The sequence below is a fragment of the Brugia malayi genome (assembly GCF_000002995.4).
Source record: "Brugia malayi strain FR3 genome assembly, contig: Bm_v4_Chr1_scaffold_001, whole genome shotgun sequence".
Classification (NCBI taxonomy): Eukaryota; Metazoa; Nematoda; class Chromadorea; order Rhabditida; family Onchocercidae; genus Brugia; species Brugia malayi.
In genome coordinates this window covers 8,542,048-8,820,354 of record NW_025062475.1, presented here as the reverse complement: position 1 = coordinate 8,820,354, position 278,307 = coordinate 8,542,048, and the positions used below count along the sequence as shown (strand labels likewise).

Below are 278,307 nucleotides of genomic sequence, written 5' to 3'. Positions count from 1 at the left end.
TCACGATTAAGCTCAAAAGTAAGCTAAAGTTATAAACTGTACAAAATAGTGGAAACCTATAAAAAATAAAAGGGAAATGAAGTATAACATTAAGGAATGAGATTTAATGCGGCACGTTGTATCAAGAAAACAATTTGATTAGTAATCGCGATTATCATGATTAACATCGTTATCACTACCACTTAGTATCACTGTACCCACCATCACCATGGACTAGCGCTCATAGTGATGATCTAGAGCTCTTTATACATTTGTTCAATAACTCTTCCTTTTTGCTGTTCCACGAAAATAAGCATTTTCATTTTAAACTTGAACAAGTTAGGGAAATTTATCGAAGAAATACATGAAATTTACACCTAATTCATAAACAAACAAATTTAAACCATGTAATCTGAGGTGGTAAATAAAGTAATAAATGTATATGGGGCATGTGTCACGTCATTTCCCTTTAGCTTTCAAATTTGATAAAATTTATCACATTATATTACTATAGCAACAGCATAAGTAATAAATGATACTTCGATGTATTGATAAACAAACTGCCACCAGTGCTTAATTTCTACATATTTAAAATTTCGAGCAAAAAACAATCTTTCTCGCCTTTTTCTCATACTACACTTAATCTATAAGCTCGAATTTCAAACTGGACCCAACGTGATAAAGGTTAACACTTGTCCATGTGAAAAAATGCATTAACGAAACAGTGTTTTACGTGAACCGTAAAGTCAAATTTATTCCTAAAATTCAGATTCATGTTTATATAACAAGAATTCGTGCTCTTCGCGTTCAAAACTCTACAAACTATCAACCCTCAAATATACAAGTATAATCTCAATAATCATATATGTATGTAAATAAATTGTCCAGTACCAATTTTCAAGAAATTTTTACCACGCGTCGAATCACGTGGTCAGAGAGGCGGATGAAAGAGAGAGTCATATGCTTATTCGTTCTACAAAGGAAATCTGTCTATCCTTCAACACATAAATCGAGTAATTCCATCAGCAGAGCTCCTCGATGCAAACCATTATGGCACTGTCTCGATCGATAAGGTTATACCAAACATCAGAATAAGTAATTCGAGGGGAAGCCAACATGTGAGGTAACAAAAAATCCCATTTCCGTTATTTATGTCTACTGTACACTGTATTGTTAGGCAGACACACAAAGAGAGAGAGAGAGAGAGAGGGGACTGACAGACATATGTGCTATGAATGATCTTGGGGAAAACATTGTAAGTAATTGATGAATGAAATGAATAGAAGAGAGTAAACAGAAGAGAGCTCTTGTTTCCCGAGGATTCCCGATGCTCGCAAATTGTTTTATGGGAAGTTGGCTGTTATTCTGATAAGGGAAAATAATTAAAGTGAAGCAGCATTTTTGAATAGAGATTGTGAACCTCACAGGATTTCAATTGACTCATTTTTCCCTCAAAATACATCGATAAATTTCTTTTTTTATGACTACAGTTGAATGAATTTATCAATATCTCGTCACTATAATCTTAAATTAACACTCGATAGTAGCACACTGATAACAAGCAACCGTTGTCACCCTTCCAACATTACGATAACAGCTATTTTAGCGAGCAATTTTTGAACTTTTTCAAACTCGAAGATTTCCAATCTATGACAACTCAATCAAGAATCATATTCATTCATATTATTAAAAGGAACACCCTGACCTTTCATATAACATCCTCTTCGATCAGACAGTCTGCAATTTTTAGGTTTGATTTTCAACAAACAACAACACTCTAAAAAATATTAAGTCTGTATGTGCACGTAGACCTCTGAAATTTAAGTCGGTCCTGGGCAAAATCTGAAAGAGATCTACTAAGGTATCAAAAAATACTTTCTCCAAGTACCAAAATTCAGTTCAGCTTCCAAATCTTTCTATTTTACAGCAGCGCTATTCACTTTCCCCAGTAATATTCGTCCTAGCACAAAAAGATAAAAAATTTTGTTGGCTTTAGTATGAAGAAAAAAGTGAAAAATTTGGTTGAACATCTGCTATAGCATAAATCATATAGTTTGCTGTTTTACTCCTGCTAGCATTAATGAATCTTACTAATGAAATGCACTAATTACTTACCATTCATCCCACTCTTAAACTTCGCAAAATTTCAGGGAAAATTTTCAAATTTCAAAATTTTTGACTATTTTTTTTTAAAAAAAATTGATTTTGTGGTTGAACAAAAGACACAAAATTCTACAAAATAAAGTGAAGTTCCAAGTATTAAAATGAACATTGAAGCAAATTTCAACCGCTACCAATGATACTGGTCATAACTACAAACATGGCATTGAAAGTAACAAAAGACGTGACGGATAAAAAAGAATTATAACTATTTATTAATAGAAAATAATTAACAAATTGCGCCGTTCATTTCTGCATCCAATATTCTTACACTAAGAAGGAAGTCTCCAAAATGCATCTTCAAGACAATCAGATCATGAAAAATAATTCTGCAACGAAATATCCCATCAATTCATGGATTTTAGGTAAGAATTATCACGGTTAGGAGGCAGAATGGATTAACGGCTAAACCTTATTAGTCACAGTGATAAGCATGCTAAGAAAGATGGTGGTGGTAATGACGAAACACTGATTATAATATAACTGATGAGAAGAATGATGATAAGGATTATAGTGAGAATGATAAAGACACCAGTGGACGTTCACCAATTTTTGAGAGAAAGTGATGGAAACAATTTGCAGAATTTCAAGTTAATCTAAACAGGACTAGCTGCGTCTTTCCACAACTAAATGAACAGTCTGCTGCATCACAGAAGCTAAAATGGATGAGTGAAGTGTGTTGTAGAGGTTAAATTTATACTGCATGAAATTATTAGTAATAAACATTCAATTTATTAAAATATAGTTATAAACAAGTTTGCGTCGCATCACTGGAATCTCACCGAGTAACACTGTTGCTAATTCAACAACAGGAATTTGAATGAAACTTTTCATTTCAAATCAAGATAACACTTCTCACATTTGCCCACTGAATAACTTTAACCTTTCACGTATCCAAAAACTTTCATACACCAGTAACCTTCGAACTCTAAGATATTTATCTCTACAACCCCTCCTCGGCAATGATTTATTTGATTTAAATAATTTTTATTAAAGCAAAGTCATTCTCAGTTTCCGGAAAAATAAGCAAATCCTTTGAACTGATAAAATAAATCTCACAAATAAGCAAAGCAAACATGATTATACTTCGAATCAAGAAGTTTGAACACCGAATTTATCATTTAATGAGCAAAAATCTTTTCATCTGAAACACTAAAACAAGTAGAAAAATGTCAAAATTGCTATGCAGGCCAGAAATCACTGATATAGAATACCACCACATTTCTTAATCTATGTTTTCAGTAATCATAAATTCAGTAAATACAAAGTTTTATTTGTTCCACAATCACTGCCGTTATGGGTGATAAGGTTTGTGTTCCCAGAGAATTTCCAGCAGTACCATTACCAGCGAGACCAAAACTTAAATTTCTGCAAATACATCATCATCTTTTCCTCCAGACACTGCCAGTTACCGCCAGTTTGAATCAACCGGTACAAAAGCCAGAAAATAATCAATTAAAACCCGTTTCAGAGGAACTGAGAAACATGGACGTAATTCCATTATTTTACTACTAACACAACAACAACTAATTACTACTGCTACTACTACTGTTGTTCCTATGCTATCATTACGTTTATTATTATTATCTTATTACTATTATTATTATTATTAATACTATTACTATTACTACTACTACTACTACTACCAGTAGTCTAAAAACGAACTATGAATCATGCATATTACACGTCCAATCATTATGATCATGAAAGTAAAGTAAGGTCAATAGCTTTGCTACAAATGCTCTCATCAAGCGAATGATCACTGTACGTACATTACAACGACGATTACAATGAGAAAAGGGTCTACAGTACCCAGCAAATAATTATCTTAACGGTATGGAATCCAGAAAGAAAATAATAGAGAAACCATATTGCTGTCACCTTCAGTGAAGCATTTCTGATACTTACACGTTTTATGACACTGCAAGGACAAGACAACTGTACTCTGCAAGTACCAATGCGCATAATATTCAAGGCTAAATCCATTTGTATTGCGCTTTCATTCCTGCACTATCAACACACACCGTGTTCGCTCCTTCCATCTTGAATGTAATAACCAATAGTACAGCACTGATAGATATAGCAATACTTTCTCTCCCAGTTAAGTAAGTATATTTGTGTTATCAATGTTCGTCACACCGAGCTAAATTGTGCTCAGGTTCCAAAATGTGAAATAATATAAATAAAGGAGAAAGATACTAGGAACAGTTCAGGTATGGAAGTTATGAAATAGGCAGGAGCATTACTAGCTTTACTATAGTTGTCTATCCCGTTAACAAATCCAATTTGGACTACTTCTGAAAATTGAATTTGCATAAAGCAGCAGTTTCGATAAACTCCTTTCTTCTCCTCTTTTCACAACAACCTATGAAAGAGGCAAATGAAGAAAGTTGCTTATTGCTATTAGCAAACCTCCACAGCTGAACTCACTCAAAACTTTTTCTTCCATCTATAATGGTTAGAATAACAAAATATTACAAAACAGAATTAATGAATCCAATCGTTATTGAGAAAGCTAAGATTTACTGAGAGTCCTTAACTTTGCTTCCAAATTTCAGCTGTTTTTTAAACTAAAACTTTCCAAATCTGTGAATCATTAATGAATCGGTAATTCCCTCAAACAAACTGATGGGTGAAAAATGAATAAATGGAAAATGATGTATTTGTAATTGCTCGACACATCGTAAAGTGATAGCAACATTACTCATTCTGTTACTGTAGATCCGGATAATGCTGGCAGGGAATAAAGAATTTATTAGCTGCATTAAAAAATCGATTACTTTAAAATTTTGATGATGTGCTGTTAATTTAAAAGACAACAATAATAGTGACATTCTCTGGATGCAAATATGGATAAGCTTGTTTGACAGGTGGGTGAAAAAGCTATAGGAGATGCAGTGTTGCAGTGTCGGATGAAGTAAATTAGGACCGATTCTGACGCAGTTTGGAAATATGAAGAACGAAACGATGGGACGGTTATCGCTTGTATAATGAGAATAACGTGTGAACGGTGAGATACGAAAGAGGGAAGGAATAGGAAAATGAGTAATGGATGGATGGGTGGGTAGATGGATGGATGGGTGGGTGGGTAGGTAAATGCATGAACTGAGAGGGTAAGAAGGACTTTCAAATAATTTCCTGCACATATCTGCAGATAGGAAAATGCAAATTAATGAATAATTACTGATAAACTGTGCTAAAGCGCTTGCGGAGAGGCATTGAAAATTATAATGTAACAGCGACTGTTTGTATTATAATTGGGACTGAGTGAGACAGTATCGGAGTGAGTCATGCAAAAGAGATGCTTCAACTAAAGGAACACTTTTATCTACGGAAGGAAGGATAACAAGCTATTCTCTGATCAACCTGCTGAAAGGTTAATGGTCATTCATGGAAGTCTTTCAGTATCGCTTTCATCCTTTTCAATTCGCATTAACCATTATTTGTTGCAGAGAACAAATAAATTCAATTCTTAATAAATATAGATGGAAAAAAAAAGATATTATTCGTAATACTATCTGCAATATTTAATTCATTGAATACAATGATAATCAGATATCGACAACATCAAATTACAGAAATGCAGCATCTCAGCACGCTATTTGTTTTTAACTCTGTGGCAATTTGATATTAAACAAGTGGGATGTAATAATGAAAAGAAAGAACTCGGCAAATCATCTAATAAAATTGACATAAGAAGTTGAGAACCATTTCACCACAACTAAATCTTGCCCTATTGCCCTATTTACTTCCACTAAATGACTTCTAGCCAAGGATTGTAACATCCTTTTGCAGATGATGAATTTAAAATTTTTGAAAATTTAAAATTTACTGAAAAGCGGAAGCTAGTACTGCTGATGTTTACCCCACATGCCATGTCTCCTCCCGTCATTTACTTTTTTGGATGAACACATCATACGTAACTAGAAAATTGAAATAAATGCATAGAAAGTTTCTTTCTGGAATTTAGAGGAAGCGAATAGGATAGGATACGCGGGAGAGGAAATATAATTTATCAAAAGTAAACGAAACAAAGAAAGGGAATGCACCATATCACCCGCACTGCACCGCACCGCACCGCACCGCACCAGCATTGCCTACCGCTACCAGCTCCGCCAATCTATCTGGCACAAACAATGGGAACTTTCCAAACCAGTGGCCACTCTTCCCAACCCTCTCTTCTCCTCCCGCGTCTTTGCAATCACCGCTACACAGTTCTAATTGTTGTGACTATAAAATTATTATATCATCATCCGTCAACATTATTTATTGTTCTTTATGATAACTTATAGATGGCACATCAATGAAATATCAGTGGTTGTGATATCAGCGAAGTGTCATTACATTTTGTCTCTCTCGTACATTTCGGCATCAGGTCGATCACTTTGTACTGTGGATGAGTGTCATCGGGGATAACTTAGCGCCTAGCATTATCACTGTTGCACTTGCATCCTGCACTCCAGCAGTAAAGTAGATCCGTTCGTGAATGACACCGGTAATCGCTAATCAAGACTCAAGATATGTGTTATTTCATTGGAAAAGTTGAGCAACAAGCGGTATTGTTCTTTCCTTGAAGGAATTATTGCTTGCAAACATTTTCTGCAATCCCTTCTTCAGCTTTATCTAGACATATCGGCACTGCAGTCTATTGCAGGAGGAAAAACAGGCAAAGTTGCAATATTTACAAAAGAAGATAAGGATTCTTCTGAAGAGTGTCTACCTTTTTTAGCTCTTTTTGAAGTTTGAAAAGGGCAAGGAATCAAAAAAGGTCAAAAATGTCGAAACACAAGACAAGTGAACCATCCTTTAACAAATATCAAGCAAAAGTTGAACATGTGCGATACCTGAGTACCATTTTTCTTTATCACCGTTTTTTGCTTTTTGTCACATGCAAAAAACAACTGTATCAGCAATAATTTAATTTCAATGCTAGCAAATACCAATGAAAATGAAGGAAGGATTAAATTCAGAAAAATTCAACGCTAATGATGGAAAGTGAACAATTTAAATTTTTATTGTTAGCCCAGTAGAAATATGAAAAATTTAGTAAACGGCAATGTTAGCTTCACAATTCTGTTTTTTAGCTTTCCTTTTTATTTACTTCACATCAAAATATGCTTATATTTCCGATTTTTTGAAATTTTATTTTGAGAAAAAACTGAAAAGATTGTTTACGGATAAGCAAAATGACTTCGGGTAGGGAAACTTTTTTTACTGCTTCTGCACAAAAAGGATGATAATAAGAGAAAGATTATGAGATTGTTATGGGAATGGAAACGGAATTCTTTTAATATTTATTCATAATAGACAAATCAATACAGCGTATGCTCAAGTATCGAAGAGTTTTTAACTACCGAAACAAAGTATGCCGAATATACGATGGTGCTCTTCTATCATAAGAAGCAAATGAGGAAAGAACAAACCGATTGAAAAACTTTGCAGGTCAAGAAGTGACTAGCGGTCATTGGATGTCCTTAATGACAATAGAATAATAAACAATTATGTAAATGTTAGTGTTTGTTGTAACTAATGCTAAATAAATTTGGGTTCAAAATACAAATACATTACAAGACAACGTAAGGAGGCGCGAATCACTTTTTCGATATTATTATATTAACTCGCCATTTTTGGAATGTTTTTAACTTAAGGAATAATAATACAGCAATTAAGTGGCTGACAATTAAGAGAAGGGAATATTAATAAAAGTTAGGAGTAAACATACACGTTGATATTAAAATGCGGACAGATGGAATTTGTTTACTGTGTGTTATGCTGTTCGAATAACCTAATTCTAATCACGTAACGGGAGAGAGAGAGAGAGAGACGGAGAAAGAAAGAGACACTGCGGAAGGTACTGCACTGAAGGATTATTATCATTCAAAAAAAAAAGTCACTCAGTGTACCTTTTTTCCGTCTTATATTCAAGAATAATCAGGAATTTCCGACTTATGCATTGAAATTGCTTGAAAATTGAAACTTCCGAAGGAAATTCTAAAAGAAGCAGAAAGTAGCATGCGAGTGCATCTTTCAGTCCTATTCGAAATCAGAAGACATGTTGATAATACATTCTGAAATTAACAAAATCAGTAGCAACTGTGCCAGATCAAAGGTAAATTTTTGACAGTCATATCATCAAGCACTTCAAGAAAGTCCAGTGGAAAACTGCATTTACCGATATTATTGATCAGTTTGAGGTGAGCGTAAGGCTAATGCCTTACATGTAATGTGTACAAGATACTCCGGATAATGATATTTTCTGGCACTTTATCCTTAGCAGAAGTGACTTGGGTAGAACACTCTGCTGCCTTCGTGCACTGCATGACTGCACTGATAATCACGCATGAAACAACACCAACGTCATTCTTCTGCCACTACTACCGGTCACTAGCCTAGCCACACTCCCGGCTAACACACCAACTACAAGTGGTGAAAACAGCTGGTGCCAGCAGCAACTCTTCGCCAGCACTCCACGCATCCTCTTGTGTAGTAGAGTGATGTATGACATGTGTATGTGTGTATGTGTGTGTGTGTGTGTAGTACTGGAATTGCAGATGCCACTAGATTCCTTTTCTGCAATTAGGTACTTCACTGTAGTAGAAGAGTAAAAGAAATCTGCGTAATGCGCCAAAGCTAGTGAAGCGTAGCATTTAACAAAAATGTTAGATCATTAAAACTGAATTAATTTCAGCTAATTCGATGGCTGATCGTTTGACATAAATATATTAAGTTCATTCTAAAGGCTGATCGCGAAGGGAAAAATTTCCAGCGAAAAAGCTTAATTTTTAAAACAATGAAATCTAATTTGTTCTTGGAGATGACGCAGGCATGTGGCGGATGCCATTTCCGGCACAAAAAACGTATAAGTGCTGCTACATATTCTGCTACATACCTAGAATTCCAGATTCATCAAGAACGAGATTCTTGATGAAACAATCTCCAGTAGATACAACTGTGTGTAAGTAAACAAAATCTGGGCAATATAAAATTTATGTGGACATGGTCGAATGGACAAACAATATTTTAACGATAGGTGAGATAGATCCTTACGATTGAGGGACGGCTGTTACTGATAACAATAACAGTAAAATACATATAAGAGGAAAAGAGCAATTAAGTCGATCGGTGAAGATTATAGAGGTTGCATATTTTAACTACGACGGCTGGGTACCAATTTTAATGGAAAAACCGGATGATAACCAGCATGGATGATAGATAGGATCTTCAAAAATGAAAAAGGACATTTCCGATCGTTAGGTCAACAGAGCTGGAATATTCGCAGTAGCACCATGAGCATAGCAGTATGGTTAAAAGGGTATACACATCAACAATACGATGTATCCGCGGTACTGTCACTGGTATCAGAGGTGCTAGTGGTGGGATGATGACTGTGATGCTGTCTGTGCTTGTCGGTGACCTTTGTTTGTACATTGAATTATACAAAACTCTTCCTTCACAATACCATTCGCGCACTATCTCTCTCTTCTGCAACCCTACCCCTTTGTACCCCTTACTGAAGAAATTTCCAACTACAATTCCCATCCTCAACCACATCTGAACCTCCTAAAAACCCTCCATGCATTCGACCCTTCCCCCTCTCCTCTCATCAACAAAACTGTCTAGACAATCAACAACTTTTCCTTCTCCGTCATGACCAAATGACGACCACTAGTGCTAAACGCTACTGAAACAAATTATTCACCTAACCATGCAAGCTATCATTATTAACCAATCGCCATCCTTTTTCCTTACTTAGTCTAAGGGCATTTATTACACCATTTATTTATTTATTTAGCTAATTAATTAAAATTTGCATATTTATTATTATTATTAATTATTAACTGTTATTATTATTTTACCAATACATGGAATTTTACGATAGATTTTGCCCCTACCTCCATTATATGAGAAATATTAGCCATTTGTAAGCGGTTGAATCTGAAAAATAACGTATGCTAATTTTAGTAATTTCTACAACATTCCCTATTTTTAAACAGCCAAATTATTATTTGAATAATTTTGAGAGTAAATACTTCATAGATACAACTAATTGTCAAGAAAATCGCGGAACGGTGGCTTGGAAGTTCGTTGATACCTTCCATGTTCTAAGAGGTCCAGCCATACTTTTCTTAGAGCATCGCAAATTTCGTCAGAAGCAGTTCGGGTCTCCCAAAAATCAAAAATTTTTAAAATCGTATGTCGCTTTGATGTTGCGTTTCCAAGGATCTGATATCTGTTCATAAGCAATTATGTTTTGAATTTAAAAAGAATATTTTTTATATCAGGAAATATATTACCTTGACAGCCATAAAGCTAGATATCTTCATAATTATAAGTACAGTCATTAGTAGTACTAATGCTAATAGTTATGCTGCAACAACTTGGCTGCCTTTCATTAATCCGCTTCAGTTTTATTTAAAAAGTTTCAAACTATGATATTGTTTAGAAGTAGTTAATGGAATGACATCTCTCTACAGAAAATGACACATATTCACTACTACACTGAAGCGATTTCTTAGCAATACAATCAGGTCACACAGAACTACCAAATTCGAATTGAAGTACTCTATAGAACCTCCTTAATCAGATCACAAAACTCTTTTTGTACTCCTTTCATCAAGATTTCCTGCTTGGATTCTCAAATAAATTCCCGAAACATCTAGAATGGAATTCATAATGAGAAGTCACCTCTTCCTACCAGTTGTTCTTTAATGGTTGAAAAGTTTTTCAAAAGATTAATATTGAAGGATTTGAGTTGAGATGTAGTGCATGATAGCTGTGTGTCCACCTTTTCGTATCAGGGTGATAGTTTAACAAAAATGAAATTTATTGATATTCAAAATTGATCTCTTCACAGGTTTCTAGAATTCGGTCGGGAGTCTAAATTTGTGCACTTCATTTATGCTAGTGGACGTTTTGTTTTTTGTTCAGACTATCATTTGCAGCATATGTTTTCATATGGCTACAATAGATAATGCTGATATTGTAACATAAGGGAGAATGAATAGTTGAACAACTGAATTTTGTCAATACATTCTTTGGAATTATATATTATTCTCGATTTAGTGATACATGAAATATCAATCTTCTACTAGCATTCGTTTATTGGACATAAAACAATAAGTGCAGTAATTTTAATACCAGCAAGTTTAGTAGATTACGACTAAAAAGAAATCATTCCATAAAATCATGTTTACATTCATTTTTCTATTCCCATGAGTTTGAATTTACTAAAATAACGTTACGTTTCGAACGCAGCTAAATTTATATCTATTTCTCGGAAGGATAAGAAGAATTTGCTGGAGGTAGACTTAACAAAGTAATAAGCTTCACTTTAAAACACATCTCAACCATACTTATAACTATTCAAAAGTTGCAAGTTACATATTACGATATCATATCCAGGATTTGATGAAAGGACGACATTAAATAGTATCAATACAGCTTTGTTAATAATTTAACTCATCGTTTAGAAGAAATTCAAGAATTGAAAATTTTAAGAAGGAGTAATTTACTGCGTTCAATGACATTTTTTAGTAGTAGCAATAGCTTTACAAGTAGTTGTAGTAGAGGAAATGGGAGAGACTATGGAGAAAGAAATAGATGAAAGATGAATAGGAGCCAAAATTAGTAATTAATATACCTATCTGGCATAGCAAAAATCATAAATCATTAGTCGTTAGGCATACGACATGTGAGCGTAGCTCAGTTATGTCTTGCCATCATTTTGACTTTTCCACAAAAATTTCGCTTCATTGTGTGAGCAGGCAATTGTTAGTCTTCGCAAACGAACATATCAATGAACCGGTTCATCTGTTCTCCACTTAATTTATTCTATTTCTCCGTGGCCATTGAAAAAAAAGACAAAATACTACAATTTAAAACTACGAGCTCATTTGTACATACACAACTTACTCTTATCACCAACAGAAATTCTGGTAGAAAAAACTTTTTCATTTACAAATAGCGTTGCTTTCCGGCGTAGTAAACTATAAATATTATGCAAAAGTATGAAGTTAAGGTGGAGTATCTTTTATAATTTCTCGAAACATTCAAGTACTGAAAACACAGCATGGTCTATTTGTGTACTAAAGCATGCTGTAACCAGCTAGCACTGACGTTATTAGCAGATAGATTATGGTTGAATAAAAAGAAAGGCCGAATTAAGTTTTTTCAAATTGTTATACAGAAATTAAGTGTTGTTAAAATTGCCCATCACTACTGAATTGGTGATGAAAGGTAGTAAAAAGCAGTACGACTGTCAGATGTCAATGAGCGGTTCTGGATAGTAAAATCAAGGCAAGGTAGTTGACGAAAGTCATGGTGAGTGTTGAAATAAGAAAAAGTTAGACATTTATATAAAGGATAAGTAAATGAGATGAACTTAATTGTAAATAGGCCGAGAAGATTGCAACTCGAGCATGAATTCATCATAATTTGTCAACTCAATTGAATGAAAACTTTTAGTCGTAACAATTGATGCAAATTCGAATTTAGTGGTTATCACAAATTTAGATCTTGCTTCTCCCCTCGTTTAACAAATAACCATCCAATCTTGCTCACGCAGATTGCAATTGCACGTGCATATAACTTTCCCAACATTCAGTATCTTCCACTCGCCACTCCCTTTCTAAAAGTACAATAAAAATTATTTTATGTATACAACACAACTTTTACTAATGCTACTATCCTTTTATCAATCTTCAGTATTAGATTTGAAATTAAAAATTTAACACATCGCAATACGTTTTAGTTTGTCAACTCCGACCCACCTTCCTTAAGTCATTTTGATTTATCTTACTTCTAAGTGCTGCTTATAATTTAGCTCACTTCAAATGTTGCTTCAGCATCTTAGCGATATCATCAACATTGCAGTAGTTAAGACAATTTCTCTACTACTTTTCGTACATCCAAATAGAGTAAGGTAAACTTTTCTGTATTTCCATTATTTTTCTTAACAAATGCAATATCACAGAATTTGAAGTAGTACTGCTACTGCTAATCTCTTCAGTTGATGTTAAATTTTTTAATACAGTACTTAATAAGAATGAATCACATTTACAAATCAGTTTTGAAAAATAAGAAATATTTCACTACATAATACGTTCGAGCTTCCATTACCTATCAGCAACATCCCTACATATTGTCACTCCTTTCCAACAAGTTATGGTTTTGAATTTATTGCAGTAGGTCACGGTGACATTTGAAAATTGTCATGAGATTTAAAATGACATGGCGAAACAATCGTTGTATTCAATCAAACACTAAGTTCAAAAAGCATCCAAAATTTTAGCTGGGAAACAATTTTATATACATAATCATTCATGGTAAATAAAAGTCAAAGAAATAACCTATAGCTTCTATTATCTAATAAGATATGCAAAATCCGATTCACTGAAGATTAGCGTAATTAGTCCCAAAACTGTTTGGATGTTTGCAAAGCAACCGTATCAACTTTCTTGTAGTCGGCTTTTATTTCAAAAAACAAAAACAAGCTAGATTAAACAAAAAATGAAAACTTTTCATCAAAATTTAAATCGGTAGTATAAATCAATATCGATAGTACATTTCAATTAATAAAGCATTCAATTCCCTCAAAACTGTCGAAAAAGGAGCGTAGTAAACGGTTGAAAAAAAAAAAAAAATGCCAGATAAAACCTCTTGTCTCTCCAAGGTTCTATTACATGCATGAAAATTAGCACTGGCTTCGATTTACATAGAACAAAAAACTGTTAGATAGGTGGGAGCTATAAAGCTTCAAGAGAAGCTATAGCATTTTTCTTTTATTTCTATTTTTTCTTCGAAATTATGAGACATAACCACAACGAGATAAAAAAAAAGAATTAAGCTAGTGCTTAGGTTTACTCAAGAAAGATATGAAAAACACAGCTCTTGAAAAAAGGGGAGATTCGGAAAACACTTTTTTGTTTTGAAACATCAATGAAAATGGATAACTTTATAATATCAAAGGAAAGAAATATTTAAAAGAATGTAATAAGACTATTAAAATAATTTCTGGAGACTGTACAAATACGTAGGTATAAGTGATAGGAACCGTATCAATGAAATGTAGAGCTCCTATGAGATTACAAGCATCGAAAATAAAAACTGAGGATGGAAAAGCTGAATTCGCTGAGATTAGTTTTTTCTCAAACCACTATGACAACAAACAAATGTTTTAAAAATCCGATGGTTTCTCAATTCGAGTTTTGGGATTCACGAAGGTGAGCTACCAGATGATCTGGAGAAATATGTCCTTGGCATATCTGGTGCACAGCTGAGAACAATGGAAATCTGAAAAGAATTATATAGATATAAACATTTCGAATATTAACTACGATGAGGATTACCACAAGTTTCATGTTCTTAAGAGTTAACTATCTGACTCATTCTAGAATTAATTTCTTGACAGCAAGATTAGTAGAATTCTCAAAAAACTCTTCTGTAAGTTTCTCTGTGAATAAGGTTGCATCAATATTAAACTAACTCAAGAATTGTTACCTTGAAACCATGTTGTGCTTCTTCAACATAAGATAAACTTCTTCAGCTGTCAAAGGACCTTGAGCACTTTGTCCATTCAGCATCTCCTGTTCCAATTCTTTAATTGACTAAAAAAGCAAGTATAAAAACGAAACTGAACTTCAGTGCCTTCAACAAACCTCTACTCTAAAATCATAACTTACCTGTTCTCATTCATAGAACTGATGAGAAAATCAGAGAGTAAAAACAGAAATTCTGACAATGAACTAAAACAATTCAAATTTGAAGATTCTATATTTGATGATATTCTGTTTATTGAATGTCTTGACGCTCTGCCCTCATCATATATACATTTTTCCTTTAATGCCTTGAAATATAAAGCTTAACGTACTTTTGGAACTAAATGTGATTTGGCATCCAAAAAGGAGATCATTCTTTGTCAAATACACTACAGAGGAACGAATAGATTAGGGAACAAATAGTTAAGTACAAATGATTCGAATGGATCTGACTTTCAATTCACTCACTTTCCCCGTTTTAACGAATGCTTCGCATATTTTACGGTTTCTGCCAGCACTACACGTTGCTATAAGATCAGCTACACCACAACTTTCAAAAAATGTCCGGATGTTCGAGCCATGATAAAACAGTTCGACAAACTGAAATGCACAAAGGTTATTGTGCGATCATGACAATCAAGTGCACTCGCATCATAATCGTTAACTTAGTCTATTAACTGAGAAAACGAAATGATTAAGCTTCATAAAAATATTACGATGGTAATTTCCATAAGACCCAGTCGGATAATAGCTGATTTTGTATTACTTCCATAACCAAGGCCATCAGCAAAGCCTGCGGCACATGCCACAATATTCTGCAACAAACCGAAAAGTATGCTACAGTAGAGTTCCAAATTCCATACTAGAATGCATTTTATAAGCAAAACAAGAATTGCTAACTTTGAGACCACCACATAATTCGACAGTATTTGCATCTTCCGTTAGAGCAATCTTGAAATTGTCACTATCAAACAATTTCTGCAGTATAGACCATCTGTCTTTCTGATCTTTACAACCTACAACTACTGATTTAACAAAGAGAACAATAATTATTAAACATGTTAAATAATCTCAAAATAGAAAGCAGTTGACATGTGCACCTTGTGTAAGATAACTAGAGGAATATGGATATAAACATACCACAGCGTGGTTTATCTGATCTCGCAAATTTATAAAAACAAAACATCGAGCAATACTTTCAGCTATCTCAAATCTGCACCTACCAATAGTAGCCTCGCAAAAATCTTCATTTGCCACTTCAGTGGCCAAATTCGCACCCATCAGAACAGCTGTATCAACATCCAGCAAATCGCGAATCTCTTCAGTAACCAAACGAATCCCACCTTTCTTTTTCTGAATCATGAAGCCCTAAAAGACCTAATGCTAATTTTAATCGTGTTATTTTACATGACAAATTTTAATCTCAAGCTGAAAGCATTGAAATGGATTTCTGAACCAAAACAGCCGGCTCCTATTATCATCTTTAACATCTCTGACTAAGCGGCAAATTCAAACAATTTGACAAAACTTTACCAAAGTCTACAAATGATGAATAGAACCTTTATGAGTGAAACTACAAGCGCGCCTTCTTTTAGGTGACCCTTCAACTGTATGCAAACATTTTCCACAAACTGATGAGGGATTACAAATATGAGTATGTCACTGCCTTTGCAAGCTGTCAGCAAGTCCGGTATAGCTACCTACAATTAGTTTGATTAATTGCTTTTTTTATATCATATGAATTTCAGCAGAAATTTGATGAAAGAGCGATTCCAAATGAAATTTTTTTTATAATATTTGGTAAATCTGAAATGAAAGACATGCAATTGGCAAAGTTTTACGAATCGAACTATGCTGGAAAATAGACAAATTATAAATCAATGCATTACCACATTTCACAGCGAAAAGAAAACTTAGCAGAAACTATTAATAATATTATATAATATTGTTTTGTTATAGGTCATGGGTCATATGCTCTCTTCGCATGTAGGAGAAGGATACCATTGAATAAAGAGAAAAATGCAAGAATCGAAATAACGAACCACGTTTGGTGGCAGCTTTTTGCCTGGCAGATATTTGATATTTTCATGTTGCGTGTTAATTACTTCCGTAAGTTTCATCCCATTGATTATCTCTTCATAAACCCACATGCGTACTTGATGATCAAACATATCTTTGTACTTCTGCACATTTTTCCCAACGATCAGCGAAATTGCTGAACCCCTAACCAAAGAAAAATCAAAATTAGTTCAAACTGTTTTCCAATATTTGCTCAGTAATCCTAAAACACTGAAACAGCAACCAAATTATTATAATTTCAAATTTTGTGTTGAACCGGAATCTTTTTCCAAAAATCCCCGTCAATTTATTCCTTTGCCAATAAAATACGAGAAAATGAACGAACCAATTGCCTGAGCCGACAAGAGTCACCTTGATTGGTGTTCTTGGTCCCATACTACAGCTACGACGAAACACAAAGAGGAAAATTGCGCCTGCTAACTTCGAAGATAACGAAGTATTCAATGAGCGCTCTTAATCGGCCAGCCACAAAATACGAACAAAGCAGTTCTCGAGAGATTCTCCAACTCTCAAATCTCAAATCAAATCTGAACGTATCCATATTAGTCGGGCAATACAAATTTGAGCAAATTGAATGCTGAAGTTTGCTAGTCAATGTCATTCTTATTCAGGATGGAACGACAGTTGAGTCTGCCGGGTCAGAGGTTAACAAAGGTGGCATAGGTCGCCCTACAGTACAACGGCTATTTACCACTTTTTTCGATACAAAAAAAAGAGCACTGAGGGTGGTGTGCGTAGAAAATGAAAATTTTTGCAGAGTTGCAGGATAAATGAGTTAGAGAACGTGAAGAAACAGCGAGGGCGAATGATGAGTAGAGACAGGCGACATTAGATCGGTAACTCTACTACTCTTAGTTCAAAGATCACTTCTACTCCTGCAGTCTGCTACATAACATGATGAGGTTGTTTGCAGCGGCGGTTTCGATTCCTGCTGTTGGAATGGAAGATGGTGCTCCAATAATGCTATCGTGTGCAAAATATATGCTAAAAATAATGTAAATAGTGCTATGGCAGTAATGCAAGTAAAGCGTGCGTTGCGTTGCGTTGCAGTACAATCACACATTCATTCACTTATAATGAGTCAGTCATTTGCAGAAAAAGATAGAAACGAGAAGAAAGGGAAGATAGCATTCTTCGAGAGATGTGTGACTTATAAACTACACCTTCTTACTAATTGGTAAATAATGCAACAATAATAATAACAGCAACCTGAAAATAAAACGAAAATTTAAGGAATAAGTGGAAGAAGAGTGGAGAAGGGGATGGCAATAGTGGTCAAATGCATGTCATCAGATCTCTTCTCTTTGCTTAGCAAAATGCGGGAGTCGAAGTTTTGCAAGCTATCGTTTAGGATCAGCAACTGGGGATAGTACTTACTGCCCATTGGTCGATATTCACTGATATCAGTGATTCTTCATATCGAAATGAGCATTGAAATATATCAGTTCGTAAATGGTTGACCGTTAAGAATGGAAGATAAGTGGAAGGGGGAATCTCAGTCATCACGCAGTTCAATTTAAAGCAGTGGAGATATGAAATGGTATCAGGAAGAATACCAAAGTACAAATGAAATTTCACACCGATTTTCAAAATTGCTAGTAACTTGCTTTTTAGTGCCTGAGAAAGTCAGAGTAAGCAAGAAAATAAGTGCAGAAAGGTCTTATAAACTATTTAGTGAATAATTTAGTGATTTACTGACTAAAATGCACATTATACCTTATTAATAACTCGAAGAGAAATCGTTCTCTTTTTTCTTTTAATTTAGTGCTTTAAGAACGCTTAATATAAAAGTGGTGGTAAAGTTTTCTGCGTCAACAAGAAATATTTAATAAAGAAGAAAGACGAAAACATTGATAACCTTATTTGCAGGTAAAGAGAGGATAGTTGACTTTGAACATTTCGAAGGTTTCAGACGTTTCTGCAGCAGAAGACTCACTTTATAGAGTATCTTAATTTGAAAAATTATTGTGTCTTAAGGTGACACTTTGGCAATATAAATAAAACGTTGTTCTTTCTACGGATGAAACAGGATAACTGTTGTAGAGAAATATGGGTAATCATTTGATGACAGTAATCTTTAGCAACTGATAGAGTATGATTCGCGTGTAATTGCCCAAAGGCTATCAATAGTGAAATTCTTTACACTTCTACTGTCTGTTTCATGTCACTTTTGTAAAAACGAGGACTGTATTTGATGAGGAGAAATCATCGCTTGTCAGTTTCTCTGATTGATAATAGTAGTTGTGTGGTAGATGTATTTGAAGGCCAAATGCTACTTGTTGCCCGAACGAAAGGAAAACCTGTTCCGTATGACTTAAGTTACTTGCTAATCATCAATATTGACCAGTTCTCACTTAATTCATCATTTTTCAGCTTTCTATCGGTTTAAAAAACTCATGTGCTTTGCTTGTTTTTATTAATATTTTATTAATATTATATTAATAACAACTAGGAATGAGCTTTTATTATCGAATGAATTAATAAAATTTAAAACATGCCACTTATCCAGAAATTATTCAGGTTCGTTCTCTGTCCCTTTTGGAACAATTTATCAGCTAGGGGCAAATTGAAAAGCAGGCAATGTCTTTCTACCATTTTCTTTTTCGCTCGACGCTCAATCTAAAATTTTTAGGCCGATGACCAGAAATGGTTGCTGTTGGTGGTCACCGAATCTCCGAAACTAGGTCACTCATCCATTTTCCTCACCCTTCACTTCCCATCTATATTTTCATATAATTTCATGCGCAAATCGCATGGTGACTGTATGCATCCATCACTCGTCCTCAGATCTTCAAGCAATGTTTGAACATTCGAAACATCTTTTATTTCGAATTAATCGTAATTGTAGTTTTAGGTTTTACATTAGCGACAGCACTTCTACAGAAAGTGTTTTCAAATTAGGAATCAATCGATAATCCAATTTAAAATATTGCATCCACTTTTGTGACATACTGTCTGTTACTACATACTGTTACTACTGGCATTTTTTTTTAAACTGATACTTAACTACAGTTCAGAAAGAGCAAACTATGAAATGCCAAGCATACTATATTGTGCTTCCTTTCTCCTCTGATCTCTCGATCCTAGTCGAAAAGTACTTTGACCGATTGCAGAGCATCCTTTTCAAACCAACACTGCACTGAAATGAATGTCAGAATACGCATCGGTAAAACGAAAGTAACCAAGTCACTTACCCTTACTGTTTCAACTTTCCACGATCAAACAAGAAATTATCTCAGAACAGAAATTAAATTCAGTGCAGCAGAATGCTGTTTTCCGTTGTTCGATATTAATCTCTGACTTGATGCGTTTTTTGATTTTCTTCTTAGAGAGCATGAGCATCAGGTCAAGGCTAAAAAATGCTAATTTAAGCGGTGATATAGACATATTTTGCTTACTACCAAGAATTCGAAAATTTTCTAATCATTTTCCGGTCGGTTTGAAGATTTTTTACCAAAGAGAAAAAGCTTTTTGATGGAATGTTTTCAACATTTTATGAAAGAAATTTTAAATATGCCTCAATGAATATGAATAAAAATTTTCGCAGTAATATATATCATAGTGAATAGTTTTTTTTAAATTCTATCAAAACTTCAACACTTACTGGAAGAAGGTAATAAATTTCAGTCAATTGCTGATGATAGTATGTAAAAGACCTTCACTCCGATATTTTGATAGATCTAACTTTTTTTGAAACGGGAACTTTGTCATGAAGAAAAAAAAGTATGTGGTAGTATCTATCAAAAGATGATATTCGGACACATTTAAATAAGTTGCTATGATAAAAAAAAAAGTAACACTATCACTTATATCAACTGCTTATCTTTGTCTAAATTCTCTCTCAACATTTGTCTAAATTCTCTCAATAATAGAATTATGATGCCTACATCATAATTCTATTATTTTCACTTCCGCATTACCAAAGAAATTGCAGAAAATTTTCTCAACCAGCCTTAAGAGACGTGAATTGCTTAATTGGGACATTTCTTTGTGAATTAAAAAGCCCTTCTGGTAGAACATGCAGTGCATAATCTGCCAGAATTTCTATTATTCTCTATAAATTTTGATTAAGTAGGAAGTTATGGAAGTTCTTTTTATTGGAAGAACATTTTGATTTAAAAAAAAGAAAAAGTTGTATTTTATGCAAAGGAACATCCTGATAATATCTCTTTCGGATAAATAAGTTAGGAAATAAAAAGAAGTCTGAGAACTTTTCTATTTTTTCACCTTCTTTTCTTCTTTTATATCTAATTTTCTTCAGGGTTTCCCAATCCTTTAATTTTCGAATTTGTAACTATTGCATATTAAAAGGACCACCCACTTCCAGAAACTAAAAATACTGGAAGGCTTAAAGTCGAAGACTGATGATCGAAAACGTTTTATGATCACAAATGAAATGATCGTAATACATTTATTCTTTTCAGTTTACAGAGAATTATTTCTATAAATGCTGCTTGCATTTTATAGTTAATGTTATTTGTTGGTATTATTATTATTATTATTATTATTATTATTATTATTATTATTATTATTATCATTATTATTATACATCATCAAAAGATGTTAATAAAAAATTGCATTCCATAAAAAATGATTGAAATTTCAAAATAAAGACCTAACGATATTAATGTTAAATACCACGGAATTCATATAATTAACTATTGTATTTTATGGAAGCAAGATAACGTGACAGTATTTATGTCCACTTTCTTGAGAATTTTCTTTGAAAATTTAAAAAATTTTTGTCTATTTATTATGTTATGCAGTAATCAAGCGGACCAAGTAATAAGTGTACAAGTTTGCTACTACTATAAAAACTCTAAAAGTTTTACTGAATTCACGTGAAATTTCATAGGTGTGAATGAATTATAACCTTAATTAAACTCTTAAGCCAACGTTAAATGTTACTTAAATCCTCCTTCTAAACATCATTCTATGTTCAAATAAGTTCCCTTTATGAAAGAGAATTTATTTATTTATTTTTTGTTATTTCTTTAGACATAATGTATAAAGAGTATCAAGAACGAAATGAAAAGCGCAGGTAGTGCAATTTAAATTTTTTACACCAATTTCACCTTAATTTCAGCCCATAGCTTACTAATTTTATCTTTCAAAAGAAATTTCAAATCCGTTTATGTCGAACAAAGGGAAATTCGATACAAATCATATAATTCCTGAGTTATTATTTCCAATCTTTTTGAGCTTTTTTTACACTTATCAACTTTAGTGCTTATGTAAATTAAGCTGTTAACGATTCAAAGCATCTTCACGCACGTTTGCTTTCTAGTTTTTCATGCGATCATCATTTTCATTCACATTGATCCAGAATTGCTGGTGACGAAAACTTTTTTATCATTTTACAACATACTACTTTTAACATGTTTTAGTACCTCCAGTATGACCAGTTTTGTTCAGGAATTCTTGAGAATTATTGCTCTATCTCATCCTCGGAAATTTTAACTTTCCTTGGGTCAGTATGTATCGCATTTTATTGTCGCATTTATTGCTACAACACACTAACTTTGAACATTTCAACTTTGGTATTATTACTTTTTCGATTTCCTCACAGTGTCCTTACAAACGCTACTTTTTCTTGATTAACTTTAAAATGTATTTGGTAAATATTTGGTGCTGATATTTATGTTTCATAACGTGTGTAACAGGCTGCTCTTCACATATTAACTTTGTTAATACTAATGTTAAACTGGAAATCAGTTGCCCTTGGTTCAGTGAAGTGAAGTTATACCATATTGCTATCCATGTAGACTTCAAGCAGTCACTGCTATAACACGCTTAGAAAGCAAACTTTTTTGATTAGATTTACCACATCCATTGGCTAAACTTGTTTACTTTAATTTTTTTTTACATAAATTCAACATTTAATTTTTCACATAAGCTCAAATAGGTTTCTCTTCGCTTTTCGGTTTATAACTCTTTAAAATCGAAATTTTCCATTAAGAAGTGCTACTTCTTCTAGGAACTGCTAACTATTTTGTTTTCCTTCATCTTCCCTCTTGCAGAAATTTCTTTCTTTTTTATGTTCAACAAGTATCTCCCGTGACCTCACGTAACGTTCCGATTCTATATACTGATTCTTATATTGCTCAGTTCGAGTATCATCATTCATCAACAATTTCATCAAAACTTTACCACACTTAAAAAAAAAAAAAGTATTCATTGTGCAGTATACCTTTTTTCTTCTTAATCTATTATGTAACTGTTTTCTATTTCAAGAATTACTTGATACTTCAATCTTTCGAAATTTAGACTTCATTTCCCGAACTATCTTTCTATACTACTGGATATTCTCTACATGTCACTGTCGTTGCACTCCTCGATACTAAAATGTTGCAAAAGTATTGCTGTTAGGTTATTATGCTGACATACCCTTTCCTAATTTTTTGAATTATTTTCTCTTCAAAAATTTTCTCTCAGTGACCCTTTAAAGAGTAATTACATATTTTCTGAAATGGGTACTTACAGTGATATGTCCACGTAATAATGACTTCAGTATTGGCATCCATGTTTCAGGCTAGCACTCTTATTATTGATAGTGATACTAAGAATACAGATTTATTACATCGCTAAAACTACGCACACACACACACACACACACACACACACACACACACACACACACACACACACACACACACACACACACACACACACACACACACACACACACACACACACACACACACACACACACACACACACACACACACACACACACACACACACACACACACACACACATACACACACACACACATACACACTACCAGTCATTTGATCACCGTATGAAAGATTTTTTGACTAACCGAAAAAGATAGCTTTGAACTTTAAGGATTAATAATATTTTGAGCGGTGTCCTTTTATTAATTGTATTTTGAGTCATATTCATTCAGAAAATTTTTTATGAAGTAAATATTTCCACGGGAATGATGACAGGAATAATGACAGCGCATAGCTATCGGACGGACGAAGATTTTCTGCAAATTTTTTCTTCCAAAATTTAGAATCCTTCATTTCATCTTTTTCGCTTAAATTAAAAAGTCTGCATATAAAAAATTTTTAAAGAAATGGAGATTTTGAATTGCTCAAACAAATGAATATTCTAGGATTTTATAAGAGTCAGCCTGCAAAACTTGAAATTCAAGATTTGTTCGATTGCATTAGCTATACAAATGCGCCAAAAGTTATTCGAGTTATTACGATCACAAAATTAATATATTAACGTAAGAAAAATTCTGGCAAATTAACACTAATCTAACAAAAATCATTACAAATTAGAAAATCACGATTCCTTTAGCGCATTGTTGAATGATCAGTTTTTATCCCAATAACAAATATATATATATATATATCATTGCTTTTATGTGTGATATCGTTACAGTTGTTATCACCTCAGTTAGATAATAACTGACTTGAATTGAATTTATTTCTAAAATGCTACACTGAAGCAACGAGATTCACCTACAGTTCTATTTAAATCATTTTGTTCAAAGAGGGCAGCATAGTGATACTTTTTTACGATGACCAATGCATGAACTAGATCAAAGTTTGTGTTCAATTTTACTTCACAAGTGACTTGAATTTAAGATTACAAATTGGATTCTGCTTATCGATAATCACTCAAATACCCACTTGATTATAAAATAAATTAGCATTGTTCTATGTTCAGAAGCGAATCGTTCTTCAAATTCTGATTTGTTGTCAACAAAATGATCGTCATACTTCAATATTTTTTTAATAAGAAATCGATACCATTCACAGCAAACAAACTGAGAGCCAAATAATTTTGCTGTGTATTTTAATCCGAACTGTCTGAAAAATTACTTTTTCACTAATCCAACCTGTGCATTTTGCATACCTGTCTCACTCCTACTTATTTCCTTCCTTTATCAATCATATTGAATATCCCTCCGCACCATAAATCATTTCGAAGAAGAACTATAGGCACACTGTCACCATTTTCTACTTTTTCAAAATTTTAATCAGTCGATTTCTTTTACTTGGCCGTATAAATAAATCAATTACACGATCGATTTTTCTGGGTAACAAAATGATAATGCACTTACTAATAATTTATCCTAAATAATCTTATAAATTGTATGAATAAATTAGAATGACTTCATTATCAAATACCATTTCTTCATTTGCTATTTTACTTCTGACCTTGCTTCGATACCGTAGAATATATTTTTTGTTTTTTTCGTACATAATTTGTTCTTTTTCTAGATGGACTATGAGTCTCTGGCGAAGAAAATTGAGCAAAAGGAAATTATTGAGCATTATGTGACCGAATCACGTCGAACTACTGGCGCCAGCACCAGTGATTCACGTATTCCCCTTCAAGAAATTCTAACGGAAACAGTTGAACAACGATACAATGAGGAATTACCGATTCATGATTTCTACCGTACATCACGAAACTTTTTACAAGCACCTTCATCTGCACTTAATACTGAAGCAGAGCGAAGGTTCGTTCCTTTACTGCTTTTTCTTAGATGGATTATCCTTAAAACACAGTTTATAATATAGATTGGAAATTTTTATCCAACTGTCTCTATCGCTTCAAATTACTACATCTTCCCTTCAAATTCAACTTCCAATTCTTTGTTATCTATTATCGCTTCCAGATTCTATGCAACCGGTGAAAGAGACTGCAGCAGAGATGCATCCTTCTTGCAAACATCAGGTATTATTAGTAGTACTTTCTGTTATTGCAAATATAAATAACATTAAATACCTCATTGCTATATAAACAAATAATCAACCGTATTGTCATTTTAATTTATCCTCCAAATGGATGTCAATTTTGCGTACTTGGATTTTAAATGTTTTGCTATAATTTTTAAGCTTCTTAGCAATAAATAAATAAATTTGCAATTCAACATAAAATTGCTATGTTCAAAAAAAGCATTCAGTATCTTTTGGCATCCATTTGAATTAAATTGAAGAGCTCACTGAAAATTTTATAAAGTTCTCGTTTGGCTATTTTAGAGATTTACGGAAATTTGTGGGATTGATAATATTATCACATCAAAACTCATATCAAAACTTTCTTTTAAAACACATTAATAAAATAAAAAATCTATTCATGAAACTACAGTGACTATACTAACTATTCATTTTACAAATCTACAAAGTTGACATTATGAGAGAATTTCATACCTTCTTGTTGTCATTGTTTAATATTTTACTAATAAGTAAAACTTTTAAGTAAAATTTATATGTGCTTATCGCCTTCTATAACATCGGTTTGTTTGAAGAGCAAGGGGTGATATGGACGAAGTCCAAAATTTCAATAGTTTGGATTTATATTGGTATTTATAGATTATTTCATGTGTTCATTACTTATAATTCTTTAGATTCTCATATATTTGTTAATTAATTTAAATCATAAGAGAGAATTAGGTTAAAAAGCAACGCCGTGAATAAAGCAGTGGAAGAGCGTTTGTTGAAAATTCTAAACTTTGGTTTTCTCTTCTGCAACTGCTCTGTCATAGTCTTAGATACTACTACTTACTCTTTTTCCTTATTTGTTTCTTTAGCTTTCTCCTGAATTTCTGTTTACAAAGGAAATGGAATATATGAGACTTTATCTGATCAGTTATGAGTCCAGTATAGTTCTGAAAATTTAACTTAAACCTTAATGTTGCTGCTGCTAACCAATCCTTCCTTTTAATCATGTATAAATACAAAGTTATTAATTAAATAAAAAAAGGCCTGAGCATATTATTAATAAATTAATAAAGAGCATGTTTATTGATTTAAAAAGTAAGATGAAAAGGAGTGAGGAGGATCGATCTATTAGAATAATTAATTATAGGGATGCCTCCGGTTGGTCAAACGGATTCAGTAAACGTATCCATACCATACCTCAAATTATCAGATAATCTAGATCGTTCCATGGCAAATATTTATTCCTATGGATACGATGTTCACGAAGTTCATACGTCAGGTCAGTTCGCAACGCTTACTCATTTAAATTTAAAGCTTTGAATTCTAATTATCACAGATTAGTTTTTGTTTTTTAGCTATGTAAATATTTTGCAACAAATCAAATTTAACATTCTTAATCATTGTAAACAATATTGAGTTGTTGCTCAAATCCCTCCCACTTCAATTCGACTACAGTTATTATTACAGAGGGCGGTGCAAGAATAGTGCAAACGCATGGGACAGGCCTTATCAACGATGATGGATCCGGAATGCAGCACACAGAGCGGAGCCCAGATCAGCAGCAGCAGATGCTTACTGATAGAAGTGTTGAACATCAGCGGACAACACTGATTCAGGAACGAACTGCAGGAAAGCCTTCAAGAATCTCCTCACCTCTCAAATCTAGTCACAAAGAAGTCGGCTTCCTTCACTCAGCAAGGTTGCTTGTATTTTCACACCAAACTGTAATCTGAAATACTTCCTCTCAAAATGAGAATTGTCATTTAGGTCAACTGCTAATGAAATTGGTGCTGCAATTGATCATCATCGGCAAACTGTTTATACACTTCCTTTAACACCCACTGAGAGAACGAAAACCTGGCAAGATACCGATACTCTACCGGCAGAAAGGTTCGCTTACTAATTAGTTACAAAAATTAGTTAATTAGTTGCAAAGATTCGAACTTAGAGCAGAGAGTAACTAAAGAAGGCATGGTGGAAACCACTTTCTAATCGTCTTTTATTATTTCCGCCAAAATATTTAATAGAATTTGCTCTTTTTATGCTTATTACCTCCTAAGTAAATTTAGATTTGCTCCACAGAAGATTACAATATTTAACAATATATATAAATAAATCATAGCACTTCTATGCAAAATTTAAAGATCTGCCTTTCCTGATCATCGTTTGATGTTTAACTTTATCTTGTTCTCATTCAATTTAATCTAAATCTGGAAGTGTGGCCTATTTTAGTAAACTGTCGCGAAAGGATAGTTACAAGCGTATGCAAATGGGACAACAAGATGATCCGACTGATGTTTATGCGGTGAGTTGAAACATGTGCTAAGGAATTGCCAATTTTAATGAAGGGAAAATATATCAACCTTAAAGCATTTAAATTTTCATGATAATTCCGAATTACAGCCTCGGTCGGATGCCTCATTAATCGCTGATTTTATAAAATCGCATTCGCAATCATCCGAAGAAATGATCACACTATGGGAACAAATGATACAATTCATAAGGAAAATTATCTCCAGAGCAAGGTTTTCTAAGTTATTGCAATTCTCAGCAAATTGTGAGCCTTATTTTAATAATCTCAGAAACCGGGAATAAGTTTGGGAAATCATTTACTCCTTACAAAATTCAGTCCTTACATCTCGAGATAGCAAATAGTCGTCAAATGGAAATTGAAGCTAATGGAAGTAGAAATGCACATGGATCTCTTTAAGGTATCTTTTCTGTACGTCATAAGTGTTATATACCGTAATGATTACCAAAGTATCACTACCTACCTCTTTTCATGTAAAGTGAAAAATTGAAAATTATTCTGAAGCAATTCTTGTGAATGTTTTAAGTGTCGGAAAGAAAATTTCAGGAATACGACATGGACGCCTCGCTTAATTTGTTTTTTATTGTTATTTTTGCTTCTTATCACTTTATTTTTTATTTTGCTTGGTATTGTTCTTAACGCTTTATTTGGCTCTTATTCGGTAAGTGTTACCACTGGTTGGTAATGAAGGCTATATTTTTGAGGCTAATAAAGAGGCTCATTTCTGCTTTCTAGATACTTATCAATATTATGAATGATTATTTAAATTTTGAAATGTTTTTTAAAGTCTTTAAGAAATAATTTTGAAGTTAGAAAATTTTTGCAATTGGTGTTTGAAGTCTTTCTGTCGAAATACCAACTTTTAATGATCTCCTAAATATAAAATACTATTAGATGTTCACAATGAGCTTCTGTAATAAATTTGTTATAAGTCTAAATAGATCAGTTCTGTATGACTTTCTTTGTAAAAAATTGGCCTTTAGGTACGGACATTATCTCTATATCCACCAATATGTAAAAAGTGTCATCGTCTTGTCCAGGATGGCGTTTACAACCAGATTCCCAGCCTACTTAATATTATCTTTTACAGTTCATCACAAGTTCACTTCGAGCTGATCGGTAATTTACCGTTCAGAAGTAATTCACTCAGTGTTATCGATTTCGAAACGGTACTTTTATTTATTTCTTATCTACATTTCTTTTATTTTTATTTACATCTCTATCGACATTCTTTTATCCTTATCTACAGGCTAGGATTCACAAAAAGAAAAAAAAAAAAAAAAAACTGAACAGTTTAACTCTTTAGTTTATTGTCAATATTCCACAGGAAATTTTTAAATTAACATCATTTCTGTTTCTTGGTAGCAGCATTTGAAATTTGCAGGGTTACGTAGCAATAGCGGATCATGCGTTGATTGACAGTTCTGGCAAACAGATTGTATGTTTCTTGATACCTCTTGACCGGTCCGCTATTCCAAATATCTCAGCTCTTCGTGATGCACTTTCATCTGTAACGTCTGAGGTAGCATGCCGACTATTCAATTTTTGTCTAATTTCCAATTTACAAAAGCTCATAGATTTTGAATAATGCAAACAACATTGTAACAAAAAACGTCGCGGCTCTTAAATTTGTTTACCAAATGTTGCTATTGCTTATAAATCTCATCATTTTGAAACCTCCGGCTGAGCATTAAGATTTATTCGGAATACGGATGGCAAGAATATTGGCAGTACCATGCAGAAGCAATAGATGCTAAAAGTGCAAAACGTAAATTTACAAATGAAATCGATAATTGTCAAAGTGCAAAATGGTACTTGCTGAAACATACGGTCTATACAAGAGGTTAGTTCAGAACTTTTAACCTTTAATACTGGTATTACTTGTTGTTGAAGCGCTTAATTGAGATATTTGCTAATTCTCATTATATATAATTATGCTCTTTATTACATTTATAGGTTAGTACTCTAACAATATCATGCATATTTCAGATTCAAGCTGCTCGAATTGCTATGACTTTTGCTTACCAAACTTTGCTATTCAACGATTACATAAATATGAAGATGATATGACAATCGGTATCAGACGTTTGGATTGCTTCCGACTTTATGTGTCTGAATGGGAAAGATATCAACTGACATCTGATAGTTATGGTGGACATTGGTCGTATCCAAAAATTTTATCGAATAGACAAGATTCATGAGGAAACTGATTTGAATCAATTGGAATCTACCCAATTAGACTGCAAATGGCATCGAGTGAACATAAAATAAAAATGAATTTGAGTACGCTCTAGGAATTCCATGATATCGTTCCCTGTAATTAAGTGTACTTTAAGTAGTGCTTACGTTGCGATGAAGTCATAAGAGTAAATATAGTTCGAGCCTAAATATAAATTAAGATTAAACAAGAAAAATCAAATGTTTTTCTTTAAAATAATGACTTGAATAACTCCTTCCCGAAATACTGGATAAGTTTTCACTTTAATGGAAAGATTTAATGCAATCGGGTTATTGAATACAATCATTTTCGACTGGCATTCATAATTATCACTTCAAAATTCAGTTCAATGAAGTCCAGTGATTCTGTACAGCTTATTTTTATTTTTTTTGCAATGTTTAATTCCATCTTTATCGTAAGATGATTTCGAAGAACTCAGTGGGGAAGAAAATGCCCGTAACTGTCATAATTTCACATACAACAATTCTTGACTTTTGATTTCTTGTCGTCTAGATCTAGATTAAAGACCAACTAATAAGCTGACATTAATGTATAACTTTGTATAATACTATTGTATTTTGCATATTAAATTTTAAACTGCCCCGTTGTTCTTCCTACTCATGCAGTGAACTGAGAATACCGTTTCACCTAAATTTCTTTCAATGTCTTTTATTATATGGAGCTCCACCATAACAATGTTTACAACTTCACATTTTAAAATTGTTGAATTTTTATTGTTAATAAGGAATGTTACGAATGAACTCTAACTTTGTTCATTAAATAATGAGCTCATGATAAAGGGGAATTTGGTGAGAAATTTCACATTGGTAACCTTAGATGTCATAACGAAATCAATTGTAAGAGAATCAGCTGAATTGCGGTACTTTAGAAATTTACTATGTTAATTGTTACAGTTTCCATCTATAGATAAAAATGTGAAACAGAGAAAAATAATTGAATATGATTTGGAACTTCAGCACAGCAACAATTTTTCTAAAAATGATACTTTAAAATATATACAAAAATGCAAAATTCTTCGGTTTATTTTGATCACTTTGCTGGCGCTGAAAAAAAGGAAAACTCAAAAATAGATCTATGTATATTTTAGCATGTTAGAAATGATATATGATTTTGAACACATGAACCAGTATTGGTTTAAGATATAAGAAAAGTTTAGTAAATGACAAAAAAAAAAAGAATTGAAGAGTGAAAAGTATAGAAATAATTGGATGATTAATTAGCACCAACACAAAAAATATTGCAACAATTTGTTCGGTGATTTTTAAATTGCTCAAACATCAATGTTTTTGCAACAGTTCTTGTAATAATTAAGTGCTTAACCACTGAAATTAGAGTTAGTAGTACCTTCACTATTGGAACTTTTAACGCTTGTGATACTTGTGACGTAGGACTGTTGTGAATGTGTCTGAGTGCGCTCGATTTCCAAATATTTTTCCGTCTTTTTCCTCAGTTTTGCGGTGGTTTCCGAATCTTTCTGTTCTTGGTCTTCATCTTCCTCATCCGACTGTGTTTCTAATGTCTTCTTTTCTGTTACATCTAGTGATGATGGTTTTAAAGGTTTTGATTCAGTCCTCCTTGTCAGTTGAGTCCGTTCTGAACTTGGCCGTAATTTTTTTGCTTCTATTTTACCCTGAAATAAGTCATATCTGAAGATGTAATAATCACAATCCTTCTGTGCATGCAAGCCAATCTTTTGTCAACTTTGAGCTTATTTGTACAATGTGCCAGCTTTGGACATCTGTGCACTAACCTTAATTTAGTCACTGATTTAGTTCAATATTTCTTTAAATGCTTGTCTGCTAACATTGATTTAATCATTTATTTCAACAATTTGGTGATACCGAATAATTAAGTAGCATGAAGTGCAATAAGCAAAAGCAAAAACAGACTCAGTTAATTCCATTTTTACCTTTTCTAGCTCACCAAACGATGATTTGGTCTTCTCCAAAAGGATTGGGAGTGTTTGCTAAATAAAGCAGTTTAGTTTTATGAAAATCAATAAAAAAAAATTTTTGTTGCTATTAAAATAAGTCTTCAATTCTAGAGCAAATGTATAATCCGTATTTCATAAACAAAAGTTAACTGAATGCACTTGAATGTGAACTATTACCGCGGTCCTTGAAGTTGTTGACAATATTTTCTTTTTAATACTGCCCTGTAAATTTGGTAACTATTTTTCTTAGTAATTTTCTTAAAATTATTAAATTTATTAGAATTATAAAATTTCAACTGCTAAAAATCTCATAAAACATGGATGAAACGTTCAAGAAAACATATTTTAGCATTAACTTTTTTCCTTGATAAAATTTTGTCCGGCTCTTCCGTTCCAGTTTCTAATGATATATTACTTTCTACATCTAGGGTCGGCTGATCGGCACTTCGCTCATTATCAATAAGAACAGACATTCCTTCCTAAAAAATGTACTCATTTTTCGGATTTTCAATGGTTTAACTTTTTAACGTTTAATCATTCATACTCTATATTCCATTTCAAATTCCTAGCTACATTTTTAAGAATAAAAGAAACCTTACATCTTCACCAACAGGTTTCAGCGTTACAACAGCTGGTCCCAGAATATGATAATGATCATCCAAACTCGTTGAAGGTTTCAAGGCAACCATCATTGCTCGGAATCCGATAATAAGCTTCCTTCCAATTCCAACTTCAACGTCTACTCGACCACCCACGGAATATCCATGTCTTGTGTATAATTTTTCGAATTCATCCAAAGTTATTAAAGCAAAACTGCAGTAATACCATTAACATTATTTTAATTTCAATTAATTTAATATGCAAATTTTTGTAAATTCAGTTCTGATTATTTTAGATATATTCTAAAAATCTATCTACTTCCAACCAGCGTACATGAATAGAAATTTGAAACTGTATGCGAATAGTATATGAATACAAAATATATATGAATACCCAATATAAATTTGAAATTGTATCTAAGAAAGTAAATACAAACGACTCATGTTGTTCCTTTAGTTCATATATAAGTCGTCGTGTTTGCTCCTTTCGCGATATTGTCCTAATGATTGAGCTATCAAATGACCGAACCATATCCATTGTATCTTCATCAATCTTGATCAAAATGCAGTCGGTTGATGTCCGGTATTCAACTTTTGGTTTTTTCACGGATTCACGTCGCTTAAACAATAAGATCAAATTAGATATATTGCTAAAAAGCTTGGAAAATTTCCTAACAACAAAGCCATTTTTCAGTGATATTTTTACATATCCATTTATCATATTTTTTGAGGATTACATTAGATTTATTACTTTTTTTCATCGGAATTCTAAAGTAGTGAAAAATTTCTGGCAATCAGAAGAAAACAAACGAAATCATTTTTGTCCAACAAATTTCGCTCTCCAACAAAGCGCCCCTGATATACATAATAATCGTGCTTGTGCTCTTTCCCCCGCCTCGATAATGTCATTTCAGTTACTCTGTAATTAGTAGTTGTATTTATCATTAGTAACAATCATATTTATATTAGCCTCACAATCGTACTCGCATTTGAAACCAAAAATAGAAGTTTGAGAGCTTGCAAAAAAGAAATGGAACAAATAAATTTCCTAAAAAGATATCTTGTGGTCAAAGACAAATGACTAACTTGCAAATGCCCTTTCGGATAAAGTACATCGTCTTTCCGAACGTTTGGACTAACTGGCCACCTGACTGTTCAATTCCAGATTGTGTTTCAAGATATTTGACCAATTTATCCACTAAGTCCTGCCTTTTCTGATTATCGATAGCCTGAATCCAATGAACAGATTCCAGAGCATCCTGAAAGCTGGGATCCGGAGAATTAATTAAACGCTCACCACGATCACGCAAACGATTCAAAGAACGCTCCCATTGTTGTACCGATTCGTGATGCAAAAATCCCTGCCTAAAATGAAAATAGCTTTTGCACTAAATACTTTAAATTCTGGAATTGTAATCAATTTGACGGAAAGAAGTCATTTAAGCAAAGTTATTTAGATAATTTATAATATTAGGATACTAATATTTAGAACCTAAAGCAAAAAAAATAATGGGTTTACGAATGCATTTGAACAATAACTTCTACTAACTTTTGCAAATCAATAATAGTATGTTCCAGCGTTTGTGCAGCCATTCGGATGGCTTGTTTGGTTTTGATAACAGTAATTAGGTCAAGCACTTCTTTGTTTTTTTTCATCGCTTTTCGAATCAGAGCATCCACAATTTTATTTAAATTTTTCTGTTCTCCTAATGCTACCTGATAGGAATCACCCGGGAAAAAGGTAAATTTCGCTGGCGGTTGACTGAGCAAGAACTGAAGAAAATAAAGTGCCGAGAGCTGAATACGTATACGTAGGAGCTGAAATAAAGTTAATATGGCATAAAATATAAAGTAATGAAAGCAACTATATAGAAGTGGATATGAAGACACATACGCTAGCAGTATACAGTGCCTCATGAAGCGTGAAAATAAACAGTGGTGTGATGCGCAGGATTTTTAAAAGTGTCAAAAATACCATAAATAAAAGAAGTATAAAACGCATCGTGTTGCACACAGCTGAAAATAAGAGAATGAAAAGAAGGGAAAGAAATAAGATTTCAAGATGTCAAGATTTTGAAATGATCTTTTTGAAACTATAAAACAATTCTCTAAATATAAATTAAGTGATAAATATGGGTTTGAAAAAACATTGAAGAAAAACATTGAAACTAAAGTTATCAAAATATCGGATTTTCTGTGCAGAAAATAACGAAACTCTTAAAGAATAAAATTTCATGGTTTTATCAAATTGTATGCCTTGTTTTTCTTTGGATTCAGAGCAACTTAAAAAAGCTGGAAAGGTAAAATGAAATGACGGTACTGACACAATATTCTCCACTGTCCATTGTCTCGTATGCATGAACCGTTCGGATATTTGGCCAATATTACCGAAAGAACGATGCAAATTCCGACAATTAGTGACATATAAACAAGAAAAAGAGCGAATTCGATAGTAATCCGATTCATGCTTTGAAAACAGCGCATATCCAGACGATCTAATTCCTAAAGAAGCTGAAAACTTATTTTGAAAAGTTAACACCACTCACTGAACAGCTTTCAAAATTTGTGCATATTTTGCTATTTTCGGAAATGTTTCCGAAGACTCGCTATTTACACAATTCTCATTTACCGCACCAATCTTTTATGTATTCTCAACATTTATCTACGCTTGTATGCTGGTTGGGTACAAACAGTTGGCATAAAAAATTGACAAATAACTTGGATCGCTAACCAACCATTCGATATGCTGGTTTCCGTAATCGATGAAAATGTACCACTTCTTCAACAAAAAAAATGAACGCAATCAGGAATGTGAACATCAGGACTGAATAGCTAACATCAGTCCCGACTGCTGGCTGCCAGAAAATGACAAATGCAATCAAGACAGACTGGATGATAGCCAAAAATGTAGAAAATATGCACCACCTTCAAGTAAAAAAATTGAATCAGAAAGGATGCAAAACGAGAATGATACTGTTGATGGAGCAACCTATAATACTCGGACATGTTTATGGAGGTAAATGTATCAATTAATTAATAATAATAATCATTAATTTAATGCAAAAAAAGAACGTGGGTAGTTGCTTCTTCTTTGAATACATACCATTCCAGAGACCGAACCGGTTTTAAAACGGAAATATTAGTAGGAATTGGATAAGGCAAGAATGGAATACCCATCCAGTTTAGACGATTCAGTTTTGTGTCCGTATCAATCCAATACTACAAATTTGAAAGGTCATATATATATTTTCATATATTTTAAGATATTTGTAACTGAATATAATGATAAACCGTTCAATGGAAAGAAATTCTTATGTTGACTTTAAGATATCTTATTAAATTTAAAATAATGTTCCATTAAACGCTGCTTTGAAGTGTAAAGAATAATCTCCCTTTCAAAGTAATTTTTAAAGACATAACCCTCAACACTGTTAGGATCCTTAACTCCACGTGATGGTACCACTTGTTATCAGCTGAATTCAAATGTTCACAAAAGTCATCCAATGTTAACTTTCCTTCATCAACACCATGTTCCAGGAGGTCGATTACTAAATGTGCTGCACGTCCAGAAATCGCACCCAAAGTCCAAAGGCTGTATACTCGAGCAAGAAGAATACTATAGTAACCAGTACAAACGTCACTGTCGTCTTTCTTCTGTAGTTCAGAAAATCCGATCCATTTTTACTTTAACATTTAATTTCAGTCGTGAAAGCTATTATGTAAAGAAACAATGTGATAGTTTATAGTCAAGTATGAGAGTAAAAACAACTCTCGTCATGCGAACAAAGGAGTAAAAAATGGAAATAGATAAGATACTATAAGAAGTGACTCGTCCACCGACTGACTGTCAATACTTTTCACTGATTCATCATACATGCTAGTTTGCACCCGTGAATATTGTCCTACATTACTCGCAAAGCCCTAAAATCACCAAATTATGATCAGTTACTTCTTCTAGAATTGCGATAACCAGTGAATCAATGAATCAAAGAAAAAACTTTACTTCGAAGAAGAAGTATTCTAATATTCAAAGAAAATACCTAAAAAAATGACACTTAAAAATTAAATTACTTTGAAGACATTAGCTTCGATCTGCTCATTAACAACGGTCCAATTAGCCTCTGTAAGATAAGAGTCAGCTTGCCGACGCATTGCTTTTATATTCGTACGTAGAGTACGATTTAAATGTCGTTCTACGTTCTTCTCTGAATCTTTAATGTAACGTGATCGGCGATTTGTGCCTTCACGATTCGTAACATAGGAAAATGTCATTCCCTACAATTTTCCAACATTTTATGAGACAATCAACACTAACCATTTCGTATAGGAGCGTTTAGTCACTTATCAAGAAAACTGCTTGCTATGCTTAGAGCTTTCTATAAATTTATTATAATGGTGCTATAAAGAATGACAGATGAGGATACAGTGATATCAGCAGTGACTACCTGAATCACCAAACAAACGAAAACGGCAGAACTCGCATAAAGTACCACTTTTTCGCCAACTCGACGAGCATACGGGTCGTACTGAACACTTTCAGTAAATTCATGTACCAATAGGAGTGCCAACGCTCCCTTCAGGCCGCCATACGCCAAAAGAACGTAATCGGTATCATAGACAATATGAGAACTACCCAGTGCATTCCATACTTCACGAAACACAAGTAATGCCAACATACGAGCCATCAATGATACGGGAAATAACAGCACACCGGAGATTAAATGATAAATTACATCAATCTAAACATAGCATACTTCAACGATTCGTTTTCTGAGCTTCTGAATTTATCATCTAACCATCAAAAAGAACTACAGGCTTCAAGGATTATCAATCAATCAAACCTTAAATGATGGTTATGATGTCTAAAAAAAACATATAAGAATTCACTTCAACTGGATTATTGAAGAGCAGCAGACCAATGGCATAGCCACTGAACATAAATACAATGCAGTTAGCCCAATATCCAAATGCTGTCCAAATTTGTAAAGTCAATTCTACACTTCTGGGATTTAATCGTTCTCTACAAATCGGTGCAATATGATAAAACGAAATGGTATAAGATCGGTAAATAGTTAAAGATTATACTTCGCACCATTTTTTTTCATACGAACTTTATCGGCCTGATCATGATTTCAAGACCCTTGTGTTGCAAAACAATAAAAATCACCTAAGATAGTTCAGTGTAACACCGTAAAAGACGGTGGCTACAGCGGCCGATCCTTTGGTTACTTCACCCAACTGCCATACAAAGTATACGGAAATTACCAAAAACATCTAAAACTGTAAAAGTTTTAAGCAAGAATCATCAAAGGAAAAAAAAAATCTCTTGCATTGTGGAGAACACAAATTGCACTTAAATTCAAAGTGGTTCCAATTCAGGAAAGAAAACTTTGCGTTAGTTCTCGAACTACAGAAATTCCTAAAATATCGTCCAAGAATCCAACGGAAATTGGCAAAAGGAATATTTGGTGCAATCATAGCAATTAGCAGTGTTAAAACTGCAAAAAGTAAGAGGGAAGAAGGAATAATGAATAACCTGAATTCTTTTCTCCTCATTAATACCATGTCGTATGATCATAACAGTAATATGAGCACTAGTATACCCCAACAACGGCGAAATTACGATACAGCTTACGCACATCGCTGCATAATGTACAAAAGTATACGGGTAAGATGGTAAATTTACTTCCTTCTGAAATCAAGGAAGAGTTTAAACTAAAACTTGCACGAATCAATTGATGCTTGGATATTTTTATTGTCAAATACTGATTCATCGGGATTGGGATTCCGTAAAACTGTGTGGAAAGACACGTATACGTTACTAACAATACTCCATGGCAAGAAAATTATGAACAGAAAAGAACTACCAAAACAAAATTGCGGAGAATTTGGTAGACAAAAATGGCTAGACCATCATTGAGTAATGATTCACCCTCTACCAATATTTTGATACGCTGCGGAGCACCGATATCTTCCAGGATTGCGACAACTGCTACAGGGTCTGTTGCAGCCAAAATTGCACCCATCAGCATGACCTATATGACCCCAATTTATCATTATTCAGAAAACTAACGACAAATCAAATATGCTTTATGGATGATGAGGCATACACATGCGAAAAATGACTCTGGAATGAGTTAAACGCAAGAGAAGTGTGAAAATCAGCGCGGTTTTCACAGGTAATATATATGCAATCGATGCTAGCTAGAAGGAATTAGTCAAAGTTATGATAACCTAAGCCAAAGAGATAGTATAGACCGCAGCCTGCAGTCAGATATTTCGTGCTGAAAGTGCGACTTCTGTAGCTTGCATTATTAATGCTTTACAGTAAAAAAAAAAAAAAAAAAAAACACTTTTGCGATCTTAAAAGCGGATAATTAAAAAAAAAAAAAACTCACAAAATGACGGTCTAAACATGTGTCAATTTATTATAAAATAAGAAAAATTACATAGAATTCGTCAGATTCAAAACAGAGAAAACAGACAATAAAATGCTTTGAAGCGAAATGAAGTGAAACTCATTCCGCCATAACCAGTCTACTTTGCATATTTTCTAGTGATGTTCACGGTAAATGAATGGTACACGTACATGGCGAAAGAAATGAGTAAGACTAAGCAGCATAATTTTTATGCCGCATTCCAGAAATACTATAAACATTGTACCAAAGACCTCATCTGATGTTGATTTGAATGAAATTTAAAATCTGTATTTTAATTTTCAATTTTCATTTAGATCGGTAAGTCATAACAGTGATAATCATACTAACCGTGAATACATTCCAGTTGTCCATAATCCGCAGAAATGGTAGCATTAAGGCAGTGTATAATATTAGTGTTAATAAATAAACAGTAGCGGTCAGCGCGAATAATAGCCATTGCTTGCGAAAGAATAGATGTGAATTGCTTTTCACCGCAGATTCAAAAATAAGTAACGGTAGAAGAACCTAAATGAGAGATTAATTCTGATCGAAATAGCTTGCTTGCTTGCTCCATTTCAAAAAATGAATCTCTGTGTGTCGCACCGTTTGCACTGATTGTAATTGATATCATAAACGTACTCCAACAACAATGCCAGGTTCGACGGTCTTCCACGTGTAAGTCTCATCGATGTGTGCCATCAAATTTTCTGGGAAGAATAAGTGAAGAATGAAACTGAAGTATTAAGCAGTCATTGAAGTAAAGTTTGCGTAACTTAAGTCATTATTTAACAAATTCCAATCTATCAATTTTGATTCTTTATTCTCCATCGAAGAAGCTTAAGGTCCATTGATTTTAAGATTTCATCGTGATTATGGCTTTTTTGATCACGCCAAATAATTTAAAAAAGGGCTTCAAATATATTTCCGCTTAAACAAAATTAATTGGAAAGTTAGGAAAATGAGAAATGGGACATAATTAATTAAGTAGTTAACATTAAGAACAAAACAGTAATAAATGTTAATAAGTCGTGAGTATTATTGCATAGAGATGCACAACGAGACAATTTAGTTTTGATGGGTATTTAAGAATGGAAGAAGGATGAAACCTTGTGCCAAGTGCAAATAAGAAAATGAGAATAGTATCCGGTATGCGGAGAAATCGGATGCGACGATTTGTAGCATCCAGTACAAGACCGGTAACAAGAGCCAGAAATGGAAATAAGAAAACTTGCAATGATTTGAGCATACCACTGCATACAAGCGCTTACTTTATCTTAACTAAACGTAATAATAAATCTCCTTTAACTGTTTCGCTTCTTTTGTATTTTTTATCTAAACTCCTTTTTATAAGTTTTGCATAAAATTGCAAGCGAATTTGTGACCAAGTAAAAGTAATCCGTCAACAAATCTGGACAATAACTGCTTGGGATGAGATTTTACGTTGAATGACCGCATTGTTTGTAATATCATTAAATAATGTGGTGACTGAAGTTGAGGTTCGTTTCTTTTTTCTTGGGCGATTTGGTTTGTTCATAAAGGGTGTGAAGGGTTACATATAATTGGACTGTTGATAGATGGGATCTGCAATAGCACAAGGTTCGAGTAATTCGAAGCGCACTGCTGCAGATCAGAAGGAGAAACAAAAGACAACGATCAATAGCGACTCATTGATTGTCTCACAAAAGAGTCGGATGGTAACTTATTACTGATATACTTAATACGGACAAATCGTTCAGTTTAATCCTATCATTCATCGAATTCTAAAAACCATCTTCTAATATGTAGTGAAAATGTAAGTACCGCATTACAACATGATAACTGAAAATTGAAAAGGGTTGTTGATTAATTGCAGGCGAAAGTTATGCTACGAAATAAGGATAGTGATAAAACTTATTGAACTCAACAGAATAAATTGTTTATGTTTTTCATGTCTTAGATTTTATATTTGCTTTGTTTATTTCAGGCGAGTCAGAAAATTTCGAAAAATATCAGTAATCGAAAAAGGACTCGAAAAAAGCGAACATCAGTTATTTCTGCAACGAGTAGTGCGCTTGATGCATCTCTGAGTAGATTTGAAAACATGTCTATCCAACGCGAAAATGTTTTTGGACATACGGAAATGCAGTCTGCAACTCAGGTAAGTTTTATTTTATTTCCATAGTCAAGTGCTTGCTGCATCAAATCAGGATACATTTTAGTTCTTTGAGCTTTTAGAAAATCTTTTTTTTTTTTAAAGAAAATCTTTTTTATAATTCTAGTGACCAGTATGTTTCATGAAAATTTGCCGTATGTATAGGATAACGGTCATTTGAATTGGAAAGTGAACGATATGTCGTCTGAAATGAATTCAGAAGTTCGTAACTTTTGGGAACATCCAGACTTGGGTTCTTCTCACGAAAAACGCTCCAAAAGGAACAAGCTGAAAAATTCCTCGGTCTATAACTTTTGAATAATTTTACACTTCGTATTTCAGTTCTTAACAAAACTTGCCATTTTATTGGCATACTTATCTCAGTCTCTTCATTTTATTTCTTATGAACTCGTAGATAAGTTTTTCAAAATAGATGATTTGCAGTTTCGTTTGGTAACTCTTGCTGCAAGTACTTCCGTAAATGAACATGCAAATGCTGTTGCAAGATGCAATGAGCCAGATGTAATATCATTAAGTGGTAAGGAAGGGAGTGAGAATCTGGAAGATGATGCTGAATTTACTTTAGTCGAAAAGGCAGGTGATACTGATAACCCTAAATATTTATCTTCAAGTTCTGTGAAATTTTCCATCAATATTAATAATCTCACTTCAATATTATTTGGAAAATGAGTGCTCTTCGAACTTTTAAAATATTGCAAGTTATGAACGAATGAGTAATCGAAGGAGAAGTGCAATAATTTTACAGCTTTATACTATTAATTACAACCTTTTAAAAACAGTGCGACTTATAAATGCTTTAAATTTTCGTACTAAGGCGCTCGCAAATTATATGGTTGTCGTGATTGAAACAAACTACTTAGTGTCCAATAAGTTGTCTATGCTTTTGTCATTAGTTCATAATTATACTTTTTTAAAACTAAGCAATTAAACATATGGAACTGAGTTTCAGGATAATGATTTCAGTACGGAATTACAAACTGCACCGCTAGTCAGCAAAGCAGTTCTAAATTCTTTAACTGCTTCTAACGAATTAGAAAGAAGCAAACTTGTAAATAATGCAGTTTCTGAGAAAACTAATAATGCCAGTGTTTTAGAAAATGAAGGTACTATTTCATTTAGTAATTCAGCTGAAAAATTAATTTCTGAAACTAGACGATAAGAAACGTTTTTTGGGGTTGACTAAAAGCATAAAGCTCATTCAAGTTGCAGGCAATAGTCTAATTCTAAGAAACAAGGAACAAATGAAATTGGATGTAGTTTGCAAAGAGAAGAAACAGTTCACCACCAAAGTATGTTTTCATTTTACTACCAAGTTGTGAATTCCTATTTGTTTTTGATAATTTCTTATTACGCATTTTTTCCATTGCTTTATAAATTCTTTTGTTTGGAATTATTTTAGGTACCATTAAGAAGTGGTCCACTTTTGATTCGAAAAGATTCTTTCGATGGATTTAATTTAATCCCTGGCACGCATAAGTTTATTCAAAATGGCGAAATAGAGGTAAATTTTTAATTTATTAACGGCCTTCATTTCACTTTTTATTTTGCGTTTGGTTTTTTGCTGAATTTCAGGTGAAAATTGAAAAGCCAAAAGGGAAGGATTTTATTCAACTCATTTTATTTGAATGCTGTGGCCCGTTGGAAGATCCTAAACAAGTCACTCGAGGTGGATACAAGATATGTGCATCAGCTGTATTACATGAGAATACATCTGTGGAAGTAATACGTGCGGCGCTTATTGACTTAGCTGAACAACTTGAGCGAATATCTCGTGATTCGTTTTATGGTGGTGAATGTACAGCTTGTTTGAAATTCAGTTGTTTATTAAACTATCTTTAATATTTGGTATTGTTTAGAATATAGTGCAGAGGTGTTTTAATTTAGGCGAAAAGTTATCTTATTCGGTGAGTAAATACTCTTTGTCTTACTTGGAGAAGCAGTACATTTATCCGCTGAAAAAGAAATCTTCAAGTTTCCCACGAGCTCTCTACTACTGTCAATTATGCAAGTATCATATCTGTTCAATTTCTCAAGCAGTAACGCATTTCTTGGCACAAGAACACATTGACAACAAGGAAGTGAGCGTTTTAACTGCTAATGAAGAAATTTTCAAAACAATCCAGCTGCACGCTGGAAGATTTTCATGCAATATAAAATGTTTTCAGATTTTTCTCTATGTTTTCAGATTTTTATAGTCTATTTCTTTTCCAATATATATCATTCACATCTAATCATGGATCCGTATTTCTCAGTTTAATAAAATATAGTTACAGAAGGCAGAGTCGCTTAAAAAGCTGGCATGTTTGCCAGGTCCGGTCAGGGAGCAGATGTTCAAAGTAGACCAAATCATTCGAGAATTATACATTTTCACTGGACTTACGGATGTACGGTGTGAAGTTGGGTCACAAATCGCGAATTTATTATCAGATTTTTTACAAAACAAAGCTCACAGAAGTATGCTTTTCTTATTTTTTATGGTTTAATGTCAACTTAGATTCAGTTGAATATATCATTACAAATCATAACTGTATTTATGCTGTAATGATACTCTACTTAAAATTATAAAAAAAGTTTTCATTAAATTATTGAAACCGTGATTATGTGCAGTGGTATGAATTATTAATCTTAACAAAACCGAATGATCTGCATTCGGTTTTGTTAAGATTTTAAGATTTCGAATTCCTCATTAATTTCTTTTTTTTTTTTTTTTTTAACAAAAATATGCAGATTATTCGGTGATGGTTTATGGCTCATATCTGACAAGGCTAGCGACTGTGCATAGCAATCTGAATTTATCACTGATTTTTCCACTGGAATACTCACTTGGTCATGCATTGTCAGAGGTCATGGAAGTTCTAAATGATACAGCATTAGGTATTTTTTTTCTACTTTCTGTACTCTTTATAATTTCCCGAGTTATATAGCTTAAATTTATAATTGCGAATTTTTTGAAATTAAAAGTATGGATTTTTCTCTTTCAGAGAAAAGCTTTACTGTTCATTCTATAACTCCTGATTTTCAACGTCCGGATCCTTCGATTCACTGCACTGTAAACTCCGTTGCCGTTGTTATTACAGCAAATTGCGTTCGACAGCAGCGTGCTACCCAGCTTGTTAATTTATATTGTACAATTTGTTCACAATTCAGGATTCTCGCTACTATCTTCCGTTCATGGGCGAACGTATGAACAGATTTTATTCTCTTATGTTGCTAAATTTCTTGTTTTGCTAGCATTTTTATCTTTAGAATCGTTCAGGAAATATCTTGGATTTAGGAAAAAATGATAAAAGTATTTATTGATTCATTTTATTCAGAACATTCATATACTCGGATGAATAAATTTAACATCTGCGCAGCTGAACTCTGCATTTCTCTAAAGCATACGGTTGCACGTAATGCTGAGATCTATATATTTCATTCTTAATCTCAATCATGCTACTTGTTGAAGACTAAAATTCCGAAGTAAATTCGATTTCTGTGTATGGTTTTAAATACTTTTGTAGCTGTGTTCGTTGACCAATGTACAGTTGGGTGGTATACCGAAATTTGCTTTTGATATTATATTAATTTACTATCTGCAGCGCAAGGGATTACTTCCTTTCGTCTTCGAGGTATATTTATGAATTATTTCAAAAAATCTCTATTTTTCCCGAAATTATGAATATTGGTTTGTTTTTGTCAAGAGAAATTAAAAAATAGTAATGTTTAGCAGGAAAGAAGATCCAAACTTACCATAATTTCAGAGTTCCAAATATCTAGTGCTTAACATAAGTCAAGTAATGGGATCATTGCAGATTCTAAGTGAAGAAGAAATGCTACTGCTAGACAGTGAAAGTCTCGACTTTGACCATCAAGTGGATAAGATAGTGTGTTTTTTTTTTTCTTTTTAATTCTGTAAAGTAAAATGCATTTTCAAATGGCTGTCTGTTTTAGAATACTGGTTTCGGTACTGGCAGTGAAAAATGGAATTTCGGCGAAATTTGGATTGATTTATTCCGTTATTACGCTATTGAACATCCTATTGAAGAACTAATACAAATACGTTTGAGAAAAAGATATTTGTCAGAAGACTGTACGCGTTGGAGCAAAAAACGGCTTGCCGTCGAAGGTTATATTACTTTGATTATTGAGTAAAATTTCAGCCAGTGAGATAAAAATAATCCTGGTTTCTGAATTTTCTAGATTTGTACAACATCGCAGTTATATTTTTCTCTCCTTGCCTAATACGGAGAGGTTCTTGCACTATTGAAAGAAATTATTTCCATCATCATTTTTTACTTTTTGAAAAATCTAAGAATAGTTTGACTTATGTTTTTTTTTTTTCAGACCCATTTGCTCCGTATCACATAATGCAACCACAGCAGCGCATAAATGGTTATTTCTCAAGTTGCTTTTTGTTTACTTATTTTCATTTTGCTTTGCCGCGCACTATTGTTTGTTCGCTAATTCCATATTCCGTTATAACACCCGGAACTGTTGCTGTGCAGACGAAAAAGGTAGTTTTCATGTATTATACTCTTTCATTTGATGTAACTTTTTATTTTTTATTTGAATAAAATCATTTTTTTTCATTTCAACGTCATTGTAGAGAAGAAAACACAGGTCGAGAAGAACCACGCTGTTGAACGGTTCTTGTTCTGATGAAGCTGCAGCAAATAATAATCAGCAAATAAACAAAGGTGATTTGGATGACGTCGATAATTTATATCAAGGTTTCTTTTCGAAATAAAACTGATGCAACTGCAGCAACACCAGTTTCCACAGATTAATAATTTTTTTAATTTTTATATTTCAATCTTTTAGATGCAACTCTAGAGGCTATCAGGTTAGAGACCGATGTGAGCCCGCAAGGAATTTCTGAAGTAACCGAAACTAGATTGGAAGATGTGAACCAAATCTGGACAAACAAGGTGATTTTGGAATTTTTCTTAGTTAGATGCCATAATATGACTAAAGATGATATTTTTGTAAATCAGTTTTATGCTGAAAGAAGCTTTGTTTCAAAAATTGACAATAAAGATTGGTATAGTATTGATACTTAAAATGATTTTTTGATCCTAGTTTTAAGCTGTTATAGAGCAGATTCCTTTAAGAAAATGGTCAGTTTTACGGATTAGTTGTAAAATGGCTATTTTTTGTCCAGTATCAATTCCTTGTAGTTATTTGTTTTTTTGTGAAAGGAAAGAGAAATAAAGCAACACAAAAAAGATTAAATGGAAAGAGAAGTGAACGAATTGAATAAATTTTGATATTTTTGGAATTTTAGTTTACTGAAATAATAGGATAGCGAAAGTAAATTATGACAATGAAAATTTTCTGTCTACACATACATTGGGAGAGTGATGCATATATCGTTAAACTGTTAAAACAGAATTTCTTCTTTAATTTTTTTCTGCAGACTTTAAACTGGCATTGTAATGGGGTAGTAAATTTTTGCATTATTAACAGTTTCTTAGCTAATAATTCATTTAAATAATTAAAGTATAGGATTTGAATACGTCTCTTAGCAGCGAATGTAGTAATCTTGTAGAAATATCCAGCAGATTTTCAGAGAATGTTATTTTTATTTCATATTTTTTGAGGATGTGAACGATGAAAATTCATTACTATATGGGGAACACAAGGATTTAGAAATGTCATTTTCTGATCCTGTTACTTCGTGCCTGGATTTGCATACGTCTCATAGTGATTTGCAAAGAGATGATGCTGGTGAGACGTGTTGCGACCGTAATGTGACGTCAACTTTCCAACAGCATGGTATCCACTTCAAGGAGCTTCCTTCAGTTGGTTTCACTTCTTTGAAATCTTGGAACTTCGAAGTACTTTCACTATGAGTGAGTTTGAAACTTCGAATTTTTGTGCACTGACCATAAATTTCTATGACTGGCGCCAGAAATTTCTTTGTTTTCAACTCATTTTTCAGAGCAAGTTGCTTTTTAACTTACATGTTTTGTTATACTAGCACAAAGCGTACTGACTTTTTTTTAAGCTTTTTTTTTTGATTTCTTTTTACAACCATTTGAAATTCGAGATATCATTGAAATTATCATTGCTTTGTTTCAGCGAATGAAAGCATTCAAATTGTCGGCGGCTGCTGTCCAAAATTGCGGAAATTTATACATCAAGGGAGAATATGAAGTATAATTTTCATAATGGCTTGTTTGTTTCTGTTTTTAACTTTTTAAATGAATTTAATTGCTGTATTCATTATCGGATTTTTAGAACTAATTTCAGGGAAGAGAATTGGCTGGGAACAGGCTTGCAAATGCTTCGATTTTGAATATTAAATTTCATGATTATGACGAAATGGCTATTCGCAAGTTATGGTTGACTTTAAATAATAATGATTATGATTATCCGTGGGCTTTGCACTTCTTCACGGGCGGATTGGTATGTCAGTTTAGATTGTGTGGTAAAGGAATTTACTAAACATAACTGGAATGAATATATCCAGAAGGCTTGAAAACCGAAATTACCTTGAAATTTTGCGAAAGTAACCTAAAAAAATGAAGTTTTTTAAGCTGTGACCCCTATTTTTGTTTCCATTTCGACAATTGATGCAGAGGATTGCTTCACACTTTACAGTTCTAAATTCATATTTGACTTACTTTTTCAGGAACCAGTGGCACGGTGCACATGTTGTAATGCAGATGGTCATTTGCGTGAGAACTGTCCTGAACTTGTGATTCCAGAACCCAAAAATTTCCCACCAATGACCAATGCACAAAAGAAAATAATTAATCTTATCATCTTCGATATTTTCAGTATTTCTTTTCAAATATTTTTGCAAAAAAAAGTTTTTAAATGTTTTTGAAAAAAGTGTATTGGTAAACTTCCATCCGTCAGTTCACGTATTTGCATTTAAGCGGCTTTTTTCAAACTTTACCGTCTAGTTTGTTCGAGTGTCATCAAAAAAGTTACATTCTTTCCATGCTCTCGCATACTTTCCGTTTTTTCTAATGGTGCAAATTCAAAATATAGAGAGTTTGGAGATAGTTTGCATCCCTGAATGCATTATATCCTAAATTCAACCCCCATATTTCACAAATAGTCGAAAAACGGAAGTCATGAGAAAAGAAAGTAAAATGATTTTGAAGCAAAAAATAGAGATGAAAAAATATTGTGAAGGAAATAAATCGTGCTTTTCAATAGAGAGAGAGAGATATTCGATGAAATGAATGTTGGCAAGTTGAAGGAGTTGTAATTTTCAATAAATATATTTTTCAGATACAATGAGAATAAGACCCTATTATGTGCATCATATGTCAGCACTCTGCCGCGAACTTGAAGGTTTTCTTCGACGTTTTTATCGTACTGATTGTCATCTTTCATTGTTTGGTTCAGCTGGAAATGGATTCGGTCTTTTAGGTTCAGATGCTGATATCTGTCTTCAGTTCGGACCAGGAGTGAGGCCTGAAGTGAATTTTAAAGTTACTTTTTATTTGTGTGATCAAAGTTTTTTCAATGTTAATTGTAATAATTAAAAATTTATGAAATTCAATTTGATGATAAGTTTTTCAAACTACAGATGAAAATTTTCGTAAATTTGACCATTTTGTACTAGATGTGATGTAGTTTTTTTAGGATATCGATTCGGTGGAAGTCATAAATAAAATAGCGGAAGTGATTCGTAAAATGCCTAATGTTGTATATGTCTGCGAAATCCCACATGCTAAAGTACCAATCGTAAAGTTTCGTTGCCGTAATCATTATAATCTTGAGGCAGAGTAAGTATTTTATGTTACGCAAAAAGGACATGCCTCACTTTTTTTCATTTAATTGTTAAAATTTGTGACTAAAATGTATTTCTAGTCGAGTCTGTTGATAAATGTAATATTTTACATTTAGTAAGAATTGTTGGATTTTATTACGTAGTTTTTTATTTTGAAGTATTTTCAAATATTTTAACTGCAATAACTTATTAGTTTTTCTTAGATTTCAATTGATTTTAGTGTGTCGCTATATAACGTGCTAGCGTTAGAGAATACACGCTTGCTACGGACGTACAGTAAGCTTGATCGTCGAATACATCAGTTAGGAATAATGACTAAAATATGGGCTAAAAACTGCGAAATTGGAAATGCATCGAAAGGAAGCCTATCATCCTATTCATATATCATCATGCTTATTCATTATCTTCAACGAACAGATCCACCAGTCGCTCCATTCCTCCAGGAAGTTTGTTTTGCTTTGCATTATTTTGCGAATTCGATCTTTTATTTTTTTTTTTAACTTCATATTCTATTTTATTATGTCGGCAGTACTTGTTTTTCGATACTTGTTGATATTGGTTATATGAACTTTGCAATAATTCATTACTTAATTTGCTTGTAATGACTTTCTTTTAGGTAGCACCGCCTGGAAGATGTAGAGAACCAATAATAATTGATAACTGCGATGTGTACTTTTGTAACTTTGAAGATTTGGTTAGTTACTAAATTCTCAATTTATATCGTGTTCGCTTTCTTTAATTCAAATTTTTTCCTTGGTTATTTTTTATTTCTCTCGAAAGATATTGCTGTCTTATCTGCATTACTTGTAAATTGTATTATGCTAGGAATGGACAGTCCACAATCGCTTAACTGTTGGAGAATTGTGGATAGGCTTTCTGGATTATTTCGCGACGAAATTTGATTTTACACGAGAAGTTGTACAAATTCGACAAACTCCACCGCTAATGAAGTTGGACAAAGGCTGGCAATCCAGACCAATCGCTATTGAAGATCCATTTGATCTCAGTCATAATCTTTCCTCTGGTGTTCATTCCAAAAGTAAGAAAAATTTAAGTGTTAAGTAGAATAAAAAAGGGAATGAAACATCAATTATTGTCTGATTCATTATAATTTGTGTGTCTTAATTGAAATATGTTATTATATAATTATTTGCTTTAAATCACTTAACTCCTCGAAATTTCTCTTTGTTTTCTGATTACATTCCAAGTGATTAAAAAGATAAATGATAATATCATGAGTTAATATGGCATGATGTTCCTAGTTTTTAATTAACTCTGAAGTTAGTGAACAAAAATAATCGGAAAATGAATGTTAAAAGAGAAAAATATGTTGAAGAGGAATACACTTTCAGCAATGGCATATATACAGAAATCATTTATACAAAGTCGGGAAAAATTTAATACCTTATCGGTCGTCCCAAATTCAAAACTAAATCACAATTCACTTGTACTGTATGCGGTAAGCCTTTCTCTTTTTAGGTCAATTTTTCTAATATGGTGTCTTAGTGAATCCTTTTTTTTGTACTATGAAGGAATAAATATTAGCGGAGTGATTTTCTGTATTTTAATTTCGCATTTTTGTTTATTTTTTCAGTCTCTCCTGCTTTCAAGCTGTCGTGTGGGCAATGGTCCTCCATTGGATCGCAACTGTTGCCACCGATGTCGACAGGTTGGACATTTTGTGATGGATTGTCCTTTGGGAATAAAAGATAAGAAACGAAATAAGTAATTCTTCAGTTTGAAATTATCTTCTTGCTTTCTGGTTGTATATTCCATCTTTGAACAAAATGTATAAAGATTCATGCACAAATCTAGATAATAATAAAAAATAAAAATATTTTAGTGTGAAGGAAGTATTTCTATATACTTAATTGCTTATTATCTATAATTTCTCATCAGTACTTTTTTTAAAAATATGATATGTAGTTTGCGAATTTAAAATCAATGAAACATTTGATGCATAATCAACCAAAAACCGTCGAGAATTGTGGGTAAACATGAGAACATAGAATAACCATAGATGATGACATTCTGAAAAGCATGGGTAATAAACATGAGCAGTAGAAAATCTGATACAGTGTGTGATGCACCTACTCTAAAGAACTCATTTGCATTTCATTGAGCAGGAATTTTTAATTTTTCTTAAAGGATTTCTAATTTCTGCTAGGGTGGGTAATTTTCTGCATAATTATTTGCTATGCATTTCATATGCTTTTGAGATGAGGAATCTGCATGAAGTGTTTACTTATTATTCAACCATTGTTATTCTTGATATTATATTTATATAATATCAATCGGTGTGTGAGATCGAAATATTTTAATTCATCGCGCTAAATTAATTTCATCGTACCTAATTTTCGCTTTCTTTTTTCTCTTATGCATTGTTCAAATCTCAGCGAATCGGTTTTATTAATTGTTTGTTACAATTTAATAATTTATTTGTTAATCGAGGCCTGGAAAATAAAAATTACGGAGGGTCGCCTTGGATATAAATATTGAACAGTAAATGGACTAAGGATTTTTACCATCATTGATATAATTCCTTTATTTTTAATTTATTTGTTTTTTACTATGATATTACTTCATTTTATATTTATTTGGTGGAATAAATTATGAGAAATATCCTGTAGTTCACTGACAAAAATTTTCGTCTTTGTTCGATTCTATATGCAGCATTTCTTTAGGTAGTGCTAATCTGAAAACCTCTTAAACTAACCCAGTTTCTATCAGTGATCACCGCCAAAATAATTTAAGGAAATCTCAACAATAGCGACGAAGTCAAGCATAATGTAAAGTCAATTGGAGACTGATGTTATCATTGTCATTATTTTGCTTCCTCTCAAACGTAGCAGTTCACTAATTCACATATATATTGGCCACTATTCGTTTGCACATTCTACTTATCTATTTAAGATTTTAAATACAACAGATTGTTTTTGTTCCTTTATTTTATTAGTATTTAATCCTTAATAGGAACTTTTAGAAATTTGATGAAACGCTGCATCTGATAATATTTGTGTATTCTCTCATCTCTGAATACCATTTGTTTTTTCCACCAAATTTTTATACAATGAAGTAATACTAGGAATGAAATGAAATGTGTTGAATAGTTCACTTTACTTCTGTGAAACTCTTGACCCATTCTTGTTTATTGTTTTTATTCCAATTGTGATCGCGTTTTGTTGTGCTTTGGATTTTATATCAACTGGAGTAAGTTTTCACCCATATCATGTACTGATATGTTCTTCAAATTTGATTATAAAGTCTTCAGATTTTCTTCATCCCGAGAAACCTAGTTTCCTCAACGAATTTAGTTGTTCAACTAAATTCTTTTTTCTCATACATAATTTTTCTTTTTATATGTGGTAGGTATACTCTAAGACATGGTGCTTTTTAACTTGCCTTTTCCTCTTTTAAGAAACGGAAACATTATACGACAAACCGTGCGGTGGTTAAGATTTATTTGATTTCCTATCTGAATTTAACATTACTCTTTGTGAAAACCAAGTTACGAGTTGTCTTGCTTTTATCAATTAATTTATATTTCAAATTTGAATTTAACTCGAGTTTCAGCTAAGTCGATTGTGTTATAGTGCTTTTGTATTTATTTTTGTATTTATATTCACACTTGCTCATACTATCTTTTCCATAAGCATTTGCTAAATCAGGATTGCTATTTGATTATTGATGTTCTAACAAGAAGAACCCGGCTTACAGATTATCATATCGCAGTTTGCTTGAGATGTTCCTATAATCATGGCGAAATTCATCTGTATATTTTATGCTCTTTTCATCACTTTAGCTCTTCTGTCATTCATTTTTGCATTATCTCGTTATAGAAATGTCATTATTTTCTCGTTATTAATCCATTAAAGTTTTTGATCAGTTGGAAGAGAATAACCTTGGAGTAACTTAAACTGTTCACACTTAATTTGATATAACGCGTAGCGGCGAACGCTGTTGTATGCTACTACTTATAGAGGCAAGTTTTTTAATTATTTGGGGTTTTCAATCATTTTTAATTTTCGTGAATTTAGAATTACGCCAGGTGGGCGTGATCGGAGTAGATGAAATTGGTTCAACTGTAGACATTATATTTTTTGTAGACGCTAGTTCGTTCAAATCATAGTTCCCAATAAACTCTGTGTTTTCTTGGCTGTAAAATATACTTGTTAAAAAAAAAGACGTTACATTTGAAGAGCTAAGCTGATTCCTATCATAAAATTTGTTTTGCGCTTTTCAGAAAGCTATCTGAAATCTTAAATTTATAAAACCATACAGCAGAAGAGACAGTTGTAAAAATTATATCGGATAAGTGTTGTTTTACAAAGGGTTCTGTGCAGGCAGGTATTAATTGATGCAGTTAACGAATCCAGTATGGATTCATCACTCAGGTAAGTGTATGGTTAAATTTCATGCAAGCTGAAGATTTTGGGAATTTTATATTCTTGCTGCATCGATATGGTTGTTCTCATATGTTCGCCAAATGCTTCTATTTGCTAGAAAAATATTTAGTTAATTAGTCTACATTTTCATTCCTTTTTATAATTTTCAAATTTAGGTGGTGCAATCTACTCGGTAGATATTCATCCAGACGGTACGAAGATTGCTACATGCGGACAAGGTGGTGAAGGTGGTTCAGGCCTCGTGATCATTTGGAATGTGAAACCAGTGATTAACGAGAAAGCTAGTCAGGAGGCATCATGCAGTCGACTACTCTCTCGAATACTTCATCAAAGTAATTTAGAAGATCTTCATGTCATGCTTCCTATATTCATTAGGGTTGCTTAATTGCTCTCACCCAAACGTGTCTCGCATTATCCTATTTCTTTACGTCTGTAGCCTTATCGAGATGTATGGAAGTTGATAGCGATGAAGCGAGACTAAGGGGACACTAGCAGGTCACTATATCTTCGTGCTACTGCTATCCTTGCTTTCATATGTGATAATTACAGCTATTAAATTTTTGTATATAATGCTTTATTAATTTAGATTGTGTTAATTGTGTTCGTTGGTCTCCGGATGGAACATATCTTGGATGTGCTGGTGATCAACAATCACTAACACTCTGGGAATTCGGTGGCCGAGTTTTCAGTGCTGGAACGATTGGTTCTAAGGTAATTTCTTCATCAATGAAATCATTCATTTTTGTGTTCTTAGAAAATACTTATTCATAAAAAATTATTGAATATATATACTTTAAAAAAAAGGTATATATACTTTAAAAATCTTTTTTTAAACTTTCAGCATTATCATTTTTACACTCTTCTTCTTTGAAGGCGAATCAGTTAAGATGTCAAAACATTTATATTTATAAATGATACATCTTTCAGGATTCCGTCAATGTTGAAAAATATCGGGAAAAATATCGACTGTATGGCCATTCATTAGATGTGTTACATCTTGAATGGTCTAAAGATGGCCGTTATCTTGCATCCTGTGGGATGGATCATTCCGTGATCATTTGGGATGCCCATAATTTACCGAGTATGTGTTTTTATAACAATTTTTGTAACATTGTCTTTTTTTTTTTTTTTTAAGAAAGATTTCTGTGCTGAAAAGGTTCTGGAGTTTTGTTCTTTTGTCTTGTATGTTAACTGATTTTGTTAACTGTGGGGTTCGCAAAATTCTCAGACAAAGTGGTATCATTAACAGTCGAACGAGGTGGACATCAGGGTATTGTAAAAGGAGTAAGCTGGGATCCAATTGGGAAATTTCTCGCTACTCAGTCAGCTGACAAGTCTGTGAGAATCTGGACAATCGATAATTGGCAGTGCATCAAAGTAGTAATGGATCCGTTTATTGAGGTTTGTTAAAGAGAAATTGCTAACAGCTTGCAGCAATAACTCTTCATGCATAAAGAAATTACAAGAATTTCTCGAATTTTATAACAATGAAACATTAGTTAGTCGATTAGTCTTCCAGTGAAGCTTTAGGTTTAAATAGTCTTTCGCAGGAAAATTTGTTCTAGTCCTTTAAATTAAAAAGAAAAAAGCGGAATTCGAAACCCTAGAAATGATTACATGTTTCTGCAGAGTAGCCAATCTACCATGTTTTGTCGATTAGATTGGTCACCAGATGGTACTTATTTGATAGCGCCATGTGCGAGTAATAACTCGGGGCCAACTGCCCACTTGATACGACGAAAGGTGAACAATTTTTGTGCAGACACAATTTATTCTCACTATTACTTTGCACTGGGACTAACTTTTTTAATAAGTTTATTTAAAAAGGGATTGCTTATATATTCATTAACATCTATATTTAGGATTGGGATACTACGTTGGATTTAGTTGGCCATCGGAAAGCTGTAACAGTGGTTCGGGCTTGTCCTCGTATGATTGAATATCAGAACTACAAGGTTTTTAAATTAAACTGATTTAATAATTTGAGAAGCACTGAAATTTTTTTTTACAGAATCATTTCATAAGTTTCTTTTCTTACTTAAGCTTTTTTATACTTTTTACTCTACTTCTTTATTTTGTACATTGTCGGTTTATTGATTTAATGTCTCTATCTTTCCTATCTTATTTTTATCTTTGTGTACTTTAGCTTTACATGTGACTTGTATTCTGTGGTTCTCTATCAAATTAAAGAAATTTTATTGCAGGGCAATCGCCTTCAAGTGAGCTGTATAGCAATGGGTAGTCGTGACAAATCATTAAGCGTTTGGTTATTGCCAAATGTAGATCGACCTTTAGTTGTCTTGTACAAGCTTTTTAAGCATTCTATACTTGATTTTTCCTGGTAAATATTTGTTTTTTCTGTTTTTATTTACGAAATTGAAAAATCACCTATTTATTGATTGATGGAAGTTTACTTTGATCTGGAAATTTATTTAATATCCGTTTTGTAATACTACCAGTAGGATCGATTGAAGTAAGTACCATTTTAAATGATGCAGGAATGATTATCATCTAACTATTTGCTCCATGGATGGAACAGTGAAATCAATTGTATTCGATGCGAAGGAATTAGGGCGGTTGCTTACTTCTTCTGAAATGGTATTTTTAAATACTCCTTTAAGATAGTTAATCTCCATCGTTTTTAAGATAGATAATTTTTTGTCTTTGGTTTTATACAATAATTCTAATAAAAGAACGAAAGGGATTTATCAATTATGATTTCTATTTATTGTGATTATGATGCTTTTAAGGGTGATCTATGTGAACGAATGTATAGTCGTCGACCACTGCAGTATTCTTCTGATCAGCAAAATAATGGACGTCAGTTGTTGTCATTCAAGGATTCTAGTCGAATGTTTGTTGATGATCTAAAAAAGATTCAAAGTGAAAAGCAAGAGCCGAAACAGTTAAAAATCCACGACAGTGGTTCATTCACTTCGTCACAAATAAAAGAACTTCCTAGCAATCAAAACGCTGTCAGTATACCAATTTCGTGTGACGCAGGTTTCGTTTTGTTTTTAATTGAAAATATATCCAAAATGTTTATGTCAGCTGTCAACAAGGTTATTCTGCTGCACCAGTATTAGTGTGATGGCATCTTTTCGTCCATCACGATCTTTTCGATCCACATTTCTTTTTGAAGAAAATGATGAATTGTTTATTTAGTTAATTTATTTTTCTCAGAATCAAAATGTGGTTAGATATTCAGAATAGCATGAATGATCTACCAGTATGGATGAAATGAAATTTGCTTTCTGTTTTTACTGTGACAATCTTATTTATGGACTAGTTTTTATTTGCAGTCCAAACTAATTGCTCGGAAAAGGTGCTTACTTCATCGGAATTGCCGATGAAACAAACTGACCTTCGAACCAAATTAGGAAAGCGAAGAATACAGCCTTCTTTCATAGCTTCTGTTACAATTCCTGAAGCTGAAATAACTGCAACACCTGTTTTAGTGGACGAACCAGCGTTAAATAGGTCGAAGTGTTATAAATCTGATATTTTAATCCAATTTTTTCCTCAAAATTTTCCATCGACTTCAAGGAAAAACACTGCTTGTTTCAGTTATGAGCCAGCGCAAGCTTCGTCTGTGCATCTTTTGGCATCTCCATCCAAAAGTAATGGCCGAGTTTTGCTAAGTAGCATTGAAAAGGTAGAAGCCATGCCAAGGATTGATGAACCAATGGACACGCATCCTCTGTCATCTAGAACTGAGCAGGTTTAATTTTTCAGTGATCTAACAGAAATTTCACGAAATTTGTAGCTGCCGACACTAAATTACCAGTTTATTATAGATCCTACCTCATTTATCATTGAAACCACTGTTGCGTCCTGCTCCTTTTCCGGAATCATTGACAGTTATGTTGAATAATAACCGTTCCGTTACCTTTTCTATTCCGCAACAACGACGATCATTGTCGATATCTGTCCCTCCGGTAACTTTCGATAACTCACTTGATTGTAGTACTTCTTTCACTTGAGTTGGCATTTGTCGGATTGAAATACTGACTGATATTTTTTGCTTAGAAGTATACGATAAGTTAAAATTATAACACAAAAGCATAAATTAGTATTGACTGTAATCATTCAGTTTTATTAATTGTTCTAAAATAAATTCTTTTTAAATTACTTTTTGCTAAAATAGTTTTTTGCAAGATATTTGCTTGATATCTATAATTATTTACAGACTGAGATGTGTTCAATAAATAGGATTGATGTATTGAATGAGTATGAAATTGCTGCAACTATAAAACTGACGAAGTTATGTGGTATGAAAGATGCAACAGTATTGTGGACAGCTCATTTGGATCCAGTTGTTTGCTCCGTTGCCGCTAGCAGGTATTCTTTTTACTTTCTATCTTTGATAGGATTTTGAATAAAGACTTTTTTATTTCGCAAAAGCAATCATTTAATCTTATGCACAGAAATGACATTATTTTCACGGGATGCTATAAATTGTTGCTATAAGTATTAGCGTATGTTACTAATGAAAAGATGTTAGCTCAAATTAACTAAAGGTTTCAAGGAAACAGTTCCTAAGTGGTTCTGTTACAGTCACTGGTTTGTAGCTGGTTGCTACGACAGTAGCATCCATATTTATTCAACACCTTCTGGTCGATTACATACATTCTTTACCATCGATTCATTACCTTTCATAATTCAAGTGCATCGCAATTATCTTTCTGTTTGCTCATCTCAAGGATTTGTTTATTCTTGGTTAGACTTCATTTTTTATCAATTTAAGGGGTAGAAGACATACAAACATCTGCGAAAATTTCCTCGAAATCTTTTTTTTCCAACTTTTTTATGACTTCAAGATTTGTGGTAAGACCCATTTCAGGAACATAGAAAATAGGAAATGTATTATGTCAAGGAGATCTATCGCCGATTTTTGCGAAAAAGGTAATTTTAGCTTGTTATAGAAAATGAATTATTGGAAGGAATATTTGTTCCCGCAATTTTTTGATAACACTGCGACGATCAAATAATTTTATCAGGCATTTGATCTGTTTAGAACTAGAATTCATTTCTGACATAGAAATTTTTCCTTGCTAATAAAAAAGCGACTTATTATATCACTATTCATTCCGTTTAACGTGTACTGATTCCTTTGATACTTTATGAGTACTTTACAGATTGTAAAATAGTTTCATGTACATTATCCGATGTAGGAGAACCTATCATTACACTTTCAAATGGAAGAACTTATTCATTTCTGCTGTCATTAGATTGCTGGTAAGGAACATTTTTTGCTGATGTTTTCCAAAAAGAAGTTGACATAATGTGTATAAGCTTTTTATTTTGTTTGTTTAAAATTATCACCCGTGAAATATGTTGAACTTCAGTCTGATATCGAAAGATATTTTGAAAAAATTGTTTCCATTTTTGATTTTAGGCAATTACTGTTTGATGAAAAAAGCATCCTGCCTAGATTAAGTACACCATCAATGAATGCTTCAGCTAATGCCTTACTTGGTACTATAAAAAGGTTAGTTGTTGCTAAAACTTCTTCTCTTTCTGCGAATTTTTCTGATCCACTATTATTTTACTTTGTTTTTATTTATACGAGAATTTTTTCATTCTCTATGCTAGAATTTACTGTTTTTCAGTAGCCCAATTCATGTGAATAGTGAAGTCCAAATAAGTGCCACACATTCATTCTTAGAAGAAAGGCTTTGCAGCGCACTTTCGTTAAAACTTCCTAATGATTTTCGTCACTACCTCAATTTATACGTACGATCTCTACTTCAGCATGGTAGGAAAATTGTAAAATTATACTATAAATAATCCCTAATCTACTTGATCAGAGATGAAGACCTGTGGACTTCAAATGTATTTCGAAAATCTGCTTTGAAAACGAATGATATCTAGCAGTTTTGCTCCAAAATGGCCATACTGTGTAACTGTGGCAGGATCAATAATTTTTTAATGTTACTAATATAATAATATAACATAGTGAAAACATAATACAGTATATATAATATTATTAATATATAAGTGTACTAAAAATATACTAGAAAATATACAATTACATACTGTTAGTATACTAAAAAATAGTATAATTAATCCCGATCAAGCCGTTATATCACCCTGTCAAATATTTTACACTTGAACTATGATCTTCAGTGTAGTAACATAGAACCTAAAAGGCAGTGATGTAATTTTTTCGTGAATAGATGGTTGGATGAAAAGAGACCAAGTAAAAAAGCATAGAAATTTACGACTCACTGTTCAGCTTATGGCTCACTTTCAACGCAGAACAGAAAAATATCTAGAGAATATCAGCTTTTTAGACTTAATGAACCTTTCTGGTATTTTAAATCATTGTCGTTCTAGGATGTACCGCCAAGTTAAATGAAATTGTCTCAACATATTTTACGGCCGTTTCAATCTGTGGGTTAAAGTGTGATATATTATTGCGTGAAATATTAGAGCTGGCAAAAGCAAGCGAAGGATGCAGTGAGTTTATTCGCGATGTTACACTCCGCCTCGAATCTCTTATTTGTCATCAGTAGTACTGATATTGATGGTTTTATTCTCCGCTGTTTTTCGACTGTTTTTTCTCAAATCTGTTTTTTTCAAAAAATTTTGGAAACACATGTTTAATGCTTGTTGATAATACTGGACGCACTGAGGTATTGGTTGTTGATCATTTCTTATTGTTCTAATTTTTATGTGAATTATTGGATTAGTAATCTATATTATCAGGTTTTATTGATCTCCATTTCATGTATTTTTATATTCCTGATTTCATTCATCATCTTATACGGGAATTATTTGAAGGCTTTTTTCGAATAAAGGTAAAAATTACATAGATCAATCTCTTTTTTTGCTTTTTCCGTTATCAGTTCAGTTCAAAGGAATATAAAGTATCGTCACTATCCGTATGAGTTTTTGCACATTCGTTGCTACATTGTATGCATATTTTTTGCGAAAAAGTTGCTTTTTTTGTGTTTGCAGTTAGAAATAAATGATGCGGTCACATAAGACATGCTTCTACTTTGCATGAGAATGATGGCAGCAGTACCTGTCCGTTTTGTTTTATTTGGTGAAGCACGTGAATTGGTTAACTTATCGGAGAGAAATGTAAATGTGCCGAATATGTTAAACTGCCGACAGCTACGACAATTAATATTTCATGAGGTTTTTTACCTTTACTTTAGTGTTTATTGAACGTTACCGTTTGCTGTTTCTGGATACTTTCCGGAAGACTAAGGCTTTTGGAAGCTTTCTGCACTCGGTTTCGATAGAAAATTTTTATGTTCAAATCACTTCCAAATAAGCAAACACTTCTATTTTATTACGCTGTTTGCTGAAGTACCAAGTTGCCGTATAATTATTGAGAGTTGAAACAAGCATACTTAACAAAAGTAGGTTAGATTGACAAGTCCATTCGATTAATAAGTGAAATTTCATCCCGGGGCAGGCCTTGGTCTCCTTGTTTATTCAACAGCAGACTAGTTGTTACAGGACTTTAAAAGGATAAGTAAACAAGCAATGCTGAAGTGAACTCTTTTTAGATATTCAAAGATTTGTCACCAATCGAAGATTGTTGCATACTAGCTCTAAATCAGGAATATGTTGATGATCATAACGGAACGTTTACGATCGCTGCGCATTCAGAAATCGCTGTAATACCACCGATAAGTGGTGGTTGAATTTTGAAAATTCCGCTGAAAGAAGGTGCTTTTTTTAAATACGGATACATCTTTCCTTATTGGAGAAAAGTCTACTGTTTATCAGCAGATGTTTTTGAAACGTCAGTGCTATGTCTTAATATATTAAGCAAGCGCTGTCGTGGAAGGTTTTGATTGTTTAATTAATAATATTGGGAGAGGTGTTTGATCGCAGGGAGATTGTCTTGGATGTAAATATAAATGCGTGAGGTAACAAATATAATCCAAGTTCTTTATTAGCAGAAGTAATAAGACAAAACGTTGATAGAGAACAATTGAAATTGGAATCATCGGTCCTTGGCGATAAATTACACATATACTAATTCTTTTAACAAGGGTGATCCTTATGTAGCAATTATCTTACATTATATATGTTAAAATGTGGGGGTGGTTTATAATTAGACATTTTTGTACAAAGGATGATAGTAACTTTAACAGTAAGTTTAAAAATGGATATCACGATGAATTGAATGATATTACGAAAGAGTGTATAATGATTTGTCTAGGCATTGTGATAAATGGCTACTGTGAGTTGCAATAGACATTACATGACAGATGCCCATAGTATATGAATTGATATAAGATTAAAAGTCAATTAAACCATTACGATGAATTGTAAAAGACATCAATGGATTGCTACATTAAGCATTGTTAACATTTATTTAGTGCTTCGCGATGTTAAAATCCGCAACAAGTGCTAAGAAAACGGCACTATAAATGGTTGATATTTATACCATTAATCTAAACGTTTAGATATAAAAAGCACAGAATAAAAAGGAATCAATATAAAGGTCCAAATCAGTTATAAATACATTGGAATAGAATAATCCTGAAAAAATAATGAATTTAGTGGAAGCAATTTGAATCTTTTATGAGTTTGGATTTCCTGTGGCATTCAACAATTAGAAAAACATTCAAAAATGTCACGAAAAACTTACGATTTATGAAGACCGCATTCGCTATAAATAATATGAATACAAATGTGTAAATATGGATACAAAGTGCAGCAGTCTACTTTTTTTTTTTTTCTAATTTTTTGCACTACCACCTCAAAGGAAGTAAAAGTTCGACTTTCAGTAAAACACACTGGCACGAATCAGTTTGGATAATTTTCCTGAGTATTTCGTAACAGATTTTCACGTATTAAAATGACAACTGGACTTTTCAAATCCTTAACAATAAAAATATTTTTTGAAAGAATTATTCACTCTGGTACTGAACTGTACAATAATACTGCTCCACAAACAGTTATGGAACCGGTAAGAAACATCAAATTCAGCTGCACGTCGTGGAATATAAGATGAGAGATCATAACAACCAAGATGATACTCATTGCTGAGGCAAAACTTTTGCATAAGTTATCTAGGTATTTCATTACCAGTGATATGAAAATCCCTCCTGGAATAAAAAGAACTTCGCATTTCTCGCTTACGATTTGCTGCTGTGTTGTCTGTAATATCGCTCTCTTCCATTTTATATACCTTCTTAATCACATGTCCATTTGAAGCATCACAATATTGAGTGAAGGATTATATTCGATATCTCACCGAAAACTTACCAGACATTTTTAGTTTTTCTGACTGCTACTGTTCATCAGATTGCAGAAAATTTCATATAAGTCTATCTAAAATTGAGAAAAAAAAAAAAACTAACCTAAACTCAAGAACAGAATGACAGCAATAACATTACTATTGTAACCATAAAAAAATCCTTTAGTCAAAATTCTGTTCCATTCAGAAAGAATGCATCCCAAAGCTGCACTAACTACGCCACAACTATACATTTGAAGATTCCGTATCCAGAACGGTGTTTCACTGCCATCTTTAAGCATATATTCAAAGTATACTCCTGCAATTAGTCATAAATCGACTATTTCTAAATCTGTACCTGAAATCATAATCATCTAAACGGAAGATTACTAACCAGCAAAGCCTGCAGTTACACATGTGAAGAGTACAGCGCTCAATCCAAGCAAGTAATTTTCATCACTTTTCTCCTTAATGCTTCTTTCGTTTATACTGAGCTATAAATTCAACCCATCAGTTTTGACTGAATGAAATTCAATTTCATTCAAATAAGAGATGGCAAATAATGAGATAACATTGTGAAAAACTAGAACTGTTTCTACCTCATACATCCCATTGTGGTCGTGGTAGTCTATCATATCTTACACAAATAAATTTTCCAGTTCACTAAAACGTAAGCTATAACATATCGAAATCTGCACGAAACCCAAAAACCATACCTTATAAGCTTTGCAATATTAACTTGGCTTCATCTTTCTAGTTGCATACTTCATGCACTCCCAAACAGAGCACAATTAATACAATTAGTGACGAACAGTCAAAAGAATAAACTAGCTTACATTAACTATAAAAGAAAAAAAAAATCGAAATTGTTACCTCCACAGCAGCAACACCTCCGAAAAGCAAAAAAATTGAAAGCCATCGTGTGCCCGAGAATCGTCGCCCAAGGATAATCATCATAAAAATAGCCGTAGTAACCACTTTAAGTTGAGTAGTAACATGATATATACCTGCATTCAGATTTGATAATGCCACAAAATCAAGATTATTTTGAAGCGCATAGGCTATTGACGGAAAAGTCATCTTCAGCAAATCCTTTGGTTTCCCGAAATATTCTTTCTTTATACACTGCAATTCAATTAACTGCTACAAATAGAATTCATTTATTTGCCACTTATTTGAAAAATTCATTTATTTAGAAAACTGCCATTCACTAAAACTTGTCCTTCACTTTTTGTTGCACTTTCAAACTTTGATATATATATCTAACACTGGTCTAAATTTTCTACAACGATAATAATGAATAATAACTTCAAGTTATATCTAATACTGACCTAAATTTTCTCTACAATAATAATAATTTGAAATAATTTTGAAAAAAAATTTCTAAGGTCTGAGAGAAAAAAAAAAAACAAATGAAAAAAGATGATAAATTCTAAAGCGTCCAAGGTTTTGGAAAAAAAAATTAAAAAAATATAGATATAAAAGATTTGGAATAATGATAATAGATTGTAATTGACAAACCACTATATGCATTCACGCTGGTGAATCATCACATGTAGAACAAGTAAAAAATGAAGTAAACTTACTCTAGTAAATTCTTTTACATTGTAGTTATTGATCTGGAAGACAAAGAATAAAGCAATAGTCATTTTGATTATTTCCGAAAGGTATACGACTGTTGTTGAGGAATATTGCTGGAAAAAACAAATTTGTAATAATACCTTTTTATTCCAAACGCAGCTTAGCTGAACAAAAATATAAACCTAAAAGTACAGAACATAATGAAAGGGACACTAGATGAAATAAAATAATACTAACAGTTTAATGAGGAAATAAGTAAAGTTTGATTAATGCTACATATTACAATAAATAATGCTATTTAGAAATTAATAATCGATGATGAATGCTTATTAAACACTGACAATGAAAATTTTGTAATGGCCGTCAAATTGAATTAGTTTTAAAAATTCTGAAATCTGCTAGATTACAAACAATCATATCGCTTACCAAATGTCTGGGAGCACTTAAACGAGAATATCTCACAGTTACTGTATAGCTTGTCCAAACGAAAATCATTTGAATAATAATGAAACATTTGAAACGAAGACTACTTCGTTCTCCGTTTTCAATCATTTCCGATGATGTCAATGGAATATTTCCTAATGGCACTTTCTCCCAATTCCCTTTAACCAGCATTGCTGCAATAAACTGTATACACCCATTTCCCATCCAAACCTTCTCAATACAATCAAATCTTCCTGATGTATTAAAGATGAAAAACGATGGACCTACAGTATAATAAAAAACACACCAATGAAGTGCAATGTCAGTTTCAATCATTACTAAATGATTATTTTGCATATTTATCAGTTAAGGAAGCGTTTCTAGGCAATACATTTGAAAAATGAAAGACCACTTTAGAAAAGAACGCCTCCTGATGAATGCAGTACAGGAAAACTTAGTGAACAATGTATTCAAAAATGAAATGTTAACCATCCACATGAAATGCCATCCTGAGAACTTTTTGTTTCATGAAATAAATTCATACGCCTGGATAATAATAGAACTGAATAGGATATCAATGGAACCAATTCCGTCAATACAACGGTTCAACAAACCAATATAGCACCAAAGATGATTCGCTTATTACGACATATTTTTATTCGAAAAACATCTGAAAAGAAAGACAATGGATACTAAGACTGCAAGTTATTTCAAAACAACAAACCAAGCACATCGATTATCAGCAATCAATAAAGTGTTTATAGAAAAAATAGTTATCAAAAGAAAGTTTGTTTTCTCTTTCAAGACAGCTAAAACAGCTATCAGAAATGCCACTTTCTACCCACTGTCATTAAATACGATTTTTCATTTACAATCGAATCCGATACAAACAAGCTCAGGGAACTATACGGCTGATTCCCAGATTGGAAGTGAACTTAGACATTACACACTTCTATTTGAACTCTGGACACGAAATAAAACTCCGCTGATACTGTAATGTGAAGTATTGTTCCCAATACTTCAACATTGCAGACTTACAAACAACTGTAGTGCTATTCAATTCCGAAAATAATATAACTTGAATGTAAATGAATACATATAGAAGAGAGATATGAAAGACAGCATGTGTGGTCATGTAAATTATAAGAATACCATTGCATATTTATTAGATTTTAGTACAAACTTCATGAAAAGTTAAAGGTGCATAGCAAAAGTGAAGAGTAATGCAAAAGGTATTAAAGGTAAGGCAAAAATAGCTATGATGACATTAAATTAAAAACTTAGACATCAGTAGCAAATTAGAAATTGAAGAGAACTTGAGTAATTCTAGATTTGTTGTAAAAACTTCACAGTTATAGCTCAATAAATTTTCCTACTACACTTTCAACTGCATTGTTCTACCTTCATGCCCCCATATCCCTTCAATTATTTCTCAGAAAAAACGAGATCAGATATTATAACAAACCAAAATATCCTCATTTGAAATGAAATTCTCTTAAACCACAGAAAACAAGCAATGATAAGGGTCTAAGTGGAATTTCACTTAGACCCTTTTCACACAGATGACAAAAATCTGCTAATTAACAGTGAAAATTTCTTGAAATTCAAAAAACCATTAAATTTATAAACGAAGAATAAGAATGAGGATAAACTATTTGAACTGAATTTGTTTCCCTTTTCACTCACATATTATATGCATGACTTTGGATATGAATAATTTTGAGGTTTGGATTTTGGATGAAAACCTAGATAATGAGGTTACATTGAAACATCTAATATTTTATGAATAATATGAAAAAAAAAAATTGTTAGAGGGCTGACGGGCTATTAAAAAGTGCTGATTCATGACAACGCTAAACATATATGTAGTTCATTTTATGTAAATGAAAATGCAAAAAAATGTACAAATAGTAATCAAAATTCTGTTCAACAATTAAAACGTAAATACAACTAGTTATTTTAAATGCTTTAATTGGAAATTATTCTGAAAACAATTGATTAAGAGGCTACAAGTTGAAGATAAAGACAAATTTACATGGAAAAAATGACACGAAAGAAATCTCTTAATTTATTCCGAATGCGCAGATTAAAACAAAAGCAAGCATTACTCACTCAAATGTCACATAAAAAAATTTACATCTCGTCGTTCATCATATTCCGAAAGAAATTGACATTGTAAAGAATCAAGATATTGAAGAAATTGGATTAGGCGGAGGACCCATTTGAGAAAGAACTTTATCCAGCCACTAAAACAAAAATGAGTATTGGTTTTTTATCATTCGACGATATAAGAAAATGATAAAAAATCGATTTCGATTGAATGTGAGTAGGAAAAAAACAAAATAGAAGGATTATGGTTGTTTCCCGATTTATCCCAAATTATTTTAATACAAATTAATCAAGTTTAAATGTTAGCACTACACCATGAAAGGCATACCTGTAGTGGAGCGTGCAGATGTATTTCAACCCAACAAGGCGTAGATGTCACATCCTGTCTCTGATATTCCGCACCCCAACCCTTCACAAACGACATACGTATGATTGTCATATTGGTTAGCTCATAGATTGCATCAAATGAGCAGCAACGTGTCGATTCAGCTAACAGCTGGAAAACAACAAATTCCAGATCAAAAATGACATCTATTGATAAAAATAAATAAATGGAGAGCTAAAATAACAAAGATTTATAGAAGAAATATCATATATTCTTTGTGTAAAGAAGAAAATATTGCGTTTTAAATTTTTGCAAAAAGAAAACCTCTCTAAATTTTGACATGTCGAAAATTTTCAAAGAAATTCCATTTGTTATTTTGCACACTGTTGTCGGATGAAAACTATGAAAATAATTGCAGTTACGAGATTGAATGAATATAGCACTTTCACTTTGGCATTCGGCAAAAAGTGTTCCTTGATTTGGAACATAAGTAAGTTTTACTCCTGAAATTTATGAATAAAAAAAAAAACTCCTAAGCATCTAGGAAAATTATAAAAAATAAAAAAAAGACAGGAATAAAAATTAGAGCTGTAAGAATTAAAAGATTATGGTGAAAACAAACAATACTGTCTCTTTAAAACAAATAATTTACCATATCTAGCACAGGTAATTTGATGGCTGTAAATTACGGAAAATCAAACCTCTTCCAATACGTCGTCTAGTCGACTCGATTTGTTGATTTCTGTTCACGTTAGACAAAAGACCAAGACATATCTTACCAGGATTTGAGGTTGGGTCCGTAAAACCATCAATTTCAACGGTTGGGGATGAAACTTTATATTGTTCACCGACACGAGTATTAAGTTCAAAATAGCTGATTGTAGCCCAGAACTTCCCTTCCTCATATGGTATCTGAAATGAACTCTAGAGAACGATGAGCAAAGACAGAATACAGATTCAAAAAACTTCAGGTCTTCCATATCAAAATAATATGAGAAAACTCGGACCGAAAATTTCTTTTAAATCATAACATAAACCAGCACACCTCTATCGTGGTAACACCGTTCGGGATGATTACACTTGCATCCATCTCGTCGTCACGTTTTGACATCATCACCTGGAAATATCTCTTAAGTTTCCTTAACTAAATCTGATGGGAATTCTTTAATTATACCGTTATAGTAACAATGAATTTGTAACAGAAAGTCCTCTTTATTAGAACAAAAGCTTAACTGAACATCTGCAAAAAACTCAGCAGATCAATACAAATCAGCAGGAAGAAAGACATTCAAGAGATTAGATATTTGACCTGCGTCAGAAAAAATAAGTTTTGAGTGAAACTTTGAAAAAAGTGGAAGTTGAAACGAACTGCATCACTGTAATGACTGAAGTCAATATTGCATGGCATCGATGAAGCCGATGGACTCGTTTGTAATCTAGAAATACGTAATAGTCGTGGTATAATATGTGGCGGTGGTTCAGTATACCGGGGTACCAGAACCGGAGGTAAGATACCAGCACTTTCCACTCTTTCGTAGTGATATGGATTGATACAAACATCTTTTTGACCTGATTCATAACAATAGCGACAGTCATCGATTGCTTTCAGTTCATGATGCGACTGCAAATCTGGCCAACGATAAACACGACAGTAAATTACATGTGGCAACGCTTTCCGATGCGATATCTAAAAAATGTAACCAAATACGTCACAGAATAGAACATACTGACGTCCATAGGAAAAACCAAATATTTTTCCGCTACATTTTGATGACAAAATGAATTCTATAACAAAATAAAAAAACGAATTCTGTGTTGACCTATAATCGCCCAAACTATATTGAGCTATATTACGGTATTATTCAGCTGATACATTTCAAACTCAGTGATGAAGAGATCAGAATTTTCGTCTACTTTATTTCAAAAAAATTTGTAGAAAACAAACGAGAATGAACGACGAACCTGTAACCTGCCGTCAAGTGAACGTGGTATAGTAACGCAGTCTGTTCGTTGACGTCCTTGACACTGCAACGCCATTTCCAAACTTGCCAATGCTTCCTTGTTATGTTTTTGTAGCTTCTTCATCAAACTATCGATAGCTTTCTTAGACCAGCTTTCCTCTTCATCACCTACAACTGATACATTCATATAATTCCTGGCGATAAAGGATTTCTGTTCAGCTCTTCAACAAAGAAGTTACATTTGCAATGAATTTCAGATAAGATACAAACCTTGCTTCCACCCCAGACATTTCGCCACAGCAGTACCCCGCTGACCGAGCAAATTCTCAAACTTCATTCCTCTGCTTATTAGACCTGAAATCTGAGACGAAATTAAATCACTCACCTCACTAAACATTGCACATTTTAGAGCAAGGCATTTCAATACTGAGATGGGGAGAGGAGCAGTGCAGGAATATTATTCTATATTAAGTATAAAAAGAAGGGAAGGGAAATGGTATGACAACAAACTTCGAGCTGAACGGAAGCTAGAATTGAAGTTGAAGTGTTCAAGTTCGGATGCAACGGAATGTAACAGTGACGTGGGACGTAACGTTGCAGATATGAAGAGTCCACTGATAAGACTTTGTGTGGTTACGTGTCTTCATTGTTGCGTGCAAAGTGAACACATTATCAGCCCCCTCAGAGGGCCCCATGATAAGCGATAATGTCAGCGCTTTGAAAGAGTCGTCTCAAGTCACAATTGCATATCGCTGCGTCATTCAGCCATCGATATTGTTTACTAATCAGACTGTGGATCAGTTTTTGTACTTCAAGAGTAAGGCTTGGTTAGTTGCTTAGGATAAAGGTCAGGACTGGAGGACTTGGATGGAATAGACATTCAAGATTTAAAGGGAGTGGTTCAAAGTTAATTGAAGTTGAATGAAGAAGAAAATGTCTACAAAGTTTTCAGATAAATTGATCTGTTTTAAAATGAACGGTCGGTTACACTCTTATGTAAAATGCATTTCGTTTTTCAAGATATTAGCAATATGCTGATGGAAAAAAGCAGCAGTTTTGATGAGAAGGATATGAACGAGGCATTAGAAAATAACCTTGGAACGAAGAAAGTTGGAAGTACTGAGGTTGTAGGAGATGAAGTGACATTCAGTGACAGGGTGAGTGATTATTAGTTTGATAAGGATGACATTTCCTTTATTTCATTGTGTCTTGCTTGATCTCAACATTTTTAAACTAGCACTTAGCTTAATTAATCTTTAGAATATTATTTGGAGTAGAATTTACATATTTAGTTGTAAGAACACGGCAAAGGAAAAAGGGAAGAGTTAAGTTCATCTTTTCAATGCTTCTGTTACGCATGACTGAATTTTCCGTTCTTTTCTTAAACAAGAGAGCTTTCAATTTGGAAAGGAATGGTGTGCTGCTGTACTGCAATTTCAGGTGATTCATACTATTGCCTCAGTCAGTGGTGGTGGATTTTGCCCTTCTGCTGTGGATGTTGTTGATCAGATCAATGCTTTATTTCCAACAGAACAGTCATTATCACATTTGGATTCGGTAATGCAGTCGATCAAGGATGAAATCGTTGGCTTGGATCGTCAGCTGGCGAAACTTGTTGAAACACATGAGAAGGCTGGTGCTGAAGGAGGCCAGGCCTTAGATGAGGTTCATTGTTCTATTGTTTCAAACATTTATATTTGACTGATATATGATATGTGACTAAAGCAGAAATAAAAGCAAATGAATAAATTTCAATTGTTTTTAGATTTATTAATGCGAGATGAATGTTTAGGCCCATGCTGCGATGAGAGACTTAGAAGAGCGTGTACAGGCGGTTTGCTTGAAGACACAGTCCTCAGAAAATGTTGTGCAGGAAATGACTCGTGACATCAAGCAGCTTGATGTCGCAAAGCGGAATTTAATCTCATCACTCAAAGCTCTTCATCATCTTCAAATTCTGCTAACTGGCGTCTATTCACTCGGTACCGTCTTTCTTATTAAAAACTGCTTACATTTAAACTCCACAATAAGCAAGTTCTGCAGTAAACACCTCTAAATGTAAAAATGATGGGATTCAACCGGACAGAGGTAAACAGAGAAAGTAACTTTGACACTCTTAAGGTAACCAAATGCCTTATCATCTAATTCATGAACACGAATGTTTGATAAGATTTCCACAGTCCCCAATCTACTATCTAGCGAAATCATAGCTAAGGGAACGAACTTGGCAAATACAGCGAGGAAAGAAAATCCTGTTGAAGCTTCAGTATATGTATATGGAGAAAAATGGATTTCTCATTCTAATTATTTGGAATACTTAAAATTCTCGTTAGTAGTGCTGGATTTGATTTGGTAAAGTCTGATAAAGAATAGTTTCAAGTTACCTTTCAGTTATATTTTAGAATATCAGAAAACCTGAAGATCTTGTTCTGCTGGTAAGGTAATTATTAAGATTTCCAAGATATTAATTTAGGTCCAATTTTTGTAATTTTCTTTCATAATTTTTTTTTTTTTTTTTTAAGGATTGCGATAGTCATGATTTTTTGAATTCCAAAAAATCTCCACTTTTCGTCAAATGAAGCTCTGTAGTATATATTTACTTAATAGGATCATGGATAGATCAACATCGATATGGTGATATTGCTTCACAGTTACCGGCTGTCCTGAATGTCTTACAGCTTTTTGGTCCTTATATGGAAGTAGAACATATCAAAAATATCTCTGAACAACTCGAACGACTAAAACAGCGATTAACTATTCAACTTGCTTCGGATTTGAAGCATTCATTCCAGGTTTTTTGACTGATTAGAAAATATCTTCAATATTAATTTCCTTAAAAACTAAGTTTTATTTTTTTCCAAAATATATGCAACTTTTTTTTCAAAAATATTTTCCAAAAAATTTTTTTTTAGTTTTTCTTTTTTCCAAAATATGAATTAATTTGTGTTCAGACCGGAATCTTAAATTCTTCGGTAACTGATATGTGCCGCGTTGTTTCATCGTTGGATCCAGTTATACGGGAAGATTTTTGCAAATGGCTCATAGAACATCAGCTTTCCGAATATACTGTGTTATACGGTGAAAGTGAAAGTATTGCTTGGATTGATAAAATTGACTTAAGGTTAGATTTTTATCAAATTTTAATTTACTGTTGATATTTAGTGAAAGACTTGTTTTTTATAGATATCGATGGTTCGTGCAAAAACTGACAGAACTTGAAAAAACGAGTGTGATGAAAGTATTCCCCGCTGATTGGGATATGGGTCGGCGTTTGACTTTAGGATATTGTAATTTAACAAGGTATTTCTTTCCATGTGCTTTGCGTTGGATTTTCTGAATTTCTGCAAATACAATATCTACAATAAACATCTACACAAATTCATCTAAATAAATAAAAATGGGAAGAACAATATCAGATTATAATAATATCTGATTATAATTATCTTAAAGTGTTGCCTTCAATTTTTCATATCTTTCATCGCACAATTTATCAGAGGGATGTTGGAACGAATGATGTCGAGACGTTGGTTAGAACTTGATTATAAAGTACTCGCGCATGCCATCAATCATACAGTGATGTTTGAAAATCTACTTTGCAAAAGATTCCCAGCAAAAGAAGGTTACAACTTCGAAAAGGTTTGTTCTCTTTGACTCATAAAATTTGATGTGAATATTTCATTAGAAAAAATCATCGAACAGTCGAGAAGATATTGCTGTTTGCTCATTGTCAGAAAGTTTCATCAATAAAACAGTTAACGTTGCAATCATGACTTCGTTGGGAAATTGTTGTATTGTTTTATTGAACATTTAAACTGCATTTGTGAAACACCCAACATTTTATGAAATTAAACAATTGTTTAATTTAGGAAATGGTTAGGTATTTCATTAGGCATGGAATTTAAACAGTTGTTTAATTATTGGTTTTATCATTGTTTTATTATTGGTTTAGACTGATCATATCTGAAGAAAAAAGCGTTAAAAGTAACCAGAATGTATAAATAAGGCCATGAGAAATAAAATTTTCTCGCCGATATAGAAACTATGATGTAGAAACTAAGATTCTAACATTCAATTCAGATCATTTGGCAAGTATTTGACAAGTATATGGATGTATTTGTGGCAGCTCAAAAGAAAAACTTGGATAGTTTTCTAGAGGAATGCATCATTAGAATTAGGAGTGGTGCTGAACGACCAACCCGAGAAACTGCATCTCATGCATATCCACTTCCATCATCTGCCGATATGTTCCTTTTGTTGAAGAAAATAATTGCCGAATCAACAAAACTCAGTTCCAATCCAAATTCTTTACTAAGGTTTGGAGTTATATTATCTCAGCTTTTGCTTTCTTCGAATTAACCATTCGTTACCACTTGTCTTTGAGATGTCATTAGTACCGTTTGAGGAAAAATCCCATTTTGCCATCCATTGATAGTGTCCATCACCTTAAGAAAACTTACTACTTTGTGTAATGTAATATTTGAAAAGCAGTTATAGAATGATATCAAAGCCAATTGATAAGGAATTACTTAGAAGTATTTTTTTTTTCTTTTAGGAATCTCGTAGAAGTACTGCGCAGCTGTCTTCGTGGTTATGCTCATGGTTGTTTAACAGCTTTCTTGCCATCCTTATCATCTACTCAATTTTCGTCTGCTTCAATTTTACAAACTTTGATGAGGTTCATTTTTTGATATTTCGTGCTGTTATTTGTTTACTTGTCTCTCCATTCAAATTTCGTCTCATAATTTCAAGATGAACTTCTATTTCATCTTGAAGTTACGAAATTACGGTCCAATTAAATCTAGTCACATTATAGCAGTTTCGGACGTCTATAAACTCATTTTAAAATTTTCAGGGATGAAGCTGCAGTTCGTTTAACAGTTGATCAGCAATTTTTTACATGCTGTATACTTGCTACTGCTGATTGGTGCGCTGAAACAACACTGCAACTGCAAGAAAAACTAAAACAACGAGTGCAGGTGAATGCAGTGTCTTTAACTTGTTGAATGGGGAAAAAGACGAAATCATATATTTTTCTTTTGTGCGGGCTATGGTTATCCTAAATCTGCAATTTATTAGGTTATAGAGAAATGTAATAATAAAGGAATATGCAAACTACTGTTTAAAACTATTTACGACTTGACGGTAGAAAGTATAGAAAATACGTGGGATAATATTAGAAGTATACTCTTTTTAGACGCTAGACATGGGACAGAATCATATCTGGTATTTTTTTAGAGCATCGATCTGAATCAGGAAATGGAATTGTTCTACAGTATATCAAATAGTGCACTTTCTGTATTAGTACAGGATGTAGAGTCCAGTTGTGATGCTGCCCTGCAAACGATGGTAAAAAAAAAGTGATTTTTTTACGCCTTTCATTTCTCTTTTCTTTCGGCTGTGGAAAGGGTCTCGTACTAGCACGTGCTTTTGCGTGGCATGATGAACTCTTTTTTAGATAGCTGGTCTTCATTAAGTACCGAAGAATCTTCATAACAATAGAACCTAATAATCAAAAATGTTTTCAGTTGGCATGGTGTAGAGAGTGTTGGTGACGAGTCACTATATGTTTCATCGATACGAAGTCATCTGCGGTCGAGTGTGCCGCCGATAAGGGATTTTTTCGTTGACAGACGAAAATATTTCGCATATTTTTGTTTGAAGCTTGCTACGCAGTTGGTCAATAAATTCCTGGGTGCGTTATTCAGGTAGATACTGAATGGTCATGTCACTGATTGAAATAATGGAAAGAGTAATTCAGAGAAAATGCATTTAGAGTTGGAAAATGTGGATAAAATACAAGTTACAGTAATGACACATTACAGTAACAAGTTTTTCCATCCAGTAATCATATGGTCAAGGTGATGCAATAGAAATAAAATCTTGCATATTATCACCAAAATGTTGGAATCTATCTACATTGTTCGTTAGAACCATTAGAAATTATGTTTGCATATGTTAATAGTAATGTAAAAAGCATCTATGAAAATCCTACGTTTTCATAAGACAGAAAAGTCACAAGTGGAATCTTAACCTTAATTACTACTCCTTAATTTCTCTTCATAGAGGAATATAAGATTTTCTTGGGCGATTTCTATTTATTTCTATTATTACACTATCGTATAATTTATCTATAACTTGATTTTCTAAATTTTTTTAAAATTATTTTCTTATAGTGTGCTTGAAATTCAGGTGTCGTCCAGTGGGTGTCACTGGTGCAGAACAGTTGCTTTTGGATACACATGCATTGAAGACCTTTTTATTATCTTTGCCAACGGTTGAATCATCTATTAACACGAAACCGCCAACAATGTACACAAATGTTGTAGTAAGAACGATGACAAAAGTAGAAATGATACTCAAAGTTTGTTTTTGTCATTCTTTGAGTTTTTTTTTTTTGTATTCTAGAAGTTAAATGGCCAATTGTTTGATAAGCATTTATGTATATATATGTTATTAACATTATTTTTGTTGAAGTAATCATACAATAAATTTCGTAGTATGAAGAATTTTTTTTCCAATATGACTGTAGAGTTGCCCAAAGGGAAATAAATAGTGGAACATGCATGTGACATGAAAGACAAAAAATTGACTAACAAATTAAGTAACAGTTTCAACAAATTTTCTCCTTTATGGTTAATTTATTTCGCTTTCAATCCATCTTAGATTGTTATGTCGGAGATAAATTCACATGAAGAATTTGTAACGACATATGTACGACTATTACCCGATTCGGATTCTTCGGAGTTACAGAAAGTTCTAGAAATGAAGGCATTAAAACGTCAGGAACAAACGAGTATTATACAAATATACAAATCACGTGTTGAGGGACAAGCAACTGTTGAAAACCGCCGTTGGTTTTTATTTTTATTTATTAAATTCGAGAAGAAACTAGTAAGGACAAGAGAATATTGTAATATGGAAATTGGTGGCAATTTTTTGAAACGTTCTTAATTCTTTGTGCTTTAGTGTTGATCTTTTTCAGTATTTTGATGTTCAAAAGAAATAATCAGATTTTATAAAAAGGAGATGCATTAAAAAAGGGAAGTGTTTGAACTACTGTAATTGAAGTATGGTATCAACGAGATTGGCTACATTTTTTTAGCAGAAAACTTGGTTTAGAAAGTTTTGGTTGTTCCACATCTTTACTTAAGGCATAAGGTAAATTTGGGACTTAATTTTATTCAGTTTTAGTAAAAATGCAATCGTCAACGATCTCGGCATTAGAAAACATCAGCGATTCGAGCATGAGAAGGTTGGAACAGCTGGTAAAGAAGAAAACTTAATACACAAAGTGCTAAATAATGATTTATGTAGAAAGGTGATAGATGAGTTGGTGTCACTGATAAACTGTTCAACTTCTTTGACCACTTTCAAAAAATAAATTGGAAGAGACAGAGTATATTATTTCTGACTGGAGGATATCCACGAAAATAAAGAGGACAAGACACAATGTAATAGTTGTTACCTTGTATAAGTTTTTCAAATTGCCTGTTTTGGCGGGAAAAGGTCGGAAATGAAAAGAGGATATGGAAACGAAATTGGGATGAGGTCGGGTAATGTGCATTACGTGATGACGAGAGTTTTGAATTGTTTCAGTGAGATGGCTGCAGTCGTTTACCCAGTATGGCTGAGAAAGGCGGAAGACTAAGGGTAGCTCTCTTAATCGGGTCAATGACTTTACTTTTGGGAAGTTGATTGGATTGAAAATTGAAGTTGTGTTTTAGACTTGAATTTAAAAGATTAGGGAGCATTATAGGTATGTCTGTGAATGCACTTATATTAACTGATACATACAGTCTTATCACTTCTCGGAAAAAGAAAATGTTATCAGTGAATAGTAGCATAGTAAGAGTTTCATCTCATGGAATAGTACTCTTCCATTACCACCGGTGACGGAAAACTTCAGAGAACTTCGAATAACTCATCCTCATCATTTTTCAATTATGATCAGTTATTTCAACTAAGGTCCTGTCAGGTTTTGTATAGCTTAGCTTAATGGTTTCAACATAGAATTTTCTCGTTATTTTTTAAATTTTCAATTTAATAATCAATAGTTCTAGTCCCACTTAAGTACGAAAGAAAAGTAAGATGTCGGAACGTTGTTCAACAAAACTATTGTTTGAATTACCACTTTTCCTTTCTTATGTCACAGGTCAAATATTTTTCTTTCTTTGACAAAACAGAGAGGCTTACGTTTCTGAATTCATATTTTCTAACTTTTAATTTTCAAATTTTTGGAGAAATTCAGAAGATTTGCTTACAACGTCGAGCTTTAAAAATTTGTAAATTTAGGTAATGATGCAAGTGATGCATTACTGGAACTGGAAAGAAGATACGACGTAAAATTTATCATTGATGAAGATTCAGTTTATGTGAAAGGTTTGAAGGAGCAGAATCTAAAGTTCATCCAAGAAGCACTTTCCGATGCGTGGAAAATGAATAATTTTCAGCGGTTATTGAATTTTTTCGTCTTGTAGTGGTTAGTGGTGGAAATAATGTTACTTTTGTCCAAAAAAAAGAAAAAAATTTCCTATGGTGATAAGAATTTAACCTTATTCGAATTAGTTGGTTTTTTAGTTATTATCGTATTAGTTGTTGTTTTTGCGCTTTAAACAACTATGTCATGTTGATTATTGAATTTCATATTTTCCTCTAATTTGTTATGCTTTTAAAATCTTGCAGTGCTATAGAAATTTGTGAATTAACTGCCAAATCAGATTATCAGTTTTTATTTAAAGTATCACCTTCCGAAGCTGCTCTTATACAACTGAATGCTAAGACTCTTCTACACCGAACGGAAGCACTGCAGTTGAAAGTATGTTTCTTAAATAATTGCAAAGCATTTGTCGTTTTTAATATTTTCCTTACTTTTCTATGGCTAATTTTGCAGACAGATAGCAATGGTCACGTGTGTATTTTTGGAAATGGAGCCTCAGTTTGTGGTGCTTACCATAAAGTAGTTTCGATTCTTCGCAAAGCATCTTTTAAAAACAGCAAGTTTAAATTATGTTTCGTGTATAAATGGGGAAGTAAGAATATACAATGTTGTTTAATTTGGTGTGACTACATTTCATTATCTAATACTTTTTCTTTTCCAGTTTACTTTATCTCTTACTCTTCCGTCATCTCTCTTGCTATGTTTAATAACAGATTTTTTCTCTCGAATCCTTAATATCACTTTTGATGTCAGTGTAGTTTTTTTGCATATTTTCAGACACAGCTTTGCAAGGCTCTAATGAAGAACCTTGCGTTATTTTGATGAATATTCCGAGTGCAATTGCTCAGTTTTTATTTTCAAACAATAAGCGAAGTGTAAATGCTTTGGAACATTTATATCGTTGCGTAATTGAACCACATTTTAAGGATACTGATGCAATTGGTAACACTAAAATTGATATAATCACCAAAGACGTATGTTTCAAGCAGTTTGTTTCATATTTTCATAACTATATTGCTTCGTAAAAACTAGAATTCACATTTAACCCATATTGTTGCATTAAATTCAGTGTCATTATGATTTTCATCTCTTTTGCAAGAATGTATAATAGAGGTGATCAGAACAAAAGACACATAGTAAAGATCATATAGAAGTAGCGCATTAAGTCGGGCTACAAATTTATCTAAAAAATATGGAAAACATTTCAACGGAAGTGTAATGAGCTTGGCAAGCTAATTTCTAATTACAGTTAGCCAATGCATTAGCTGCAAAGACAGCGCTAATGGAACTAATTGAAAGTTATTTTGGGAAAATTCATAAATGGCCAACTCCCGTAACAGTTTGCTGTGGCTCGCATGTATCACGATCAGTTCCGGAAGTATCTTGTCGCACATGTAAATTTCTTATTCTTTTGAAATGTTGCGTGAATAAATTCATTCATCAAGCCTCTTCAATAATTTACGAATACTTTTCAGTGGACGAATGCGAAGCTATGTTACGTGATCAAGCAGACAAAAGCTTAACTTTCACTGTGCCTGCTTCTGAAGCTTCGCACCTAATTGGCATTCGAGGAGTAAATAAGAAAAGAATCGAGGAGCATACAAACTGCTTCATTTCGGTCTTGTATTTTATAAAATTTAGAAAATCTTCTTCAAACTTTGAATCCTCGACAAAGTCTTTTGTTTATTTTTTATAAATGCGAACGAATAGAATACTGGTATTATCAAAAAAAAAAAAGTGTAATCTTTGTTATTCACCGATACACTTGTTGTAGTTGCACACAGAGGCAAGACATGGCGGTGTATTTCCTGTAGAAATAATTGGCCAAAATGTGAAGGAATGCGAAGCTGCTCTGGTGTATATCCAGAAATTTCTGAAAAAAGTACCTGGAATAGATAAAAACATGAATGACACTAGTCTGTCAGGCGCAGTGGAACCATTTCAATGTTTTAATTCTGAATTGCAGTTATCGCAGCGTGGTGTGCTGTCTCCTACTTGTAAGTTAAAATTGGTAGTTGCTATTTTCTCCATATTTCTGATACATTTCTGTTACCAAATATTTGAATGAATAACCTAGCGTTGTTAACTAGAGACACAAATCTATCTATTTACACTTATTTCTTTTCAGGTATTTACACAGCACAAGAACAGAAAATCCCATGCAACGGCAACCTGCTCTAAAAGTGGCGTTAAGGAATGCTTTGTGACGGCGAAATTTAATATAATTCTTGAGAAATATTATTTAATTTGTGAAGAGTATTTTCGATAAGGCGTTAGCGATAAAAAACTGAAATAAAACAGAATATTTTACTATATCTCTGTTACTGGGTTTTCACTCTGTATTAAAAATTACTGATTTATTTTTTCATTTCTTTATCCGATGATTTTTTCTTGCTTAATTCGATAGTGTAATCGTTAACAGAAAATTTATTGTTTTTGCCGAAATAAATTATTTCTGTTGTTTGAATTAGGAATTGTATAGTAAATGTTTGTTGCTAACATAACTTTTTATTATGTTTAGTACAATTACCACACAAGAATGCGATTAAACAGCTTTACTATTATGAGTTAGCAAATGCGACATTTACATATTTTGCGATAAGTCTTGAATCTACTAAATTAGTATCATTATTTTTTTTTTTGAATGCAATATGATTTAAAATCGAGTTTTAACTACTTAGATTATTGTTTGCATTCTTATAACTAACGCGCGGCGTGGCTGAAAGGGGGATGACGTCGCAGTATTTCAGTGCACCGGGTGGTGGCGGTGGTGCTGCACCGGGAACAGTATCTGCATACTTCGCGGCACCAGGAGCAAGACCCAGCGTTGGAGGTGGTGGTGGCGGTGGTGGTATAGGTTTTGGAGGCGGAGGTGGTGGTGGTGGTACAACGTCCGCTTATTTCGCTGCACCAGGATCGGGAGGAGGAGGTGGATATGTTTCAGCGTATTTTTCACCGACTACACCTGGAAGTTTGGGAGAAGGAGGCGGAGGCTCACCCACAGGTAATTTTTTCAAAGCATAGTATTAAAATAATATTTTTTGAGTAGGTATTAGGAAATCCAAATTAAAAATATTAGTTTTCTGAATGTATTCAGTTAAAGTAGAACAGTTCCTGGTTTTGAAAGAAATTGAAAAAAAGATGACTTAGCGATATATCTAAGGAAAATAACTAAGTGTTCAGCTTATACAGATTGAATTTTGGAAAAAAAAAATTAAAACGGCATCCAATTTATTTCGCTACATAAGCACAGAATACGGGTGAATGTAAACGAGACTTTAGCACTAATGGATTATATAATCTGAATGTTCCATATGTGGATCTTTAATGTTACTTTTAGTTCTGTTATGTTATAAATGTGGTAGCTGAATAAATTTTTAAGATAATCGACAAGTATTAATTAAAATAGTTTTGCAGTTGGTGCAATAGATTCTACGAAAACAGCCATTGGAGATCCAACGAGAACTGCTATTGGCGCTGTAGATCCAACAAAAACTGCTATTGGTGCCGTGGATCCCACTCTAACTGCTATCGGTGTTGTCGATCCAACAAAAACTGCTATCGGTGCTGTGGATCCCACTCGAACTGCCATCGGTGTTGTCGATCCAACAAAAACTGCTATCGGCGTTGTTGATCCAACAAAAACTGCTATCGGTGCTGTGGATCCCACTCGAACTGCCATCGGTGTTGTCGATCCAACAAAAACTGCTATCGGTGCTGTGGATCCCACTCGAACTGCTATTGGTGCTGTGGATCCTACCAGAACTGCCATTGGTGCGGTAGATCTGACAAAGACTGCAATTGGATCTCCGACTGGAGATTTCACAAAAACAGCTATTGGAGCGCCGGTAGATTTAACAAGAACTGCTATTGGAGCTGCTCCAGGTAATATATGTCAAACAACAAGTTAACTTTAATTTTTTTGTTTTAAAAGCTTTCGAAGGTTTAAGTAATTTTATTCTAAGATTTAAATTCAGTGTTTAATTTGAGCCAACATATAAGTGCTTCAAAAAAATTTTTAATAATAAAAAAGATTTCAGCACCAGCGGGAGGAGGAGGATATTCGCCAACAGCTCCAGGTGGTGGTGGAGCTACATCTGCTTACTTTGGTGTTGGTGGAGGTTGTTGTCCATCATTCCTTTTTGGCTGAATTCCTTTTAAATTTCGTATTTCTTATCTACTAGCTCCAACAATGAACTCAAAATTCAAAATTTTTCGATACCGAAAGTTTTTTTATAATTTAAATGTGTGACTAGTGAAACATCCTATACTTACAGGTGGTAGTGGTGGAGGCTATACCTCCGCCTACTTTGGTGTTGGCGCTGGTGGTGGCGGTGGTGCTAAGCCAGTTGGAGGTGGTGCTACCGGCAGTGCTGCTGGCCCAGGTGTATCGGCATACTTTGCACCATCAGGCGGCGGAGCCGGCAGTACCCCAGGGGCTACTTCAGCCTATTTCTCTGTCCGATAGCGCAATTACCAAATGTTCACAGGGGATTTAGATTTGTATGCGCCGCACTGAATGCAATTTCCACAATCAATTCCAGTTACAATCACATGATCACCTACTCAGGAATTCACATTCCATCCTACATTTCGAAGATTTCTCTAATCAACATATTCATAGCCTGCTTACTCCTGTGTGCATTATATATATGTATACATATATATATATAGCCAAACGCGCTAGCCACCCGCTTATATCACATTTTAATACCCTGTATGGAAGGTCTGTGGAAAGAATAAAACATGCTTAATACTTCGTCGTTGAATGGGAATTATCAAGACTATCTGATCTACGGATGGCGGATTTATATGCCGCTGAGGAGATCGATACTCCTCTAAGTTAGGCTTAAATACAACCGTCAAATTGAATCAAAGTGACTGCAGAAAGTTCCATATTCTTAGCACACATCGTAAAAGTAGCCCAAAAGTACAAAAACCTGAAGTCACGCTAATCTCTCCAAGACCTTATTTTCTCTCCACATGAAATACTGGCTGATGGATATCCCTAATTCTCGAAAAAAGTAGTGGACTGTTCTCGAAGATCCCAGAGAATAAGAACTGGAGAAGTATAAAATCTGGGCAGATGTGTCTTATTATCTGAAAAGTACCGTTGCAGACCTCCAGAAAAACAATGAAATTTATCAGTGTCATTTTTCTAACTCCAAACTGTAAAACTGTAAAAGTGCATTTGTGAAAAAAGTCAATAGAAAATCAATTTATAGGAAATATGCAGCAGTATGAAAAAAGCCTGACAATGAGATTTTTTCATAAAATGAGATTCTTTTTGCAATGAAGAACATAACAGATTATTGCAAAAGCAGAATTGAGAAAATAAGATAAGCACAGTATTCAAAAGTAAGAAATTAGATGTTTCCTACAAGAGTTAAGAATGAGCATACAAGTGAGGTAAGTGAATGCAAGTAAAGACTTCCACGAAGACAATAAGCACAAAAAAGCAAATTTATATAAAAACTGTGAGTTAACAAAAAATTGGAATGACACATAACAAGTGAAGAAACGCTGCATTAATTCCGAGCCATATATCGGGTATAAAAAATCAACAGCAAAAGATTTCAGAATGCACCCCAATCAACAACCGGTTGCCCAAGTTTCATCAGAGCTTCGTTGGTTCTCGAAAAACATTTGCAACCCAAAAACATGCGTGCACTTAGTGGAGATGGATGTGCAGTCTAGAAAAATTTGTGAATTTCAGATTGTTTCCAAGCCTAATCAATCTGACACATTTCAAACAAATATGGCTGAAAAATAATCACCTTGATAATAATGTGCTTTTTCTTGTCAATTATATATTCTTTCTTGTGAGCGAATCCCCCCCAAAGCAAAAAGACGATTCCTTTACATTCACGTGAAATGATTCGAATTACTTCATCAGTGAACTTTTGCCACCCGATATGATTATGCGAATTTGGTCGATGAGCTCTAAACATTTTTACAAATTAAATAATCAGGATAACAAAAGAAAAAATGTATCCTATATAAAATACGTAAATTTTATGTAGGTTTCACTCAGACATTTTATTCACTCGTTGTGATTTACTTTGTAGATCGCCTAACTGGAGCTTAACAGATATAAATTTTTTAAACAATGACTGCAATATCAATTCATTATTAGCTAACTTGTTGATAATTTCATTGCCATTTATGACTGTTTACTCAATACCATTAACATTACTTACTCAACGGTCAGTGTTGCGTTCAACATAAAGACACCCTGATGAGCCCAAGACTCGAGACAGCCGTGGGCAGGAACTTTGAAATTTGGTATATCCGTCTTCAGTTCCTTAAATACCGTAAATAAGGCACATACAATTAAAAATGAAGCAAAAGTATCACGAATTTCAAATGACTAACTTTGTAGATATTTATAAGTGAGGGTGGAAGTCTGACACCTTTGCAAACTGAGAAGCACAGTCCATGTGCCTGAAACTTAACTGCATGAATTATTCTAAATGCATGCTGGAATTTGAAATTGTGGAATTATAAAATACCTGGTTTTCGCCATGATAAGGGTCTTGACCTATAAGCACAACGCGAATTTGCTGCAGCGGAGTGAGGTTGAAAGCGTTGAAAATTTGATGTTGAGGTGGATAAATTTTCACTCCCTGAATACAAGCAATTCAGGAAAACTTTCAAAAAGGAAATAAACGGGAAACAATTCTAAACTCATCTTTCATTCAACCTTTAAAACCTTTAGTGGTAAAAGTTACCATTTCTATTAACAATCATCATTTTAAGATTACCTTTTCCTTTTCCATTATCAAAAATTTAACAATTTTATCCATATATTCCTTTTGAAACTCAACCAAAAGCACTTTTCGCCAATTAGTATCTTCAACCAGACTTTTTAGATACTCTACTGATCCTTGTGACGTAACATCTTTTCCTGAGACTGAATAATTTTCAGAAGTACCATTATTTTTAAATTTTTAGCAAAAATACTCAAATGTAATAGTGTTTACCTTATTACTATCCAAATGACAAATATATAAAAGAAACCTAAGCTTTCTTTCCCCTCAACAAATGAAATCTTTGCTGCAGTTTCTTTTTTCAAGGGACCTTCCGTCCGTTTGAGCCATGACATAAGATTATTGCACTTCGTTGACACTCTCAACGATACTGCTCTGGCAGTGGAAGACGTCCTATTCATTGAAACTTATGTTTCTGTAAATGATTATTTATAAAAATAGTAATTCAGGAACATCTGCAAGGAAAAATGATATCCGCAAAAAGTGTAGCAACACTGGTCATCATGTATCATGACCAGAGTTATCTCAAGTTACTAATCAACTGAAAAAACACCAAATATTTTTCCTTGCAGCACGTGATTTCTGAACATATTAAATCCTTAAAAGTAAACAACGCAAAGATCGAATTCCTGTATGTTGTATACCAACATTATATATGCATCACAACAGAGACTGTTTGAATCTTTATGTCCCAAAAATAAACAAAATATAAAAGAGTTACGAATCAAGATTAGCCCTTTCTCAGCACTCGAATTTTTGAACTACATTGCTAAAAGTAGCAGAAAATGAAGAAAAGTCTTCCTATCGAAATCTTACCAAATGAGAATAGTATTTAAAGGGATATTACGGAATGCATAATTCCAGGGAAAGTATCACAACATCAAAGTGAAAATTTCTACCACTTTCACTAACGTAAAAACTAAAAATTTATTTAATACCATTATGCTCAGACATATGCAAACTGAATGAGCCCAGTGTCAAAAATTTCAAAAAATTCAATAAAACCGATAGTCTGGAAATCATCATCATCGAGACGAAGTAAACGCAGATGGCGAGAATTGAACGCTTCGATTTTCTTCAAACACCGCATTTTCAGTTGTTGGAGGGCCGATCATTGTTTCTTCTCTTTTGATATTTCGCTCTGATGAGCAGCACATAGGAACCGAAACAGCAGTATGCTGTTCCCCAGTGCCCGTTTCCGCTGCAGAACAGACCGGAATACTGATACAGGATGTTTCTAAACTAATTAAAAATTTTCTGAAAAAGACTTTGCCTTTTAATTAATGCCACAAAATGTTTAAAGCTAAAAAAAATATTTTTCAACAAAAGGGGAACCTGTATCTTGCACCGGTAACCGATGTTGTTCAGATGGCTGCTCTAACGATTGTTTTTGTACCTGCTGTTGTTGTTCCATTACTGAGATCTTCGTTGCATCTGAATCTATACAACTGGTATTATTTGCTCCTTTAGCTCTCGCATTCGCTGAACGACGCCTTGAAGCAGGAGGACGAGATTTTCTGGAAATATCAACAGAGTGAATCTTCAAATCCATTGTCACAAATAGTGACATTTAATAAAATAAAATTTATGTAGAGAATGGAACGTGAGAAACTGCCTTTATAATAAAATAATAAACATCCATCCATTTCTTAACGACCTGAGGCTTAAATCAGAAAAATGAGCAAATTGAATCTCGGCATAATTTCTCGTGCCGCTGACTTTTTTTTTGAGGTGATTTAATACTTCATATTAATGCAATACTACAAACAGATTACTTTTTGGGTGGCACCTTTTCTTCGACAGTTTTTACAGACGAATCCGATTCATCCGACGAATCACTTAGTTTTTCATAGAGCAGCAAGCGATCCAATAAGAAATTTTTATCCCTTGAAAGCTTTAACAATTTTCTTTGCAAGTTTCGCAGTTCCTCCTGATAACATTCATTCTCCTAAACTAGTCCTGCTTTTTAAGAAAAAAAAAGAAAGAATGGGATCAGCACCTCATTACAGAAACAATGGATGCGCTACAACATCGAGATTTCTTTTTAAAACTAACTTTACAAACATTCAATGCTTTTAATATATATATATATATATATATATATATTACATTATATTAATATAATATAGCACCTAAGAACTTTCGTCTAGAAGTACTTCTTTTAAAAACTCACATAAACGAGAAATTTGAAGCGATGCTTCAGCTCCCTATATTCTTCTTTTGCTGTCAGTGGTCTCTGCTGCACATCCTCCTCTTCCTCGTCACCATCATCACGTTGTTGTATAAAATGTTTCTTTAATTGTTTCTGCAGTGAGAACTGTACATATCCATGCTGCGACTGTTGCATCTGCTGTTTCTGTTGAACGATTTGCGGCTGATGTGGAAAATTTTGTTGTTGTTGTGGTTGTTGCAACACTTGAAACTGCTGTTGCTGCAATGTCACTTGGGTTTGTTGACAATGCAGCATTTGCTGTTGCTGTTGCAATAAAGAATTCTGATGTTGGTTTTGCTGATTTATTGTTGCCGATTGTTTCAAGCATTTTTGTTGCTGATGATGTTGCTGTATGCGAGAAGGCTGCAAAATATGCTGTTGACGAGCTTGGTGCAGCTGTAGATTGTGATACATTTGTTGTGACGAAGCATCGCATATGATAGGCTGTTGTCGATGGACATTATCGTATTCTCCATCGAAGTTCGTGCTCGTTGTGCAGCGGAGATGATCCGCATGTGAGCTAGCACCTGTTGTGAATGATACAGAATGTTGTCGTTGAAAGTGAGGAACTGTACCAATTGCATTAGAGGAGGTTTGCACAGGAGAAGGTGCGTTAACTCGAGTCGATGATAGCGCAGAAGGGTTTGATAAAGACTGTGGCGGACATGAAGCAGTGCCTCTCAACTGTACGGAACACTGACCTCCATTCGTCGACTGAACGGAAAGAGAAGAAGGGGACGAAATTGCCGAATGAGTATGCGGTGTGGAGGGTGTTGTTCTTGAAGGTACAGGCGAGGATACACAGTTCAGAGCACTTGTTACTTGTCCAGTTGAGATGTAGCAATTTTGGTTCTGAACTGATTGTGGTTGTCCAATTACATGACCAACTGAGGGTAGCGGCTGCTGAGTAGTTACTAGAAAGGTTAGTTGTTGCTGCTGTGAGGTTACAGCATTGGTTTGCTGACAACTTCCCAACGATCTACCGTCAGTCAGCTGTTGTTGCTGTTCAGATTCTAGCATAACTTCTAGAAATGGGATTATCCAAGCTCAATCAATTTTAAAATTTTAAACAACTGTCAAGAAACGTTAAAATCTGGTAAATGTAAATAGAACAGATACATAAAAATATCTTAATTCTATAAGCACTGTGTATTCGTTCTTACCACTGAAAGTGAAACATGACAAGGCAACTAAAATGTAATCATTTGGAGAATTACAAGAACTGAAGAGATCTCACAAGTTACTTTTCAGGAGAATTGAAAAAACTTTCCATGACTTGACCAATTGAGGGTAGCGGCTGCTATAAAGGAAGCAAGAGAGACCCAAATACACGGCCCAATTTACTTCTAATTATCAAAAGTACAAAATAAGCGAAACTCCATTTATTAAACGCTTCTTTAGCCACATGCGACCAAGAAATACCGATCTGTCTCTTGCAAACTAGGACGAGAGAGACTTTCGTAGTCGTAAGGCGGTGCTGTGAGGAAGTAGAGATAAGCTACGGCAGTTGCTTCCGAGCTTTGAAATCTTGAAGTCAAGTTTCTTGCAAAATGTAAGGCTAAAGAAAATCCAGAGATAGCACTATTTGTTGGAAAAACATCGTAGTATATATATGTCGCGGCACGCAGCTTTCAATTAAAGTCTCAAATATCCCATTAACTTCATGTTTTTACTTTTTACCTTTAAAAGAAAGATATATTTAAAAAAAAATACATTAGTATTCATACAATTCTGATGACTACCTTTATTTTACCTTGGTTCTAACGTGATACACCAATATATATTATGAATGAATTGGATCTGACTTAAGTTACAGTGAATCAATGTTCGAAATGGTTATGCCACCACCAAAATGCTGAAAATAACTCAGAAACACTGTAGACATTAAAAAATTAAGTTCGCCAAATTATTCTTTGCTGCTCTGGTCACGGGATCAGGTATTTCGGTAAATTCGGTGATGTATAGTGGCTTACTTGTCCAACTTACCCTTCCCATATTTCTGGATTTCCAGTGATTGATAGATTAAATTCCTCACTATCAGTCCTTGTGTTCATTAGTTCCATCGTAAGTTCCAGGTAATTTTCAAGTTTTCGGTCTATTTTTTTCAGATATTCCCGAACAACAAAGCAAGCAGTTAAAATACACAGCATATAGCTTTAAACAAAAGCAATAAAAAAAAATAACAGAAATCTAAACCTCAGTAAAAGAAGTCACTACTCTAAGCTTGTCGAGAAACGCCACAGTCTAGTCACCCTCGGGAATTTCACCTCACAACCGACAGATAGCCGAAGAAAAACAGCTCACAGATCACTTTTTACAATAGCAAGATCTGCCGGCCTTGAAATACCCATTTGTCCATCGAAAGTAGACTGAAATGCGTGACAGAAGCAAGGAGAGGCCGAGTACAGTAATGCGGGAGGATATGAGGGGTAGAGTGAGTTGGGTGGGTTCAGGGTGGGTAGACAGTGATTTGACAGTTCATAGGGCAGATGTTTGTTAGCAGCTCTTATTTGTTCAACAGTATGTTTTCCAAATTAGTGTTGAACCGAAATGTTAATTTTGTAAGAGGTTGGTCTCTGTGATAAGTGTAAAGCATTGTTACTGGCAGTAGTATTAGTCTTAGTACGCTCTTCAAATAGTTTTTTGAAGGAAGTGTTTTGAAGACACAATCTGCGGTGCTTGCAAATTAGACAAAATTGACAGAGGCATTTCTGGAAAAGCGTCTTGCTGATGAACAGTGGTCTTTGTTTTGTTCTTTAGTGGACGACTAAGACAATGATTCATAATGATATATTTACTTTAATCAGCACTCGCTTTCTTCATAGGGTTTTGCTTTTTTCATAATCAGTTTTGTTCCTGATGTATATTGCAGTATTTCTTTCCTCAGTGTTACAGTTTTAGAAGGAATGTTTGAAGAAGATGATGAAACTGAAGAAGCTCTCTTCGAAGAGGATGAAGAAATTTCATCAGAACAGTGGCAGGTATGTCATATATTACCTCTTTTACTGAAACAGTGAGGAACCTTCCTTGTATGGATTCAATTCAGGAAGCATGCTGGGTTGTGATTTCGGCCTATTTCGATGAGAAGGGCCTTGTAAGGCAACAGTTGGATAGTTTCGACGAATTTATTCAAATGAATGTCCAACGAATTGTTGAAGACTCACCTCCTGTTGAGCTTCAGTCTGAAGTTCAACATTTCTCCGGTAATATGTACTTTCTAATGGCGCTTGTCCACGACCACAAAATTTTTGATTCAGGTTTACTATAATTATACATTTTATAGGTGATGTGGAGAATCCTATCAAGTTCGCATTAAAATTCGATCAGATCTATCTTTCAAAGCCAACTCATTGGGAAAAGGACGGCGCACCAACTCCTATGATGCCAAATGAGGCATGTTCAGCATTCTAAAATACAATACGTTTTTAATACTTACATATACATTTTCTAAGCAGCGACGTTTTTGTAGATGTGATTAATTTATAAAATAAAAAGGTTAACATAACACTGATTTTGGTTAAACATGTTTGCTGTTTCCATCAGTTGTTTGTGACTATAGGACAAATGATTAATTTAAATGATTTTAAGGCACGTCTTCGAAATTTGACATATTCCTCTCCTCTTTATATTGACATAACGAAGACAATGACTCGAAGTGGTGAAGAACCTAAGGAAACTAAATATGAAAAAGTATTTGTCGGGAAGATTCCGATCATGCTTAGGTTTAATTTTCAAGACGGTTTCTTTTCGATTTTCTTCACTTTTTCATTTAAAATAAGAATTAGTGAAGAACATTTGCAATACTAAAAAGAAAAAGATAAATATTATACGTTTATTTTTAGTAATATGAATCATAAAAATATATAATGGATTTAGATCTTCGTACTGCATGTTAGCGAATATGTCCGACCGTGACTTATCCGAGTTAAACGAGTGTCCTTTGGATCCTGGCGGTTACTTTGTCATTAACGGCTCTGAAAAGGTAGTTTCAGTAGAGCTGAATTCTATAAACTTAATCTTGTACAGCTTAACCAACATTTGGAACTTTCAGCAAAAGTTTTAATTTCCAGGTTCTGATTGCTCAGGAAAAAATGGCTACAAATACAGTATATGTTTTTTCTATGAAAGATGGGAAGTATACATACAAGACTGAATGTCGTTCCTGTCTTGAAAATTCAAGGCAAGTATTGAAACAATATTTTTTAAGCATACTTGAAGTTACGTTAGTGACAATATCATGTGACAACTTATGACCAATGACCGATGAAGTAAATAGGACAGATTGAGATTTTCTGTCTCTTGAAGACATTTAGGTTGATACACTAGATGCTTGTAAATTTTTGTGCTTTATATACAGATTAAAATAATGTTGAAATTTGTTTAACAAATTAACTTGATGGTTTCAAATATTTCAGCCGTCCAACGTCTACTCTTTGGGTTAACATGTTACCTCGAGGTGGCGGAGGTAGCAAGAAATCTGCTATGGGACCTAAAATTATTGCCATTTTACCATATATTAAACAGGTTCTGATCTTTTTTGCTTTCTGAGCCTTTTGAGAAAGTTTTATAGATCGAATAAATAAATTGTGGAAATTAAATAATGCTGACAAGATTTTCCCTCCAGGAAATTCCTGTGATGATCGTATTCCGCGCTCTAGGTTTTGTGTCTGACCATGATATACTGGAACACATAATCTACGATTTCGAAGATCCAGAAATGATGGAGATGGTAAAACCAAGTCTCGATGAAGCTTTTGTCATTCAGGTATGCTTTGGTTAACGTATTTAATGACGGTTTATCGAAAAACATGTTTGTGTTTCATTACATCACCATTTACATATCATGTTTTTTTTTTTTTTTTTTTTTTTTTTTTTTTAACATTGCTTTCTTATTTGGTTGCTTACAAAAGAAATTTTTTAAATAAGAAAAAAAGTTAATGCACTCTAGGGGATTAGTTGTTGCATGTCTTTTTCTGGTGTCTTTGACACTATTCAACAACATTCTGAATTTAAACTGATTTGTTGTAGTATTAAATTTACAGGAACAAAATGTTGCACTAAACTTCATTGGTGCACGTGGTGCCAAGCCAGGCGTAACAAAGGAGCAACGTATTAAATATGCTAGAGAAATATTACAGAAAGAAATGCTTCCGCATGTTGGCATCTCAGATTTTTGCGAAACGAAGAAAGCGGTATGTCATAATCAGTTTTTTAATTGAACGGTATTCAGCATTGGTATTTTCAATGCATTTTAATATTTTCTATATAATTTTTAAATACTCGAATGGTTAGGATAGTATAGGACTGTCATCAAAGTTAATGCTGCTGTGAATAAAATTATAGTGATAAATCCAGTAATAACTCTTCATATCTACATATATTTTTTATAAATCATCTTACTGTTCAATAAATTTTTTGCGAATAAAATTATGGTTCCGTACAAATTTTCCAGAATTTAGTCTTGATAACAATTTCAGTCTTTGAAGGAAATTTTTTTTCTTCTTTTTTTGTATGACAATAAATAAAGGAACAAAATAAAATGGATGCATTACTTTCAGTATTTTTTGGGTTACATGGTCCACAGACTACTATTGGCAGCTCTTGGACGTCGTGAATTGGATGATCGTGATCATATGGGAAACAAGCGATTGGATCTTGCTGGACCTTTGCTAGCATTTCTATTCCGAGCACTTTTCAGGAATCTTCTAAAAGAAGTGAATTTTCAAAAACTTTTGAGTCAGCCGAAACTAATGCTTTATTGGTTGTCTTTTAAAATGATTATTAATTTGCTTCCTAGTAAAACTTTCTTTCTTTCGTGGGTATTTGCAAAAAAAAAAAAAAAAAAAAAAAAGTTTCAGATACTTTTCATCATTTATTGAAATTTTACTTTTGTATTTTTTAAGGTACGCTTAACGGCACAAAAGTACATTAATAAGAATGGTGATTTCATGTTAGATTTATGCGTTAAAACGCCACTTATTACTAGAGGCCTTGCGTATTCTTTAGCAACAGGTAACTGGGGAGATCAGAAAAAAGCACATCAATCAAGAGCTGGTGTTAGCCAGGTATAGTTTTATTTATTTTTAGTTTTTTTTGTTTTATCCATTCCTTATTATGCAATTAAATTTTCTAAAAATTAGGTACTTGAATTCAATGAATTTTCAATTTCTAGCCTTTATTTTAACATCGTGTATTATGAAATCGTATTAGGTACTAAATCGTTTGACATACACTGCAACGTTGTCGCATTTACGACGTTGCAATTCACCAATTGGGCGAGAAGGAAAACTAGCAAAGCCACGTCAGCTACATAATACACAGTGGGGTATGGTCTGCCCAGCTGAAACTCCTGAAGGCCAAGCTGTTGGCTTGGTAAAGAATCTAGCGCTTATGGCATACATTTCTGTTGGTAGTTTACCGGAGCCAATTCTTGAATTTTTGGAGGAGTGGTCTATGGAAAACCTTGAAGGTCCAGTGAATTTATTGCTTGAAAGGATGAAATAGTCCTAATAAAAATTTGGGTCAGGTTTTTGTTTTGGTCTCTTTATTGTTGTTTATTTTAAATATGTTATTAAGGATAAACACATTACAGAAGTAGCACCAACGGCGATTGCTGATGCAACAAAAATTTTTGTTAACGGTGCTTGGGTTGGTATCCATAGAGATCCCGAACAGCTGATGACAACGTTGAAAAAGCTACGAAGAGAAATGGACATTATCGTTTCGGAAGTACGTATTATAATTGTATTTGAAGAGAAAAGTTACTGATTTCCGTCTTTTTCTTGATTTTTTCCTTTGGAATTTGAAAAAAACTGTAGGTATCTATGGTGCGAGATATCAGAGATAGGGAAATTCGTATTTATACGGATGCTGGACGTGTCTGTAGACCACTGTTGATTGTTGAGAACCAAAAATTAGCTCTGAAGAGGAAGCATATTGATCAACTGAAGGATAACAGCTATACTTGGTCGGAACTTGTTGCAGGTGGCGTAGTAGAGCTTATTGATGCTATGGAGGAAGGTTTGAGCATTTTGAATATCTTTTTCTAGATGTAAATATCGTATTTTAGTAAATGGATAAAGTATGCAGCTAAAATTTTTTCGTTTTTTACAAGAAGGTCAGACTAGCCTGACCTATTTTAAACCCAAGTATTGTTATATTCGGTGTAGTTTTAGTCATTTTTCAATTATTTTAGTTCATTGTTTTACAGAAACAGTGATGCTTGCAATGATGCCAGAGGATTTGAAAGCTGGAGGATACTGCGATACTTATACACATTGTGAAATTCATCCGGCAATGATTTTAGGTGTTTGTGCTTCAATTATACCTTTTCCGGACCATAACCAAAGCCCACGAAACACATATCAAGTACGTTTCTATAAATGTGTAAGTTTCTCGAAGTTATATATATTCCTATGAAGTCTTTTTTTAGAGCGCTATGGGCAAACAAGCTATGGGTGTCTACACTACCAATTTTCATGTTAGAATGGACACGCTTGCTCATGTACTCTATTATCCACAGAAGCCTTTGGTCACAACTAGATCTATGGAATATCTCAGGTGCTAAATAATAAATTGTCAAAATTCTTGGAGAGAGTTTTTTCAAAGAATACAAAGTGCTATCTGAGAAGCGCTTTAAAAAATGCATTTTTAGATTCAATGAACTACCTGCAGGAATTAATGCTATCGTTGCTATTTTGTCTTATACTGGTTACAATCAAGAAGATTCCATTATCATGAATCAGTCTGGTATTGACAGAGGTCTCTTTAGATCGGTTAGCATCTTTTTTGGCGTAAACCTTTCTAATGAACTTTAGCTAGCAGTAAGGAATAATGCCATCTATAATAATTAAAATTTTTAAGGTCTTTTATCGTTCATATCGTGACCAAGAAGCAAATCTAGATAACGCAAATGAAGAATTGATTGAGAAGCCCACAAGGTATTTCTTTTGTGATTTTTGAACAGTTTATCTCAACCTTCCAAATAATTAATGCAATATTCAGGGATAAATGTTCGGGTATGCGACATTCACTTTACGATAAGCTGGATGAAGATGGTATAATATCACCTGGGATGCGTGTTTCGGGCGATGACGTCATTATTGGAAAGACCATATCACTACCAGACACCGTCTGTTTTCGTATTTTTTATAGTTTTTAAATGAACATATAAGTTATTAGTAGTTTCTAAGAAACTTTTTGTCTCAGTAATGTCCAACATCAGTGTTGTTTAGGAGGATGATTTGGATGCAGCAATCAAGCGGTATACGAAGAAAGACGCTAGTACATTCTTACGAAGTAGTGAAACAGGCATTGTTGACCAAGTACTTTTTGAAATTTTTTCTTTTTAAATTAAGAATTATATACGCAGCATGTTTCTGCTTATATAGAGTTTGTTTCCTGTGTTTGAAAATCTATCTTTGTTGAATTAGGTTATGTTGACTCTAAACACGGATGGTAACAAGTTCGTTAAAATTCGTGTGCGTTCAGTACGTCTTCCACAAATTGGTGATAAGTTTGCATCAAGACATGGTCAAAAAGGTACGATGGGTATGATGTACAGACAGGTTAGTGTTTTTTTTTTTGTTTATATAGCATAGCTTCTTTAGTCGTATTTGTCAGGATGATCATGAACGTTAAAGTTGCACTGCAGAATTTTTGATAAATTTACTGCTTCGGTTTGGTGGTTTTTTTTTTTTGCTTAACTTAAATGCAGGGAATCTTCAGGAAGATATGCCTTTTACAAATGAGGGTATAACTCCAGATATCATTATAAATCCTCATGCAGTGCCTTCTCGTATGACAATTGGACACTTGATCGAATGTTTGCAAGGGAAGGTGTGTAAACATTTTTTTTTTTTTCATAATGAGATTTTTTAAGGATACAGATTCTATTTTTTGTTCTTTTATCTCCATTATCTAAAAAAACATGAGAATTCATATTCTTTTGAGATTTTTTGCTGTGAAGTATCTGATCCTTATCATGTACAATTATCGTTATCGTCGCAATTTCAACATAATCACTATACATTTGACTACTCAAAATAATTTTCAGTTATCCGCGAACAAAGGTGAGATTGGTGATGCAACACCTTTCAACGACACTGTTAATGTTCAGAAAATCAGTAATTTATTGCAAGAATATGGTTATCACCTCCGTGGAAATGAAATCATGTATAATGGACATACTGGTCGAAAACTCACAATTCAAGTAAGTAAAAATTAATTTTTGATCTTGCTGTTTTAAAGCTTAATAGAAGCCCTGTGCTATCTCAGCATTAGAAGAAAACTTGTTTGCATGCTTCAAGTTTCAGAAATGTATATAGTCTAATTTCCTTCATTGCTGAGTACTTCGAGTTTTCCTTTTGATTTTAAAAAGAAGAATTTTTCGTAAATCTTGTAGGTTTTCTTGGGTCCAACTTATTATCAGCGATTGAAACATATGGTGGATGACAAAATTCATTCGAGAGCTCGTGGACCTGTACAAATGATGAACCGGCAACCCATGGAGGGCAGAGCTAGGTATTTTCATATTTTTGTTTGCTTCTATAATTTATGCTTGAGATTCTTAGATTTGGGATAGCAAAAGGTAATCTGAGAAATGAAATAATTCAAGAGATGGCGGTCTTCGTTTCGGCGAAATGGAACGAGATTGTCAAATTTCACACGGAGCAGCACAGTTTTTGCGAGAACGTCTTTTCGAAGTATCTGATCCTTACCATGTATATATTTGCAACAATTGCGGCTTAATCGTGGTGGCTAATTTGCGAACAAACTCATTCGAGTGCAAGGTAAGTGAGGAAACTGGTTTTAGATGATTTGAAATAGCCATCCACAATTTTATGATTTCTAGTCACTCATTGTGAATATCTTTTGTATACCAAAATATGTAGGCTGCTAATCAATGAGTACATCATTTAAAAAAGTGAAACTGGAATACTCCTTTTTGTTTATGCTTTACAAAAAGTTATAAATATTAATTATTGGTTGGTGTTCATTCTTGTTACTTTGAATAAATTTTTAATATTTTTTAAATATTGTATTAGAAATCAACAATTTTCGACATGTTTTGTGAATTTTTTTGTAAATTTTTTTCGGTATGGGACACTGAATTTCATTTGCAAAAATAACTCATGGGTTGAGAAATATAAGTGAAACATTTCCAGGCTTGCCGAAACAAAACACAAGTGTCGGCATTTCGTATTCCATATGCTTGCAAGCTGCTATTCCAGGAATTAATGTCTATGTCAATTGCACCACGCCTTATGGTTTCATAAATTTGTTCACGTCGTTATGTTCATATTTTTCTTCTTATTGACAGTTGTGTCATCGTTTCTTAGCTGAATTTGAAATTACCGATGGAAAATGGGATTTCCAGGAAAAGTTATCAATGCTTGAGAAATTTTTTTGCATTTTTTTTTTCGTATTTCTCGAATTTGCTAGATTCAGTACTTTTTTGAGCATTTTTTTGATTACTGAGTGAATGAGCGTGCGCAATGTTGGTGTTTCTTCTTTGTTTTATATGACAGAAAAGATTAATTTTCCTCATATAATTGAGAAACATCTTAGGTTCAGTTTTGTTGAAGGACGCAATTTTTTTTTTTTTTGTTGAAATATCACATTAATTACTGTTACATAGGAAATGAATTTACGGAATATGTAATGTAATTTATTGAAGAAAATAACAAGGGTTTTGACGGAATGTGACAGACTTGATTCTTTTTATTTTTTCCAAATATTTAATAACGTTTTTTTGTAGTAAATAAGCATATTAAATATTGTGAAGTTCTTTTTGTTAAGTTTTCATATTCAGTGCCGTGAAGTGAATAAATGTTTGAGGAGGCTGGTTTTCGCGACACATTTACCATGGAAGTGGGATAACTGTAAATGGGTTAACCCAAATGACATATTGGTCCCTATAATTTTACAACAAATTCATTATGTCATCCGTTACCTCTTCACTATGGCGGCCGCTATTGCTGCTACTATCAGTTATCTTTAAATCGAAAAGTGCACAGCAACTTTCTTTCGGTTTGTTTTCTGTTTTATATAAATTCTCATGGGTGCATTACCATATTCTTAGGACTGCGTGGTTTTTCTGCATCGATGCATGAAAGAGATGATGATATCAGGAAATGGGGGTGTTTTGTGGTTGTTCATTCGTGTTTTAGCTTGATCAAGCGAAGTGATCTAACGTAATCATTATTGCTAAAGTTTCTAACGCATTAAGTGTCAGGTAGTTCAGTCAGTCAGTTGAAACTACTAGTAACAGATAGTTTTGTTGATTTTGGTGATGTTATTCTTGTGCTCCCAGAATAAACTATTTTGGTAACTTTGGGAAATAAATTAATTGTAGAGGGTCACAAAAATTAATCAATTAGCCACAAAAAACTGAGAGTTGTTACCTTCGACAACTATCTTTCTTCCGTTGTCATCAGAAATACTTGCTTGTAGAATACTTGATGAAACCTCAAGCAATATTTGTCTTTCATCATTTACTGTGGTGCAACGCTTTATTTCGTATTAAAAATAGACAACTGTCACTCCCGGAAGGTTTTCTTTCTCCATAATTAGATATCTATTGATATTGAGCGTTCTTTTAATTTGAAGTAAATTAATGCTGAAGAATAATTTCAGAAACACATGCTGAAAGTCAAAGAGACACCGAAGCAATTATTTACCCACGGCTAAAGTCTTGGGATAGAGATAGTGATACAACGAAACAGAACGCGGAAGCATTCGAATTTGCGAATGAAGTATGATTTTTTATAACTGTTATTTCAGAACATCGACCACATATACCACATAAATAAATGTAAATGCTGTAAATGCTTACCCAACACTTTCTACGTTTGCACTTTACACTTATGTTTATTTTATAGCTTGCAGAAATAACTAAGTCTTTTGTTTACAGTAATGAAAATTATTTGGACAGATAATATTTATGTACAACAAAATCTTGTGAGGCATTATCACTATCAAGTTACTGAAGTTGGAAAATTCATTTCAGGCGGAGAAGAAATCCCGGGGGAATTCAGTAATAAGTCCATTGCGATCAATATTTGATTCTCTGAGATCAGCGAAGAAGGTAAAAGCATATACTGAGCCAAAACAACGTCTATTCGATCCATTTGTCAAATCGCTTAATGAGTTTGATCGACTTACCAAGATATGTTTTCGTTTTCCTTATTATTTTTTTTTTTTTTTTTTTTGTTTTCATTGTTTTTCAAGTGAAGAATTTAAATTGGAATAAAAAATTTCATTTATTTTGTCCAGACTTTTATCAGTAATCAACACAGCTTTTTTCTGAAAATTTACTATCAATGCAGTCGACATTAATCATTTGTCCATTTATATTTTAGATTCATTTATACCAAATGTGAATTCCCAAATATGCATTTCTTCAGGATTTGCAGCCGCTCGGTCTCATTGCAACCATCAGTGCGACTGTTTCACCAAAAAATTTTGTGCTAACAAGCCCTGCACTTTTTTCAAAACCTACAACACCCCAGAGCATAATCCTTATCAATTCTTCAACCAAAAATGGAACTCTTATCCAACAAGCAAAGGTTGCAAATTACCTTTCCAAAAGATCAAAAAACCAATCTATTTAATACATCATTTCTGAAGCTTCTGCTAAGACTTACTGATCTAAAAACAATTTAGCTCGATAACTCAATCACTCTAAATCCACAAGCTTGTTACTGCTGATGATACTTGACCATTATGTCTTGAAGCTTTCCAAATTTAAATCCTCAAATACCGCAAATGCACATACAAAACTTACTTCTTTACTGATCCATTTCATAACCCATTAATTTTGAAAAATGTAACGAAAATCATTCATTATAAAAAACAATTTTTCCTGTTCATTATCCAATCACCTAAAATCACTCCATTATCTTGATGAATTCTTGTAATTTTGTGTTCATTCATTAATGCATTTAATCAACATCAACTTTTTCAATTTTTCTATTTATTTTTGCACTGCATAAGATAAATTCATCCTTCTTATATATATATTCTAGCTATGTATCTTTTATTCAGTTGGAAATGATTTATATATATATATATATATTTTTTTTTTTCATATTAGTACTGAGTGGATATCTGTTCAAGATTTGTTATATATATATGACCTTTAATTTTCGCATCTTAAGTAATATTCATAAGCAGGAAAGGAAACTACGTATTCTTAAGAGAATTTTCTTATTTAAAATAATTTTAGTCGCAAATAGCAGTGCCATCAATATTGACATTGTTAGAATCGTTTGGTCATAGTCAAGAACATCGTGAGGAAGTCGAAGTTGATCATGATCGGACGGTGAACGTACTTGGCATGCCCATTGGCCGAAAGGATGGTATTTCATTGGCTCCGTTGAGAGGTTTCCTTTCAAAGCCATTTAATAATAATGATAATGCTTAATATATTATATAAAATATCATAATAATACATAATACATGCAGAAATATAGCTGAAATCAGATGATCAAAGAATGATATCAATTAGAAGCTATATTAATCTTTTTATGCTTTTAGATTATTGAAATTATGAAGATTTCTACCTCTCCTTATATATTATCTGTTTCGTAGGTCTTAGTATCGGTAATGAAGGTATGTTCGGTCCAATTGCTATCAACAATAAATACAATATCAACTGGGGATTTTTCAACGATTTCAACAAAGTATTTCATAATGTTGCATAATAGGTACTAAATTTCAGTGAATTTTCCAACTTTTGAGGGAAATTTTTTATGCAAGATTTCATTCCTTCATAGTTTAGCTTCAAACCTTTCTTTATCTGCAGCTTATAACGTTTTCCACCGACATTTCAAAAGACTTTTGACAAATGTAGCATTTTGGTTAGCAACAAATATAACAATCAAGAATGATTTTAATTTAGCAATAACCACGTTTTATTATTGGACGAAAGCTGTTTCTTACATTGTATACTTGGTGTGAACTTGTGATCTAAATTCTTGCATCATTAATAAACTAAAGAGAATTATGCAAATGCAAAAGAAACGAGATTACACTTAATCATCATTTTCTTAACAAGTTTCTGAATGAGTTAGAGACTAGTTTGACACTACTGTTTTACATACAAATTCGCATTTGCTTTGTGAATTGAGTAAAGTTTCATTATAACTTAATGAAGTTCTCATAAATAATGTGAAATAAACCTAATACACAAATCAACGATGTATTGCTCAATGCATAAACTTAACAATATATTTAAAATAATATATATATAAAGCGAAGTGATTATTTATATTCCTTTAGCACTTCCAGATAATCATTTTCCCAATCATATGGATCGTTTAAAGGTCGATTACCAGCCAAATTCTATAAAATTATGGCTGAAATGTTGAAGTTAGTACCAAAATTCATTTTTCTCTGGGTTTCATGATAACCTAATTTTGGAATAGATGACAGATGGGACTATCGCTTTCATATTTTTAGTATTTTTATTGCTTTGTTTAATTTAAGTTTGGAAGTCGTGCAGTAAATGGTTGAGGCATTTATTTCAAAAGCAAGTCCTTCATTTTCAAGAAAGTAAATCGCTCAGTCCCAGGATTTCAAAATTTCAAGCGCTGCAACCTTCATGACTGAAATTAAAAATGTATAATTAGGTTCGGCATCTACAGCTAATGTCATTACTGCTCGACCGTATTCACCCAAGCTGGAACCAAAGTTTTCGGATATTTTGACAAAATCATTTTTCACCTGAAATAGAAATAGTTTTCTAACCTTCAAAACTCATCGAATAATTTCGATGTGTTTCAAGACAAAACTGCTTGGATTTATCGATACTTAACATTAACATCGATGAATGAGAAACATGAAATTACCAACTCCATCTTAGCACTTTTCATTTTTTCATCATTTTTTTCATCCTTCCAGGGTAATTCTCCTTTAAGTATTTCTATAAGCGTGAAAAAAAGTGCGATTAAATCGTCTGATGGTCCTTGCTCTTCCCGATCATGTACACGCATTGACACGTAACGCAATGTTCCACGGAAACCAGCTCGTTTTCTTCTCTCTATTGGTTTTCCATCCGATTGCCGAAATTTTCTCGCCAAACCATAATCCACGATGATCAAGCGCCTGGTGCTCTGATAGACATATTTCATATTTCTTAAGTGTGTGTTAATATTAATACTATTTTGGTATTTGTTCAGTTCGAGTTATTTACCAATAAAAACTGAAATTACAGTTTCCAAAAAATTGATGAAAAATAAAATCTTCAAATAATTTAAACCATGCAGGTAATATATAGCATTATGGAATTTTGTAAATTATAAGAGCTAATGCTTTCAATCTTCAATTTCCATTTGCAAAGCATTCAGATGAATACAAAAGAACCGGATTTTATTATCAATTGACCTACTTTTTTGGTCAGACCAAAACACATGTTGGCAGGTTTTACATCTCTATGAATATATCCCATTTTATGGATGTCACGAAGGGCAGCTATTGCCTGCAATGAGAGAACACAGTAAACTCAATTTTGTCGTAGCTACTTTTAATGGAATTTGAAACAAAATCAAAGCAAATTAATTTGTGATAATAAGTACTGAAATTTGATCTTAATTTGTGACATATTTCTTTATTTAACAACTGACATTTTGAAACTTCACAAGCTCATCTGATCTTTCGGACAGAGATTATAGAATTTTCTGCTCAGATTTTGATTCAGAATTTCACTGAACGAAGTATTTGGTCGAAAAAGATTGATAATGAAGAAAAAAAGAAGAGAAATGAAAAAGAAATGAAAGTGGAAGATCAAAAATACCAATGCTGTCTTAAAAGTGACACATTTTCGATATTACCTGTTGCATTATTCGTCCTGAGGTAGCTTTTGATAATCGTTGTAAGGGGCACTGCTTTCTTAGATCGGCGACATTCGTTGACAGTAATTGCATTACAATATAATTTAGGCCACGTTCCGTTCCGGAACCCCACATCAGAGGTGCATGAGGTTGACCTTGCAGACGTAACATTACCTGATAACCAGCTAACTTAAATTTCAAAATTTCATTTTGAAAGAATGTAGGACGTAGTAAGCAATTACGATTGCAGTGCACCAATTTTCTATCTGAGAAGCAATTGCTAAATACAGTGTTCAAGTTCGACAAGTGGCAAAATCCGATTACTTTCTGCTCTAGGATCATTCGTCTAGATACTTTTCCCTTCCTTATCACAGGTTCTACTTTAACAGCTACTGATTCCCCACTCATTTTCAAATCTGTTGCATAATATATTTCTCCATATCCTCCACTACCAATTAATCCCTAGAAAAAATAATATCATTTATTTCTTTTATTCAGATTTTTTTCGACTCACGATATAAATCGAGATTTTACTGAACTTAGAAAAAATTCTGCATATGAAGATGAGCATTTCAGAGTTGAATAAATATTAAAAACAGAAATGTAAGCTTGAACTTTTTTTCAAGAACCAATTATTTATTACTTTGATAAGCCATCGATCGCGTATTTTCTCACCAAATTTTACCAAAGTATCGTCAACATCTAATTGTATTGTTGGTGTGAGACGTCCTACCTTAGTAAATTTTCTGCAATGAATCGCTTCTAAACCAATGTATGCAAGTGTGTCAATAGTAATATGATATCAAATAGCTGTTTTCTTGTTTTTTTTTTTTTTTTCAGTTATTACATGCTGTCATCCAGATTACAAAGCAAACTTCAGGTGGCAATCCAAGCAAGTAGCATGTTATATCTCGAAAAGACAACAAACTTTGGGAGAACAATATTCTGCATACAAGTCAAACTTGGCCCAGCTGTTGGCACTAAATCAATTGATGTATTGTCGCCAGGTGATGATTCCATTTGTAGGTGGCTGCTTTTTAACCGTGGCAGCCGCTTTTCAATCTTACAATTTAGAAAATAAAAAAGTGCATTAACATTTCCATTGAATATTTAAAGTATTTGCAAAAAATGAATAAAATTAAGTGATAATAAGCAAATATTCGTTTGTAAAAATCAGAGGAAATCATTTACTGTGAGAGAATTAAAATGATAAAATGTATTTGTCATTCTCACTTAGCCAATTCTCTTTAACTTCTTTCACAATTTTGTTATGTTTTGTTTATGTATCCCTGAATAACATAAAAGCAAATTTCTACCAGCAACCGAACTGTGAGGGAATTAAATTAATGACTGTGCTGTTAGTACCGTATATACTTCCGGAAGACTGATTCCCGATTAGATTCAAATTGCTCAACGATCAGTGCATCTCTTATTTTCTTTTCAAATGCATGTATGCCTTTTTTTACATTTTTGGGACTATTTCTTTATAGTTATTGTGAGAGAATTAAAATGATAAAATCTTTTCGTAAATTCGATCCATGTTCTCATCTTTGTATTATTTCAATTTCAGGCAGTAACAATTTCATGACTTAATTATTTGAAGTCGCAATATCAAAATTCAATATACATTTTTTTCATATTTATTTCATGCTTCTTCATCCTTTCACGTTTTTAATAAAAAAAGTCTGATGATCTAATTAATCTTAGTAAATATATTAATTTACATTAAAATTTCCATATGTAATGATTTGAAAGAGATCATAAATAAGCACCAAAAACAGGCCGTTTGACTGAAGATTGGAAGCATTTCAGATAAATGATAGCGAATAGGGCAACAATTCTTGGATTATATTTAAATTGTCCCGCATTATTTTTTACAATAGTTCAATGCAGGAAAAAATCCTTGCTTGAAATTTATATACCAATTTCGACATTAAAATCCATCTACATCAGGGAAATGAATTTTCAAGTAACTACAGAAATATGCATGAAATAGTTTGATTCATCTATTTTAACGAAGCAGAGCATACGAGAAGAAAAAAACAAATTAAGTGTGAATAAATATGATGCATCTATCAAGTGCACATCTTCTTGTTAAATTTAGAATATGCTTCTGTTGAAGTGATCTTTCAGAAATTTACTTTAAAAAAAGTCATCCTGAAATTTTCCTGTGATTAGAAGTACATCAGTCAGTTCGACCCATAAAAAATAGTCAGATGTAAAGACTTTTGTAATAAATGTATAAATTCAAAAAATTTGTCGTAATTACAACTGCTTCCTTTTTATTACTTTTATTTATTTGCAAAAAAGGAAAGAGAAAGAGAATAGAATAGAAATGTGACTGATAGCTGATGAAAAAAAAGCATCAATTGGTTTAATTTTTGGAGAAAGAAAAAAGCTGCAAGTGAAGATTTAAAGTAATCGTTCTGTATGAAAGGGATAATATATGAAATAACTGATGGAAGATGGTGCTATGCAGCAATTTAAGGCTTCTTACGAGGACATTGAAGAATGTATGAAAGCACTGAGTAAGCTAAGCTGTCTTCACTGCTTACTGTTAAATACTTTCTCAAGATACCTTAGCTAATATGCTTTACCTAGCCTTTGATAGAAGTAGTTTCGAGTATTTCTCAATGAGGACTAGAGTATAGAACTTTTTATTGAAGACATTCTTATGGTAAAGTAATACATTATATTGCATAGTGAAATCACTCAACCAAACCATTTCTCGTCTTTAAAAAATTTTTATTTTAAAATAGAATAAGATGGAAGCTTAGATTAAGGAGAAAGATGAAAATCTAGTTTAAGTAAAGTGTTGTCATTTGTAATTAAGGCTAATGGAAATGAAATTGGCTCTGATTTTACAAACCGAAATAATTTTTTTGCTTCACGTTAATTTCAATGAATAGCATTAATCAGAAGAAATTTTAGAAATTCATTTAAAACATTGAAGCTAATGAATTCAGGAAAAATACATTGAATCAAATTGAACAATTTCACTTTAATATGTAATGTGTAAAAAAAAATTAAAATTGGATGTGCCAATCAAGTTTAATCTGATCACTGAGCTTAAAATTTAATTTGTTACACCGATCAACAGAAATGCCAAAGAAAAATGAAAAATTATTAATGATAAAGTTTTCAGTGAAATGAACAATTTTAAAATTATTTGTCTATTTTAGTGAGAATAAACAAAGCTAACGTTTGCTCAAAAATTATTACAGTAATTTATTGACTTTCTCTTATTACAAATTCATAAAAAAAGTCAAAATGAATGGCAGAGGAGGTAAATTGCTTACAGGCAACTCATTTGTTTAAATTGTAGAAAAAAGTGAAGCTGCAAAAAAGAAGCATCGTCCGACAATGACATAAGGGACCTTGCAGTCCACCACAGCTTTTCAATAAACAATTTTTTGTAAGCTCAATTTACAGTTATATAAATTTCTGCTGACTTATTCTAATAAAATATCTAATAACATATGAGTCCTAATTGTGTATAATAGCTTTCAGAATATTCACATCATCTAAGACTTATCTATAAATTTACTTTCGTGCCATCACTGTGCTTTATTTTATTTCCCTTTCTTCCTTTACTTTTTTGTTCAATATTACAAAGGCCGCTTAAGTTCAAAGAATGATTCCTGAATAAGTTGTAGCTTTACTAAGCATCGAAAAGGACTTCGCATTTGAAATGGTTCATCAAATAGTAATGGATATCAGTGAGAAAATTTCTCAGCAAGGTGAAAAACTTTGTATCCAAATATAAAGTGTAGCTTGTAGAGTTTAAATGAATTTTAGCAAATAATTGCTTAATATTTGAATATTCAGTAATAATTATGTTTAAAGCTAAACTTACTGATGAACTTCTAAAATATAATAAATCATTTTCCCAGTTTTTATATTGAAAATACACTCATTCATACTCGTACCATAAGAACTTTTCTCCATTGCTATCAAAATTCACTATTTCATTCGTTACATTTAAAGTAATTTTTGCTGAACCTTGCATTCCTTCTATTAAAAACAATAAGTCGTTATGCCATTTATGGTTATAGTATTTAGCTATAACACAATTTGTCTTAACAATTGGATTTTAAAAATTTTTATTCTTATATTTGTTCAAAAAAAAAGCGCCAAATAAGGAAATGGTGCAAGAATTTGTAGACTGAATCCTTTAAAAAGAAAATATTTTTTCTTTTTTGATAAATTTATCAAGTCTTTCAAAACTGGTGATATTCGACAAGAAACAAAAAGTAGCTGCAAATGAAAGCACGGATTTCATTTCAACATACGTTAGTTATTGATTTTGGTTAGTGAAATGAATGGATTTTTTCTTTTCAGTTTTATTAGCTAAATTGCCTTTGCTTAGCTATTTTTGATGATAGCAGTCATCTTACTGATGTAATGGAAAATAATTCTAACTTTGTTTGTTTTTGTTTTAACGTAAATAATTTCTATAAAGCATTTCTCATTTCTTAAATATAAAATTAAATTGTCAAATTTTTAAAGTAAAGTCTTGATTTCGCCAATGAATCACTCTATCTCATATAATCATTTTCCATTAAGCCATATTTTCAATGAATAATTTTAGATAAGATGAGAAAGGCTTGGTGAAACAATAAAACCGCTTTTATTCGGCTGAGCAGAAAAGTTCATTAAAATTTAGTGTATCACTGCAAACATATTACAAATTGTTTATAATAATCAAAAGAAGCGATGAGTGGAAAAAGAAATTATGTATTATTCGTAACTGATGCTTCCGTTTATGAAAGCTATTTCCCCATAATTAGTTTCCATTACTTTGAATTGTTTCCTGATGTTCTTCATTCAGAAATCGTCTGAAAAGAGTGGAATCCATCTCCAGTAATTCATTTCCACTCTTCTCTTTTAATTTTCACTAATATTCTGATTTTAATTCTTGCAATAAACCCAAGTAATTGAACTATCATCTTAGATTTTACCCATTTCAATTCACACTGAAAGAAATAACGGCTTTTAGTAATGTTTAATCCATTTTGATGATACGGTTGGAAAGGCTTACGTTAGAATTCGTGCAACATTTATGACAGCAATGCCAATTTTGTCTCACATTTTGTCATTACATAGTAATGATAACTATTGTCACTCTATGAATCTCTTCTTTTATCAGTGAGTGATTATTGATAAATCTACATCAATCAGTCATCTCAGGCATGAAATATCTGATATTACTGATATCACTTCCCCTCATCACTACTACCACTCTGTTGCATTTCCGATTAAGAAAGGAGACTCATCTGCATATAAAAACGTTTGTTCTAATGCTCTTATGCCAACTCTTTTGTTCCCTTCCAGTCTCGGACTAGTTCGATACTGGCCTATGTTTCTTTTCAAAGGGCAGTTGCAATCGAAATCTTCTCTTGGCTTCTCAATGGATTCATTTTTCTACTGCTCACCGCAACCAAAATTTTTTTCAAAAATTCTGCAGCAAATTTAGTTTACCTCGTCTCTTTTGCTTTCTTTCATATAGCTCAATGCACATACTAAAAATTATTTGAACAACAAGCTTTTACTTTTACTAATAGATATTTGTCCAATAAATTGACCTAGTTAATCTAATAAATTTTCTTATTCTTTAATTCTATAATATTATCCTTTGCGAAGAACTTTTTTTTTAAGATTTGGCAGAATTCTGTCAAGAAAAATCTTGTATTTGAGTTTGTTGTGCATTTTGTTTACATTTAGCTTTCAGACAGCCTTATTTATTTATTTCAATTCTTCATTTTTTGTCCGATCCAATTGTGCAAAAATTATCATATTTTAAAAACTCTGGTAAAGTTTTCAAAGTCATTATTAATTTTTATTATTTTTATTTTGTTTGCATTCTGTCGTCACAATCTTACAGTTGAGTAGATGCGATTTTGCTCTTTTTTTGATTACTTCCGTAGTGCATGAATATTTTAAATCCCATTATTTTTGAAATCCTATTAGTGACAGATTTATTGAAGGGATGATTTGATGATTAAAATGATCGGTCTTTTCCAGAAAATCGATGTAAAGTCTTCCTTATATTTAATAATTTAAATAATTAATCAGACAACCATTTTTATAAGCCAGCATTGAAGCGTAGAACTGATCAACAATCGAACACTGTTCAGCGAACATTTATATTTCACATAAAAGATACCTGAATTACCTGAAGTCATTTGACAATTTTAAAGATTAGTTGACTTCTATATATTATTTATTTTTCAGAAGTTCAACTTAAAATATGTGAAAATCTTTGATAGCATCAATAATCACATAAAGTTAAAGGAGATGAAAACTAATCAGTAATTTATCTAAAAATGAAGTATTTGAAAATTATAGGTAATTCATGTATGAGGTAAGGTGATAAGATGATTATGGCATTGCTCAACAATTATCATGATATTATCATATTCCATAAGCTTTCTGTGCGGAATATTTCTTGTAGCAATATAGAAAATCTGACAAGTGATTAAAGGAAGATGCGCAGATAGTAAAGAAGAAAAAGTAAACATGAGGAGAAGTATTTCATCTTTTCAGTCTTTTCATTTATTACATTAGTTTTAGTGATTTTAAAAGTAGGTCGAAAGAACACGGAATGGAATAGCTAACACTAACAGTCTTAAAAGATCCTTCCAAGCATCAACATTAGTCGCAGTGTCAACTACATTATCGTCCAGACTACATCAATCTCCGCTTTATTTTGCCCTCCGCATTATAACGCGCAAATAACACTGTTTCTATTAATATTTCATTCGTTCTCCAAAACTAATAATTGTCAATAAATGAATCTACTTACTAATAAAAAATTCTGTTTGTTTTCTGTCTCCACGGAATTTAATGACCAAGAAAATGACCATTGATTCATTTGTACTTTTTTAGAATCTGGTCAATGTTCACTGTAAATTGGAAGTTCATTCTTATTTGATACTTTCAGAGACGAAAGATAATTTGGTATATCCTTTCATCCTTTCATTCGCTATTACCAACGTTTACATTTGCAGCTGTTTGCAGCATTTGTTGTTTCAGATGTGAGGACGTTCATTTTCAAATTTATTGTTTATGGTATACTGGATATCTGTAAAGTTGAGAGGTGGCTAACCAGAAACATTTTATGATAAGTAGAAGATTTTGCATAAAGCGAGATCAATTTAATGCTAAGTTCGTTGTCGGAGCTCTTGTCACTGTTTACAGTAGTGATTGGATTGTGGACAAAAATCCCTCAGAAGTAGATCTAATTTCCTTCTTTTATGAAGACTGAAATATGATTGCTGTATCCTGGTTGGCATTTCAAAGTATTTCATAATTTACAAAAATGGAATGCAGAAGACTAAGGGAGAAGAAATCGCTTTTTTTTCGAAATTAAAAAACTTCAACACGTTGCTGTAACAAGGCAATGAAAGCGAAGATTCAGGTTAGATTCAGTTTTCTAACATAATGTCATCTAAGTGTTTCAATTACTAAAGTCCTATTTATCTTTCTGTTTCCTGTCATGATTTGATTTACCTTTCTTATTTACTTTTTCACAGTTAACAAAAAAATAAGTGAATAAATGCTAAAAAAAAGAGTGACAGATGGGACTAGAATTGGTTCTCTACAAACATTCTTCCAATCGCATGTGTGAAGATTTTATTTTGATAATGAATTAATCTGTGTCGTCGATTTGTTTTGGATGATTGATTGACTGATAGAGTGGGAAGAAATGGAGAAATTTTGAGATAAGGCTAAGCTGTGGGAATTATTTAAAATGACTGAAATGAGAAAAGTCATAAAAAGTGACGAAGAGAAGAACAAAATTGCATTAAAGTAATGCAGTTCTGCTGTCAATGATGAATCATTTGATAGTTGTAAGAGTTAATATGTGGTGACCTTTGACACGGTTAAAGTTAAATCTTATGAGTGCAATAAAAGATGGGAAAGAAACAGAAGGAAGAGATCGAAATTCCTTTCTTCTTCTGTTGAATGATGAGCCACAAAGATATCACAATATACTTCAGGTCAATTCATTGAAACAAATGCGCTAGCTGACAATAATGAAATGCTGAATTTATAATTGTCATTTACATCTTGAATTTGAACTTTCGAATGTTTTTTATCTTACTGCTAATTTCAGCAGTAAAATATTTAAAAGAATTCAGAAATTGAGTCAATTATCGCATTAAAACCACGTCTTTATCAGGATAAAATTAATATTTGAAATAGAAACATACGTTACGTATTGATAATCATCAAAGTGAAATGCATGTTTCAGGTCTAAAACAAATCTTTTATGAAATCTTTTATGTTGTTCAGCTGTGAATCGATAAATATTGTAAAATGAAATATGGAAGTATTTTTAGTCTTTCCTTCAGCTTTTGATATTCTCGTTCTTAGCAGTTTGGAGAATGAAACTTCCTTTTTTCTAAAATTCCCGAAATACTCGATAATCTCTGATGTCATCGTAAACAAGAGATCTTGTAGGACTTATCTGCAATCATCGAACCAATAAAGGATCCCAGTGCTTTTTTGGTTCCTTAACGTTTCCCAAAATTTCACAATCTGTATCGATTTGAAATTACAATTCTATTCAACATCTCAGCTACATTTAAATTTACTAAAAATTATTAATCACGTCAAATTCAAATTTAATGCCTTTCGTCTTGAAATTTTATAATTATGCCAATAGCTGTGTAAAACAAATGGCAAAAGGACAAATAAACATTACTTTTAGTTCCAAGACTATAATGTCTTACAAATTTGCAGTTCCTTAAAACTATCCAAACTTTACAATCCGAAAAGATTTTAAAGCACACGAAGAGAAATATCGATTTGTAATATTTGCTTTAAAAAAATTTAAGTTCATTTTCCTGACCAAATTACATTATTTATTACAATATTTCCGTCATACGATATTCTTGAAACGTATAATTAGTGATTTAAAAATGAATTAATTAAAGCTTTGGATAAGAAGCAGAATATTAGTCAATACATTTTGACCTAAACTATTTAATAAAATCATTAAGATATTCACTTTTTTCCCGCATGAAATATTCACTTATCTTGCATGACCTGGTAAAATGGGTCAGTAGTTTGTGCAAATCTTAGCAAAAAGAATATAAGCGTTCTGTTTTGTTTTAGTTCATAATTGCTAAAAGCAATGTTAATTTAAATAACAGATTTTCTAAAAAATAGACGAACTATTTTTTAAGTTTCTGCGAGTTCCGGTAGTCCGGCATCTGATATCTCATTTATTGCATTTTTTAAATATAAGTATTATAAGCTTTTCAGTTGTTGATTATTTTTTGTTTCATGATTCATTCGAGATTCAAAAGTTGAGTCGCTGTTTTAAATTCCATTTTCTTGCTAGATGTAAAATATTAGACAGGAAAATTACTTTTTTAAATGTCCTTATATCAAAATGAAAAATTGTACGGTTTTTCACTTGTGATTGATTTTGCTCAGCAAACCGGATGTCTTTTTGAAATAGAAGGAGTTGGAAAGTTTTGCTCCACTTAGTCGAGAATTTCATACAATTAAAGAGAAGATTGAAAAAGGATTAATGTAATTAGCAAGAATCTTTTCACTTTATTCATAAAAAATCTCGAGAAAAAATTTTTTGCAAAAACTGAAAAGCAGTGAAAATGAAAGCAAATGAAAGTTTTGTAACTAAAAAAGCATTAAGCCTAAAAATTGTTTAAAATTTTGTATCAATTAGGATCATTAGAAGCATAAATCAGGATATATTATTCAATCAGAGAAAGAATTGCAGATAAAGGCACAGTTAATAAAGAAACTCATTATGCCAAAGCTTTCACAAACCACCCTAAATGCTTTGACAATCATTTTTGTTTTTTCAAGGAGGAAAATTCTTTAATAATTTTTTTTCCTTTGATTCTTCATTAATTCTTTGAAATTTCGGTTACTGTTGAACGACCAATCACAGCATCGCTGTAACAGTTATTTCTGGATCCAAAAGACATTTTGTAATTGTTTGAAGAGAGAATTGTCAGTTCAAAGTTAAGCAGTTTTCGAGCAATAAATAGCACTATCAAAACTTTTAAAAATTACTTTTTGTTCGAACCCAACAGGGAAAAGTTTCTTTTGAAATCTTTTCAACTTTTTTTTCGTATGAAACTGAATAGTTTGCTATGCTGAACAATTATATGTAGCAGAAATCTCTGAACATTTTCCAGCATTCTTGCAATTAATTAAAATTAGTTCGTGGAAAAAAAAATTGATTCATCTTTTGAATTCGCAACTTTCCCGATGATAATTTATTTCTTCTTTGCATTATTTTATATTTTGTGACAGACTTCCTAAATATCATGTGTTGTTTTCCACGACTTTTTTGCTTACTTTTTAGTGGTAGTGATTATTTACTGCTAATTAAATTTACAAATCTTAGTCTAATAGGGAAAGTTTCACTTGAAATATTGAAATTCCTTTCTTTTAATGTGTGTGTGTGTGTGTGTGTTGTGTATATGTTGCAAAGATCGAAGACAAAGTGTTTTTAAATAATTTCATTATTGCTGATCAACATAAGCAGCATGTACAGATGTATTATTTATAGATAAAGAAGTGTGAAGGAGTGAAATGTAAAGGGAGTGAAGAGATGATGAAGCCCATCCCACTATCAAATTCTTTAAAATCTGAAGTGCGATTTAGCCGATGATATGTTACTCAGTGTGCTATTCATGAAAAATTCACTAAATGTTTCACTGTTTTGCATCCACTCTATCTTTCTTTTAATAAGCTTTACTAAAAAGAATAGTGATCTAAGATTTCTATTTATGCCACCAATGACAATTGGCAGTCGAGATATCTTATTGTCTGAAGATCTTTAGCATGGATAATTGCACTCTCAGTTCATTAAACTTTAAAGCTCTTTTTTCATTTCTCAGGTTTATCATTGATCTTGGAATTAATTACCGAATAATATTAATTCATCTTTAGTCTTTCCAATTACTTTTTCAAGAAAATAATTGTTAATGAATTTTTTAGATTGTCCTTAAGCGTTTGATCCAGTATTATACAAAACCCCGAAAGCAAGCCCCGAAAACTTCTAAATCTATCATATTGACAGTTAATAATAGTATTAACTCGCTTACGGTTACATTTTCATTTATTCCATTAAATTTAGATCCTTCTTTTAATATTATTTTGTTTGTTATATTTCCATAAAAGATATAAAAAGTGCTGCATATATTCATTGCAATAATTTCAAAATGAGATTTTGCTTAACGAACTCAAAAAGATGATACATCGCTAATATCAAGTGTGATGTCATAAATTTCTGCATGACCTTTCTGGAGAAGTCAAAATTTTGCAAGCAGAAAATCAGTTCAGGAAGGAATCTAGAAAATATCTCTTTAGGTGCTGAGAAAAAAAATAAAAGAAAAGATGATTATTACCAGGTACGATCTACGCATTATACCTATGCATCTGCACCGAAGAATCTCTGTCATATTATTATGATGCACGGGAAAGGGAAGATGTCCCGAATTTATTCCTTCAATTATAATATCATCCTTGCCGAGAATGCAGTGGTACAAAGGCGCCACGCTATCATCTTAGCTTTGTGCTACCTTTCTTTCTTCCACTATCACTGGCTTCTCAACTATCTCAAAATATGGAAGCACAGTTTTGCATCAGTTTTTTGACTTACCATCAAACCAGCTTATTCCTTCTTTCTTTCGTTTTGTATTTTTTAAATCCTTTTTTTACGCTAACTTTCCGATTAGATACAATTAATTTCATTTACAGATTTGATGAAGTTTGATCTGAAACATACTAGACAAGGAATTTTGTTCGCATATTTTAAGAATGTGAATGATTCAACCCTTATGCAAATTGGAACTTCGAACCAATAAGAAAATCTGAATCATTCAGCACTCAAACATTATCTTGAGATACAGAGAGGAGTAGGTGCTTAGATAAATTGAAATTGCTACACCTGGATAAAATTTACTTCATAATGAGAAATAGGGTGCACAGAAAGAAGAATGTGGATCAGAATTTTATCGAAATCTTAACACAGATTATATATTATGCTTGAATTAACTTTAATTTTAAACTTAGTTAAGGGAAGTGGTTCCAAAAATTTTTCGAAAGGACAGATATAATCAATGATATTTATTTTATTTAAATACGTATAAATATATATTTTAAAGTGCAAATGAACTGAACCAGAAATAATTGTAACTTTCTGTTTGATCGAAAGACAACTGAACACTATGCAACTAATTATACAGGTAAGCAAATTTTTGATAACAATATGGCAAGGATGAAAATTTTTTGAATTTTCTGCGTTTTTTATTTTCATTTTTTGTCTTCTTCCTTTGTAAAAAATTGGACAAACACACAAAGGTACTCTTTTTAGTCTCATCTATATGATATAACCCTGTGAGACAGTAACACTTCCTTTATTCTGGAAATTTCAGTTTCATTCGATTAAGGTATTTCGATTTTCTGCGTCACTTCCCAAACTGAACACTTTGTCCCACTCATCGTAGTACCCCAGTATTGCACTATGACTTAATTATGAAGCTTTTAATTTATTTTTTCAGCATAAAAAACGGGAAATAATGTTGAAGGGAAGAAGTGTTTGCAGGTGCAAAATTGGCGTAAAAAATCGGTATCACACGTGGGATAAGAAAAAGAATCCGAAAAATAATATTTCTATTTCCACTTCAATAAATCTTTCTCATTGCTTTTTTCACAAGACATTTTTTTTTTTTGTTTCGTTTTTGTCAGACTTAACTTCTAAAGAAAAGAATCAAAGCATTTTGTTGCTGTTTATGTTAATTAGAATTCAATTTAGTAACTGTAATGAGTATATATTTATAATGAAGTTAGAAATTATTCACTTCATATGAACGCTTCATACTGTGGAGCACATTTTTCATTTTGTCCAAAACCATTTCAATTTTCCTTAACTTTTTCTTCTCCAAAAATAAAGGAATTGAAAAGTACTTGAATTTTGGAATGTAAGAAACATTTCAAAATCTAAAATTTGACAACAACTTCAATAAGAAATATTATTCTTTCTTACTGTTAATGCAGACTATTTGCTTATGGACACTCACCGAAATCTGTGGATGTTGTATTGACAGCTTTACTACCACATTATTTGATAACCATTAATCGAAGTAATCATGCTAATAATAATAATAATATTGAATTACAGCAGAAATTGTTGAATTTTGGGCGCAACAAAGTAATAGTTAAGTAGCAAAGTTTGGATGCAGTGATTTGTGCACTCATCTCTATCCTGCACAGAGTTGTTTTTAAATTTGTTGCTTACAACTCATTTAATTATTCCATTGTTATTATTGTTTGTCAGGTACATGATTTTAATGACAATTGGAAGGAAGAGTTAAAGTTGTAATTAAAAGTTTAAATTGAATTTTTTCTGAAATAATATGCTTAATTGAAGTTGTGATTGTTTCATAAAGTGTCTACTTGTTGCAGGATAAAAATGATAAACGATGAAATGGATGAACTAAAAAGAATTGCCTTCTATTTTTGTATTAGCATAGGAATTCGAAGTACGATCTGAATCAAAGCTCTTTACTATCATTTCTCAAATACGAATGATTTATCGCCAAATGAATCTTTTACTATTTATTTCGAATTTCTTCCTCACAAAATCTTTACAATATTCAACTCAAACAAAAGTATTACTGTAAAATTTTGGAGTGTGAATACATATAGCATTTCAGCATCTTGTTAGCCTTACATTGCTTACAAAACTGTGTAATGTTATTAATGGTATACCTGGTACACCTCGCTTATTTCTACTACTACTATTACAATGCTACTACTACTACTACTACTACTGCTGTTGAAATGAATTTAGTTTGCTGAAATTAATTAGTAAATTTCCTTATCACACTACGCTGCGACAACAAATATTGCATTTTGCATGAAGTGATAAACAAGTGATGACACATCCTGTATCTCCCCAAAATTATATATAAATTATAGTAATCAAAGTTTGATGTAATTTCTATGGAATAGATGAGATGAAAACTAAGCACAAATTGTTTTGTCAACTAATTTGTTGACGATGAGTCACTTGATTAACAGTTCTGATTGTATGATTTGCAGGCAATTGTTCCTGGTGGTGATATGTAGTGTGATGTATACAGCATTATTTGTTGTGATAAGTATATTAGCAAAGTGATAACGAAGTAGCGTCAAAAAGAAGAGAGAAAGACAGAAATGTAAGCTGAAATGGGCTAAAATAAGAATGCAAACGAAATAGGATGGGATGAATCTTCAGCAGAAATGAAAAGACGAGAGAATAACGAGCACCTGTAAAATTACTGCAAAATTTTACGAGCAATAAATCAAGCGGTGTAAACTTTTCGCCCTCCAAGATAGAACAGTAGAAGTTAGTATTATGTTTTGAACATAGATTTTCAGCTTTTTGTGATCTTGTAATCGTCACAGACAACACAACTGAAATGACGTGGAAGGTAAAGTTAAAATATATCTTAAGTATTTTCAAGATGAACCGTCACTGACGTATGTAGCTATAAAAAGCATCAGATAGATGATGTGAACATTTGAACATGAAAAGAATGCAGACAAGTTCCATTTCAATAAAAAGTTAAAACCTTGGCTATAATTTGGCCGATATGTAGAAGTTACTTAAATAATTTGTATGTCCTTCGAATGCTACTAGTTTACCTCCTTTTTTTCTTTCTCCCTATTAATGATTTAATTACAAGGAATGCTTCCTGATCCTTAAATATTCAGTCGAAATACTGTTTGTTCGTTAATTTTCAACTGCTCAGTAAAATGCTTCCGTGCTCGTCCCTTTATCATTGTTACAAGGTTTTTCAGTCTTAATTATTCATGTTTTATCACCAACATTATGGTGATATCATGATATTGATGGTGTGATAACGTCCTGACGCTAGCAATATGGTAACGCTTTGATTTTGACAATTTTCATTACTCACCAATTTTTCTTCATTTATCCATAAAGATGTTGATGTGGTTTTTGAAACCCACTTTTCTGCTTCATTTCTCGAAAACCTCCTGTTTGTTTGTGTATTAATTTCTACTTTTCAAATTTAGCCACTTAAAAGAATGTCAAATATCCCAATTTTTTTTTATTTTGCACAAATGTTATTCAGTAACCGTAATTCTCACTTTTCTCTCTGAAGTATTTTATGCTTTCGATCGTTTTCTAATACATACTGTCTTTTATAAAATAGAAATTTCATTTCGAAGACAACTTTAATTTTCAGAAGTACCAGCATTATTCTTTTTGACGAAAAAGGTAAGTAAATTGATGAGAAGTATAACTTCGTTTCTGAAATAATCGATTTCCTTGTTTAATGACATATTTATTAGAAATTGATATAGTAAATGGATGATTCATTTAATATTTCTGCTTGAATATTTTGGTAAGGTTTACTATCAGTTATACATTACATTGCATCAGAAATGGATCCTTCGGCACCTCCAAATGTCTTATTTTTAATACAAACAAAGAAGTGTAACTGCGTTTATAATTTCATCCACTCATCAATTCATACACATCTGCTTTATATCAAACTTATCAAAAAACATTCTTTTTTTCACTTTTTTTGACAAGAAGAAAGTGAATTTTGATGGATTTTGATCACAAAATAATGTCATCTAAATTAATGATTCTGAATGATCGCACTATCGATTATCAGATTATCTTTGCATCATTAAATATTTTTTGCATGTTGAATATGTGATATAGTCATTTGTCACACTTTACGTTTTGGTCTAAGATAGAACTCTTATAATGGCGAAATTAATTTTTTTCATTTGTTTACTTTTTGTGAAACAAGTTGAATAGAGAGTTTAAATGATAATAGAATATGAAATGTCAAAACGATCTGCTGAAAATTAAAATGTGTTCCTTAATATCAACGTTGATTTCTCAATTATCTGATAAAAAATATGAATCATCGTAAGTATTGCTCTTGTCTGTTCTTTCATTTACTATTACGTCGTTATTTGTAATCAGAAATTCGACTGAGTTTCTTTCATGTTTCGGTTCCTTAGGTTCTTCTTGAGAAGAGCAGGAAGATACCGCTGGCCTAGAAATTACTTTCTGATTTACAAATATCTTCTTGATAATCGTTAATTATTTTGATGAATACAGCAGTAAGAATTTTTTCGAAAAGTTATTTCAAAAATAATCTTATTTTGAGATTCATGTTTCAAAAACAATCAGTAAGGTCAAAAAATGCAGAGAGAGATAAAGAGAGAGAGAGAGAGAGAGAACATAGATGAACACAGACTAAAGTGACAATCATTAGTCATAATTTAAAGAAAAAGAACTTTAACTTGCTTTCAAGTCTCTACAACATTCTACAATGCTTTATTTTTGTGCTAACCTTTTAATTAATCTTTTAACATAAAGTTTCATTTTATTATTAACGCAGAAAGACATACCTCACTCTTCTTTTTTCTTTTACAATTTAGTGAATGGATATTTGACTTAGATTCCTAGTTCGGAAAGAGAGTACATATATATGTACCTTAGTTAGATTTAAGTAGTCTTAATTATTATTATTCTTTTGCTAATAAAAATATAATTAATTTTTTAACAGATTTGCTTGCTCCGTGTTATATTGCATGATCGTTATTTCATCCCTTGTAAATTTTTTTTTAAATTTAAAAATAGTGGATTAAATGGTGATTTTATTCTCTGATCTTTAAGTACTCAATTAATTGATTAATTGCTTACTTAGAAAAAAATTTATTGCTCCGAATATTTGATGCATTTATGAGACGATCGTTTTCAAGGTTTACTAAATTAAATAGCCTACTATATAAATGCAACCGAAACTTTAAATTCACATAACTTTTTTCGTTTGATATCGAATTAATTATTTTGCTGTAATTTTAATCTCTTTTAATTCAATTAATATTATAGAGCAGTCCAGTATAAAAAGCTTAGTAGTGCCATACAGTATAATTCCATTTCAAAGAAAGCTAAATAGTTCTGCGACAGGGAAAGCGGAAAATATCTGTGATATTGCCATACAACTGTTAGCATTCAACGTTTTTCTATTTTGAATAATTTGAATATCAATAAGTATTGTATGGTCCAGAAGTATTAAAAGAACAATACGTTACTGTTCAAAAGGTCAGTTTTATAGTTTCTTTTTAACACAAATATTAAGTGTAATAAGTTACTTTTGTGCTTTGTTCTTTGTGCTTTCATTAACACCGTTCACTTTTTTCACAAAATTTTTCAAGGATGAAATTGAATATGCTTAGTCCATAACGGTAATAACCATTCATCGCCATTAATCTCTTTAACTACTTTTAGTTTTGTTTTTCTATAAAAATCAGAAAGAGAGCTTGAATACAAGCTGGCAAAAGCATATATCTTTTAACACTTCTTAACTTAGAAAAGTGCTTTTGCCTTTATTCATTTGATCACAAATTGTTTTTAATTTCAGTAAAACAATGGCGCTTGGCCTGATTGTATGGCCTATACTTCGGGCCATATTGGTACTGTTGTTTGCGCCGTCAATACTAAGTCAGACACCTCTTGAGTTAAGTGAAGGAAGAAGTTCGGATAATTATATTCAGAGCTTATCTGGCGATCTGCGCATGGAAGATATTATGCACCAAATTAATCGTCTCAAACGAGCGACGAAGAGTTAGTTGTTGAATTTATGTAAAAACAAATAACTCAATAATTCGGTAGTTGATTCCATCTCTCTTAATGACTTAATTATGTTTTTCTCTTTCATTTTCTGTCATTTCCATTGACTTTTCTTATTTTTGAATGCTCTATTTCTAGATCTCGAGACTGAAGAAAGTTTCAACATTTTGCAAATTAGCCCATCACATTTGTTTCATTTTTTTTTCAAAACTTCGACTTCAAATTTGAGAAAGTCTTCAAAAAAAAAAAAAAAAAGAAAAAGAAAAAAAAACCTCATAATATTAATTTCAACAACCTATGGAACTGTCGTCTCATAATTAATGAAATATTAAATAGTCAAAAATTTTTTGACAAATTGCAAAAAGTGTATTGTTGTCATATTATTCTGATTTATTTTGAAAAGTGCAGAAATTCTCTACTCATCCATCTCGGATATATCAGCGCATGAGCTTAGTTACAATCTAAAATTTGATTTTTCATTCTCACATTGAATCATTTCCTCATTAACTTGAAGAGAATGGCTTAACAGCTGAATTGTACTTACAGTTGGCCTGAGAGCATACAGTTGACGACGTATCCCCAAATAATGCCTTTATTCCTCAGTTACATTACAAACGAAACTCTTACAAAAGTAAATGTTTTTGAAATTAATGCCTTATTTTTGCTGAAAGGACAGTATTTATAGTTACTAATCCTTTATCTATTAAGTTCTATTATCAGTAACGGAATGTTTTATATAGCTGTCCGGAAGGACTCGATAATTCGTTGTTTATGCAGTACGTTTCCGGTAATCTTACACAACGGCCTGCAACACTTTCTATGGCGCGTTGAATTCTATTTACTCTTAATGCAATCCTTTGCTATGTAATTTTGCAAACAAAAGACTTTGGCAACACTTTTTAAAGAAACTTCCTGCTTTGATCAAGTAAATAGAAAAACTTTGAACTGATGATATTCATGTTTATGATTCAGTGAGAGAAAGACAATATAGCACTGCATTTAGAACATTTAGGACAGTTTAAATATAGCTCTTGCATAACCGTAAGATTTGAAGATAACTTAAAGTATGTTGATAGCCAGTTCGAGCATGTTGAAACGTGAAATTATACTTAAGTACGTGGAAAAGTGACTGGAAAAAGCTCAGCTTAAAATAATGCTGCAGCAGTACTTGCTTTATGCCTTTTTCATTACTGCTATTTGCTAAAAACATGCTGAAAGCTTTTACAGCGAATAATAGATTGACCGTTAGTCTTTTTTATTCTCATTTTTATTCTCCCCGAATTTTACACAAGCAAACTCTACAAATATGATTTGGCACATACCAGGCCATTTTCATTTAATTAAAAAAAAAAATGAATTGCCTTTTTTTTTTGCAAAATAGTACTAATTTCAATATTTTCCGATCTTATGCAAATCGGTTTACTAGCGTTGCAATTGCTGCAAATGCTACCATTTATTAAATTTGAACCTCCTTCATTGTAATTACATTCGAGGTTTGAGGCCTAAAAATAATTTGGCAACAAAAGCATTCTTAACTTTTTTGAATGTACAGGTTATCCTGGCAACATCATCAAAGAATGCGGCCTGCTGAGGAAAGGAGATTCTCGGAGAGGACCAGGTAAATAAGCGAGACAGTGAATGAAATGAACAAATTTTGTTTTGATTTAGAAATTTTCAGGCGATCAGCATTATGCGCTGACATTTTGATAAAAGAGTACTTCACAATTTCCTTTATTTTCCACTTCTGATAAAGCAAATAAGGCTTTAAAAACATTCTTGTGGATCTGAATACCTCACAACTATTAAATTCTTCAGTTTCATTTTGAGAACTAAATCCTTTCTTTTTGAAAGCCTTCATATTGGGCAGTTTCATTCCGGACTGATTGCCCAGTACAATTTCTCATCATTCCGATCTCACAGCACATTCCCTACTCCACATTCGCTTTCAAATCAATATCTTTTGCCTGATACAATCATAATACAGCTTTTCTGTTACCCATCACCTGTAATTCTCTGGTTGGTTCACGCCTCAACATTATCCACCTTTTTCTTTCCTGTGCTTATCACTGCATCCAGTTTGCATCTTTCCGTCTCTCACATGCTTCTTGCACATACCCAACACAACAGCAACAAGAATTGCATAACTAGAAAAAGCCTTTTGGATAAAGTTCGATTCACTAGTAATATCTCTTTTTTGAATGTTTCGAGCTTAAATTGTTATACGATGGCTTGTATTTCAGCAATATTAAAAATCGAGACTTTGAATTTCCATTCAATTAATTGAATTGTTATAACTTAAAAGTGACTTGAAGTAGCCAAGAATTTATCAAAATTAATGAAATCAAACAAATTCTCAGCCTCATAGAAATTTTTAAGCTTGCATAAGTTGGAAATGAAGTACTTGGCAAATTCTAATATTCTCATTACTTCTTTCTCATTTAATCGTTGTGATAGTGTTCTGAATTAAAGTAATCACAGAATAGTTTGAATGCTTTTTGGTTTTTAATGAAACGAGTAAAATTTGACTCAAATGAAATTTGGAATTTAATTGGATGAAAGAGATTTACTGAAAAAGATATCTAAAACACGGTTGTTTCCGAAAAGTCATCCTAATCTTAAAACGAAGTCAAAATTTCACACTATTGACGTGTTTTCTATGAATCATAATGCAAATCTGGATAAAATAAAATTTTTGAAATCTTCCAAAGTCAGCTTATTACCGTATAGAACATTTTTATGATCATAAAAACATAAAAATGATCATAAAAAATTTTTCTCTTGCAACTATACATACCTATTAAAGGTCAATTAACGAGGCATGGTGTATAAGCTTGATCATGACTTTAATTTTACAAAATATGAATGTTTCTTTGAGAAAAATTGAATGGAATTTGCTTTGATCAAAGTAAAAAGTATTGCGTACCAGATCACAATAATTTTTAATCTGTTCTTAGGCAGATACACCTTAAAACTGCTCATGTCAGCTTCTTTTTATTTTGTTGATTGTTACCTAAAAATATTTGCAGCACTGGTGGATTTATTACAGCCATGATTAACTCTCGAACTTCCAACTTTAAAATTAATTCATGTTCGTGATCAAATTGTCAGATATTGGAGAATAGATTAAGCTGTAAAATGAGTCGATTAATAATCATCATAACACATTTTTTTGAATTTTGAATTCAAAATCAGTGATTACAAAAAAGAGGGTGAATCAAAATGATATGGAATGAGAACACCTTCAGATTATCAGCAATCGAGTGTCGTTCTGTCAACGAACGACACTGGCCGATGTGTGGTCAGTGCTGACAAAGCTAGCCATTACTGCGGCGACATCGAAGGTTCGTGCCACCTGTCATACTAATTGAAGTCAACGCCTTTTTTCTAATCCAAAAATTAATAAGTTGAGAGAAAGAGAGGGAAAGAGAAATGAGACAAAAAACATAATAATGGAAATTTTGTTAAACATAACATCCATCATTACTTGCTCATCTTCCTCCACTTATTACTTTGAGTATCCAATTAGATTATTCAGTTTATACAAGTTCTATTATTCAGAATGCTTATTAAGCCTACTTTCTAATATGTTGTAGTGTGGTACTATGAGGAAGAAATGTCTCAAATTCTAGCAAAAAATCTGCACTCTTTTTTCTAAGGTATAATGAATTAAGTTTAATCTTTTAATAATCTGAAAGATTATTAAATAGGTAAATGTTATCACGTGCAACCTCGAAAGCTCTTTTTCGACTTTTTATAAAACAAAAATTAAAAGTAAAACTCCAACATAAAACCACACTAATTTGTTGCCAAGCCTACTAAATAATAATAAAAAAATACTAAATATCAAATAATTGAAAGTGACACATATTCAGCGACATTATCACTTCACTTTCCTTTCATACCTCAGGTATTTTAATTCTTGATGCTCAAGTGGTCTCTCAAATTGTAGAATTAAACATAATAAGCTTTATCTGACCCATGGATAAAAATGTGTAAAATCCATTTGAGAATTTTCAGTTTTCGTATTGTATAAAACTTGTTATTATATCATTATATTATTCAATAGTTTAGTTTTTGCTAATTTTTTTTGTATTCTTCAAAATTCCTACGGAGGATTGGAAAATTGGCGTTGCGTTGTGTTGTATGATTGTGGTGTGTGCTCCGATTACCTTAAACAATAAAATTATAATTTTATTTTTAAGTTTGTTTTCCTCAATTTTTTTCTTTTTGTGTATAATTCGAAAATTTGTGTCATAATGCTGTTGTTGTGAACTTTGACTTTCAGCTCACCTTTGTTGCAATTAGTTCGTTTTTTTCTCATTCCTTGCATGATTTTGTCCGTGGGCTCGGGATTTTTATGCACTTAATTTTTATGATACTTTTTATGATAATTTGGGAAAATATTTAAGAAAATTTTATGAAATCTAATTTGAGAAATTTAAGAAAATCGAAACTGTAACTGAGGAAAAATTTAATGAGAAATATCACTTTTTGTATTTATAAGCGCTGTAACTTTTATTTGTAAGTTTTAAAAGTGTTTATGGCAAAATTTCATTTTTATGTCAACTTTTTCATTCAGAGTTTTTTTTTTTTGAGCGTAGCAAACAACCAGAAAAGTGAATTCTAAATTAAATGCATTTTAATCTTTTTCGATTTAACATCCACAAAATATGTCTTATAACTCTCAGATGCTGAACAAAAGAGCAAACATAACTTTCAGTTTAATTTATAAAACTTCTCTGCATTTATCCGCACTGAAAAATTTAAGATTTCTGCTATTTAGTGGTTGTGGCCTATGTTATCGTTTGCATTCTTTTGTAGATCAGATAGGTTCGGCTTCTTCTGGCTGCTGTACTGTTTCGCATCAGTGGAAAAAGACATTCGTGTCACTTCTTCAATATTTGTGCATGTTTGAGGTGGAATAGAAGTTCATCATTTTTATTTACTATTCTATTTTTCACTTGTGAAAACTGCATGCATGCATGCTTATCAAGTTTGTAACAGCATGAAATTAAAAAATGTAGAGCATGTCTTGCATAGATCTGTTTAAGGCATTTCAATAAGGCATTACCGCTTGCAACAATTTAGAGAATTTGAATGGATTTCAATTCATCCAGTTTCAAGAACATCACAACAAGAATATCATGTGATAAATTCTGACATATCCAATGCATTTAAATTACATGCATTATACTTTGCATTGATTGCACATTTTCACTTTCCTGGATTTTCATAGTAGTTGGGAAATTTTTTTAATGTTCTAATAACAAATCAGAAAAAGATGCTGAATTTGCAAGCGGTGCATGCTTATCGTTATGAATCAAGCTATTTCTGCAGCTATTAACTATTAAATCCAGGAATACGTGACTTCATAAATTTTACAGTGACAGCACCGCCATTTCCTCCTCCCGAAGCTGGTCAATGTCATTTTTCAAGTGAAAGTAGTCGTGAGATTTGTTGGCCAAGATATGAGGACTTGGACACGACCTGCACAGATATAGGAAATGGTATGGTCTCGGCACCCGCTGTCAAACATGCTGCGTTAGTTGAATTTTTATTTATACTAAATATCAAACAACCAAGACACACTTTCACTACTTCGGTAGGTCAACCTACTGAAAAATTACTTTGCTTGAGACGATTACTTGAGACTGACTGCTTAGCTTCCGCTGCTGTCAACTAATATAATTTTCTCACTTACATTGTAGTATTCGTGCTATGGCATTCGTACCGCCAGATAATCTCCGGCGTCTTGTACGACAGTATTACCGACAAAAAGGTTTATCTGTTCCACGAAATACAACATTTAGTAAGAATTCATTCTTATTTGCATTATATGAATGCGATGACGGATACGAATTTGTGGATGAGGTGAACTCTATGTTTTGTATCAACCGTCACTGGGTTATAACACCACCAAAATGTCGCGGAAAAGGTAGTTTTGGACTTTGAAGATTAATTGAAAATTCAATATTGAAGGGTTAATTTATTTGAGTGATGAAGTATGTCAGAATATTCGCCGTGTCACAACAAAAGTTCTTTTTATATAATTTATAGTGGATTTACAAAATATGAAGTAAGCAAAATAATTAATGTGGTAAATCATTTTGTTCCTTTCCAACTATCTTCGAAGCCACCAATCCTGAAATCTCATTGTTCATCAGTTCTTCAAATTTCACTTATAAATTTTTCTCTCCCTTCGCATTTAGTTGTAGTGTCAAGGACATTTAATTTTTTTGTTTTGAAGGTATGTGTGAAATAGATAACGGTGGATGTAGTCATTCTTGTCTATCAATTGAAGACCGAATAGAATGTCGCTGTCCACATGGACTGGTTCTTGGTAGCGATCAGAAAACTTGCATCAGTAAGACTTCTCATTATCACTGGGAAAAATCCCTAATTTTTTTTTTAAAAATGCTTTTATTAATGCATTATAGAAAAAGCATCCCGCAATCGTTGCTTATAACAAATCCGAAAAGCAACGAATTACATCCGGAAGAAATACTATCAAAATCTAATAAATTCAGTGCAACACTTTTAGTATTAAGATTCTTTCAGAACCGATCCCGAAGAATTTATGCCGCATTCTTAACAGTTGTTCATGTACCGCTATTAATGAAAATCAGTATTCATGCACCTGTCCAAAAGGAGAAAAATGCTTGCGTAAGAATCTAATTCCTTTCAAAAAATTGGACACTTAAAACAATAGTTTAGCATACAATACTTGCATATTGGAAACAAACTGAATTTTGTGACAAAGACCATAATTATCGTGTCAGTTTACTATTAAATTAAGCAGAAAAAAATATATGTTGTGAGCATATAAGTAAATAATTGAAAATACAAATTATACGAATCGAATTTGATTTTTTCTACGGAAATTGCAATTCAGTGCTTCGCGGTCGGCCAAAAATTTATATTGAACCAGCAGCGCCGTATGAAATAACTCCGGGCGGAAATTTAAACATTACATGCTCAGCAGTTTCACATCCATTTCCGCAAATTTTTTGGCAACGGTCAGCCATAGTTTTCACTCACTCACAGAATATAAAAATGTCAATTCTGAAATAAGCTTTTGCTATTAATTTTTAAAGTTCAGTTTTACCTTTTTTTTGATAAAAAATCTCAGTTCATCTAACAAAAAACGTCTCGGCTTATTTGAACTTTCTTAGAATATAAAATAACTAAGTGTTAAGTATCTCTGTGTCGCAACGTCACATTGTTTTTCATTTTTATAGAGGTGATGAAGCAGTTGATATTGCACCTGTTAAACCAGGAACTGTTCGAAGTGAGCAAATTCTGATCATCAAAGAGCTCTACAAAAACACCCAATTCACTTGTCATGCCAATAATTCACTTGGAAAGACGGAGCGCACAATCGAAATTGTTGTCACTGGTAGGTTTCCTTTATCATTTCATTCAACTTAGTACAGTCTTATCCTGATCTCGACGACATAAAATGCTGCATTGTAAGAGAAGTTCACATTGCTGATAGTTTCTTGAGTTGTAAATTTATCAGAAATATTAAATATAATCATTATATCATGCTCTGAAATTATTATTTCATTCTGACAAATAACTCTCCCCATTTGAACACCGCTGATAGTAGCGAGTTCTGGAGATTTTTCACCTAAAGTAAAAGTTTTGACAGTACAATTTCTTCCTTGCTCTTCTTACACTTTATTTTTTAAGCTTCATCCTTCATCACAGCTTTGGAAATATGTATGGTATGTTTTTCTACTAGTTCAATTTATTTAATAATTTGTTAATGCAGGTCCCGGGTCAGCACCAATAATTCGCGGTATTGATGCTGGTCGTTCATCAGTTTATGTTCGTTGGGATCCACCAGTAATTGTGAATAGACCAGTAACTTCATATACAGTTTATTATACAAATAATGGTAATCAGCCAATCAAAAACTGGAAGAAAGTAAATGTTGAAGGTAAATTGTTTACAGTTGTATTGAAGTTATTTGTATAAAACTATAAGATATGAAATAAATATTACTAAAAATGTTAGACGATATCAGTTGTTTATCAAGTGTAGTGGGAGCACTAGTTTTTGAAGAATTTAGTGATTTAAAAGGTTTAGTATTTGTTTCTTTCTTTTATATATACATAGAACCAGATCGTGAGGTAACGATCAAGGATCTTCGGCCAAATACGCAATACTTTATCCGCTTACGGGCAAACGATAAACTAGGCCCAGGACGTCTCTCAAATCCAGTTTCGCTTAACACACGTAGACCAGGTAAATTGAAAAAACATGTTAGACACTTAAAACAACTTAAAATGTGAGCAAATTGAAAGTTTCAAACTTTGTCTATCAATTTAAGCTCCTATTACTCGATTCATCTTGGATTCTTATTATTATTACTTTTTTTATTTAGATAAACCAAATATTTTTTACAGTTATGGCAATTAATGACTTAATAAATAGTAGATGAATTAAGTGAACCGATTTGACGATTGAAATTGTAGAGATCCTTAGCGTCATAAATCATTCATGCAAATACTACATGAATGATCTGTTGATCTTTGATGATAACTCTTAACATTCATTAGATTCAATTGAGACAAATGATTATTATTTTCAGGTAGATTTGTTCAAATAATGAATAGCAGAAGATTTAAAATTAGATGTAACACTTTAGATTTTTAGCAGTACGCCCACAGCTGTTCATTCAAGAAGGTGATACGATATACGTCGGACCATTAAAGAGGTTCAGCATCAGTTGTAATGTAACACGCGGAGATCCATCACCTAAAATTGCTTGGTATACGAGGTACATCAATTGTGTTGAAGTGGTATTAACCGAATTATAGATAGATTAAAAAATGTATATAGATAGAAAGTAGATTTAAAAAAGTTTATATAGATGAGAAATTATAGATAAATTAAAAAATGGAGCAAATAAAACTTTCTGATTATTTAATTATTTTAGTTTGAGAAAATACAAAAAAAAAAATTTAATTATTTTAGTTTGAAAAAAAAAAAAAGGTTTGGGATAAAAAAATCTACTGCTTTTAAAACTTCAGAACAATCTTAAATAAGAATCTTTTATTCTTCACATTTTTTAAAATTTAACGAGAAATCGATATTAGCTTAATTTATAGAGCTCGACCAATCAATAAATCGCAGAGGAAAAAATTTATAACAATGGAGCACGGCGGTCTATATGAAAGTACAAATTTCTCATGTGTTGCTGAAAACGATGCTGGTCGAACAACAAAAAGAATACAAGTCATTGTAACTGGTAATATGTTTTTTTTTAAAGTTAAGTTGGCACAAGGAGTTCAAGTGAATACTTGCGTGCTGAATAGTAGTGGTATGTTTTATGTTATTGCTTAATTAGTTATCGTATAGGACCGACATCTCCCGAACGGATACGATATCAAATTCATGGCAATAATGTTGATTTGCAGTGGGAACCACCGCGTATTACAAATGGACAATTGAAAGATTATGATGTCAGTATTTTTATAACGATGTATAAAAATTATCTTCAAAATTACATGTCTACGAATGATATTCGAATCAAATGGAAAATATAAGCCTATTTGTGCTTGGCTAATTTATTTGAAAATATGGAGCAAATCTTTTCAGCTCAACAATAAGTAGGGATTGCAGGTGTTATACACAGACAATCCGAAATTGTCAGATGAATATTGGGAAGTTGTAAAAACTGGAAATCCAGATGCACGTTCTTTGCGGATATCGAATTTGAAAGAAAAAAGAGACTACACGTTCAAAATACGAGCACACAATGAATTGGGTCCCGGCCTTTTCAGCAATCAGTTTACTCTAACAACTTGGCTTGCAGGTTTGTGAACCTTTATTCCACTTTATTGTTATAAATTTTTATCATTTCCAACTAATAGAACTAAAAAATAAAAAACGAAGATATTGACTGGAAAGAAGATTTAGTTCATGAATTGTAGCTCGTCCGCCAATTGTAACAATCACGCCTGCTGAAAAGGTAGTGAAAGATCCAAGCAATGAGGAACTCATTTTTGAGTGTGAAGCGATTGGTGTGCCGAGACCAAAGATACTTTGGCTATGGAGTGGTGGTTTGGTCGAAGATGGGAAGGTTAGTTTTTGATTTCATCCGTTTTAACACAATTATCACAAAGACTTGATTCATGAAGATAATGTGGGCCAGTACCGATATCTTTCCGCTTCAACTCACACAGTGAATTTTGCAGAATGAATTTCGTATTTATGATGTGACACCACCAGACGCGCAAAATCGATCTAACAGCAAGCTAATTGCTGAGAAGACAAATCGGGCTGGAGTAGCCACATGTCAAGCTGTCAATCCTCATGGTTTGTTGTTTTTTCAGTGTAACAAGTGTTATGAAAATTCCTTTAAACCAATCAATAATCTGTTTTACAGACGATTTATTGTTTTTGAGAATTCCTGAAAACTGATGTTATAACATAATTTATGTCAATAATTTTGTATGACAATTTGGCATAATATCATTAATATATCGTCTTTTGATAGGTTCGGATGAAAAACATACTGAAGTGAAAATTGTTGGACCTGGAAGTCCACCTCGCGATATCTCAACAATTCCATTTACAAATGATTTTAAAGTCTCTTGGAATCCACCAAAATATCCAAATGGAAAAATTATAGTAAGCATGTAACTTCCTTCTTCCAATATCCAGAAATTCCGAAAAATTTATAATGTGAAACAAATCCTGCGCTTGGTTAAATAATTCTCTGGAAAAATCTGCAAAACTTGTACAAAAGATTGGGAGATCGATCGACAGAATATTAAAATGTTGCTGCTCTATTTTAAACAGTGGAAATAGCTCAATTAGTTATACATTTTAGCGTTATATTATTTACTACACGAAGAATCCGGATGACCTGTTGGGAGATTGGGAAAAAACAGCTGTAGGTGGTGATCAGCTGGAGGTAACTGTATCAGCTGATGAGGATACCCCATACAATGTGCGGGTACAAGCTGTTACTAAGGACGGTCCTGGTATCATATCAGAAGCGTATGATGTCACTACTGGCAAGAAACGTTAGTTTTTAGCATGAGTAAAATTTCATGTGCGGCACACCTAAACAGTAAATTTGTGGAAGATTTTAGGTAACTATTAATTTTAATCTTTTTTTTTCAAGCTGCAAGCAATCAATATGATGCAAGAAAATAGCAAGTAAGTTGTTTATTATAAGTACAGTTAAGATAAATGCGATACTTAATATTTTTACAATGTACTAGCTGACCTACAAAAAATTTTTAATACCTGTATTCATTTTTCAGCAGTTCCGCTTTCTGTAAAACTGGTTATATTGGATCCTCAAGTAGAGGACGGTAGTACGGAGACAGTTGTTGAGCCGCTAAAGACAATTATATTTAAGTGTGATGCAAAAGGAAGACCAGCACCTCAAATTTCATACACTTGGCTTCCATTCAATGAAACTGAAAGCGGGCAGGTGTGCTTGCTTATTCAATTATAATGCGCAAGCACACTCACTGTTTTTTTTTTTTTTTTTCACAGTCTTGACATAGTATGAAAAAACATGCAACACCTAAAAAAGTGCGCATCGTATTCTAGTAAATATATATATATGGTTCTTCATTTATAATTCAAAATAAAATAAACAAAAACTAGGATTTGTGAAAGCTTTTATAGGAACCAATATCAATCCCAGCTTATTCTGATCCACAAGAAGCCCACCGGTACCATTCATTGGATGTGAACACTAACACGGCTACTAAGCGTGCGCTAATGTGCAATGCTCGAAATATTGATGGTTCCGAGAGCGACCAGCACATTTTCAATGTCCTCAGTGTGTTTTTCCATATGCATAAATATTCTAAAAAATTTAAATGAAATTTTAGTTCTTCATATTAGAATTAAGGCTATTGAGAGTTGTTAGTATACAACTGCTAGTGGATAAAATGAGGACATAAAGTTTAGAAATTAAACTGTGTATGAAAATATTTCAGAACCAGGCAGCCCGCCAGAAAATATTCAAGCAATCATTGATCTGGATAATCGTGTTACAATGTCGTGGCAAGAACCGAAATATCCTAATGGACCTATTGTAGTTGGTGTAGTTTAATATTACAAAGCAATTCTTGGCCAGTCTAAAATTGCTTTTAAATATTTGCAAAATTAAAATGCCTGTTAGCAGCCAATGGGATTTGATTTCAATTACAGATGAAATTTCTTCAAAATTGCAAGTCGCTATAGCTGTTAATTAAACAAACTTTAAGCACCCGTAACCATTTTTAAAAAAGACCACAATCTGTGAACTTTATAGAAGAAGCTGGTTTCAACGGAATCTTTTTTTTTTATGATATTTAAAAAGAATTTTTTGTTAGCAATGTTGCGAATCCTCTTAAAAACCAAATAAATCTTCATTAATTTTTGGAATAATTCGAATCAGTTCGACTTTTCCTTAGAAATATAAAGTGTATTTGACATCTGATCCGAGTGAACCGATCAATCACTGGAACATTTATGATGTTGAACCGAGTGAAGAACCACGTCTGGTCTTGGAACGTGGTAAATTGCAGCCAGAAACACCGTATTATATAAAAGTTGTAGCAGTCGGTGAAAAAGGCGAAGGTTTACAATCTGATATCATTCTCTTCGAAACAGTCAGTGGAGGTAGGTTGTTTTCGACCGGATTGTGTAAATTTTTTTCTTTTATCCTTCCCAATTCAGAATCATTCCCACCACTACAGGAAGATGGCAGGGGACTTTCGAAACTTAATCCTTAATTAAACTTACCAATTTGGACAATTAAAAGGAGATCCTGTATTATTTCTCGTTTAATTCGTGTTTTTCAGCACCAATTGATGAACCTAAGAATGTACTAGCAACAGTGGAACGGGATAATACTATGGATATATCTTGGACAGGACCAAGTGTTCCTAACGGTCCCATTCAGGCAAGTTTGATTGAACTGTTTGAGTATAACATTTATTAATATTTCAGAATAACTAATAAGATCTCATCTTGAATAGAACGTACTAATATAAACAAAAAAATACTAATTAAACAATTTCTAGGCTTATACGGTCTACTTCACTCCGTTGGATCAGTATCAAACATCTGATGATGCATACAAACAGTGGGATAAAATTGTTGTTCAAAGTAGCGAAAATTTTGGAACCTTACGCTTGAACAAAGATATCTACGATATTTTGCCCAATAAATTGTACCGAATTCGAGTATCTGCAACTAATGATCTGTCAGAGGGTCCGGCAAGTGAACCTATAACAATCAGAACCGAAAGTGGAGGTCAGATTACTAGAGTATGAGAGAGTTTATACTTTTCCAGTTCCAATATTTTTATTGGTTATGTTTTTATTCAAATAGGAAATTTGAATACATCAAATTCCATTTCTTGTAGAAGAAAATTTCATCTCTTTTTTGATCTCAAAGAAAGTTACCTGCTTTAGAAACACCTCCGGTAATACATCTGGAACCGATTGATAATCCTCTTACCGTAGCACCGTATGGTTCGATATCTGTGCGATGCACTGCAACAGGAATACCGCCACCTATCATCATGTGGATTATTGGTACAAATGCTAGTGATGTCATACGAGGACCAATTCTTCAGTTAACCAATCTCCGAAAAGATGAAACTGTAACTTGTAAGGCTGAAAATAATGCTGGACAAGCTCAGGAAGTGTTGCAAATACTTGTAGCCGGTTAGTTCTTATATTTTAATTTGATTAAATATGTCAACATACAAAAAATGTCGCAAATAAAAATTAAGTATAAATCTAATTTGAACAGCTAATTTTTTTCTATTTCTCCAGACTTTCATGTATAGGGTCATTGATATTGTCCCGTGTTTTTTTCATTCACTCAATTCTTATTCATTTGAGGACCTGGAACTCCACCAAATGAGATTGTCGCTTTTCCTCTAGAAAATCAACAAGCAAGCATAGAATGGACAACGCCTGACAGTCCGAACGGGAGAATTACGGATTACATTATTCATTACGGAGAAGTTTTTGATGGTTAGTAATGAATTATGTTAGCTTTGCAGAATTACACAATCCCAACCTTCATTTTAGATAATGTCATCTTCATATGATAACCATGGGACTTAACTCTTTCATGTAACGCGATCGTGTTTTGTTTATTTTTACCACACGATTCAACCAGGATATTTTTAAAAATTTTTGAAACATTTCAAATTTGAATTTTATGCAAGGCACTCATTAGTTCTGGCTTTACAGGAGAAGCTCTTCCACGTGCCTGGGAAACTGTACATGTGTCGGCTGAGGAACCCCAAAAGCATCGTCTTGTTGGATTAAAACCAAAAACTAGTTATGCGATTCGATTGCAAGCGATGAGTGATCGTGGACCGGGTGTTTTATCTGATCCGATCAAAATAACAACGCTACCATTAGGTTATACCGGGAATATATTTGATTAAACTCTCAAGTTTTTCAAAATTATGGATAATTGAATAATTATTTAAGAACTTTATTTTAATTTATCTTTTTATTAATTGAAAATTTAAATTTAGCGCCTGCTATTGTTCAACTATCTGATATAAAGGTCCATGAAAATAATACGGTCGCTATCCAGTTTGATGCACCAAGAGATCCCGAAGATCCAGGAAAACCCATCAAGGTTCATATAGTAATAAAGGAATAAAATGAGAACTTTTTTTCTTTTATGAAAAAAAAAAACTTTAATAAAATCTTATTAACATGATCAGCAATATGATAATTGAATACGTCATCATTTAAAACTATTTTTAGTTTTCTTGCTATGTTAATTACAATTTATTTTTACGTTTAATTTCTTCAGTTTGTTTTGATTAAGTACATTCTTCTCCTATATGATTGTACAGTTACTTTCGATTCACAGAAATGGACTTAATATTCAAAATGACAGTGTGAATATATTTAGGAATTTCTTATTCATTACACGGATGATGATCCATTGAGTGAAGATGCAGAATGGAAAGAAATGTTTTGGACGGAACCAGATGATGATTTTTCAGTTAGCATCCCTATCGGCGGCGAGCATTTCAAGCCTGACACCAAGTATTCAATAAAAGTTAGTGTGCTTCTATTCTGTCTAATTTGAAGATCGCAAAAATATGTCAAATAAGAGAAGTAGGTTTTATGAAAGATTTTAATAAGATTTGATTAATTTAATTTATTTCAGTTAATAGCTCGCGGTGAAATCGATAGCCCGCCGTCGGAACCGATTGTTTTTCAGACCGGAGATGGAAGTTTGTGTTTAACTTATTAAAAGTAATTAAATCAGGTCAAAGGAAGTGCAAATTAGAAAATCTCGAACAAAGATGGTTAAGTCTAAAAGAAGATAAATAAGAAGCTGTAAAATTCTTCAGCTATAAACCTTCTGATTTTTCGAACTCCGTTTCTTTCTGAGTTCCTCTTATCATGTATTTTCCGGGTTTGGAGTAGAGCAATTTTGATTGCACTACTCAGTCATTCCAATCTATGTCATAGCTTAGTATCGGTAGCATTTTTGTCAAATTAATTATGCGAAACACATTCTAGTTGTACCACCGGAGAAACCACAAATCAATGTTGATGCACCAGATGACGTGATACGTGTACCAGCTGGTAGCGATTATACTGTTGGCTGTTCATCAACCGGATTTCCTATTCCAAGAATTTTCTGGGTTAATAAGGATGAGCAGGCAAATCATACATTTTCTGTCTTCTTCCCTTGCTTTCTTTCCAATTCCTTCTTATTTTTAAATACAATCAAAAACATGCATATAGTGAAGGAACAGGACTTCACTAAAATTTGAAAAGAAAAGGCCTAATAGTTCAGCAGTTACATATTATTATGGTAGGAGCGAATATAAATTTATTGTTCCCTTTAGACCCTTAAAAAAAATTAAAATCGACTTTAGCTCATATGGGATTGCTGTCTCTATTTAAAGTCCTGAATTTCGAGACATATTGAAATTGGTTTTAAAATGAAATTGTTTATGATAAGATACACTACATTACTTTGCAAACCCTTCAGTGTCTATTTAAATAATAAGTTAGTGATATTTTTTAGAAAATCTCAACTCAAGAAAATGTCATTCTATGAAAAATTGCCGCCAATTTTTCTGATTTATTTTCTGAAAGCATTTCTTCAGCCTCTCAGTGATGGACCGATGCTAAGATTGCAAGATGTGAAGGAGACCGTAAAAGCAAAATGTGTTGCGGAAAATGAAGGTGGACGAACTGAAACGCCTTTTGAAATTTTTGTTACTGGTTTGTATTATCGATTCTTTTCTGTTATTGTCAGGGTTGGCGTACAGAACAGCTTCAGCACTTTTATTTGGAATTCTTATATACTTCATGTTAAAGAAGCTTTGAGATTTTAAAATTCTTGTTTCATCTTGTCATAATTGATCAATGTTTAAGGTCCTGGTAATGCTCCAAGTAACATTCGCTTGAATTCAGTAAGACCACGTACAATTCATATTGATTGGGATCCGCCAACCATACCCAATGGAAATATTACTCGTTATATTATTTATTATACTCCATTGGATGATCAGGTCAAGTTTATTTTGCAAAACTTTAAATAAAATTTGGAAATGAAATTAAAATTTGCAGTTAGATGATGAGCTATATTTATATGTCGGCATCTAACACTGATTTCTTGTAAGCAATGCATATCATTTGCTTATTTTTAGAATATAGTTTATCAAATGGGGCAAATCCCGAAAAAACCAATAACTGAATGGATGACGTCCCATAAAGATAGCGAGCCACTGATTGGGGCGTCACAAAGAGCCGACCTAATAGATTTTGTTGAACCTGATACTGCTTATGCTGTAGTACTACAAGCTGTCAATCAAGATGGACCTGGGCCGTATTCTGAACAGCATACCATCCGAACGATGTCACGAGGTTTGAATTAACTTTCTAATACTTCTGAGAAATGAGAAAAAATCGGAAACGGAAAACTCACTTGTTTTTAAGTACTGTATGTACCCACAAACTCAATGAGGTGAATCACATCTCCTGAACTGCTTAGTTTAAAATGTCTTCTTAGAAGATTTAAGCAGATATCCAATATCTAGGAATTTCAATAACAAAATTGGAAAGGGAAAAAAAGAAAATCCAAAACATGCCACCACTTATTTTTACTATTTTAGCTCGAGAGGGTCCACCACTTGATCTAAAGGTTGAACCTGAAGGTCAGCGATCGGCAAATGTTGAATGGCACAGGCCAATTACTAGCGAACAATTACCAATTGGCTATGAATTATATTACATTAAAGCAGACGCTAAAATCTGGGAAGACGATTTAGCTAGCATCGATGATTGGTATGCCTTTCGATCGAGGAAAATTATGAGAAAACATAAATTTTTGTGAGTTAGGTCTTCTAAAATAGGTTCTTTTGTGGTCAGCATGTTTAAAATCAAAGGGATGACATATCAAGTATGAATGGATTACGCGACAAATTAAATTGATAAATGGAATGTAGAAACAAATGGAACTAATACAAACTTGAAATAACCGATGAGATATTCCTTTCAGAAGCAGTTTTTTAATCTATCTTTTCAGACAACCTCCGATTGGTAACTTTTGACTTGACCTACATTAATTTTAATTTTATCATCAAGAAGCATACTTGGGAAATGATAAGCCATCAGCCGTTCAGAAGAGTTATATATGATAATAATAAGGCAATTAAAAAGTGATAGATAAGTAGTGAGTGGTGAGGGTAAATAACTTATTTTCTGAAGGTGTACTACAGTTCTATTTTCTCTTCTTCTCCAGAAATTATAACTACTTCTATCAGTTTTTGTTAAGCCACATTTATCTGATGTTGACCTTCATTGGTCCATTAATTTTGTAAACAATGACAAACCAAATTAATTATTACATAAATTTTATGTGCTTTTGCTTGTAGGAGCATGATATCAATAACGGAAAAAGATGAAGATAGATTGTACTATAAGATTGATGGATCGCTTGAACCAGACACGGAGTACGTGTTTCGGATGCGTGCTGTTTATCCAGATGGGCCGGGAGTATTCTCCGATGCTTGTATTACCAAAACACTACCAGACGGTTTATGTTTACATGTTTTTATCTGAACCACTTACAGTTGCATGCTAATTTGTCAATAACAGCAGTAAATAAGCCATTAAGAACAAACTAATAATTCATTGAATAAACTGGAAAGAAAAAGCTGGAAAAAGTAGGAATTAAAATAAAATGATAAGAGCAAAAACAATATTTAACAGTCACTTTAACATTATACGAGCATGAGTTTCTGAGTCTATCAAACAAACATGCTTTCAGGTAACGCCCCGTATATCCTCATTTCGAACGGTGAGCACGGAGTAGAAGGTAAAACAGAAATAACGATCCTTCCGGGTTCAGCACTCGACCTCTCATGTAATGCAACAGGACAGCCTCGTCCGGCAGTTAAATGGATCCGCTCCGGATATTACCCTATTGATCCTGCTTGGGTTTCGTGTTTTGAAAATTGCAACTTTTTAAGATCATTTTTGAATAGGTCAAATTGATAAAATCAATGTTTATTAATTCCTGCATTATGTTTCGTGGTAATAGAGTAACTGACAATCGAACATATTCTCGAAATCAATTCTGATGTCAAACCCTAGAGTAGTCGTATTCAGAAGATAATCAGTGTAAGAATGGTACAAATCTTTTATGCATGTCGAAGATACACACTGATGTCTTCACTATTTACTTAGTGCTTCTAAGCATTATCCTATGTTGCTTAACCATTGCCACCTTAAAAGCGGAAGAAAATACAACCACTTTTATGATCATAAGCATAATATCTTCTAAATATTCAAAAATTTTTAGTGGCCTATTACAATTTATTTGGGTTTGCGTATTGAATTTAACCACTTTTTAAAGTGAATTATTTTCATCTTACTTTTTAGAAAACGTATTATAAATTCCAGGCATATTTAGGTAAAAGCAGACGAGAAATACGCTATATGGTTTCTGAAAGTATCTAATATTACCGAAGATACGTCATTCAATTGTGTTGCCCAAAGTCCGCTTGGTTTTGCCAATTGGACCATCAGTGTTCGTCTTCTTTCAGGTGGAATATATAATTGTCTAATCTTTCGAGTTGTACAATCCTGAGCATTAACTGTGTCTTTAATCAAAATTTTAAAGTTAGTAATAAATTTGAATTACTCATTTAGACTAAATCTTAAATTTTTTAAAACTATACTAGCTTTGCAATGATCTAGCTCATTATCCGAAGGAGGATTTTAGCCGGCATTGATGAAGACAACTTTAATGAAGTGACATTGATGAAGACAATTTCTATCCGAACGAATGTCAAACAACTGTCAGATTTTTATAGATCTTCGACCAACTTGGAAAAATGATTTCTTAGTTGCGAAGAATGAGGACGGTGAAGTGGCGGTACACTTTACAGACGATCTACCGGATTATCTTAAGGGATCGGTAAACATTTATCTAAATAGAATTTTAATCCATAGCGAATGGCTTTTTTCTTGAATTTTTTTTTATTTCACAAACTCTTGAGCAGAACATAAACGAAATTTACGAGATTCTAGCAAAACCCTTGGAATATCTACTGGACTGACAATCCATCAAAACCTTTCGAAACTTGGAATTTAATTCCATCTAACGGGCGTCCCTTAGATCGTATAGCTATCCCAGAAATGGAACCTGGTGCTAAGTATCACTTGGTGATCGAGCAGCCATCTGCTGGGATCAAAACACCGGTCTTCGACATAATGACTCCAAGTAATTTTTTGTCTTATATGAGTTCTTTGAATGATAAATCAAAAAAATATACAAAAATGCAGAAGAAAATGTAAACAGAATATTTTGTTTCAAAAGTCTGGGTTCCCTATATCTTCTTCCAGTTACAGCTGTCAGCAAAAAACGATAATTTCTTTAAGCTCAGTAAGTTGAACTTTATATTTTCAAAAAAGCAGCTTGAAGTGTCAGTGCAAAAATGCAAGTTATAATAATGAATTTTATTGCTTATCGGAAATTCCAGAGGCAGCTAGCGACATACGGGTTGGAACTGATATTAACGGCGAAACAGTGCTAGATTTCAAGCCAGCACTTGCTACGGAACCTATCAAGGTAATTAATATTGCTACAATGGAAGGGAAGTTGGATGGTTTCAGATTTCGTTTTTTTGAAAAATTGCGGTCTTTGTGTGCATGACATACCTCTCTATTAAGCTTTCCTCCTGCAACTTTTTATATGTTCTACTTTGTCAAATTTTGAGCAGATATAACTCACATCTTCAGTTCATTGAAAATTTCAGAAATACATTATCAAATACTGGCCGGATAGCAATCCATCGGCTGTGATGTACATGGAAACACCAGTCAATGTTACCGATAAGATTGTGCTAGATGGCTTGCAGCCTGAAATTGACTATAATTTTATGGTAAACGTTTCGCCATCTTCAACTGTCCTTCTCAAAAAATAATGATTTCTCATGTAAAGGCATAACTTCAATTTTTTTGAAACGAATTTCAAGTTAATTAAATGTGAATTAAGGTTACTGCAAAATTTGACGACGGCGACAATCTTGCAAGTGAACCAACTAAAATACGTACACCTTCCGAAGGTGTGTCACTTTTTCTTCCTTGTGAAATGTTTTTCATATGTCATATCTTCCGAAAATGTAAAACATTTTAAGTTTAATGAATATAAAAATTGAGTTCGTGTTTTTATTGATCCTAAACTTTTTAAAGCTAAGATGATAAGTTTCAAACCGCAGGTAACTCTTTTATATTTTACTTCAAAAGTATTGTAGATATCCAATGCCACTGTGCACATGCCTGCATGTTTGAAGAAGATGAGGAAGGAATGATAATAGCATCATGCTATTGTCATAATGGTTTTAAACTTGCTGATGATAAGAAATCATGTGAACCTATAGAAGAAGATGAGGAAGGGAGCATTGTGCAGGTAACTCTTTTATATTTTACTTCAAAAGTCTGAAAATTTTGAACTTATGTAAAGTCTTCATCAGATTCAGAATTCTGGTAATAAACAGCTAAACATCTTAATGATTATCAAGAATAATTTAATGATTAACAATTTAAATTTATCAGAAATATTTCTTAGAATCAATTTATTTTGAGAGCTTTCACATGATCAAATTTATTTGCGAAAATCACAGTACAACAGCATTTTGTTTACAATCCGATTCTCTTATCTAAAAGTCATTTAAAACGTTTTTTTCAAATTCCTAGAGTAATCAATTCCGAAAAATTAAACATTCCAGGTTACTCCACCAACACTGATTCCTGAATCTGAGCATCCGAAGGAACTGACCACCATGCCAACTCTTTTTAATGATTTATTATCAAAGTCGGAGAAATTTGATAAGGAGATGGAAATTCTGGAACCAAAGGAGCTTGCAAAAATCAAGCCGTCACAAACCGATGAATTCGGACGAGCTATTTGGCAGGATGAACAACTGGTAACTACGAGTAGAGAATCGGTTAGTGATGGTTTTTCCCTAATATCAACCGATTCTAGTCAGCAAGATCGTGTTTTGTCGCCAGTTGTTGGCTTTGATGGTGCGCCCTTGCCTACGGATGAATACGGTCGCGCAGTGGATAATCTCAGAAATCCAATTATCTGGGACAATGAAGGCCGCCCGATAGGCCCAAATGGTATTCCTTTACGTCGCAACTACAAAGGAGAATACATATATCCAGTTATTGGAAAAAATGGACAGCCGTTGCCCACTGACATTAACATGAAACCCATTTATCCCATAGTTGGACCAGATAATCAGCCGTTTCGGAAAAACCAGGAAGGTATGCATATCGATCAGTATGGTCAAATAATCCCAACAGATACCTCTGGACGTCCAATTAGTGTTGATGGGTCACCTTATCCAACTGACGAATACGGTCGATACATTGTGGATTCGGAAAATGTCATTCAACAAGTTGTACCAACGGATGAACTTGGACGTGTTATCTATCCTGTTTTTTATCCAGATGGAATATTGCTAGCAACAGTAGACGATGGTCGATTTGTTAACGAACATGGACACCTCATTCCAACCAATGATGCCGGATTGCCAGTTAATGAAAGAGACGAAGTGTTACCGAAGGATTCTGAAGGGAATTTTGTTTATGTAGGCAATTACATTTTACCGACTGATTCTAATGGACAACCTGTAAAGGTACAATATAACGGGAGGTTTCTTAAGAGCGACAAAATGGGACACATTATTGGTCCTAATGGGCAGTTAGTGGTAGTCAATGATTACGGATATCCAATCGACGAGTCTAACACTGTGTTTTCAACTACTTCTGATGGCATATTTGTATTACCAGTAACTGATGGAAAGGGTATGGTAGTTCCAGGAACGGAACAAAAAAAAGGAGTAAAACGACTTCTTAATATTGTCGGACCTAATGGCCATTTGCTACCGACTATGGAAGATGGTACTGTTTTAGATCCTTTTGGAAAGACCATACCAACGAATAATATTGGGGAACCAGTAAATTATCGTAATGAACCGCTACCAACTAATAGTGAAGGACAGGCTATTTATCCAAAGGATGGTTTGGACTGCCCACTACCTCCAACAGACCGACATGGAAGACCAGTTTATTCAGTGGTCGGACCAGATGGTAGGCTTCTTCCTCGAAAATATGACGGGGCTGCAATTGATCCAGATGGCAACCTACTTCCAACTAATGCAGCTGGAGTACCTGTCGACAGAAAAGGACGGCCTCTGCCCAGCGATAGAAATGGTTCTATCATTTATCCAGCCAGAGGAATCAGTATTGAACCCCTTCCAACAGATTCTAATGGAAAACCGGTATATCCAGTAATTGGACTTGACGGAAGATTATTACCGACAAATAAAGACGCTAGAGTGATTGATGAGGATGGTAGGCCTCTGCCAACAAATGCTGCTGGCGTTCCGGTCAATGAACAAGGCGAACCACTTCCATTCGATCAAAATGGTTACATTAGATATCCGGCAGTAGAAAGACAGGGAAAATCTGCATACATCATTATCGGGACAGATGGAGAACCATTACCAAGAAATGGAGATGGATTAGTCATTGGTCCAGATAATAAGCCAGTGCCAACTGACGCTTCTGGATACCCAGTGGATCATCGTGGAAGACCTTTACCTCAAGACAGAAGTGGTAATATCATTTATCCTGCCAATGGTATAGATGCTGAACCGATGCCAACTGACCGAAATGGTAGACCAATGTACTTGGTTATAGGACCGGATGGCCAATTGCTTCCGAAAGATAGTAATGACGTTGTAATTGATATTGACGGACGACCCATTCCGACGAATGCTGCAGGAGTTCCATTGGACCACTATGGGAAACCACTATCCGTTGATCGGAATGGTTATGTTTTCTACCCGAAAGAAAGTTACGAATCTGTTAGAGCCGATGTACCGGTATACGCTATTTTAGGACCTGATGGAGTTCTATTAAAGCAGAATGCTGATGGCGCAATTGTGGATCCATATGGTAGGCCAATTCCAACAGATTCCAATGGATACCCCATTGATAATTATGGAAAACCTCTACTGCGAGACAACATGGGTAATTTTATATATCCAGCAGGAGATTTGAACGTAGGATCTGCACCAACTGATGCAAGTAAACGACCACAATACTTCGTAATCGGTCCGAATGGTGAAGTACTACCAAGAGGTTATAGTGGAGAGATACTAGATCCGTATGGCACACCAATCCCTACAAATGCTATTGGTATTCCAGTAAACAATCAAGGAGAACCATTGCCAAGAGATATACAAGGCAATTTTATATATCCGGCAACTGGTTTGGATGTCAAATTATTGCCTACAGACAGATCTGGAAAAATTGTCTATCCTATTGTCGATTCTCATGGTGAACCTTTGCCTACTAATGAAAATGGAGCACTCGTTGATAATGATGGATCCCCAATACCAACCAATAGGTTTGGCTTACCTGTTGATGAACATGGGAATTTTCTGCCTAAAGATATCAAAGGAAATTTCATTTTTGGTACTCCGATAAAGCCTACTGATCACAGCGGATTACCAGTATATCCGGTTATCGGTCCAGACGGAAAATTGTTGCCTCAGGATAAGGATGGTAATGTTGTTGATCCTGCCGGACGTCCGATTCCTACCAACGATGATGGTGTCCCAGTGGATAATAAAGGACAGCCTTTGCCAAGTGATAAAACTGGAGTTGTTATATTTCCTGCAAATGGTTTGGATGCTGAACCTATGCCTACAGACAAAAGTGGAAAACCAGTTTATTCAGTTATTGGACCTGATGGTCATCCGTTACCGATAACTGCTGATCACAAAATTATTGGTCCTGATGGAAATATTGTGCCTGTGAATGCTGCTGGTGTACCAACCAATCATCGTGGTGAACCATTGCCAAGAGATAGACAAGGCAATTTTATATATCCGGCAACTGGTTTGGATGTCAAATTATTGCCTACAGACAGATCTGGAAAAATTGTCTATCCTATTGTCGATTCTCATGGTGAACCTTTGCCTACTAATGAAAATGGAGCACTCGTTGATAATGATGGATCCCCAATACCAACCAATAGGTTTGGCTTACCTGTTGATGAACATGGGAATTTTCTGCCTAAAGATATCAAAGGAAATTTCATTTTTGGTACTCCGATAAAGCCTACTGATCACAGCGGATTACCAGTATATCCGGTTATCGGTCCAGACGGAAAATTGTTGCCTCAGGATAAGGATGGTAATGTTGTTGATCCTGCCGGACGTCCGATTCCTACCAACGATGATGGTGTCCCAGTGGATAATAAAGGACAGCCTTTGCCAAGTGATAAAACTGGAGTTGTTATATTTCCTGCAAATGGTTTGGATGCTGAACCTATGCCTACAGACAAAAGTGGAAAACCAGTTTATTCAGTTATTGGACCTGATGGTCATCCGTTACCGATAACTGCTGATCACAAAATTATTGGTCCTGATGGAAATATTGTGCCTGTGAATGCTGCTGGTGTACCAACCAATCATCGTGGTGAACCATTGCCAAGAGATAGACAGGGCAATTTTATATATCCGGCAACTGGTTTGGATGTCAAATTATTGCCTACAGACAGATCTGGAAAAATTGTCTATCCTATTGTCGATTCTCATGGTGAACCTTTGCCTACTAATGAAAATGGAGCACTCGTTGATAATGATGGATCCCCAATACCAACCAATAGGTTTGGCTTACCTGTTGATGAACATGGGAATTTTCTGCCTAAAGATATCAAAGGAAATTTCATTTTTGGTACTCCGATAAAGCCTACTGATCACAGCGGATTACCAGTATATCCGGTTATCGGTCCAGACGGAAAATTGTTGCCTCAGGATAAGGATGGTAATGTTGTTGATCCTGCCGGACGTCCGATTCCTACCAACGATGATGGTGTCCCAGTGGATAATAAAGGACAGCCTTTGCCAAGTGATAAAACTGGAGTTGTTATATTTCCTGCAAATGGTTTGGATGCTGAACCTATGCCTACAGACAAAAGTGGAAAACCAGTTTATTCAGTTATTGGACCTGATGGTCATCCGTTACCGATAACTGCTGATCACAAAATTATTGGTCCTGATGGAAATATTGTGCCTGTGAATGCTGCTGGTGTACCAACCAATCATCGTGGTGAACCATTGCCAAGAGATAGACAGGGCAATTTTATATATCCGGCAACTGGTTTGGATGTCAAATTATTGCCTACAGACAGATCTGGAAAAATTGTCTATCCTATTGTCGATTCTCATGGTGAACCTTTGCCTACTAATGAAAATGGAGCATTCGTTAATAATGATGGATCTCCGATACCAACTAATAGATTTGGCTTACCTGTTGATGAACATGGGAAATCTTTGCCGAAAGATGTCAAAGGAAATTTCATTTTTGGTACTCCGATAGAGCCTACTGATCATAGAGGATTACTATATCCGATTATTGGACCCAGTGGTGAATTACTACCGACCGAGGAATCAGGCAATGTGATTGGGCCTGATGGACATGCAATTTCTGTCGACAATGAGGGTAGACCGATCAACAATCGTGGTGAAACGCTACCTTCTGATCGTTTTGGAAATTTTATATATCCGTTGGGAGGTCTCGATGCCGAATTGCTTCCCACCGATAGTAATGGACTACCTATTTATCGAGTGATAGACTCTGATGGACAAATGTTACCTACAAATGACAGAGGATTATCGATCAATGGTCAAGGGAAATCTTTACCCACCAATGCGGCAGGAGTTCCAGTTGACGATCATGGAAAACCATTGCCTATTGATTCTAACGGCAATTTAATATATAGGAAAGATGCCCAGAAGTCCTTGTCTACTGACCAAGGGATCTATCCTGTAATTGGACCTGATGAAGAGCTGTTACCAGCTGACAAAATTGGTGTTGTTGACGGTCAACCGAGTCCAGCAGATGAAAGCCCAGTACCAGTTTATCCGGTGATTGGTCCTAACGGAGAATTATTGCCAACTGCGGAGGGTGGTCTGGTCATCGGTTTAGATGGTAGCCCGCTATCAACAAATGCTGCTGGAAAACCTGTTGGACCAGATGCATCATTGCTGCCTACTGATGAAGTAGGTCGAGTCATACATCTGCCTCCTGAGGAACCGTTGTCGACATTTGCAACCAATGAGTATGGTCATATCGTTCATCCGGTTGTAGATATGGCTGGTAAACCTTTGGATAAAGATGATACTGGCGCGCACATAACCAAAAATGGTATCCCAGTAGAACTAAATGAGAATTATCTTCCCGTTGACCCCGATGGCAATATTCTACCAACAGATTCGCAAGGAAATTACATTTTTCCTGATCTGGATATTATGGGAAGAATACTGCCTACGGATAAGACCAGTCAAACATTATATCCACTAACTGGTCGAAATGGACAGCTTCTTGATACAGATTCAAATGGTGCTACTTCTCGACCGGATGGTGAGCTCGGAAAACCGGTAAGACCAGATGGCAAACCTCTTCCAACAGATGAAGAAGGACTCTTTATCCATACTGAAGTTATTGGAACTCATCCTACGAAAAAGGTTGTTAATATCGAAGGTAGACCATTACCTACTGACGAACTTGGTCGCTATCTGCTAGCACCGAACTTCCCTGTTCGACAGGACGATTCTGGCAGATTGATCGGACCAGATGGTCAGCCACTTCCCACTGACGATTCTGGTAACTATGTCTATCGAGAGAAAATGAAATACCCGAGTGATGCAGAAGATGATTTCGGGCATCCATTACCAACCAATGAGGACGGTTTTTATGTGCGAAGGAATGATTCAATGATTACAACAGAATCAGTAGGTCTAATGATGGATGGACAAGGTGTAATATTGCCTACTGACGAACGTGGCATCTTAATTGTTCCAGAACTTCCGACACAAACAAAATCATACCAGGTTTTAGATGAACAAAATCAAATACTACCAACTGATGAGGCTGGTAATTTCTTATATCATAATGGATATCCGATTGCTGAAAATGAAGAAGGAAAACCAATATCTCCAGATGGAATAGTATTACCTACCACTGACACAGGTTATTACGTTTTTGCTACTACACGACAAAAACCAATGATACCGTCACAAAAAGGTACCGATCATTATCCCCTACCAACTGACCAATTTGGAATGTCAATGATGACATCCAGTAGCGTGCAAGGTATTTATGGAATGGACGGCGAATTGTTACCAATTGACCGTCAACTAATTAATGAAGAAGGAGAAGAGGCGCGGCTAGGTGAAAAGGTCCGATTTTCAGAGCCAGCTGAAGGGATTCTTTCAACAGATGAATATGGTAAATATATTTATCCGGCATTAAAACCAAATGGAAAGCTATATCCAACAGACCGAGGATATCGTCCAGTTTATCCGGTTATTGGATATGATGGCGAACTTTTGCCGACAAACGACGAAGGATTAGCACTTAATTTTGAAGGACATCCAATCCCGACTAATAATATTGGACGACCGTTGGATGAAGACGGTATAATGTTGCCAATGGATTCTAAAGGAAATGTTGTTTATGACACTGGCAAAAAAAATTGTGATACGCATAGGGGCATTATGGATATTACGGTAGTAATTAACGTGGAAATCCTGGATCGTGATAGTTTCGATCATGTCAAGAAAGTGATTCAGAATTTAGTGATTGAACACTTCGATCTTTCGCCGGATGTAACACAGTTTGCGTTAGTCAAATACGCTGGAACTGCTGAGGTACCAATTACTTTGGGTGGTTATAACGAAAAAATGGAACTACTGGAAGAGTTAAGTCGAGTCAAAATTGATCATATCAAAGAGCATCCCAGACTGATTGTGGGAGTGAGTGCTGCCAAACAACAGTTCGTATCGTTTGGTCGCGAAGATGCTGGTAAGCTGATGATAGTGATAACTAATGGACAAGACATGTAAGTTATGTCGTCTTTCAAGTTTTGCTTTCAACGTAAAATATCTCTTAAAAGTTCTCTTTAATGATGAATTTTGAAAAGTGTCACTTTTTTTTTTTTTGTAGATAAAAAGTAAGGAATAAGTTGATAAGAAATAGAATCAAGTAAATATTTCTCCAATGTTTTAGATATTCGGAGGATCGCTTTAAAGACAACATTATTCCAATGCTTGTTGTTGGCAGTAAAGAATTTGAAGAAGAAATTAAAGACTGGACTAAATCATACATTTTGGTAGATTCTTGGAAACAACTGCATGCTGATTCTATTGCTAACATGATCGAAAAGGAATGCTTGCTCGGAAGAATTTTCATTCCAACAAAAAAAGTATCCTCAAGATCAAAATCTGAGAGATTCGAAGATTTTACTGGTTCATCACTTACAACTGATGAATTCGGTCGTATTGTGGTACTACCAACAAGTGAACGAGTGATCCTATCTACCGATGAATATGGTCACGTCGCATATTCTGTAAAGGATACTTCTGGTAGACTTCTTCCCATAAATGGAAATGGTTTAGTGATGGATAGAGAGCTAGTCGAATCCGATTATAGTAAATCAATTGCTTCAAATAGAAGGCAATTGCCAACAGATGAATCTGAAGCATTTATTTATTCCGCTGGTGGCAAAGACAAAGCTTTATCTCCTGATAGCAAAAAAGGATGGAATACAAGTATTGATGAGAAACCACTGTCTACTAATCAAGATGGTTTATCTTTGGACATCAATGGGCAGTCGATAGTCACGAATTTAGCTGGAAAATACAGTAGCCAAGGATCGCCGTATTCATTTAACGGCAATGACAACATCATCATGTCAAAAAGGACAGAAAAAATAACAGATGCAACTGATTATCCAGTTATCGATCCGGATAATATCTTATTGTCGAGGGATCCCTCAGATTTTTACATAAACAATATTGAGCGGGTAGTTGAACGTGATGATAGTGGGAAACTTCTTGGGTCTGTTGAGAAAATGATGCCTAGTGATGCAGGAGGATTCACTTACAGAAAACATAGTCAGGGTGGTAAACTTCCACGCAGTGATTCAAATATTTCAACCGCCAAAAACGATGGTTTTATTGTTGATACCAGTTTCCACAAAAGACTACCTTACACTCTAAGTAATAATAAAGTGTCAGATGAACACAATCAAGTCTCTTTCGAAGAACCAGAGGCTATTGCTGAAACTAGAAATTTTATCAATAATCAAAATAGTCCGTTACCAATCGAAGTAGATCAGGCCGGGAAGCCAGTTGTTAAAGTAGAACCTTTTCCTACTAATAAATATGGCGATTCAATATATGCAGGTGGTAGTATGGTATCTACAAGTGCTTCGGAACAAGCCATTGGTCCAGACGATTCCTTGATGTCAGTTGATTATCGTGGACGCGACGTATCTGATTACATACCAGATAGAACTGGTTTAGGGGAAACGAAACTTTTGGCAAAAGTCTCAACATGTAATAAAGTTGAAAAATCTGTAAACATCATTTTTATGGTGGAATCTTCAAATGCTACAGGGACCAATCTCAATAAAATTAAATTTTCATTGTTAAATTTTATTAAAAAGAATATTAATTGGAACATTGCTAAAGTCGGTATAGTTTCTTACGGAAGTACAATGAACGTTAATCTGAATGTTGGAAATTATCAAAGCTATGATGATTTGAAAAAATCCATTCTTAGTTTGTCACTTATTGGTGGTTCATCATCTGGTGATGAACATGCATTCAGAACTGCTCTTCAGCTCTTCCGTGAAAAATATAACAATGATAGTGGAGAACTAATCATGCATGTCTTTAAGACTCCACTCAGGTTTGTTTAACCTGAATTGTTGACAACGTTATTTATATTATTATCCTATCACATTAACGATCCATTCTTCTTTTCTCGCTGGCGCAGTTCCTATACAAATAATGGATCTAACAATCAGCAGAAAGTTTTCTTCGATATAAAGTATAAAATGAGTTTTAATTTTCAGTAAAGATGCTCAAATAATTGCTGATCATTTGAAAATGAATGAAACTATTTCAATCTTATCACTTGGATCAGATCAATGGTACCGATTGGAGAATGACAAAGAAATCAAGAAATTACGAAGCAATATGTGTTTACTGTTAATGAAAAGTCATCTCGCACGAACCAGGAAGCCTAGTGGTTAGTATATCTCATTAGTTCATCATTAATAACTTATCAGCACTGAGTCATACATCGGATATTTTGGTAGTCTAAGAATCAGTCGTATTTCCAATCACTGTATTAATTTTTAGTATTGACTAGCTTGGGTTGTGATTTGCAATCATTGTTAAAGCAGAACTTTCTCTTACTTTCTTTGGTGATGATGTTATTTGCTCCGTCATGAAATTTTTTTTTCCGGTTTTTTATTCTTTTGACCCTGTCGGCTTGATTTGAATGTTCATAATGGCAGGAACAGAAATTGATGTTATTTGAGAAAATATGCTTGAAAATGGTGATCGATTTTTTACTTTGCTCTTAATTTGTTCTATAACACGTCATTTTCATTCTCAAGTGAATTGAAGAATAGAATGAAACCTGGTTTTCTAGGGTTAAAAAAAAAAAAAAAATGTTTTTCCAGAGATTTTATGCATTCGATGTTTGGCTCAAAGGGTGGGGTATTTGCTATTCATAATTTTTATTCCTCGACTGATTCATTTAGAAAATTTGTTCTGCATGATAATGACAATAAATGATGAAAGCGGCGTGTTGATTGGTTTTATTATAAAAGCGATTACGACAATACGAAAGGCTAAGTACTGTCGGAGGGTTAATCACGACGGTTTTCAATGGCAAATTTTTATTAAATCAGACTAAAAGAAAGAGAGATCATTTATAAGTTGACAAAAGCTTGCTATCTACTGGATCCATAGAGAATGTCTGTACTACTGAAAGCCTTTGAATCCAAAAATATGCAGGATATTTTTGTCCCAATATTGAACAAAATGAAAACTTGTTTCGAGAGAAAAGCTGAGATGATTTATTCTACTAGAGGATTAACGGATAAGGATACTACATCAATCCGGTATACCAAGCAGATAGAATGGTGCTCTCAACGGATGCACAAAGAAATTAGCCGACGATGAATGACCAATCACTGCCTGCCAACAATGGTGAAGAGTCATGACAGCATCAATAAATAATTGTAACAACCTGTCAATGCCGATGGCTAGCAGCCACCGACAGATGAGAATAGAATTTCCGTATCTTGCAAAGAAAAAAGGCCATTCCATCCTGTTATTACTCCGGATGGCAAATTATTATCAACGAATCAATCTTAACGTCATTTTGATTCACGTGGTGAAAAACCAGTTACAGTTAATGAATGATACTGTGAGGTTTATTCAGACAACCAAACGGTAGTGGCAATGTCAGAAATTTAATCTTGCCATCGGATCAGAATAGAAGCTGCTCCCGATCGATGATTTTATAGTTATATTTAGTAAGTCAGTTACGGCAAATAATGAAGGTTTCCAACGAATAGAAAGCTGTCATCTAAATGATGAATACAAACGACAATATTTTAACCCCTAGGTAGGTCAAATCAACAAATGAAACAGATATACCGATAGATTTCTGTTAGAGAATCTGCGATGATCAGTTTATGTTCCTGCTTTATCCGTTAGAAACAGATGAATAACCTTTATCTAAAAAGGTCAGTATTTTTAAACATTTTTGACAGAAAATCATCAGTTAAATGTTTTCCAAGTAGTAAAAATGATATGGATAATGTTATTGTAGATTCGGATGGTGGAACAGTTCGCTCTGATCGATTTGGAAGACCATTGGATACCTATGCATTATCCTTGCCAACTGATGAACGAGAAGGCGTGAAAGTTTTGCCAACCAACGAAAGAGGTTATATCCACATTCGATTAGATCTAGTAGGAAACCATTACAGACAGGTTATTATAGCTCCTATTTAGGCCAGTATGCGAAACAGATAACAGTAAATGAGGATAAAACAATTGCCCCAGATGGTAAAATCATATCAGCAGATGGAGGAAAGCAGCATATTTATCAGACGTTTGCTTCTGAAAATAGACATCGATCAACCAATAGTCATAGAAAGCTTATTTACCAAATATTTGGTGATGACAGAAGGATTCTTCCAACAGATCAAACTGGTGCACGTTTCAAAGTGGATGGTAAATCAGGAGTAACTAATTTTTATGGAGAACCACTGAATAGCGAGCGAAGCTCAATTTTTTCAACTGATACGAGTGAGGGTTATCATATTTCAACCAAAAAACTGACCGAAAATAAAAGAAATAGCAGTCTCTTGTATCCAGCAACGGATTCAAATTTGAAGACTATTGCGGACACCTTCGTATCTGCAACTTCTGTTTCCTTGCCATTCTTGATCTTGTTCCCAGATGGTCGTGCATTATCTATCGGTGAAAATGGTGCTTATCTTGATGACAACGGACAAAGTTTGGTTCATATCGATCAAAGTGGCCATCCTATAATATCAGCTAACGGCACACCACTGCAGAAAATTGGTAATGGCAAATATCTCTATCCATATGAATCCCAAAAAGAAAAACCAACCTTTGCTAATGTTGGTGATGAGGATCATCTATTGCGAACAGATTCTGGTGGTCGTCAAATACAATTAAATGATAGAGAACGATCTGGCTATGGCAGATCATCTCCGGAGGATGAACGTGGGAGCTATGTGGAAACGACATTAGCATATCATGCGTCAACATCTTCCGGGTGAGATAGTAATAATTGTATTGAATTTTTATTGGATTGAAACCTTTTTTATTTATTGAACTTAGTCAGTTATGAAAAGCAGTAGGATTGCAGATTTTACAGATTAATTCTGAGGTACTGCACGAGTATAATATGAGTGCTGATAATAAATACAACAAAATCATCGGTATGAGCATCTATCAATCAGAAATGTGCTAGTTACTTTAAAATAAAATAATTTAAATTTGTTGGAGAATCGACACTTGGACCAGTTCATCATCATATTGTGTGGTCAGTTCAAATGTTGACATGTTACTTATTCTGGATTCATCGAGCAGTGTAAGAGTTGTTGATTACCGAATTATGAAGGATTTTATCAAAAAGTTTCTAACTAATCATTTCAACTTACAACGCAATTATGTTCGTGTCGGTGTAATGAAATACGGTGATAAGGTTAGTTACCCTAGATCTTAGATTTGTGAAAAAATTTTTTAAATCTTGAAAAATTTATTTTGCATTGTTATATTCGTTATTCTTCTGCAAAATAATTTTGTTGTAAAAATGGTATGTGTTTTTCAGATATATAATTTCAGGTTGAGATCCCGATATCACTGGGTGACTACGATAGTCAAACTGAGCTCCTGTCAAGGATTAGTGAAACCAGGCGTATGCGTGGTAATGCTAATCTTGGTCAGGCTTTACTCGACGCTTCTGGAGAATTTCTAATTTTCGGTTCCAAGGATATTCCTCGCATCATCATTATATTTTCAAACGGGCGGTCTAGGTATTAATGCATGTCTTGATGCTCTTAGATATTAATCTTTAGCGATCAGTTTTTATCAATACTACTTCTGATAGGGTTTATCGAAAATAAATTTATGACCGGCAGATAAATTCGAAGAGGTTGAACCAAGTTTATTCCAATTCTGGAAGAGAATCAAACTATATCTATAGGTTATGAAAGTATCATGAGATTGATTTTAGTGATTAAAAAAAACGCAATTTTTTTCCAGTTTTGTTTTTTCAATTTTGAATTTGCAGAGGTGAATTAAAAGAAAATGCTCTTCTATTACGGAATGATACAAAAGTTCATATATTCTTAGTGGATGTTGGGAATCAGGGTGACAAGGCACAAAATCTAGCCATTGTTGGTGAATCCAATCCACATCGGATTATTGCTATTGATGGATGGCATGCAATGCGTCCAGACATTCTGAATCCTTTTGTGAATGAATTATGCAAGGTTGGTAATGTTTATGAAAAGTTCATTCCAGAATTCTGTTTTTGTTCTTTTCTTGGCCCAGATAATACTCCAACTGCAAATGACCACTTTTTAATAGCGATTTTGAAGCTCTTATTTTTTTATACTGTTGCATTCTCTCTATAATGTCTTACTATTTCTGATGATTGTTATGAGTAGTGAAATAATGTTCACTGCCATTTGTCAGATATTTTAAATAAGACTTTTCAAATTTTTGAGTACTCGGATGAATATTCAATGTCAACTATCCTTTCAGCTACTGCCACAAAAGCAAGATAAAGCAAGTAGAGATAGTACTTGGCCAACAAGACAAACTGAAATGCGAATTGCAACTCCTATACGTATTTGCAATCGGGTTGATTTTCAGGTAGAAATCTTTGCTTGGAAATGAAATATTTAAATTTTCGCATTCACTTACATTGTAGGAGAAGAGAACTATTGGTCATAGTCTATCCCTCGTTTGCATATTTCGTCTTCTTAAAAGTATCAGTTTAAGGCAGATATAATATTTGTCCTGGATTCCTCCGACAATGTTACATCAAAAGAATACGTTAACTTGAAAGAAGATATAAGTATGTTGATTGACGACATATTCGATTTATCACCAGATATTGTTCGCATTGGCTTCATCGAATATAGGTACTAGATTTATAATATAATTCAAAAAGAGAAATGCACAAACTGTTATTCTTTCCAAATAACGAATACTTTTTTTTGGGATCAGTAATGTAGGTTTTTTCAGTTTGAATAATTTTCCTATAGCAAGTGAACAAGAATTTCTGCATTTGAATGTACCAATTTTAATCCAAAATGATTTTAGAAATTAAATTATAATTTGCAACTGAATTTTTGCGTCAAATATTTACTTCTAATTTATCGACATCCAATGACCTGATTACATTTAATAATTACTTCTTTGCAATAGTCCAGGTATTTATCTTTGATTCAGGCATTAACTTGGAATTTGAGATTTGGTTCTGTGCAGTAAGACACTAATTAGATAAACACATTGATTTATTTTTTTTATTTATGGTTTCATTATTTTCAGTGATAAGGCGTCAGTTCCCGTACCACTTGGTTATTATGATAATAAAGTGCAACTTTTGGCAGATATATCAAATAGTGAACAGCTTGGTGGTACACCAGTCATTGTAAGAGGTCTTCACGCTGCTAAAGAACAGTTCAAGCGACATGGCCGGAATGGTGTTTCAAGAATTTTACTTTTGGTAACGAGTGGTGCTAATCGGTTCGTGTCTTTTAAAACCAATAACCTTTCACAAGAAAACATCAGATGAAAATAATTGATGTCTGTTGGCGCTTTTTTCATTCACATGACAATTTCGGCACTAATTGCAATAGCAATTTAAACAAACTATTATATTTATTGAGTAGCTTACATTCATATTTAACATGGTGTTTATAATCTATGAATCTCTGTTTTAAATTTTTTATGCAGATACTCTATTCAGTGGTCACACTTTTCAGTGGTAATGTAGCCACCGCAGCAGACGATCTTCGTAAGCGTCTGAAAGTTAGTGTCTTTGCGCTGGTCGTAAATACATCTCGGGGAGCCCAAATGATGCTGAATCGTTTGACGGGGGATGAACACACTCAACGACGAGTAATATCAATTTCTAGCGCAAGTAAATTACAAGAACGAGAGTTGCTACATATTGGACAAGTACTCTGCGGTGATAGTGATGTAATCCCTGCTACCATTTGGCCAGCGCAGGAGACTCCACATCGAACTACAAAACGTGATGTTTCTTACGGTGATTCAAAGCGCAAGTAAGTTTTGTAGTGCAATCGATTTTCTTAATCTTAATCTTCTTATTTTCAATCTCCAACACAGAACGATAACAAAAGACTTATTAAACTATAATACAGTTCCAACAGGCACCTACTTAAGGCTAAGTTTGATTCTGTCCACTTAATTTACTAAAATGATTTTTGAAAACTTTGTCGATTAGGAAAGATAAAATATCTCGTTCGTCACTGCTGTATTGGAAAACAACAACCGCAACCGAACATGTTGCTCCCAAACCACTTTGTAAGGATGGTTTGTTACGCCCATATCAAATTTCAATCGTGGTTGACAACACCGCCAGATCGCCTGAGAAAGTAATGCAATTCTGTTTTAGAATAATTCGATTTTATGATTTATAACTTACATTCGTCCTCTTTCTTTTTGCTTTTGTTTTTCATAGCATGTATACGTCTCACCATTATATACGTCTTTTAGGATTTCCGCCTAGTATTGAATCATATTGTTAGCTTTCTGAAAATGCGGTTTTCACCAGAAAGCAAACTTGTGCAATTAAATTTGGTAGGCGTTGGTAGTGATGGCACCAATTTAAAGGCAGCAGATTTTGGCGTTGATGTGGCGGATAAAATTTTCGCCAAACTGATACAAAAGAAGCGAGTTTTATTTGTAAAATCTTCGAATCCATATAAAAAGAAAAAAAGCTAAATTAAACTTCTATGGAATATGACATTTCAACTTTATTTATTGCTTGATATAAATTTCTGAGCAATTTTACAGCTTAATTAATCTAATCCATACAAAACATTGTAGAAGTGATGAAATTTCTCCCAAACTTGGTCGAGGTCTTGATGAAGCAATGTTGTTAGCCAAGGAGCACGCTGTGAAAGGAGTCATTCAGATAATTCTGATCATTAGTGCTGATGGGACAAGCAGGTATTGCAAGCTTTTCTTGCCTTATTCATGTAATAAATGAAACTATTCCTTCATCAAATGATATGAAGATATTGGTTGAGGATTTCTTTTTCTTCTCACCTTTCTAGTGATGACGCAATACAATCAGCACAAAATGCAAGAGAACAGTATGTAGATGGCATTGTTGCAATCTCGATAAGGGCTCCGTCTAGCGAACTCTTGAAGGAATTATCATTGGGAAGTTCTACCAAGTCTGTTTTACAATTCTGTCCTAGTTTATTCAACTTCTACATTTCTTTCATTATAATTGCTTACTTTTTATTTTAAAAAATTGTTGATCAGGCATAATGATCAGCAATTTTGATCCAATAACTTAAAACTTCAGAATATGAATTGGCGGTATTAAATCATATCAAAATCATATCAAAGTATAGACCATAAAGCTGTTGCGTACATTGCATTAAACAATTGAATGACATTTTTTTTTTTTTGAAAATGACTAAGAATGACATTTTTAAAAACAAAAACAACTGAATTTTGCAGAGTGATTCACTTCCCAGATTGGTCGATTGGAAATGAGTTATTCCAAAGCTGGATCTCTCATGCTTTTTGCAGTTATGTTTCTACATCAATAACAAGGAAGATTAAATTAACACGCATGACTCGACCACCAATTCGAAAGACATGTACTAATTAAAATTTAATATACCAATTAACTACTGTGATGATTAAATTACCAAAAAAAAGTTTATGATGATTGTAATTTTTCTGTTCTTTTGTACTCCACCGATATGGATAGCTTTTGCATGTTTTATGTAATTTTAGCAGAACTCCAAGTAAGCAGAAATTATGCTTACGCTTTGCCCATTTTATTTCCGAAAAATCCACGTATTTTAGCTTTTTTCCTTTCAGAGGGGTATGCAAATCGAATATTACAATTACTTTTTTAGCAAAAATATCAATGAATGATGCGACCAACGTTGAAGTAACACCTTTAAGTCCAAATTCTCTACTGGTCTCATGGACTTGTTGTACAAATAACAAAGCAGTCAGTTGTCATCACTAATATTTATTTTTTTAATAAAAGTCTATGTAAGTAATGTAGTGCCTCTCATTTTCTGCAGTACTATTTTCTATAGTTCTCTTACTGTGAAAGGAAAATTGAAAATTCCTATTGGTATTTTGAGGAAAACTTCTAATTTATCAAATAGTATAAAATTCAAATCCTTCTTAACTGATCTGAAATTTCCTACCAGAAACAGGTGGAGAGTTTGATGTCAGAAACTCGGATTATACTATTCAGGATTACATCATTTCGTATACTTCGGATTTATCATTGCCGAAAGAATATTGGCACAAATTGAATGCAACCTGTCGCGACAGCTTTGGAAGAAAAATTGATGGCTTACCATCCGGCACTTATTCTGTTTGTGTTGAGACATTACAGCGGTACATCAACAAATCTGTTCCTTTTAATACGGACGAATGTGAAACTATAAAAATCGACAGTGGTGAATTACTTTACTTTGAAATTGAATAACAATCGAACTATACACTCAGCTTTTATTAGAGTTGTTTCTACTTTATTAGAGAAGAAAAAAAAAAAAAAGAGAAAAGGTTCAAAAAAGTTCATATTCAGAGAAAAAGCTCATGTAGTTTAGTTTCAATTGATGAATTTGAGATACTACTGCGCCACCGGACCAAAAGTTACCGAATAGCCAGTCGACAGTACAGTGTCAATGTATTTGTGCAAATAATGGAAAAGCCTTTGTAAAACCGACATGTGGAACACTAATGGATCCGTTCCGTCCAGTGGCTACCCTTCCACCGGCTATAGATGGTGAATGTCACTGTAGTATACCCTCGAAAGGCGGACGATGTCCTAGTGGATACTTCTTTGATCGTGGGCAGTGCTATGGTTAGTTATTCGCTCTAGCAGACCATTCTTGACATAGGTTTTACATTTTTTATAGCAAACGGGGTTGAGATTTTTCTCTTTTAAATTAAAAATGCACAGTCGAATCTATACAGCATAAAAAATTGTTATGAAAATGTTGTGTAATGTTTTCATAAATTTCATAAAAGATGTTTCCATAAAAGATAAATTTTGAGTACTTTCTTGTCCTGATGTTTATATTAACTGAAATAGATCTATTTAGATTATATATTTTGTAAAATATACTCTTTATCAGATTAATACTGAAATTTAGGTTTTAGCACTTGCCGTTCTTCAGGGTTGTAGTAAACTCCGTTATGCTTATATTAACTGAAATTGCTTGCTGTAGCATGCGACATTAATAAAAGTGTAATATGAGTTAATTTTAAGACGTAGATGAATGTGAACAACAAAATGGCGGCTGTTCGCATGGCTGCGTGAACACTCCTGGGGACTTTTACTGTGCATGTCCACATGGCATGATGCGTGACCCAGCAGATCTAAAAATGTGTATCAGTGTTGCGAGTAGTTTCGACCGGATCGCAGCGTTGTTCGGTCAGTATCTTCACGCAAACCAATATAATGCAAATGCTACCAGTAATGAAAAAAGTGATGCACAAACTGATGGAAAAGTAGTGAGATATAAGGTTAGTGATTGCTTGCTTTTGAGTCTTACGAGAGTAACAAATCTATGTTTTAAAATCTTCAGATGTTTTTAAGGATTTATGAATCGGAGATCTCATTTGCGTCTTTCAGATTGAAAACATAAGTGGTGAAAAACACTCAATCCATGCATTCCTTTAATCAAAATTATGAGATAAGGCTATGTTTAATAGAAAGTTGAACAATTAGGATGCAAATTAAGAAAGGTTCTTAAAAAGTCAATCGTATGAAAAAAATAAGCAAGTTTCAAAGAAGTGAGGAATTATATGAACTGTACAAGCTGCTGAATTTTCAAGAAATGTAAAATGATCGGTGTCAATCTTTACCTTTCAGTACTTTAAAATTACTGAAAATGAGAATGAAAATTGTGATATTCTACTATCCAAAGGTTAATTTGCAACATATCAAAAGAAATGCGCACAGAATGATTACTTCTGATTAAAAAAATCAATATTTTTTTCTGATAAGGCTTTTTTATTTCTTATTTATTGTTCGTTGTTGCCTTTTCACATTAGCTCCTCTTCATTAAAAAATTTTTTTTTTCATTTATTTAATTTCATCTGTTTTTTATCCATTTACTACTATTTTGCTAATTTTTTCGACTTCTTTTGGACATCCAAAATTTCAATTCACACAATTTTAGGCAACAGTGAAATCAGAAGATGACAAAACGATCTCATTTGAATGGTCATTGATGCCAGCAGTTGTACGAAAGGCCTTCAAATGGCTATTTTGAAAATTTCCGAAAAAAAAGTTAAGCAGACTTCTGAATTTTCAAAAATCAAAATGAATTTTGTGTTTTTTGTTACTACCATTATCTTTACCATTCATTTATTATCAGAGTTGTATCACGTTTATCGATGTCATCGCTATTTTTATACATATTATCACTGTCCATCCAATGCATAGCCCTTCTTTCTTGCTATTTAAATTTCTTTTTACATATACCACATATTTCTTTAGTTTATTCTTAGTTTAAAAAACGTACTCTTAAATAATTTTGGGTTTATGGAGCATGGAAGATTTTTCTGAAGTCTTTCTTCGTAAATCTGAAAAATTTTTTGCGTTATAACGCATGGAAAGAAATTATTCAGCCGTAAGTCAGCTATACATTTGTGTATTATGCAGGTCACCTAAGTGTATATACACGCATGTGATGCTGTGAATTCGTAGTATGTTTATCATTAGATCTCGATGAATAGCATTTTAATCATCTTTTTCTACTAACCCAAAGTTATCTATTATCTTAGACATTTTCCGTACTTTTCATTATGCACTGTCATTTGTCTGACGTATGTCGCTGTATTTTCTTTCTGCCTTCTTATAACAGTTACATCAAAAAAGAAGCAAACAACCACATTCTTTGGTGTATTTATGCTATTACATTTTCACTAAATAATTAAGTAGAACTAAAATTACACTACCAATCATTATGGTCTGCTTATACCCTAAAATTATACCACTGATCATTCATAGGTACCTTAAGTCGAAATAAACCTTTAATTGGTCCATAATCGTTACTAATTATGAAACAATGTCGAAATTTTTGTCCTCTTTTTTAAGATCTTCCAGAAGCTCATTGCACTGCTTAGCATCTTTACTGCCAAAAACTATTGTGATTGTCTGTGAGATCGTTGTATATATTTTGCTTTTTTTAAAATTAGAGCCAATTGATGTCTGCTGGTAGACGAACTAGCAATAAAATATTCCTTTAAGCCAAGATGTTTTGCAAATGTTTTTGCTATGAGATAACGGCAAGGCATTACATTGTAGATGCGCATCATAAAATATATTTCCATATGAAATTCAGTAGCCTCGAGCGAACACTTGGATATTCCATTATTTCCACATCAGATATTTTATAATGACATAAGAGGTAAGCTTGATTCATGTTGTACATAAAAATAAGCAGTTCCGCTCCATTATGAGGTGATAATGTCATCTAAAAATGGATAGCATTTGAGCGACAGAACTGGTAGGCTTTGTTACAAATTTGAAATATGTAATTGGACATAGGAAGGGTCTGATTTCATTTGCCCTGATATATAATATATTTATACGAAAAAGTGATATCTTACATATTCTGAAGAATGCTGGATCATTAGAATACTAAGTCACCAAATCGCAACTGAATCTCAAGGTTTCCTTCCTACTTGAAGCAAAACTTCTTAGACGCACAGTTTTCATAACGGCGCTGTAATGACTCCAAAACGGTTTGTTGTGTTACCGTTTTTAATACTTCGTTACTTGTGATTTGTAGTTCAGGTGATTATTATTGCTGTTGGTTGATGGATGCTATTTCAAATTGTTGCAAAGAAGAGACATTTTAGATTAAATGATCAGCATGGCAGTGGTGTCTTTTTTTTCAGTGCTAATTTTTCATCAAGATACGTTGTATTTTTATTCTCGAGCATTTTTCGTTATATTTATTTTTATCTTCTCATAACCATAAAGAGCGATGGAGGATACTGACAGCGATTCGTCTCGGAGTTCTACGCAGGAGTTTGGTTCTTCACACTTTAACGGTATCATTTTTGTTTGATCTTCTTTGTCCTATTGTCCGATTCCAGGTTCTTAAAAAGATGAAAAAAAAAGATCATCCATCCATTTGCTTTGCTTTCATCAGCTGTTGGTCCAATTTCAAATAAGCTTGGTCCAATTTCAGCCTTTGGTCCAATTTCAAAATAAGCCCCGTAGTGTTGGCTTTCTCCTAAATGATCTGATAAAAGTAATGCCGCTTGAAAATATTCGTTTGATTACACAGGCTTAAAATATTCCTTGTTTTTTCTCTCTTAACTAAGTTTTCAGTAATATAAAGAAATAATAGCTATGCCAAGACTCATCACGCATTCTTCACTTTTTTGCACATTTAATTCACTAAACTAATGGCATCAGAAATAAAGTTATAGATCAGGAGAGTTTGAGAACAGCTGTAAGCGACGATGACTGTGAAGATGAGAATCGTAATATTAATTTCCATTCGTCCAATGCGAATATTGAAGAATTCTACCAAAATCATCCTTGTGCTATCAATGAACGTAAGTTTTGAATTCCAGTAACTTTTTTTCAAATTAAATTTTTCATTTGGTTTTGTTGATCTCAACAATTCATTTCTTTTTTGTTGCATTTGAGAAGTGGAGAATTAAAATTTTGTTGCATTTGAAAAGTGGAGAATTAAAATTTTGATGGGGGAGAATTAAATTCAGGAAGTCCGTTTCAATGAGTCAGATGAATTTTCTGTTGGTTTATTTTCTTCAAACTTGATCAAACTTCGAAATGTTAAATATCCTTAGGATCATATGTTACTTTCTGTTGCATAGCAATATAAAGCAGCACATTTTGCAGCATGGTACATTCGTCATTCGAATTTGGTGGATCAGACAACTGATGCAGATGATGAATATGATGATTTTTCAGATGATGATTATAATTCGATTGCTGCTGGTATGTAGAGTCAGGCTGTGGACTTACTTTTGGTTGCTTTTCTATATAGGAGATTGGCATACTGACATTACGTTTCATTAATTTAGATCGCAATGATGAGCCGTTTGTACCCCCATCAGAACGTGCTGATGCACCATTGTCAGGAATTTTACAAAATCCTGAGCTTGATAAACTCGATCCAAAGTAATATTTTATAAATTCTATTGTAACACTGATTTTAAGGAATGTTTCGTTTTTTTCATTCTGTGGAATCACTTATTTCTAGTAATCATCGTTTTACCTTTAGGCAATTTTTCCCAGATTACTCACGCAACAAAATCTTGCGATTCTCTCGTCTTTTCGGGACTAACATCAAGTCTTCATCTAAAACAAGAATTTGGTGGCCATCAAAGACATTCCGACCAGACGTTATTTTTCGATACATTTTTTTGCCGCTGTTGTCTGTTTGACTGTTTTATTCTATTTCTTACTTATGTATAAATAATATTTATAAAATCCATCTTGCCTAAAAAGCCAAACAAATTTTTGACCTCAATAAAAGTGGCACTTTTATAGAGTCCTAGACAAGAGGAAAATGAAACAGTAGGAGCAGTAAGCGTGGAAGGGTCACAAGTGTTCAGAAAATCTACAGAAGTGAGTTCGTTTCTTATTATAAAAGTGTGTCCTAATAGCAGCGTAATTAGTACCGTAATGATGTCAGATTTTTTGGTTTTTTCTATTCCACTGATTTGAGCTCGCGGAAACATCGCAATCGACTGAAACTTATGGCACGAAGTTAATATTCGGGGATCCTCCAGCCCCGGAAGACTGTCTTATGGATGATGAAATTCTTTTAATGAAACCTTCATCTTCAACTGTATCGGCTAAAAATGGTGATGGCGATGAAGATGTGGATGATATATCACCGTGGAGGTTTTTTTTTAGAAAATCAATCAAATTGGCTTTATTTGCTATGCATACATCAGTTAAAAAGAAACGAATCTGATTTGATGAAATTTCAAGAGTTTTTCTGACTTGATAAGTTTCCAGCAATAGTTGCTGATTTTAATATATGCAGGTTTTAGATTCGGTCCTGCTCGTATTTGGTATGACTCAATGAATGTTTTGTCTAATCCATCTCATTTCGATTATGGGTTCAAATTGAAGCGTGAAGTTTGTGTTTTCAACACTTTTCGTATTGATTATTTCAACTTTTAGTTGTATAAATCATATTTTTACAGCAGTTGTTGCAAAAAAAGAGTCCCATGAAAGACGGGAAAGATGATAAAAGTGAAAATGAAGTGATCGAGGAAGAAATTGGTCCTGGGTTGGCAGCGACTGAACCATTTCCTCCGGAAACATTCCTTCCTGTAAATTTAATTCGGTGGGAAGATGACATAATGCTCAATGAAGAACAGGCTCGGCGACAGGTTTTCTTCCATTTTTAAATTCGTTCAAGTGCTTTTCGTGAAATTGTGCACTAACGAAATCAGTTTCTTCTTTTTTGAAAAAATCATTTCAGATTTTGAAAGGTTTGGCTTCTCAGTCATCTGATAAACTCCCTGAATGTGGTTGGATACCTACTCAGCAAACGAGAAATTACGAGTCTTTTATGATAGCTTGTAAAATTTATCCCTTTTCTTTTATTTTCCATGTTATTATAAGTGTTTCTTGAGCACAATGATCACTGTTTTTTTAATTCTTGAACTTGCTATAAATTTTGAGCATAAACATATTCAGCTAATTATTTAAGCTTTTTCTGCAATTCCTCTTTTTTCAGTTAAAACCCGTGCATTTGAACAGATGTTTTCGAAATCTGGCACATTTTCTTCATTGAACAACGCAAATTTGAGTTAGTAATATGTGACTGATTTTTTTTTTTCGGGAGTGTAACTGATATAAACTGATTCTCGCGAATTTCAATCTATTATGTTCTTTTGAAATCCTCTCATGGTGAGCAATGAAATTCTAAAGCATCATTTGTTGAAATTCGAATAACACAAAAAATCCTGAGAGTTCTTCAAAAAAATGGTTGGGATTGTTAAATAGAAAAACGAGCATACTTTTCTTTTATATAAAAGGCTTGTTTCAAATTAGTGTTTCGTACTTTATGAGCTAATCAATTTTTTTTTGCAATTTTAGCGGCCTGTGTTAAATTAAGAGTTTATCTCATTCACCTTCAATAATATAATGTATGATCCTCAATCTTTAAAGATATGTATTATTAATGTGTCAAATTTCAATTCTTTAGACTTTCTAAAAGAACCAACTCCATCTCATTCTCTTTTTCCTATGGAAAACTATGACTTACTTTATACGAAATGGGAAGATGACATTATATGGGATTCAGAAAATATGGATCATATACCAGGTATGGTCCGTAAATATATAGAAATTAGAATAAGCAAAATCAATAAATAACTCAAAAAATTGTTAAAGTTCAAGCAAGTAACGTGTTACTTGAAATGTACAATTAAAACAGCTGACACTCTTTTGTTCAAGATGGAGTTGCATGAAATAATAAGTTGATAATGACAATTCTCTTTAGAGCCGAAACTCCTTACCCTTGATTACTCAGACGATCCTAAATTATTTGGTATGCCAGAAGACAAAGCGACTGAGGATAAGGTTCAGGATGGTGAATTGCCCAATCCACCAAAACCGTTCGATCGAAAGGTTTCTGTTTCATTATTATAAAAGTTTTCGGATCATCATGCAAGCACATAGTTATCTTTTAAATTATTAAGAAAGTTCTGAAGCAGATATATTAGCAAAAAAAAAATTGCTGTTTATAATTTTTAAAGAAGTTATACGTTATACAGGAGCATCAGTTTACAAAAAAATCCAAAATGATTCTTGGCCAAGTACAACAGCGACAGAAACAAGAAGAAGATGAACAGATGGAGAGTTCTATTGCTCAGCTGACCGACAAAGATCCATTTAACCTTAGTAACGATGATTATTACAGACCTAAAAATGTTGAAAGGTAAGGTTGATTGTATCCAATTCTTGAGCTGATTTTTATGTTTTATTTATTTATATTTGTAGCAGCATCACATATGATTCCTTGCCGTTTTGGAAACGCAATCGTTTTTTTTTTTTTTTTCTTAATCATTTGAACTTTAATTTTTTCTGACTATTTTTTTTAAAACTATTTTGTATCTTTTTTTTATAGAACAGTCAGTTCCGTTTCCGGTAATTCACTTATTCAACACTCACTACCTGCGCAGAATATCCATCGGACGTTTTTCCCGACACATTTAAATCCATTTAAATTGCGGCACTATCATCGTTTACCATTGTCTAAAAGAATCTTACGGACAACAGGCACTCGCCTCGTGTTCGTTAAAACACTAACCAAACTGATCAAAGAAAAAGAAGAAGTAAATAGAGATTATTTCATTTCTTGATTTAAAGGCATGCGGAAAACAAACGAAACTTTAGAACAACCCATATTTTTCATAGATATTTTTAAGTATTACTCCTGATATTTAACTGTATTTTTAAGTTTCGTGAAAAACAGAAGGCAGCAGAAGGAGGAGGTGAGATTTTTTTCATGCGTGAAGTGCAAGATCTGTCGGGCAAAGATGGTACTCTTTTACTGATGGAATATTCTGAAGAACATCCACCACTTCTAAATCAGCCCGGAATGGCCAGTAAAATCAGAAATTATTACAAAAGAGTAAGTTTAAATTTCTACTCAATTTTGCTATACCTGTTTGATTCCTACTGAGTTTTACTGAGCATGCTTAATGAGATATATGAAAAGTTTCCGCTTCATTTTTCGTCTTTTTTCGGCTAATTTTATACTGAGTTTCAATCTGCTATGCTGAACTTGTTATTTCAATCTATCCATTGTTAAAATTATTTGTGGAAGAGTTCACTGTGGAATCGACTTATTGTGAACTCTGCTCTTCTTGCTATTAAATTTTATTTTCAACATATAGTTGATATCTTTGCAGAAAGTTGGAAAAGAGACAGATCCAGAATATGAATTTGGTGAAACTGCTTTTACACATACATCACCATTCCTGGGTTCTCTTGCACCAGGTCAAGGTTTGCAGTCATTGGAGAACAATTTGTATCGCGCTCCCATTTACAAACATTCTTCGAATTCAAATGACTTTCTCCTTATTCGTACAAAGCAAGGGTAAGTTATTTTTTGTTGATGTTTGAGTTTATTACCATTAGTTTTCATTTGATGGAATCAATTAATGGGTGTTGTGTATTGCTTTATACTGAATTTTTGTTGAAGTGTGGGAGATTTTAATGAGTGATCTATAAACAAGTTATTTACCAAACAATGACTGATTGTTAAGCAATACGACACACTGATTAGCATCATAAACTTCCAATCAAACAATTCGCTAATCTCAAGGATTATTCGGTCTTCTATCTCAATATCTTCTGGTATTGCTATAATCTGATAGAAATAAAACCGTTCTATTTGACATATTACGAGTGGGAACTATTTGTTTTCAACGGTGTTGAGGAGTCAGAAGTTGCAGATACTTTATCCGTCATTGTCCGAACTTATTTCTTGTTGGTCAAGAATGTCCGCTATACGAAGTACCAAGTCCGAATTCGAAGCGAGCAACAGTTTTTGTTCGAGATTTTTTGTTGGCGTATATTTATCGACTTTTCTGGGCTAGCGATCAGAATCCTAGGAGGTCAACATTTTCATCAATTTAACCCACGATTTTGAGTTTTTATTTTTTATTAAGAGGGTAGAGCTTTCCTTTCATGTCTAATAAACAATATATTGCTGTTCTGTAGTAGGCTTTTTGTTTATTAGGCATAAAATGAAAGCTCATCAATTCACCAACAGTGAGCGAAATTTTTGTTGCTAAGAATTTTCATTTTAATTCAGGTTAAAAATGGAGGACATCAAGGAAGCATTCCCTCATTATGCTGAAAGTTCAGTGCGCAAGCGATTAAAACAGTGTTCAGATTTTAGACGATTGGGGCAAGGTCCTGATCAAAACTATTGGGTTAGTTGTCATTGAACTCGGAGAGCTATAATAGAATTTTTATAACTTAAAATTATTTTTGCAGTTCTTGGGAAACATTATTTTATTATATTTTGATATTTTAACAGTGTCCTTTAATTTCATGCTTTCACGAATGGGAACTATTTGATAGATTTTAGGTTTTACGGAGTGATTTTCGATTACCAAGTAAAGAAGAGGTACTTGCAATGGTAACGCCAGAAATGTGTTGTGCACAGTATAGTATGCTAGCAGCTGAGCAGCGCTTAAAGGTAATTGGATGTTAGGGTTCTTTGCGTATTTAAATGGTAGTTAAGTTTCCCAGCAAAATCAGGAATACGAAGAACTCCCAATCTGTAAATAAAATTTTTTAGGACGCTGGTTATGGCGAGAAATATTTCTTCACTCCAGAAAATGAGGATGATTCGGATGATCAGGTTACCATCGAGGATGAGGTCGGTTAAATTGTCTGCTGGCTTATTTAATGTCTTTGAGAAATATATATTTCCGAATAACGTTTGCTCGACACAAGCGATGTACAGGCGATGTACAGTATTATATATGTTGATGTTGCTTGCAGTGTTAAACGAAAGAGTTTTTATAATACTAAACAGATCTTCGGTTTAATATTAATTGATAAATCTCCGCAACTCGCAAATACTAAATGATATTTAGATTCTGCAATGTATGTTACTTTGTCTTTTATTTATTTATTTTATTTTTTTTTTTTTTTTAATTTCATTCTATCATATTTTAAAGATAAAATGCGCTCCATGGAATACGACACGAGCTTACATATCATCAATGAAAGGCAAATGTTTGTTGGATCAAACAGGTATAGCTGATCCAACCGGATGTGGTGAAGCTTTTTCATATGTTCGTGTCAGCGCCAAACCACAAAAAGCGAAAGTTAGTGTTTCTTTTTCTGCCTCTAGTGTTTGTTTTACTTTTTTTTTTTTTTTCATTTTTTTTATATGTTCATTTATATTCAGATTTTTTTGCAGGAAGAAGTGACAAATGTTCCGAAACGATTGGTAACTGGAACAAATGCCGATCTTAGAAAGCTACCATTGAAGGAAGCGAAAGAAATATGTCGAGATTATGGTGTTAGGGAAGAAGAGGTGCTTTATCAAATACCTAAAAGTTTGAATTGGATGTGATTAAGTTGAAAAAATGAAATCCATGTGCAGCATGGAAATTCTCATTTCATTTTTTAGATTAATTCGTTGAGTCGGTGGGAAATAATTGACGTCATCCGGACACTGTCCACACAAGCTGCTAAAGCGAGATCAGATTTCTCCGGTAAAATGTATCCTTTTTTTTCTAGCGTAACAAACATAATTCATTTTGGTACAATTCTTCACGTTTTTGCTCTCTTTATAGTAGTTGTAATGAGAAGGGAATTGTAGGTATGGCTCGGTTTGCTCGTGGAAATATCAGGTTCAACTTTGCAGACATGCAAGAAAAATACAAAAAATTCTGTCAGCGAACATTTGATTTGCAAAATCAGTACGTTATTGATGTCCCTAATATTTTATATTGTTAATATTTCCAAACATATAGTTTTCTAGGTGTTTACTTTGATCAAAAGACAAATTTATTGCAGGACATTGTCAAATACAGATCTTTTGAGTACGGATGAAGGAAGTAGTGGAGAGGACTCAGACAACGAAGAACTTGCAACAAAGCTTGAGAGCATGCTGGATGTTAATAAAGGTTCTTTAAATGTGGAGATTCAAAATATTAGCAATTATTAAAAGTTTTTTTTTACTAGTTTATTCAATAGAAAAAAAAAATTATAATAGTATTATAAAAGCATGCTAGAAGTTGATCACCACTTGACTCACCCTACTACTTGTCACTTATTAAGGCAAATCATTCACATTTGATAAGAAAAAATTGGAGTTTGAACAAGAGGAAAAAGAACGAAAAGCGCTGCAAAAAATGCTTTGTGATGAACCTGCAGGGTTGTCTACAGCTAAACATAAAAAGGAAAATGATGTGAAAGGTTTATATTTCATTTAAAAAATCTGCATTTTCCCTCCACTTTTTATTTTTGTTTTTTATTTTTGTGATAATGGCCTATTAATGGGAGCAGCTCTTTGATTTACAGACAAAGGATTGGCAACAGCAGTGCTTAACGAAATGCCAAATTCTCAGACTCCAGCACTCTCTGTAACAAAGAAACTTAAAATATATCGTACCTATAGAGCTGAAGACGGCACAGAAACAGTATATTTTAATGATTTATTGATAATGGATGAAATGAAAGTGCGGTGGTTAATGTGCAATATAACTTTTTCAAGAATTTATGTTTATCCTTTAATTTCTTCCTACAGACTCGAGTTGAAGTAATTACACGCCAACAGCTAATCGATGCGTACGTTCGTATACGCACGAGATGTGATGAAACGTTTATTCGAGTATATGCGCAGATGGATGAGCAGTTTAAGGAAGTAAGTTGCTTGCATCAAATTTGATGTCTAGTTTGAAGTCTTTGGGTTGTCTGTTTTCTTATTTCGTCAGATTTTTTTTATAAATTTTAATAGATCTTTTCTTCATTTACTCTGTTTATAAGTTTATATAGGAAAGAAGAAAAGAGAAACGACGATTACAAGATCAGTTACGTCGAATTAGGCGTAACGAGCTCAAAGCCAAGCTTCATGGTGTACCCATTGGACAGCCTATTACTAAGGTTGGCTCAATTTTTTAACTGTAAGACGACCATGTATATTTAATTTGGATAATAATGAGCCGAAAATATTTAAATCTTCTTTTTTATGCAATAAAAATTGTCCTTTTTACTAGAGACATCTCTATGCTGGAAGTAATAAAAGAAAAGATAATCCATTAATAATTTTTGAGGCCAAAGTAGCGGAAAAGAAGCCGCCAGTTATAAAACCAAATTTGTTAAAAATGAGATGCAGTGCTTGTCATGGTACGGGGCACATGAAAACTAATAAAAATTGTCCATTGTATGGTAAGGATCCGACGAAGACTATCAAAACCGTTGGCGACATTCATCCGGTATTTTTGAGTACCAAATATGATCAAGATTTTTGTTTTGACTGAATTGCTTTTTACGCTATATACTTTCATCAGTACTCATTACTAGTCTTTAATGATGAGTAATATGTTTGAAGTTCCATTTGGCTTTTCACTTGTCATTATTTTGCACTCTTAATTTCTGTAGAGTGTAAGAATTTTTGAAGTTTATTAGCAAGTTATAAACTTTAGTGCAATGCATAACCTTCTAAAAATTAAAATTCATGTTAGTTTGACTATTTAGGTTGCTCTAACCGATGAACAACTTGAGAAAATGGCCGTTCCATCAGGAGAACTGATTGCAGTTGAAGGCACAAAATTGAAAATATCAAGAAAATTGTACAGTCATGCAGAAATGATCAAAAAAAATGCGCTTAGGCAAATTCTTTTTCATTTGATTACTATGGTAGTGCACAACTTGATTCTGCAAAGAGAAATCTTACTTTTTGTATATTAAGCTTTTAGGCTTCATATACCTCGTGAACTGATAGAAGGTGATAAAAAACTGGTGGCAGAAGGAGACAAGCGATCACCACTTATTCCAGCTGAACAGGAAGAAAATATAAGTATTGTGCACGAAAACGACGATCAGGACGATGTTGATCCCGACAACAATGTACAAATTTCAGAAACTTCTGAACTACCTAAAGCAAGTGAGGATATATGTTCAAAAATTCATTTATGTATTTTTCTAAATGTTGTTGATATGCAGCTCTGAACTAAAAAGTCAGATATCTAAGTAAAAAAAACGTTGATTTTTTGTAGAATTTTTAATGGCAGATTAGTAGATCTACTTTTCGTCTTCCAATTAATGGAGGATATAGGCAGATATTATTCATAGTTTTAGGCAAAGTTCGAATAACTACCATTGGCTCAAATAAGCGCCGTCATACTGCTGAAATGGAAGATTACTTGTGCGGCCCACAAAAAACTGTCAAGCGGATAAGAGCTGATCCAAAAGTTAGTTTATTTATTAACTCAAACCCTAATGACGAAATGTTTTCATGAATTATGATGCAGCGAAAATTCAAAATGTGATTGATATGAGCTGTAATTGTTTCCAAAAAGCCATACAAAAAGTGCTAATCTTTACTGATTTTTATTGATTTTATTGATCTAGCAATAAAAAATATACATAATGAATTGTAGGTATCGATGTCGATTGTTTTGAGTGAAATATTTAACGATGTTCGCAGTATCTCCGGTTGTGAAGAAATTATGTTTCCAGTTAATCCAAAAAAAGTAACTTTTTTGGACTGCTATGTAATAAGCACTATTTTAATTGAAGTCATGCGACTATTTAAAATGGTTAAAATCTCTCCGATGATTTAAAATGATACAGGATGCTACATAATGTGCAGGTATACAAAAAGTATAAAGGTTATTTAGAAAGAGTAGAATAAAGAGGTAAGTGAGTGACTTTTAAAAAATCAAAGATTCTGCGAAGAGTGGAATTTATACTTTTATAATATTACGTTTTTATTTAGGTCCCAGATTACTACAACATTATAAAAGAACCGATGGATCTGCAGCAAATCAAAACAAAAATTTCTGAGAATAAATACGAACTGAGACGGCAGTTCTTGTATGATATCAAGCTGATAATGGATAATTCAATACTTTATAATGGTGGTGGCCATTCTATTACAATTACTGCCAAAAATGTTAGTTTTCTATAGTTGAGGAATAAAAATGTTGTTTCTCAATTCCTCTTTTCAAATATTAAATATTTGATGAGGAAATCCTAATCTTAGGTATTTGAAATGGCATCGAGATATGTTGCTGAACGTGAACAGAAGTTGATTGCCTTGGAGAAAGCAATTAACCCCTTGCTCGATGATAATGACATTATTGGTTTTTCGTTCATACTGAACGAAATTGTACAGGAATGTAAAAATATACCTAAAAGCGTTGCGTTCCACTTTAAAGTTGATCCAAAGAAGGTCAGTTTCATATTTTTCGTTATTACTGGACTTTGGAACCATTTCAACTATATTTTTACTAGACTGTTGATGGAAGTGATTTACAGATGCGTATATTATATTTTTTAAAAGTGGAATGATACTTTTTTTGTAATCGTTGTTTTTTCATTATGCTTTTTTATTGCTATTACAAATGACTGGCAGAATTTACTAGAATGATTTACCAAAATGATTAAATTTTTTTTAAATTAAAATGATTAAATAATTGTATTTTTTAGTTGCCTCAATATTATGAGAAAATACATAAGCCAATGGATTTGGGTACCATGCAACAAAATATTAAGGAGCATCGGTACACTACTGTCGAAGCATTTCGAAATGATATTAAACAGGTTTCAGTTTACTTTTTTCTTACTGATCAGCAAATGGCAATCATTTTTGCAAATTTTTTACAAAAACATAGAACGAATTTCTGTACGAGTCTTTACAGATCAGAATGAACAGTGAGCTGTATAATGGACCGCCGGAGACATCACAATACACCTCTAAAGCTGTTGAAATATGTACATTAGCCGAGAAGATGCTTGAGGTGTATTTTCTTGTTATCATTCCATTTTCCAGATTTTTTTAAAATAAACTGTCACTAACAGATCTGTGCTACATCAAATCATTTTTTCTTACAACCATCAAGTTGCAGGAACGAAAGGAACAATTAGCAGAACTGGAGATGAATATACAGTCAACATTAAATGAACATGTAGATCTCGAATCAAATGCTGCTAGTACTATATGTGCTGAAGAAGTGGAGGAACCATCTCCAGGCTCAAAACCTGATGGATCGGAATCAAGAATGAGTGAAAATATAGTCAAAATGGAACCAGGTTCATGTTTAATCAAAGACGTGTTTAGATGTTTTATCATGTGCTTGGTGACTGATAATGGAAGCAAATTTTGTTTCATTTCCTATTTTTTAAAGGTAATTTTTATGCGTTATTTAGATGATGAAGAAGCGACAAAAATGGGTAATCTACAGGATGATCTTGCTTTGAGTGGTGATGATATAGATGATGATGACCAGGATTTAGGTATGCCCAGAGGTTAATATTTGTTTCGTTTAGAGTTTAAAATTTTTTCTTCGTATTGACTAATTGTATGAGATAAGTTTGTCTAAAAATTTTTAGTTCAAATTTTATTTTTAGGAAGCAGTTGTAATGCATCAGACGAAGTAAATAACCACTACGATGCGGAGATTGATTTGTTACAATCTCGAATGCATAGTTCTGGTCAGTTGAATGCAGATCTGGCATTGAGTGACAGCGATGAGGATGATGATGAACAGTTCATAGAGGCAAAAAGACCAAAACTGGAAGATCTTACTACGCTCTAATTACTTAAGGATATTTTTAAGAACCAGGGAAAATACTTTTGTCCTCTTTTCCAAAATAAGTGTGCATTTAATTTGTACATAATACCATTACTTTTTGTTTTTTATAAATCGACTAACCTTGTCAATATAAAATTAATCAGATATAATTACAATTATGCTCTCACAGGGTGAAATAAGCTCTTTATTGGCCACTATGTAAGCCAGCAAATTACTCATAGCATATGTGCACAGTGCTTAGATTTATTACATCTACTGTTTTTAAAGTTGGTGTTCCAAAAATTTTTTCGGTTTTGGATGATTAATTGTGATGCATGTTATATATGACATTGTAGGCCCATGGTTTCACTAACTTTTGAATTTTAAGTTAGTTTTTTTACGGAAAACTCTGTCGAAATAACTGGCTAGATCTACTGAACGTCGCGTTAAAATTCATGCTGAAGATACAAAAGAGATAAACTAATACCTTTGGTTCAAATTGAAGGTTTGTCAAGCATTAACCGTTGTGATGTTAGCATGTGAGGAGGCACCACTCCCTAAAATTTTTTTTTCTTTTCTTTCCTTTTTTTGAATTCATATCTTAAAAATGCTTACGATATTGATTTTATTAGTTGTTATGATCCCGTGAATATGTATTAACGGGTTTTGATTTTACTTGGTGCTACTGTTCACTTTTTTTTTAACAAAAAAGATTACTTTGATTACGATGTACATGGTTATGCTGTCTTACTGTCTTGTTCATATTTGGTTTGAGTGGTAATTTTATTCCTAACTTTATGCAAAAGAGTTTCTCAGTAGAAGTCTTCAGCATCTCATGACTCAGACAACATTATATCTCCCTTGTTCTTAGTTTGGATCTTTGATCAAAGTTGCAAAAGATTCCGAGGTTCTGCATAAATTATGTCACAAACTAGTTTTAAAGTATTCTGTATTGTGTCTTCCATGGTTATAGTAACAGTTGAGGCGATATTCTTTATAAAAATTCGTAAGGTTTCTATAAGTAGATAGAGGGAGAAGTTTTTTGAAGTGGTTAACTTTTTTTTGTCCCATAAATTCATATCATTTTCACGACGAATTGATAGGGGCATTGTCTCCACTTGTCCATGGTGAAATAGATTCGCTTTTCCATGCGTGTAAAGGTTTGACTACAATTGATTTACTGCTGCTTATAGTTTCTGGTTCCAGGAACCCTCAATTCTTCCTTATGCATTCATTGTATGTAATATTTTCCATCCCTGGTTTGTTGTTCATGTACAACCACTTTTGTATAAACGTTTAGCAGCACGTAATTAAATTCTAATCTCATTAATAGTACTTATTGAGATTTGGTACAATAAAATATATATTACAGATATTGGAAATCTATAGTCAATTTTTCTGATATTTTTATTTTGCGTATGTTATGCCTGGTCAGGAGTTTAATATTGAGAAAAAAGAAATCACTTCATATACATACATTAGGAACGAAAACAAAAGATACTTTAGAAATATTTCCCTCAGAACAAAATGTCAATTTCAGGTGTTATAAAATGAGACGCTGTAGAATAACGTTAAAGGTGCTATTTTCTAGAAGTTCCGGTGGTGATAGATTGGTTGAAAAAGCTGAAGCAGGGGGGATTATTTATCATGGATAAGTGGATGTTTAATTCGAAATTTTGTAGATTATTTTAAATCTATTACTAGTATGTTCAGATAAATTAAATTTAAAACTTTAATTATTATTATTGCGATCAAAAGCTAACTACTTTCTGAAAAGGATGATTATCAAGTTTTTTAAATGTGATTGTAGAAAATATGACTAGCTTGTTTTCTTTTACCCATACATCAATTACATACGAAGTGAGTCATTCATTTCCACTGTTTCGAATAATTTTTTAAAATCATTTCTAAAGTGTAGAAGTAGAGTGGAGGAGAGCAGAGTTGAAAAATTTGGTTTTTATGAGCAATCAGTATTTTCAGTGATTAACTGACTCACTTTGTTTTGCAGCGATGGTATCATATAGTTGCCCATCACAGTACCTTTCTCCCTGCTTATAACGCATAACAATTTCCAGTTACACTCTGTTGGAGCACTCATAAACTATTGTCATCAATCTTCAGTATAGGCGTATAAAACCACCAGTCTGATTTTTGGTTTACCTGTTGCTATGAAACTTTTTTATGCTTAATTTAGCTATTCTTATGAAAATAAATTTTTCTTTGCTCAATTTAAACTCGTATGCTTCATTTCTTACACATATACCTTGTCATTCATTTATATTTTTACTCGTACAGTAAATGTTTGAAGTTTTTACTGATTTCATTTTTGCTTATTAAATTAAGCAGAGAAATGGTTATGCTGTTAATCTAGCAGAGTCACAGTGTAAAAAATACAAACATTCTTGAGTTAAATTGTCGGATACTATAGGATAATAATGACGATATTTGCAATACCTATGTCTATTCCTGGTCTCAAAACTATCTTGAGTGTCATGCACTGGTTCTTAAAATGTAGAAATTCATTTCAGGTAATATTCCTAACTTTATTTTTAAGCATTTCATAATGTATGCTATTTCCTTATAATTATTCAACAAACAAATATCAGAGGAAATATATAAATGTTAGAAATTTGTCGTATGGACCTTTAAGATATTGACCTTGAAGAGCTCAGGATTAGAGTGTTAGAATTATCAAGTATGCTTTAAGAGCTTTAGGTAATTTAGGAGACACAATTACATATCTGTCATTAGAAGCTAGATCACGGACGTTGCTGCTCAGCTATCTTAATTTTTAATTTATATGATAAATGCTAGAAATGTTTGTGTTCCTGTCGATACCAAGTATTTCAAATTTATTTCAGGGCAGTAGGTCTTTGAGAACTATGAATATTGATTGTTGTCTGTAGGAATCTTATCAAAACTGAAGTGACATTAAATTTAAAAAAAGAAAATTCGCTACTTTTTTGAATAAAATTGATGCAATGTCACCTTACTTATGTGAGTGTTGTAGTGTTGTGTAGTGTGAGGACATGTGCAGGCTGAAATAAAGCTGCAGTAATTAGATGAGTTAAGCATCAATAAAAAATAATGATCGATCTTTTTTCATGCACATTCAGTTGGAGTCTTTTTGCTTCGGAATATGCGCAGAGAGTGGTTTCTCTGTCCTCGTCCTTTCGAGAATTTTAAGGAGGATGAGAAATCGATAAAGTTGAAAATGCAGCAATGGAAGGAATGCTGTGCTTTAATGTCCATTCTGTTGCTATTGAAAGGATGAAAGTGGATGAGCGCGTAGGCGATGTAGTACTGGCAATTATCATTTCTCTTTAATTCTTCTTACTTCCTTTCTTCTTTCATTCTCTCTGACTACTTTACAAAATTCTCCTCTCTCACAAATCATGATTTCAGGTCTTCATTACTTTTATTTTCACATTCAGCGCGTGGTCGTCATTACTTTCGTCTTTTTCGCATTTGTATTTTTATACCTGTTTGGAAAAGATCAAATTTTCAAATTGATCCATCCTAATAATTTAAATAAAGAATCATGAAAGATTTATGATTAAATTTTTGAAATCTCCGAAGATTCCTACTTATCTTTTTGTCGGACTTTTCTATGACTTATTTTTAGGGCAGTTCCTTTATTTGTTGTATGAATGAAAATATGTACTGTTTTGATGTCATCAAGTTTATTGTACAATTATCTAACTGTTCCTTCAATATACAATTAACTAGGTCTTTATTTGCATTACATTTTTCCATTTTATCCGGTCTTGTTATGTAACCGATCACATGTCATCTGCAAATGATCAAATATATGCTCTTTACGAAGATATCAAGTTATCTTATCCGGCTTGGCTGTTCTGAATAACGAAATATTTGATATTGAGTATGGAAATCTTATTTTATGATACCATAATGTTAAAGAAACGGTTATCTTTTACATCACCTGGTTGTTTTTAAGTTATTTGATTGATTGGCATGGATCACCATCAGGCACTGCTTTTTTCTTTCTTCCTTCCAGATACTCAAGACTTTTGCGACAAGTGCTGTAACGACTACCACAATGATGACTGATGTACGGTCTCCAGCTGATAGTCCCTCAAGACATATTACTGTTGTTGATGTCTACGATTTGGCTGCTTCAATCGGTAAAGATTTTGAACGAATCATTGATGAGTTTGGCAATGATAGCGTGCGACAAATTATGCCAAAGGTAAATTCTGTTTAAGATTTAATCTGTGTTAGTTGCATTAAATTTTGGATATTACATTGTTTATATCGTATTTTTAGCTTTCTGAGCAGTTCCAATTTTAGTTAAATTTTGACTCTAAAATCTTGAATTATTAAAAAAAAAAACCACAAAATTAGAAATCACAGAACAAAAAAGAAAACATCACAATAGAACATATAAATATCTATCGTAGAAAGGATTCGCGAAAGTAATTAATTTATATAACTGCTATTCGAAATTTTATAAATCTCTCCTATCATAGAAAAGTTAATATGGAATTGGTATAGAAATTCTTCCACTATTCAGAAAGTATGTAGTGTGAAATAAAACTTGTTTAAGAAGTGGTTGACATCACCAATTTCATCCCGCATTGTTTCTTTTACAATTCATTAGTTTCAGTTTTGCCATTGAAAAAATGTAAATTGCAGGTAATATCAGCTCTCGAAACACTCGAATCACTTGCTAATCATAACGAAAAAGAAAATGAAGAAATTCTGATGTTGAAAAAAACAGTTGAAAGGTTGGAGAATGAGAAACAAATGAAACAGCAAGATCGAATCAAATTTGAATTGGTTATTATTTGTTTTTCATTGGTTATTATTTGTTAGTAATGCTGCTTAGCTAAATTAAATTCCAGCTGTAATATTATCTCACTTAATATATGGAGTGATGTAAGAAATAAAAGCAAAATATTAGGAAGCTCATTTTTTGCACTTACTATTCACTGTTTGGTCTTTGTTATTATTCTTTTATTGAATTTATCTACATCTAAATATTAATTTCTGTTTCCTCTCATCAGTTCTTTCTCCGTGAGCCTGATTTGTCCTTTGCCCCTAATCCTAATTTTTTCACCTTTTCTTATGCTGGAGTTCTTTTTTTTTCGCCTTCTTTATTCTTAGACAGAAATTATAGATGGGTTTTATTCATTTGTCATTTATACACTTTGTTAAATATGGTGAAGTAGCACAGTATCAAAAATTGCAGGAATTAGAAGCAGTAGAAGAGAATTATCGAAAAGAAATTGATGATTTATGGTCGATGGTAAAGAATTTGCAATTGGAAAACAAGCATTTATCATCAGTAACTGGAGATGATGCTTCAGCATTTACTTCTATGAGTATTTTTTCAGAATTTGAATTTTGTATTAATAATGAAAAATATCATTTGATAGTGATGATACAGAGGATTTGCTTAGGTTAACTTCATGTTTATTTTCTATGTATTTGAACATAACTAGAAAATTTTTATCCTTTGTACTTGGAAGAACTGGTGAGATCCTTAGTTTAAAGAAATCACTACTAAAAAGTTATAATTCTTCAAGACATCTCTTCTAATATTCATTTATATTTTCCTTTTTCCATCGGTTTTCTTAACAAATCTAGGCCCTATCAGATTTTGTCATCTAATAATGTCTCGGAGATCATTAAATTAGTTTGTCCATTCCAGCAACTCGTGATGAAGATCTAAAAATGCTGTTAGAACTACGTGAACTCTCTACTAAACAAAAAGAGGAAATAAAAGATTTGCAAAAAGATATCAGTACTTATAATTGTGAAGTAGAAAATGTAAGTCACTTTTCATTGATGCTGCGATGTTTTTTTTTTTTGAAAAAAAAAAAAAAAACAGTCAACGTCCAGTGTCATTAGCAAGAATTTTGAAATTTTCAGGACTTACATTTCTTGGGATTTTTTTTCTAATCTCTAATACTTTTACGATTTGTTCCATCACTGATAAATTTAACTTTCATTAGGTTTGAAGATAGATATCTGAACAATTTTTTATTAGTTGAAACATTTGCTGCTTTATTTCAGTGCCATGTTTTTAAAAATCAAAATGCTTCAATGACTTTTATCATATTTCTATCATACTATAAAACTTTCATATACATTACAATTTTTATGCTAGAATCTATCATTTTTCTTCCAGCTGCATAACAATGTTGAAAAACTGATTCGTCAAAATGAAGAACTCTTACGGAAGAATGCATCGTTGCAAAAACAGGGAAGGTTGTTGGTAGAAGAAAAAAGTGAAATTATTAAAAGATTGCAGTTGACTGAAGAAGCTAATATTAAACTAACGAAATTATTCAAAGATGCTACTCGTCAGTGCAAAGATTTGCAACAGTGTCAAGTGGTATCTTTTATCTTATTTATGCAATTTTTAGAAAAATTTTGCATTTCATATACGTTATAAGATTTATCTTCATATGTTTGCATCAAATCTTTCTATTTCGAGAAAAAGTTTTATGCTATACCATTCCTATACATCAATTTTGCGAAAATACTCTCTCAATCAAGAACGTTTGTTTACCACCAACTACTTTTGTACATAGCAACTGTTACCATTTTGCAAAAATATTGTTTCTCTTTATTTCCGTTCACTCTTCTTTTAAGATAAAAATTTTGGTTCTAATTTTGTGATTTTCTAGTCAGCAAACCAGATCGAAGTTTTTTCTATATATAGTTATTTTTCTTTTTTTCTATATATATATATATATATATAGAATAATATATAGAATAATACTATATAGAATAATATATATATATATATATATATTATTCTATATAGTTGTTTCTTTCAATGAAAAATTTTCAGGATGACAATGATAATGCTCCTAGATTCACTTTGTCAGAGTTACGTGAAGTACTACAAGAGAAGAATTTGCTGAAAGGCAAAGTTTTGGAATTGGAAGAGGAACTTGAACAGCTGCGACCCTTACGCAGACGAGAATCTGTTGCAAGTGACTCCAGTAGAGAATTTGATAGGTATTTTTTAATATTTGAAGAATTTCTTGTGAAAAAATTATTGTTAATTTTGAAGAATCCTATTTTTTTATTCTAAATATTTTGTTTTTCCGTAGATATGATTCCACATCGCTCAAGTTATGGAAGCACGAACTGCGTAATTTGTTTTGCAATTCTCATTATTGTAATTCAGATCTGCTCAAACAGAAGAATATGTTGTTTATGGACCAATCAACAAGGAGCCTGAAGAAAAATTATACCCATGGAAATATGAACGAAAAGAAAGCGGCGTGCGAAAGTTGTATGCTTTACTTTATAAAAAGTTACAGAAGAAGTAACTATGTTTTTCATTTGTTTCATATGCAGCTTACACTGTGGAAGGACGATAAAGACTAGTTAACATGAAGTCTTGAGAATCTGCCGATTATTAAAGAACCTCATGGAAGTTATCAAAAAGGTATTTTGAAACTTTAATTTCGGATCGTTTTGTATAAAACATGAAAGTTTGCAATGAATATTATGTTTTTGATGATGCACATAGAAAACCATTCCTAATCACTGTCTTTACATTGTACTCAGAATTTGAGGAGAGCATGTAGAATTTGTCTAGTTCAGTCATGAATTAGTCCCCCAACATGTCAAATAGTACACAAGTTAGTCATTGAACACCTCCTTAGGAGTCAGTTGAAATTTATAAAATTTGTAATTGCAGTTTCCGATTTTTCTTCAATAAAGAGAGCTTCAGTAGCGGTGGTTATAGCCCTGTGCATGCCTCCAGCAGTCCAATACCATCAATGCGCTCGATGCCATCGTTTTCCGGTCAAGCAACTTAGATTCATATTTGTTAGTTATGATGACTTTTTGTGTTGCTTCTTGATAAGGTTACACAATTTGGTTTCCTTTGCTTACTGATTTGTGCTTTGTGGTCTTCCTATTGTTTATTTTCAATTACTGCTTTTATATTTCTATTTAAATTTGAATGAAACTTCAAGTTTCAACAAATCGTAAAATAAGACTTTTCGGCTTTTTGCTTTATTGTAAACAACCAAATACATTTGATTAAAGATATTCGATGAAAAAATCTTACAAAAGATAGAAGTCTTCTAAAGGGAGGAACTAGCATATTTGAATTTATAGCATTTTTTTTTTTTCGATTTTTTTCTTCGACTCAAGCAAAGACGCCGTGAAAGTTAGAGAGTGGGACAAAGTTTTTAATGGGGAAATTTAATGATGTAATTTACGTAATTTATACATGCTTTTGCCTCTTTTAAATATTATTTTTCAAAGTGTATGGAACAAATTTTGAGTCAAGGTCGTCGATGTTATATTTTACTTTTGTTTACTCTTCCTTCACGACACTAAAAATAAGCTTATTTCATGCTATATATATTTGTATGTCTTTGTTAGATTTTTTTTTTTTTTGCTCGCTATTTCCTGGGTATGTATAAAGGAAAACAACAATGCTTCTGCTTGCTTATTGTCTTTTCTCTAGTCAGTTCTAGTAAATTTGTCATAAGCTAAGGCTTTGTACGAGCAGTAATTAGATGAACTTATGGACTGAGTGTTGTTGAAATGATTTTTCGGATAATTGATTTCAGATGAAAGCTTCAAGTGTTTTGGAATATGGTTTTTTTTTTTTTTTTTTTTATCCATTACAGCTTAATAAGCCAGTTATAAAAGCGTATAAGTATACTGATGACTGTGACTTGTCTCCATTGATTTTCTGGTTATATCTGGTTTTTTTTTTTGTATTTATTTAGCTTGAACTGTAAAATAGTGATACTGCAAATGTCTGAGCCTTTTTTGACGTTATTAAGATCTAGTTTCGTCTTATATTTCTTCCTTCTCGCCCATCACTCGACGCTGTGTTTGTTGTTGCTGTTGTTGATCCAGACTGAGCTGCTTCATCATTGTCATTCTGGTTTGATTGTCCTTCCGATTCTTCTGAATCTGGCGATTCTGCAGTTCTGAAAATGACAAGAAGATACGTAAATCACTTGTTTAAATGCTGACTGTTATCCGGTAGTACCTAGAATACGGAAGATTGCAAGAATTAAATTTACCTAATTTTAATTATAAGTTACCTATAAATTATGTCGGAAGAAATTCCACTTTTTCAATTACAACTCACGTAGATGTTTCTTGGTGTTGTCCTGCAGATATATCTCTTTGGGTTGGTGTAATAGATTGAGTATTTGTTTGTGAGGATGTTCTTCCAATAGATTGACGTAGATTTCCCCTTCCACCTCTTGATATCACCACGTAACTTCGACGCGATCGGTCGGTGGAACGCTCTGAGTGACTACCTAAAACTGGAATTATGACCAAAATTTATAATGATAAAAAACGAGTTGCTCATACCACTTAAAGTTACTAGGATTACGAACTAAATTTCTGAGAATTATTATGCAAAATACCAATTTGGTTAGGTGGTACTGGTAATTGACTAGCAGTATTAGGTGTCACCACATTGTTGCTAGGATTTTCAAGTACTGCCAAATCCGTAAGAGCTCTACCACCAAATTCAGCGTTCAGTTGATCATCAATCATTCGCTCAAAAAATCCTGTGCAGAAAAATCAAAGAATTTATTGTTATACGATAGGTAATAAGCTATCGATTAGTTTTTAAAGATCATATATAGCTTATCGGTTGATGTGAAAGCTGTAATTAATTTTAAGATGAGACTAATAACCGATTATCATTAGATCGTAATCCTGTTGTTCCTTCGATTATTTAGTTGATGTTTGATTTTGTAAGTAGTTCTGGTTCTCAATTCAAGTTAAAGTTTTTCAAATTCTTACTCTTCGAAATTCTAATTCTTATAATGTTTCCTACACATTCTCTTATTTGCATTAATGCCGCTCACTTGCAATAGTAGCCATCATCATTTCCCCAGGATCCTCATTTGGTGGTACTTGGATTTGTGGAACAGCATGTGGTTGGAGGATTGGAGATTCTTCGGTTGCCGTAACTTCTGTGGCTTCTTCAGCTGTATCTACGTTTTCGCTCATAAAAAACCACCAACCAGGTACCTAGCATAACCTTTGCATTCTTTTAAAAAATCAAATTATAACTTTTTTAATGAAAATTCAAATCGTTTGATGTCCTCCATATCTTACTACAGTCATTTGTCATACTTTAAATTTTACGGTTCAAAACTATTGTAGAAAATGATTTCAAACAAATATTTGCTTGTGGCGCATTGATCTATATTACAAACCACGGAAATAAAATATTTCTTGATTACCGGATGTGGATATTCAGTGTTAAAATGTTTGTATGGTTGCACCCAAACCATATGTGATAACAACTCACAATGACCATGCATCCATTCTTGCTGATACAGTGAGTCTGCTCGTTTGCAAAATGTCACCTCAATGGAAATTTCAAAAGCTGAATGAGTTTTGACACAAAATAGACTTGTTCATGAGATGTTCATTCTTTTTGTGTTAGCAATTATGATTCATTGTTTGTATTCGTGCACAACAAGGAGACTAAAGTAATACGTTGAAGAAATTACTTACCTTGAAATGTAATTTTCGAAAGTCATCATTTTTCAAATCTCTAGCTACCATATGGGTAGGGTCATGCAAACATAATTCTCTTAGTGTAAGCGGTAGCAATTTCTTCATAAAATATCGTGTCTCAACTATTTCTGATTCGTAAACATATACGGAGAGATATTTGGTAGTGAGTTGTTGCAGCATTCGACATTCTTGATACAATGGTTTACTACTCAATGATAGAAGTGATGGCGGTAACGTCAGTTTACACAAGCACCTCAAATTGCCTTAAATTAAAATTCCGGTAGTTAATTATTTGTGCGTGATTGTTAACTATCTGCAATTCTTCAATAACTTTTTTAAAAAAAATGCAAACGTTAGCTAGTTTACTGTAACTATGATAGCAACTGATAAACTTGTTACACGGTTTTCCCCTCCTTCTTTCTCATTAATTAAATAACTGATAATTGACATTCACTATTAAATTCCAACTCACACAACGCTTTCAGATAAATGGCACCATCGGGTGTATGTACCAAGGTGCCCATAAGACATAGATATTTTAACGAATTCGAGTATTTGTCGGAAATCTTTTCCATTGCCACTGCGGTCAATGACACACCCTAGAAAAATGACAGTAATTGTAGTTGTAATTTCTCCTCACAAAGCTTTTAACCTCAATTTTATAGCTGTACAGTTATCACATCAAATCTAAAGCCTCTTTCAGTCTTATCTATCAAAGTAGTAAGCCGAACTAATGCATATTTCAAATAATTTTTGTTATTCAATAAATTCTACGTCTTTTGAAATTTAAAAAAATAAAATTTTGTAACCTGTAATTTTAACATTTTAATAGCATTTGCTCGCAAATTTTCTATGTGTTCCCCAAGTATTACATTTGTTGCTTTACGTGGAGTATCAAATCGTTTTAAAATACGTAAAACCAGTAATCTCTTGATTGAAAATATTGCTTCGATTTTTTCATGTAAATTCGACTCTCTAAAGAGTAAAACTAGTTAATTAAATTACATAATAAGGTGGAAATATAATTCTATTCTATAATAAGAAGTTATGATTGTATAACACAAAGTGACAGCGGTCCCAGTGATATCAAAGCCTAGAAAAATGGCAGAAACCTAAAATGAAACAGATGATACTCTTTTGTCTTATCGATCAAGACTAATATAGTCTAAGCTGCAATTGACCGCGGACTGGTTAGCATTATGGGATTCTTCACAGACTTCAATTCTAATGGCATCAGATAGTGCAGTGAAAGGTCCACAACATCGATAATTCATTTCATTTTAGGTAGCGGATGATCCTACGCATTTTACGATGATTCAATCAATTTATAGGGAAAGCAAGAGGATGTTAATGTCTTACTTATCAAAAATATCACAAGGTAGAGTGAGTTCTCGAAGGTTTGATAAACAGTCGAACGATGTAGCAGGAATTGTGCGAATATGGTCCGTGCTACTAATCACAAGCTTTTGTATAAACGGAGAACTGCGAAGTGCTTTCGCTAGTTTATTAACGTCCTGAATAAGACCATTTCAATTGGATGCTTTCCGGTATGCTCGTCATATTTTTCCGTAATATTAAGCATTTTTTAATAATATTAGACATTTTTGCTCAAAATACAACTATTATGATGACCAAGTTGGAAAAGATGAATGACGACAAGCTGTATCAAATGGACAGCAAGACGTGTGTTGTAAAACATACCGTATTTCCCGTACTACTATTATTATGTATTTCCAATATGTAGCGATCAGAAGAGAGAACAATGCCCACTTTGTGTGCCGTAATACGATTAATATCACTCCACTGCAAAAGTTCTAGTGATACAATGCCCATATGAACGACGACGACGACACATGTTTCATGACTCAAATTATTTAAATCCACTTTGATCATTATTAGATTAGCATCAATAGAAAGCAACAAACTGGGTGTAACAAATTATACAAGCGTTTATTAATAACAGAGAATCGAGCCCTTTCTCTAGGCGCAAGTTGTTCGAATATTTCCACAATCGTTTCATCCGATAACATTCCATGAGATTCTTCGACGAGCAATTTTTTATCACCACCATTCGGTTTCATTATACAAAACAGGAATAAAAATTTGAAATTACCAAATACTTTTAACAAACAGCAATAGCCATCCTTTTCTCTTTTTCATTTAATTATTTCTTTGCAAACTGCAATTTCGATTTAAAATTCGGATGCCTTTAGAATGGATCAGCAGGTGCGACATACAAAATGACTTTCAGAAACAACTAAGATATTTTTTTGTATTCTAGTGGTGACACATACTGCTACAAAATAATATTAAAAAAAAAAAAAATATTTCTTAAGTAAAGAAAGTTCTCTCAGAAATGTACACTCAGAAATACACTGAAATACACACTCAAACTAAAATTTTGGTTTTATTCGTTAGTATCAGATTTTTTGTTGTTATTTTGTACAACGGAAGTAGAGGATAACAAAATTTCTTGTATTTTTTTGAATGAGACAATTGCACAAGTATTAGAGCGACTTGCATGTAGGAAAAGGTTTGGCTCTTTTAACTATTCTAGCTACCTACTGCCGCTAATTTATTGGCCAGAAATTGCTTTAATGTAGAAAACTACAAATAATGAAGGAGCATGTACTATAAGTAAGTGATATGCAATTGATATGATTCAACATATCGTTTGATTTATCAATGAATTTGTCCCAAAAATGACATAGAATTATACTAAAGATTGTTGTGCAACGAATACAAAATGGCTTTGCTACTCATTGTCCCCGTCACTTGAGTACAAATTTCAATGGTGTGTTAAATAAACCTTAGCTACACTCAATTATATTAAAATTCAGCAAACATTTGAAGACAGTTCCTGTGACAATAACAAGACGATTAATAAGAAAGACAAGTAAAAAGATTTATACGATTAATGGGAAGTAGCAAACATATGATGACTTTATGAAAATTGAACAAAAACGAGATTCTATGGTAAGAGGCGAAAACTTTTTTTACACCGATTCAAAGACTTATTTTACTTGTTATTGTTTAATGTTGTGATGGTGGCTAGAAGAAAGCGAAATTCTATTTTAGTAGCACCAGTTTTCTCACTTTGAATTGTAAGTCCAATTGAAACTTCAATTTTAATAAATTTTCATTAAATAATCTAAAATCTTTTTCCACTAGAGATCAAATAGAGCTTAAAGTTCTACATTTTTCCTGTACTCGTCTTTCTGCTCAATAAGCCTCAAATTGTTCATTAATTTATATTTAAGACACAAATGGATTTAATAGTAATATTAACAAATTTATCTTGTTCGGGATCAAATCTGCAGGAATTCATTAACTTACGGTGAGTAAAGTGATGTTTCTAGTCCTTTTTTAATAAATTCATTCCATATTTTAAGTTATATAGTGAGAAAAGGAAATAAATATATTCCCGAAGAAATAGTTCGGCGAGGATGGACACCAATTTGCGGCATCAATTATAAGAAAACAAAGTTGTTCCGATCATATTCAAAAAACAAACATGATGAGATGCACTCATTTTTTATGCTCATTTCTTTCTACTCTTATTCTGTTTCCACTTATCTAATTATCTCTCTTTCCTTATCATTCCTACTGATAATTTTGTTTATAGTGTGGAAACAACTACTTAAAGTTGAAATAGGTAGTTAGGCTTCTGATCAACTTAATTCACTCGATATTGCCCCGTGATACTTTGCATCGTTGAAATCAGATGAATCAGGTGTCACATATAAATTTGCTCTGCTATGGAATGGACGACCGGAGTTAAAGATATGATCAGCAAAACGTCAGTTCTCAGAGTTTGGATATAGTTCTGTGATAAGATCCACTCATTTAACATTTGTCCTCCTTTTCTTTCTCTTTGTGAATATTTAGTGCATTTTTATCAGGTAATTAGCACAACAACACGGCCATTTATATTTACTCTTTCTAAAGGGACAACAGGTTATTCACTCTACGACCATTGAACCATCTTTCTGCCCCAACCATTCACTTCTAGAAAAATTATGATTTTCGTTTGTCGACCAAAAGTACCACTACTTTTTTATTGGTATACAGCACTATCTCAGAAGACCGAATAGAGCAGACTGATTGGAGCACAGAAGTGTTAACCAGCGAATACTTTTAAAGTATTACAGATCACATGGCCAAATTTTACCTAAGCTAAGAAACATTACTGTTGCTTACGTAAAGCCCTATCGAAACTGAATATGCCAGACGTAATGTTTTGTTTAATGTTCTGAATTGAAGCAAATCAATGACAATTCCCTGTTATATCACAGACGTTCTCTGTATTATTTGCTCTCAAAACATATCAATCACCTCGTCATTCTAAATCCATTGAGCTTTCTGGGCACTGCAAGAAGAGAAAAGTCATGTTGCTCGTCGTCTTTCGTCATAAAATTGTTGTTGCATAAGGAAAGATGGTGGAATTTAGATTAATGTGTTCAATACCAGATTGATGATAATTCAGTTTGAGGGTCTAAATGAGCGCTGTTTACCATTCAGTGACTATCACATGTAAGAGCGCTTTATTCGTTCCACTGCAATGTACAACGGAAGTTGCATTATACTTTCCTTTAGAATCTCGCCTGTCATGTAATCCTTCTTATTCACATCTTTAAATAATAATTGTACTTAACGTAACGCACTTTTTTTTTTATTTTACGTAACGCACTCTTTAACACTGAATATCCACATCCGGTAATCAAGATTTAAAGATGTGAATAACAATTATTATTTAAAGATTGCTTGCAATATGCTTGCAATTGCATAAGTGCAGAAAGTAATGCTGCTATGGATAATGCATTGCAGGAAAATGATGTTCCAGATAATACTTAATGTATTGTTATTGATCGCGGTTTCTGCCGATAGTTTCTCATCCCTTGCCTCTCTGAAAGCATTGATAGGAGCTGAGAGAGATATTCCGGTAATGATTAACGCTTACGTGGAAAAAGAGTTAGAAAAACTTGATTATTTGAAAAAGTAAGCGCTTTTGCTTTCTTTAAAGCCCAATTTGACTCTTACTTTTGCATTCCGTTCTTCATTTCAATGTAAAACTTACGTAAAAGTCATAACATAGTGATTTTTTTAAATCCTTCTCACATTGGCAGATTACAATGAGGCGTAAATGCGAAATGACTAATGAATCTTTCGATAAATGAATAATACTTCCTCTCCTCTGTCTTTTTTCCACGTTTAATGCTAACACAATCATGCATAGTAAAACTCATCAAATTTAAAATACCTTGCAATATATAACTTTCAAAACTTACTCCTAATCCAGTGAAGTAGCAAAAACATACAGTGGAGGGAAGGAAAAGTAGACCGGTGCCTACTGCATTAAAAATGACTTAGAGAGTCGTTCCTAAAAATATTTAGAGAGACTATTCGAGCAAAAAGACCTTGTTGCAGTCTTTTTGTTGTTTGCTTTTCTTTCCAACTACTCGACTTGGTTCCAAGGTAGTCTAACCAAAACCACTGCTTCTATTCCTTTTAGGTCACATGTCGAAACTGTTTGATCTTCTAGGTCTTTATAATTTCAAACACCATGCTTGAAAAGAACTTCTTTAGCTGCATGTTAATTGGCTGCTGGTATCAGTTTCCATTGTATTCTCACCAGAATCCTTTTACTAACTCAGTGGTTGTCAGAGAAAATCTAATGACCAATTTTTGAATTAACGGCACTTTTTGCAAACAACTGAAAGCCTCTGTAGTAGTTTCTGTCGCACTGTCAGTACTCAGTGCTGTCACTCCACAAGTTATTGATATAATTTTAGGTTTGCTCAAGAAATACAAAAAAGTAACAATAAAGCTATACGAGATGGTGAGGAGGCGATAACACATCCGATCAATGCCTTCTTGTTGATTAAGGGAATGACAACAGACTGGAACAAAGTAATTAAAATTATGCGATCTAATTCCGCTGATGATTTCATTCGCAACGTAACTTACCAGCGGATTGTTAAGCGTATCAACTATCCTACGGAGGTTTTTCCTTCTCTTTATAATCTTTACTCTTCTCAACAAGAGCTGATTAAGGAAAATATCGTTTTGAATTTTGTTTCATTTTGTTTGAAGTCAATAAATCGCACTTCTTCCTTGTTGTTGAACGTAAATGTCATATATCAATTGAAGGACAGAAATGCATTTAATTTATAAAATTAAATAATATGGCCAAAAAGTTTTGGGCATTAGTTCTTACTATTCAACTTCTCTCAACTGTTACATGAGCTGATTTGAGTCTATTTGCTTATGGGATTAATCTCCTAAATAACTTTCATGCTGTCGAAGTAGCTATTATTAATGTATGTTTAATAAGATCTGAACTGTTTATTTTACAAAACAATTTTTGGACTGCTATTATTGTGATAAAAAAAATTATGAAGTATTGCACAGGTGGATCTATCAGGTGCAGCAATTGGTATATTACGTTTACAAGACACATATGAAATGAATACCAAAGATATTGCTGATGGAAAAATTCTGAATTCTAAAATGCGAACAGTTGCTTTGACTGGTTAGTTTCGACCGCCGAAAATGATTTGAAACAAAATGTTGAACGAAGAAGGTGCTGGTAGATTATATTTCCCTTTTTTGCTTCCTTAGAAATAAAGAGAGAAAAGAGAGAAACAGAGAAAAAAGAGAGAGATGTTAAAAAGCGAAAATACACGGATATCAAATTTTCGAATGTTGCAGCTGAAGATTGTTTTGAAATTGGTCGTGTAGCATACAGTGAACATGACTATTATCATGCCATTCTTTGGATGCAGGAAGCGCGAGAGCGTATTCAGAAGGAAACTAAGCCAACGGCTAATCTAGAGAGCATTCTCGATCACTTGGCCTTCTCACTGTATAAACAGGGTAATCTAAAACGAGCTTTATTGCTTACGGATGAATTGTATCGTATGAGTAAGTCATTTATTATTAAGTTCTTTTTTACCACAAAAAATCTCTAGCTTCAGTACTGGGATCTAGTGATCAGAAGAGAAATTTTAAGGCTTTCTCAGAATTTCGTCTCACTCTTCGAAAATTTATGAAATTCATCAATTTATTGAATATTGACAAGCTGAAGTTTTGCTGATTTCAACTTCTACTTTTACATGCAATATTAGTTAAGTCATTTAGTAATAAATTAATTTTTCAATTCCTGCTTAGTACGAAGTGTTTTATTGTGCTTATAGAAAACAACTACAGATCCGGATCATCCACGAGCGAAAGGCAACGTGAGATGGTATGAAGATTTGCTGGAAGATGAGGGAATTCGACGTGCTGATATGCGACGAAAAGTTCCACCGATGAATAATCCACGAGATAAAAGTAACTTGAAGGACACATACGAAGCATTATGTCGACAAGAAGTGCCCATCGTATCGTTTATTTATTTTTCTCATATAAGGAATAATTCTTTTGAGTTCACTAATTGTTACTTAATTTTTTAATTTTTTCAACTTGATTTTGTGTCAGAAATCACTAGATACTATAGCTTACTTCTGTTCATATTTGGATTAAATTTGTTTTGTTAAAAAAGGCTGCTAACTTTAAACTGCTAGCTCAGTAACTGTTCGGGATTGCGGTCCTGATTTTGGCTGAATTTCATGCAGAACACTAAGGCACAATCGCGGTTGTATTGCTATTATAAAATGGATCGCCCATATTTACGTCTAGCACCATTCAAAGTTGAAATTGTCCATCAAAATCCATTGGTTGTTCTGTTCCGTGACATTGTGTCGGATGAAGAGATGCGAATCATTGAAATGCTTGCAGTACCTAAGGCACGTTTAGTTGTCTATATTATAACTGTATGCTTATTCACAATGATCAGAAAAGGAAGAATGGGATGTACTGGACTAGGTTATTTTGTATTTGGTAAAATTACTAATATATGATTTCAGTTGGCCCGAGCTACAGTTCACAATGTTGTGACCGGAAATATTGAGACGGCTTTCTACCGTACTAGCCAGAGGTAAGTATTCAAATATTTCGCTTACCCCAGTTTTATGATGAAACAGAATTTGTGTCAGGAAATTTCTTAGTAATATGTATTCTGTTGTCAAGAAATCATAGGTTCTTTTTAGAGAAGCTTTCTTGGTTATGGTTTGGAGTTGACTCAAACGAATGTGTTAAAGAGTTTGTTGTAATAACTTTTATTCGCTAAGACAACAATATACTGATAATTTGCTAGAACTTGAAGGTTAAAAGAAAAGGAAGAAATAAATTAATGGAAAATTTAAACAAAGAATTTTTAAATATATCGAATTAAATGGTGCGAGAGAGCAACAGAATTGTAACTAGCTTTAGCAAAAAGCTGATAGATAAAAGGTTAAAATTTTATAAGTAATGGTTATAGTGAGCAAAGAGCCGTACATCAGACGATCTTCATTCTTTATATAGTAAGAAATAGATTTTAACATTATGTCGGTTGCTGATAAGAATGACTCTTAACTCTTCCACAATATTTTGACATTCAAGTAGATTTGGTTCCGAACAAAGGAGTAATTTTCAACACATTAAGCAATACACATACTCTTTGTTAACAATTGAAAATTTTTAAACAATGCAGATAAGCTTAACTACAACTGGAAGATGTGTTGATAAATGATTACTTACATAAGATACAATTTGAAACAGTCTTATATTGATCTAAAACATATTCAATTAAGATGATCTTTAATCTTATGGATTAATACATGTTTATCCCAACATATTATTATAATTCGGTTTTTTCCTACAGTTGTTACTCCATAACACTTAGCAGTAGCTTTATTGTTCTTTTACGATGTCTCACAATATTGCGCTAGGAAAGAGATATGTTGTCGCTGTATCACCTTTTATTGAAAATGAATTGAGTATGAATGAGCGATGAGATGAACTGAATCGAAGCTTGAAATACTCAAAAACTGAGCCAAGCCAATGATTTTAACTGCTTATACAAGAATTGGCTTATAAAAAAGCGCATAATTAGTGTAAGTAAAAAGTTGTCCCTCTACGATGATCAGTACCCTTCGGTTTATGACATTAAAATTGGTAGTTCTTTGTTAACAGACTGTAACATTTTAGACGCTGAAATACAGTTGCAAAATAATCTTGAATAAATGATTTCTTAGTTGTGATGTAAATTTGAAACAGTTTTATATTTGTATAAGGAATATTCAAAGACAGTCTTGAGTTTAAAAATTCCTATTTTATAAATTTTGACATACTTCAATAATGCTTCAGTAATATGTTCCTACAATTTGTGAGAAGACTGCAAAGATAAAGAAAGGTGTTTCGTATCGTTTTTGTCCCACTTTTGATTAATTAATGATGACTTTTTTAATATTTTTGATGACAATTCTTTTTTCTCCTTTTTAATCATGTTTATAAGTGAGACTGGTTGAAACTGATTCAAATAAGTGAGAAAATTTATTTCATCATTTGTCTAAATAAATTTTCACTGGGTAAATAAGTTCAAACTTAGTTCCTGGTTGGGATCGACAGAACATGAAGTAGTTAAACGCATCAATAAACGTCTTGATTTGGCAACAAATCTCGAGACAGAAACCGCTGAAGAACTTCAGGTCATTCCTTTAGATTCCTAAATTTCAAGGTAGAGTCATGAAAATTATCACTTCCTGCTATTTATTGTTTCAAACGGATATTTTTAAAAGGGTTATTGATATCACTACCTAAATTTTTATCAGCAGCAGACTATGCATTCTATAAATTTTAGCTTATTTGAACATTTGGAAAATTTTAGGTTCAAAATTATGGAATCGGTGGACATTACGAACCACATTATGATTGTTCAAGGGTAACTTCTATCTTTTCTAACTGTTCTATCATTATTACATTGTTATGTATTGATGCCGTTTTTCTGAGTTCCTCATTCGAAATACAATTCGAATAAGAAAGTTTAGAAATTAGATTAGCGGAAATGATACAATGCACGAAAACAAATACTTTTAATTGTTATTGCGCGCAGTATTAAACTGGTATTCTTAATTAATTCACATGCTAATGACAGTGTGATAATTTCAGAGAGAAAATGTCTTCGAAAAAACAAAAAATGGAAATCGAATAGCCACAATTTTGATTTATGTATTCATTTATTTCTATTTCATTGTTACTTTGAGAATAGTTGTGGAGAAAATTGTTTTCATTTGTTTTACCTACTTCTATTTCATTTATGAATTGTTTTTTTTTTTTTTTTTTTTTTTTTATTGCTTTGAAAATAGTTGTGCAAACAATAGTAATGCAAAAACAATGATTTTACAGATGACTGAACCGGAAATCGGAGGTGGGACAGTATTCATCGATTTGAAAACTTCTGTATCATGTACCAAGGTAAGTTGTTAGATATTAAGTACCGCCAGTCAGATAGATGCTCTTATGCTTTTGTGATAGCTTTTAAAGTTTATATTTAATTTATTAGTTTCAACTTTATTATTATTGCAATGTTTTCCTATAGCAGACCTATAAAAAAAAAAAATTTAGCAGCAAATAGATAGAATCAATCGAAGTACGTCTTTATTGTCTGGTCCGAAACTTTTTAGGTTTATTAAAAGTACTGCAAAAATTGTCACAGTTTTAAAACGCTTTTGTCATTCTTGAAATTCAATATACCAATTAATATATTATTGTGCTTTTTGCAGAATGCAGCACTGTTTTGGTATAATTTAATGCGTAGCGGTGCAGTAGACATGCGTTCTTACCATGCTGCATGTCCGGTATTGACTGGAACAAAGTGGACAGCGAACAAATGGTTTCATGAAAGTGGGCAGGAATGGCGTCGACCATGTGGTTTAAATCAACTGGATCAGGAACGATACGTGGGTGATTTAGGAGCTCCCGAGCCGAAGCGTCACTTAAATATCAGATCAGAGAAAGCTAGAAAATGAATAGAAAACGTTAAAAATATTTGTGAATTCAAAGTTTCTGAACAAAAATTAAAGATGTGGAGTCTGAAGAAAAGACAAATATTTTAGTTTCTTTTTAAGATTTATGATGAAAATAGTTGAAACTGTGTTAAGAAGATTCTTCTATCAAGAAATGTCCGTTCATCCTGTCTAGTTTCCCCGTGAGTCTCTCCACCTTCATCGATATTTCAACCAATCTACATAATTCATAATTTTTCGCCAATTCATCTAATATTATTAATATTAGAATTATTTTATGTTTGAATTAAATTAAAAAGTTATCGGGTTATATAATGGATTTGGGCTTCTGTTTTTTTTGTTTTTTTAACTCACTCCCACAAACTATTATTTCAGTTTCTTTTCCATATCATAATCTCTGTATGCGTCATTTGTGGATTTGTTGGCAACTTCTAATCGGCATGTGAATCTATCTTTCTTAATACCACCCCAGAAATCTTTCGCCTCAATATAGTATGGTTGGGATCTTCGGTATGATATACCTCATCTACATAATCTAAAATCTTTTTCTTTAGGGAGAAAATGAAACTAAAATTTTTATAAATTAAAATTCTTTTCGATTTAATGAGCCTCAATTCGTTAATTTATATTTAGAGTATCCGAAAAAAACCATAACACAAATCTACATAAATCAATTTACTTGCGTGACGTAATGTCCCCGTGTCTTCATGAACTTGTACATTTTTTATTAAAATGAATTATATATGGTTCCGAGCAGGAGAAATAAATATATTCCCGAGGAAAAATTAATGTGGATTTTTGTGTAGCGATGTTCAATGTAGTGCATATTCAGCAAGGACGGACACCAATTTGCGGCATCAATTATAAGAAAACAAGGTTGTTCCGATCATATTCAAAAAACAAACATGATGAGATGCACTCATTTTTTATGCTCATTTCTTTCTACTCTTATTCTGTTTCCACTTATCTAATTATCTCTCTTTCCTTATCATTCCTACTGATAATTTTGTTTATAGTGTGGAAACAACTACTTAAAGTTGAAATAGGTAGTTAGGCTTCTAATCAACTTAGTTCACTCGATATTGCCGTGATTTCATTTTCAAAAATTTGTGAATTTCGCCACTTTTGCATCTTAGAAGTGAAACGGATCAGGTGGCACACAATAGATTTAATCTGCTATGGAATTGACAAGGAGTCGAAGAAATTATCTGCAAGACACAAGTTTGAACACTGTTGCGAAACTCGAAATATTTTAAAAATTACTCTTTTGTCTAAGTCAAATATGTCAAACAAAATTGCATAATACTAAAATTAATCTTAATTGGACCGTCTTTAAAGAAATATATTACTGTTTCAAATTGCATCTCATGTAAGCAATTATCTATCCAATACTCATCTTCCCATTATATCTAGAATTTTTCAATCGTTAACAAAGGAACATTGTTTAATATGTTAAAAATCACTCTTGTGTTCCAAGTCAATTTCACTTCCAATGTCGAAATACTGTAAAGCTTTTCTAGTCTAATAGTCATTCTCATGAGAAACTGACAATATTAAAATCCATCTTTTGTTATATAAAGAGTAAAGATCATTTGATAACTCTTTACTTACTGTAATTATTAAGTCAATGTCCATTATATAAGGATTTAAACCCTTTATCTTCAGTACATCTAAATCTTTTAAATGCAAATACTAGAAACATATTTAAGCACATTCTCAGTATAGATTTGTATTGTGGTTGCTAGCGAATAAAATCGTTGCAATAGACCTTTCAATGAATGCATTCATCTGTACCAACTACAATTACAAACAAGGAGGGTTCTCGAGCATGTGAAAGCTCAATTTGATTCAAGAAGTTAGACGTCCCAATTCTCGCTAAAGATACTATTTTGTGATAAGGTCCACTCGCTTAGTTTTTGTTCTGTCTTTGTTTCTCTTTGTGAATTGAGAACATCGCCATTTATATTTACTCTTGGGGAGACTGTCGTGAATTTTTTTGTCTTGGAAGGTTTCGTTGAAGATCAGGAACAAACAGGAATTTAAAGGCTTAGGCAGTTCAATTAATGCACAATATAACACTATTGTTATCTAATAAAGAAATCGTAAAAATTCAATTACACCGTAATGATTGTAACAAGATCAAATCGGAAAATTAGCGTGCGGATTTGGTAAAATAAGATAACAAAAAAAAAGCATAAGAAATGAATATGAGGATAACATGCAATATTTATTTATTTGCAATTTGAATGATTAATTCTTTTTTTATAAATTTATTTTATACTTTTATTTAGATATTGAAGTATCGCGACACTCTCAAAGGGGAAGACAGGAGAAATTTAATGTAAAACTTCGACTGAGAAATTTTTATGACATGGATGATATCATAAGAAGAACAGTGACAGTTTTTTCATTTAAATTTCTTTTGTTAGAACAGAATGCGGATTGAAGTAATCCAAATTTCACAGAACAATTATACAATTTATATTGTACTTACACAAATGGTACTAATCTCCAACGTATTACTAAGCTTTCAAGTTTTTCTTGTATCGATCTAGTAACTTGGTTGAATTTTCCAAATTGAAATAAGAAATTCATCCCTATGTTCATATGGTATTGAATTAACTACTTCTTGGTTGTGAGTTAAGATTTCCAAATGTACATCAATTGTTTCAACTTTGAACTTACTTATTAGACTTCCTTTGAATTTATTATTTCCAGCTGTAATTTCCTTAATTTTACAGGCACTATCAATCAATTCTATCAACATTCTTAGGTATCATCATCACATCGTTGCTTTGCAGTAACATTCTGTTTGCGAGGATGCAATTGCTAATAAACAACCATTCAATCAATAACAATAGATTATTTCTGTTTTGGCGACTTCTTTGATGGAAAAAAAAAATGTTTCTTTAAGTTGCTGGAAAAATTCTTGTCTAAACGAATCAAAAACATATTAAAACTTTACACTGTTTCATCTCGAGTGGTCGAATGTTTCATCTGGAGAAGTTTCCATTATGAGTAATTGTTTTATCGTTTAAATTCTTTGGTAAAGTTCTCATTATTTCTAGTGTCTATATCTTTCATTAGCTAGGACTGGTTAATCTACAATTTGTCGTGATTGTGTTCTTCATTAATTATGAGTGATACTTACAGTTCATCTATGACGAAGTAATTTCCATACTACATAGCATCGAATCTTCCTAATTTTCGATACAAACAATGGTTGATTGTATCAGCATTGCTCCATAAAACAATAATAGTATTTATTATACACTTTCCTTCTCATATTATACAATTTTTTATATTATCAAGATTGGAAACTAACCCTCTCCCATCAACTAATACTAATACGAAGTTTGTTATCGATTGATATTTGACTCCTAGCCACTCGCATTACTTGTATTCCATCTATTAGGAGAAAGTTGAATTATGCGAATTCCATTCACTCGTCTTTGAGCATTTAGAAATCGACGGAATTGTCAAGATATTGCTGTAGTAGTTGATCGGTGTGATTCTACGGATAGTAATTGTCTTGGTATATACCATTCGTGTAATGTTGCTGTATTTTATAGTTGGTACTGTTATGTGAGTGCGTGTGTACACACATCTTGTGTAGTGTGCCTTTTCGATTAATTCTTCACAGTTTCATTTTTCAGGAATATTAAATGACACTCCGAAAATTTAATTACAGTTTTGTTGCTACACATGCCTTGATATTAATGATACCATTTTATCAATAGTAGACTTTTCATCGTAAGATCAGACTTATCTTTTGATTGAGCTGAAGTTTATAGCCTTTTGACACTTCTGGTTCGAAATGCGATAAGTTCTTTTGATCTATATTCTCGGAAACATCTATTTCCATAGAATAGAACATATTTGTTAACTGATCAAATTATTTGCTTTTGGGCCTTTGTATTGTTGTTTCATTCTTCCATCCCATCCTCGGTTAATTTTTATTATCTTTGCTAATTTCCACATACCACGAGACATTCCGGGTTCATTTATTAAAACTATTTCATTCACATATAGATTTCTTTTTTCTACCAATCTATGGGACACTAGTTTCAAAAAAGATCTGTGATAAGAATATTGATTCAGTATTTGACTAGTTTGTTTTTAGTCTTTAATGTTTAAAGAGTATATTCGTCTTCATCACTATCATAATTGATCGCTATATTTAATGAAGTAGTAGATAAAATAAAATCTATTGGGTATATGATTCTATAATAGCTCAACGAGTATTGAGGGTAGAATAGACGTCGCATGTGCAAAATATACATGGTGACCTTTCCTTTATTGTAGCTTATAAAAATTTTTGATTACTTCATATTGTTGACAGTGCTGAGGTTTCTCCAGGGTATAACGTTGTTTTGTTCAAACTTGGTGACTTTAGTTTATTGTCAACAAAAATGAATGAACGTTGGAGTATTCTGTCTTCAAGTATTCTCTTCCTTAGTATATAGAATTCTTCCTGTTGCCCCAATATCGTATTTGGCTCCGGAGACACAAAATGTATTAATTTTATCTCTTTGAGAAGATTAGCTAACCTTTCCTTTGCCGGTTCGATGCTTATCGTAATGTTATTAGACCACATAAAATATTGTAATGATTTTTTTTGTCTTGGAATATTTTATCAAGCATCAGGAACAAACAGGAATTTAAAAAGTTTACCAATTGCAGAATCGGCATTTTAATTAATAAAATTCCAAGACAATGTAACAATGGTGTTACCTATTGATCATGAAAGCAAATTATGGGTTACCTTAATCTATGAAATCCCAATCAGATTACTGAATCTTTAATGATATAGCACGATTTTCAGGTAAAAAATACCAATCAAGTGAGTAGCTAATAGACTTCATATCGATACAGAAGGAATTGTAAAGATTCAAGGATGTCAACAACATCAAATCGAAAAATTGGAATGCGAATTTGGTTAAATATGAGGATAGAACTAGTTAAATTGATTCATAACATTGATTCATAACACTGTTAACATTTGTTTATAATTCGAATAATGAATTCTTTTTTTATAAAATTATCTTATTAGAGTTTCGCAGTATTGAAATTCGCAACAGGGACAATTCTACGACCATTGAACCATCTTTCTGCCCCAACCATTCACTTCTAGAAAAATTATGATTTTCGTTTGTCGACCAAAAGTACCACTACTTTTTTATTGGTATACAGCACTATCTCAGAAGACCGAATAGAGCAGACTGATTGGAGCACAGAAGTGTTAACCAGCGAATACTTTTAAAGTATTACAGATCACATGGCCAAATTTTACCTAAGCTAAGAAACATTACTGTTGCTTACGTAAAGCCCTATCGAAACTGAATATGCCAGACGTAATGTTTTGTTTAATGTTCTGAATTGAAGCAAATCAATGACAATTCCCTGTTATATCACAGACGTTCTCTGTATTATTTGCTCTCAAAACATATCAATCACCTCGTCATTCTAAATCCATTGAGCTTTCTGGGCACTGCAAGAAGAGAAAAGTCATGTTGCTCGTCGTCTTTCGTCATAAAATTGTTGTTGCATAAGGAAAGATGGTGGAATTTAGATTAATGTGTTCAATACCAGATTGATGATAATTCAGTTTGAGGGTCTAAATGAGCGCTGTTTACCATTCAGTGACTATCACATGTAAGAGCGCTTTATTCGTTCCACTGCAATGTACAACGGAAGTTGCATTATACTTTCCTTTAGAATCTCGCCTGTCATGTAATCCTTCTTATTCACATCTTTAAATAATAATTGTACTATCATTTTCGTGCCTAATATTCAGAAAACACATTTGAAAAGTAATATAGTGGGAAATATTACAATATTAGCACTTTTGTGATATCGATTCTGGCTAAGCACTCAAGTGGCATTTCAAGTGGTGTTTCAATCTCACACATATATTCTTCCTGGATCTTTTCATCATTGGTATAGAAGCGTTAATTCTAACATTCCTACACAGATGAATTTCAGATGAATATTAGATTGATAAACTTAAAAAAACTAAGATTATCATCAAAATACCCGACCGGTCGTGATAGTGTTACGGTTATAAGGGAGAGCGTTACGGTTGTACGTAAAAAGAGGAAGGCGAATCTTCCAGAAACTTCTTTTCCTCAAAAGATAGAATGATAAATTGCTGATGTGAGATGAATAATTCACTTTCTGGTTGATCATTGCAGTAAAATGGAATGACTATAACTAGTTTTGACTCTTACGTGGCACACCTTTCAATCACCATGCCTTCTTTCGCTCTTTGCTGTATTTTATAGTGCTTAAGAGGGAAATGTGATGTTCATAAATACCACATTTCCATATAGATACAGATATTTCAATGCACACTACGCATATTTGACATTAATTGAAACTTGATTCTTTATTTAATTTCAATGTTATTTATGTTCTATAATTAGAACTAGCAGATTTGTGATGCTCGCCGGCCTTAGGGTTCTAGCGAAGGAAAAGGATGACAGGATAGTTTCAGTTTGACATGCTTAATATGTAGATAACAAAGTGGTGGTGATGCGTCGTCATACCTTTACCTTTACTTCATCCTCTACTATTTCACACTGACTTCTCGTTTCCTACATTTCATGCAGAACATGTACAATACAACCATATTTCTTTACAACATATTCAGTCGATTCCCTTTAGCATACTGCTTGCAATATGCTTGCAATTGCATAAGTGCAGAAAGTAATGCTGCTATGGATAATGCATTGCAGGAAAATGATGTTCCAGATAATACTTAATGTATTGTTATTGATCGCGGTTTCTGCCGATAGTTTCTCATCCCTTGCCTCTCTGAAAGCATTGATAGGAGCTGAGAGAGATATTCCGGTAATGATTAACGCTTACGTGGAAAAAGAGTTAGAAAAACTTGATTATTTGAAAAAGTAAGCGCTTTTGCTTTCTTTAAAGCCCAATTTGACTCTTACTTTTGCATTCCGTTCTTCATTTCAATGTAAAACTTACGTAAAAGTCATAACATAGTGATTTTTTTAAATCCTTCTCACATTGGCAGATTACAATGAGGCGTAAATGCGAAATGACTAATGAATCTTTCGATAAATGAATAATACTTCCTCTCCTCTGTCTTTTTTCCACGTTTAATGCTAACACAATCATGCATAGTAAAACTCATCAAATTTAAAATACCTTGCAATATATAACTTTCAAAACTTACTCCTAATCCAGTAGAAGTAGCAAAAAAATACAGTGGAGAAACACAGTGTTACGTTTATAAGAGAGTGCGTTACGTAAAATAAAAAGAGGAAGGCGAATCTTCCAGAAACTTCTTTTCCTCAAAAGATAGAATGATAAATTGCTGATGTGAGATGAATAATTCACTTTCTGGTTGATCATTGCAGTAAAATGGAATGACTATAACTAGTTTTGACTTTTTTGGGCGTACGTTTTTGATCACCAAATCTTCTTTCGCTCCTTCATATATATTGATGTATGTTTTTGAACCCTTTTTTTTTTTTGAATGAGTTGAAAATAGACTTGTTCATGAGATGTTCATTCTTTTTGTGTTAGCAATTATGATTCATTGTTTGTATTCGTGCACAACAAGGAGACTAAAGTAATACGTTGAAGAAATTACTTACCTTGAAATGTAATTTTCGAAAGTCATCATTTTTCAAATCTCTAGCTACCATATGGGTAGGGTCATGCAAACATAATTCTCTTAGTGTAAGCGGTAGCAATTTCTTCATAAAATATCGTGTCTCAACTATTTCTGATTCGTAAACATATACGGAGAGATATTTGGTAGTGAGTTGTTGCAGCATTCGACATTCTTGATACAATGGTTTACTACTCAATGATAGAAGTGATGGCGGTAACGTCAGTTTACACAAGCACCTCAAATTGCCTTAAATTAAAATTCCGGTAGTTAATTATTTGTGCGTGATTGTTAACTATCTGCAATTCTTCAATAACTTTTTTAAAAAAAATGCAAACGTTAGCTAGTTTACTGTAACTATGATAGCAACTGATAAACTTGTTACACGGTTTTCCCCTCCTTCTTTCTCATTAATTAAATAACTGATAATTGACATTCACTATTAAATTCCAACTCACACAACGCTTTCAGATAAATGGCACCATCGGGTGTATGTACCAAGGTGCCCATAAGACATAGATATTTTAACGAATTCGAGTATTTGTCGGAAATCTTTTCCATTGCCACTGCGGTCAATGACACACCCTAGAAAAATGACAGTAATTGTAGTTGTAATTTCTCCTCACAAAGCTTTTAACCTCAATTTTATAGCTGTACAGTTATCACATCAAATCTAAAGCCTCTTTCAGTCTTATCTATCAAAGTAGTAAGCCGAACTAATGCATATTTCAAATAATTTTTGTTATTCAATAAATTCTACGTCTTTTGAAATTTAAAAAAATAAAATTTTGTAACCTGTAATTTTAACATTTTAATAGCATTTGCTCGCAAATTTTCTATGTGTTCCCCAAGTATTACATTTGTTGCTTTACGTGGAGTATCAAATCGTTTTAAAATACGTAAAACCAGTAATCTCTTGATTGAAAATATTGCTTCGATTTTTTCATGTAAATTCGACTCTCTAAAGAGTAAAACTAGTTAATTAAATTACATAATAAGGTGGAAATATAATTCTATTCTATAATAAGAAGTTATGATTGTATAACACAAAGTGACAGCGGTCCCAGTGATATCAAAGCCTAGAAAAATGGCAGAAACCTAAAATGAAACAGATGATACTCTTTTGTCTTATCGATCAAGACTAATATAGTCTAAGCTGCAATTGACCGCGGACTGGTTAGCATTATGGGATTCTTCACAGACTTCAATTCTAATGGCATCAGATAGTGCAGTGAAAGGTCCACAACATCGATAATTCATTTCATTTTAGGTAGCGGATGATCCTACGCATTTTACGATGATTCAATCAATTTATAGGGAAAGCAAGAGGATGTTAATGTCTTACTTATCAAAAATATCACAAGGTAGAGTGAGTTCTCGAAGGTTTGATAAACAGTCGAACGATGTAGCAGGAATTGTGCGAATATGGTCCGTGCTACTAATCACAAGCTTTTGTATAAACGGAGAACTGCGAAGTGCTTTCGCTAGTTTATTAACGTCCTGAATAAGACCATTTCAATTGGATGCTTTCCGGTATGCTCGTCATATTTTTCCGTAATATTAAGCATTTTTTAATAATATTAGACATTTTTGCTCAAAATACAACTATTATGATGACCAAGTTGGAAAAGATGAATGACGACAAGCTGTATCAAATGGACAGCAAGACGTGTGTTGTAAAACATACCGTATTTCCCGTACTACTATTATTATGTATTTCCAATATGTAGCGATCAGAAGAGAGAACAATGCCCACTTTGTGTGCCGTAATACGATTAATATCACTCCACTGCAAAAGTTCTAGTGATACAATGCCCATATGAACGACGACGACGACACATGTTTCATGACTCAAATTATTTAAATCCACTTTGATCATTATTAGATTAGCATCAATAGAAAGCAACAAACTGGGTGTAACAAATTATACAAGCGTTTATTAATAACAGAGAATCGAGCCCTTTCTCTAGGCGCAAGTTGTTCGAATATTTCCACAATCGTTTCATCCGATAACATTCCATGAGATTCTTCGACGAGCAATTTTTTATCACCACCATTCGGTTTCATTATACAAAACAGGAATAAAAATTTGAAATTACCAAATACTTTTAACAAACAGCAATAGCCATCCTTTTCTCTTTTTCATTTAATTATTTCTTTGCAAACTGCAATTTCGATTTAAAATTCGGATGCCTTTAGAATGGATCAGCAGGTGCGACATACAAAATGACTTTCAGAAACAACTAAGATATTTTTTTGTATTCTAGTGGTGACACATACTGCTACAAAATAATATTAAAAAAAAAAAAAATATTTCTTAAGTAAAGAAAGTTCTCTCAGAAATGTACACTCAGAAATACACTGAAATACACACTCAAACTAAAATTTTGGTTTTATTCGTTAGTATCAGATTTTTTGTTGTTATTTTGTACAACGGAAGTAGAGGATAACAAAATTTCTTGTATTTTTTTGAATGAGACAATTGCACAAGTATTAGAGCGACTTGCATGTAGGAAAAGGTTTGGCTCTTTTAACTATTCTAGCTACCTACTGCCGCTAATTTATTGGCCAGAAATTGCTTTAATGTAGAAAACTACAAATAATGAAGGAGCATGTACTATAAGTAAGTGATATGCAATTGATATGATTCAACATATCGTTTGATTTATCAATGAATTTGTCCCAAAAATGACATAGAATTATACTAAAGATTGTTGTGCAACGAATACAAAATGGCTTTGCTACTCATTGTCCCCGTCACTTGAGTACAAATTTCAATGGTGTGTTAAATAAACCTTAGCTACACTCAATTATATTAAAATTCAGCAAACATTTGAAGACAGTTCCTGTGACAATAACAAGACGATTAATAAGAAAGACAAGTAAAAAGATTTATACGATTAATGGGAAGTAGCAAACATATGATGACTTTATGAAAATTGAACAAAAACGAGATTCTATGGTAAGAGGCGAAAACTTTTTTTACACCGATTCAAAGACTTATTTTACTTGTTATTGTTTAATGTTGTGATGGTGGCTAGAAGAAAGCGAAATTCTATTTTAGTAGCACCAGTTTTCTCACTTTGAATTGTAAGTCCAATTGAAACTTCAATTTTAATAAATTTTCATTAAATAATCTAAAATCTTTTTCCACTAGAGATCAAATAGAGCTTAAAGTTCTACATTTTTCCTGTACTCGTCTTTCTGCTCAATAAGCCTCAAATTGTTCATTAATTTATATTTAAGACACAAATGGATTTAATAGTAATATTAACAAATTTATCTTGTTCGGGATCAAATCTGCAGGAATTCATTAACTTACGGTGAGTAAAGTGATGTTTCTAGTCCTTTTTTAATAAATTCATTCCATATTTTAAGTTATATAGTGAGAAAGGGAAATAAATATATTCCCGAAGAAAAATTAATGTGATGTGGTAGTGCTAAAAATTTAGATCACACTACGTACAGGACGACGAAGACTTAGCCCCCTTTCCTCCTTCATTGTTTTTCTATTTCTGTATTTGATTTTCTCTGTCACTTTTTTAAATCTCTCCTTCTCTCTTGGCATCTATCTATAAAAACGACAAATTATAATATCTCAATTTCAAATTTTCTAGGATTGTAAATGTTTGTTGAAGATTAGAAGAAATGAAAAAGGACTGAAGCTTGGAATATATTTCCCTCTCTCTATTCCAATCGTCAAGTGCCTGGATAGTTCCTCTCCTTTCCAACAGTAAAATTGTTTCACTGTTGTAGGATTTCAAAAGAGGTTGAAACCCATTACGGAGGAAGAATCAGATTATATGAAAACGCGAAAGATTAAAATGTACGAGAGTATAGTCGCCATGTGGTTGACAGTCTTCCGGAAACATGGAAGTAATAAGCAACCTTTCCCGTAATGAGTCGTCCGGCAGTGCACTTAGAAGAAGGCTACTACTGCCATTGTGGTTAGCAAATGTCATCATCCATCCCATTACTACAGCTGACTGCAGTAACTCTTCGCTTTTTGCATTGTACATGAGAGAAAAAGAAGAGGAAGGAAGGATAGATTGCCTTCTCGCCTGCCTTTCCTTTCAGCATTTTCGGCTCATATCCATCACTTTTTCTCTCTTTCCCTTCCTTTCAAATTCCTTCTTCTCTTAGATCTGTTCGTATTGATTTTATTTGACTGTCCGCAATTTTGTTGCTATTTGTCTGTCCAATAATAAATTTCCCCTCCTTGTTTCATCTATAATTTATAGTGACCTGTTAATGCTCAAATTAATGTCATCACTTCTCTCCCCTAATCTTGCAGAGTTTAGGATTGAAATTAGGACAACTACGACACTAAGGGCGACTTTTGCGCCCTTAGTGTCGTAGTTGTCCGATTTTAAGTTACTTCCATATTTTAATTTTGCTCATAGAAAAGCAGTAAACATAGATGATATGGTATCATTTAAATCCTTCATTTAATGAGAGTTTTTTAAAAAACCTAAATTTTATTACCGTAGCACAACAAAGGTAGTGGATTGAAGCATCTGAATTATAATGGACTTGAATAAATCAAATGATAACGTTTTACAGTAATTGCGCTGTTTCTTTGTTACAACGTATTCGTTGTAAAAGAACATATCTTCATTATTTGTTATTTTGATACTTCTTATTTTCCAGAGCCAGTGATGATAGCTACCGTGGTGTTCATTTTGGCACTGCGGAGTACTACACATGCTGATTTATTTACATCAATCGCAGAAATGGAGTTACTTCTGGAAGCTGATAAGAGAATTCCTGATTTGCTCGATATGTACATCGAAAGGTTCCAACAACGTTTGGATCAAATTAGACAGTTTGTTTTATCCATTTATGTTGAAAGTTTAAAATTTTTGGATGCCTTTAAAATATTGCGCCAGTTGGATTATAATGTTCAAGTACTAAAAATGGTTATCAATTACTGGAAGAATATGATTTCAATTTCGATTCTTTCATCTTAAGTGTCAGATCCCACTAATTTTATTTTTCAGGCTTTCAGTAGGCAAAAAACAGCTTGGCAATCGCAGTTTAGGAAATGATATACGATTGCTAAGCAATCCAGTCAGTGCTTATCTGCTTATCAAAAGACTGATTGAGGAATGGGATGATATAAAACGGTTGGCAGGAAGTGATATTGGCGAAGAGTTATTGAAGGAAATTTCAGAATTACGAGCAATGAATTATGTGAAAAACCCTACAACGGTACTTTTTCATGAGTCCCTCCCTAACTTATCCTATTCTATGATCTTAGCAGATTACTTCTCATTTCTATAATTTGCATGAAAAGTAAGGTTCAAATTATCATAATTATGAATTTTTTTAAGATTTACGGACACTTATAGGATGGATTTTCAGTAATTTTTCATATAAAATTGGGCAAATGACCTCTTGCTTCAATAAAATACATTTTTGAGGAAGATTTGGTTGGAGCTGCAATAGCCTTACTTCGGCTGCAAGATACATATCGGCTAAATGTTAAGGAGATAGCTGATGGGAAAATTCTGAATGCTTCTGGTGTTCAACCGTTTACAGGTTCGAAAGCAAATGCATTATAAAATGACGTTTCCAGTCCTTATATTTTGAACACCTTAATGAATGTTTTATTTTAGTACATACATTTCTAACTGTCTGCTAAATTAGGGTCTAGGAGTTTGATCAAATGTCAAGCCCTGCTTTTAAAGTTCAGCATAAAATGGATGAACAAAAAGTTTGCAATTATTTGAAACTGTATTTGCTGCTATTTTTTTCTTCTGTTTACCGAAGAAGTTTCAACTTTCGGATATAAAAAAGAAAGATACAGGCATATATATATTTTATCATAATTAGTATTTTTTTAGAACAATTTCTAAAAATTCTGGTATGGAATATGATTTTATATTTTTTCAGCCAGGGATTGCTTTGATATTGGTCGAGCAGCATACAATGTGAATGACTACTACCATACCTTAATATGGATGGAAGAGGCACAGGAGCGGTTGCGGGATGAAGCGCCGCACGAAACTGTGCAATTAAAGGAAATTTTGGAATATTTAGCTTTTGCGCTCTTCAAACAAGGCAATCTGAAACGCGCCCTTCTGCTCACTGAACAGCTGCATACAATTGGTTGTTTTTTACTACTTGTAGTGTTACTTGAATTTTAATTTGAAACTGTGTAAGTTCACCCAAATCTATCTAAGATTTTTGCTACGTTGCTACCATTAAAGATTATTATGGTATATTTTAGAAACGTTCAATATATAAGAAGCTAAATATAGCGAATTCAAATTTAGATCAGGTTACTTTTCGTAACCGAGGTTAAATAATGTCCTTCTTCATCACAGATCCAAATCATCCACGCGCAAAAAACAATATTAAGTGGTATGAAGACCTATTGGCTGAGGAAGGTCTGAAGCCAATTGATTATCGGCGAAATATTCCGCCGGTAACTAATCCTCGACCTACGACTGGTTTGGAAACAGCGGAGCATGATATCTACGAAGCCTTATGTAGAAACGAAATACCCGTGGTGTTTTTTCTGTATCTTACTCACATTTGAACAAAACTGCTTTGGTTAAACTGACAAAATTTTAAAATAAGAAAATCTGTTGTCAAAAGCTAACTAACTTCCGTTAGGCCAATTAAGAGGTAAATTAAAAACATAATTAAACTGTTTGCATAATTTCGTTTCGGGAAGTCGATGATTAGCCGTTACTCGAATTTTGCTTTACGTAACTACCTTCATAAAAAACAAAAAATTATTCAGGAGGCAAAAATTAATATGAGAGACAAACGGTTTATCTAAGGCGTTTTTTTATGGATATGAGAAGTTTCAGTAAGCAATTGTAAGCCTTTTAGTCTTGTTTCCCTCCTATTTCTGGGCAAAAAAATAAAATCTGAAATTTCTAAATTTTGTTATTTTGAAAACTTTTTGAACTCATCTGCGCTTCTTTATTCACTCGTAATTTTTCACTTTCATTTTTTCAGTTGAAACGTCAAAATTTTCAGAGCATTAAGGTAACGTCAAAACTTTACTGCTACTACAAAATGGATCGTCCATTTTTGCGTTTGGCTCCTTTCAAAGTTGAAATTTTAAGATTTAATCCACTCGCCGTATTGTTCCGTGATGTTATTACAGACGAAGAAGTTACAATGATCCAAATGTTGGCGACACCGAGAGTATCCGTTATTTTAATAAGCATCTTAATATTGTCCTTCCTATGTTTTCTTTATTATATTATCCCTTATAATTAATTTCTAAATGATATTCTTTTGCAAATTAATTGTAAGGATTTTCGAAAGCGAAATTCAATGTCGGTTTTTTTTTTTAATTTTTTTCTTCTCTATCCCCTTACTTTTTATTATTTTTATTGTTTTCATAGCTGCGAAGAGCTACTGTGCAGAACTCGATAACTGGTGAACTTGAAACAGCATCATACCGAACAAGTAAAAGGTTGGCTGTAAACTTGCTCACATTCATGATTTGCTAGCTTAAGAAGCATTTTAGCTGGATGCGAAAGTTTCCGGAATATATGATGGTCAATTGTAGGGAGACATGAGCACTTTTTTTTATTTTTAAAAAAATTAATTTTTAGATTTCGAGAATTGTGATATATCCTATTTCAAATAGATGTAAAAAAAATTTTAATTGCTGATGTTTTGTACTTGCCATACCTGCTTTCTACTATTTTGGATGTTTGAAAGAAAGTATAAGATTTCTGAATTTTATTATTTCACAGGATTTCATGAAATTACTTCAATTTCTTTTTTCCTTATTCACTGGTAAGAAATAAATTGCAAGGAAAAAAGCGAATGCTTTGTTCATTTACTTATAGTGCATGGTTGAAAGATGAGGAACACGAAGTTGTACATCGGATCAATAAACGAATTGATCTGATGACTAATTTGGAGCAAGAGACTTCAGAAGAATTGCAGGTTTGTTGCTTTTATTCAAAGTACAAATTTTAAAATTAAATTGCTGATGTTTCTTACTTGCTTTACCTGCTTTCTATTACTAGTTAATTTGTAGTTTAATTAATTCCAGATTTCACATATATAATTTGTATTTTTACTACAAATCACTGTTTGGAAATTTTGTTTCTCAGTAATAGTTTGCCTTTAAAAAAGTCTCTAACTCCCTAATTTCACAGTATTACTTTGAAGATTCACACTGTTTAGTTGTTTTGGCTGGTATTACTGTCATCGTAGTGCGATGCTTTTTTTATTCAATAGTTTCTACTATTTTGTATTTTTCATGCTAAAGCAAATATTAGGTTGGAAATTATGGTATTGGTGGTCATTATGATCCTCATTTTGACTTCGCAAGAGTAAGTTTCATTATTTTCGATTAATTAAAATATTTTTATTTAATTTTTTAACTCTGATTTATTTTTTCATTATTGTACTGAGTATTTTATTGTACATAAATGATGTGGCATTCATTCAGAGAGAAGAAGTTAACGCTTTTCAGTCGCTCAACACCGGGAATCGTTTGGCAACATTGCTATTTTATGTGAGTATTCAATTCATTCTGCATAAAAGAAATTAGAAAAGGAGGGTCGCTAATTTTCGCTAATACTCGCTAATTTCTGTGAAGCTCAAACCACCAAAATCTCTTGTTGTAACTTTGATGCATTAAAATTGTTTGAAAACATAAAATTTCTAAACGTCATCTTTTTCAAATTTTCTCTGCTCCTAGTTTACTTTTCTCTAACCGTTAAGTTTATTCAGTCCATAGCCATTGCTGAAAAAGTTGCTTTTAAATGAAAATTTTTTAAAACGAAAAAATTTACAGATGACACAGCCTGAATCAGGAGGTGCTACTGTATTTACTGAGGTTAAAACAACAGTTATGCCTTCTAAAGTTAGTGATTTCTACATGTTTTGATCAATATTACTATTTAAACTTTGCCATTTTGATTGGAAGTGGTGGTCGAATTGGAAAATTGAAGATTGATATCTGCTTAAAGTCTTTTGGATGAAGTTTTTCGGATACTAAATTACGAATTTGAAGTTTTTCTGACTTTTAGACTAATAATCAAGTTTTTGAATAAAAAGAAATTTTCTTTGCAGAACGATGCATTATTTTGGTATAATTTATTGCGCAGCGGTGAGGGTGACTTGAGAACACGTCACGCTGCGTGTCCTGTGTTAACCGGTACGAAGTGGGTTTCAAATAAATGGATACATGAACGTGGTCAAGAGTTTCGAAGGCCTTGTGGCTTAAGCCGATCAGTGGAAGAACAGTTTGTGGGCGATCTAAGTGCTTAAATACTATTGGGAAGTACACTAAAAAGCTAAGAATTTTTGATACATTATATTTCAAAGTAATATAACTGTTACTGCATGTTGGGAAAGCCAAAACTAAATTTATAATATGTCCAGATAATTTTGGATTAATTCCATATGATAAAAACTTGTAGGCTAAACATTGTCTATCTCAACAATTCTTAAACATATACAAAATTGTTCAAATTTACATCACAACTAAGAAATCATTTATTCAAGATTATTTTGCAACTGTATTTCAGCGTCTAAAATGTTACAGTCTGTTAACAAAGAACTACCAATTTTAATGTCATAAACCGAAGGGTACTGATCATCGTAGAGAGACAACTTTTTACTTACACTAATTATGCACTTTTTTATAAGCCAATTCTTGTATAAGCAGTTAAAATCATTGGCTTGGCTCAGTTTTTGAGTATTTCAAGCTTCGATTCAGTTCATCTCATCGCTCATTCATACTCAATTCATTTTCAATAAAAGGTGATACGACAGCAAAGTACGACAGTTTTCGAACGTTTGTGGATTGTCGGTACAATTTAATATTCATTTTGTTCATTTCTTTCCTATTATTACATAAACGCGATATTGTGCGATGTTGTAAAGTTATTGTTGATTTACAACAGTAAGGACATACTAGAAACTCCAGCATATTAGTTACACTGCACCATTTAGAAAAAAAATGTCGCAAAATGTGTTTGGCTACTGCAGTTGATTGACATGTAGTGTTTAAAATGTAAATTGTATGCTTTAAAACGATAATTTTAGCTGGTTCTTTGTTTGATACTTTGTTAAAAAATGTTTTTCTCAGATATAAGCAATAACATATTCTCTTTCAGTTGTAGTCTTTCTGTTTTATTTTTTTTATCAAAGTAGATTAATAGTTGTATTAAAATGAGCGACAAATCATAATTGGAACACAAAGTGATCTGTGATGTTCTTTGTAAACTTTTTGTAATAATATGTTTGCTTAGTATTTAGTCCGAAGTGTTCGCATAATATATGGAGTATGAAGTTTTAATACTGATTCTTAGCAAGTCAGATTTGTCTTCCATGAATTTTAGGAAACAAAGTGAAACATCGTGGCATTCTCAAGGCACACATCTTATTTGTTCCTTCTAATTTTACTCTTTTAACAGGTTCAAACACTAATTTATCTTTCACACAATGTGAAGACTTCCTGCAGCTGTTGGGACGAATGTTTTCTTCCTAGCTACTCGTATTTCTCATTAAATACTTCTCTCATATTACGTGTCAAGTTATATAAGAAATTAATTTCCTTTCACTCATGTATGTACTTTTGCACACAAAATCTAAAGCACAGCAAAGAAATATAAACTTTTCTGTTGTGATCATATGTGATTTATTCTACTGCTTCAAGATTATCGATTATTCATACTTCTCCATGATTTGATTATTTACTGCATTTACTTGATAAACATTTTATTCTCGTGTGATCAACACTCGATATAATTAGGTCTTTATTTACTTCACTGCAAACTCCAGTTTTAGTACAAATTCCTCGGGAAGTGCTTCTTGTAATTTAAATGTTATTTTAAGGGAACTATGCGTAAGTGCTCTAATTTAAGTTGGACTTTTTGTGGGATAAGAAATATGCTTTGATAAGGATCCATAATAGACTTTTTTAAGCTGACATCATTTTCACATTGTTGTGCATTATTTCTTCTCTTTTAGTCTCTTTTTCTTGCGAATGTTTTAAATCTAATTAGGTTGTGGAAAAAGTTGGAGAACGACCAGAAACTATAGGCTAATGTGACAGGTTGGTGAGATATGTGGTATTGGTTTTGGTGGGAATATCGAAGATTCCTGGGGATTAGTTCATTTTTTTAGATTTAAGAGCAGTTTTTGTTTTAATGGTGCTTCAAAGTTATTTCTTAAGGTAGTACTTTAAAAATTAGGGTCACGTGTTTGAAAGGCGATTTGTCTTTTAAACTATGAACGCTTGACTTCTTTTCCTTCAGCTTCCAATCAAACAAAAGAAAGAAATAAGAGGAAAGGTCACAAAAAAAGGAAGAGAAATATGGTCTGCCAAATATGAACTCAAATTGGGGGGGAATCATCATTATGATCCAATGTAATTTAGTGGTGAATAGCCTGTTAAGTTCTAATAATTGGAAAAGAGGGGATTGCTTGAGAATCGGTAATTAAATCCTTCTAGCTGTATCAATGCTGGGATACTAGTTTACTATTGCTGGGGATTTTTAGATGAACAACATTTTAACCTTAACAATTGAAGATTCCAATTTACTTCACTTGGCGAGCCATATTTTCTTCCTTCAATTTTAACATAAAATAATGTCTTTTCTAGAACAATAAGAGGATGCGCTCAGTCAGTCAGTTACAAAAGGAGCCATCATTAAATGAATATAATTCATACAAATGGCAAATAGTTCATGCCGAATATCAAGGCTAAATTGTCATCATAAATGCGAAGATGATATTTGCATTCCAAAACTATGAAATATTGGAACTATTAAGCAAATTAATTACAAAGATTTCGAATGTTGATTTTCTTAGTTTTCAATTCCTATCTCTCAAGTTTTGGTCTTTATGATTCCTTTAGATAGTGAAATTTGGCATCACTGTTACAATTCTGTTGTCTTTGTCGTCGTAGTTTCTTAAAATCTAGCTTAACTTTCAGATGAAACTAGTGAAACTGTCTGGAAAAAATTGTCAACTTAGTCAAGGAGGAATTATTTCAACAGCTTTTATAAGATAGTGTGAAGAATGAAATTGAATCAGCAATGTTTTAGCAACGAATGAGTATCCTCAATATCATCTTATATCTTCATTTATACATTCATCTTATGACATTTCACATTTATGTTAAGTTTCATAAAACAAACAGGTGACATTTTTTCACTTTATGTGTGAACAAATTTTCTTCTTTTTTTGAAAGTTTGTAAGAAACCGTATATCCATACATTATCATTGAGAGCTAAGACAAGTGAGGAAATTGTCTTGAACCACTTGTAATATTTGATATAATGTTCATGAGTTTTACTGATAGATTAAATTAGGTTTTGCTTCTTTCTAAAATGATAAAAAGACTATAAATGATCACTGAGCTAAGTTTTATTTTCTGATGTTTGATTTTTCCCGTAAAACTTAGCTCCAGCTTTAATTTTTGATGAGATTCTATTTGACTGCATTTTTCATCTTTTAAATCCTTACGTTATTTTCAATCAGTGAAATTTCATGAACAACGATTTATTGGGTATTGTGATAAGTGTACATTTTCAGCTTTCCTGTTATGTGTTAATTCGAAATGTAAATCTAAATATTTTCACTCTAAAAATATTCCTGTTTCTTTTCTTCTCTTTGTTTATTCTCATATGCAATTTAAAATTTTTTAGAAGCAAAAATTGCTAAATTTAAGCTCTGTTCATCACAAGTTAAGTGATAGTCACGAAGAGCTCTACATAATTACATTATCCAGGAAGACGTTGCTCCTGTAGAGTGTTATTCTTTTTTCGAATTTTGAAATTCATTAAGTTTTGATTCAGTTTAGCTTTTTATTACAAAATTATTATTTTTAAAAATTAAAATTATTATTTCAAATTATTTTTAATAGTTGGACAAATTTCTTAGGTTTCCAATACGTAATACTGAAGTTTTTATTTAAAAAATGTAATCAATGTGTACTTGTCCTAAGAAATGGCGGTTTAGGTTTAAGAAAGGAAAACTGAAATTTTTTTGCTATTTAAGTTGCAATCTATAAGGTCATTTTATTTGTTCGATGCACACTTTCTCTCATTACTGCTAAAATCACCGAGATGAACTGATCATATATGATCGATAATAACCAAATAACACACATCAGAAAGTCTTTAAATTCTCCTTTTTTTCAAACATCCATCGATGAATTGTCTGATCCCACATTTTGATAAAGCACTCAGCATAAACTTTCCACCTCGAATACATTTTAATTCTACTTGAGGTATTTTCATGATAAATGGTGATTTCCCGCTACAGCTAGATAACTCGATGAATACAAGAAGTGGTCTAAACGAAATATATTCTAAGATTAAATGTGAATAAGCACGCGATAATGAATACGTAAGCTAAAATCGAAATCCTCCTCTGAGCTTTACTATCTGCATATCATTGAAGTGGATTTATGGAAAATGATTCTTATTCCACACGGTCGTTTATTAGCCAAAAATTCATGTAGGTAGAAGTTAGATTCATCTAAAATCCTGTTCTATATTTCTTTCACTTAGTTTTTTATTTAGATTAAAAATGGTAAAGTCAGTGATTAGTCAACGAGTAGGAACGAATTTTCATTGGTTAAAGGACTATGTTCTCTCAGTTAATAATTTTTAGTGCATATTTACTATATCTCCCATAAATCTCCGTATGAATATTTTACTGGTGTCTATAAAATTTTGCTGATCGAATGACTTAAATTACTGCAACTGATGGAACTGTCAAGTGAATCGTCACAAGCAATGCATCTAGAAAAATAAACTTGGTCCAAGGAATATTCTGATAATATTCATTTAGCAACTGAGTTATTCGAGATATCCTAGTGAATCCTGGTGTATTACCATTTTCCTCATCAAATAAATGGACCGACATAAAATAATTTTTTGATTATCCTAAACCTAAGCTTGTTTTTAATTAGTTGACTAAATTCAGCTTATTTTATTGCTTCTTTCTTGATGCTAAGAAAGCTTGCTGAGTAAATTGTCACAGGCTTTCCCTTCGTCTGCTTCAAATTCATTGTTTTGCACTGATTGATCTCAAATTATCTTTCTGATGATTCTTTAACAATGAACTTCTTCAGATAATACATTGTCATGAAGATGTGAAACTGGTAAATATGACTTGTTTTTTTTTTTTTTTTAAATGAGCTATTGATGTGTCTATCTCTAAAGCAATACTTTACTTTCTTCATTAGTAGCTGTAGCTAGCGGAATGCATTCGGCTGTTTTCATTATTTACAACTGTCGATGCAATCAATGATCATGAAGCATTTATTGTGAAGAAACCCATATGAAGAACTGCTGATAAAAAGAGTTGTTATTATTTCAATTAAAGAAAGCTATAAGATTAAATATTTCAAGTAAGTGAAAAGTAAAGAACATAATCTTTCAGCCTTTTTCTTTCATTTCGTCGCTCTTTTTTGCCGCATTTAATTATGTGAAGTGTGACTTCGGCAAATATCTCTGAAATGAAAGATGATAAAACGGGAAGGGAGTGAAATGATGTAAATATACAATCAGTATAAAATGACTTTTATATCCATTTTTCTTAATACTCTTTGCATTTCTTTTTCCCTCCTGTTACATTTCCCTTTTATTGCATTTCATTTTATAAATTATTAAATGCAACCTCCAATTGTGGTTGAAAATTTTGTTACATTAACAATTTTTTTTATCGTGAAGCATTTCTTTAAAACATCGTGACTATTTTTAAATTTCGTAGTTAATTTATCTTGCAAATAAGCAAGTTTTAAATATAATTGTGCCTTTATAGAATAAAAACGCCCACAAAATTATTGAAAATTGCCTCTTTTTGTTTTTTTAATATATATTTAATCACTTCTATGATATTTTGTTTATTTAGTTATTTTTGTTAGCCATTGTTAATTGCGAACTTTTTTAAAGTAACTGGACAAAACACAATATCAAGTGTAAAAAGCTTTGCATTTACCTACATATATCAATTTTCTTCCGAAAATGGGAAGAAATTTAGTATTTTTCATTCTTAGCATATGTTTAGCTTAATTTCATTTAGAGCAAAGTGAAAAACAAGACTTAAAGATTGCTAGTATTCAGCAGAATATAATTCCATCCATTTTTTCCTAGTATTTTAAGTAGCTTTTTAGTAATGCTTTATTAAGTAATGCTTTTTGAATATGCTTTAGGAAATTTTCTAAAAGAAGGGAAAACCGGTTATAAAATGTGAAGAAAAGAAATATAAAGTGTAAATTGTAATGTCTGTAAATTTCTCTTTCTGTTTTCCTATGAGTGGTTCAAAATGATAGTTTGAGAAAAAGAAGATGATAGAAGTATGAATATAAAAATATTGTTCGTATATCTTGAAAGGCTTGTCAGATTACATTGAAATATGAGATAAGGCTTGGCAGTATAAACTATCTTTTATTTAGCGGAAATTTGTTAGAAAAATTTTGCCTTTTAGGTGTCCTTTCCAGTTCTCCTTTTTCGATCTTTTGTTCTTTACGTCCATATCATTAGCTACGTTTGTATAGTATCCTTTGACCTATTGCTTTGCTGATATTTATTGTTAGTAAAACCAGCATGACTGTATGTTTATAAAAGAATAAAAGTTTTTTTGCTGGTAACACTACTGTACTGCTTTCCCATGAATCTCTCCAAAGTACTGTCAATTAACACCGTTTTATTCAACCATCATTTGATTTCTGACATTTTTAATCCTTCATAATGCTCTAGTATCTTCTTTTCTTGATCTCGAGTATGCCTTAGCACTACTATCTCCTACTATGGTAAGGAGATTGTTTAGGCCTATTTCAGAGGTAATAGATTTGCTATAGATCTTGAATTATGAAAAAAAAAAAAAGATTATATTGTGCTGAACAAATTTTCATCGTTCGTTTAGTAGTATAGGAACTTCATGAAAACCTCTCCGGAATATATAACAAATTCTTGAAGCCTCAAAAACAAACTTTACATCTCTACGATTTAGAAATAATTGCGTTTTCATACTTGCCGGATAATAATGATACTGCTTCAGATATTAAAGTAGTTCTTAAGATGTTTCTTAAAGTTTGCCATTGATTGTATCTAGATGAAAATTCATAAGAGATGTCACAGTATAGCTTAAATATAGATAATGACATAAAACTAAGTTTCAGTTCAAATTATTTTGCAAGTATATTTACGCATTTCCGGTCAAAAAGTATTAGTTCAGTTCGAATATCAAATAAAATGGAGGAGCAATTCTTTCATTCTTCTTGAACAATTACAATAGCTTATTTATGCATGGAGCAGGTGGAATTTCATCATGAACTGTGGCGCAATGATACAGAGGATGAAAGAGGGGTATGCCATGGTTATTATACTTATTACTGAATTGACCTAATCAGTCTGCTGCTTAGCAATTAACTATGCTAGTAATTAAATTCTCAACATTTGTGAAAACATCTAAGCAGTGTATATCTACCGTATGACAACTGTTCAATGTTACTTACACTATATTATGTACTCAACTAATCTATTTATCAGTAGTGTTCTTTACAGCAACTGGGACTGGAATATCGAGCCAAGATGGAAATAACGGATGTGCTACCACCACCTAATCACGAGAATCGTCAGGTTCTGGTCATGGCAGGCACTTACATGCTACTGTTTCTTCTTGGTACCTCTGGTAATGTTGCAGTTCTCACTACCATTTATCATGTGGTTTGTTTAGAATTAAATTTCTAAAATATCTAATTGATTCTAAAAATATCTAAAATATCTAATTCTCGAAAGGGAACTAATTATAATTTCAAAATTATAAGCAAATTATATTGTCATTACACTAACGATATCTAATTGTTGCAAGGTATTAGTTAAATAGTAAGGTCAAAATTAATTTAACTTTGTTTTTGTTCCATTTTCTAAGATATTCCAGGCACGATCGAATCGAGGATCACTGGATAATACTCTCATCTATGTAATTGTTTTATCATGCGTTGATTTTGGTGTTTGCGTTTCATTGCCTTTTACCGTAATCGACCAAGTAAGTCTTATATACACTGTTTTGGGAACAAAAAGGAACAAATTTTCAACTGACAAATTTAATGAGAGAGGCTAGAAAATGAACGAAAATAAGAAATTGTGTAATTCACATCGCTTCTTTGCAGATTCTTGGATTTTGGATGTTTGGCACGGTAATATGCAAATTGCATGCAGTGCTGGAGAATTTCGGTAAAATCCTTTCATCACTAATTATCACGGTAATGTCCATTGATCGCTACGTTAGCGTTTGTCATTCACAACGCAAATGGCTTAGATCCAGGCGTTTAGCTATCACCATACTTACTGGTACTATCATACATTTTGTTTTAGTTATTTATTCAGTTTCTGAGAAATTTTTCAATGACAATGGTTTGCATAAAATAATTGCTATTAAGAACAGTCACTGCAGTAGCAGTCACTGCTGGACATCCTAAGGCTTGTTTCAGGCTTCGAGTGAAGGCTAAATGATTCAAGCTGCTTAGAAGTTATCTAAAATATTACGAGTGACCTCATGTTTGTGATGTTTATCTGTTCTCACTATCATTCAAAAAAAAAAAAAAATTCATAGGCAACTGTATTTTACTCTCTATATCCGTAAACTAACATATTATCTGTCATCGTACTTACAAGTTTAATATTTTTGTATCGTTGGTAGTGGTTCAAATTTTTACCATTAAATTTTAGGATTAGCATTTTATGCCATGATTACTCTATGTCCGTTTTTGTGGAGTTTCAGAGCCCGAGAATTGGTACTATTTGAGAAGGTAAATTTCCCAGTACTTAAAAAATTCGATATCAAATTAAATTTGTGTTTCTTTGACTTGTGTAGGAGAGACCATTGACTTTTTAATTCAAAACAAGTGAAAAGAATCAGTGGGTCAAGCGAGAGGTTTATTCATTTTATTAAAATATTGCAGGAAACTGCACCTTTGAAGTTGACGCGCATGACAATAGAGAAATGTACGATGGTCAATATTTCATCATTTATATTTACTCTTTTCACCATATATCTATTCATATTTTGTTATTGTTTCCCACTGTCATTAGTCACCTTTTTCTATGCCAAACTACTAAAGCGATTGCGGCAACATGCACGACGATTTAAGGTATGTTGGATTTCTGAACTTCAGTTGACGTTTGCGATGTGGATTATTTTCACAATTGCAGAATAAGAACAATTTATTTCACACATAATTTCAAAAATGCCTGCAAAAGCATGGTATATATTGGTTTAAAAAAATGACCCTTTTAAGTCCAATTGAAACCTAACACTAATGGATCCAACAAAATTGTTGGATTGAAAGATATGAAAACTTCACTATGCTCATATGTTACTTCAGCATTCTAAGTCATTCAGATTTATAAATTAAAAAAAAAATTTCTTAAATTCTATTTAAAAAAAAAAAAAAATTCTTAAATTAAAAAAAAACTTCTTAATTTCTCATCAGATAAGAGAGCTGCGGTTTATTTATTAACTTACTAATTTTCCTCTAATAACTTTAATGCTTTACGTTTCTACTTCTGATCAGAAATAACACAGTTTGAGATATCAAGCTTCATTTAACATTTAATAGAAATCAGTACTTTTTATATCAATAAAGGGATGTAGATATAATATATAAAACAAAAAAGTCAAAGTGCGATTTTTTAGAGAAAAACATCTTCAGTTATAAACTTTCACCAGTAGTATAGCAAAACAAATTATTAGATACTTATCATTATTTTTTAACTGGTTTAATTTTAATTAAGAATATTTCAAGTTTTTATTGCAAATATCAAACTTACTATAAAGCAAAAGTAGAAGTGCTAATGTTATCTCAAAAGCAACAGTCATGAGATTTAGTTTTAAAAATTATTCTGCTTTGCAGTCTTCACGTATTCCGCTGATGCGAATCTCTCTCTATACGTTAGCTGTCGCGTGTCTTTATTTTTTGTGCTGGACACCGTTTTGGTTGGCAACCGTTTATGCAGTGTATTTGGAATATGCCGGTGACAAGAATAGTGATGTGCCGCCGATTTTCGTCTACTTCATGTATTTCATCCATGCTCTTCCGTTTACTAATTCTGCTATAAATTGGATTTTATATGGTTTGTCTTAAATTTCATTTAATATTTTGAAAGATAAAAGAAACTCCAAACAATCTTACATTAAATATTTTGGTATACGTGAGCAATATCATTAATACGTGAAGACAAATTTCTAGATTCACTTCTCATAAGCAATAATATAAGCAAACAAATATTATTGCGTGAGTAATGAGTTCGTGTTTCCGAGATATTGTCATCGAATAAGAAAGCTATCTATAAATGACATAGCAATTCAGCAATGAAAATCGAAAAAACACACTTCCTGAATAGATAATTCGTCTTTCGAATTAGTTCAACTATTCCAGTGAGTATAAAATGAGTAATCATTGAGTATAAAAATGACTGATATATACATTATTTCAAACTATTTATTGTACTTCTTTATTTTGCGAAAAACAACGATCACCAGGATCAGGACTAAAAATTAAGATTTATATCTTTGTGAGTTGTTTTTTGATGTTAAGTCCTAGTTTTGGCTTCTTATATTGTGCTAAGCACAGCATCAATTTTGACATAAACTTCACATCAGAAATATTCCGATTTTATGTAGAAGATAGGGCCTTCTAGCCTACAGTTAGCTGATGCCGAAATCGTGGAAAAAGGACACAAAAGTTGCGACATTTAAAAAGGAAACGAGTTAGTTAGTTCCTGCTACGAAAACTTTTAGAATTCCTTGCTAAAGGCTTATGTCATTCCGAGACATTCATAGTGAGTTAAAAATTACTAATCCCGAAATGGTCTTCTTAGCTTCTAACAAATGAGAAATGAACACCACAAAGAAAACTGTTAAACGTAGCAGGAACTAACTAATTTAAATCAACACAGTAACTTTTGATTAGATAACTACTTCCTACTAATAAGTTTGACTTAGGTGCACTGAATGGACAGCTGCAAGTGCGCACAATGTCAAATAATTCAAACAGTTTAACAAACTTGGCAGAACCATTCGGAATGACATCAACAGTCCAGAAACATCAGGAAGGCGAAACAATTCAGAAGGGCAAAGATGTATCATTTTTTTCCTGCAAATGATTTCTTGTTTCATGCAAAACTCCATGTGATTATTATCTTCTAAATATTTCTACAGTTATTAACCTTCTTGGAGCTATCAAAAGTGTATGGGGCCATACTTTCGAATTACTCAGCTTCTAATATTTCTCGGTAGAATTGCCACATGTAACAGTGAAGTAAGAAAATCTTACAGTAATTTTCTAAAAGTATTTCTAAAATTTCGATTGGAAAAGAGAATAAGTTCATACCCAAAGCAGAGAACAAATATCCTAAAAAGAGAGAAGGAAGCGGTTCTAACTTCTCTTATGAGCGAACAAGTCCATTAATTCATCTAAGAAACTTTAAATGAAAGTGCTAGAAATGAAAATTAGTATCTGGAGGTTAACTAATATCTCTTCTTTATTCTCAACTACTAGCTAAATTTGATAAAGTTGATATTGAATTAAGATATATTATACAACATCAATCTTAAATATATTAAACTGAATTAACGCACCCAAAGAATGGGCCAAGCAGCGGAAATAAAAATGTTGTGAAAAGAGGACGTGTTTCCGAAAATAATTTAGTTCACTCCAAAAAGCTAAATTTTGGTGAAAAACCAAGCTTATAGAAGGTCATGCGTCTAACAACTCTCATGAAAACAGCAGAAAGTTCCATGAACCTACAATGAAGAAGAATGACGATGGATGACTCATTATTTTTGATTAAGGCTTATCTTTAATACTTCTTAATTTAATACTTATTTAAATTTGAATGAGGCTGAAAATATATGTGAATGGTGAAGTATCCTAAAATCCATCATCCCATCCATCTCACCATCCTTCACGCCATTTCAAGACTAATTTTTTGCGAACAATCAGTACATGCTCATTACTTCTGGATCGTTTTACATCATTAACGCCAATCTGTTTGATGATTCAACCGTACTGTTCCTCTCAGCTTTTGGACATCTTGAAAAATTTCATTGTCAGGATCAGTAGAAGTTTTGATAATTCATTTCCGATGTTCCGTGGACAAATAAATCCTAGAGTCTTCTACTCGATGCTCAAAGTTGGGTAGTTAAACTTAGCGGCATTTCAAGTAATACACATTACTCACCATTGTCTTCCAAAACAATACAACACAAACGTTCATTCGGTTTATTATAAAAAGCCCAGTATATCCCACTGCAGAAGCTACACTTATCCAAATCAATACATCTAGATCTAACGCCATACATATGCGAACTGCGTTAAATTGTACTTTTGGCAACGTGGCGGATTTGTTTTTGATTTGTGGTGATAGGGGAAGCATTTTTGCCAGTGTGTAAGGATTTGGTGGTTGTCGAGAGTGAAGTAGGTAAGGGGTAGGGGGGATAAATACAAGAGGTGGGATATGTTGTGGATGTCATGAATATATTATTAAAGGTGCCGTGATGTTGATCAGATTCTTGTTGACTGCTTGTTATGTGATGGAATCAGCTGCTTATTTCATACACATTGATGCGAACGAGGAGCAATGTTTTTTCGATCGTGTGAGGGCTGGCACTAAGATGGGTGTGATATTTGAAGTTGCTGAAGGCGGATTTTTGGATATTGATGTGAAGGTTCCCTTTTTCAGTTTCGGTTGCTTGCAAAATTGGCTGGAGCAACTTCTCAATTGCTGCCTGTATTCTCTGAATAATACAACAAATGCAGAATTTTTGTTTATAATTATTAGTCATTTGTATCATATAGTATTGGCACAATTGCTGTAGAATCGGCAACCAGTGTAGAATTTCCAGTGCCAAAATGCAGTGTGTGTTTAATGAATTTTAAGAGTGCTTCTCTTTTTAGATTATTGGCCCTGACAACAAAGAAATCTACAGGGGAGAACGTGAAAGTTCTGGTAAGTATACCTTTGCTGCACATATGGATGGGCCCTATACGTATTGTTTTGGAAATCAGATGTCAACTATGACTCCAAAAGTGGTCATGTTTTCAATGGAAATTGCACAACCTGGACAACCGATACCATCTGAAGCAGGAAAGGGGAGTGGTAATGATTCTTCAGGTAGAATATTGCTTTCGGTTCCCTTAATATTATTCCCTTCCATGTCAGGTGTTTATATTATATCTGTTATCTGATATCCAATTTAACAATGCTATCTTTTTCTTAAGGATTATACAGAGACTGACTTTTTAGCGGACAGTCTTAAACTAGAAGAAATGGTACGGGAACTATCATCGGCATTGACATCTGTCAAGCATGAGCAGGAATATATGGAGGTACGGGAACGTGTACATAGGTCAAGTAAGTTTTTTCTTGAATTTTCACTGGACTTCAGTTTATTTAATTTTTGAAGCATCATATTTTATCACTGCAGGAAATCTGAACTAACCAACGCATAAAATTGGACTGGTGATTCGACCGATTTTTGAGACAAATATAATGTTGGGAAAATGATTTTAGGTTTTCTAGATTCGATTTTTTTTGAAGTAAATAAAGTGAGAAGAGATTAAAGTTTTATATAAGTTTGGAGCAACCAGCGCGTATATTTTAGCTTAAATTTGGTCGAGATGTCTGCTTTATCCCTTCCCATTTGTAGATACCGACATTACTTTGTTGATTATTGCATGTTCTCGTCTTCAAATGAAATACTTCCATAAGTGTTTAGTAATCAGTTGTGTTTCATTACCGCTACTTTTCTGTAGCATTTCTGTTCTACAGAAAAGTGTTTCTTGACTTGCTTCAATAAGATTTGTTTTTCAGTAAATGAAAACACAAATTCAAGAGTGGTTTTATGGGCTGTTTTCGAAGCTGTGGTTCTTGCTTCGATGACCGTTGGACAGATATTTTACCTAAAAAGATTTTTTGAAGTTCGCCGAGTTGTATGAAAGTGAACAGCTTATTATTACAAATTATCCAAGAATATTATTTTATTCTCAAGCAATTCATGTGAAAGCAGTCCCTCATCTATGCTTTATTGGATCCTCATTACCGATAAATGCTCTTTGTAGACATCGTACAACTTGTGGTGGGATGGTTTCTTTTCCTTACTCTGAATTTGAAAGTTGTCTAAAAGCAAATATAATTGAAAAGGAAGCTTCTACAAATATTTTTGCGCGAAAGTGCTTACCCGCAAATGAATTGTAATCATTGAAGAAATATTAAATCTGATGAACATTTAACTGAGGTCACTATTTGGTAGTATTTTGTTAACACTGGTCATTCGATTTTTAATATTTTTCTCATCACTTTGTTTTATTGCATAATAATTACATTAATTTTGTAATTAGATTTAGCTAGGCACCGTTTCAAACAATATTTCGGGACAGAAACAATTTATGATTCACCATTGTTTTTGTTGTATTTCTGGTCATTAAATTGCTCTGTTATGAATGATAATGGAAAATGGGGAAAAGGCAAAATGTGCTGAATAGGTATTTTTCGCTACAAAAATTTCGGTTTTTCGTAAATATAATATAAGGGTTGAGAACATGAAATTGGTGTGCTGATAATGTTAGTAGTTTCGCTTCAATATATCGACTTTTGTCTTAACAGATTTACCATTCTAAACTCTGAAGACGTTGAATATTTGTAATGGAAGAATAGGATTTCCTTATTTTACTTTTTGTTTAACACCTTTAGCTTGTTGTAAATTTCAGCGAATGATGGTCTTTCGCTAGGTTCCGTTTTCCAGCATCGGTAAACAAGCTTTGATATAGCCAATGGCGCTGTCTAGAAATAAGTAGAAGTACAACATAAAGTTTGTGATTAGACCAGAAAACTTTGTGGTATTAATGAGTTAGAATGGTTTTATTAATGAGATTCTTATTGAAAAATGGTTCGCAAAACAAGTTAAAAGTCTTTCTGTTTAAACAGTCTAAGTTCTGCTTGAAAAGTTTTTTTTTTCACCCCGTAAAGTAGACATTTGTATAATAAATATGATTGACTTTGATCGAACTCACTTTCGGCATTTCCATTCGATAGTTCTGAACAACAATTTTGGCTCGTGTCTGAATGTTTGATAAGCCTGGATATGGTTCCTTGCCGTCCGCGTACACTTCCCAAACCTAATAATATATGATTTTTACGAGAAAATTGGATGAATTTGACAGAAGTACACCCGTAATGAAATTTGAATCCACACTGTTATAGATTTGAAAATGAGCTTACCAACACACCAAAGGACCAGACATCAGTTTTGGACGAGAATATACGTTGTTGCATGGTCTCTGGGGCAAGCCATTTCATTGGAACCTGACATTTGCTTGACAAATATGTCTTATTTTAAGCTATATTAAATTAATGCCTTCTGGTATCTATAAATCTCGAAGTCTTGATTAGTGTAAAGATACTTTTTCTAACGTTTCGTCATGGATAATTCTTCGTTCATCAGACATACCAAAGTCACTTATTTTTACTTCCAGTTGTTCTGATAACAAGCAATTTCTTGCCGCTATATCTCTGAAATTTACTATATTTTGACAAAATATTTGCGAAAGCGTTGTTTAACGCATGTCGTCATATATGCAATACGCACACAGAAGTATATTGCGAGAGAAAAACGCGTTATTAGTTATCAAGCTAATTGAATCACGAACAGGAAATCAAGTCAGATGATTAGTATGAGAATATTTAGTGATAGGAAGTTAGAAATCAACGGCTAACCTGTGGATGCAGTGTTTTGATTCTAAATATGCAAGGCCGGCACTAGCTTCTGTAACAAAACGTAGTTTTAGATCTGAGTTGACAGGTACATTTTTCCTAAGGTAACTGAGCATTGAACCTTCTGAAATATATACATTTTCAATTGAAGCGCACCCGGATTGGGTAAGCAGTAGGTTTTATGAAATTTGAGAAATATCAATATTTACCGGGACATAGCTCCATGACAATCATTAATGGATTTTCATATACCACAATACCCATAATTTTTACTACATTGGGATGCGAGAATTTACGCATTATTCGAGCTTCCTTCATAAATTTAAGTCGTGCCTGCCGAGAGGCCTCTTCTCGCATCGTTTTTACTGCCACATCAGTTATTTTGTTCATTTGTACATATTGCGCTAGATATACCTATAGTAATTCATAACATCTTAAGCTAAATTAGACTAAGTTACTTCGCTGGAACATTCGCAGATTGCTATCAATGAAAGGGAAGTATTGTTTGAAATTTAAAATAGGCGAGCAGTATCAATCACGAAGGAACGTGTATAAATGAGATTACGAACGTCGTTTGCCAAGAAAGCTTCATAGATTACACTTACTTACTTCCTTGATGTTGCTAACAGTTAAGCATAAATGCTTTCTCTGTCATTTGTCATTACGCTAGTAGTTATGCAATAGGATGAGAACTCTATATCATTTGTGATAATAAAAAAAGCATTTATGATGGCGTCAATAAATATTAAGTATAAAAATCAAGTGGTATTATGCATTTTTAAAGCAATGTTGAATCTAGAAGACTTTCAAATTTCAAGCAAAATGAACGACCTCGCCAAAGGCTCCTTCACCTAACTTCCTTTGCAGTTGAATCTCGTCATGTTCCAAAAGCCATGGTTGTCGGCCAACTCCATTAACAAGCTTTGCATGACTACCCGCAGATATTGGAGTTCCTGTTGTTTTGTGCCAGTTAATTAAATCGTGCATTGTTTTCTCCTAAATTATTAGTTGTTTGTACATTCTAGTAGTTAATCCATTAAAAGCATGAAATCTTCCAGGAGCAACAGGCAAATTGAAAGAAAAGAAACTTTATGGGTCTCGAAGTAATAGTAGCCCGTCTCGTCCTGATTGACCACAAAATGCAATATTTGTTTGTTCCATTTTACTGATAAAGCGAGGATGATTTGACCGGAAATTTTAACAAACATTTTTGCCCTGATTTTTTTTTAGGTCGTCATCCATTATGTGAATTCAATATAACTACATACTTTGAAATAAAGTCCAACTCGAACTTACATATGTTATGTGAATTTAACATCCTGAAGGCAATAAAAGTAGCAGGAACAAAAGAAATTGTTTTGCGCCGACTGAAAAATTATTTTCCAATTATAAATTTTCGATAAATGATTACCATCTTTGTCTGTTTTGCGAATGACAAAATCGCCCTCCTCTTTAAGTAATGGATCGATGTCAGCGTGTGGGAGAAATCCATGATAGAAGGTTCGCTGAAGTTCGTTATTCAGTTCTATTGAGTCATCCATCTTTTGCTTCCTTCTAAAGCGGTAGTGATAAGAAACAACTGTATAGCAATGTCTGACCAATATACAATAAACTATGAAATGATTTTACATATTTACAATAACAGCAGAAAGTTCGCCGTTACTGGCAGTTCTGTGGTCGACGAGAAAGGAAGGCAAGAACGCGAACAGTATTTATTATCACGCATTTCCATTAATATCTCCTCACTTACGTGAACTTTACATATCTAATATTTAACACTACGAACTATTTATTATGCGTATCCGACCTGCACATTTCATTTATTCGTTTACAGAACACGTCGACATGACTGTGTGTTCAATTTGTTTGCAGTGTAAGCAACCGAATGAGATGCAAAAGCTACCTTGTTCACATATGTTCTGCAGAGGCTGCATATCGAAATGTTCAGCGTCACAGCTTTGTCCCCTTCCTTGCTGCACTTACATACGTCATGTGAACGTCATCATCGATGAAGCAGATGAGGTAATAACCTATGAATGTATCAAATAGTAATCAATGAATACCTTCAAATCATAAATGCGAAAGGTGACAAGACGCAAAATAGGCAATTCAATCTATACGGTGCAGAAAATAGGCATTATTGCTCTATTATCTCATAAGCTCTTGAACTAGATATATGACTTGGATCCAGATCCTACTTGGCTAAATGTATCAGTAATCAGTAAACAAAACCAATATCAGTAATATTGGTTTTGTTGACGAAATATATTACCATAAATTCTAAAAAATTCACCTTATTTATCTGCATTAGCCTGAGAATGAACTTACTTACCATTTCTTACCATTTCAATCTAATAATACAGATTTTAATAGAATCATGATCACCTAACAAAATTCCTGGCACGATAGCATAATGCAGAAAGGAAGTGATGTTTTTTCAGGGTGATGAGGAGATACAAAAGATATCATTTGGGCAAAAATTACCATCGATGCTACAGCTCGAAGAGCGACAACGGTGTGATGGCAGAAAAGGTTCTCTTTTCCGAATTTTATCTAGCAAAATTATTGGTGGAACTCATCAAACAGTTCATCCATATCAACAAGAACTGCTTAGTTTACTTGACACTATGACCTTAAATGAGTCAAGCTACACTAGATAACCTCTGAATTAATCTGATACATATTTCTGACCTCTAACTGAACACTTTGTGAAGGTGCATTTGCATGCGCGAATTCGGCACGCATGACGTTGATGGATTGTCGTCACCGTCTCTGCTTCGATTGTCTAACATCGCGCATTAATGTCGCCGTTGCAGCTCGTTGGTTTTTTGTTTTCAGTTTTAAATTGCACCACAGTGATTAATTCTAAAGCTTGATGCCTTGTTGCATAGTTGCAGAAGAGCTACCATGCTGTCCCATATTTCGATGTGCGAATCGACTCACTAAAAACGAAATTGCAAAAATATCTGAGCGCGCGCCACATATGCGTCAGGTTTGTGCCAGGTTGATTGAAGCAAGTCCTGATGACTCTCCTGAGGAACCACCGGTGATTTTCTTTTTCTTTCCTCATTACTTTAAAGAACTTAGTCGTTTTCATTATCACTATAGGCAACGTAATTCAGTACTTGAAACTTGAATTCAACTTTACTATTCATTCAGTTCATCTAAAACTTCATAAAACAGATGAGTAATTAATTTAAATACTAGAAAAGACCTAAATGTTTTAATTTAATTTAAATTATTTAGTCTTTAGGGCAAAGATGAATGTGTGTTTTTCTGTTCCGTCTATCAGTCGGAAAATAGTACAAAGCCGATAATATTTCCTTTGGCATGTACAGTTTTCGATATGGTCAGTGCCATGGTACAGGTTCAAAGATTGACAAAAAATCGTAGTGCGAATAACATTGGTGTTTACATTCGAACGATAGTTGCAGGCTTGCGCTTTCATTGTTAATCTAGATATTTTTAAATATAAAAAAACTTGGGTTGTATTTAAATTTGCAAGTTTGAATTCAAACTGACATATAATGATGGTTCGTTCAATGTATTATAATAATATTGCAACTAGAGGTTCAATTAATTACTGTTGTGTCTGATAATTTCGATGTTCTCCCATTTAAGTCTCAAGTGACCTCTTCCAGGTAAACCAAAGTACGATCCAGTAGATGTAAAAGCAATGACGAAGAAGAAAATCGGTGAAACGGATTTTCACGACCGCACGCATTTTGTGCTGGATGTTGATAATGAGCTCAAAATAATGAATATTTCAAATAATAATTGAAAATAAAATTTACCAAAATTTGCTTGAACTCATATGCATCGTTTTTTTTTTTTTTTTTTCATGGCAGTAAACATAAATGAAATAACCAAAAAACAAAATAGAACCTGTCATGAAATTACAAAATAAATAAAAATATTCGTCTCACAAAGAAGGCATTAATGTTAAATCTCAAATACATAGGGAATACTTCTTATCATTCAAAAACTAAACATTGATCCTAGTTCTTTAGGCTTTTTCACTTGGTCATTTGTCACTCTTTTTTCTTAGCACATAACTGAAAGTAGTGTGAACAAGAACTTTTCGAATGAAATATTTAGAAGCTTATTTAGCTTTTTGTAATCTATGTATTTAAAGGTAGATAAGTTTTATGGCAGTTTAGTCTGGTATTTTGATGAAGAATTGATTTAAATTAAATCTGATCTGGAATTCAAATTCGTTTTGTAAATACGAACCAAAAAAGGTCATTCGGTTGTAATTACCAATAGACAAGTGGCCATGAACCGCTGTTGCGTAATTACGAATTGGCGTGAAAATCCTCCGATAATTAAAATCTGCATAATAAACTTATCAGTGCCAGCTTGCATGCCAACTATTAAACATTTATCGATTTGATTTACTTTATTTAAAGGTAAATTTTCCGAATTGGGTAACGCCATCTAAAAGAAAAGCTGTATTTGTATGATCAAATATTAAACAATTGACAAATCTTGTTGATGAAAGAAGTTTAGTTTTTTCATTCACTTATAAGAAGTAAAAATTATTTTGGTTTTAAGCGGAGATTAAACTTCATGTTACTCTGATCAATAAACCAATTAAGCATCTGAAAAAATAAATTTCAATCACTTTCTAATCATTTTCAATGTACTATGTAAGGTACCATTTAAAATATTAATCTACCCTTGAACCAATCATCTGTCATGAAAGATATGTTTGCTCCTTGAATTGTAAATAAAAACAACCGCATGCCTCGTGAATCAATATTTTTCCAGCTGATCAATTTAAAAAATGTAAAAAGGCTAATAATGAAATTAGGATAGCCTGACCAGTTCTTTTATAACATTATTATCACCGCTGCTATTGTACCAATATTTAGCTCTTCTTACTTTCTAATTTTTTTTTTTTTTTTTCACTTCTCTAGTTTTTTTCAGAGATGAACTAACGTCCAACAACAATTAGGAAAAAATTTTTGCTACAAAAAATAACATAATAGTAGCTCCTGTTCAGTGAGTTGACCTTTACAAAAAGTACATTGACTCTAGGTCTCTTCTTCGTCATCAGACATTCATTTTTCTTATATGGTTTTTTCTTTCAAATGATTTTTTTATATGATTTTTATTTAAAAAATTAAATAGTGTCTAAAAACTGTAAACCACTCATTTTATATTAATGATCTATCCTCGTATATTTGACGCTTAAACAAAATATATATTCTGTACATCAATGTTTTGCTTTTACAGTTCATGGAGACTAGTGTACCCTGATGTGACGCTTTGGATTCATGTCGCGATGGTAATTGTGATAGGCTTTTTTCTTAAAATGTTCATTTCAGATCCAATCGACTATTTTGTCTAGATTTTCTTTTTTTTTTTAAGCTCCATTTTTTGAATATTCTGGGGCCTGCTTACGGGAAAATATAAAGCAGTTTTTGTCTTCGCAAATTTCTTAGCAAGTAATTGGAAATTTGATGATATCGTCACAAAAGAATCATTCTTTTAAAGTAGCAAACAAATTTAAAACCTTATGCTCTTTAACTTGGACTCAAATAGATAATTATACGTAGAATCCAAAGTTGAAATGCAGGATTTTAAAAGTCCATGACTTGCTTATTTCAAGGATGACAGAATACTGAAACAACTAATATAGTTTATTTCTACGACATTTTTTAAAAATCTTACAAAAATATGCTTTATTTATCCATAACATTATCTTGTTTCAGTATTTTTTTTTCATTACTTTTGAATGCACCGAAGAAGGCCCTTTTGTACTAGGATGAACATTTGAGTCACTTTCAGTGAGGAATTTTAAAATTCTATGGACAATCAGTTTAATGTTTTGAATTTCCTTTGTCTGACAGCATATTTTAAACGACATGTTTCTTCCATTTCCCCTACCTGTCCATAGTCATGTGGTTGTTTGTGGATAATTTGACCCTGACAAAATAACAATGACGATAGAAATTGCCGCCATTTCACTCTCTGTCCCATACTTTCACTCCTTCGTGTACTAATAATTGATTTTTGAAGGAACTGCAAGATTTACAGTAATTGAGGAATTGGAGGAAGTTGGAAGAGGACTGAGAAAAGATCAATCAAGGTAAAAGGGTAATGTTACCGTTGCTATTTCCGGTACAATGCACTGGATTTCTCATCACCATTTTAAAGATTTTCATAAATTTCAAAGTCTAAAAGTGTCTTTTTCCACTCAATTAAACTCTCAACATTTAAATCTTACTTTTTTCACGTACAAAGTTCAAGAATGACCTTCAGTTTGCGTCTCGAGGATAAACATCGGTAGAAATGAAACACAATTATAAATTAGTGAAATCAATCATTTAAAGAATATTACACATATAATTAGAATAGAGGAGCATAGTGTTTAGGGCAGCAAATTCCTCAACATAATTGTTGATTTCAATTCAAATCTCTTTTTCATAACGACCCATACTATTCTACCCATATTGCATAAACACGAAGTGCCAATTGGTTCTGAGTAAGTTTTAAGCTAATTTGAGTCTTATGGTAAGCACAAAGACCATCATTATTTGATTGAATTTATTTCAAGTTAACCACGTCACGACAATAAACTACAAAAAAATCCAAAAAAAAAAAAAAACAATCGCATTCCAATTTCATTAATTTTCTCAACTTACTCATTTCGCTCTAAACGGTATAATTAACCATAACAAATACTTCCGTACACTTTCAAGATCAGTTTAAATAAATCCAAGCTAATATATAGCTTATTGCAACAAAAACCGTGAACATACGTTTTCACATACATACGACGGTTGCATAAATCAACGAATGCACAATGCGACAATTCTGGTAATTAATTCTTTTCAAAGTGCGCATGCGATAAGAAAAAAATTCTTTTCATTCATTTGAAGGCTATAATGTCCGCAATGGCATCACAAAATTCTTGTATTACCAGCGATAATTGATGAGGCGCTTATCTTATTTCCTTAACTATCATTCAAGTTTGTTTCACAATTCTCGAAGAAGGAAGATAGCTCAAGTGATAAGACAGCTCAAGAATGTTAGTGATAGTAGTAATCAACATAACAATGACCAGGATATGATTATAGCACTGCTTAGTAGTCAACATAACAAGAAGATGCCAGTTAACATTTGTAATTTGCAATTTTTTTACTATCGAAACTTTTTTCAGATAATGAAAAAGCTTTCACTGTATTCCTATTTGGTTTGGGATTGTAAAGATGTTACTGCTCTTTAGAGATAATCCATGTCTTTCAACTTTCTTTTCTTCATCTATAGATGTGAAACCTTTAAAGAGGTAGATGATATTTCAAAAAGCTTTATCATAAACTGAAATAATTTTGTTATATTAAATTCTACTTGAAATTTGAATTAATATACGGTTTTAGCACAATCATTTTGCGTGAATTATGTTTTTCAATATTGTTCTCGAGAATTCTTCTTGCCAGTTTGAAGAAAATTCAAGGTCATACAGAAATTAAATTAAACAACCTTTCATTTCAACCTCACTCCCAGTTGGTTCTGGCCAGAAACAGATATAAATTTCATTGGCAATGTCTTTTTTTAGCATGATAAATATTGAAATTTTCAATTTATTCAGCGCCTACGCTACATTTCAAATTCTAGAAGATTGAAGGAAGTTGCAAGAATGCTTGAAGACAAATATATTTGCCAATGGCAAGTTTATCGCTGGCCAAATTACCTTAGCATAATCAACAATATCGGAAGAAAAAAGAACATTTTTGTTACATCTTTATTTTAGAAAGTTCATAATTGCTGGAATCACCATCTATTCATACTTTCTTCATCAATTCTATCAATCTGATCACTATTGTTTATCTTTTTCCGCCGATAAACAATGCATAAAATCATGTATGGAAGTTGGAGTAAGTTTTTTCAGCGTTTTTTCCTTATCTGTGTTTATTCATTAGAGAGTCATTTGTCCGTTTGAAGAATTTGGCATGTTAAAAAAAACAAAGCAAAACGAAAAGATCTTATCCACAAGGACTAATTTCCTTTACTTTCTTCTGGCTCATCCTATCACGAAGGTTTCTCCCTTTAAAATGCATTGCACATGGGCACCATTTGTAATTTTTATTTCAATTTATGTGTTAAAGTTAAAAAGAGATAGAAAAAAATTAGGTGAAGGTGAACAATGACATTCTTTACTGAAAAACTGTTACCATCCTCGAACATTTCATTCCTACAACACTTTTTCTTTCCTTTTTTAATTGTACCGAAATTCTTTTCTCTGAGTTATTTCACTATTTTTCTTTCTCAAAACTTTTGCTCATCACCTTGAGAAGGTGTAGGAATATTAAGGCTACCGACATCAGTCCCACTATCCTTTTTCATATTTAATTGATTTCTTTTTAACCGGAAGCTCTAAGAATAGCCACTCGTGTTTGTGACGGTGATGACCCGGAAAGTTCAAGAAATGTGTATGGCGTTTGCCATCTGATTCCAAAGAAATGCGGATATGATAACATATATCATGCTTCTTAAATTCCTTTTAATCGACTTCTGAGCCATATTTTGCTGTTCAGAATACTTCAATAAAGAATGGTTATCTATCCTTTGCTCATTTTCGATCTAAATTACTCATTATTTCTCCAAACTTCAAATAGAATGAAAATCGTTCGAATATATTAGTGGTTGTTTATTCCAGCTTGTTAAACTATATGTTGTAATTAGTTGACATGTATATACTATCACAATTGCATCTTTCCTTGTTCTTGCGATATTTACCAATTAGGTCTTGCTTATTTCATATATTCGTCGTAATTTATAGAGGAATAAATGATCTTAGAGTGAAAAAAGATAAAGATTTAGCTGAGTGAAGAATAAAATTAATGTTGCAAAGCCAACAGCCGATGTACTTACCTGACCCCAATTTCACTATCGGAGGAATTGTACTGTTTGCTGATCTCTTTAATTTATAATGATTACAGTGAAAACTTGCCGTTGATCTGTTCTCTTCTTTATCTCATGTTCTAATTACCATTTAATGTCCTCTTTATCATTTTTAATAAGCCTATTGTGCTGATCATGGATTGATCGTTCACTAGCACTTCGATTAGTTTACGCAGGTGATTTAGTTAAATAATTATAGTTCATGATTTCAAATGAACATTAAATTCAACTATTTTAGGAATTTAGCTCTGCACATTCTACAGAATTTTTTCATGAAATTTATTTTGGATTATAGCAAAAAAATATCCTAAGCTACAACAAATTTTAAAGATAGATTGCCATAATAAGTTTTTTCAGGTTCATTTATAAATAAGTGACTAATAAGATTTTGAGAGATTCAAATTCGTGAAATGCAAATAAATATGCTGATTCCTTATTTAGAATTTTTTAGCGGGATGAAAGATTGAAAAATATCGAGAATATTTTCAAGGAGATAATTCAGAAATTATAAAGATTGGAGAGATTTGGATTGAAGTATATTCGACTGTGCTCTGTATGAAAATATGAAATCGAAAATTTTCAAGTTGCAACTTCTTAATATCAAAATTTCCTTAGCTATATGCAGATGTAACTCTATTTATAAATATTTTGCTGGTCATAATCCCAGCTATGATTCTGATTACTGTTTGATAGAAAAGGCCATGTTTCCTAAAAAACTTAACCTAGTATATTTCACACTCATCGATATACTGGGAAGAACGCAGAATTTTATTGCGTCAAAAATGATAGGTAATGCAGTGAGTATAGGATCTCTTCCCCAATTCAAAACATAAGCATTATAAATCAAGCAGAAAAAATTTTTAACTACCTTTCATCCTATTTGATACTTTTGGAGAAATATACAATTATATCAATGGTTAACCATATTCTACAAATAAATGAACATAATTGAAATAAGGTGATGTAATTGACTTATATGGCAAATTAGGTGACTGTCAGATTTAGATCTAATTTTAAAGAAATGGTTAATATTTCATACAGAAATATGAATACTTATAATTCAGAAGACTTATGATAGCGATATTCTATTCTTATTGGTCCCTGTAAGTTTCTTTCTTATCTCACTAAAATAGATTGAAAAAATACCAAATGCAAACTAAAATTAGCTAAAAGAGTCCACAGGTATAATATAATGAGTAATTTATTGGTTGTGAAACTAATTCTTACGTTAGTTTATGTTTATGTTGAATTATAATCATTTTCTTGCTGTGATTTCTTAAACACTAATAGTTTTTAACCAAAAGTTAAAGTTGTATGCACGTTTTTGTTTTCCACTGACTTCAGTCATCAAAGAATAAGTCAGAATACAACAATGGATTTTTTGCCATCTAGAAAATGAAAACTTTTTCACAATGATATCACATATGAAAGAGAGTTGACACTCAATGTCAACTCTCTTTCATCAGTTCTATCACAACTTTTGTCGTCAACATCAAGTCCTTTTCGATCTTCATTGACTAAACTCCTCCTCTTTTTATCACTTGAAACCAGCAAGACAGAACAGAAGAAAGCGATGCCTTTCATCTATTCTCATTTTTCATCAAGATTCTCATCTATCATATTTATTCATGTATTCTTTTTTCCTTTAAAAATACGGAATTAATCAGCCCTACTATTTTCAATTTTCAAAATGAGTGCCCTCTTCTTCGAGCTCATCCCTATTTCATAAGGACTAAATTGCTCAAATTAAAGTTCAATGCCTTTTTTTAAATGCTTTTTTTAAACTGACTTATATTACAATTTATTTTGCTTTGAAACTATTTCTATTAAAATACTTAAACAGCTGCTGTTTTTTCATAGATCCTGTTAGATCTTGCAATTAATTCGGTAAGTAAACAATAATGAACAAACTCTCGTCCAAAAAGTCTTGATGCAAATAGCATAAGTCAAGGTAAGGTAATTCAAACCAAGGTTATTTAAATTAATTCAAATCGGCATAGAACTTGATTAATAACAGTTACTGCTATCCTATCATATTTTAAGAGCTTTTATGAATATCATTAACCGATTAAACTGGAAACAAAATGCGATTATGACATGAATAGTTGGTGTATTTACCGATCTGTCCAACTGTTTGAATTTGCGGTAACAGAAATGCTCACAGTCCTACTACAAAATTTCAGAAAATGTCTGCACTCTTTTGTCAAATTTCAAAACCTTTGCTTCTAAAAATTTGTTTGTTTAATTCTGCACTCTGCAGATCACTTAAACTTACAGAAAAAAAAATTCAAAAAAAATCTCATGGACTGCTTTTCTTATTAGTACATAATTAACATTTAAAGACTTCATTAAATCTTACGTGACAAAATCTGTTACCCCTAATTTCCCAAATTAATGCTATTCTTAATGTCACAAATACTTATTAGTATGCTTTTGCGCTAATTCCCTTAGTCTAATAATTTGACATAGGTCAGCTTACATCCACTCACAGTCCTTCACTTTTACTCTTTTAAACTTTCTCCTTCAATTATAATCAGTTGTACAATTAGATATCCATCAATGCATTTGAGGTAGAAGGCCGAACCTGGCGGCCAATAAATAGCATTTAGTATGCTCCCAGCTCTATTATTCATTGCATTTCACTTACATTTTTCTTCCCTTTCCGGTAGAATATTAAGTTATGCAGATTCAAGTGTGTGAAGCAGATTATATATACTGTGAAGCAGACTATATATACTATTCTGAATGTCAAAGTTCATCTTCAGGATTGAAGGCAAGCAGTATCAACAATTGGTAAAAGGACAAGCTATTTGGTCGTAAAATGTTACATCCATTACTGCTGTTATGGACGACGTTGTTTGGAGCATTGTTGTGTCCTAGTAATGCAATCACAAAAAGTTTTGTGAATTCATCGATGCCTGACATGCGACCGACATTTGTTGTTAACTTTGACACTGGTACTGTCATTTGTCAACATTCACCGCATCCGGATGATTTACATTTGCATCAAATCTCGATTATATGCGATGGGAAGCCAGATTGCTACAGTAATCCAGCAATGCATGACGAAAGTTTCCCATACTGTGGTACGTTTTCGAACGTTTTGTAATAAGATTTTCTAATATTTGCCAAGTCTTTACAGAAGAATCAGAGAATCCTAAAACAGTCAAAGTTAGGAAGATTCATTGGTTAAAATGTTTTCATCAAAAATTTTTCTAGAAAATGAATTTCTTTGAATCAGCAGTCAGTCACTTCTGCCTTTCAATATCATTATCATCAAAATTTCAAATATCTGTTATAAAATTCATGGTCTTCTTGATTTCATTCTATTCGGGTGAGATTTGAAGAGAAATACGAGAAAGATGAAATGTTTCTAGTTTCTGCGTAATTCATGTCCTAAATAGCAAACATTGCTAAGCAAGCAAAAACTTCATGTTCTAAAATTGATTTCAAGAAGAAAGCTCACTATTTGATTTATATGTTAGTTAGGTTATGGTAAAAGCGCTAAAGTTATTTCTTTCTCGTTCTAAAAGCAGTCTATAATCAGAAGAAAGCAATATAAAGTTGTTCAAAATGCAATATGATTTTCCAACTTGCATTATTCATTGTTAAGATAAAAGAAAATTTATTGCGAAAGAGAAAAAAAAGTGTAAGAGGAAAATTAAGATTGTGATTAGCAATTAAGACATTTTTAATTTTCACTTCGGATAATAATATTCGAAATGTTATTTCTCTTAAACAAATTGCAGGATTTTTTAAAGTGACTGAATCAGTGAATTGCTTTTTTTTTTTTTTTTTTTTAAATTGAAGCAATTCATCCACGCCTTCTCTTAGAGACTAGAATTCTTTACTGTTTTGACTGTTCACATCACTGTAGCATGTATCTTGCTTATATCGATGCCAATGAACCTCTTCTTTTTTGACTTTCTTGTTGGATAGGTGAGCTGGTAAAAGTCACGAAAAAATACCGCCATCTCTCACTTTTATGCGGCAACGTCATAAATACGTCTTAAAAATTTGTGAAGAATCAGCGAATCGAAATTCTTTTGTTAAAACTGATCCGCAAACAATTGAAATAATTTTTTGCTGAAGAAAAAAAAAAAAAAAAAACTTGACAATATTTCATACATAATAATTTTTATTTAGAGTGAAAAACGTTTGTAATAGGATTACGAAAATTGAAGTCACGAAATGTTCTACTGGCAATAATCAATTACTTTTACTATATTTACCCAACAATTCTTTATATCAGTTAAAACCCGAAACCTTTTCTATTTTCTTTTGAGTCTTAGTATCCATTAAAACTGAACAATTGAAGCATTTAAAATACTATATATAAAGGGTAAAATATTTGGTCAAAACCAATCCTAATTTTCAACAATCATAATTATCAATCAATTAATAATTAATTGGCCTATTCTTTGGCTTAGTTGGATAATGAAATTAAGTCTGTAATTAACTCCTCGAAATATTTCAATTAGCAGTCACAGATAAAATAGTTAATATCGGTTCAGCACTTTTTGCAAGTGCCAAACGTTTGCAAGTTTCAGTTTTCTCAACAATTATTTCTGAATTTCTCAGAAGAAACTCGGAAAATTGAAACTTTCATTTAATCTCCTCATTTTCAAGTACGAATAACTTTCTCGTTGATAAAATGAAATTTAAGACTGGTAACAGGTTTAAAAAGTGACTGATGTATTTCCTTGCTGGTATATGGCAAAACAGATTTCAGCACACTGATGTCAAGCATATCAACGTATGTCGGAGACATACTTCTTTTGTCAAATAATCGTATATGAGTTCCTTGAAAGTAATTCAAAACACTAAATTTCAAAATTTTTTATTTAATTTATTTGCTTGTCAAGTTAGATATTCATTGGAATTACATTTGGATGTAAGAATATATGCAAATAAGTTGGGAACACTAAAGAAGTTGCTTTCCAGAAGTTCATAAAAGAATTATGATTTACCATTATCAGTCATTTTCGCAGTATGTTCAAATACACTGGTAAATGTCCGACTGTAATTTTTTTCATTTTAAAAAAGATGTATTGCATGCAGGTAGCCGGTGTAACTCAACATGCAGTCAACGGGGTGCATGCTTGTTCGATGGAACTCAGGGGCAGTGCTACTGCAATGCCGGATATCATGGACCTCACTGTGAGCTTAATGGTATGATGTTTTTTTTATCCTTAATTCCCATCCTTAATGACAATTTATATCTCTTCATCAGCAGCAAAAAATTTAATAAGATTTTTAGGATTACAGGAAATGAAATTTTATTTTTAATTCGTCTTCAGATGACAATGAGTGTAAGGATAAGCCCTGTCATTGGTTGGCACATTGCCGCAATACTTACGGCTCGTATTCTTGCACCTGCTTCCCGGGGTTTCAAGGAGACGGACACGAGTGCTCCGGTAAGATAAGTTTTATAAATCCTTTTTTCTAATTCTTATAAAAGTTTACTGACTACCACTAGAAAATGAAGAGATAATTTTCACTTATATCTATTAATACCAAAACAGATCATTCCGATATTTCCGGAATTAACCATATTTGCTTCATTTTCATTTCTGACCTCTTAATTCTAAATAAAAAAGGAAGAGAATATGCGTAGTGATATCATCATAATGAATATGCATATTGTGCAATGCTACCATAGACTAAGTAAATGTATATAGCAGAGGAATTGGAATCTTGATTTACTAAAAATTTTGATGAAGACATCACCTTTTACCTCTGGTCTTTTCGAGTCATCTCTCTGTATATTTCTCTCTCTCTCTCTCTTAGTTATCCAAATCTCCTGGTTATGCTCTAATCCTTTTATTGTTTAGCAGATAGATGATTTTTAAAGAATTCCAACTATCCTATTTCTTTGCAAGTGTAACTTAGGTACAACTGATTCATTTAGTTGCATTTACTGAATTCCACAATTGGAAATTGAAAGCACTACTTGATTTTAATTATATAGTCCAAACATCATTTTAAATTTCCAGTTATTAGTTCTTTAATTATTTCGTTACGTCATGACATTTTATTTTTATTGGAATGATCGATCGTATAAATGGTCTTATATTCTTTCAAAATTGGCCTCTTCCGACTGAACATCTAAGAAGTTGTGTATTTTGAAACTTCCGAAAGAGTTCATTGAGATTTTTCTTCGAAGAAAAAGAGCGGCTTGCTAAAAGATTTGGATCATAAATAGATTGTCCTTTTAGAGATAGAAATGTGATGCTTATGTGTGTGAAATTTATGAGCGGTGGGTTCAAATTTAGTGGGACAAGGCCATCAAAAGTCGTGATGTTCGATGGTCCCATTCAATATCAGCAACAAGATTTTTATTTGTTGCTGATCAGGAGAACCAAATTTCTCCCTGATAGATTTTGATTGAAATGTTCACATCAACCTGCTGCGTGTCAGTCTTGCGAGAAGCATAAAAACTAAATAGGAGCAAATTGAACCACATGAAGTAATTTAGATTAAAGGATATGTTTTCACAATATTTTCTTTTCAACGCAGTATGAGGTCATTGCCATTGCCTAGAACAATTTCGATAATTCCTTTGGAATAGAGGTAAGTAGTAAGAATAAAAGTACCGAGAAATTGACCAGAAATCAATGTTGCCCCAGTTCAAACTTACTTCTCTTTGTTCCAACACAGTATGAAAAAAAAGGCTACTTACTTGTCTTTTCTGAAAGGAAGTCTGAATGTCAACAGCCAAGTGATACAAAAAAATTTCTTGACCTGAAAAGGTCTGCGAAGTGGTACGGATATTTCCAATATAATGAATACTGAATATTTTGGCTATTGAAGTTCAAGGAGATATTTCGGAATTAGAATCATCAAGAAAAGTAGCTTAGAGAAAGAAATTAAAAAACACTGGAAAGCTGCAGTGTTCATAATAACAGAAATGTGCAATAAAAATATATCAAAAATTTACGCTATATCTCCAACCTATTAATTAGTAGGAAGTAAGGCTATTCCAGTTTATCATGTGACAAGTTGACAATGTCATGACGATCTAAGATTTTCAAACCTGCATCTGCACAGATAGCTACGATATAAGAAGTTTTATAGCATTGATTTCAAATCTAAAAGAACACAAATATTATTAATTTTCAGATATTAATGAATGTGAGACAGGCACAGCGCAGTGCCCGGATCATTCAACATGCGTCAATCTGCCGGGGACGTATTTCTGCAACTGCACTGAAGGGTATCAGCCGCTGGGCATACCTCTTGAACGTTGCGCTGGTAGTTAATTTTATTACTGACAAGAGTTCTTTGGAAGGAATATAAAAGTAACAGATACATTTAAGTTTCTTCCTAAATTCAGTTGCACATATATTTTAGTGTAGATTCCACTTACAAATTAAGAAGACATCAACTTGAAGAAGTAAGAGGCCAAGAAAAATTATTTCCTCACTTAATTAAATTAATATCTGTTATACGTAATGTCGTACATCGTTGATCATCATGAAAAGTTTAAAAGCTGTAAAATCTTCTGCACACATCAGATCACTCAGTGGCTATTAAGAGATAAAAATTTTTACAGATATCGATGAATGCGCACAAGAAATTCATGATTGCCCAGAAAATTTTAAGTGCCAGAATGAGGTGAAATTTTACTTTTCATGATATTAGAATAACTTGTGTATGCATATCCTGAAAGCATTGATCAGTGTTCACAATTTAGTCATTTAACAAGTTATGTGGTTATGATAAGTCAATGAGAAGGTCTTGAAAATAAAAGTAATATTGTTTACTTTTGAATAGTTTCTGCAGTGATGATTATCACTGATAATCCGTTCTTTGTGAGAATTCATAGAATTTTGTTTATTTATTTATTTATTTTTTTTGTAGGTTGGTAGATTCAAATGTGTGGAAAAATGTGACACTGGATATCGTTTGGTGAATGGGACATGCGTCGACATCGATGAGTGCATGGAAAAGATTTCTGAATGTAACAGTCGTGCTACTTGTGTAAATGCGGCTGGAAGTTATCAGTGCATATGTGAAGATGGCTTTACCGGAGATGGTGAAAACTGTACACGTCAGTCTTTTGAACTTAAGTTTTAGACAAATTTCACGTCTTCTGCTCCAAAATTACATTATAACAGAAGATTAATTGAAATAAATTTTAGCGATAAATGATTGCAGTCAACAAGAAGGTATTTGTGATCGACATGCTTTTTGCATTGGTACTCTGCGAATGTGTATATGCCAGTCAGGATATGTTGGTGATGGCTTGAATTGTTATGGTTGGTTTCTTCAAATTTCAAAAATTTTATCCTAGTATAAAGAACACGTGTTATTATCATAACTTACATTCTTATTTACACATGTCGTATTTGAACTCTATCATACTATCAAAACAAATACAGAAATTAACGTGTTACCATACATTTACAGATGTAAATGAATGCGCAGCAAGACATAATCCTTGTGAAGGTCAAATCAGTGAATTGCGCTGTGTGAATATTGATGGTGGTTATATATGCTGTGAGCAACATCTGGACGACAAACGATGCATTAGAGGTAGCTCTGCTTAAAAACTAATTTTTAGTTAAAAGGAGAGGTAAAAAAATCTCAGTGTTGAGGGGAACCCTTTTCTCGGAAGAAATTTTGAATAAACTAATGGAGAGGGAGAATAAATCTCATCTCACTTGTGAGAATAAAAATATCCGTTTGGAGAAATAACTTAATTTGATATTAGATTTAAAATAAGAATAATATTATTTCGTAATTTCTAGAAAAAGGTGCATTTTGTTCTGGTGGATGTGGACTACAAGCCGTGTGTTACAACGAAACATGCCAATGCATGGAGGGATTTAGTGGTGATCCGCGAATTAAGTGTTCTGGTAAGTAATCTGCTTTCAAACTTTTAAATTAAAAAATATCTTAAACATTTTTTGCCAAGTAGAATCTGAATTTCTTCGAATTATCTTGTCAGAGATTTTTTTTCTTAACAATTTCCGAAATAGATTTTTTGAAGAATAGATTCACTAAACTAGTCGATCATTTATTATTCTAAATTGTAGCCAATGGGATGTTTATAGTGCCAATGGAAAATTTATTGAAAAATGATGCTTATTGAAATGGTCTACCGAGAGTTTTGTCTCCTTTAAATAATCAAAGATTTTGTAGTAATTTTGATAATCATGATTATTGCGAAGCAATTTTCTTTTGGAAATGAAGTAATTTTGTATTGCAGATATAAATGAATGTGAAGATGATAAACAGTGTCCTGGTGCTGGCGAATGGTGTGTCAATCTGTTCGGTGGATTCATTTGTTGTAATGCTGATTCAAAGAATCCCGAATGCTCTGGTAGCAATTCTAAACTTAATGGTAATATTTTCACCATGATATTTACTAGTATATTTACGGCAACTAGTCATAATCGTTTTAACCATGTTTGAATATATATAGTGTCACATATGTGCTTCACAAAAAAATATTCATATCAGTTTTTATCCCACTTTTGGTACAATTGTCGGAAAATTCTTTCCATCCTTTCAACAGTTTTCGATCTATTCCTTATCGTTTCGTTTGATTCACTGAAGTTCATTGTACAGTAGTTTCATTACTGTCGATGAGTCTCCATATTTTCCGGTCAATATTTGGCGTATAATTTCGTAATTTGCTGAGGTTACATCAAATCCTCTTACTCATTGTAGTGCTGTACCTTTTTAAACAGGAAATTAAATAATTCATTTTTTGGGTTTGTGGGATATCCTGGGAATGTACAGCCGCATTAAACCCATTCCAAAACTCTCTCCATTGTCGGGGTTCTCCATCGAAAGTGGATAGAGATAGCTGAGGGAGTTGATATTGCGATAGGATGTTGAATCCGTTATTGGCGGCTTAGAAGTTATTTGTTTGATTTCATTATTAATTTCCTTTTTGTACATAGTCAACGTGATGATGGCCTCCTTTTGCTTCGTGCTTCAGAATGAAGATATTTTATTCTCCCGTAGCTATTTGTGCGTAATTTTCCTCATCTTCTTTTTTCGTCTTGGATTTTTGGGCACACTCTATCCACTGCTTATTTAAGGCCTCGATAGAGTCAATGCACATTTGCAGTCGAAGAATTTTTTCATCTATGAGTCGATCTTTGGTTTCGTTAATTTCGAGTCGTTCGTGGTTCGATAAGGTTGAGTCCGGAGACTGGATATTCATAGTTTTTACTTCATTCAGTAATTTTTCTAGACGGTAAAGGACCGTCTAGAAAAATTGATACTTTCAATAATAGTAAAATTTCTACTCTCTACTCTCTCCGTCCCGGCTCGTAGTAGTTGATTTAGATTAGTTAATTTCACTTGACTTACTTTAGATTTGCAGAACTTGAACTGAACCTTTTGCTTCTTATCTGCAAGCGAGATCGACCCAGTATGGTTTATTTTATCTATAAATGTGATTCGATACAACAAATATATAGTCGAGTAATTGAAACAGCAAAGGAATAAATAGTACTATTGAAGAGAAGGAAGAGAAGACTGCCACCGATGCTTTCTCTTTCATTAACTCATTAGAGAAGATTTTTATGGATGTAAGAAGTGAGCTGGCTTAGAGATTAACATTTACAACGAAGACAGATGTGCATTTACTAGTTGAGGTTTAGATAAAGGATTCATTGTTTCAAAAAAAAACGGGATATAACAAAGGAATAACGAATTGGTTTATAGCAATGAATCATTAGCATTATTTTAAACACTTCGTGTAAAAATTTTTCGGTTTTCCGACAACAATCATTATACTGAGGTTAATCTGATTACACTGGTAATGGCAGCCTATGTCACTTAAAATCTTCAATTGTCCCGTTCACATGTTACATACATACTTAATTAAAGGCATTCGAAGGACTTTTTCAACCGATAGTATTCAACAAAAAACAACAGGAGGTTTTCTGACCATCGATAAGCAGGTGATATCGTCAAAACAGTTTGGTCTTGCATGCTATTTTGGATGCCCTGCTGATTCACATTGCGTTAATGGTACTTGTCACTGTAATGATGGCTTTATTGGAAATACCTTTGAGGGTTGTGCAGGTACTTTTCGACTGATATTTTCGACTGTATCCTTATCGAAAAAAGTTTTATTCTGCTTAAATTTGGTGTAATTTGAGAAAGTAGAAGAGCTTTGTCACTTAAAAAAGTTATGTCATTGTTTCTTGCAGATATTAATGAATGCGAACTTGGCCTATGCAATCAATCAGATTCATGGTGTGTTAATTTGCGTGGCTCATTCGCATGCTGCACAACGAATTCCACCTTATCTGACTGTATTGGCTTAGAAATCACTGATGGTCGTGAAAATGATATCAGTGCTGATAACACTAAAGAGGAGAATTTTGCTCTGCCTTCTGCTATCGGAAAAATTGCAGGCAATATGAAAGTTGGTACTTCTGGCTCTGGTAGTGCTAGTGATACTGGCAATACAAATGAATCTTGGAGTGGTAGTTCCAGTAATGGTGAATTGAGTGATAATAGGCGAAAAACTAGTTGGGCTATTGAAACTGTCGGGGAATGGAGAAATTTCACAGGTCATGCGATAATTATTGGCCGTGGGCGAATTGAAAGCAAAAAATGGAATGTAGCAAAAAACAAAAATGGAACACAGATTGGCATTGGTACGATTCAAATCTGAGATAAAAAGAAAGTTAAATCAAGCATTAATCTTTACTATTATCATTATAGTTATAAATAATCATCATTACAGTCAATTTCGTCATGTTTTAATTGACGATGATCAAACAATGTTTTTCTCAAAAATTTTCAATGCTTTTAACATCTGAATAAGCATACCTCTTGTACTTCAACTTTCTTTTTACTTTTTACGAATTGAATTTAATATTCGCGTAATTAACTCTTGAAAATTCTTAAGCTAAATTCATTTCACGACCAAATATAATATACAGTTGTTCAATAAGCCATATATCAAATTAGAGAGTGTTGTGTTAAGCGATCAGGTATTATTCTATCTCTAACGCGATATAATTTCTTTAAAAATTCATTTAAAATTGTATTTTAATTGAAATTGAACTTATTAAGATTTACCGAATAGCCATCCTTTTTTTAATCCATTTCCTCGAAATTCTTTAATATTTATTTACTTTAAGTTTAAAATTTTAGAAGTGCACAAAAATGGGACGGAAGAAGGAAAGTACTTTCAATTTTCAATCAAAGAAGAAGCAAATAAGGCTGGTGAAAGGAGCAAAGGAACCGAAGGATCTGGCGAAGATATTGAAATTAGCGATGGAGTAGAAAAATTACCTCATGATGAAACTTTAACTTCGCTATCTTCAGAAGCTAATAAAAGTAGTCAAAAGGGATCTGATGAAATCTTGACGAGCACTACAGCTTCATCAATACCAACGATTAGGAATTTCAGTGAAGTGCTTAAAACTAGGGAAGAAGAAACCAAAAAACCCGAAATTGTCATTCTCCGTTATTCAAAAGCGCCAATAAATAATTATACGTCTACTCAATCAAAAATATCGTTCGAAGGAAATCCTGAAAGTTCGGCTCTCCTTACTTCAACGCTAAAGTTTCCAAAAATTTTAGCGTCAGAAGCCCGTGGAAAAGTTTTAAGTGAAGTGAATACCACTACATATAACTCTGGAAAATCCACAACTTCCACAGTCTCTGAAATTATTAAATATAGCACAGATGCTGAATCTATTTCTGAAGTAGGACCAATGAAAAGTGAAGAACTAGAAACAACTACAATTCTGGAGATTAGCAAAACAGCAAAAACGGTTTTGGTAACGGAAAGTAGTTTGGTAAAATCGAAGGAATCATTAGCTAGAACGGGAAATGACAAAAGAAAACAAATAGCGAAAGCTACAAACAAAGAAACTGCTTTGACAATACCATCGAATGTGAATGATGAACTCAGAAGCAGTGCCTATATTACCAGTGAAGATCTTGAAATGCAGATGGGATTGACTGGTAAGGAAATTGATGACTCTTTGACATCGCAAAATCAAGCTATAGTTATTGGAGCGGTAACCTTTCCTTCTATTCCAGAGAGCAAATCACAATGGAAAAAAGAAGGGGAGCTGAAACTACAGCCAGAGAATTTCACGATGACAATTTCTGGAGCTGATATAGCAATTACTGTAGAACAAGAAACCGTCTCACCAACAGTTATCGAAGTTATTCATAAGGGAGCAGTAACTGTTATTCCAGAATCCAATTCATCAGGTTCAAGTGCAGTTGCACATTCAGAATCTGAAAGACCAGCCAAACTTCATGAAACTTCTAACCCATTTGAAGAGCGATTAGATAAGACCACCTTAAAACTTGGTCTTGAAATAACTAAAGCTTTATTAACAACTGAACAAACTGGAATTGAAATAGTGAAAGCGTCTAGTGATCATATTGAGACTGCTGAAACGGGTGTTACATTACATCCATATCCGAAAAGTACTGAACCAGTTCAGTTTATAGAAAATACTATAGAATTGAAATCAAATTCAACATCAGTATCACAAAAAACTGAATCTAAGAAACCGCAAAATTCAGTTCCAATCGGAACCACGCAAGGACAAGCTGAAGCGATCAATTTCAAAAAGCTTCCAGAACAATTCACAGAGATTGTTGAAAATACCAAAGTACCTGTAATATTTAAGCAAACAACGAAAAACGTTGAAGTAGACGACATGATATCACGTAATGTTGTAACTGCTGCGGGTTCAACAAGTAATCTTTCATCTTTCAATCAACTTTCTACCATGGCATTTAATACAGCATCAGTTTCACTTATTAAGCCAATAAGTTATAATAACTTGCCGGAAACTGTCTCAACGCAGTACTCTGTTACAACGATACATGTGACACCAACTGAAAGCGGAGTTGGTACTACACAGGAATCATCTACAGCTGGAACTATTCGACTTAGTGCTTCACTTCCTAGCCAAACAACAACTGCTAACCTATCATCTAGAGATGCTGCGGAAGAAGTAAAAGCAATAAGAAATGACAAAAAACATGGCAAAAGTGCTACTACTGAAACAGAAAATGGTGAAACATCCTCAAAAGGTATCGAACTTGAAGGTTCAGGCGAGGAAATAATTGAAGTGCAAACTGTTAACAGCACCAATAGCTTCGTTTCAAACTCTGCCACCGAAACAAATAATCTTTTAAGAACAGCAGCTATTGATGTTAGAGGTCATGAAGTTGGACTGGAAATTGTGTTAATAAATGGGCATCCTAAAACAACAGAGCTTACAAGTGATGAAACCATGAGAAAATCTTCAATATTTGGTTCTCATAGAATTGAGGAATCAACAGCTTTCGGAACAATTAGTTCACAAGATTTTGAAAAAAGTAATGGTATAATAGGCGTAAATACTATTAGAAACATGGAAACTACATTTGAAACCACTGCTCACAAAAAGCAGGGTTCGTTCGAAGAAAGAGAAATCGTTACCAGTACAGAAATAAGTCCAGCTACAAATATTGATGGGTCTGAAATTGTTTTGACTTCTGCATTAGGTGCAACTGAACTTGCAAAGATTTCGAAGTCATCGACCTTTCTTAGAACGAGTGAGACTTCCCTACCAATTGATATGGGAGACAGCATTAAAAATACGTTGAAACCCGCAAGCAGTAATGGAGCTACCGTTCTCCATGTGGATCATGGAAAATTGGGAGCCATTACCACTCCTAAATTTATAGCATCTTCAAGTTTCTCGACTAGAAAAACTCTCGCGAAAGTATCCGAAAAAGAAGAACGTATAAATTCGACTGTTGAAAATATAATAAAAATTAAAGCTATCACCGAAGGAGCAGAAAATGATGTTGTGACATCTGATGGAAAAATCAAGTACTCCTCACATTCGACTGCTAAGGATTTGAATATGAGGTTCGGATCTGTGACTGCGGTAGAAACTTCTACGTTTAAATCCACTGCAGGATTAGTAAGTACTTCAAAAACTGTACCAGGAGGAATACATCCTGATATTACCACATCAGGAAATCCATTTTTCGAGATAACTGAGGTATCACGAATAGCTGACGTAACAGAAGCATTCAGTGAACCGAACAAATGGGTAGCTTCTAATGCTGGGCAATTTACTGCAACACTTAGTAAATTTACAGCAAATAAAACAGAAAGAAAGAGATTGAAGGATGTTGACAGATCGAAATCTGTTTCTGAAATGAGCAGTTTGACTTCACCTGTTATGGAAATAGGAGGAATTAGAACCTCTACAATTCCCGAAATAACTAGGCTAGAAACTTCACTTATTTCAGAACTTAAATTTATTAAAGAGACTGAACAAGAAATTAACATAACAACAGATACTACTAGAGAGACAAGTTCTCCGAAAGTTTCTTTGCAGTCAAAGAAAACGGAAGAGTTGGTAATTCCACTGTTAAGTTCTAATTTTATGACAACTGTCGAACGAAAAACTTCAGGAATCGAACTTGACAAAACAACAGCTGTATTGGAATTAGACAGAATAACAGAGTTATCTGCTTCTGAAACTGGTACAACAAAGCGCATAACCGAAGATGAGACATTAGAATCGGTAATGTCAACAAAATCCGAAATGGAATTCACAAAGAGGATGAGTACGTTAGAATTTCCGCCGATTGATTCAATAGAAAGAGAGCCTACGTCAATTCAGGAAACAGCATTTTCAGTATCAGGGACTGATATACATACTGCAGCATTTCTTGCTTTCAAAACTTCAACAAGTCCTTCATTTCCTTCTCCTGAAACTGTTACAAACGATGGAAGCATTATCACTGTTGCAAATTCTGGAAATTTCCCAAGCACATTAGCTGAGGAAGTAATTTCCAAGCAATTTCTTAAATCAGTTTCTCAAGTTTCACCTCTCATTACCACCTCTACTTTATCAGTAGGAAATACCGTTGTTTTTCAGCCCTCCGAAAGTTCTAAAACTGACTTGTCATTAACACCAACATCATCTAGAGGTAATTTAGAAACGACACTTATTGATAGCATGAATATATTAAAAATAGAGCCAGAAACAGTCGGATGGACGATAAAACCGGAAGAAACAGGAAAAAATGGAATAGCATTAGAAATGAAAACGGCAGTCCCTGCTGTCATTTCTAAAACAAAAATTTCCGAATCAACTCATTATCCATCAGGGATTTCGATAAAAGTTGAGCAAACACCAACCAAAAGTTCAGTTAGCGATGAAGATTTATTCAAAATAACCCAACAAGTAAGATTTTGATTACTTTTTGACTTGTATTTACCTATTTCTCTATTTTTTTTTTTCTCAGATCTGGATTTAACTCCTTTTTCTTTCCTCAGTCTTCAGATTAATTCACATGGCGATTGTTTCTTAACTTTATCAAATTTTTGAACTATTATCAACAAAATTGTAACTGCAGAATTTCCAACTGTTATTTTAGGAAACTGTAAGTCCGCTATATGCAAATATTTCGGAATCTGAAGAATATGTGACAGCTACCAAGACGGTGTACACTATTCAAGAAACCACGGGAACACCAATTACTCAGAATGATATTCCTGCCGCATCTTTGCGCTGTCAAAGTAGCAATGAATGTGGAGCAGATGCATACTGTGAACGACGATCTGGAGTTTGTCGTTGTTATTCGGGATTTGATGGACAACCTCCAATGACGCCGTGTGTCGGTACTGTTTTCTATTGCATTATATGAAATAAAAAGGTTGATTCTACAACCTTGCAGTGCAAATTCTGAACTAATTTCTTACAAGCTGCTTTCAGATATCAACGAATGCGAAAGGCACCTGGATGATTGTGACTTAACATCTAGATGCTCCAATATAGTTGGTGGTTTCATGTGTTTCTGCGAAACCGGTTACCGAATGTCAAAAGAACATATTTGCGTAGACATTGACGAGTGTCAAGAGCGTGCTGGACGGCCTTGTAGTCAACATGCTATCTGTATCAATATACCGGGATCTTATCAGTGTCAATGTAATCTTGGATATACAGGTACTTCTTGTTTGATATGACTATCTTTAATTACTGTAGTATAATTAGTACCTGATAAAATTACTCTTACTATTTGATTTTCACAATACGATGAGATTTAGGTGATGGGTACACATGCATTCCAACAGACAAGAGACACTGTAAAGAGGAAGAATTGGCGAAGTCTAATTGTGGAACGAATCATTTGTGTTTAGTGAATGTCAAGGGTGAAATTGATTGTGAGACTTGCAAGAAGGGTTTTGTGAAAGAAGAAACGGATTGCACAGATATTAATGAATGTGCTCAAAGTGGTATATGTCATGAAAATGCATTCTGCGAGAATATCGATGGCTCTTATTCATGTCACTGCCAATCTGGATACAAAGGAGATGGCTACAAATGTGACGGTAATTATTTTCAGTTAAATTATTTTATCAATTTAATGTCTCTTAATGAAGATATTGGTTATCTGTGAGCAAATGTAGCTATTATGACATGCAAATAGGCACCTACATTTTCGCTTATGTTGTTGAACTAATTTAGTTACAATATATGCTAATGGTTACGATGAAATTTATGTAATTTGATTACAGTATGATTCCAAGACTTACGGTTTTCAATTCATTTTGCTATAAACAATAGTAGCAAGGAACACTTTTTTAAAAATGAGGAATATTTTTAAAAATAATTAACTGTGTTTTTAAATATTTTAAAAATGACTTCTCAGTAGAATACATTTAGATATTGATGAATGCCAGAATAATCCATGCCACCCCCAGAGCATTTGTACCAATCTTCCTGGTTCCTTCAGCTGTAAGTGTCCAGATGGATGGATTGGCGATGGCAAAAACGAATGCATTAATCCATTTGATACTGCTTGTCTGGTACGACATCATTTTTCTTCTAGTTCGTATTTCCAAGTTTCATGTATTTCACATATGTTATGAAAAGAAAATTTTTAGGATAAGTTGTCGGTTTGTAACCAAGTCAACCATACATCATGTTTGTCAGTTACCTTAGGTGTCATCACAACGTCAATATGCGAATGCTCTGCTAATTATCGATATAATCGTATCAAACATATCTGCGAAGGTATGCTTTATTGGACATTTCATAAAAAGGCGAGAGCTTTTGCTGTAAAGTTCCCATAGTATTAAAAAGTACTATATAAAAAACTGTTCCGTTAAATTCTATAAGACATTGCTGAATAGTGCTGGAGAGATTTCCGAAACAATGCTTGAAAATTTTTTTTTAATATTAGTATAAAGTTTTCCAGTTGAAACTGATTAATGACGTTCGGTTTCATTGCGCACTAATGTCATATAGCCGGTGCATATTTCAGCAGTTTTATTCGGCTTCCATCACAAATCACAAATTATAAATACAATATTTAGATATTGATGAATGTGTAGAAAACCGCCATAGTTGCGATCCCTCGAATTCGATTTGTGTCAATACACTTGGTGGTTACACATGTATGTGCTCACTTGGCTACGAAGGTGTAGGGGGTGTTTGCGTAGGTAAGTTTATTACGTAACATCAATAATTGCATTCACATTAATGTAATGTCAGTAAATTTACAATCTCCTGATTTTATTTTTTTTTACATGACTTAATGAAGTCTTCTGAATTTCATCCTAAGAAACATTTCTGGAATTATGAAACCCACCGCTAAATGTTCCAAGTATTACAGATGTTAATGAATGTGAACGAGGTGTCGCTGATTGCAATGTGCCATATCGATGCGAGAATCATTTGGGAAGCGTTGGATGCAAGTGCCCGCCAGGATTCATTGGTAATGGCATAAATTGCATTGGTATGTGCATAATTACATTTTCAAAATCTGTTAAGAAATTAAAAAGTATATGATTTGAAAGATCATCTAATTAGATTTTAAACTTTTCTGAGATTCTTCTTTTCTCTCATATCTTCATATTAACAGTTTTCCACAAGTTTTCCAATTCAAGAGATCAAGTCTTTCACAAAAGCTGATTCTGATTGCAACGATGAATGGAAGAAAACTTGCCAGCATATGAACAGAACATGTCATATCGATGACGAGGATGTACAACAGTGTGGCTCGTGTATTATTGGTTATCAACCACTAAATGGAAGATGTCTTCGTAAGTTGTCACTTTCTTCCATTACATGGAACTTGTTGCCACAAGATGACTACAGTTCCGAAGATGAATTATTTGGAAAAGAAATATCTTTTTAACCCTATACCTGTGTTTTCTACAAAAGTTCAGTTAGAAACTTTCGAGAGTAAAAAGACTGAAAGTATTTCAACTTTTTAGAATTCAAATTTCACCAACAGCATTATAAGAAAGCATTGTATTGTGTAGGTATTATTAAAATTTATGTATTGAAATAAAGAAAGAAGTGTTGCTTACTTTTAGCAGTACAAGAGACAGGTAACTGCGGGGATCCACAGAAGAATGATTGTGATGCAAATGCGGAATGTATCGATGTACATCCTGGGCATCATTTCTGTACCTGTAAAGTAGGATATATTGGTGATGGACGACACTGTGATGGTAAGCACTCAATTTTAAATCCATAGAATACACCTATTAATAGTTACGAAGCATTTCGTAACTCCCTCGATGATCCTTAGTTGAATCTTTGAAATCATCTTTAAAGTAAATATATTGCCTATCTGAAACTCAAGTTCATAACCAAACAGCTAGTGGGGTAAAAATGGGGTGAAAAAATGGAGATATAAATGAATCAATAGTGACCTTTATATATGACCTTATTTATACATATATGTCTCTTACCTGGTGGGAATAGACATTAAAAAATGAAACTATGACACACAGCGGGAATAATTAAACCAAATTGTATTACTGCCAGTTGTTGATCAGTGTTTATTACCGAATACCTGCCATCCGGTTGTCTCCAATTTCTTGAAACTGGGAGGATTGTCTTTATCTCTTTGATTCCATTGTTCCCGGCATCTCAACCTTATGTAAAAAACATTTATTGTGATAAAATGATTAATAGAAGGAACGCAGCAATTTCAATTTCAGTAGGGCAAATTTAATCGTATAAATGGGAGACAGCATTCCAACAACCAATCCATCCTAAAAAATTTTGTAAAGTGAATTTGGTGATATCCATTATAAGATCCCAAGAATAGCATCTTCAAGACGCGCAAATTAGTATAGCGCTATGTAAAACCTTAAAGCATAGATGTGAGTGAGTTAAGAGAATGAGGATGGTTAACTTTAAACAAGGGTAATTACTGTTTCTCTATTTCCACTCGCGATATCAGCGACTGTCATGACATTAGCTGTTCATTCGCCTGCATATGTCAGTTCGGATATATTAATAACGGATTTAAATGACAGAATTCAACAATATGGAGATTATCTACTATACCGCATATTTGCTTCTGTCCTGTAAAATCTTCAAAACAGAAGCATATTTTAAAAAACTAGTAATTCAGAAAGTTTCGAGATCCTTTTGTTGATATTAAAAAGATTATATCTCGTATTGATGACTGCTTGCGTGATGTGAATGACTGCATTACTTTAAATGACAGGTGTCACGGTCTATACTTTTTTTCCGCTCTTAATTCAGGTCATTTTAGTTAGTTTAGATAGACGGCTACTTTTCATTAATTACTTTCCCTTTCTAAACAAACGACTTGTTTTTTCGCATCTTAGTCTTTCTCTGCCACAATACAGTTTTACTACTAATTGGATGATCGGATAATGAATGAATCATCTAACTGAATCAAGTCAGATCTTTTTTTTAATAATTTGTTACGTTATACGATTAAGATGGAAGGTGACATGCTTCTATTCTAGCATTACAATCTTTTTTTTTTTTCAATTTTTTAACACCTTTTATTCTACATTAATAATTTTTGTATAAGTTGTATAAGAGTAGATCAAGGAATGGAACTAGGACAAAGACTTTGCGAATTTTTACACTGAACAAAACTATTAACTTTAATTTGCAAGTTAAATTAATTACGGATTTATAGGTCCTAATTGTCATTTGAATGTAACCATGTGCCACAAAAATGCTCGATGTCAACTTGATGGAACCTGTAAATGCAAGAATGGTTATCAGGGAAATGGAGTTGACTTATGCCAGTGTAAGTTGGATTTTTGTTTACTTATGTACTATCTATTCAAATAAAATCGGAAATTTCAGCTCTTTTGATTGACAATGAAGTCCTTATAGTTGGTTGGTTGACGCAAACAAATAATCATAATAAAGTTTTGGTCAATGTTGTAGGGATTTTGGGTAATATCAAATTATATCATAAATAGTTGATTATAGCAGAAATTTGGTTGAGATTGGCTGTATGTTGTCGTTGAGAAGAGATTGTAAGGTGTAGATGAAATATTGAGACAATCGAATCGAAGCTTGAAATACTCAAAAACTGAGCCAAGCCAATGATTTTAACTGCTTATACAAGAATTGGCTTATAAAAAAGCGCATAATTAGTGTAAGTAAAAAGTTGTCCCTCTACGATGATCAGTACCCTTCGGTTTATGACATTAAAATTGGTAGTTCTTTGTTAACAGACTGTAACATTTTAGACGCTGAAATACAGTTGCAAAATAATCTTGAATAAATGATTTCTTAGTTGTGATGTAAATTTGAAACAGTTTTATATTTGTGTAAGGAATATTCAAAGACAATTTTTAATCTATAAATTTCCATTTTAGGATCTAATACTAAATTATCAATAAATAAGCAATAAATTAATTTCGATTTTTTCAATAAAGCTATTTTTTAATTGTCGCCATTATTTCGACAAATAATTGCTGAACGGCTAATGATTATTTCAGATTTGATTTTAATTAAAATTCAATTCAAGTTTTTACTCCGATTTTTTCATGAAATTTTTCTTTATAGTAGAAAGTGAGAAGAAGCAGGTTGGAAAGACGTTTAAAAATGGAACGGGAGTATTAACAATCACAAAAGCCACAGTGAATCGAGAAATCAAACAGGATAATGAAACGCCGTCTCTTAATTCTGTTTCTGATTCCGGATTTGGTACTTTGTTCACAGTCATGTCATCCACGGTTTGTATTATTCTCCAATGTCTGAAAAATTGTGTATGAAATTTAATGCTTACGACATTTCTCAGGGATTTATAGAAACTTTTATTAATAATTAATTAATTAATATCAGAGGTAATAGTGATAAAAAATGATACGAATGCTTCTAAAGGTAAAATCTTATGTGCATGGGTCTGTTAAAACTGTTTTTATTGTAGAAAGTAACTCCGACGACAAACGATAGGAGATCTCAGCAAAACAACGGTATGGAAGAAGTGACAAGTAAAAGTACAGGTCCGACCGAAGGAAGTTTAGAAAAGGGAAATATTACTGTCGTTACTACTTCTACAACTTCACCGGGTTGGGTAACTGCTGCTAGTCACGTGGTATCTACGATCTCTGGTGAAGGTAGCATTATCAGTGAAGATTGGCAACACAGTACGAAGTCTAGTAACAAATTATTCACTGCTGGAGCATTACCTTCGGAAATGGCATCAAGTCGTCAAGGCGCGAAAGAATCTGCGCATGTTGTTGGCTCTGGTGCTTGGGTTCATTCAGGCCTTACTTCATCCAAAGGTGCTATCATTCCGGAAGAAATTCAGAAAACAGCTGTGCAAAAGTGCACTGTTGCCAATCAATCAACATGTCATGAATTTGCGGTTTGTGCAGAAGGAGAGTGCGTTTGTAAGTTAGGATATCACGGTGATGGATACTCCATTTGCATGTTAGTGACGTTTGGTCATTTTTTCTCCTAAATTTCTTGATAAGAATTCATGGTTCAAAGCTAAATCAAGAGTATTTAGAGTATTAGAGGTGAACAAAATTTGTAAGATAGGAAGAACAATTTGGAATAAAATACAACGAATGCTAATATGGCAATAGATATGAAGTAACAGAACGCTTCTAATGGCATTTTATGCCTTTTAAAAACAATGGTTTCAATTTTGAATAAATAATTAATTTTTATTTCATCAGGAAAGATATTGGTGATTGTACTTTTGACCCAACAATTTGCGATTTGCGCGCTGTGTGTGACAAATCGACACATACTTGCAAATGCATTCAAGGTTACATTGGTGATGGCGTCATTTGCGCTCCAGATACCTTTGTATGTTTCTTTTCTATCCCTATGTGCATGTGTGTGGGGCGCAATATATATATTTTTTTTTGAAACAGATTTTTCTAAATTCATAGTCGGTCAAAAAAAAAAATCGGTCAAATTTTGTAGGACTGCTTGCTAAGGCCAAATTTGTGCAGTAATTTTGCTGAATGTATTGGTCGAAGATGTATCTGCACTGCTGGATATACTGGTAATGCATACTGTCATCATTTCATGTTCATATTTTCTTCTTTAATAGACTCATTTGCTGTCGTTCGAATTTAATAATTTGTTATCATGGCTAGTCAGTTTTATTAATCGTCTCGAAAAGTTATAAATATAACTGAGCAATATATATTAAAGACAAATGAATAGGTGATGGTACCGAATGTGTTACGGTTGAACCGGTGCAAGATTGTACGCGATGTGATGCTAAAGCAAAATGCTACAATGGAACTTGCATTTGTAATAAGGTATCGTCTTTTGGTCATTTTTGCATCCTTTAAAATTTCAACGACTACCTAAAATTTATGCAATTGTGATTTATATCTACTTTGGAATCCGCTTAAAAAGCAATCGTTTGTTACCAAAAGCAATCATAATCCACTAATTTTTCACTTTATTTCTGCTATGCGATAATTTAATAGTATGAAAAACTTTACATTCACAACATTTTAAGGGCTATTTTGGTAATGGCGCAGTTTGTATCGCTGACCCAACTGATTGTGTTCATTATCCCGGTCTTTGCCATTCTAATGCTATCTGCGATCAAGAAAAGAGGCGATGTAAGTGTACACGAGGTCAGTTATCTTTTTATTTGCTTTATTGGAATTACAGAGTGTAATAGATTCAAATTCAGAAGAAAAAAGATGAAGATAAAATTAGAAAAAAAGATGTGATTACAAATTTAAAGTAACTTAGACTAAAATCTTTTCTTAAAGGCTATATTGGAAATGGAATAGAGTGTAATAGGAAGAAGGATTTGTTGTGCTTGAACGACAGAAGCATTTGTGATCATAATGCGGAATGCCTTTTAACTGGTATATGCCAATGCAAACAAGGATTTGAAGGAGACGGCTACTACTGTCGTGAAGGTCAGCTTCATGCTTTCTTTCTAAGCCTAGTGTTTGCCTCTGAGTGACGAATGAAAATGTCATATAGCAACCGAAAACTATTTTCAGTAAAAGAAATATCAATCGCAACGTCCATCTTTACCATAACATTTCTTTTTAGGGGCAAAGTGAACAAAAATTTTTGCTAAAAAAAATAAATAGAAGTTTCGAATGCTTCGGCAAATCTGAATTCATGTTTTAACGCTCTTTCTATGGTTATTTTTTTGGTAATTTTTTATTGTTTAAAATGTAGTTTCCTCTTAGTTCATAACTTTTAATTTCTAGTGAATGTGAAATTTGAAGTGATACAAACAAACGTAAGTAACGTATCAGAGTGTGAGCAGCAATGTATTGCAAATGAAGAATGTTACCACGGGCAGTGTCGATGCTCTGAGGGATACAAAAGGGGTCCAAATACTACCTGTATGGGTATGTTTTGTAAGAGTAAATTTCCGACTTTTGGAATTTTGACCTCTAGCTTTTGAAGATTACTGAAATTACTGAGGGCTCTTTTTCCGTCAAAAAATCCACAAAAGTTTCTGATGCTATTATAATTCAAAACACACGTTTTAAACGACTGAAATTAAATCTTTAGAGTAGAAAAGAAATTAATATTCTAAGATTAAAACAAACTACAGATATTGATGAATGTTCTATGGGTTCGCACAATTGCCACCCTGTGGCGCTCTGTACTAATGTTCCTGGATCCTTCACATGCATTTGTCCGACCGGTTATCGTGGAAATGGACGTAAATGTTCTCAACATCATCCTCTTCACAATATGTCCGGTAGGTAGCATTCCTGAATTCGAATCCATGTTGTGCTACCACTGCAAAAGAAAACTTAAATAATTCTTAATTAGAATCATTTTGGGTTAGACCAAAAAAAGTAAAGCAAATATACTCTAAAGATGTTTCGAAAGGTCATGCAGCCTTAAAAACATGCTCAATAATTTGGAAATGCAAGCGATTTGTGAAACGCTTATGTAACACAATAACCAAAATAAAGAAAATAATCGCTTATTAATATATTATATATTAATATATAACGAGCGTTGAACTTGAAATTTCTCCCCTTTTTCAGTAGATTGTGAATTGGACGGGATGACCTTAGCTTTGGTCAATGATCCTGATCTGTACGATGGTCGAATATTTGTTCGTGGTCAAACTGATAATCCATTTTGTTCTAAGAAACTCAACGCTCTGCTTGCCAATGAGACTGAATATCATCTCATAATTCAGTATTCTCACTGCAACGTCAGATTCGAAGAACCCGTACGTTTTCCAATCATTTTTTTTTCTTCAATTTGAAAAGATAGAAACCAGCATTAACGAATTGGTTTTGTGATTAATATCAATTTTTACAGTTAACTAGAAGTATACCATTGTATTGAGATGAATGCCGCACTAAATCTAATACACAATACTTTTTGGGAGAAATTTTTATACTTATCATCTGTTTCATTTTTTTTTACTTTTCCAATGCGCAGTCTGTTTAGAACACCATAGCCGTGACGGTAGTAATTCAACGACATCCGATGTTTATCACTGAACGAGCGGATGCTTATGATGTTAGATGTACATATCCTGTTGGCGTTCGAAAGGTCCTGAAATTACCCTCTAAACCTAAGTTTAATTTACTTATTCATAGATTTACTTATATTATCTCTAAACTTTAGTTCACTTTTGAGTGTGAATAGTAATAGTTACGTTTGATAGCAGTGTTGTATTCGTTGAAATTTATTTTCAGAGGACATCTTATTTTTTACCCACGAAAGTTCACTTGTGCTCAGAAATATAGGGAAAAATGTTACGGCCATAATGTTACTTATTTGTATTTAATTATATGTAAACAGTTTAATACGTCGTATAATTCGTCTATCTGAACGAACGAACTAGATATGTTTATCTGGCTGATGATCTAAAATAAGGCAGACTTATTACTGAGATAGGTTTTTTTTTTGGAAGTAGATAATGGCAGCAGCAAAACTACAATAGTAATTGCTCAAATTGGTTACTCTGTGCATGTAAGTCAAGCTAAATACTATAATGTAGTGATTAAAGAAAAATAAACTTCTAGGTAGCAAGTCATGTGGGTATTTCTGAGATAACTACCACTAAGACTATTGTTGAAACGGGAATTGGACCAACCTGTTCATTAACCGTTACCAATGAACAAGATCAGTTAATTGATACCGCTATCGTTGGACAGCCACTGAAACTTGCTTTAACTGTATATCCAAATGGTTTGTTTCATTTTACTTTTATAACTGTTTTTGGTTTAAAGTTTGTTGTTTTGGCGATTGCCACAGACAAATAGCTGTGGAAAAGCTATTCTAATAATTATAAAATAATAATTATCTGAAATTATCACGAGTAGAGTCGATTACTAGAATTTTCTTCTTTGTTGTTGCTTGTAAGAGAAATTTGGAGGAAATTTGATTAAGGCTAGAGTTTAGTAGAATTATCTGATGGAGATATAACTGGTAGTACGAATTGTATCGAGCCGCATGCACACTTTACTCCAGAACGATCTTTGCGGATGATCTTAACTCTTTCTTTATATAGTGAGAGTTGGCTTATAACAAAGCGCATTGTGTTTTTGGATGTTCCTTACCCTTCATAATGGGAGGTTTAAAACATTTGAACCATCAAGTTACAGATTAGATCTTTATAAGCTTCTTTATCAAACCGAAAATGAGAATTGTATAAATGATTCATCACTTTAAACATCGAAGCATTTATCACCATTTTTTGTGTAACGGAACATTTATCTGAGACTATATTATGACTTTTTTCTATATTATGATTTTATTTTAATTATCTTAGCATATTTATATTGTAAAATATTTCGATTATCCCGACAGCTTCTGTTTCGTCTTGACCAAAATGATGAATAAAGTCTTGGACAGAGAGATAAATTGATCTGGGTAACTATAAGCCGATTGAATTGAGTAAGACAATTCAATCAATTTTTAATCTCTATTCAATAAGATTGAATTTTGATTTAAAAAAGTTCTCTTTTTAGATACATACGCAGTTCTTCCGCGGAATTGTTTTGCAATAAATTTGGAGACAGGTGAATTGTATTTGTTAACTGATCAAAGTGGGTGTGCTATCGACACGGAACTTTTCCCAGAATGGACTTACCGACAAGTGTGGCTTACAACAGCCAAATTTCGGACATTCAAATGGCCTGACAGTTCGATGATTCGTTTCCAGTGTGACTGTTCGGCATGCATTGAAAGCTGTCCAAAGGTTTTTTTTTATCGATGATAAACCAACAATTTATCTTCCTTAAATTCATGAAACTTTCCTGCTTCTGTAATGTAATATAGGTCAATTGCACGAAACGACGTGAATCAACGAAACAGCGTCGTTTTCGGCACGTGCGTGAAGTTCCAAGAAATTCCGTAGATGAAGAACTAGAGAAGCATGTAGTAAAAAGTGCAAAATGGATGGCGTATTCTCGAGCATTATACATTAACGAGGAAGAGGAGCTGGTACGAGCACAACGTGACATGAAGCGTTGGAAGTACCAAGGTGAATTACTATGAATATTGCATTTGTCATTTATACTTCGTCAATAACTATTTAGTGAAAAAATATTTCTTCCACAAAACTCCACTGAGTACGAGGATTTCTTCTTAAATTTTTTTTGTGAGATAGAGAAAGAGGGATTTCAAATAAAATTGATATTTCTTTTTTCATTTCATGTGCGCCTTAATGTAGATTAACGGAAATTAATTTACAGTTTTCTGAAGTTAAATAGATTTGTAAATTATATTTTGAGGTTTAAAAACTTACGAAGAACCAATGAATGCATTACCTGATGATATCTGTATTCGAGCTCTTTGGGTAATATTGTCTCTGCTACCACTAATTCTGTTATTGGTTCTTATTGGTTTACTATCTGCGATGTGGCGAAAACAATTATCCACCAAAATACGCTGGAGGAGAGCAGTTGTTAATGATAGCGAATCTTCATATTTAAAATTTTAGCGAGTCATCTCTTATTTCTGTGTCAATCCACAAGCGGTTGTTGTTATTTGTTGTTACCATATTGTTGTTGTTATTGTCATTGTTGTCAATGAAGTACACCAATATTCCGGATGTTGTGGATTACTGAATTATGGAGTTATATGCACATAAAAGTAACCCTAGAAATTGCAGGATATCATGAAATACGACATTTTTTTGTTTCGTTTGTCGAATTGTTCTCTTATCTCAATTTTTTGAATGATTTGCTTTTTTGTCTTTGTTATTGCCTCACAATAATTTGAGGGTATTTTCCAGTGCTAAAGATTTTCTAATATGTTGCTTTATTATCTTACCCACTCCGGACCTTTATGTCTTGGAAATTTTTTGAGGACTGGAATTTACTCTCAACTGTCCAGAACCATTGATTGAATGCCTTCTGAAGAACAAAAAACGTAAGCGGATTCCTTAAACGAATTCCTTTTTATTTGCTTATAATGACAGTGCACTCTATAATTATGAATTTGTGAAAAACTTATAAAAATATGAAAAAGTTCCTTACTGTTCAATCTTCTCTAAGTTTTCCATAAAATGTTCTGTTTTCCTTTTTCTATAATACTGATTGTTGTTTGCCAACGTCATCATTAATCTCTTTTTCTACACACATTCCAAATACTTATTGCAATTACACTTCTTTCCGATGCCTTCCTTGTCCGTACATTTTTATTATCATTGATAATTCTCAGTGAATGACAATCATGTATATGTTTATGCGTTCTGTTCGTTTTACATTTACCAGTCACATTTGAAAGAAATGAATTAAGAAATTTTTACAGTGGATTAATTAGAACTGATCTTAAGCATGAAAGATAACTTATATATGTGAAGGACCATGTTTTTATATTGTGAGATTCTTTAGCAACGGATGCAAGCTGTACTGTTAAGCTTTGCTTACACAATACATACATGACCAGTTATTAATGTAAACAAAACTGAACTACTGATTTCTATGTATCTTTTGAAAATAGAAGGAACTTTTTAATTTCATTTGTTTTGGAACGGAGGATTAACTTTATCAGAGGTATGCCTTTTGTTTAGTAGCTTTGCTAGCACGCTTTCAAACTCCCATAGTCACCCACATAAAATCACTCAACTTTATCGAAAACTTGTTTGTTAATTCCGTCCGACTAATGAACTCTGTCCACATTCTACGAAAAGAATTTACTCAAAATCTCGTAAATTCAGCGGGAAGAGGATGAATACAATGTTTTCGGCCTTTACTTGAAGAATCTACACCAAGTTTCCAAGAAAAAAAAAAACAGTAAATTGTTATCTCCATATTTGGTTTTTAAATGTTGGCATGAGACAATTTAACTGTTATCCTGAAAAGCTCGATTTTGAGGACCTTTTTTTTTCAGCTTAGCTTAGAAAGCACAGAGTTACAATTTGAGAGCATACTTGAACAAACCAGGAAAAGATGGTCAAGGAATCTCTGGGGTGAGGGTAGTAGACGGATTTGTCGACAGCAAATGAAAAACCACAAATTTCTGTTATGATGCCAAAGTTACTGGTATAAGCTGCAGAGGAATAATCCTTAGAATACATTTAACCTTAAATGAGATAGCTAATATATGAAAAATCTTCGGCATAGAGATAGATCTGCATTACATATAATCAGATCTCTAAATGGAATCGAAACGACAACAAAAAAGTTTAAAGGAATATTTATATTGTATTGCCGAAAATGAATTCAAGATTAGAGTGCAAAATTGCCATCATAACATAGATAAATCTAAATAAAAAATGACCAAGCTCAAACTTCAGTACAATTACCAACGTTACCTGATTCCCAAGAATGAACTAGATATCTTTTAAGCAACTTGTGTGCTCAAGATTACAACAAAGTGAAAATTGCACAATAATAGATAATCTTAGCAAAAATCAATTTTTGATTGAGAAACTCAGGACTAAGACTACGATCTTGCAATTTCACCGCAGTATTTTGTAAAGCATCTTCACACATGAACATGACTTTTGCTTCACGGGAGGTATACGTTAGTGTCAGCAGTGGTACTCACTTTCCCAACTTGTGTACTCATTCTTTTATAAGCAGACAAATATAGTGATACGCTAAAGGACGAAGGAATTCAACGATTACAGAATCAAAAGACAAGCACACTCCAGCTACCCGTCACGATATTATATATCACAAAAGCTGCTATTACTCCGAACTTTTAGATTTAAATATATCAGACGACAATATAAACACATCAAGATACAAGGAAGGATTTAATCACACAAACGGATTCAAAAAACGGAACAATTCGATGTTGAATTTCAATTCCCACATGCCTTATATCATAGTTCCAACGGCATTATTTCAGCAATGAAAATACAAACTCGCGATATATTTGTCATGGGGGAAAACCCCAACATTCAGGAAACCATATCACAGCAAGTCCAAACGAGATGCAACATTTCAAATCCACCAATCTCCCATTGAAGAATAGTCACATCAAGAATGGCAAGAAAAGAAAAAGAACATAGGAATCATTTCCAGCTTATAAAATAATAGCAATGATAAAATATATTAACTATAATCCACACAGAAACCTGCTGCATTCATTTTGAGCCACGGCAAACGAAACCGGAGAAAAAGTTTTTCTCCATGAATTTCAGTTATTAAACAGACATGAAAGGGAAAAACAAGGAATTACGTCAGCTGAAAGAAAGAACAAAATATACGAGAATAAAGGAAAAATATAAAGTCCAAATAAAATAGCCACAACGTGTAAGATAATACAATAAACCTAACTTAAATTGGCTCTATACTGATTCCCCAAACTACTGCTACTGTTCACCGATGAATTAAATAGTGATATCTTTTAACCAATATATATATAACAAATTGAATAAAACGTGTTGTACAGCAACATGAAGAAAAAAGCCGTACTCTAATTGAACTTTTTCGAAAAAGTCTTGCTTTTCCTTTGCTTTAATAAGATTTAGAATTGTAAGAGATATGAAAATATCAGTCAGATATATCTGACTGCATTAAAATTGTTTGAAATAAGAATGTAAATTTCAAATCTGCTACTTTTATAAAATTTTTGCAATTAACTGCTTACGTCATAAATTATAAAAACATATAATTTCCTTTTGTTTACTTTTGACAGTACACTGCTAATCAGTTTGAGCAATAAAATTAAGAGCTTGTCATACAAATGAGCATAAATTTCACCTTTCCTTTTAAATAAATACAAGTAAAGGATAAAAAAAGAAGTTCATTATTGCTAAGGAGCAACATATATCAAAAATCAGAAAACCTTAATGAATTGCCTGCAGAAACCATATTGTGCACATCAGCAACAATAAGTTGTGCTACTTGGTCTGCTACCTCTGCTTCCTAAAACAATTTATCCTTTCAATAAAAAGACTTCTCATCATTAAAGCTGTGATTCAATGAAAATTCCTTATGACTGAATTTGTAACCTTCCCATTTGCAATTCCTTTGCTTTGATCAAGAACTGAAACACTGATTACAGAATCATTATTTCAATTTCAACGGAATTAAATAATGGAGTTCATCTGCCGTTTATAGTTTCCACAGTGAGACAAAGATCGCTCACACAATCTACTTCTACTCAAGTCAATAGATATGAAAAATCTGACATAAACACACCTTTTTCATAGAATAATGTAGATATTTATCTAATTTGTTTTTGAGCCTTCGTCGAGTATTTCCCTTATTTTCGGATATACTGTAACTGTTATCATACATTGGACGATATCGACCCATATCATCAACTGTAGCTAACGATATGCTCCTGAAGTGGGAACGAAATGTATTTGCAAAAACGCTGTGTTTTCAATCAGTTTTGGAGACAAATCATTTCAAAAATACAGCAAATGATTAATCAAAATTTTTAAAGTACTGAGAAAAATTGACGGATAAATGTAAAGAAAATTTTGAAAAAACTCACGCCTTTGACCGCCCAGAACGAGAAATATTCATGCCACAGAAATTTGAACTATCTGGCTGAGAGGTTGTTTCGTATTCATCTCTGTTCAGTGATAATAATGTAGGAGAAAGTGACGGAGTCAAATTACGATATGCCGCTCTATCAAACAATGATAACGGTAAACTTGTATCTGAGGACTGATCCGAATCAGTCACTGAAATAGCCAATATTTTTATCTGACTTCGAAAAACGAATTTCTATTTTATTTATTTATTTTTGATTTCTTAATCAGTAAAAAAGTGTCTACTTAATCACTTGCATCCAGCCTTTCTGTGTTCTTGACTATATGTAAATAATCTAAATCTTTTTAATGCCCCTTCTCCTCCCCCCACCCCCTTGTTTTTTTGTGAACTTTGTGTCAAAAGCAGAACGTAACGTTTGGAATAAAATTTTCGTCTGACCTCAGGCTTTGGTGGCAGAGAAACTAAAATACAAAACTTCAAACAGAAAGAAAACGAGGGACAATTTTTTTTATCATCAAATTCAAACCTAATCACAATTAAGTTTACCAGGGTTCTGCATGATTTTTTTTTCTAATGAATGGTGTAAAAAATATCTCGAAAATGCAAAAATAAACCAAGTGTTTGCTTTCTTATATTTGGATTTGGCAATTCGACACAGTTTTCCACCTGAACCATCAGTTTCTGCAGATATTTTACAAATGCTGGCGATGCAGAGAAGCGTTTCAGATAATTCTGTAAAAGATAAAAGCAGATTTACAAAAAGGAAAAATTGTAAAAATTGTAGTTCAACAAATCAATGTTAGTCAATAGGTAACAACAAATCTCTGCTATTCCTATCATGCAATACCAAAAATTACAGCTTTGTTTTCATAATTATGTTCGCTTACTTGTTCCAGAATGCGTAAAGCCATAAGTCGTGCTGCTTCGAAACAGCTCGAAGCAGGTCTTCCATTTCCTAAACAAATGTCGCTTTCGATCTGAATTCGAGTTTTCGAATCAAACTTCAACGGTTCTGTTGCTTGCATTGAAAAATATCTGTAAAACATGCCTATGAGAATAACCAATTAAATTTGTCTCCTTATTTTCATATTTAGAGTCCATCATATTTTCAACCAGTAATTTTTTCATATCTCACACTAACTAATTTGTTGATTTTTACTTACACAGAATAAAAAATATCCTGAATGCAAATGTTGCTATGGAAGTTGAAACGAAATCATGTAATTTCTTAAAATCCTATCAAGTTCTCAGGAAAACATTCATTTCTATATTATCATGCTATTTGCACATATTTCAAAAATCAAAGAAAATTAAAACTAAAACAAAAAATAACGAAAACTTTCACCCAAATATGTTCATTAAAAATGGTTTTAAACAGTCAACATTTGTCTTAAATACGTCTTCAACATAAGAAACGGTGCAATGCAGACATAGCTTAATTTTTTTAATGTATTCGCATATGAGATAAATATTAAGAATGACATAAAATGGTCTATTAAATTAGTTGTTTATCAGACAAAAATTTTAAGTGAACTTTTAATCTGTAAAGTCATACAGTGTTTCCACTCAGCCTAGAGCGATTATGACACCTTCAAAACTAGCAGATATCATCGTTCCTCCTGAGAGAATTCAAATATTTGAGGTAGCATACTTATTATAGATAATCATAGCATCTTCCACTGCTTGTTCATCGCTCTGTGTTAATGGCAATTGTTTAGCAAAACTTTCAGCAGAAATAATAAATTCTACTAACTTCCCATCGCTTTCATTTTCCATGTACTGAAAAAACTCAAAGATCTCTTTAATGGTGTGAAAATTTTAAATAAGTAAAACTTAATGAAGGTAAGTAAACTTACCTCAACAAATGCGCAGAGAAGTGGCTGGCATAGCATAATATCTTTTATCGTAAGTGCTCCACTGCTGATAACCTCTATACGATGCTTAGCGTAATATACACTACTTTCAAACTCTCTGAAGTACCTACAAAACCACATGGGATCAACAGAACAATTTAGAAAGCAACAATATTATATAAATTGGAGGAATTTTCAGAGTATCAAGTCAACACAGTGAAAATTGTACTGAAAAGTCAAATTTTGCGAAACATTTCTCAAAAGGAATAAGGGAAAAAGAACTATAGTGTGTCAGTCATTTTTAAGAAGAGTTTTTAAAAAATAAGAGTGGAATACATAACGAGAAATTAGTGAGCTATTAAAAACTTTTAAACAAAAAATGATACAAACCGACTTTCCATGACATTCAAAACGAAGCCTTGTGCTTTAGAAAAGCAACAAGGATCGAAAGATCCATTTTTAACATTTATTCGTTCTGCAAAAAAAAAGAACTTCAGATAGATAAATTGTAAAACCTTTCGCGAATTAATGAATGCTCGTATTCTTAATAATTATAAATACAATTTTGCAGTAACAGCGGTATGCAGAACAAGGATGGTATCTGTCATATTAAAAATCAGAATTGGTATAAAAGCAATTATGAATTGGATCATTTTGAGATGATCACCCATTTCAGATTTTTTGCGTATCCATTACCATTGTTATATAAAAAAATATTGCAGTATCTGGAATAGAAAATGAGTCTTTCTTAAAACATATCACGTTCTATTACTATGATCAATAACTACTTTAATACTTAATAATTCACCCAATACTATTTTCCGCAAATGGTCAGTAATGTTGATTGAACAGGATGCATCTTCACTGATATATTTCGAATAAATACGAAGTGCATCATTTTTGATCACTGAAACAATATAACTTTTTTATCGCAATTAGCATTTAAATTAATTAGTTAAAAACCTTCTGCAAAACACGTAAAAAAAAAATTTTCCAGTGAGAACAAAGAAAACTTGTTTGTATGGAATTCCTTTTCGGACGACATTTCGGTAAAGAAAGAAAGAAACTACTTGCGACCAAGGCTCCATCGTTCTTTTTCACTGTAAGTGCCGAACATCGAAAACTTTCAGCATGCAGCCAAAATTTGATTAAATTAAGCTGACCTAAAAGTTAAGGATAGGACAAATATAAATAAGCATGAAAGCTACGTTAATTATGGTAAGAAGGAAGAAAAAAAGTTATGTTTTTATAACGTTTCTCGAAAAAATAAAAGAACCCCTAGTTTTCATTATCATCAACCTTCATCCATGTATCATTTAACCTTAGCTTTTAGGTTTAAAAATAAAAATGGCAACAAAATGGAAAATCACTCATCAAACAACATTCTGAACTAACATGTTTTGTAAAACTTTATATTCACTAATGAAATCATTACCAATTCCTTCCATAAACTGAATAAAATATGCCAATGCAACAGAATCATTCAACGTTTCGTTCAGTGTGTACACTAAAGCTGATTTTGGGAAAATTAGTTGAGCTGATGGCTGTGATTCACCTGAAATGTCCAGCCGCTAGAAGGGTGAATTTTAGGTTCATTTAACACTTGCTTGTCCAAGCACTGCACTTTCTTTAATGGAGAACTCTTCTGTTAGCATCTGCTAATGTTGACGTCATCTTCCAGTGTTTATTTGTATAACAAAATATGCCACACTTTGTATAATTGGACGGAATTCTTACAAGATATTTGGAAAAAGTCACTTATCATGGCCTCACCACTGCACGTCATAATATATATATAATATGCGCTAAGAGATTTTCCCGAAGATTAAATAGGATAAAGTGTAAATAAAGTTAAATATTTTAAAACTCTCCCAAATTGTCACATAAATAAAACTTACACCGAATCATTAAACTGAAAATGGAAAAATATCTATTTTTTATAGAGTTGAACTTCGAAAACTTAAAAAGAATGAAGTTTAATATTAACATCGGTAGTAATTTCTCCTCAAAAAGTGGAAGAGAATCATCAAAATTTTAGCAGCTAACCTAAATCATCGCTTATTTGTACAGCAAACATGTCAAAATTCGGACAATCAGACGAAATTCTTCAAACGCATTAGAAAAGAATCACCCATCATAATTCCCCATTATTGCTAATTGTAGTATCCGTAGTGCTCCATATCCTGAAAAGTTTAGAATAGTGCATGACAATTTTACTTCGTACATTGATTTGTTATTTTCCTATGTATATTAAGCCATATCATGATTTTCCGGCTATTTTAACCGGCCAGTAATCTTGTTCAGAGACCTTCCCACGGGACACCGGAATGTAAAAGACATTGACACCATATCTTCCCCCCACCACAATTTCACAAACTTTGCAAAAGCTAGAAACTTGACGACGGCCAAAACCCTGCGGGGTTAATCTATTTGTATTGAATTAAACGCGGCCTTCCTTGTATCATGGCTATCTCAAACGGATTTTATTATTAATATGGACAGTGGTGGAGGAGAATCATCGTGCCGTAGCAGGTTGGTCTTCCTGAATATTTTTACTTGAACTGGATTACTTCCTGCTAGTCACTCTGGTAGAGCTAATAAAAATCACTTAATGGATGTGTGCTTTTCTCCGAGCTGATTCTCTGCTAAAGAAGGTTGCTTCAGAGGTGATTCGATGCTGTGTCACATTCAGAATTTCATTCGTCGATAAAATTGCAGACAGTCTCTCTACTCTTTCTCTTTCAGCTCGGATAACTGTGATTTGAGAAACGACAGAGAGGGGAATTTGATTAAATTCACATGCTTTTTGTGTGGTCTCACCGAGAATTGCCGTTATGGTTTGGTAGAAGTTTCGGGCCGGACGTTAGCTCTTGATTTTCTTTTTTTTCTTTTTTTTTCCTGTCATATAATCTCTTAGGTGAATTGTGAATTCAATTTTTTAATATATTACTGAGAAGTTTATTCATTTGTCTCACAAAATGTAACTTATATATCCTTTACCTAGTTGTTATTCGTTTTACTAAACATATAAGGAATTGTTTCATAACAGCTTTACAGATTAAATCATTTAGTTCTTTGGAAAGTTCGTATCTTTTTTCACTTTTCTGTGAATTAAAAGAGTTTTTCCCGATGTAGTATAGTAAGTTGGACAAATTACGCTCTGAAAGCAAATAGTGATGAAGTGATGAAACATTGATATTGGCTTGATTTGTAACTCGTTTGAATAATTATGGAACTTGGAACACGGTGATAACTCTTAATCATATGCCTGTATTTATATATGATAGTGTAAAAAATTTTTAAATCTAAATAAAAATTTTGGAAAATCCTTTTTCAGGCATACTTACCAGTACAAAGATGAAATGTACTACATGTTGGATCCATTCCGAAATCGAAATGTGAATGAAAGGAGGCTAACTCGAACAAAAACTGACATTGATAACAAGCCTTCTGGAAGTAAAACGGCAAACATTTTCGATATACTGGTGTTGGGAGCAATTTGCAGCATATGCGGACAATCAGTCTGCATTGATGAGGTAGACAAATATTTTGGGAATATTTGATTTTGTCGCGTAGGAGACGGAAGTTTCTTAATGATCGTAATGTAACATGAAGTTTGACTATTAGAAATTTAAACTGAAAAGATGCTGAATTTAACCCAAAAAATTCGCAAATCAGTACATGTTAGTGTTTAAAAACCAGCCGTACAAGATTCCAATTTAGAAAGAAGTTTCATGTGTTCAAATATTATTAATTCTCAAATATTTGGAAATGAAGGAACGATGAGGAATGAAAAGTTTTGCTGGTGTTTAGAGGTTCTGGATCGGAAACTTCAGGAAATTTGGCTTTTTTTCCGACAATTATGTTTTACTTGCAAATGAAGTTCAAGACGATTTTCTTTCTGGTTAATTTTACTCTTTTTTTCTAGGATTGTAGTGTTTTCTACACAAAAACCTTTTGCATCATATGTGTGAATCGAGAAAAAACTCACTTTCCAAAAAGTTTTGTCGAGGTACTTTTTTTTCGTATAAGTAAAGCCAAAATCCGGCAGTTCATAATTTAATTTCATCTTTCTTGAGGAGATATTTGCGATCGGGGCCTTATTCAAGCTTTATCTTGCTCAAAGAAACGTGCTAGTCATTTTATTTTCTACTGTATTGATCTTTTGTCAGTTGATTATGTGTAATGCTACTTGATCTTAGCCATCTGATATATCATGACTCTGCTGTATTTTAATGCTGTTTTGTTTATTGAAAAATAAGGCTTTGAAACGAGTGTTTTAGTTGGCTGGATTTGATTTTTTTAAGTATCGAGATTCTGCGGTGAAATCAAATTTCCACCAATATTCCAGAAAAATTTCTGGAAAACCCTTTATTCTTCTAATGATTTCTTTGCAGCAGATTGATGCAGTTCGTAAACAGCGTAAATCTGAACGGCAAGAACTTAAAAGGTCATTTTGATATATCGAAAAAAAAACCAAATTATTATAGTATGTCAAAATAAATTGTATTAATTTCTAGGGCGAAAGGTCGTCTTAATTGAATATGTTTTAGATCAATATAAGACTGTTTCAAATTGTATCTTATGTAAGTAATCATTTATCAACACATCTTCCAGTTGTAGTTAAGCTTATCTGCATTGTTTAAAAATTTTCAATTGTTAACAAAGAGTATGTGTATTGCTTAATGTGTTGAAAATTACTCCTTTGTTCGGAACCAAATCTACTTGAATGTCAAAATATTGTAGAAGAGTTAAGAGTCATTCTTATCAGCAACCGACATAATGTTAAAATCTATTTCTTAGTATATAAAGAATGAAGATCGTCTGATGTACGGCTCTTTGCTCACTATAACCATTACTTATAAAATTTTAACCTTTTATCTATCAGCTTTTTGCTAAAGCTAGTTACAATTCTGTTGCTCTCTCGCACCATTTAATTCGATATATTTAAAAATTCTTTGTTTAAATTTTCCATTAATTTATTTCTTCCTTTTCTTTTAACCTTCAAGTTCTAGCAAATTATCAGTATATTGTTGTCTTAGCGAATAAAAGTTATTACAACAAACTCTTTAACACATTCGTTTGAGTCAACTCCAAACCATAACCAAGAAAGCTTCCCTGACAAGAATCTATGATTTCTCGACAATACATGTTTATATATAATATGTTCTCCTATACTATTATTACTGAACTTCCCCTTTCAAAAATGCTGTTTTCTGTGAATATCAATCACATTTGATATATGCAGTTATTTTCTATGGAACCATTAACATTCTTTGTATTGAGTTTTGTATCTTTGTGATTTTGAAGTATTATAATTTCGCGAACTTGACACAGATGCTGATATCTGAAAATCAAAAACTGTTGTCTGAAGAGGATTTTCCGTTACTCTTTTGCAGATTCTCAAAGATGTAGCTTACGAAATAAACCAGCTTCTGTAAAGGGTTTTGAGAATGTTGAGTCAGTACCAGTTGACTTGGCCTAGCTACTCGTAGTGAGAGCAGTAAATCATGGAAATATTTAAAATTAAATTGGATTTATAAATAAATAATTTAAAAATGGGAAAAGAAATAAAAAAGTTGTCATGGAAAAATTTGGAATTAAATTAAATTTATAAATAAAATATTACCATGATTCTTTTGGTTAAAAAATAATCAGAGCAATATTAAAACTGGTAATGATTTGTTTACAGATTGGTAGAAAGTATAATAAATAATGATAATGTAATCCATTATCAAAATCTGGCTCATTAACTTTGAATAATGTCTAAAATTTAAACTCTCATTTGAAAGGTGAAAACGAAAGTAGTTAAACTGCAGAACAAGAAGAAGAAATAAAAAAAAATTAGAAATGGAAGTAATTATTTTCTATACAAATATTGTAAAATAAGTGTACACAAGCCTTGCATTTTGAAGAGGATAGCAAGAACCATCATCCATTATTGTTGTTTCTATTCTCATTATAAGTTAAACACTCATCTATTTTCATACTAATCTTACTGTTTGCACTCTATTTTGATATTCATTGATAGTAGACAAAGCTTTGTTTTCTATTTTTTTGTTTATTAATCCTATTTTATTTAACAGTCTTCATTGGTGTCACAGACGCAGATTTTTTACCAATTTTCAAACTTCGCAAGTATGAAATGAAATTTGGACGGGAATCTAATTAAAAAGTAATATTGATTGTTCATAATTCTTCTATTTTCTGCGTTTGAAAGGAAAAAACTTCAAATAAAAAAAATTTTACATAAAATCTGAGTGCAAATCTAAATGTGAACTTTTTCATAGATATAAAATGAAATGTGGCTGCAAATTTAATTAAGAAATTAGCCGAATAATGGGTGCTATAAATTTGTTTTGCATAACCACCAGAGAAAATAAATCTTTATGTGAACAAAAAGGTGTTATTGACATAATAAAAAGGCGAAGAAACGTTTCTTTTTTCCAAATGGAGTTATTTAGCTTCATTCTTTAGTCCGAGAAATACTATCGAGAATGGAATTAGTTCTAGTTTAGATTAGAATTAGCTTCTAGTCTATTACTAGTATGATACCTTGGTGATTATCAAATTAATGACAGCTAATAGGATGATGCGTACCCATTCTGGTTGAACATGTCCATAAGCGTTGTGGATACTGTGAAGTACTATTTCACACTTTACTACACTTTATGCGAAGAACGTTAATAGTATTTGATGAGGGACACATTGATAGGTGTCATCCACACTTCTTAAAATTAGTGATGGAAAAAAACGTTTACAATCAAGTTATTATCTATTTGCGCAAGTGGTATAGCTTCACAAATGCTTCTTCATCCTCTCAAAATTAATCATTTTTAATCTTTTATGAGTGTTTTTGTGTTTCTGAATTGTTGAATTGGTTTTTTATAAGTGTCTTATTGTGAATCTATGCGAATATAAAAATGTGCTTCCGTTATAGCGAAATCGTTGGCGTGTAAAGACATAAGGGAAGTTAAGATTTTAAGTCAAAATCTGGTGGAGATGCACAAAAATGCCTTTGCTTGGCTAAGATACTTTGTAGTTAGATTTTCATTTCCATGATTTTTTTTATATTCCTTCAAATATATCCTGTGCTCATCACTTTTATAAAAATGGTCTTTTAAATGCAGTTTTTTTAAAGTACCTTTTGCAATTCACCAAAATGACTTACATCCGTTTGTTAGAATTCGTAATGCTTTATCTCTGTCTATTGCTTGTATTATGCTGGATGTCAATTCCTTTTCCACTTCACTCCATTTTATGGCAAAGCATTGTTTAAATTATCCTTTAGAATAATTTAGCAACGGCTCACATTGTACAGTTATTGGTTTTAGCCCATCGGATTAATTTATGTTGGAAAGCATAAAATGCTTCAGAGCATGAGGTCAATCCTTATGCTTTCATCTGTTCTAAATT

General features: G+C 33.0%; 34 protein-coding genes and 2 non-coding genes across 52 annotated transcripts; 21 read left to right on the top strand and 15 right to left on the bottom strand.

The window, feature by feature from the left end:
- Nucleotides 1-14,333: 14,333 nt before the first annotated feature.
- Bm13970 (Uncharacterized protein) lies at nucleotides 14,334-17,129 on the bottom strand (the record flags this gene model as incomplete). The annotated part of the gene is made up of 9 exons (XM_001900542.2): nucleotides 14,334-14,430; nucleotides 14,638-14,744; nucleotides 15,144-15,275; nucleotides 15,392-15,490; nucleotides 15,576-15,691; nucleotides 15,899-16,043; nucleotides 16,235-16,375; nucleotides 16,718-16,898; nucleotides 17,080-17,129. The coding sequence occupies 9 exons, from the start codon at nucleotides 17,127-17,129 to the stop codon at nucleotides 14,334-14,336; spliced, it is 1,068 nt and encodes a 355-aa protein (XP_001900577.1).
- Nucleotides 17,130-19,241: 2,112 nt separating this feature from the next.
- Bm17391 (Uncharacterized protein) lies at nucleotides 19,242-19,918 on the bottom strand (the record flags this gene model as incomplete). Its single annotated transcript, XM_043077184.1, has 2 exons — nucleotides 19,242-19,373; nucleotides 19,853-19,918. 2 exons carry the CDS (start codon nucleotides 19,916-19,918, stop codon nucleotides 19,242-19,244), a joined length of 198 nt encoding a protein of 65 aa, XP_042933118.1.
- A 5,080-nt stretch (nucleotides 19,919-24,998) lies between these two features.
- On the top strand, nucleotides 24,999-29,957 carry Bm2101 (Uncharacterized protein; the record flags this gene model as incomplete). The annotated part of the gene is made up of 12 exons (XM_001900540.2): nucleotides 24,999-25,240; nucleotides 25,400-25,458; nucleotides 26,593-26,724; nucleotides 26,913-27,144; nucleotides 27,213-27,335; nucleotides 27,678-27,750; nucleotides 27,849-27,970; nucleotides 28,303-28,417; nucleotides 28,740-28,925; nucleotides 29,141-29,278; nucleotides 29,452-29,599; nucleotides 29,746-29,957. The coding sequence occupies 12 exons, from the start codon at nucleotides 24,999-25,001 to the stop codon at nucleotides 29,955-29,957; spliced, it is 1,782 nt and encodes a 593-aa protein (XP_001900575.2).
- Nucleotides 29,958-31,024: 1,067 nt separating this feature from the next.
- Nucleotides 31,025-40,192, bottom strand: Bm10817 (Uncharacterized protein; the record flags this gene model as incomplete). Its single annotated transcript, XM_043077183.1, has 24 exons — nucleotides 31,025-31,038; nucleotides 31,340-31,625; nucleotides 31,905-31,961; nucleotides 32,106-32,150; nucleotides 32,528-32,741; nucleotides 32,965-33,146; nucleotides 33,338-33,446; nucleotides 33,614-33,892; nucleotides 34,077-34,345; nucleotides 34,422-34,543; nucleotides 34,852-35,029; nucleotides 35,263-35,452; nucleotides 35,631-35,746; nucleotides 35,978-36,181; nucleotides 36,344-36,448; nucleotides 36,599-36,802; nucleotides 36,973-37,266; nucleotides 37,415-37,547; nucleotides 37,695-37,801; nucleotides 38,064-38,219; nucleotides 38,395-38,562; nucleotides 39,295-39,471; nucleotides 39,586-39,679; nucleotides 40,053-40,192. The coding sequence occupies 24 exons, from the start codon at nucleotides 40,190-40,192 to the stop codon at nucleotides 31,025-31,027; spliced, it is 3,843 nt and encodes a 1,280-aa protein (XP_042933117.1).
- Nucleotides 40,193-40,520: 328 nt separating this feature from the next.
- Bma-cid-1 (Uncharacterized protein) lies at nucleotides 40,521-50,559 on the top strand (the record flags this gene model as incomplete). Its single annotated transcript, XM_043077182.1, has 29 exons — nucleotides 40,521-40,640; nucleotides 40,910-41,083; nucleotides 41,243-41,380; nucleotides 41,522-41,671; nucleotides 42,048-42,201; nucleotides 42,308-42,387; nucleotides 42,498-42,599; nucleotides 42,671-42,887; nucleotides 42,983-43,176; nucleotides 43,372-43,552; nucleotides 43,826-43,972; nucleotides 44,080-44,279; nucleotides 44,602-44,709; nucleotides 44,893-44,964; nucleotides 45,032-45,206; nucleotides 45,425-45,594; nucleotides 45,687-45,810; nucleotides 45,902-46,008; nucleotides 46,681-46,881; nucleotides 47,162-47,236; nucleotides 47,333-47,488; nucleotides 47,715-47,862; nucleotides 48,326-48,516; nucleotides 48,683-48,825; nucleotides 49,051-49,276; nucleotides 49,447-49,524; nucleotides 49,656-49,869; nucleotides 50,183-50,289; nucleotides 50,425-50,559. 29 exons carry the CDS (start codon nucleotides 40,521-40,523, stop codon nucleotides 50,557-50,559), a joined length of 4,287 nt encoding a protein of 1,428 aa, XP_042933116.1.
- A 2,628-nt stretch (nucleotides 50,560-53,187) lies between these two features.
- On the top strand, nucleotides 53,188-59,754 carry Bma-hira-1 (Uncharacterized protein; the record flags this gene model as incomplete). Its single annotated transcript, XM_043077181.1, has 20 exons — nucleotides 53,188-53,224; nucleotides 53,392-53,568; nucleotides 53,823-53,947; nucleotides 54,164-54,317; nucleotides 54,465-54,637; nucleotides 54,866-54,979; nucleotides 55,099-55,191; nucleotides 55,441-55,577; nucleotides 55,735-55,834; nucleotides 55,987-56,239; nucleotides 56,539-56,716; nucleotides 56,804-56,957; nucleotides 57,034-57,174; nucleotides 57,426-57,577; nucleotides 57,794-57,955; nucleotides 58,080-58,141; nucleotides 58,375-58,474; nucleotides 58,635-58,727; nucleotides 58,849-58,994; nucleotides 59,576-59,754. 20 exons carry the CDS (start codon nucleotides 53,188-53,190, stop codon nucleotides 59,752-59,754), a joined length of 2,730 nt encoding a protein of 909 aa, XP_042933115.1.
- A 496-nt stretch (nucleotides 59,755-60,250) lies between these two features.
- Nucleotides 60,251-60,897, top strand: Bm10818 (Uncharacterized protein; the record flags this gene model as incomplete). The annotated part of the gene is made up of 2 exons (XM_001900535.2): nucleotides 60,251-60,382; nucleotides 60,760-60,897. The coding sequence occupies 2 exons, from the start codon at nucleotides 60,251-60,253 to the stop codon at nucleotides 60,895-60,897; spliced, it is 270 nt and encodes an 89-aa protein (XP_001900570.2).
- Nucleotides 60,898-62,119: 1,222 nt separating this feature from the next.
- On the bottom strand, nucleotides 62,120-64,977 carry Bma-ugtp-1 (Uncharacterized protein; the record flags this gene model as incomplete). Of its 2 annotated transcripts, XM_043077180.1 has the most annotated exons (7): nucleotides 62,120-62,313; nucleotides 62,569-62,763; nucleotides 62,839-62,938; nucleotides 63,318-63,569; nucleotides 64,031-64,138; nucleotides 64,452-64,642; nucleotides 64,938-64,977. In XM_043077180.1, 7 exons carry the CDS (start codon nucleotides 64,975-64,977, stop codon nucleotides 62,120-62,122), a joined length of 1,080 nt encoding a protein of 359 aa, XP_042933114.1. The 2 variants fall into 2 exon arrangements, with proteins under 2 accessions (XP_042933114.1, XP_001900569.2); XM_001900534.2 differs by lacking the exon at nucleotides 64,938-64,977 and having other exon boundaries at nucleotides 64,452-64,640.
- A 1,654-nt stretch (nucleotides 64,978-66,631) lies between these two features.
- Bma-sma-2 (Uncharacterized protein) lies at nucleotides 66,632-69,180 on the bottom strand (the record flags this gene model as incomplete). The annotated part of the gene is made up of 8 exons (XM_043077179.1): nucleotides 66,632-66,694; nucleotides 66,886-67,053; nucleotides 67,207-67,385; nucleotides 67,584-67,794; nucleotides 67,928-67,999; nucleotides 68,252-68,569; nucleotides 68,845-69,011; nucleotides 69,114-69,180. 8 exons carry the CDS (start codon nucleotides 69,178-69,180, stop codon nucleotides 66,632-66,634), a joined length of 1,245 nt encoding a protein of 414 aa, XP_042933113.1.
- Nucleotides 69,181-69,874: 694 nt separating this feature from the next.
- Nucleotides 69,875-76,126, top strand: Bma-vps-53 (Uncharacterized protein; the record flags this gene model as incomplete). The annotated part of the gene is made up of 15 exons (XM_001900532.1): nucleotides 69,875-70,000; nucleotides 70,284-70,508; nucleotides 70,636-70,825; nucleotides 71,451-71,635; nucleotides 71,795-71,964; nucleotides 72,027-72,143; nucleotides 72,338-72,479; nucleotides 72,921-73,156; nucleotides 73,396-73,518; nucleotides 73,696-73,819; nucleotides 74,079-74,200; nucleotides 74,369-74,548; nucleotides 75,033-75,204; nucleotides 75,507-75,693; nucleotides 76,035-76,126. 15 exons carry the CDS (start codon nucleotides 69,875-69,877, stop codon nucleotides 76,124-76,126), a joined length of 2,391 nt encoding a protein of 796 aa, XP_001900567.1.
- A 1,152-nt stretch (nucleotides 76,127-77,278) lies between these two features.
- Bm16917 (Uncharacterized protein) lies at nucleotides 77,279-79,461 on the top strand (the record flags this gene model as incomplete). Its single annotated transcript, XM_043077178.1, has 8 exons — nucleotides 77,279-77,295; nucleotides 77,526-77,658; nucleotides 77,734-77,851; nucleotides 78,058-78,254; nucleotides 78,530-78,674; nucleotides 78,756-78,898; nucleotides 79,055-79,277; nucleotides 79,409-79,461. The coding sequence occupies 8 exons, from the start codon at nucleotides 77,279-77,281 to the stop codon at nucleotides 79,459-79,461; spliced, it is 1,029 nt and encodes a 342-aa protein (XP_042933112.1).
- Nucleotides 79,462-80,010: 549 nt separating this feature from the next.
- On the top strand, nucleotides 80,011-81,748 carry Bm10819 (Uncharacterized protein; the record flags this gene model as incomplete). Its single annotated transcript, XM_043077177.1, has 4 exons — nucleotides 80,011-80,284; nucleotides 80,698-81,165; nucleotides 81,321-81,401; nucleotides 81,558-81,748. The coding sequence occupies 4 exons, from the start codon at nucleotides 80,011-80,013 to the stop codon at nucleotides 81,746-81,748; spliced, it is 1,014 nt and encodes a 337-aa protein (XP_042933111.1).
- Nucleotides 81,749-82,856: 1,108 nt separating this feature from the next.
- On the bottom strand, nucleotides 82,857-84,451 carry Bma-ung-1 (Uncharacterized protein; the record flags this gene model as incomplete). Its single annotated transcript, XM_043077176.1, has 7 exons — nucleotides 82,857-82,973; nucleotides 83,058-83,223; nucleotides 83,481-83,584; nucleotides 83,656-83,724; nucleotides 83,793-83,906; nucleotides 84,045-84,193; nucleotides 84,301-84,451. The coding sequence occupies 7 exons, from the start codon at nucleotides 84,449-84,451 to the stop codon at nucleotides 82,857-82,859; spliced, it is 870 nt and encodes a 289-aa protein (XP_042933110.1).
- Nucleotides 84,452-85,075: 624 nt separating this feature from the next.
- Nucleotides 85,076-87,282, bottom strand: Bm10820 (uncharacterized protein; the record flags this gene model as incomplete). Its single annotated transcript, XM_001900528.2, has 4 exons — nucleotides 85,076-85,287; nucleotides 85,386-85,567; nucleotides 85,826-85,998; nucleotides 86,224-87,282. 4 exons carry the CDS (start codon nucleotides 87,280-87,282, stop codon nucleotides 85,076-85,078), a joined length of 1,626 nt encoding a protein of 541 aa, XP_001900563.2.
- On the top strand, nucleotides 86,889-87,173 carry Bm14270 (Uncharacterized protein; the record flags this gene model as incomplete). Its single annotated transcript, XM_043077175.1, has 1 exon — nucleotides 86,889-87,173. One exon carries the CDS (start codon nucleotides 86,889-86,891, stop codon nucleotides 87,171-87,173), a length of 285 nt encoding a protein of 94 aa, XP_042933109.1.
- A 1,886-nt stretch (nucleotides 87,283-89,168) lies between the features above and the next one.
- On the top strand, nucleotides 89,169-96,539 carry Bma-rpb-2 (Uncharacterized protein; the record flags this gene model as incomplete). 2 transcript variants are annotated; one of them, XM_043077174.1, is made up of 26 exons in its annotated part: nucleotides 89,169-89,243; nucleotides 89,309-89,465; nucleotides 89,546-89,655; nucleotides 89,851-89,984; nucleotides 90,139-90,244; nucleotides 90,333-90,442; nucleotides 90,678-90,786; nucleotides 90,887-91,027; nucleotides 91,305-91,454; nucleotides 91,821-91,976; nucleotides 92,166-92,327; nucleotides 92,473-92,731; nucleotides 92,855-92,991; nucleotides 93,081-93,282; nucleotides 93,473-93,630; nucleotides 93,695-93,822; nucleotides 93,917-94,037; nucleotides 94,126-94,202; nucleotides 94,267-94,393; nucleotides 94,497-94,586; nucleotides 94,695-94,829; nucleotides 94,990-95,100; nucleotides 95,318-95,473; nucleotides 95,666-95,784; nucleotides 95,879-96,053; nucleotides 96,429-96,539. In XM_043077174.1, 26 exons carry the CDS (start codon nucleotides 89,169-89,171, stop codon nucleotides 96,537-96,539), a joined length of 3,516 nt encoding a protein of 1,171 aa, XP_042933108.1. The 2 variants fall into 2 exon arrangements, with proteins under 2 accessions (XP_042933108.1, XP_001900562.2); XM_001900527.2 differs by lacking the exons at nucleotides 89,169-89,243; nucleotides 89,309-89,465; nucleotides 89,546-89,655; ... (6 more) ...; nucleotides 91,821-91,976; nucleotides 92,166-92,327 and having other exon boundaries at nucleotides 92,590-92,731.
- Nucleotides 96,540-97,202: 663 nt separating this feature from the next.
- Bm10821 (Uncharacterized protein) lies at nucleotides 97,203-99,968 on the top strand (the record flags this gene model as incomplete). The annotated part of the gene is made up of 6 exons (XM_043077173.1): nucleotides 97,203-97,293; nucleotides 97,900-98,018; nucleotides 98,273-98,350; nucleotides 98,670-98,831; nucleotides 99,491-99,647; nucleotides 99,856-99,968. 6 exons carry the CDS (start codon nucleotides 97,203-97,205, stop codon nucleotides 99,966-99,968), a joined length of 720 nt encoding a protein of 239 aa, XP_042933107.1.
- Nucleotides 99,969-100,527: 559 nt separating this feature from the next.
- Nucleotides 100,528-103,115, bottom strand: Bm7412 (Uncharacterized protein; the record flags this gene model as incomplete). 5 transcript variants are annotated; one of them, XM_043077169.1, is made up of 8 exons in its annotated part: nucleotides 100,528-100,608; nucleotides 100,864-100,989; nucleotides 101,115-101,378; nucleotides 101,654-101,743; nucleotides 102,096-102,269; nucleotides 102,420-102,557; nucleotides 102,739-102,841; nucleotides 103,024-103,115. In XM_043077169.1, the coding sequence occupies 8 exons, from the start codon at nucleotides 103,113-103,115 to the stop codon at nucleotides 100,528-100,530; spliced, it is 1,068 nt and encodes a 355-aa protein (XP_042933103.1). The 5 variants fall into 5 exon arrangements, with proteins under 5 accessions (XP_042933103.1, XP_042933102.1, XP_042933104.1 ...); XM_043077168.1 differs by lacking the exon at nucleotides 102,420-102,557; XM_043077170.1 differs by lacking the exon at nucleotides 100,528-100,608 and having other exon boundaries at nucleotides 100,828-100,989.
- Nucleotides 103,116-119,549: 16,434 nt separating this feature from the next.
- On the top strand, nucleotides 119,550-160,230 carry Bma-dig-1 (Uncharacterized protein; the record flags this gene model as incomplete). 2 transcript variants are annotated; one of them, XM_043077167.1, is made up of 66 exons in its annotated part: nucleotides 119,550-119,745; nucleotides 122,997-123,092; nucleotides 125,136-125,292; nucleotides 125,460-125,686; nucleotides 125,999-126,115; nucleotides 126,310-126,414; nucleotides 126,644-126,767; nucleotides 126,990-127,147; nucleotides 127,526-127,693; nucleotides 127,873-128,001; nucleotides 128,413-128,536; nucleotides 128,868-129,007; nucleotides 129,118-129,221; nucleotides 129,382-129,574; nucleotides 129,693-129,841; nucleotides 129,957-130,077; nucleotides 130,259-130,392; nucleotides 130,595-130,790; nucleotides 131,034-131,206; nucleotides 131,407-131,563; nucleotides 131,724-131,824; nucleotides 132,183-132,390; nucleotides 132,573-132,673; nucleotides 132,795-133,026; nucleotides 133,188-133,442; nucleotides 133,623-133,757; nucleotides 133,980-134,153; nucleotides 134,273-134,379; nucleotides 134,662-134,811; nucleotides 134,923-134,989; nucleotides 135,282-135,424; nucleotides 135,878-135,995; nucleotides 136,149-136,285; nucleotides 136,424-136,640; nucleotides 136,889-137,060; nucleotides 137,651-137,811; nucleotides 138,046-138,215; nucleotides 138,691-138,823; nucleotides 139,094-139,197; nucleotides 139,311-139,503; nucleotides 139,763-139,851; nucleotides 140,039-140,164; nucleotides 140,278-140,347; nucleotides 140,537-140,691; nucleotides 141,011-148,206; nucleotides 148,374-150,059; nucleotides 150,226-150,401; nucleotides 152,001-152,117; nucleotides 152,186-152,978; nucleotides 153,212-153,410; nucleotides 153,551-153,741; nucleotides 153,999-154,200; nucleotides 154,475-154,585; nucleotides 154,715-154,857; nucleotides 155,267-155,464; nucleotides 155,704-156,006; nucleotides 156,189-156,339; nucleotides 156,461-156,636; nucleotides 156,794-156,916; nucleotides 157,024-157,146; nucleotides 157,439-157,581; nucleotides 157,846-157,943; nucleotides 158,199-158,406; nucleotides 158,577-158,813; nucleotides 159,222-159,478; nucleotides 160,138-160,230. In XM_043077167.1, 66 exons carry the CDS (start codon nucleotides 119,550-119,552, stop codon nucleotides 160,228-160,230), a joined length of 19,410 nt encoding a protein of 6,469 aa, XP_042933101.1. The 2 variants fall into 2 exon arrangements, with proteins under 2 accessions (XP_042933101.1, XP_042933100.1); XM_043077166.1 differs by lacking the exon at nucleotides 122,997-123,092.
- A 1,044-nt stretch (nucleotides 160,231-161,274) lies between these two features.
- Nucleotides 161,275-161,596, bottom strand: Bm725 (Uncharacterized protein; the record flags this gene model as incomplete). Of its 2 annotated transcripts, none has more annotated exons than XM_043077164.1 (2): nucleotides 161,275-161,436; nucleotides 161,573-161,596. In XM_043077164.1, 2 exons carry the CDS (start codon nucleotides 161,594-161,596, stop codon nucleotides 161,275-161,277), a joined length of 186 nt encoding a protein of 61 aa, XP_042933098.1. The 2 variants fall into 2 exon arrangements, with proteins under 2 accessions (XP_042933098.1, XP_042933099.1); XM_043077165.1 differs by having other exon boundaries at nucleotides 161,368-161,436.
- Nucleotides 161,597-161,952: 356 nt separating this feature from the next.
- Nucleotides 161,953-174,259, top strand: Bma-taf-1 (Uncharacterized protein; the record flags this gene model as incomplete). 2 transcript variants are annotated; one of them, XM_043077163.1, is made up of 42 exons in its annotated part: nucleotides 161,953-162,019; nucleotides 162,404-162,532; nucleotides 162,840-162,938; nucleotides 163,025-163,121; nucleotides 163,225-163,345; nucleotides 163,494-163,571; nucleotides 163,672-163,850; nucleotides 164,003-164,090; nucleotides 164,159-164,347; nucleotides 164,440-164,539; nucleotides 164,698-164,769; nucleotides 165,169-165,288; nucleotides 165,466-165,593; nucleotides 165,740-165,903; nucleotides 166,093-166,300; nucleotides 166,426-166,599; nucleotides 166,880-167,067; nucleotides 167,426-167,587; nucleotides 167,788-167,908; nucleotides 168,067-168,177; nucleotides 168,280-168,360; nucleotides 168,665-168,814; nucleotides 168,910-169,026; nucleotides 169,123-169,207; nucleotides 169,315-169,414; nucleotides 169,512-169,621; nucleotides 169,776-169,913; nucleotides 170,019-170,137; nucleotides 170,245-170,361; nucleotides 170,493-170,600; nucleotides 170,771-170,932; nucleotides 171,195-171,328; nucleotides 171,416-171,603; nucleotides 171,798-171,910; nucleotides 172,100-172,192; nucleotides 172,438-172,614; nucleotides 172,705-172,893; nucleotides 173,151-173,264; nucleotides 173,363-173,461; nucleotides 173,570-173,753; nucleotides 173,871-173,957; nucleotides 174,072-174,259. In XM_043077163.1, the coding sequence occupies 42 exons, from the start codon at nucleotides 161,953-161,955 to the stop codon at nucleotides 174,257-174,259; spliced, it is 5,448 nt and encodes a 1,815-aa protein (XP_042933097.1). The 2 variants fall into 2 exon arrangements, with proteins under 2 accessions (XP_042933097.1, XP_042933096.1); XM_043077162.1 differs by having other exon boundaries at nucleotides 173,871-173,969.
- Nucleotides 174,260-178,295: 4,036 nt separating this feature from the next.
- On the top strand, nucleotides 178,296-182,040 carry Bma-rilp-1 (Uncharacterized protein; the record flags this gene model as incomplete). Its single annotated transcript, XM_043077161.1, has 8 exons — nucleotides 178,296-178,445; nucleotides 178,892-179,035; nucleotides 179,448-179,580; nucleotides 179,910-180,028; nucleotides 180,390-180,596; nucleotides 181,059-181,228; nucleotides 181,401-181,508; nucleotides 181,920-182,040. 8 exons carry the CDS (start codon nucleotides 178,296-178,298, stop codon nucleotides 182,038-182,040), a joined length of 1,152 nt encoding a protein of 383 aa, XP_042933095.1.
- A 986-nt stretch (nucleotides 182,041-183,026) lies between these two features.
- Nucleotides 183,027-186,816, bottom strand: Bm10823 (Uncharacterized protein; the record flags this gene model as incomplete). Its single annotated transcript, XM_043077160.1, has 11 exons — nucleotides 183,027-183,174; nucleotides 183,339-183,513; nucleotides 183,625-183,771; nucleotides 184,075-184,240; nucleotides 184,456-184,581; nucleotides 184,733-184,998; nucleotides 185,208-185,334; nucleotides 185,545-185,710; nucleotides 186,095-186,249; nucleotides 186,437-186,538; nucleotides 186,661-186,816. 11 exons carry the CDS (start codon nucleotides 186,814-186,816, stop codon nucleotides 183,027-183,029), a joined length of 1,734 nt encoding a protein of 577 aa, XP_042933094.1.
- A 2,750-nt stretch (nucleotides 186,817-189,566) lies between these two features.
- On the top strand, nucleotides 189,567-195,627 carry Bma-dpy-18.1 (Uncharacterized protein; the record flags this gene model as incomplete). Of its 4 annotated transcripts, XM_043077156.1 has the most annotated exons (12): nucleotides 189,567-189,733; nucleotides 190,528-190,738; nucleotides 191,147-191,267; nucleotides 191,447-191,659; nucleotides 191,945-192,117; nucleotides 192,352-192,513; nucleotides 192,643-192,713; nucleotides 194,208-194,307; nucleotides 194,487-194,540; nucleotides 194,768-194,827; nucleotides 195,005-195,073; nucleotides 195,382-195,627. In XM_043077156.1, 12 exons carry the CDS (start codon nucleotides 189,567-189,569, stop codon nucleotides 195,625-195,627), a joined length of 1,647 nt encoding a protein of 548 aa, XP_042933090.1. The 4 variants fall into 4 exon arrangements, with proteins under 4 accessions (XP_042933090.1, XP_042933093.1, XP_042933091.1 ...); XM_043077157.1 differs by lacking the exon at nucleotides 189,567-189,733 and having other exon boundaries at nucleotides 190,625-190,738; XM_043077159.1 differs by lacking the exons at nucleotides 194,208-194,307; nucleotides 195,005-195,073; nucleotides 195,382-195,627 and having other exon boundaries at nucleotides 194,768-194,810.
- A 5,030-nt stretch (nucleotides 195,628-200,657) lies between these two features.
- On the bottom strand, nucleotides 200,658-201,158 carry Bm14272 (Uncharacterized protein; the record flags this gene model as incomplete). Its single annotated transcript, XM_043077155.1, has 2 exons — nucleotides 200,658-200,754; nucleotides 201,082-201,158. The coding sequence occupies 2 exons, from the start codon at nucleotides 201,156-201,158 to the stop codon at nucleotides 200,658-200,660; spliced, it is 174 nt and encodes a 57-aa protein (XP_042933089.1).
- A 2,058-nt stretch (nucleotides 201,159-203,216) lies between these two features.
- On the bottom strand, nucleotides 203,217-205,330 carry Bm10825 (F-box domain containing protein; the record flags this gene model as incomplete). The annotated part of the gene is made up of 6 exons (XM_043077154.1): nucleotides 203,217-203,512; nucleotides 203,722-203,848; nucleotides 204,059-204,224; nucleotides 204,609-204,763; nucleotides 204,951-205,052; nucleotides 205,175-205,330. The coding sequence occupies 6 exons, from the start codon at nucleotides 205,328-205,330 to the stop codon at nucleotides 203,217-203,219; spliced, it is 1,002 nt and encodes a 333-aa protein (XP_042933088.1).
- Nucleotides 205,331-207,550: 2,220 nt separating this feature from the next.
- Bma-mir-5881.2 lies at nucleotides 207,551-207,653 on the top strand. Its single transcript, XR_006228194.1, has one exon. It is a non-coding gene; the product is annotated as a pre-microRNA Bma-mir-5881.2 (primary transcript).
- On the bottom strand, nucleotides 207,563-207,642 carry Bma-mir-5881.1. Its single transcript, XR_006228195.1, has one exon. It is a non-coding gene; the product is annotated as a pre-microRNA Bma-mir-5881.1 (primary transcript).
- A 268-nt stretch (nucleotides 207,654-207,921) lies between the features above and the next one.
- Bma-dpy-18.2 (Uncharacterized protein) lies at nucleotides 207,922-212,518 on the top strand (the record flags this gene model as incomplete). Its single annotated transcript, XM_001900519.2, has 12 exons — nucleotides 207,922-208,088; nucleotides 208,264-208,474; nucleotides 208,687-208,804; nucleotides 209,159-209,374; nucleotides 209,593-209,777; nucleotides 210,257-210,427; nucleotides 210,631-210,701; nucleotides 211,084-211,183; nucleotides 211,522-211,575; nucleotides 211,695-211,760; nucleotides 212,043-212,111; nucleotides 212,321-212,518. 12 exons carry the CDS (start codon nucleotides 207,922-207,924, stop codon nucleotides 212,516-212,518), a joined length of 1,626 nt encoding a protein of 541 aa, XP_001900554.1.
- A 7,001-nt stretch (nucleotides 212,519-219,519) lies between these two features.
- Nucleotides 219,520-223,380, top strand: Bma-npr-17 (Uncharacterized protein; the record flags this gene model as incomplete). 2 transcript variants are annotated; one of them, XM_001900518.1, is made up of 8 exons in its annotated part: nucleotides 219,520-219,579; nucleotides 219,778-219,939; nucleotides 220,154-220,261; nucleotides 220,386-220,566; nucleotides 220,945-221,024; nucleotides 221,178-221,366; nucleotides 222,129-222,348; nucleotides 223,220-223,380. In XM_001900518.1, the coding sequence occupies 8 exons, from the start codon at nucleotides 219,520-219,522 to the stop codon at nucleotides 223,378-223,380; spliced, it is 1,161 nt and encodes a 386-aa protein (XP_001900553.1). The 2 variants fall into 2 exon arrangements, with proteins under 2 accessions (XP_001900553.1, XP_042933087.1); XM_043077153.1 differs by lacking the exon at nucleotides 219,520-219,579 and having other exon boundaries at nucleotides 219,805-219,939.
- Nucleotides 223,381-224,773: 1,393 nt separating this feature from the next.
- On the top strand, nucleotides 224,774-226,214 carry Bma-sel-9 (Uncharacterized protein; the record flags this gene model as incomplete). The annotated part of the gene is made up of 4 exons (XM_001900517.2): nucleotides 224,774-224,944; nucleotides 225,174-225,390; nucleotides 225,523-225,630; nucleotides 226,090-226,214. 4 exons carry the CDS (start codon nucleotides 224,774-224,776, stop codon nucleotides 226,212-226,214), a joined length of 621 nt encoding a protein of 206 aa, XP_001900552.1.
- A 730-nt stretch (nucleotides 226,215-226,944) lies between these two features.
- On the bottom strand, nucleotides 226,945-229,196 carry Bm3515 (SH2 domain containing protein; the record flags this gene model as incomplete). Its single annotated transcript, XM_043077152.1, has 8 exons — nucleotides 226,945-227,058; nucleotides 227,289-227,393; nucleotides 227,497-227,580; nucleotides 227,679-227,787; nucleotides 227,992-228,112; nucleotides 228,198-228,402; nucleotides 228,820-228,984; nucleotides 229,077-229,196. The coding sequence occupies 8 exons, from the start codon at nucleotides 229,194-229,196 to the stop codon at nucleotides 226,945-226,947; spliced, it is 1,023 nt and encodes a 340-aa protein (XP_042933086.1).
- Nucleotides 229,197-229,782: 586 nt separating this feature from the next.
- Nucleotides 229,783-231,769, top strand: Bm6919 (Uncharacterized protein; the record flags this gene model as incomplete). 2 transcript variants are annotated; one of them, XM_043077151.1, is made up of 6 exons in its annotated part: nucleotides 229,783-230,010; nucleotides 230,430-230,520; nucleotides 230,703-230,807; nucleotides 230,886-231,034; nucleotides 231,242-231,437; nucleotides 231,630-231,769. In XM_043077151.1, 6 exons carry the CDS (start codon nucleotides 229,783-229,785, stop codon nucleotides 231,767-231,769), a joined length of 909 nt encoding a protein of 302 aa, XP_042933085.1. The 2 variants fall into 2 exon arrangements, with proteins under 2 accessions (XP_042933085.1, XP_001900549.1); XM_001900514.2 differs by having other exon boundaries at nucleotides 231,242-231,349; nucleotides 231,630-231,653.
- Nucleotides 231,770-239,812: 8,043 nt separating this feature from the next.
- Bma-fbn-1 (Uncharacterized protein) lies at nucleotides 239,813-265,077 on the top strand (the record flags this gene model as incomplete). Its single annotated transcript, XM_001900512.2, has 38 exons — nucleotides 239,813-239,984; nucleotides 241,960-242,070; nucleotides 242,199-242,315; nucleotides 244,021-244,152; nucleotides 244,454-244,515; nucleotides 244,762-244,951; nucleotides 245,043-245,159; nucleotides 245,311-245,436; nucleotides 245,652-245,759; nucleotides 246,113-246,247; nucleotides 247,750-247,947; nucleotides 248,076-248,528; nucleotides 249,031-253,100; nucleotides 253,294-253,537; nucleotides 253,632-253,862; nucleotides 253,964-254,248; nucleotides 254,583-254,725; nucleotides 254,804-254,933; nucleotides 255,236-255,361; nucleotides 255,535-255,657; nucleotides 255,809-255,964; nucleotides 256,241-256,378; nucleotides 257,836-257,949; nucleotides 258,720-258,889; nucleotides 259,084-259,589; nucleotides 259,841-259,973; nucleotides 260,094-260,175; nucleotides 260,340-260,437; nucleotides 260,644-260,764; nucleotides 260,906-261,058; nucleotides 261,362-261,505; nucleotides 261,715-261,864; nucleotides 262,160-262,350; nucleotides 262,575-262,679; nucleotides 263,156-263,321; nucleotides 264,104-264,333; nucleotides 264,414-264,618; nucleotides 264,869-265,077. The coding sequence occupies 38 exons, from the start codon at nucleotides 239,813-239,815 to the stop codon at nucleotides 265,075-265,077; spliced, it is 10,344 nt and encodes a 3,447-aa protein (XP_001900547.2).
- A 3,286-nt stretch (nucleotides 265,078-268,363) lies between these two features.
- Nucleotides 268,364-272,968, bottom strand: Bma-rgs-5 (Uncharacterized protein; the record flags this gene model as incomplete). 3 transcript variants are annotated; one of them, XM_043077149.1, is made up of 12 exons in its annotated part: nucleotides 268,364-268,459; nucleotides 268,736-268,880; nucleotides 269,037-269,229; nucleotides 269,653-269,770; nucleotides 269,926-270,073; nucleotides 270,690-270,817; nucleotides 270,895-271,018; nucleotides 271,282-271,366; nucleotides 271,700-271,798; nucleotides 271,962-272,054; nucleotides 272,327-272,446; nucleotides 272,938-272,968. In XM_043077149.1, 12 exons carry the CDS (start codon nucleotides 272,966-272,968, stop codon nucleotides 268,364-268,366), a joined length of 1,380 nt encoding a protein of 459 aa, XP_042933083.1. The 3 variants fall into 3 exon arrangements, with proteins under 3 accessions (XP_042933083.1, XP_001900546.2, XP_042933084.1); XM_001900511.2 differs by lacking the exons at nucleotides 271,700-271,798; nucleotides 271,962-272,054; nucleotides 272,327-272,446; nucleotides 272,938-272,968 and having other exon boundaries at nucleotides 271,282-271,292; XM_043077150.1 differs by lacking the exons at nucleotides 271,282-271,366; nucleotides 271,700-271,798; nucleotides 271,962-272,054; nucleotides 272,327-272,446; nucleotides 272,938-272,968 and having other exon boundaries at nucleotides 270,895-271,032.
- A 417-nt stretch (nucleotides 272,969-273,385) lies between these two features.
- Nucleotides 273,386-275,351, top strand: Bm10826 (Uncharacterized protein; the record flags this gene model as incomplete). Its single annotated transcript, XM_001900510.2, has 5 exons — nucleotides 273,386-273,423; nucleotides 273,637-273,753; nucleotides 274,229-274,427; nucleotides 274,820-274,903; nucleotides 275,289-275,351. 5 exons carry the CDS (start codon nucleotides 273,386-273,388, stop codon nucleotides 275,349-275,351), a joined length of 501 nt encoding a protein of 166 aa, XP_001900545.1.
- Between the last annotated feature and the right edge of the window lie 2,956 nt (nucleotides 275,352-278,307).